This window comes from Mobula hypostoma, chromosome 27 (assembly GCF_963921235.1).
Source record: "Mobula hypostoma chromosome 27, sMobHyp1.1, whole genome shotgun sequence".
NCBI lineage: Eukaryota > Metazoa > Chordata > Chondrichthyes > Myliobatiformes > Myliobatidae > Mobula > Mobula hypostoma.
Window position 1 is genome coordinate 5,146,433 of NC_086123.1, and position 241,489 is coordinate 5,387,921.

The 241,489-nt window shown below is 40.9% G+C and overlaps 2 protein-coding genes across 4 annotated transcripts; both read left to right on the forward strand.

Annotated features, from left to right (window-relative positions):
• The first annotated feature begins 42,824 nt into the window (after nucleotides 1–42,824).
• unc119.1 (unc-119 homolog 1) lies at nucleotides 42,825–102,661 on the forward strand. Its single transcript, XM_063034210.1, has 5 exons — nucleotides 42,825–43,206; nucleotides 78,463–78,576; nucleotides 81,808–81,916; nucleotides 92,747–92,919; nucleotides 96,229–102,661. Exons 1-5 carry the CDS (start codon nucleotides 43,020–43,022, stop codon nucleotides 96,339–96,341), a joined length of 696 nt encoding a protein of 231 aa, XP_062890280.1. The 5' UTR covers nucleotides 42,825–43,019; the 3' UTR covers nucleotides 96,342–102,661.
• Nucleotides 102,662–109,468: 6,807 nt separating this feature from the next.
• On the forward strand, nucleotides 109,469–237,583 carry acads (acyl-CoA dehydrogenase short chain). Of its 3 annotated transcripts, none has more exons than XM_063034585.1 (10): nucleotides 109,469–109,604; nucleotides 116,366–116,529; nucleotides 125,463–125,612; nucleotides 126,676–126,787; nucleotides 129,393–129,544; nucleotides 157,391–157,561; nucleotides 193,388–193,525; nucleotides 195,773–195,868; nucleotides 228,850–228,906; nucleotides 235,684–237,580. In XM_063034585.1, exons 2-10 carry the CDS (start codon nucleotides 116,410–116,412, stop codon nucleotides 235,834–235,836), a joined length of 1,149 nt encoding a protein of 382 aa, XP_062890655.1. In that variant the 5' UTR covers nucleotides 109,469–109,604; nucleotides 116,366–116,409; the 3' UTR covers nucleotides 235,837–237,580. The 3 variants fall into 3 exon arrangements, with proteins under 3 accessions (XP_062890655.1, XP_062890656.1, XP_062890653.1); XM_063034583.1 differs by lacking the exon at nucleotides 109,469–109,604 and adding an exon at nucleotides 110,015–110,223 and having other exon boundaries at nucleotides 235,684–237,059; XM_063034586.1 differs by lacking the exons at nucleotides 109,469–109,604; nucleotides 157,391–157,561 and adding an exon at nucleotides 110,012–110,223 and having other exon boundaries at nucleotides 235,684–237,583.
• Nucleotides 237,584–241,489: the final 3,906 nt, after the last annotated feature.

Consider the following 241,489-nt stretch of genomic DNA (forward strand, 5'->3'; position numbering starts at 1 on the left):
ACCAATCAGAGAAATCCAACGCACACTGATCGCGGTGCAAGATGGGAGTGGGAGCGAATGAATGAAAGAAAGTCAGTCAGCGCGCAGCGACCTGTGTGAGTGTCGGTGCGGAGTTATTGACACGACTGTTTGAAAGGCGACAACCTGTAGCTGCTCATCACAAACGCGAGAGATTGTGCGGATGCTGGAAACCCAAAGTAACACACGTTTACACGAAATACTGGAGGGACTCAGTAGGTCGGGTATGGAGAGGAATACATCTCGGTTGGTTGGCTAATTGGTCATTGTAAATTGTCCCGTGATCAGGCTAGAATTACATTGTTGGGCGGCGTGGCTCGAAGGGCCTATTCCGCGCTGTATCTCAATAATTAAATAAGATGAAGGGTCTCCAAGTTCCTCCGGCATTATGTGTTAATCAGTAGCTAGTGGACAGCGGAAATAAACGTGGAAAATACCGGGGATACTCAGTAGATCAGGCAGCATCCATTGACGGAGAAGTTAGTCATCCTGAAGTTTACTTCCATTTGCACAAGTCAAAGTACATTTATTATAGAAGTACGTATTCTGTATACAATCTAGATATTCATCTGTGTGCAGCCACACATACTTTATAGTCGCCAAACAATTGGCACTAGAACGTACAATCATCACAGCGATATTTGATTCTGCGCTTCACACTCCCAATATTAAATATTAAAAATAGTTAAACTTAGTAAATATTAAAAATTTAAATTATAAATCATAAATAGAAAAATGGGAAGTAAGTTAGTGCAAAAAAAACCGAGAGGAAGGTCCGGATATTTGGAGGGTACGGCCCAGATCCGGGTCAGGATCCATTCAGCAGTCTTATCACAGTTGGAAAGAAGCTGCACACAGTTAGAAACCCAATAGCACCTATCTTTAAAAGGGCCGTAAAACACCCAAAGTGCCGGGGGTGGGGGCGGAGACAAAGCCTGTAAACAATAAAAATAAACAAATATCATTCAGAACCGAAGTTCACGAAAGTGAGTCCACAGCCACGTAGCCAGTCGTCACTACAGCCAATCCAGGGGACCGTTAGTTCAGTGCAGCGACGAGAAAACCTCGCAGAGTAGCGAGCTACACTCCCGCTCGTCCCTCGCCTCTTAACTCGACACCCCGACCTTTTCATTCTGGCCCCAGCGCTTAAATTGGCCAAAGAACGCTACAACCATCCTGCACCTTTGAGACCGCAAAGTTCACACCGCAAAAGTGCCATGTCGTACAGGCGGTTCAGAAGCTCAGCTCCGAAAGGAACGTTACAAGCTACTGATTGCAGTGGTCGTTTCCGAGGAAACGTGGGATTAATAAATTAATTTCTAGTTGTGCTTGCTTCCAACCAATCGTCGCTGTGCTTCACCAATGCCATCTTTCACCTGGAGAGGCTGGTCTGACGTGATGACGTTTTACGTAAGGAGTTTTAGCGCGTTTTTGTGTGCCGATAGATACTTCATTGATTTCAAGGGAAATTACGGTGTCACAGTAACATTACGAGTGCACCGATTAGAAAAGAAGTAAGAATAAAAATAAGTTACCTCAAACAGTCTAACGGGGGGGGGGGTCATCACTTACCTGGCTATAGGTTGACATTATAGAGCCTAATGGCTGAGGGTAAGGATGATCTTATTTAGCACTCTTTGGAATAGCGTAGTTGTCTTAGTCTATTACTAAGTGTGCTCCTGTGTTCAGCCAAGGTGGCATGCTGAGGGTGAGAAACACGGTCCAGAATTGCCAGGATTTTCTGTATGGTCCTTTGTTCTACCACAGCCTCCAGTGTGTCCAGTTAGACTCCTGTAACAGAGCCAGCCTTTCTAATCTGTTTAATGAGCCTGTTGGCATCATCTGTGTTGATGCCAATGCCCCAGCACACCACTGCATACAAGATTGTACTGACAACAGCAGACTAGTAGAACATGTGAAGGGGAGGTCTGCGTACTCCAAAGGACCCCAGTCTCCTCAGGAAGTAGAGACGACTCTGGCCCTTATACACAGCTTCTGTGTTGGTGCCCCACTCAAGTGCATCCCAGGTACTTGTGGGTCCTCACCACATTCCACATCCTCACCATTAATAGTAACAGGGAGCAGTGCAGGTGTAGTCTTCCTAAAGTCCGTCACCATCTCCTTTGTCTTACTGATGTCGAGCTGCAGCTGATTCAGCTTGCACCATTTGATTAAGTCCTTCACCAGGGCTCTGTGTTCATCCTCCCTTTATATACCCAATTATTGCTGAGTCATCAGAGAATTTCTGCAGGTGACATGGCTCTGTGTTGTGTCTGAGGTATACAGGGTAAACAGGAAGGGAGCCAATACTGTCCCCTGTGGGACTCCAGTGCTGCTTATAGCCATGTCTGACACACAGCTCTGAAGCTGCACAAACTGTGGCCTGCCAGTAAGGTAGTCCATTATCCAGGATACAATGGAAGTGCAATCTGCATTGAATGAAGCTTTTCCCCGAGCAATAAGGGCTGTATGGTATCGAAGGCATTTGAGAATTCAAAAAACATGATCTCCCAGTGCTACCCTGCTTATCCAAATGGGAGTAGGCTCTGTCCAGCAGGTAGATGATAGCATTGTCGACTCCAATGTGCTCCTGGAAGGTAAACTGCAGGGGATTAAGGGCTGATCTGACCAGGGGTCGGTGGTGAGCCAGGACCAGCCTCTCTAGGGTCTTCATGGTGTATGAGGTCAGGGCCACTAGACGGTAGTCATTCAAGACTTTGGGTTGGCCCTTCTTGCATACTGGTACCACAAATGATGTTTCCACACAGTCGGAACCCTTTCCAGGTTGAAACTCAGATTGAAAATGCACTGGAGAACTGCACACATCTGCTCAGCACACTCCTTCGGGACCAGAGGGTTCACACCATCTGGTCTCAATGCTTTACTGAGTTTCCCCAGAGTCCTCACCTGCTCAGTAGTGAAGGTCAGTCCGTGATGACTTGGGAGTTGGAAGAAAGTGCGGGCTGGAGGAGGTGAAGATCAGGACGATAGCAGTTGGTATGTGGAGATGTGGATGGTAGGTGCAGGGCAAGGAGGGGATGTAAACAGTGGTAGCCTGTGTTGTTCATCCACGTGTTGAACTGGAGAGGGGAGGAATGAAGAGGGGAGCTGATGGTGCTAGGGAAGTTTTGGGTGCCTCGGCACCTGGACTGATATGCTCAATCAAGGTTTTGGAGTTCAATAAAATGTGTTTCACTGAACATAAAAGGCCTCACTTCGTTTTATTTGTGAAAACCTACATTGGTGACCCCATGCTCTAGGACAATTCCAGAGTTATTGAACATGTCGGACAACACAGTTATTTTGGAGCAAAATGCCATCATTTGGTTCGTGCAAGCTGAGGCCCAGTTCGCTGTGTGAGAAATCTCCACCAACAAGACCAATTTCTCTGCGTGGTACATTGCTCAGCAGTTCCACGGCTGTGAGAGTGGTGACCCTGCTTGAACACCCGCCCGAACACGGGGTAATTTCCGATCGCTGAATACTCACCTTTACAGACCTGAGAGAGTAGTGACTTTGTCTGAACACGATAAATACCAATCGCTAAAGACTCACCTTTTACAGACTTATGGACTATCGGAGTCTTGAGTGCACCTTAACTGGTCTCACCAATACTAGACTTTTGGAGCTAATAAACAACATGCTGTCTCCGCTGAGAAGTCACCATCCTTGTTTTATCTTTAAAGAACTCTTCATGCAGCAAATGGCTGATCAAGTTCGCATAGCCCTTGCTAATGCACCCGTGAAGGACCATAGGGAGCTTTCTAAAATGACTGATAGTCTACACTTATCTAGGCAGCAGTGTATCATTCCTCCTATCTCACCTCAATAAGCCCGTTCAGCAAGGCCCCTAACATAAGGACACCCAGGGCTACTGAACAGATTAGCCCGGGCCTGTACTTTTACCACGCTCGCTTTGGTATGAACACAAGGAAGTGCTGACTGCCTTACAACTTCGACAGTGCCAGCACATCAGAACATCAGAGGTCTGTGAACACCAGGGGTTCCAGCTGCCAGGATTGTCTACTGCTCATCACAGACACCCCTTCAGGGCGACGTTTCCTGTGAGACACGGGTGTTCAAGTGAGTGTGCTGCCAGCATCGCTTATTGATGAGAAGGCAAAGAGCAACAAAACCTCACTGCAGGCTGCCAGCAGCAGCAAGATCCAAACTTACAGGGCACAACATGTGACACTCTGCTTCAGTGGGCGACATTATACATGGGACTTCATCTTGGTTAACGTGGCTAGATCTCTGCTTGGTGCAGATTGCCTGTTTGCCTCAGGACTGTTAGTCAATTTTAAGAACTAGCAGTTTGTGGATATCAAGGACTTTAAGTCCCCCAGTAAGTTCCCCACAACTATTCTGCCAAGTACATGAACCACCAAATGTGAGTTTACTGGACTGCTGGGTGAATTCCCAAACCTCACCAAGCCCACATCCTCCAACACAGTCACAAAACATGGGGTCGAGCACCACATTTCTACAGCTGGCCCGCCAGTCCATGCCCACGTGTAGACTGGACCCAGAAAAGCTGACGACCACAAGGGCTGAGTTTGCTAACATGGAAAGATTCAGAATTGTATGCCAGTTGAATAGCCCCTGGGCTTCACCGTCCATATGGTCCCTAAGTCTGATGGTGGTTGCCACCCATGGGGTGATTACCGACCCCTTAACGAAGACACCACCATCAATTGTTACTCGGTCCCACATATTCAAGACTTTTTAGCATGTTTAGCTGAAAAGTTAATCTTTTGCAAAGTCGATCTAGTTAGGGGCCATCATCAGGTGCCTGTGTGCTCAGAGGACATTCCCATAATAGATGTGATAACCCTGTTGGCTCTTTTGAGTTTCTGTGCATGCCGTTTGGACTGAGAAATGCAGCACAGACTTTCCAGGCTGATGGACTCTGTAGTAAAAGACTTAGACTTTCTTTTTGTTTACCTGGATGGCATACTTGTTGCCAGTGTGTCCAAATCCAAACATGCATCCCATCTCCACACACTTTTCGAATGCTTAAGCCAACACTGGTTGATTATTAATCCTGCTAAATGCCAGTTTGAGTTGTCAAACTTTGACCTCCTTGGCTATCGCATCTCTGCAGAAGGTGTGACCCCCTCCCCCCCATTAAAGGTTATTATGGATTTCCCACTGCCCTGCACTACTAAAAAACTACAGAAGGTTTTAAGCTTGGTGAATTTCTATCACCTCTTCCTTCTGCGAGCTGAACTTATTCTCCCCATGTATAGTGTGCTTAAAGGAAATATCCCTAATCATGTGCTTAACTGACCAATGGACAAGGCCAGGGCATTTGATAATGCCAAATAAAGTCTTTCTAACATGACTCTACACATGTTCCCAACACACTCCTACCCATTTCAGACTATGCTATGGGTGCTGTGCGCAAAAAGTTGGTCGGAGTTGTGTGGCAGCCGCTCGTCTTCTTCAGCCAGCAGCTCCGTCACCCCGAAAAGAAGTACTGCACGTTCTACCGTGAACTTCTTGGTCTCTATCTAGCTGTCTGCCATTTTTATTTTCTTCTATTGTTCAGTTATGGTTTCTTATCATCTGTGACGGATTTTTTTAAAACTTACTGCCATTATGGCTCAGTGTAGAATGAATCCAGTAACCCACTGCCACTCAGGATAGGCTCTCAGGCATTCCCTTGGGATTGAGGGTCACTTGTTTCCACTCTAGTTTGAGGTACCTAATGAGTAATGCAAAAACTGTAGACTATCATAAATACAGCAGAATGGGCAGGCTGTTAATGAGAATGTGTTCCTTCTCCTGTTGATGTAGGACTTCCTTATGTGCCCTGGCAATCTCTCTCTGTAACAGAACATGGTGCAGAATGTTGGGTTTGGGCGTGCTGAAGGCATGGACTGTCCGCCTATCGCCTCAGTTCCTGAGATTTTAGTCCGGGAATTCGCTTATCTTTCCAGAGAATTTGCAGCCCTCATTACCAATGGATCACGACCAGGCTTTGTAAAACCCAACAGATAACTGCTATGCAAAGACTACCCCACATGACACCACGCACAAGCAACTTGCACACCATAATATTAGGTCTGGATGCAAGGATCTTGGTGGATAATCCATACCGAGAGCGACAGGCCCGAAATCTGCACTACTGTCAAAGCCTGGGACTCTCGTATCTATGGAAAGATGTGCTGGTCCTGAAGAGGGTCCAGAGGAGGGTCACAGGAATGAAAGGGTTAACATGTGTCAGACATCCCACCCTGCAAAAACTCATTTCAGGGAGGTAGCGCCATCAATTTGCGGGAGACTTCCAGCGGAGGTGGGATGTCTGCAATAGAGTAGCTCCTTAGCAGCCGGCCAGCTAGTTTAAATAATGTTAGCTATGCTAATGAATGAATGACACCTGTTAACCTCACCTCAACATGTCTTTTACAGTTTTAACCCCCCCATGGGCAATAGAAAAGTCACTGTTGCAAACAGTGCAGTGAGCAACACTGTCATCATTTTGACCCCTATTAGGCAGGGGTACACTTTAGTGTAGTCTGGGGTGACATACTGTACGTTTTATATTTTCCGTTTTGGAATACTCTGCCACTCTGACTTGTTTTGGAACTCTCTCACTCTCGCTCTCTCTCTCTCTCCCACTCTATCGCCCGCGCTCTCTTGCTCGTGGTCGCTCTCTCTCGTGCTTGCTTTCTCGCTCTTGCTCTCTCTCGCGCTTGCTTTCTCGCTCTTGCTCTCTCTCGCGCTTGCTTTCTCGCTCTCACTTGCGCTTGCTCTCTTGCACATTCTCACGCTCACTCTCAAAGAAATCAATTTCCGGGATATTGTATATAATTTGCGGGCATCAGGGAGCCACTATTAATTTGCGGGAGACTCCCGGACCTTCCAGGAGAGGTGGGATGTCTGATATGAGGAGAATATGATATCCCTGGGCCTGTACTCAATGGAGTTCAGAAGGATAGGGCCTAGGGGTGGGGGTGGAATGAAGCCTATTTGATACTGAAAGGACTGAATAGAGTGAATGTAGAGAATATGTGTCCATCAGTAGGAAAGCCTAGAATCCAATCGCACAGCTTCAGAACATAGGGACGTCCCTTTAAATCTGAGAGGGTGAGGAATTTCTTCAGTCGGAGGATGATGAATGCATGAAATTCATTATCACAGAGGGCTGTGGAGGCCAGGTCATTGGCAGAGATTGAATGGTTCTTGATTCGTAAGGGAGTTAAGAATTATGGGGAGAAGGCAGGAGAATGGGGTTGAAAAAAAGTCAGTCAGACTCAGTGGATCGAATGGCCTGATTCTGCTGCTCTATCTTAATGGTCTATCTGAGGAATATGATGGCTAATTTAAAGAACAGGATATTCTTTAGTTTAAAGAATGGTTGGTTTAAAGTATATCTCTTTCTGGAGGGGCATATGCTGGCTTTAAGGAGTGAGTTCTGCATTCAAGAACAAGCTGGCCTACATTTCAGCCACCCCTCTATGGAATTACAGGAAGCCAGAAGACCCTTCTGCTCATTCTCACAGTGCTAACGTCAGCAGTGGAAATGACTCAGCTCTGGAAACTAAAGCGATTTCAAACATGAAAAAAAATCCAAGTCTGCATCCAAAGACTGAACCTCTTGGATGACTTCAACCCTGGTGTGGGAAAGGGCCTAACACCATCTGCAGGGTGTGATTGGAAAGAAAGCAGTAGGGAACTCCAGTTGGGCCATTCTCTTGACAAAGAGCTTGGAGTATGATTTCACCATGATGAACACTGAGGACAAGCAAAATACATCATGGTAGCATTCTGTGGTTCAAACACTTGTACCTCCTAGTTTATATCATCATCTGAGTAATGGACCACAAAGATATCGCAGTATCTGCCGATGATTGCAGAAATGACCACACGCCTAATGTGCTCAGTTATCTTCTCACTATGGACTCCACTCCACCCATCAGATAAAAAAAATCAGAGATCCTTAATCAACAGCAAGAGAATTGCAAATATTAAAATAATAACACAAAAAATGCTGAAGATCTTGGCAGGTCAGGCAGAATAAGATCTCTGGAAACTTTGAGAATTCTGCTTATTTACTTGTCAACTTTAAGTCATTGTCATATGCAAAAAATACTGTGCAGTACAGGTACAGAAAACCTGCTTGCAGCAGCAGGATAGGCACATGGCTACAGATAACAAACAATATAAATTAATTATAAATTGTATAGTGTATAAATTATATAAGACAATGAAGAGAGAGAAAAAAATGGCTTTGAAAAAATAAGACATTAGTGCAAAAATACAGTCCCTGGTTGTGCAAGAGGTTGCTCATAGTGTTTTGACTGCTGAGGTTAGGACAGTAGTTGTGCAGGTTAGTTCAAGAACCAGGTGGTTGTAGGGAAGTAGCTGATCCTGAACCTGTGTTGCCGGACTTCAGGCTGATGGTTGCAGTGAGAAGAGGGCATGACCTGGACGGTGGGGATCCTTGATGATAGATGCCACCTTGTTGAGACAGTGCATCCTGTGCTCAATGTCAACGGAGGGGAGACTGTGCCCGTGATGGACAGGCTGTGTCCAGTACCCTGCAACCTTTTGTGTTCCTGTGAAACACAGGTAGAACTGCTATAAAAGAGCATGGTGCAATCAGTCAGGATACTTAATTCTGTTGAGGTTTGTCAGAATATTTGATAATATGCAAAAAACTTGTGCTTCTTGGAAAATAGAGGCACTGACACAACTTTTTGATTACATCTATATGCTAGGCCCAGGAATTTGAAGCTGTTAACTGTCTCCATCTGTACCCTACCAATGAAAACTAGCACACGGTCTCCTTCTGAAGTCGATGATTAGCTCCTTGGTTTTGTTGACGTTGAGCTCAACCAGATGTTCTACCTCAGTCTTCTATGCTGACTCATCACCACCTGTGATTCGGTGTCTTCAGCAAATTTGTAGATGGCATTGAAGCTAGTCATGCAGTCATAGGAGTAAAGAGAGTACAGTTGGGGGGGGGGGGGTTGGTGCTAAGCACAGAGCCTTGAGGTGAAACTAATGTTGATGGTCAGTAGGGGGAAGATGTGGTTACCAATCTTTATTGACTGAGGTCTGCCAATGAGGAAGTCAAGGATTCAATTATAGAGGGAGGCACAGAGGCCCAGTCCTTGGAGTGTGAGGCAGAAGTTGACCTACACCATAACCAACCTGTCCAAGCACTTCGTGTGGTGGCCGGACAGTAGTCACTGAGGCAGGTCACTATGTGCCTCTTGGCCATTGGTACTATAGATGCCCTTTTGACACAGATGGGGAGCTCAGACCCCAGAAACAAGAGGTTGAAGACGTCTTTGGATACACCAGCCAACTGGTTTGCTTAGATCTTAGACATTTGGTCATCTAGGTGAGATGCTTTTTGTGGGTGCACTCTCATGGAGATTGAGATCAGAGGGTAATCATGAGCCATGGGGCTTGTGTAGGAAGTGTGCTATTATTTTCTCTATCAAAGCATGCATAAAAGGTATTGAGTTCATCTGGAAGTGATGCCTCATTGCCAATTATGTTACCCATTCTTGCTTCGTAGGAAGTGATTGCATACAAGGCCTGTCACAATTGTTGAGGGTTCATCTATGATTCCGTTTTAGTCTGGAATTATCTCTTCACAATCATAACTACCTTCTGGAGGTTGTACCTGGACTTCCTGTATGACTCTGAATTGCCCATCCTAAATGGCACAGATCTAGCCTCTGCAGGTTACAAATCTGCTGATTCATCCAGGGCAACACACATAAAAGTCACTTGAAGTTCCAGCAGCTGCAGATTTCCTCGTGTTTGCGTTTTTAGATTCATCCAGGGCTTCGGGATTGGGGAAGACTTTTGTGGAAACACATTCATCCATGCAGTTCGTTAACTTCCTTAAAACCAGAAGAAACCAATTCTTTCAATCATTTATTTAGATTACTAAGGAGCCAATCAATTATTTTTGCAATTGAAAAATAAAATTAAAAACATTTTAAATACATCTGGTGGAATTAGGAAGGCTGCAATTGCAATTCATCTTCAAGTGAGCACCAGCATAATGCACTGGAATCTGGGAATCCACCACCTGCTGGGTGGACTCAGTTCCTTTGCACTGAGAACCTGTTGTTTATATTGGAGAATTCCATAGCTTTTGCAGTGAGAATTGATTACTTCCAACTTTGGGGATCCGTCATTATTGAATAGGTTCATTTTACAGAGAGAATCTCTGCCAGGAACGCTGATTACCAACAGGGTGACTGTGAAGATTTTTCCCGTGTTGAATCTATCACTTCTATTTCAGCAAACCATCAGTTATGCTGCAGAAATTAATTTGTTTCACCAGTTTAATTTGTCACTTTTGCTGTGGAAATTCATCCATTTTACTTTCAGGAACCATCATATGTACTATGGTAATCTATCTATTTTACAGTATGGATCTATCTCTTTTACTATGGAAATCTATCTTCTACTTTAGGAACTGATCACTTTGACTGGTTGAAACCTTCTTTAGCAACTTTCTCGTTAGCTCACTTTGGGATACAATTATAACCAGGAAGTAAAACATTTCAATCTTTTAGACACTTAAATATCCATTTACTTCAATAGCAAGCAGTTCCCACGGTAAAGATTCTGGATTATATCAGTTTAAAAAACCCATCTCCATGGACTTCTGGTGGAAACCCTTGGTAAAGTGAGGAATTCTCTGAGTGAAAGTAACGGATTCATCAGTAAACGTAATGGATTCCTTCAGCAAAAATGTTGGATTTGCATATTCCAACAAAATATGCCAGTGGTTGCTTGCCTAAAGCTCCCCAGTCTGATGTCAACTTGGTTCTTCAATTCCCTGTTGCATTCTTAGAAGACCCTTAACACATACTTTAACACATTTCCTACTTAAAAGTAATTGGTTCCCACAGTGATGCTCTGGAAGATCATTGCTTTCCAGTGTGATCTGCTTTCCTTAAATAGGATTTTTATGGCAATCCATCCCAAGTAAATTGAGTTCCCATCACCTTTATTGTTGGAACCTGCCCCTTTCACTGGGAGAATCCTTCTTCCTTCTGATGACAGTCCATCATAAGAACAGCGGATGTTTCTTCATCACTACAATGGTGGTAATTCCATCACTCATTCCGTAAGAAGTCATTATTTTTCTTAAGGGAATATATAGTCTTGATCTAAGAAACTAGCTTTTGTACTATTAAATATGGGTGGCATGGTAACGTTACAATGATCGTCATCCTATTACAGCGCAGGTGATCGTGTTTCAATTTCCAGCACTGTCTGCAAGATATTTGTTCTTCCTATGACCACATGGGTTTCCTCTGAGTGCACTGGTTTCCTCCCAAGTTCCAAAGACGTATGGGGTTTTAGGTATACAAAATTATGAAGGTTATAGATAGGGTCATTGCAAGCGGGTTTTTCCTACTGAGGTTGGGTGAGACTAGAACTAGAGGTCATGTGTTGAGGGTGAAAGGTGAACTATTTAAGAGGAATATGAGGGGGAATATCTTCACTCAGATGGTCATGAGAGTGTGGAACAAACTGTTAGGGAAGTGGTGGATGCAGGTTCAGTTTCAACATTTAAGAGAAATTTAGATAAGCACATGAATGGGAGGGATACAGAGTACTACGAACCTTGTGCAGATCAATGGTAATAGGCAGAAAGTTAGTTCAGTATGGACTGGATGGACCAAAGAGCCTGTTTCTGTGCTTTAATGTTCTATGACTCTAGGCTAGAATTAGTACATTGTGGGCATGCTATGTTGGCAGCAGAAGAGTGGCGACATTTGCGGGCTGCTCCCAAAACATATTTGGACTGTGTTGGTTGTTGACACAAATGATGCATTTCACTGTATGTTTCTATGTTTCGATATAACTGAGACAAATAAGGGTAATCTTAAAATCTCCTGAAAATCTATGACATTTATTGTGAGATGTAAGATTTTTTTACTATGAAAATCCATTGTTTTTATTGTAGCAATCAAAAGAAATCCATCTCTTTTACTACGCAAGCTCATTAATACCATAAGCGTTTATTATTTTTATTGTTCATTATTAATATTATGAGAATCCATCACATTTGTTACTTCTGCTTTTGCTAAGGGCGTTGATCACTTGTACAAACACATATACATTATTTTCTAATCTGGGAATTCATCCAGGTACAATTTACAGCGGCTTGAATATACAGTAAATCTGAAAATATAAACTTGTATAGTGGAAAAGATTGTCCATGGATGCACAATTTTACACTCACATTGAACAACATTGATGTACATGGCTTACGATGCTTTGACCATCTTCCTTCCTTGGTAGGGTACAGAGGATGAGATAGCTCTCAATTCTACAAGTGGACATTTAGGTTGTTAGTCAATGTTGTGGGTTATTAGTCAATATTGTGTTCAATCTCTGCCTCAAAGAAGTATGATGAGGGGAGCTGTCTGGCTTTCCTGGGAATTTCCTTCCTTAAAGGCCCTCAGTAAACCTTATGACAGCCTTACCAAAGGTCGATGTGTCACAGGCAAAGCACTCCCCACCATTGAGCACATCCATAAGCAGTGCAGTCGTAGGAAAGCAGCACCCGTCATCAAAGACCCCCACCATCCAGGCCATGCTTTCTTCTCACAGCTGCCATCAGAATGGAGGTACAGGAGCCTAAGTCCCACACCACCAGGTTCAGGATCAGTTATTACACTTCAGCCATTAGGCTCTTGAACCAATGTGGATAATTACACTGAACTCAACGCTGAACTGATTCCACAATCTACGGACTCACTTTCAAGGACTCTACAACTCACGTCCTCAGTATCGTTTATTTATTTATTTGTTTTTTAAATGCACAATTTGTTTTCTTCTGCACATCAGATGTTTGTCAGTCTTTGTGTGTAGAGTTTCATAAATTCTATTGTATTTCTTTATTTTCCTGTAGATGCCTGAAAGAAAATGAATCTCACAGTAGTATATGGTGACATGTACAGTAAGTACTTCAATAATAAATCTACTTTGAACTTTGAGTAGCTCCAGCAGGAGCCAAAGACCTGAGAAAGGAGACTACTTGTGCCATTTGAGCTTTGGCAGGGAAGAGTTAAAGCAGCAAGGTCGTTTGCTCCTTTAAAATGAAGGCTTGATCCTGGCAGTATTATACCCAGCACACACTAGGGACACACGGAATAAGCAAACGACTCCATTGTTGGGCTTGGACACAGACCTGTCTTGAGCAAGATCAAGCTGTATTTCTGCTCCACTGCATCAATGTAACAGAGCCATTCTGGGCCAAAATGTTTTTCCTCGTAGGAACTCAGACCGTTTCTTGATGAAAAGCGCTGATGAACTTCATTCTTACCATCATGCAATATGTTGATCGTACAGTTATTGAGAAATTGCAATAGGGCTGATCCTAACATGTGTAGTGATGTAAATCATATATGCACACCATATAAGAAAGGATGGTATGTTTAGCACACCCAAAAGTCTAAGTTCTGACTTGGCTGGCCCTAACCATACATCTTTGGAATATGGGAGGAAACCGGAGCAACCACAGAAAACCCACGTGGTCACGAGGAGAACATACAAACTCCTTATAAACAGCAGCAGAAATCAAAGCCCCAGTACTACAGCTGTGCTTTAAAGTGATGTGGCAACCACAATGCTATTGTGTGCCCCATGGTTGACTTTCTGTACCTGGGAAACATTGAGGAGACTCCATGCAGGGATTCAACAACTGTTAGTGAGAACATGAGAAAGTGGGGAATGGGTTTGTAAGGGTTGACCTTTACACTTGGAGGAATCTGACACGTGAGTAGGGTATGGATATCTTATCTTAGAAATAGGGAGTCTCCTATGTGGAAAGGGGAGATTGTATTTGATCACTAGGAATTGTGTGATGCTGGGAGTGCAGGGAGAGTGGAATAAGAAGTAGAACTGATTGCAGGGAAGACCCTGTTCTGATCCCGGATCCATTCAGAATATTTTGCAATCAGTTAATTAATGTCTTACAATACATTACTGGTATATTATAAGAAACATGGCAGTCATTTTGTCCATTGCAATCTTCCACAGACTGCAAGTAATCCTATGATTAATTTTGGATTCTATCTGAAGGTTAACTGTTGCTTATGTCAAAGAGCACTACTCTGCTCTCTTCAAATATTAGTGGACCTCTTCCAAATGTTTGTGAGGACAGACGGAGATTTCCTGGCCCTCTGACTGAGAGGTAGGATTACTGCCAGCTGATTCACTTCCAACACTTAAGCTAGCAACATTTACCGAGCCTACATGCAAGTAACAGCAGTAACAAAATCATAATCTTGGGATGATCATGATTGTAGTAAACCAGCTGGGTGCAAATCGATTAAAGATTTGCTAGAGTTCTGGAGAAACAAAGTCATCATATGTTTGAAACTATACTCTTAAAAATACAACGTGCACTGACTTATTCTTGCTAGCAAGCACTGAATACTACAGAAAGATGTAAAAGATATTGATATGCAACAAGGGACACATTTAACTGGGAAGATAAATGAGATGCAGTCCTCTGTTTGCCAAGTAGTAGGGAAATGACCTTCTGTCAGCCTGGGGATGAATATTATATAATGGTTATACAGTATGGGTAATTAGATTAGGAACTGTAATTCAAAAGTGTGCACTTAAGAAATATAGAAAGCAATAACCTAAGAAATATAACCAATAGGATTGCTTAAGTTACAAACTTGAGTCTATTTAGTATTAATTGTACAGAGTGCACTGTCCATACCAACTATCAAGTGTCTATTTTTATACTAATCCTATCGTAATTCATTTTATTCTCCCCAGCTTCTCGTGAAATCCCCCTGAGAATTTGCCACTCACCTTCGCACAAGAGGCAATTTACTATAGTTAATTGACCTGGCAACCTGGACAAAACCGAATGTGGGAGGAATCCGGAACACCTAGAGGAAACACATGCAGTCACAGTCAGAACATAAAAACTCAACACAGGCCTCATCAGATGCCGGGACTGAATCCAGGTCACTAGAACTGTGAGGCAGCAGTACTACTATTTGGACCACTGTACTATCCGCAATCTCCCTTTCCCCACCCCTAGGTGGATAGTTACTTTTAACGTTTTAATCACTTGCTAAAACAAAAATCATCCAAATGAAGATGTTGAATTATATATTTTCATTTCAAGTTCCTGGTCCAAATTGTAAATTGGGCAATTGATAGCTTGAAACAATAAACGAGAGCAGAGAATACTCAGATGTACATTATTCGTGGGATCATAAACGGTAAAATTATTGTACCCTGCTCATTGATCTCTTAACAAGAATGGCTTCTAGACCCACTGAGATGATTTAAACTGCAGCTTCATTAACACCACTTTAACAGTTGTAATACAAAATTGAAGTGTGTTTTATAGACGAAGGCCTTTCAAGCATTCTTCTTTTTAAGCCCATCAGCCTTTACTGGGGCACCGGTCGACGACAGCAGCTCGCCAGTGTCTTCTGTCCTGGTTAATTGACCCTGTGGCTTCTGCTTTCACCACATAACTTCCTATGTCTTCAAGGCGAAAATCCTTCCTCTGCCAGTGATGAGGTCTTTGGAGCTTCTGTAGCTCTGTGACTTTACAGGATGGGATTGCTATCCCCATGCCTAATCCTCATCCTTTTGCAGTCAGACTTGGGTCTGTCCATGGTGGAGTTCCTTCAAGCCTGAGCACAATCTAATGACAGTATTGTAGTTCTGCCTTCTATTCACCTGTAGTTATCTTTCGCTCTCTTGCTTACCGGGAATCTATCTACCTCAGCCTAAAAGTATTCAAAAAATACTCTGCTTCCACCACGGTTTGAGAAACCATAAACACAAGAGATTCTACAGATGCTGAAATGTTGAGCAGTACACACAACCTGTTGGAAGAACAGCATCTATGGGTAGCAAAACAGCCAGCATTTTGGTTCTGTAATCCTTCATCAGAAATGGAAAGAAGGATGCAAGTTGGATTTTTTTGGAGTGAATGTGGGGGAGAGGTGTGTAGAACAAAGGAAGTGTCTGTGATAGAATAAGTCAAAATGGCTTTATGAAGGTGGCTATCAACACCTTGGGCTGGCCAGTGGTGTAGTGGCATCCGCTGTACCAGGCTAAACCAGTAGACAAACAATCACTAAGCAGGCCAGCAGCATGTGAAAGAACCACTATCGTATCCTGTTCCTACAACCCCAGACCACCACCATCTCCGGTTCCTATGACCCCATACGCCTTCTGACTGCAAATTGTGCAACCTCTAGCCTCGGCTGCCAGTACCTCCAGGCCAAAACTTGTCTTGCTACTGCAGGGCCCCTGGAGTCCCTTCCCCCACCACCAATCTCCAACCTCAATACCCTCCTGCTCCATTGTAACCTCTTGGGTCCTCGGAGCCTCCATCTTCTTCTCACCCCACTTTTCCTGAAATACCAAGCCTCCCCTCTCCTCTGGTGCCACTAACTCTCTTCCCCCTCTGATCTGAGCTCTAATCCTTGCCATGTCTTCACCATTCCATACAATCTCGCCCTCTCTGAGGCAGAACGTCCTGTCCTCAGCAAGGACCTTCCTTTGTCCCACTTCGCACACACCTCAGTGAGTTCTGTGCCCTCCATGATGCTGAACTCTTCTTCCGTTGCCTCTGTCTCCGAGCCCACTTCTTTCCCAAGAATTCCACAACCCGCACTGATGGCCCCTTCTCCTGTCTCCAGCCTTCCTCCTCTTCTTGGACACCCCACTCTGGTTCTCTACCTGCTCTAGATCTTTTCACCGATCCCAACCTTACCATCAAACCCGCAGACAAAAGGGGTGCTGTTTTAATGTGGCGGACTGGCCTCTACCTTGCTCAGGCTTGGCAGCATCTCTCAGACATCTTCTCATTCCTACCCCTCGAAGACGACCCAACTCCACACCATCAGTAAACTGGCTCCAACACCATCAGTGAGCTCATCAACTCTGGAGAACTCCCACCCACTGCCACCTACCTCATAGTTCCCTTATCCACACCGCTTGCTTCTACCTCCTACCCAAGACCCACAAGCCCGGCAGTCTGGTTAGGCCCACTGTCTCTGTCTGCTCCTGCCCCACTGAGCTCGTGTCCTCATGCCTTGACTCCACTCTATCCCCCTTGGTTCAGTCTCTTCCCAACTATATCTGTGCACTTCTCGTGCTCTCAATCTCACAGTAACTTACAATTTCCTGGCCCTTACCACCTCATTTTTACCATGGATGCCCGGGCCCTATACACTTCTATCCCCCACCAAGAAGTCCTTAAGGCTCTCTGCTTCTTTCTCAATAAAAGAACCAACCAGTGCCCCTCCACTACCACCCTCATCCATCTGGCTAATCTGGTCCTTACCCTCAACAGATTCGGGGGGTAGCCATGGGCCCCAGCTATGCCTGTCTTTTCATTGGCTATATAAAACAGTCTATGTTCCAAGCCTTCCCTGGTAATACTCCTCAACTCTTCCTCTGCTACATTGTAAAAATGCTGTTCCATTTTCTCAGCTCCTTCATCTTTGCCACATCTGTTCCCAGGATGTGGCTTTCCTTTCCAGGACATAGATGAAGAGGGGAGGGGGAGGGAATAATTCTTTGATCAGAAGGAGAAATCGATATTCATGCTATCAGGTTGGAGGCTACTCACATTTTATAATCTCTATTAACTAATCTGTCTGGCACAGCCATCCTAAAATTCTTTACATCCATGTCTCCGTTAATGCAATTCACATTTTTATACTTGGCAATAATATCATCTAAATTATTACTAGTGTAATCAAATGACAGGGATCTAAGTCCTCAATAACTTGCAAGCTCATTAATTTTCTGATAAACAAATGGAATCTTAACTTCCAATCCAGGGAAACTAAGTTCCCTGTCTCTGGAATATAAAACTCTATTAACAATCAAGTGGATAAACGCAGCATTTTTTTGATGTTGCTTATATTTTCGTCAGGTTTCAGTTAGGTATTTTATATATTCTTGGATAAAATTAACAAATAGTAAAACAGGGAATCATAAGAATTTTTAAATCTTTAATTTCTGAATGAATTTAAGATTTACTTTTAACAAATTCCTACTACACAGTGGTAATTTCAACATACATCCATCACTTACACAGCCAACCCACTGACCATACCTGGCACCTCAATACTTTTCAAAAGATCTGGAATAAAATCCAGACCGAGAAACTGCAGATGCTGGAATTTGGAGCAACACACAAGCTGGGGAAACTCAGCAGGTCTGGCAGCATCACTGAAGGGAAATGGACAGCCAATATTTCAGGTCAAGACCATTCATATAGATTGTGATAACATCCAGAATCATAATCAGAATCAGGTTTATTATCACCCGCATGTGACGTGAAATTTGTTAACTTAGCAGCAGCAGTTCAATGCAATACATAATCTAGCAGAGAAAAAAAATAAATTAAATAAAAGTAATAATAATAATAAACAAACAAGTAAATCAATTACATATATTGAATAGATTTTTTAAAATGCGCAAAAACAGAAATACTGTTTATTTTTTAAAAAGTCAGGTTGTGTCCAAAGATTCGATGTCCTTTTAGGAATTGGATGGCAGAGGGGAAGAAGCTGTTCCTGAATCGCTGAGGCTTCAGGGTTCTGTACCTCCTGCCCAATGGTAACAGTGAGAAAAGGGCATGCCCTGGGTGCTGGAGGTCCTTAATAATAGACGCTGCCTTTCTGAGACGCCGCTTCCCAAGAGCTCTCCAACTTGGTATTACTAATTTTCCATCTATCAACATCATTATAAACAAAAGTCTTACATCTAGAAGCCATATAATATCCATACCACAGCCAAAAAGAATAAAATGGCACGAAAATGCCTAACGCAAACAACAGGAATTCTGCAGATGCTTGAAATTCAAGCAACACACATCAAAGTTGCTGGTGAACGCAGCAGGCCAAGCAGCATCTGTAGGAAGAGGTGCAGTCGACATTTCAGGCCGAGACCCTTCGTCAGGACTAACTGAAGGAAGAGCTAGTAAGAGATTTGAAAGTGGGAGAGGGAGGGGGAGATCCAAAATGATAGGTGAAGACAGGAGGGGGAGGGATAGAGCCAAGAGCTGGACGGGTGATAGGCAAAAGGGGATACGAGAGGATCATGGGACAGGAGGTCCGGGAAGAAAGACAAGGGGGGGGGGGACCCAGAGGATGGGCAAGAGGTATATTCAGAGGGACAGAGGGAGAAAAAGGAGAGTGAGAGAAAGAATGTGTGCATAGAAATGAGTAACAGATGGGGTACGAGGGGGAGGTGGGGCCTTAGCGGAAGTTAGAGAAGTCGATGTTCATGCCATCAGGTTGGAGGCTACCCAGACGGAATATAAGGTGTTGTTCCTCCAACCTGAGTGTGGCTTCATCTTTACTGTAGAGGAGGCCGTGGATAGACATGTCAGAATTGGAATGGGATGTGGAATTAAAATGTGTGGCCACTGGGAGATCCTGCTTTCTCTGGTGGACAGAGCGTAGATGTTCAGCAAAGCGGTCTCCCAGTCTGCGTCGGGTCTCGCCAATATATAAAAGGCCACATCGGGAGCACTGGACGCAGTATATCACCCCAGTCGACTCACAGGTGAAGTGTTGCCTCACCTGGAAGGGCTGTTTGGAGAATGGGATGTGAAATTAAAATGTGTAATTAGCCTCCGGGTCCAACATATTATTCTCCGTAACTTCCGCCACCTCCAACGGGATCCCACCACTAAGCACATCTTTCCCTCCCCCCCCCTCTGCATTCCGCAGGGATCACTCCCTACACAACTCCCTTGTCCATTCGTCCCCCTCATCCCTCCCCACTGATCTCCCTCCTGGCACTTATCCTTGTAAGCAGAACAAGTGCTACACATGCCCTTACACTTCCTCCCTTACCACCATTCAGGGCCCCAAACAGTCCTTCCAGGTGAGGCAACACTTCACCCGTGAGTCGACTGGGGTGATATACTGCGTCCGGTGCTCCCGATGTGGCCTTTTATATATTGGCGAGACCTGATGCAGACTGGGAGACCGCTTTGCTGAACATCTACGCTCCCGCCAGAGAAAGCAGGATCTCCCAGTGGCCACACATTTTAATTCCACATCCCATTCCCATTCTGACATGTCTATCCACAGCTTCCTCTACTGTAAAGATGAAGCCACACTCAGGTTGGAGGAACAACACCTTATATTCCGTCTGGGTAGCCTCCAACCTGATGGCATGAACATCGACTTCTCTAACTTCCGCTAAGGCATCACCTCCCCCTCGTACCCCATCTGTTACTCATTTTTATGCACACATTCTTTCTCTCACTCTCCTTTTTCTCCCTCTGTCCCTCTGAATATACTTCTTGCCCATCCTCTGGGTCCCCCCCCCCACTGTCTTTCTTCCCGGACCTCCTGTCCCATGATCCTCTCGTATCCCCTTTTGCCTATCACCTGTCCAGCTCTCGGCTCCATCCCTCCCCTTCCTGTCTTCTCCTATCATTTTGGATCTCCCCCTCCCCCTCCCACTTTCAAATCCCTTGCTCACTCTTCCCTCAGTTAGTCCTGACTAAGGGTCTCGGCCTGAAACGTCGACTGCAGCTCTTCCTACAGATGCTGCCTGGCCTGCTGCATTCACCAGCAACTTTGATGTGTGTTACGAAAATGCCTAATTCAATTTTTATGGCCTCCTTTAATTTTAAACTATCCAGGCCAGCAACAATGAGACTTGTGTAGTCTTGGCAGTAACATTATTAACACAACTTCTAGAAACATAGAAAACCTACAGCACAATACAGGCCCTTCGGCCCACAGAGTTGTGCCGAACATGTCCCTGCCTTAGAAATTACTAGGGTTACCCATAGCTCTCTATTTTACTAACCTCCATGTACCTATCTTAAAGTCTCTTAAAAGACTCTATCGTATCTGCCTCCACCACCATTGCCAGCAGCCCATTCCACACACTTACCACTCTCTGCGTAAAAAAACTTACCCCTGACATCTCCTCTGTACCTACTCCCCAGCACCTCAAACCTGTGTCCTCTTGTGGCAACCGTTTCAGCCTCCGCTTTGGTCTTAGCAATCTCTGTAATTACTTAAAGCAAATTGAAATTCTAAAATTCTTCTGAAATATCAACCTCTGAAGGATAGCTCTTTAACAGAATCAACATTTACCTGTCTACTTAGGGCAGCTGTGTACAAACATCTATTGATGCTTCTGGACACATCTTCAGTGATGTTCCTGGAATCATCGGGTGTTTCGGGTGAGGAGTCAGATTCCACTACCGAACAACATTCTGTAGATCAAACAATTTCATTACCTTGTCCATATCTGTTCCTTGTACAATCACATGCTTCACATGAGACAATTTGCATTGACTACTTTATGTAAATAAAAAATAGTCAGTATTTCACAGGAATTCTTGCCATTTGCCTAAACAGTAGGGATAACTAGAGAAATGGAATTGCCAGCAGGTCACCTCCTGACACTTCTCTGCTTCCTTTCCCTATTTGTTCTTCTTGTATAGTCAAGATTGGACCCATAAGCCACTTGAGAGCCCATAAGTAGATCAACAGAATGAAGCCAATCATCCTCGACCTCGAGAGATAGCCACGACGATACTCAAAGAATTTTTTTGCTTTTTTTCTTCATGTTCTGCCTGCAGAACCATCATTCCCATTACGACTCGAGACCTCATCCTCCTTTCAGCCCTGTTCATCCTGAAACCTACATCCACTTACTCCACTGTGGGAAGTGGTGAGAATCAAATAGTTCATGAAAGCTATTCCCCTTTTGCTTGCCTTAATAAATTTAAAGTTAGAATGCAGACACTAGAAAAATATAAAATGCATAGCCATGGAACAAAAAAGGAGATTAGGAAAGATAAAAGAGGAATAAAAATATTGATTCAGATTCAGATTTATTTATTACAAGTACATGAAAACTTACAGTGAAGTGCATCATTTGCGTTAACATACCCAAGGATGCACCAGGGGCAGCCTGCAGCTGTCGTCGCATATTCCAGAGCCAACATAACATGCCTACAATGTTCAGCACCTTACAACACAGATCAACAGAACACTTAACAATTGATAAGTAAAATCAAAGGAAATCTAATGATGTTTTGTAAGAACATCAGAAGAAAAAGAATAAATAAGAAAAATTATGGGGGCTAGGCAGTGAAACATCTAGTAGAGCTGCTAACCACACAGGTCCAGTGCCATTTATGTGGAGCTTGCACGTTCTCCCTGTGACTGCACAGGCTTCCTCCAAATTTTCCAGCTACCTCCCATATCTCAAAGCCATGTGGCTGGTAGGTTTATTGGCCACTGTAAATTGTCCTTGATGCGCAGTTGAGGGGTAGAATCTGGAGGAATGATAGAAATGAGGGCAGAATAAAAATGGAATTGGTGTCAAATTACTGTAGATGGCTGGTGTGGCCTCAGTGGTTCGAAGGGACTGCTTTCACCTGCATGAGTCTACGATTCCAGCAGGCCTTTTTAGGAACTGAGAAAGCAATCTCATTGTAGAGGAGGAGGAGGAGGAAGATGTGGGTGTTTCTGAATGAATACTTTCTAGCTGTCTTGACAAATGGGGTGGGATAATGTAGGATGGGGGATGCTGCTGCTAAGGAAGAAGAGTGTGAAACACTAGATACGATAAGTGCAGCAAAAAGAAGATAGAGTAAAGCAACCAGCATTTTTTAGATATCCAGCATATTGCCTTAATGCAACATACTTCAGGCTGTTAAAAGAAGTAATCGCATTATTTTTCAATCACTCCTGGCTACATGCAGCCTTCAAAGGTCTGGAAGACTGCCAATGTTACACAGTTTTTAAAAAGGGAAGAAGGAATGAAGTGTGTAAATGTTGGTCAATTATCTTAATGTCAACTGTCCATTTCCCTTCATAGATGTGGCCATCTTGATTGTTGTTTGTTTGGTAAAGAAATTCTTGGAATCAATTCTCAATGATCATAATGAGGGGATGTTTAAATTTAGAAGGACACAGATTAATAAAGGATACACACAAAATTCTGGGGGAACTCAGAAGGTCAGGCAGTATCTATGGAAACGAATAAATAGTTGATGTTTTGGGCCGTAACCTTTTATCATTTCCCTGCATTGTGTAGGCATAAGGGATTAGTTTAGTAGATTCAGCACAACATTGTGGGCTGAAGTGCCTGTTCCTGTACTGTACTGTTCTATCTTCAACAGTCTAAAAAATTGACACAAACTGAAGGATAAAACCCGACAATAGTCAATATGTAATGTGTGGATCTATTTCTTTTAGCGCAATGACTCCCCTTTGCACTAATTATTGACTGATAATATACATACGCACATTGATTTGTTGCTCTCTGCAAAGTGAATATACAAGTTAACCTCTCCTCGACTGTGTGCTTTTATTTATTTGATATGTAGTTGGACAGACACAACAAATTTGGCGATAAGTATGAACCTGAATGTCGGCGGATGTCACCAACTGCACCAGCGGTTACGAGACAACAGAATTTGGAGGAAGAGAGAGAGAGACGAGAGGAAAGAGTGAACTGAGCCAGTACGGGGAAGGCAGTCATAGATGCTAGAAAAGGGCACTTGAGTAAAGGCTGATTTATACTTGTGCATCAAATGTACGCCGTAGGTACGGCATAGCCGCGTACCCTACGCTGTACTCTACACCAACCCTACGCCATAGCCTAATGCGCACCTCTCCCAAAATGTAACTACGCGTTGCAGCGACGCAGACCGAACAACTGTGATTGGCCCGCTTGGTAGCATCGCATTTCCTCCTACGCTGCAATAGCTTCCCATTCGGAGACTGAAGGACAGGGAAGGAACTCTGGCTGCAAAGCTTTCCATAAAGCTTTACAGACCTCCGAAATTATGGAGGACCCCCAGTTTGTAGCTAGCTGCTACAGCCTGTTGACTTCCACCTGAAGCTAAAACTCGAATGGTGATTGCCAGTCTCTGAGTATACTGCGTGTACACTGATGCAAAATAAGTGCTTGGAGACGATGAACCAAATCGTCAAATCTACCTGCCGACATCCGAAAATATTTGAAATGCATTTCCTCGTCCATGTCTGTCAGTGGCTGGACAAGCACAGAACATTCATCCCTCTTCAGTTTCAGTCACCATTGTTTGAAGTTTGAGTTTCTTCGTGTTGAGTTTCAACACGAAGAAACTCAACACAGTGGCGTAGAAACCCCACCGCCAACTAGCGCTTTGGTGGTGAATTGCAGAGCGACGCAGACACACCAATGCACAAGTATAAATGCTCACAACGGCGTAACCCACTTGCGTAGGCTACAGCGCAAGCTAGTACGCACAAATATAAATCAGCCTTAACAGTGCAGAGTACTCAGCGAGAGACGCACAACTAGCAAAACTAAAATAAAAATAGCATGACAATGGCCTTAGTTGGAAATATTGATGATCTTGGTAGTGCTAATGAGGACTGGGAATCGTTTATCGCAAGGGTTGAACTGCATTGTAGTGCTAATGATGTGGAAGAGGTAAAGAAAGTCTCCACACTTCTTAGTTTAATGAGTGCTAAAATGTACAGTCTCTTACACAACATAGTAACTCCCGAAAAGTCAACAAACAAGATTTTCAACAAAATTGGTGCAATTTTGCAAAATCACTTGAGCCCAAAATCACTAGTAATAGCTGAAATATTTAGATTTCACAAAAGGAACCAGTCAAAGGATGAAAGCATTTCTGAATACATTGCAGAACTATGCAAACTTTTTCAATACTGTGACTTTAGAGATGGACTTTCTGATGCATTAAGGGCTAACCTTAGAATGGGCAATGACCATTGCAAGATCATTAGAGACCACAACAAAGGATGCAGCAGGACTACAGAAAAATAGTTTAGAATTTGAAATGCACAAAGTGTCCCTGCATGGTGCAAAAAGCCAAATATGTTATTGATGTGGCAAATCCTCCCAAGATGCAAATGACTGTTGCTTAAGAGAAAAAATTTGCACAAAATGCCACAAACAAAGCCACATAGAGGGAGTGTGCAAGTCAGATAAAAGCACAACCAAAGAGAAAGACCACACAGTGAAAAGTTTCAAACAAACAAATGCATAAAGTGACTGAATGTGAAACTGAGTCAGACAACAAAGTCCGTCATCCCTAGAACTGTATAGGATTACTGAACCAGATCACACAATCATATGGATCACAACAGATGTGTCTGGTGTAACACTGAAAATGGAGCTGGATACAGGGTCAGCTTTGACCATAATTCCAGAGGCTGACTACAACAGACTGTTTTCTAAGCTACCTTTAGAAAATACCTCAGTGATGCAAAAGACCGACACAGGTAAAGAAGTGTCTCCCAAAGGCAAACTGAAAGTGAACGGAGGCAAAGCACAGCAGCTGGAGCTTTATGTGTTGAAAAGTGGAGGGCCAAACCTTTTCAGATGTGAATGGTTGAGAAAAATCCATCTGGACTGGCACACAATCAAAGCTCTCAATGCTTTGTCAACAGGCAACGGCAGCCCAAATGGTAGCACTAACCAGAGACTGTCACAGCTGCTGAATGCTAGTGAGAAGATGTTTGAGAAAGGGATTGGTAAACTCAAGCCATGAAGGCCAGAATTGAACTGGATGAAACCAAGACACCAAGGTTCCATAAAGCATGTCCTTACATACTACATCCTAAAGTGAAAGCTGAACTTCAGAGCTTGGAGACATCTGGTGTTCTCTCCAAGTTTGAGTGGAGCAATTGGGCCACACCCATTCTCCTAGTGATCAAGCTGTTCGCATATGTAGGAACTTCAAAGTAAGCCTCAAACCTGTGCTGCGTACAGTGCAGTATCACCTGCCGCGAATAGAAGGCATGTTTGCACCTTTGTCAGGCAGGGAGAGGTTTTCAAAGATTGACTTGTCTAAGCCTATCTGCAAATGGGAGATTGAGTCAAGCAGGAAGTTCCTCTCAGTCAACACTCACAAGGGACTGTCCCAATATAATTGACTCATCCTTGGTGTCGCATCAACTCCAGCAACTTGGCAAAGAGCAATGGACCACATGCTCCAAGGTGTCCCAGGAACATGATATTATCTTGATGGACACAATGTTACCTTGATGACATCACTGTGACCGACAAGAATGATGAAGACCACCTCCAGAACCTTGGTAAAGTGCTTACCAGGCTGAGTGAGTATGGTCTGTGTGCATAGAGAGAGAAATGTGAGCTTTGCAAGAAATTAAATCTCATATTCTGGACGTCATTGACAATCAGGGCTTACATAAGTCACAGGAGCAGATTGATTCAGTGCTGCAGGTACCCAAACCGGAAAATGTGTCACAACTCAGGTCATACTTGGGCCTTGTAAACTAGGTTTCTCCTAAATCTTGCTACAGTGCTACACCCATTGAACGTACTGATGCAAACAGGAGCAAAGTGGGAATGGTCAGAGAGATGTGAAAGAGCATTCAAGGAAACAAAGAGACTAATAACTGCTCATCCATTATGACCCATCTCTGCCCATCAGACTGGCATGCGATGCATCCCCTTATGGCATTGGAGCTGTTTTGTCACACACAATGAAAGATGGATCTGAACACCTTATTGCATTTGCTTCAAGATCACTGACAAGTGCAGAATGCAACTATGTACAGATACACAAGAGGCCCTTAGTCTACTATGGGGAATAAAGAAGTTCCACCACTACCTCTACAGATAAAGGTTTACTCCAGTGTCAGATTTTCACAGCTCTGGAGGTGGGCGGATTTGAGGTCGGTGCCACTGCCTGACATGTCGTGGAAGTACACGTAAGGTCAAAAGCAGTGAGCTGGCTGCTGGCTATGTGCCCAGAGACCCAAGTTCTTTGGGAACAGAGCTTGGAAAAAGCAATGCAACAGACTTTTAACACCATAAATCAGCAAGTTTTTTTGTTACGTCTCCCCTCTCGCTGTGAAACCGGGACACCTCTTTTTCCTTTATTAGGGAGAGAGAAAGAGCCTGTGGTATGTTGAATTACCAGGTGAACAACTAGTCTTTGGGGTACTGCAAGTCTGTGTCTTTATTGATGCTTTACTGCACGCTTGAGTGCTCGGTGGAGGGTGCAGATGATTATTTGCTGGTGGAGGAGGGGGTGTCATTGTTCTGTTGCTGCTTATGTGCGGGAGGGGGAGCTGGGGGGGCTTTGGGGTTCTAACATTTAACTGTCATTCATTCTTTGGGGCACTCCTCTGTTTTGGTAGATGTTTGCAAAGAAAAGACTTTCAGGATGTATATTATATACATTTCTCTGACATTAAATGTACCTGTTGAAACTACCAGCCCCTTGTGTTCATTTTCAATCCCAGGAAGGGAATCCCAGTGATGTCTGCTACCCAATGGCAACATTGGGCACTTTTCCTAGGAGCCCACTCTTATGATATAGAGCTCAAGGGTACCAAACAACACAGCAACACTAACGGCTTGTCACGTCTTCCACTGTTGGCAACTGAGGAAGAAAAGTCTCCATTCTGTGACCCAGCAGAAGTGTTCCACACAGCATTGGTGAACCAGTTGCTGGTAACAAATTCCGAAATATGAAGAAAAACAAGGAATGACCCACATTGTCAAAAGTCTATGACATTACCATGCAAGAATGGCCAGCTCATGGTAATCATATGTATAAAGAGTTCTCAGTGAGACGAGACCAACTGTCTGTATGTCAAAGAATGGTGAGGTGTGGATCTCATGTTGTGGTTCCCTCTAAACTGTGCAGTAGATGTTAGAGAATTTGCATGAAGGACACCTGGGTACAGTCAAGATGAAAAGTCTCGCCCGGAGCTATGTATGGTGGCCAGGAATAGATAGACAGATTGAAGAGTTGACCGAAAGCTGTTCAGGATGCCAAAAATTTCAAAATGCACACCCACAGGCACCATTACACCCATGGGAGTAGCCATTTTCACCATGGCAAAGAGTGCATATTGACTTTGCTGGGCCATTTATGGACTCCATGTTTCTGATCACTGTGGATGCTCATTTGAAGAGGCCTAAGATCATACCAATGAAGTCAGAAAATACTGTTTCTACCATGAGGACTATCTTCTCCAGAACTAGCTTACGGGGACAAATTTGCCAACAGACCACAATACACACCAGAAGAGTTGAGACTATTCATGAAGAAAAATGGCATCAGATATTTCAAGTCAGCTCCTCACCACCCAGCAACAAATGAGTTAGCCAAACCTTCAAGAAGTCTATTAAAGCTATGGACAAGGATGACATTTCTCTTCAGCACAAGGTGGACAACTTCTTTTTTGTGTATCGGAACTCTGTTCATGCGACAACAAATCAAACACCTGCAATGCTGTTCATCAGCAGGAGTCTCAGATCTCGTGTAGACCTCCTGAAACCAGATCTACAGAGGGAAGTGCAGAATAAACGGTACCGCCAGTTGCCAAGTAAATCAGCAAGGAGCTTTGAGGTTGGACAGGAAGTCTAGTGCATGATTACTGAGAAGGCAAATGGACACCGGGTGAGATAGCTACAAGAACTGGACCACTGATGTACACAGTGGATGTTGGAGATATGGACCAGATACTGGATGCTCAACCGAGGAACACACCTGAGTCGACTGCATCTAACAAGACAGACACATTACAGCCACCGGAATTATCTCTCAGTGATAATCATGTCACTAACAGTAACGTGACACCTGCAGCAGGGAATGTTGTCTTTAACAAGACAATGGCCAAACCTGAGGTCACTCCACATGTCAAACGACACTATCCTGAAAGCAACAGAGCGCCACCCAAAAGACTGAATCTTTAGTACAGTGAAGTTAGTTATGGACTGTTATTGTGAAAGCATGCTTATTTGAATATTGTCTGTTTCTTTCTTTTTAAATCTTTTTATTGAGTAAGTATACAAAAAAGGTAAGCCATATAAACATTAATACAATGTTAAAGTATAATAAAATTCCAAAAGGTAACAATACCAAAAAGAAAATACTACAAACAACGTAATTTAAGCATAAGAAACCAAGATAACATAATAGTATACTAGATTTTATATATATCAATGGAAAAAAAGAAAAAAAAAAAACCCCCAAAAAAAACCCACCGTGCAACTAACTAAAAGCAAAGCAAAGCAATGGGCTAACTTGAAACCAAACAGAGTTAAACTTAAAATCACGTCCTCAATCCCGACCTCCATTAAAACAGTGAAAAAAAACAAGAAGGGTAAATATTACATTAAATGAAAATATCGAATAAAAGGTCCCCAAATCTGTTCAAATTTAAATGAAGAATCATAAAGGTTACTTCTAATTTTCTCCAGATTCAAACATAAAATCGTCTGAGAAAACCAAAAAAAGGTAGTTGGAGCATTAAGCTCTTTCCAATGTTGTAAAATACATCTTTTCGCCATTAAAGTAAGAAATGCAATCATTCTACGGGCTGAAGGGGAAAGATTACTAGAAATTTTAGGTAGTCCAAAGATAGCAGTAATAGGGTGAGGAGAGATATCTATATTTAATACCTTAGAAATAATATTGAAAATATCTCTCCAAAAAGTTTCCAAAGTAGGGCAAGACCAAAACATATGAGTTAAAGAGGCTATCTGCCCCGAACATCTATCACAGAAAGGATTAATATGCGAGTAAAAACGCGCTAACTTATCTTTGGACATATGTGCTCTATGCACCACTTTAAATTGAATTAGGGAATGTTTAGCACAAATAGAGGAAGTATTAACTAATTGTAAAATCTGCCCCCAATCATCCACAGAAATGGTAAGCCCCAATTCCTGTTCCCAATCTACCCTAATCTTATCAAATGGAGCTTTCCTGAGTTTCATAATAATATTATAAATCATAGCCGATGCACCTTTCTGACATGGATTAAGGTTAATTATCGAATCTAAAATATATATAGGAGGAAGCATTGGAAAGGAAGGAAGTATAGTACTTAGAAAATTTCTAACTTGTAAATATCTAAAAAAATGTATATATTGTCTGTTAAAGGGAAATTGAATGTTTTGTTATGTGTACAGTTTTATGTTACATTAATCTAAAGGGGGAGGAAGTGTACTGTATTCGTCTATTTCTTTTAGCGCAATGACTCCCCTTAGCACTAATTATTGACTGATAATTGATTTGTTGCTCTCTCTGCAAAGTGAATATACACATTAACTTCTCCTCCGAGTTTGTGCTTTTATTTATTTGATATGTATTGTATAGACACAACACAATCAAACTACACAGAATGAAAGAACATAAAATGCTTTTAATTCAGTGCTGTATTTGCTACCAGCTGTATTTGCTAATAGCTGTTCATGAGTTGTGAATAAAACATATGCTTAAGAGCAGAAAAAGGAGTGTGGCTTTTCCATATTTCTCTACCTACAAGGTGATTATGCAGAAAAGAAAACGGGAAGCATTTCATCTGTATTTCCTCCCATGCATTTAAATTGATTAATTGGGATTTCTTGTACAAATCCTGTCTTGTAACCAATTACATTCATAAGTTTTAATGATGATCATCTCAATGAACGTTGAACAGCTCATTGACATATCTCCCATACCCTCATTTTCTTTCAAGTAATCCTTCCTGCAGGTCCATGGGTCTTTCTGAGAAACACAAGGTTTCAGGCGACTGCAGGCCAGCACGTCAAAAGGTTGAGTTGCTACCCTGATAATGTAAAAATGGAACAAGTATGTGAATGACTTGTCAATGTCATTCTCAAATCGTTAATATGTTTCTGCCTTTGGACTACACGGAAAAGCTTTACATGCTATATATATTACAGTCAAACGTTACAGCAAATTCTTTTAAGTTTATATTAGGTTTAAAACAATAATACAGATGGAAAAAGGTCATTGCTTCTTTGCAGGAAATTGCAAGATAAGAGTGATATCCGCCCAAATGATTAGCTTTAACAGCAGCACCATCATCTGTTTGTCAGAAAATGGTCAGATGAAGTCCCACCTCAGAGACTTCATCATATGAAGTGGCCTGACTCTCTAAGATAATAATAAGGAAATGTTGTTTCATTGAGACAATGTAATAAACCAAGTCATGATCTGCCCTCACATTTGGATGCATAAGATCCAATATCACTACACTGATGAAAAGCAAGAAAATCTCCTTGGTAAATTTATTCTCATCTCACAACATTGAAGCAGATTACCTTGTTACTATCAAATGGCTTTCTGAGCATCGCTAAGCACAACTTGCCTGCAATTTTTATACATAAAACAATGGTACTATATTAGTTGTAAATTGCTTTGGGGAGGTCTGGTGTCACATGTACAAATACATTTTTCATCTCTTCACATTGTCTAAAGGAAACACCATCTGCCATTTACAGCTTGCAAGTATCCCTCTGCAGCCCAAGGCCTCGACAGAGTGAATACAGAGAAGATGTTTTCTATGATTGTGGAGTCTAAGACCAGAGAATGCAGCCTCAAAATAGAATGGTGTCCTTTTAGAATGGAATTGAGGAGGAATTTCTTTAGCCAATGAGTGGTAAATCCGTGGAATTTGTTGCCACAGATGGCTGTGGAGGCCGAGTCATTGGTATATTTAAGACTGAGGTTGATAGATTCTTGATTAGTCAGGGCATGAAGGGATGCAGGGATAAGGCAGGATATTGGGGCTGAGAGGGAAAATGGCTCAGCCATGATGATATGGCAGAGCAGACTCGACGGGCCAAATGGCCTAATTCTGCTCCTGTATCTCATGGTCTTTCACAGAAGCCAACAATCCATGAACTTACTCATCTTGCCTTCCAATTCCAGTTCAAGTCATTCATTATATATTAGAAATAACAAGGATCCCAGCACCAATCCTTGTGATACACTTCCAGTCACAGGCATCCTCTGTCTTCCATTACCAAACCAATTTTGGATCCAGTTTGCTAACTTCCCCAGATCCCATGGTCAGTCTCAGCCAGTCTCCTCTGTGGGACCTTCCTTAATAAAGTTCATATAAATCAGATCTGTTGCTGCTTTCATCAGTACACATTGTCACTTCTTCAAATAATTCAATCAACTGTGTCAGACAGGATATACCCCTAACAAATGCATGTTGGCCTCCTTTGATTAGTTCCCACCTTTCCAAATGATCATAAGTGCTCTCCTCAGAACTTCTTCCAGTATGATCCCCACCACTGATATGATGCTCACAGATCTGTAACTATCAGCCTTTTCCCTGCTGTCTTTTTCTGAAAAGGAGGGGCCACATTTTCTGTACCTCAGTCAACTGGTAACTAAAATATGTATCAAGTGAAGATTTAAAAATCTCAGCAGATCCCTAGTAATCTCTTCTCATAGTAGCCTGGGGTAAATCCCATCCAGTGCTGTGGATTGATCTGTCTTTAGATTAGGGGTTCCCAACCTTTTTTATGCCATGGACCCCCTAACATTAACCAAGGGGTCCGTGGACCTCAGGTTGGGAACCACTGCTTTAGATAAAACCACTGTTTTAGATAAAAACTTGGAGGCCGTTCATTCAGCATTTTCATTTGATGTAATTTGATCATTTCCAAACTTGTTTTATCTCTCTGTACTGTTGTTGGAGGGGAATGGAGTCGTCGACACTAAGGTTTTCTTCTTTTCCATTTTTAAGTTGTTAGTTTTGCCCAAGTCTTTTAGTTTAGTTGATTAATTTTTTTTGGGGGGGGGGAATGGGTTTTGCTTTTTTTTTGTTTTGTTTTTTTTTCTTTTTCATGATTTTTTTTCCCAGTTTTTTTTTTGCTTTGTATTATCCGTGGTTAGTTCTACATGTTTGGGAGCTTTGTTAATTTACACTACCTGGTTTTGCAATTACTTTTTTTAAGTGTAACAATATATCCCCTACTATTTGTATTATTGCTATGTTTTGTTTCTATATTTTGAAATTAATAAAAAGATTGAAAAAGAAAGATAAAGACATTAAGTACCTCTGCTTTATCTAGGGAGACCTGCGCTAGAGTCATACCTACCCCTTCTGTGAATTCTCCAACTACAAAGTTCATGAGGTAAAATTTATTTAGCTGGAGGGTGGTGGACCCATGGAATTCATTGCCACAGACGGCTGCGGAGGCTAGGTCATTGGGTATATTTAAAGTGGAGGTTGATAGGTCCTTGATTTGTAAGGGCATCCAAGGTTATGGGGAGAAGGCAAGAGAATGGGCTTGAGAGGGAAAATAAATCAGCCATGATCAAGTAGTGGAAAAGACTCAATGGGTCAAATGGTCCTGTATTTTGTGGTTTAAGCCTGTTTCATTTGTAAATATAGATGAAAAGTATTTACTTAGAACCTCTCCTCCACCTCCTGGCACCATGCAGATTCCCAGGTTGTCTTCAATGTCCCTACTTCTCCCTTACCCTGTCAGCCAGTGATTTTTCATGACTACTTTACCTTCCTAACTTCCTTTCTAAAAGCCTCCCGACACATTTTATTATTTTGACATACCTCCCTTGACTTGTCATATATTCCCTTTTTTTCTCTGTATCCAACCTTCAATATCCCTCAACATCCAAAGTTCCCAACACATGTTACTCTTTTTATCCTTACAGGAACATATTAGCTTAAGATCTTGCTATTTCTACTTTCTACTTAGGATCTTGCTATCTCTGTGGTGGCCAGTGCCATCATGTTTGCTGTTGTGTGCTGGGGCAGCAGGCTGAGGGTGGCAGACACCAACAGAATCAACAAACTCATCCGTAAGGCCAGTGATGTTGTGGGGATGGAACTGGACTCTCTGACGGTGGTGTCTGAAGAGAGGATGCTGTCCAAGTTGCATGCCATCTTGGACAATGTCTCCCATCCACTACATAATGTACTGGTTGGGCACAGGAGTACATTCAGCCAGAGACTCATTCCACTGAGATGCAACACAGAGCGTCATAGGAAGTCATTCCTGCCTGTGGCCATCAAACTTTACAACTCCTCCCTTGGAGGGTCAGACACCCTGAGCCAATAGGCTGGTCCTGGACTTATTTCATAATTTACTGGCATAAATTACATATTACTATTTAACTATTTATGGTTTTATTACTATTTATTATTTATGGTGCAACTGTAACGAAAACCAATTTCCCCCAGGATCAATAAAGTATGACTATGACTATGAATGCTTCCAACAGTGCTGAGGCAGACATATTTACACCATCACTCCGAGACCCCATCTCCATTTACACAACCTTGTACCTTATTAGCTCATCTCCTCCAGGCCTCTGCTTCACCTTGATATGACTATTCCAATGCATAGTTGGCTGCCCTTGCATATCTGTAGAACCAACTGTACTGATTAACCACTTAAGCATTGAAACGTTTATTTTATTTATAGCTTTAATTAGTCTTGTGATGTCCTTTTAAATCCCTGGAAGGGCAACTTTGTCAGAAACATCTTGAACTGGGATATTTAATTAACAACCTGAATAAAAGCTGTTCAGCAAAATGCTTGTTATCTCCATACTGCATATCTCATCAATACAAAGAATGATCACCATAACAGTTTTATGGGATGCTGAGAGACCAGTGTATATTGATGAAATCATTTAATTATGAAAATTTTTTTAGAATACCTAAATAATAAGCACCTAGAGGGGATAAACTAGCCTTTCTAAACAAGTAGTTAAAGAAAAGGAAAAACATGGATTCAAGTTGAACTTTCTTTGTCATGGCACTGGGGTATTTGTAGAAGGAGGGGCTTAAGTTTTTAATCAATGGAGACTGAGCATTGGATTTGAAGAGCACTAATTAAATGTTTCAAACTCAATGCTTCTAACAGGATAATAGTCAATGATATAAGACATTGGAGCAATAGCATATTGTGATAAGAAAATGCCAAAAGTTTGGAACGTAAACTTCCTTCAGGATTGAACAGATATTGTGACACAACGTCAGTTTTATGTAAGAGCTGAGATGCTATTGGTATTGCACAAGTGTTTCCATCATAGATCTAGGTATAGAATACAGGTTGGTTGTGTTGAGGGGAAAAAGTAGACAGAAAGGGGCAGGAATGCAGCCAGCAAGGATGGGCTAACTATGGGTTGTGAGCTCGAGGACATCAAGATGTTGGAAGTTATGGAAATTGATGAATAGCGCATGGAGACTCAGGTGGTAGGGTTAGCTTTTGGTAAAGAGCAACAGTGGGATAGAGTCTGATTGGCAGGTAGAGTCAGAGACACAATCAAACATCAGGAACATCTATTAAAGCAGGACTTATCTTGGAGAAGATCCAAGTATTAGACTCTCTGGCTTTATATCAGCGCACGCGGCCACTTCGGTGATGATGTCTGTTATCTGTCAAGTAGGCGACCGTGCGCAATTCTGATTTGATGGAGACAGATGTGAGAGCACGGAGGAACATCTGGAAAAACTTCTAAAATGCCCGCTTCGCTGCCCCTGCTACTGTGTGGTAACTGGAATCTCCGGAGCTGAAGGCCCCAAAATCCTCGGCTTTGCTTGTTTCAGCGGCCAGGGAGTGGTCGAAGGTGCTCGGCAGAGGATGGCGCTCGGGAGGCTGTATCGGAGGGGCTGGTCGGAAGCTCGAAGTTTTCAGACGGATGGACTCAGTGTCAGCTGTGGTTGGCTGCTTCCAAGGCATTGGCAAGTTGACGGTGCCTGGAGGTTTATGGCAGGGAGTTTCTCCCTTTTGCCGCCGCTGTCAGGGACTCGGGAGTTGATCGACTCGGGACTTTGAGACTTTTTATTACTGTACCCATGGTCTGTTCTTCATCAAATTATAGTATTGCTTTGCACTGCTGTAACTATATGTTATAATTATGTGGTTCTGTCAGTGTTAGTCTTTGGTTTGTCCTGTTTTCTGTGATATCACTCCGGAGAAACATTGTATCATTAAATGACAATAAAAAGAGGACTGAGTGTTCTCATAATCTAAAAAAAAAGTGTAAAAACATTCCCCAATTCTCTTATTAAGGCACAATATTTGACATCAGTGCATCGGTAGACTTTTTAATAGTCCATCTACTAAATATTTGTCTCCTTGTTTAGCTTAGGTTATACTCTTTTCCAAACGTTTTGTATTCTCTTCATACCTTGCTTTCCCACCCATTTTTGCACGTCAAGCGATTTAGCTACCAAATGCAGAGTTATAAAACTTTGATTGATTTTCACCTACTTCTGCTGTGCCAAGTGGACTCCAGGTCCAGAAGGTTACTAAACTGGAACTCTTGCTTTAAGGGGGTGGCTTAGGAAGGCACAGTGGAAAATTGAGACAGAAGGGATAACGTAAAGAAGGGAAAGAGTAAATGGGATAACGTAAAGAAGGGAAAGAGTAAACTGGAGCTCAGGAAAGTTAATGAAACTCCCTGTGCTATAGATTGGGCACTGTGCCATGTTCAGGCTGCTGCCATAGCAATCACTAGGACAACAGCGCAGCCTGTTGACTAAAGTGCAGTACAGTACGCATACATCAACGTGAGAGAGGAAGTGTAGGTAGTATCAGTGAGTATCCTTCATTCTATATATTGTTCCTAACTTTATGTGTAATCCACTCATTTTGACAGTTAGTGAACAACACTTAGATCCAATTTCTATTTGTAAATCAGATGCACTCAGCGTGCAATAATGAAATAATTACATATATGAAATCTGACGGAGAAATGTCATCCACATTAGAGTAAAATGCAACAGGAATTGACCAGTCCTGTTTCCGGGTAAGCTTGGACATTTGATGGGCACAAACACTATGTGAAATACATTTTATGCACAATTAATGCATTATCAATTTTCCAGTCTCCAAGAAACCAACATTCACCATCTACTCTCTTCCTTTTAATGTACTTGTACCTCTAGTTTTCTATTCTGATATTTCTGGCGAATAATTAATTTTAGGCCTGTTAATTTTGTTTTAGAATCCTTTGGATTTTTTTAAAGATCTTGCAAGTTTCTGGGATGCTATTTAATTGGCACAAAATACATGGTTTCTTTTAATGTAATACTCTCCTTAACTTCCTTACTTAGCCGTGGATGGATTATTCTTCTTGTAAAACTTTTCCTCTATGATCTCCAGCCTTCAAAGGAGAAAAACGAGTGAAGGTCAGGGAGATCAGTGGAGCAGATTGTTAGTGGGGTGGACTTTGGGAAATATTATTACATGTAAAAAGGGTTAATTATTGAGCGAAGAAGACTGGGAACTATGTGAAGGTGAAGGGATATCTCAAAGGGCAGTGGAGACACTCAGTTGGGGAGCAGAGTTTAAGGCTTACATCTTTCTTGAGACTCCCGTGGATGGTGAATTATTTCCACAATGGTAGTGTAGCAGTTAATGCAATCGCTTTACAGTGCAGCGATCACTGATTGGGGTTCAATTCCTACCACTGTCCGTAAGAAGTTGGTACATTATCTCTGCGACCATATGGGTTTCCTCCAGTGCTTGAGTTTCTTCTCACAATCCAAAGGTCTAAAGGATAGGATTAATAGCTTGTTGGCATGCTATGTTGGTGCCAGAAGCATAGCGGCACCTGTGGGCAGCGCAGCACAATCCTTGCTGATTTGAATTGAAGCAATTTATGCATTTCACTGTATGTTTTGATGTACACATGACAAATAAAGCTAATCTTTAATCTTTTGATTTCAAAAATAAGGATTTCATTTTGATTGATGATACTGTTTGGGCAAGATAGTGCCAGTAAACAATGGTAACATTTTGCAGACAATTCACAAAACTATTTCTTCTTCTGAACTGTGATTGCAGCAGTCTGCAGCCTGTAATTTCCCTTTTAAGGCTGTACTTTTGAACAAACTAAATGAGCTGGCACTTTTGTGATCTCCTGGGGGATTCGGCAAACTAGACTCTAGGGAGTGCAGGTAAAGCAGGGGTGGCCATTGCTGGGGGTTGACGCTACATTAAGGCCTGATGGCAGATGATGAACCTGTGGTCGGTGCCATTACTCTGTGCCAATTGAAACACTGAGCAAGATGAAAATCATTGAGGAAGAGAGCAGAAAATGAAGAGGTGTTCAGCACTGTCCCCGGTCTCCCTTTCTTTTCGTTGCTGCCATCGGGTGGGAGGTGCCAGAGTCCTGGCTCCAATGCCACGAGATTCAGGGGCAGTTGTTGCCCTGCAGCCGTCGGGCTGCTGGACGGGCTTCACTCACCTCAGCGCTGAATGAGCTCTGCAGCTGTGAACTCACTTTTGGGGACTCTGCAGTTAATGTTCCATGTGCTTTTGTTCATTTCTTTTTACTATTTGCGCGATTTGATCGAGGCGTCAAGGCCAAGGGCAAAGGGTGAACTGGTGTCCAACTCACTACTCTGCGAGGTTTACTCACTTCAACACTGAAATGATTCTGCAGTTGTGCTCTGCAATCACTGGCACTTGCCTCAGTGCTGAACTGGCTCAGTGGCTGCGGACTGACTTTCAGGGACACCATGGTTCATGTTCTGTGTGTTATTTGTTTACTTTTTTGTTGTTTGCATGATTTGTTCTTTTTATTGCATATTGGGTGTTTTATGGTCTTTGCTGTGTGGGTTTTTTTAAAAAATGGATTCTATTGTGTTTCTGTGTTTTGTGGCTACCCGCAAGAAGACAAATCTCAAGATTGTGTACAGTATACATACTTTGATGATAAATGTACTTTGAACTTTAATGGGCTCCAGGCAGATGCACATCATATGCCCAGAAGACTTGGATTAAAGATCTCTAAAATATTGTATCATTTCTTAATGCATACATTACTAAATGACAATAAAAGAGGACTGCGTGTCTTCATAATCTAAATATGCTAGTGATGAATATCATAATTTTTTTTGGTAGAATTCTATTTTGTTGTGCATTAAAAATTGCATTTTGCATAGAATTTCTAAGACATACATTTTATTTTTCACGTGTGAAGATACTTGCAGCACAAAATCAGACAAATTAAGCACACCTTCCCAAGAGCCAAGGTTCATATTTCATGTGTAAAAACCTCTAAAATTGTTTACGAAATGGTAGCAAAAGGAACTGAATGCTGAATTTGGGCAGAGCTTTAGAAAATTGGCTGAACGTTTGGGCAAAAGATAAGATGTGGAATATTTGTTTGATAGTCAAGAAATCTCTTGCCACAAAAAGAAAGAGGGGTGTAATGGATCAGAGTTAGAAGAACAGCTTAGGGGAGGTTACAGAGGTTATGTAATGAAGCCTCGCAGTGATCGAAAAGGAAAGAAAGTGATTCTATATTTAATGCATCCAGAATTAGAGAAGTATTCTAGGTCAATGAAAGGAGAGCAGGCTAATGTAGGCTAGAATAAAGTTTTGTACTGTTTGGGAGTATAACAAAGATAATGATAGAAGAAAGCATGTGAATGATTAAGTTTAGAACTGAATACAGGCTCAAGTATATTTCTCATCAGCGAGATGTCTTACAGAAGATTGGATGCAGATAAGTTGTGAAGCAGGATATGTCCAATTATGGTTGACGAGAAGGTGGAAATTTGAAGCTTTGTTTGGGGTGAAAGATACTTCAAGGTTCCATAGATGTTCATTAGCACAGTCATTGGAAAGTGGATGAAGATTGTTACAGATCCAAGAGTGATGGTGTGATTCAATTGTTACATGTGGAGGTTTATAACATGAGTAGCTATAGGAGAAATGTGTAAGTTATGAATTTGTTTTCATAAAGGTTTCAGAGATTTTTTTAATATGGGAAATAAAAAGAAATGCGAGTCTTTGTTCTTTGTTGACAAGGGCTTAGTTTCAGAAGAATATCTATAAAAGCTAATGACAGGCCAATATGTAATAGCAGAAGAGTTAATGTACAGATTGAGGGAAAACAGAGACCCAAGGCTCGGTTTGTGAGCAGACGCTGGAGCTAACAATACTTTGAAGGGAAGGAAAGTTGTTGCTATCGATGCACTAGGAGCTCTCTGGACAGAATCGGTGATGCCTGGTAAGAGTAACTCCTCAAAGCTGGGAAAAGGAAAAAAATTATAAAAGACATGGACAATTACATTAAACCAGGGAGGACAAGGAAGAATAATGAAGCAGAGTTATGGAGGTGGCCATGTGTTAATTTTAATAGAATTGAATTGACTTTATTTCTTACATCCTCCACATACGTGAGGAGTAAAAATCTTTATGTTGCATCTCCGTCTGAATGTACAATGTGCAAATTATAGTAAGTTATAATAAATAGTATGTACAGTAAGATATACAACAGAACAGTCAGTACAGCTTTAGAAATACAATTGTGTCAGGGTGAATTAATCAGTCTGATGACCTGGTGGAAGAAGCTGTCTCGAAGCCTGTTGGTCCTGGCTTTTATGCTGCGGTACCGTTTCCCGGATGGTAGCAGCTGGGACAGTTTGCGGTTGGGGTGACTCGGGTCCCCAACGATCCTTCAGGCCCTTTTTACGCACCATTTGCTGTAAGTGTCCTAAATAGTGGGAAGTTCACATCCACAGATGTGATGGGCTGTCTGCACCACTCTCTGCAGAGATCTGCAATTGAGGGAAGTACAGTTCCCATACCAGGCAGTGATACAGACAGTCAGGATGCTCTCAATTGTGCCCCTGTAGAAAGTCCTTAGGATTTGGGGACTCATGCTGAACTTCTTCAACCGCCTGAGGTGAAAGAGGTGCGGTTGTGCTTTTTCACCACACAGCTAGTGTGTACAGACCAGGTCTATACATTTGGTCAGATCAGGCTTAAGTGTTGTAATGAACCTGATGAGTGAATGCACAACGTCATGGAACTAGGTAGTAAAGTAATTTCATACATACAGTCATATAGCACAGAAACAGGTTTTTTGTCCCACTAAGTCTGTGCCAACTGTCAACTCTCCATTTACACTAATCTAATTACTTATTTTCCTCACATTCCTATTCAATGCACCCAGATTCTGCTAGTCACTTATACATCAGAGGAAATTTACAAGTGATCTACTAAACAGCAAGTCTTTATGATGTGGGATGAAATCTAGTTATGTGAAGGAAACTGACATGGCCGGAGAAAGAAAATGCAAACTTCACACAGACAGCACACAGGGTCAGGATTGGACCCAGGCTACTGAAGTTAGGAAATCACAGCTCTATTAACTGAGCCTCTCTACTATTCAGGAATACTGAAATGCTGATAACGTTTTAAACTCTCACATTTTAAGGCAAATATTTTGAACTGATTTTTTTGAGTAGATATCAATGACAACAGCTGGAAAGATATTGCAAAGAATGATGGTTCACTGATTAGAAAGTGGGTATAGAGAGGGTCAGGAAAGAAGGGAGTCCCATAAAATAAATCATTTTGTAGTCAGTAAGGGAGGGAAAAATGCAAAATATTTAGACAGGGAGATGGGTCAGAGAAAGCAGGCACTGAAAAAGTTGCCTTAATAGAGTCAATCTTGGGAAACTGTGAGCTTATTGCATTGGATATGAGATGGAAAGACAAGATGCAGAAGTTTGAATGGATCTCTTTTAATGATGAAGAGGAACTTGGGATTTAATTTTTTGTATTCAAACTGTTTTAGAATAGCTCACAGTTTTGGCAGAGAATAAAGCATAGCAAACTTGAAATGGTTAAGCATTATATAGCAACTTAAGAGAAAGGGGGGTCAGTGTGCCAAGTTTTATAATTTTAATTATTTTACATTAACCATAGTAAATTAATTTGAAAGCATAGAATAGTGTACAAAAGATTATCACATAACTTTAAAAAAACACTGCAACATGTTAACATTGTACAAGGCAAAAATAAGTTATTTACAGAACATAAATCACACATTGTTGCTGACACAGTTCCCAAGAGTCAATGACACTTTAGTAATTTATTTGCCAAAAGATTTATAATGCAGTGGAGCAGATTCTGACTCTGTTTGATATTTAACCTTTTGCTTTACTTACATAAGGCAGCATAAATTCGATTAGTAAGATGTCAACCTTTAAATCTCTCTTCAAGTTAATCATACATTAAAGAATCAACAATCGGAGATTTATGCAGGGGACTTTTTCTCCCCAACAGGAAAATACTAAGGTGACATCAGTGAGAGCATCTACACATAACATTTTCCAAATTCCTCATGATACCTCAATCACCAGATAACAGAAGATTCTGCAGTAATTAACTTGCTTATCTGTTACATCTTCAAAGAATGAAAGCAAACAGGATATACACAAGAGATTCTGCAGGTGCTGGAAATCTAGGGCCACACATACAAATTTTTCTAGGAACTCAGCAGGTGAGAGAAGAACAAACAGTTGACGTTTTGGATTGAGAGTGCTGCCTGATCTGCTGAGGTCCTCCAACATTTTGTCTACGTTGTCAATAGGATTTCTCTTTTCCTAAAACTATAATATCTCTACGTTACTGTGTTACGTTTTTCGAAATATCCTTGATAATAGATTACAGCATTCCTGATAGCAAACGTGAGGCCAACTATTTTACTTCGTGCCCCTAATTTTTTTTTAAAATAGTGTTATATTTCCAGTTTTCTCATTCTCCTGCAGCTCTACAGAATCCAGCGCATAGTGTACAACAGATGCATTCACTATCCCTGCAGCTACTTCCATTAGCACCCAATGATGCGGGCCTTTAGCCCTGTTAATTTAGTTGTTTTTTTACCCACAATAATAGATACTGTTTTAAATTATTCATTTCCTATAACTCCTTGATAATCTGCACGTATTATTGGGGGATGATTTAGTGTCTACCAGGGCTAAATCCCCATGTCTAGATCCCCACATCCATCCACCACTTTTAGCTGCTCTCGGCTTTTTAAGATACGGTAGAGCCAAAAGAGTAAAGGTTAAGAGTTAAAAAGAAGAAGAATGAGCACCACAGAGGTAGACAGGATGCACTGGGAAGGCGTCCTGCAGCTTACCGCCGAACCGGGGTCGGCGTCCCATTGGCTGCCGGTAACCCCTTGGCGACCCCAGCGCCGCCTCTCCATAGATACCGAGTCTTACCAACCAGCCGCCATTTTAACATCGGGCTCCCGGGGTGGCTGGACTGGGCGGCAGGAAAGGCGACTGAGCGTTGCTGAGGGAGAGACCCGGGAGGGGGGAGAAAAAAGCTCGAGGCGTTGGCCGCTAGCGGTCTGAAGTTAACTCACACACCTCCTCCTCCCCCCTCACCCTTTCCCCGTCCCTCCCTGGGCCGCTACTGAGATGAGCAACTCGGATAACCAGGCGGACGGGAACGAGATGAAGAAGCAGGGCGGCAGCGTGCTCAATAGGATAAAGAGCAGAAAGAACCCAGAGCCCGATGGCTTGACTCCGGTCACCGAGGCCGAGCTGCTGCAGAAGGACTGCATCAACCCGCTCAACGTGCTGTGCCTACAGAGTGCCACCGAGAGTAAGTGTCGGCTCCAACCTCGCAACCGGCGGCTGGTGGGTGGTTGTGGGTGTCCAGCGGTTACCTTCAATTAGGCCCCGGACTGGTTCCCTATCAGAGCCCAGCACTAGGGCCAAGTGTTTGATAACCTAACTGCAGTGAATCTCCTCCTCCCCATTTAACACCCTTGATGCATGTTCGTGTTAAATTAGTATACCCCGATTAAAAGAAGCCGCGCTGCCCATTTGCTTCAGAATTAGCGATTCGCCGTAATACGAGGTCGGTAGTGAGGAGAAGGGTCGTGGAAGATGTCTAGCCATGAAGCCACCCCTTTCTCCATTATCAACTCTTTTAAAGATAAATGCTTTGTTCAGTTGAATTTCCGCAGTGGGCAAACTGTTAAATTAGCGTTACATGTAACTTTAAATACAGTTGCTCATGCAATAGGCTTTAGTAAATACCTTACTTAAGATATTTATTAACGCCTATTACTACCGCCAACAGCAGCTCGCCAGAGTCTTCTGTCCTGGGCCAGTCTTTCAAGTTGTCCCCAGGTACAGCCTATCTTCTTGGTGTACGTCTTCTGGGCGAAAATCATTCCTCTCCCAGAGATGAGGTTTTTGGAGATGCTTTTGGCGTTTCTATAGCTATGAATTTTTTACGGATTGGGGTAGCTAGCCCCATATCCGACCCTCCTTTCGTACCGGGCTTGAGCCCGTTCATGGCGGAGTTGGGTAATTAGGAAGTAATCTGTTTTATAAGCAAGACCATTGCAGATATCCAAACAAACTGCGAATCGTGTGGGGAAAAGTTACAACTTTGGCCTTGGTCAGTACTTCAAAATTACTTTCATTGTTGTGTCTTTCACTTTAATCATTGCTGATTCAATGTTGACTATTTAATGGATATAATGAACCTTGTGAATCATGCTGTTGGAAAGTGATTTTTAAATTCAAAATTTGAAACACCTTAATTATAGTGAACTTGTCATAACATGGTTTCTTTTGCTTCCTTCCCTTTCCACTAAAAGACGGAACTTAATTTACAATTTACTGCCATACACTTAACGTTATTTAAGCATTTTCTTTGATAATGCGGGTACAGACTAGTGATAACTAACGAACCTTGGAAGAAGTAGAAATGAAAGCAGCATTTGCAGCATGCCCATGCATTTTCAAGTTATTTCAACAGCTGTGCATCATGTTTTTCCTTTTTGGTTAGCACCTCCTTGTAGAGGTTACAGAGCAGCCATAAGTGCACGAAAGCCAAATATAAAACAGTTTCTGGGTCTCTGTAAAGCTGACTTCAACATGATTAGCGTTCAAAAGGGAAGCTTAAAACAGCTTCTAAGATCCTGTTTCGAAAAGGTTGACTTCTATATGACAGAACAAAGTCTGCCCATCAGAAGCCAGAAATATCTCAATGTATAAAACAATAGCAGTACAAGAAATAATGCAGATGCTGGAATCTGGAGGCAAATACACACTGTTGGGGGACATAGTGGGTCAGGCTGCATCTGTAGAGACAAAAGGATAGTTGGAATAAGGCGTTCACCAGTAAAGTAGAAATAGACAGAATAAAGAAGTGAGAGGAAGTGTGAGGCAGGAACTGATAGGTGGAACCAGGTGAGGAAGGATATGATGGACAGATTGAGCCAGATGGGTGAGAAGTGGAGTTGGGCTATGGTGGCTAGTAGGTGATTGATAGTGACAGATAAGAGTGGGTGGAAGGCAGATGAAGTTTGACCTGCTAAATTCCTCCAGCTTTTTTTTGTATAAAACAACAGATTTGTGTTTGGTGATCAAAGGACAATTTAACATGATGTGGGACTGGGAGATATAAAGATGGAAATAAGGAGTCAGAAAAAAAGTTAGTGATAGCAAGATCAATACAATCCTACAGATTTTGTTTGGGGAGTGGAGTTGTTTGGGACCTCATTCTTATTTATTGATGGCCTGTTGAATCTCTGCCAATTCTATTGGTCCGGTTCCCCCACTTGTTTTCCTGTAACTGTTCTTTCTTGCATATGTGTCAAATGTCTCAATTCTCCTGCCACACACCTATACAGTAATTTACAGTAGATAATTAACCTATCATCCAGCAGATCTTTGGGATATGGGAAGAAACAGAGGAGCTAGGGGAATTGCTTTTAAAAATTACAACAGTAATATTGTATTTGGTAAAACAAGGAAATGGCAGGCATGTTAAATAACTAGATTTCAAAATATTTACATTGGAGTAAGACATCCCATGGAAACTACTGTTAAATCGGATAAGGAACTCTCCAAACTTGACTGAAATAAAATTAAAAATAATTAAGAAGATAAAGATACTGAAAATAAATCCTCTGACCAGATGGTTCCATTCTGAGTGTCCTAAAGGAAGTATTTTTATTTAATCCTTCTGCCCTTGACTCCTCCAATCTCATCACAATACTTGCTGTTGTTCATGGAGCTCTTCTAAGATTGAAGCAGCCCCCCCCCTTAGATCAAACTTTAAGGTAATTCATTATGATCACCTTTTCCTATTTTCTCCCCCTCCCCCCTTCTTCATGCTCATCTTGTACGCATGATCCATCTACTATTCTCTTGACTTTATTTCCACTAAACTGCTAACCATTCAACTTCTCTCTGGCTCCAGGTTTAGGTATTAAGTTTAATTTCAACAGTTATTATACCGTTTTCTTCAAGTCTGCCACCCATTTAAAATTCTTTTTGGAAACCACACCTCATTTGTCTGTTTCTTGAAAGTTTTTAAATGTGATGTAATCTCTCAGATTTTATGCCCCTCATTCCAAGAGTTGAATTCTTTCAATAAGGTTTCTGTCCTGCCAGAGTACTGCCAAGCTGAAATTTCTTCTTTGGAATATTCAGAAGTCTGTTGTTTTAAGACCCCAAGCTCTGTTCCCTAAACGTCAACTACATTCTCTCCCTGGAATCTCAGGAACTGAACCAGCTAGTTTGCAATATTAGTGTAACACCATTGACCTCAAGATGACCTTTAATAAGCGTATCCATCCTTTTACCAATGATGTTTGCTGGAAAGCCCTCCATCCTAGCTCACCTCCCACCGAATATCTTATGCATTCCTTTGTTCAACTGTTTTAAAGTACTCCTGGTCACTCACCTTCATTCTACCCATTGCTAAGTTGATGTTACTGAAAATCCTCGTCCTTTTGCCTTGACACTTCTTATCCACCCCTCTCTGGTTCCTTCATTAATTATAAGGATTTCACACTTGCTTTCATGTCTGCTCTGCTCCATATCTTGGTTATTTTTTCCAGGACTATGCCTCGCTGATCTGGCTGCCCTCTGAGCATTCCCAAATTTAAGTGTTCCACCTTTAGCAATGCTTTGAGTTGCCAAAATCTTAAAAACCATGACTCGCTTCCATTATCTCTCTACCTTCCTTTAAGTTTTTTTTTCCTTAGAAATTACCCTCAGGCCATGCTTTTAATCAAGTTTTTATTTTTTGTGACTTTAAATTTTAGAAGGGGCTAGGAATGTTTTGCTATGTTAAAAGTGCAACACTTTTGTTTTTGGAGGACAAACAGCACATTGCGTATACCCAATAAGTTCTTTAGAGCTATCTTTTTTGATTAGGTGGTTGAACAATGCTACTTTGCCATTTAAGTAAAGAGGATCAATGCAGGGATTTGTAGATCAGTTAGCTTAGTAGCTTTTGGGAAATTACTGGAATCTGTAACTAAGGACTAAGCATCTTGGGAGCATTTTTACTGAATAGAAAGCGATCAAGGAATCACGTGGGGAAAGCCACAGCTATGAAACCAATCAAATGTTTTTTAAGGCGACAGGAAAAGGGCTTGAAAGGGGGGAAAAAATGCAAGGCTATGGTGAGAGAGTGTGGAAGTGAGATGAGATAGATTGCACATTGAGTTGACATGGGCACAATGGGCCAAATGGCCTCCTTCCATTCTGTAACCTTTGAGATTCTGGCAAATGCATATGTTAAGGAGTTGTACAGCATATAAACAGGTCTTTGGTCTCTTGAGGGTGTACTCGTAAAGCACTTATTTTATTCTCCTCTCATTTCCATCAAATCTACTCTGACCCTACCATTGGTCTACTCATTAGGGGCAACTTATGGTAGCCAACTAAACTAGTAAACTGAAAGTCCTTGGGTTATGGAAAGAAACTGCAGCACAGGAGGAAACCCATGTGATCACAGAACATTGCAATTGTGTGACGCTATCCAATGCTCTATTGTGCTGTGGAGTTAACTATTAAGTGAACTGGGAACTCCTATATCACATTCTAGAAGGTATTTGATGAAATCCCTGAAAAGTCTATCAGCTAACATTAAAGATCGTAGAATTAAAAGAAAATTGTTGGCTAGGTCAGGGAGAAATGAGGCTTACAGAAGATAATGGGCAAATTACACTAAAAAAAATCAAACTACTTAGATGAGTGAGAAATTCGTATATTCAAATTTTTCAGAAACTCAAAGATGAATAGTATTGTAAGAAGTGTTAAAATACAAAGAAATATGAATCGATGAAGTGAATGGACAAAGCTGTGACCAAGTAGGATCAAACATTAATAGATTGGAACATCAGTAGTTGTTTGGTCAGATGACTTAAATTTTCTATATTCTAGATTTGCACAGGAAATAAAGGGAAGCTACTTGACCATTTAGTCTAAATTGGCTCTTCCAGCAACCTAATTAATCTTGTTCCCCTCACTTATTTCCCTGTAACCTATTCTCTCTCATGATGATCACTCCACACCTAACTATACCAAGGGTAATTGACAGTGACAATTAACATATCAACAAATATGCCTTTGGGATGCGAGAGGAAAGTGAGGACAACCTGTGGGGTCGTAGTGAGAATGTGCAAACTCCATGTACGTTACTGGAGGTTAGGATTGAACCCAATATGCAGGAATTATAAGGCAGGAGTGTTACCTGTTGCACAACTTTGCCACCTTTAATGGTAAAGAAAGTTCAAAAGACCACATCACCTACTCTTCACAGGTTCTGTTGAGGAAAAACTTTTTAACACAGAGCATTGTGGTTCTGTTGAATGCTCAGAAGGCAGTGGAGGCCAATTCTCTGGATTCTTTCAAGAAAGAGTTAGATAGAGCTCTTAAAGATAGTGGAGTGAAGGGATATGGGGAGAGGGCAGGAAAAGGGTACTGATTGTAGATGATCAGCCATGATCACAGTGAATGGCGGTGCTGGCTCGAAGGGCTGAATGGCCTACTCCTGCACCTATTGTCTATTGTTCTTGATTGTTCGAATTATACTTTTGTTTTGGTTTTATGGAAGCTGTATGCAGCAATAATATTGCTACTGCCCAAAAATTAAAAACAAATCTGTTATTTAAATTTGCATCAATGATTAAATAAGTTTGGCAAAATCATTTTGCACAAAGTCATTACTTATTATAAATAGATGCAAGAGTGTGAAGCATAGTAATTTAAAAAATTTCGTGATTTTTGTATTGTTATTTGTGTTGGCTTATTTGAAGTAAACGGAGCTGGATCAGCAGTGCCTTGTCTTTGCAAAATAAATGTTTTTTTTTATATTTTCTAAAACTGAGTGAAAGGGTACTTTCTACTATAATCATGATTACATTTTTGAATGAGGAATAAGTTTCTTAGTGAACAGAATAAGTACTCTGTGTGTAAATTTGATAGTAAGCATGCATTACTCGCCTCTTTCGCCTCTTTGGAGTTAGCCAGACTAATCTTGAGGGTTGTGCTTGTATTTTCAGTTCAGAAAATCTGCTTCTGATTGCAGTGGAGTTATGTCTGTGGAAAATGCATGCTTATATATAATGGAGTCATGATATATTCAATGTAGTAAACAGCTGCTGACAATTACCATGCAGATTATATATAAACAAAGGTCAGTTTGATGCACTAATGAGATTCCATGATGAAGCAGTTTTGGGAGAGGCGATAAAGCTCAAAAGAAAATTGTATATGGCGTTCTTTAACAGACTGTTCTTGGATCATTGAAGAATTTTTTGAGTAGAGTCTGCTTGTTGCACCCTTGGTGCTGAAAAGTTGAACTACATCCAAGATAATTTGATTGTCTACCTTCATTTCGAAAGTTAGAATTATTTTCTTTCAAAAACTGTGCTGAAGGACTGCCTGATGATTGTTTTCTGCATTAATCTTGTGATAGCTGCAATTTAGTTTGTATTGATCAGTTGATCATTCTGATACTGAGATAGAAGATGTCTTAGTTTGCAGCTTAGTGAAATTAGTGTGTAATATTATGGTTGAGAGTTGCAGAAGGCAGTTTTCTTCAGTAGATTGATATCAGTCCTTATCTCTGATCAGCATGTAATGGATGTTTTAAGTTTTTATTCATTATGGAGAACTAGCTGTTTAACTTGAGATATTTTTCATGGCTTCCAACATCAATGTTTATTTACTTTGCATTATTTTCTTTGATAGTATTTAGCAAAGTTAACTTGACATTTGGTAGCTAATTGAAGCTGCACCTGCTGTGAATTACTGTGCATTTCTGGCCTATAATTTACAAACTTGTACATTTGGGCATGAATTTTTTTGTCATTTAGTGCTACTGAAAGATTGATTTAAGTGCATTTGTTAAATGTCAGAGACTTGGCATAACACAAAGTAACAAGCTATCAAATATTCTGAGCACATACGTTATTAAAATACAGTAATCACAATGACATTAACACTGCTCAACTAAATTTAGCTAAATGTGGGAGTGTGATTGGTTATAGAATCAGTGAATCAGTGACTGCACTTGTAATGTATTGCTTTCAGATCAAAGGAGAAAATTATGCTTACAAGCTGATTAGTTATCACAGCAGGGATTTTGTTTCAGATTGACACCTTTCTTGGACTTTTTAGTCCTTTCAACTCAACAGTCTTCTATCCTTAGTGTGTTACATCGTACTCGCTTTCTGGAAAGGTTGGAGATTTGATTGTTGATGTCTCATTCTATCTTTTGATATTTCATGAGGGGCCAGAGTTTTGTGAGGAGGTGGAGTCAAATCTATTTCAGCAGAAGTAACATTAAGCTTATGCTGAAATTATATATGCCTTGCGGCTATATCCACTCATGGGGAAGGTTTTGGGAGTAAACCCTGAGGGAAAATCTGGAGCTGGAGTCCCTAGGCAGTCTCACGTTGAGTTCAATGCTGTCTGGCAACTCCTGCAATGCCACTGGCGCCAAACTATATCTGTCTCTGTATCTCTGAATTCACTGGCTGTATGGGGGTTGGGGGAAGTCTGCTTCACAGGCTGGTTCTCCATATTGTATTGTCTTGGCGTGCATATGTCAGCTGGGATGCATTCATGATGACCCTCAACCAATGGAGGCGTCAAACTTACTTTGGCCTAATGGAGATGGTTACCAGCATCTTTTGGCAGCTGAATGAGGCATGGCTTTCAAATGTTCATAGCATTCTGTTGTACTTGATTAGTTGGTAGACTGTTTGTTTATCATTCTTAGTATGTTTAATTTACTATCACACTCCCAAGAAAAATTGCCCCAAAGTGAATTATTGCTTGTAGCATAAATGTGAGAATAAACCAAAAAAATACTGGAAATGCTGAGCAGATCACGCAGCATCTGTGGATGGAATAGCAGAATTAAAATTTCAAGTTGATGATCTTTCATCAGAACCATCATGCTGTGATTCGATGCTGCTAATCTGAAACTACTATTGTTAACGAAGTACATATATGTCACCATATACAATCCTGAGATTCATTTTCTTATGGACATTCACAGTAGGTGCGAGAAACATAATGGAATCATTGCAGACTGCCCCAAATAGGACGGGCAAACAATCAGTGTACAAAAAGAACAAACTGCAAATACAGAAAGGAAAATAAAAGAAATAATCTGTAAGCAATAAATATTGAAAGCATGAGATAAAGAGTCCATAGGACGAAGGAAGCTGAGTGAAGTTATCTCCTGAATAACCTCAAAAGCCTGATTGATGGTTGAGGGGTAATAACTGTTCTTGAATCTGGTGGCATGGTTCCTGAGGCCCCTGTACCTCCTTCCTGATTGCAGCAGCAAGAAGAAAGCATGGCCTAGATGGTGGTGGGCCTTGACAGATAACTGCTTTTCTGTGATAGTGCTCCTCGTAGATCTGTTCAACGGTGGGGAGGGCTTTACCAATGGTGGGGACTGGGCTGTATCCATTACTTTTTTTTCCAAGGACCTTGGTATTCCCATACCAGGCTGGGATGCAGCCAGTTAGTATGCTCTCCACTGTGATTCTACTGATGGTTATTCAAGTTTTAGATGTCATGCTGAATCTGAGCAAAAAGTAGAGGTGCTGCAGTGCCTTTTCTTGTTCCATTATTTCATTACTGGGCTTATTTTATATGCTTAGCATGGGAAGATTTCATAAAGATGGAATTATACTTAAATTCAAGTTCTGAAATAATCATATGTGTGTCACCACTTGCAATATTGTGTTACATTTGGAAAGTTGCTTACTGTTCTTAAAGCACTACATTGTGATCTATTTGTCAGTTTAATAAAATACTGACTGACAATGTTGAGTTTACTATATTTAGCTTAGTGAAATTTGGGGTTTGAGAATCATAAACTGCAGCTACATGGCGGGCAGGGTGTGTCGTACATTCTTTTACTAATTTTGAAACTGGAATGAGAAAACTAATGCTAAATCTTCACTGAAATCCTGGCTCAAGAGTGTGCAAAACCTTGTCTGAAATAATCATGGAGCTTTAATTTTTGGTACAGCCAGTACCTGTAATGTATTTGTACAAAACCTGATGATGATTGCGATTTCAGAAATCCTCTTTGTCTGCTGAGCCTTGATTCTCTCAGTCTAAATATAACCTTGCTATAACAGTGCTTGAGGTCACTCCAAATAGCTCACTGCAATCTTGCCAGGTTGCAAGTGAGAACTCAAGTTCAGTGTCCTATGTTGTCATTCATTTTGATGTTAATTAGTCTGGACTAGTGCCATGACAATTTATTAGTTAAGAAAATAAGTCATTTACAAACAACTTCAGTTAAGCACAAGATGATAGTGGTGTAGCCCGACAAACTGAAAGGCATCTTGCAGTGCAATTATGCACAGCACACATTTATAGGTTTTGTGTATCTGAAAAGACAGTATTTTGAACTGTACCAAATCACTATGAAGCAGTAAGCAATATGAACAATAATAAGACCACCTCTACTGCATCTCCTTTGTCTACCCTGCCTGTAATTTCCTCAAAGAGTTGCAGTAGGTTAGTCGGGCAGGATTTTCCTTTCAGGAAACCATGCTGGCTTTGGCCTATCTTGTCATGATTTAAGGGAATCCCATAGTATTAGAGAGCATTGACTAGATCAAGTTTTTATAGCAATGTTTTAAGTTAGCTATGTGACATCATGGTAATTTGTGAGATGTTTTAATTAGTTATTTAAAATGTATAAGTGGAATTCACATGGCACTTATTTCTCATAAGTGGTAAATTGAATTATTGTAGTCTAGGAGAAATAACATTTCTTTATCGAAAGAGATTTCGGGGGAAGGTGTAGGATGGGTAAATTTAAGCAAAGAAGCAACATTTAGTAGCAATAACTTTTTTTTACTATAATGGACACTTAACATTGTCTCTTGTTCCCTCATTCCTACCACCATAAATATCTGTACTTGCATTGTAAAGAAGCTTAAATGTTCTTCATTATTATTTAATGAGGCAATTGTGTAGTGAAGGGCTGGTGGTGAATTTTTAACCCAATTCAGTTTATTCTAAATTTAAATATAAATGTCCTCCATATAACAGCGATGTGAAAGAATAAGTGAGAAACTTGGTTTAAAAATGTTTGGTGTTGTAAAAAAACAATAAACTTCATAGTTTCCAGAATGGTGTATTTGGATACGTATAATTCTCCGTAACTTCTGCCACCTCCAACGGGATCCCTCCACTAAGCACATCTTTCCCTCCACCCCCCCCCCACTTTCGGCAGGGATTGCTTCCTACGCGACTCCCTTGTCCATTCGTCCCCCCCCCATCCCTCCCCACTGATCTCCCTCTTGGCACTTAGCCTTGTAAGCGAAACAAGTGCTACACATGCCCTTACACTTCCTCCCTCACTACCATTCAGGGCCCCAGACAGTCCTTCCAGGTGAGGTGACACTTCACCTGTGAGCCGGCTGGGGTGATATACTGCGTCCGGTACTCCCGATGTGGCCTTCTATATATTGGCGAGACCCGACACAGACTGGAAGACGGTTTCGCTGAACACCTACGCTCTGTCTGCCGGAGAAAGCAGGATCTCCCAGTGGCCACACATTTTAATTCCACGTACCATTCCCATTCTGATATGTCTATCCACGGCCTCCTCTACTGTAAAGATGAGGCCACACTCAGGTTGGAGGAACAACACCTTGTATTCCCTCTGGGTAGCCTCCAACCTGATGGCATGAACATTGACTTCTCTAACTTCCGTTAATGCCCCACCTCCCCCTCGTACCCCATCCATTATTGTCCATCCTCTGGGCTCCCCCCCACCCCCTTTCTCTCTAGGCCTCCCGTCCCATGATCCCCTCATATCCCTTTTGCCAATCAACTGTCCAGCTCTTGGCTCCATCCCTCCCCCTCCTGTCTTCTCCTATCATTTTGGATCTCCCACTCCCCCTCCCACTTTCAAATCTCTTAGTAGCTCTTCTTTCAGTTAGTCCTGACAAGGGTCTCGGCCCGAAACGTTGACTGTACCTCTTCCTATAGATGCTGCCTGGCCTGCTGCGTTCACCAGCAACTTTGATGTGTGTTGCTTGGTGTATTTGGATGTTGGATCTCTAATTCTAACCTCACTCCTTCTGAACCACTGCTCTCCACTCTCCGCACTAAATCTAACCTCACCATTAAATCTGCCTGGTAACGTCTATTATTTTGACAGCAGCTTGAAAGTGCATACTACTTTCCAATTATAGATATCAGCAAAAAACTGGCTAGATACTTCTCTTGTGTGTTTCCTTTGCATAGAGTTTTCTTCACTGTGTTACGAGAATACACATAAAATTAAGATGTTTGCTGGCCTGGGCTAGCATCAGTGGCATCAGCAGTTGGTCTGCCACCTGCCCTCAGGGGAAGGAGAGATAAGGAACAATGGAGCAGCGTCTGGAGATGTGTAATGAAGGGATGTGGGAGGAAGAGCTGTCTGGAGCGGCTCCCCCCTTTCAACCCTGAACTGTTTGAAGTGATGGACAGGCGATACCCCAGCAGGGGGATAAAAAGGGACAGGTTCGCTAAGACAGAGACACACGCCACCCGAGGTAACGAGACCCTGGAAGCGGTGCGCCTCTCACGAGTGGTGAGAAGTATCGGACAACGCACAGGGTGGAAAGGTACGATCAGCGGGAACCCGGTGTGTGTCCGCCCTTGCCTGGGTGCCGGGTTCACTGCAGAGGATCGACCGCATCTGGAGGAGGGGTCACAGTCGGTGACCTCAGGTGACATCACCAAGGACCTGCCCAAAAGCTGTTTGTGAGCCATCTCGCTGGTCTGTGAGCCATCCCGCTGGTCTGTGAGTGAAGCAGTGTTCTGAATGATCAGTTGTTCCTATTCTGTCTCTCTTCCCCCACCTTGTCCATCGCCATGGCAACGATTACTGCGAACTGAACTACTAAACTGGACTGAACTTTGAGTCATTTTGAAATTGGTCATTTACCCCTAGACAACGATAGAGCTTGATTGATGCTGTTATCTTAATTCTGTGCACATGTGTGGTTATCATTGTTGAATTGTTGCATTTATTATCCTTTCGATTACTGTGTTGCTTGTTTCTTTAATAAAACTTTCTTAGTTCTAGTACTCCAGACTCCAACTGAGTGATCCATTTCTGCTGGTTTGGCAACCCAGTTACGGGGTACGTAACAACTGTTAGTAGTGCTTTTCTTTGGTGTTGCCACGTTCATTAATTGTTTGAACCAGTGGTGCAATGCGTAGTAGAATCACTGCATCATCCTTGATTGTACTATGCTGTTAGTTAAATATATATTAGAGGTCATGGGGTAATGCAGGTGTTTGTTGCAGTGAAATATGTTTTCCTTTTCCAATGTCATTTCTGTTTCTTTAAATAAAAAATCATGTATGCAAGTCTGCCTTTAATGCAATTTTAAATACACTGTAGCCACTTTATTTGGTACACCTGTACATTAATGCAAGCATCTAATCAGTCCTGTGGCAGCAACTCTGAATAAAAGCATACGGATGTGATTACGAGATTCATTTGTTCAGACCAAACATCAGAATGCAAAAGAAATGTGATTAAGTGACTTTGACCATGGAATGATTGTTGGTGCCAGTCAGGGTAGTTCAACTATCTCACAAACTGCTGATCTGAGATTTTCATGCACGGTAGTCTCTGGAGTTTACAGAGAGTGGTGCGAGAAACAATAAGCGTCCAGTAAGTGGCAGTTCTGTGGGTGCGGTCAGGAGAATAGCCAGACGAGTTCAAGCTGACAGGAAGGCATCGGTAACTCAAAAAAAACACAAGTTACAACAATGGTCTGCAGAAGAGCATCTCTGAATGCACATGTCAAGTTTTGAAGTGAATAGGCAACAGCAGCAGAAGACCACACTGACTTCCACTCCTATACCCAATAAAGTGGCCGGCCACTGAATGATATGTGCAGTAGTGGATTGTAAATGCTCAAAACCAAACTACTTTGATTACGAATAAATGTTTAGGCAATGTAGAAATGTTTCTGTTTTTGACCTCTAGTCAGAACTGAGAAAAGTTGGAAAGAATCATTTTAAGTTACAGAGAAAAAGATGAGGAAAGAACAGTGGGGAGGTTTTCTGGTTGGGTAGAAGGCAGGCAAGATTGAGTGAAAGAAATGATGGCTGAAAGGGGTTAATAAAGAAGGTGTAACCAGGTATAGATGAATGAAATCAGAAATGCTGGAAGTGCAGAGGAGGGGTAAAAATGAATGTTGAAAAGTCAGATATAAAACTAGGATGGCTAATTGTCTGTAATTGCTGAATTTGATATTGATCCGGAAGTCTCTAATGTATTAGGTTTTTAAAAAAATTCAAAGTAAATTTATTATCAAAATACATAGGTCACCATATAGAATCCCGAGATTCATTTTCTTGTGGGCATGCACAGTAAATCCAAGAAACACCATAGAATCAATGAAAGACTGCATCCGACAGGGCAGACAAACGACCAATGTGCAAAAGACAATCTGTGCAAATACAAGAGAAAAAAAAGTAAGCAATAAATATCAAGAACATTAGATGAGGAATCCTTGAAAGTGAGTCCATAGGTTGTGGGAACAGGTAGTTCAGTGATGGGGTGAGTGAAGTTGTCCCCACTAGTTCAAGAGCCTGATGGTTGAGGAGTAATAATTGTTCCTGAACCTAGTATGGGTCCTGGGACTCCTTTACTTCCTTCTTGATGCTGACAGCAGCAAGAAGAAAGTGTGGTCTGGGGTGGTGGGGGTCCTCAATGGTGGATGCTGCTGTCTTGCGACAGTGCTCCGTGCAGATGCGCTCAATGGTGGGGAGGGCTTTACCTGCGATGGACTGAGCCGTATCCACTACTTTTTGTAGAATTTTCCATTCAAGAGCATTGGTGTTTCCATACCAGGCCACAATGCAACGAGTCTGTATGCTCTCCACCGCAAATCTAAAAAAGTTTGTCAAAGTTTTAGATGTCATGCCAATTCTTTGCAAACTTCTGAGGATGTGGAGGTGCTGTTGTGTTTTCTTTGTAATTGCAAGATTCTTAATTCTTTGTAATTGGATAATAAGGTGCAATTTCTCATGCTCAGGTTCAACTCGCGGAAAGTATTTGGTCCAGATGGGATAAGACCTGTGCTGAAGTATTCTCCAATACCTTTAACCTCTCATTTCGGCAGTCTGAGGTACCCACCTGCTTCAAGCGGGCTTCAATTATATCAATGCTGAAGAAGAATGTGGTTATTTGCCTCAGTGACTATTGTCCAACAGAACTTGCATCAACTATGATCAAGTGTTTTAAAAGGTTGGTGATGAAACATGACAACTCCTGCCTGAGAAGCAATTTGGATCTGCACCAATTTGACTACATACACAACAGACCCAGAGCAGATGCCATTTCATTGGCTCTTCACTCAACCCTGGAACATCTGGACAGCAATAATGCATACATCGGGATGCTCTTTATCAACTACAGCTCGGCATTCAATATTCATTCAATATCATCTCAAAACTAATCAATAGTCTTCAAGACTTTGCCCTTAATATCTCCTTGTGCAATTGTGCAGACCTGGGTCAGTACAAGAAAACTAGGTATGACTTGCGGAGGGCTATTGCAAGAGTGAAGGAACAACTCTGAGCGAGGTCGGAGCTTACATTGAATGCACATCAACTCTGGCAGGGTTTGCAGAGTATTACATCCTACAACGCGAAATCCAGTGGCATGAATGGCAGCAATGCTTCACTACCAGATGAGCTCAATGGCTTCTATGGCCACTTTGAAAGGGAGAATATCACCTCAGCTGTGAAGATCCTTGCTGCACCCGGTGACGTTGTGGTCTCTGCCTCAGAGGCCGATGTTAGGCTATCTTTAAGGAGCATGAACCCTCGCAAGATGGCAGGCTCCAATGGAGGTACCTGGTAAGGCTATAAAAACTTGTGCCCTGCAACTGGTGGGGGATAGTCAAGGCCATTTTTTAACCTCTCAGTGCTACTGTCAGAAGTACCCCCCGCTCCAGAAGGGCAACAATTATACCAGTGCCTAACAAAAGTAGTGTGAGTTGCCTTAATAACTACCTTCCAAAAGCACACACATCTATGGTGATGAAATACTTTGAGAAGTTAGTCATGGCTAGAATTAACTCCTACCTCAGTGAGACCTGCAATTTGTCTATAGCTACAATAGGTCTATGGCAGACGCAATCTCAATTGCTCTACGTGGCCTTAGATCACCTGGACAATACAAACACCCACGTCAGGGTCCTGTTTGTTGACTATAGCTCAGTGCTTAACACCGTCATTCCCATAATCCTGATCGATAAGCTACAGAACCTGGGCTTCTGTATCTCTGTCTGCAATTGGATGCTCTACTTCCTAAACAGAAAACCACAATTTGTGCCAATTGGTGGTAATAATTTCTCACTGACTATCAACACTGGTGCAGCTTAGGAATGTCTGCTTGGCCCATTGCTGTACTCTTTGTGTCCATGACCCATACCCATGACTCTGTGGCTACGTGTAGCTCAAATGGCATTTATAAATTTGCTGTTGATACAGCCATTGTTGGTAAATCTCATGGATTCAAGAGGGCACATAGCCGTGAGATATACCTGCTAGTTGAGTGGTATTGCAGCAACAACTTTACACTCAATATCAGTAAGACGAATGAGCTGATTGTGGGCTTTAGGAAGGGTAAGATGAGGGAACATGAACCAATCCTCATGGAGGGATCAGAAGTGAAGAGAGTGAGCAATCTCAAGGTCCTTTGTTTCAAGATCTCTGAGGATCTAACCTCGTCGCAACATATTGATGCAGCGATAAAGAAAGCAAGACAGCAGCTATATTTCATTATATTTGAGGAGATTTGATTTGTCACCTAAAACACTCAAACTTCTACAGATAGGTGGTGGGTGCGTGGAATGCACTGCCAGTGAAGGTGGTAGAGGCGGATACAATGGGGTCTTTTAAGAGACACTTAGATCAGTATGTGGAGCTTAGAAAAATAGAGAACTATGTGGTAGGGAAATTCTAGGCAGCTTCTAGAGTAGGTTACATGGTTGGCACAACATTGTGTGCCAAAGGGCCTGTAATGTGCTGTAGATTTTCTCTGTTCTAGGTATACTGTTGACAGCACTGTGAAAGGCTGCATCACTGTTTGCTGTGGTGGTGGTGGGGGGAAGGTACTGCACGGGATTGAAAGAAGCTACAGAAAGTTGTAAAAGTAGTTATCTCCATCTTGGGTACTAGCCTCCATAGTATCCAAGACCTCTTCAAGGAGTGGTGCCTTGGAAAGGTGGCGTCCATTATTAAGGACCCTCATCATCCCAAGACATGCCCTCTTCTCATTGTTACCAGCAAGAGGAGGTACAGAAACCTGAAGACATACATTCATCATTTCAGGACTGATTCCTAAATGTACATTGAACCCATGAACACCACCTCACTTTTTTAAAATTTCTGTTTTTGCACTACTTTTTTAACTTAACTATTTAATATACATATTTATACTTTGATTTAATTATTTTTCTATATCGTCATATATTGCATTGTACTTCTGCTGCTAAGTTAACAAATTACATGACATATGCCGCCAATATTAAATCTGATTCCAATTCTGAATTGAATTCTTGATTTCCTCACTTGCAGACTCCAATCAGTTTCGATTGGCAACAACATCTCCTCCACGATCTCCATCCGTGTTATCATTTCAGAGGACCTGTCATGGGCCCAGCACATAAGTGTAGTTACGAAGAAAGCATGACAGCTCCTCTACTGCCTTAGAAGTTTGCGAAGATTTGGCTTGACATCTAATATTTTAACAAACTTCCTGGCAGGGAGATTAGCGAGGGCTACTGAGTGACTTTAAACTAAAATGGTTGGAGGGTGGGAATCAAATTAAAGAGGCTAGGCAAGAGGAGGTTAGTTCACAACAGGGGGATGGGAACCAGTGCAGAGAGACAGAGGGGTGTAAAGTGAGGGTAGAAGCAAAAAGTAGTAAGGAGAAAAGTAAAAGTGGCAGGCCGACAAATCCAGGGCAAGCATCAAAAAGGGCCACTTTTCAACATAATTGTATAAGGGCTAAGAGAGTTGTAAAAGAGCGCCTGAAGGCTTTGTGTGTCAATGCCAGGAGCATTCATAACAAGGTGGATGAATTGAAAGTGCAGATTGTTATTAAAGAGTATGATATAGTTGGGATCACAGAGACATGGCTCCAGGGTGACCAAGGATGGGAGCTCAACGTTCAGGGATATTCAATATTCAGGAGGGATAGACATGAAAGAAAAGGAGGTGGGGTGGCGTTGCTGGTTAAAGAGGAGATTAACACAATAGAAAGGAAGGACATAAGCCGGGAAGATGTGGAATCGATATGGGTAGAGCTGCATAACACTAAGGGGCAGAAAACGCTGGTGGGAGTTGTGTACAGGCCACCTAATAGTAGTACAGTAGTAGTGAGGTCGGGGATGGTATTAAACAGGAAATTAGAAATGTGTGCAATAAAGGAACAGCAGTTTTAATGGGTGACTTCAATCTACATGTAGATTGGGTGAACTAAATTGGTAAAGGTGCTGAGGAAGAGGATTTCTTGGAATTTATGTGGGATGGTTTTTTGAACCAACTGGAGAGCAGGCTATTCCAGACTGGGTTTTGAGCAATGAGGAAGGGTTAATTAGCAATCTTGTCATGAGAGGCCCCTTGTGTAAGAGTGACCATAATATGGTGGAATTCTTCATTAAGATGGAGAGTGACATAGTTAATTCAGAGACAAAGGTTCTGAACTTAAAGAGGGGTAACTTTGAAGGTATGAGACGTGAATTAGCTAAGATAGACTGGCAAATGACACTTAAAGGATTGACGGTGGATATGCAATGGCAAGCATTTAAAGATTGCATGGATGAACTACAACAATTGTTCATCCCAGTTTGGCAAAAGAATAAATCAAGGAAGGTAGTGCACCCGTGGCTGACAAGAGAAATTAGGGATAGTATCAATTCCAAAGAAGAAGCATACAAATTAGCCAGAAAAAGTGGCTCACCTGTGGACTGGGAGAAATTCAGAGTTCAGCAGAGGAGGACAAAGGGCTTAATTAGGAAGGGGAAAAAAGATTGAGAGAAAACTGGCAGGGAACATAAAAACTGACTGTAAAAGCTTTTATAGATATGTAAAAAGGAAGAGACTGGTAAAGACAAATGTAGGTCCCCTACAGACAGAAACAGGTGAATTGATTATGGGGAGCAAGGACATGGCAGACCATTTGAATAATTACTTTGGTTCTGTCTTCACTAAGGAGGACATAAATAATCTTCCAGGAATAGTAGGGGACAGAGGGTCCAGTGAGATGGAGGAACTGAGCGAAATACATGTTAGTAGGGAAGTGGTGTTAGGTAAATTGAAGGGATTAAAGGTAGATAAATCCTCAGGGCCAGATGGTCTGCATCCCAGAGTGCTTAAGGAAGTAGCCAAAGAAATAGTGGATGCATTAGTGATAATTTTTCAAAACTCGTTAGATTCTGGACTAGTTCCTGAGGGTTGGAGGGTGGCTAATGTAACTGCACTTTTTAAAAAAGGAGGGAGAGAGAAACCGGGGAATTATAGACTGGTTAGCCTAACGTCGGTGGTGGGGAAACTGCTGGAGTCAGTTATCAAGGATGTGATAACAGCACATTTGGAAAGCGGTGAAATCATCGGACAAAGTCAGCATGGATTTGTGAAAGGAAAATCATGTCTGACGAATCTCATAGAATTTTTTGAGGATGTAACTAGTAGAGTGGATAGGGGAGAATCAGTGGATGTGGTATATTTGGATTTTCAAAAGGCTTTTGACAAGGTCCCACACTGGAGATTAGTGTGCAAACTTAAAGCACACGGTATTGGGGGTAAGGTATTGATGTGGATAGAGAATTGGTTAGCAGACAGGAAGCAAAGAGTGGGAATAAACGGGACCTTTTCAGAATGGCAGGCAGTGACTAGTGGGGTACTGCAAGGCTCAGTGCTGGGACTCCAGTTGTTTACAATATATATTAATAACTTGGATGAGGGAATTAAATGCAGCATCTCCAAGTTTGCGGATGACACGAAGCTGGGCGGCAGTGTTAGCTGTGAGGAGGATGCTAAGAGGATGCAGGGTGACTTGGATAGGTTGGGTGAGTGGGCAAATTCATGGTAGATGCAATTTAATGTGGATAAATGTGAAGTTATCCATTTTGGTGGCAAAAAATAGGAAAACAGATTATTATCTGAATGGTGGCTGATTAGGAAAAGGGGAGGTGCAACGAGACCTGGGTGTCATTATACACCAGTCATTGAAAGTGGGCATGCAGGTATAGCAGGCGGTGAAAAAGGCGAATGGTATGCTGGCATTTATAGCAAGAGGATTCGAGTACAGGAGCAGGGAGGTACTACTGCAGTTGTACAAGGCCTTGGTGAGACCACACCTGGAGTATTGTGTGCAGATTTGGTCCCCTAATCTGAGGAAAGACATCCTTGCCATAGAGGGAGTACAAAGAAGGTTCACCAGATTGATTCCTGGGATGGCAGGACTTTCATATGAAGAAAGACTGGATGAACTGGGCTTGTACTCGTTGGAATTTAGAAGATTGAGGGGGGATCTGATTGAAACGTATAAAATCCTAAAGGGATTGGACAGGCTAGATGCAGGAAGATTATTCCCGATGTTGGGGAAGTCCAGAACGAGGGGTCACAGTTTGAGGATAAAGGGGAAGCCTTTTAGGACCGAGATTAGGAAAAACTTCTTCACACAGAGAGTGGTGAATCTGTGGAATTCTCTGCCACAGGAAACAGTTGAGGCCAGTTCATTGGCTATATTTAAGAGGGAGTTAGATATGGCCCTTGTGGCTAGGGGGATCAGAGGGTATGGAGGGAAGGCTGGTGCAGGGTTCTGAGTTGGATGATCAGCCATGATCATAATAAATGGTGGTGCAGGCTCGAAGGGCCGAATGGCCTACTCCACCTATTTTCTATGTTATGTTTTCTATGTTTTTCTATAGATGTATAGTGGAGAGTATATTAACTGGTTGCATCACAGCCTGGTATGGAAACACCAATGCCCTTGAAAGGAAAATTCTGCAAAACATAGTGGTTAGTCCACAACGGATAAAGCCCTGCTGTCCATTGAGCACATCTACATGGGGTGCTGTTGCAGAAATATAATTTGTAGGACTCTGACTCTAAAACTGGATTAGGCTTGTATTTGTGGTAAGGTATAGTGTCTCTTATGAGTTCGTATTTTAAAGCAAGATTTTGGTGAATGATGTTTGCCACTTGATTGTGCCTGTGTAGGTAATCAGATTGAGTTAAACTGCTATAGGATCCTGTAACATGTCAGATTACTTCTGGTTTCTCTTGGCATTTTCTGTATTTATTGTCTGAATTTGTTGGTTCTTTATTATGCATTTTTGATTTTTTGTGTTAGCCAACTGGTCCTGTATTGCCACAAGGAATCCTACTGTTACTGGGAAGCGGTCTCTCAACTCTGAGCCAGGTGTTGGATGTTCATTGTTAACATCTGGTCTGCTCAGACCATAGGGATGTCTTCCATCGAAGGTCATTCTCTTCCATTGGTTAGTTTTTTCTTTTGTAGTGATAATTTCTTCTTTTTTCTGGGTTGTGCTCTCATTTAAGTTTAATGTCTTGAACTTGTTGGAATTGCACGCGCTCACATGCGACGCTGAATCATGTTTTCGTTGATGAAAGTATCCTTAGGAGTTTTATCTGACTGTTGTGTAAATTTTGAATGTCTGTTATTCCTCTTCCTCCTATTGTCTTGGGTAGTGTTAATCTAAGTGTGTTCCAGTGTATACAGTGTTTTCCAAAATTTGTTATTTCAATTTTTATTTTTCTTTGTATGTTTTCGCAATTGGACCAAGATATTATGTCAAAAGAATATGTTAATGTGGATATAGTGGAAGTGCTTATTGCCTTTATGTTTTTACTATTGAGATCAGTTTGGCAGATTTTCTTGAGCCTGAAATAAATTCTTTTATGTTTTCCTTTTATTGCGCTATGATCTATTTTGTTTGCTTGTTGATATCCCAGATACTAATGTTGCATATTCATCAATTAGTTTTATCGTATCCTGCTGCTCTGTTTTATATTCTGTTAGCTCTATTGTACTTTATGTTTAACGTTTTGCACTTGTGTAATCCGAAGTACATCTTTGTATTGTTAGAAAATAGTTCTACCATTTGAGTTAGCTTTACTAATGGAGTATTAATTTCAGATCATCCATGTTTCAAGGTATAATTTGTTCGGTTGTTTCTGATCCGATACCCTATTTTCGTCCTATTCAGCAAATTAGAGAGTCATCTTGGAAAATCTGTTGTGATAAGAGGTTGTTCTTTTTTGATTGCTAATAGGTGGTATGATTATAGTAAGCCTATGCTTCATCAGGTGTTGTAGGAATTTCACAAGTATTGGGTGTTTATAAGTATTGCCTCTAACTTTCACTATGCCTTTAAATTCACTTGGTCCATCTTTGATACTGCCCTCACTTTTCTTGATCTTTGGAGACAAACTGTCAACTAACCATCTTTCATAAGCCCACTGATTCCCATGATTATCTTGACTATACCTCCTCCCACCTCAACTGCTGGGGGGGCGGGGGGAGGGGAAATGCTAATCCCTTTTCTCAGTTTCTTCACCTTTGCTGCACCTGTTCTCAAGACACGCTTTCTATTCCAGGACATCAGAGATGTCCTCCTCCTTTAAAGAAGAGGTTTCTCTCCCTCTATTATTGATGCTGCCCTCACTTGCATCTCTTCCATTTCCTATACATCCGCGCTCACTCCTTCACTCCATTTTCCTGCCACCTTATAGTGATAGAGTTCCTCTTGCCCTTACCACCCTATCAGTCTCAGCATCCGATACATTATCCACGGTAACTTCTGCCATCTCCAAAGGGATCCTACCTCTAAACATATCTTTACTTCCACTTCCCCACTTAGCTCCCTCCTGGCTCTTATCCCTGCAAACAGCCTAAGTGCTACACTTGCCCATATACCACCTCCCTCACTTCCATTCAGGGTCCCAGGCAGTTCTTCCAGATGAGACATTTCACTTGCAAATCTGCTGAGGTTGTCTATTGTGTCCTGTGCTCTCTACTTTGGTGAGGCCGTCATAAATTGCGGGACCGCTTCGTTGAGTACCTCTACATCATCTGCCACAAGTGGGACTTCCCAGTGGCCAAACATTTTAATTCCGATTCCCAATCCGTTCTAATGTGTCGGTCCATGGCCTCCTCTTGTGCCAAAATGAGGCCACTCTCGGGGTGGAGGAGCAACACTCTATATTCTGTCTGGATAGCCTCCAATCTGATGACATGAATATCAATTTCTCCTTCTGGTAAGCAAATTTACCCCCCACCCCCAATCTCCACTCTGACCTTTTTACCTCTTCCCACCTGCTTAATACTTTCCCCTGGGTCCCCTCCTCCTTCCCTTTCTCCTATGGTCTATTGTCCTCTCTTATGAGAGTCTTTCTTTTCCTGCCCTTGACCTTTCTCACTTACCTGGCTTTACTTACCTATCACCTTCCAGCTAGCCTCTTTCCCCTCTTCCCCACTACCCATCTTTTTACTCTGGCATTTTCTCCCTTCCTTCTTAGTTCTGAAGTAGGGTCTTGGCCTGAAACGTGGACTGTCTCTTCATTTCCATTGATAGTTCCTGACCTGGTGAGTTCCTCCAGCATTTTGCAGAAATATTCCAGGATTTCCAGCAATATTTTCTGCTGGGCTTGGTTTAGAATTACAGAATCTATTATCAGTTGTTCTTTACATCCATACCTTTTTGGCATTCTTTCTGCTCTTCTGTAAATATATTGTAGTTACCCATGTGAGTGGTGATTAGTTATGAGATGCATGATGCTACACTTTTATATATAGTTTGTAAACCAGTAATAGGACGATATTTTGATGGGTCATTTGTGATTTCTCCTTTAGGTAAGACATGTGTTTTACCTTCTGTCAAATATTCGGGCACTTTTGCAGGATTTTAAAAATAATTTATGTATTAATGGGTATGGGTTATTATTATTTTTCTCTTTTGTATTTGCAGAGTTTGTTATCTTTTGCACATTGGTTGTTTGTCCTTTTAGGTGTGGTCTTTAATTGATTCTCTTATTGTTCTTGGATTTACTGAGCATACCTGCAAGAAAATTATTATTTCCCTGAATAATAAATTTACCATTCTGGATACTGTTGGCGAGGACGACCGACCAGGTGTGAGCCACGGTGGCAGTGCCTCTGGCACTGAATCTGACCCTGTGGAGCAGAAGGGTGGGACGGAGAAGAGGAGAGCTGTTGTCATTGGAGACTCTATAGTCAGGGGAGCAGACAGGAGATTTTGTGGACATGAGAAGGACACCCGCATGGTTTGTTGCCTCCTGGGTGCCAGGGTCTGGGATGTCTCTGACCGGGTGCACGACATCCTGGTACGAGAGGGAAAGCAACCAGAAGTCGTGATACATGTTGGCACCAACGACATAGGCAGGAAGAGGGATGAGGTCCTGAAGTGTGAGTTTCGGGAACTAGGCAGAAGGCTGAAGAACAGGACCTCAAGGGTGGCATCCTCAGGATTGCTGCCAGTGCTACGTGATAGGGATGGTAAGAATTGGAGGAGATGGCAGTTGAATGCATGGCTGAGGAGTTGGGGCAGGGTTTTAGATCTTTGGATCATTGGGATCTCTTCTGGGGATGGTGGGACCTGTACAGATTGGATGGGTTGCACCTGAACTCGAGGGGGAGCAATATCCTTGCAGGTAGGTTTGCTAGCATGGTTCGGGAGGGTTTAAACTAATTTGCAAGGGGATGGGACCTGGAGTGATAGCGCAGTGAAAGAAGTGCACGGAGTAAAGCCAGATCTAACATATAGAGAGGCTTTGAGGAAAGAGAAGCAGAATAAACGGTGTAAAGACAGTAAGGTAGAAGGACTGAAGTGTGTGTACCTCAATGCAAGAAGCATCAGGAACAAAGGTGATGAACTGAGAGCTTGGATACATACATGGAATTATGATGTAGTGGCCATTTCAGAGACCTGGCTGGCACTAGGGCAGGAATGGATTCTCAATATTCCTGGATTTCAGTGTTTTAAAAGGGATAGAGAGGGTGGAAAAATGGGAGGAGGGGTGGCATTACTGGTCAGGGATACTATTACAGCTACAGAAAGGGTGGGTAGTAGCAGGATCCTCTTTTGATTCAATATGGGTGGAAATCAGGAATAGGAAGGGAGCAGTTACTCTATTGGGGGTATTCTATAGGCCCCCTGGTAGCAGCAGAGATACAGAGGAGCAGATTGGGAGGCAGAAGGGCTAAAGTACGTGTACTTCAATGCAAGAAGCATCAGGAACAAAGGTGATGAACTGAGAGTTTGGATACATACATGGAATTATGATGTAGTGGCCATCACAGAGACTTGGCTGGCATCAGGGCAGGAATGGATTCTCAATAATCCTGGATTTCAGTGCTTTAAAAGGGATAGAGAGAGGGGATAAAGGGGAGGAAGGGTGGCATTACTGGTCAGGGATACTATTACAGCTACAGAAAGGGTGGGTAATGTAGCAGGATCCTCTTTTGAATCAGTATGGGTGGAAGTCAGGAACAGGAAGGGAGCAGTTACTTTATTGGGAGTATTCTATAGGCTTCCTGGTACCAGCAGAGATAGTGAGGAGCAGATTGGGAGGCAGATTTTGGAAAGGTGCAAAAATAACAGGGTTGTTATCATGGGTGACTTTAACTTCCCTAATATTGATTGGCACCTGATTAGTTCCAAGGGTTTAGACGGGGCAGAGTTTGTTAAGTGTGTCCAGGACGGATTCCTGTCACAGTATGTGGACAGGCCGACTAGGGGGAATGCCATACTAGATCTAGTACTAGGTAATGAACCGGGTCAGGTCACAGATTTCTGAGTGGGTGAGCATCTGGGGGGCAGTGACCACCACTCCCTGGCCTTTAGCATTATCATGGAAAAGGATAGACTCAGAGAGGACGGGAAAATTTTTAATTGGGGAAGGGCAAATTATGAGGCTATAAGGCTGGAACTTGCGGGTGTGAATTGGGATGATGTTTTTCCAGGGAAATGTACTATGGACATGTGGTCGATGTTTAGGGATCTCTTGCAGGATATTAGGGATAAATTTGTCCCGGAGAGGAAGATAAAGAATGGTAGGGTGAAGGAACCATGGGTGACTAGTGAGGTGGAAAATCTAGTCAGGTGGAAGAAGGCAGCATACATGAGGTTTAGGAAGCAAGGATCAGATGGGTCTATTGAGGAATATACGGTAGCAAGAAAGGAGCTCAAGAAGGGGCTGAGGAGAGCAAGAAGGGGGCATGAGAAGGCCTTGGCGAGTAGGGTAAAGGAAAACCTCAAGGCATTCTTCAATTATGTGAAGAACAAAAGGATGACAGGAGTGAAGGGAGGACCAATTAGAGATAAGGGTGGGAAGATGTGCCTGGAGGCTCTGGAAGTGAGCGAGGTCCTCAATGAACACTTCACTTCGGTATTCACCAATGAGAGGGAACTTGATGACAGTGAGGACAATATGAGTGAAGTTGATGTTCTGGAGCATGTTGGTATTAAGAGAGAGGAGGTGTTGGAGTTGTTAAAATACATTAGGACAGATAAGTCCCCGGGGCCTGACGGAATATTCCCCAGGCTGCTCCACGAGGTGAGAGAAGAGATTGCTGAGCCTTTGGCTAGGATCTTTATGTCCTTGTTGTCCATAGGAATGGTACCGGAGGATTGGAGGGAGGTGAATGTTGTCCCCTTGTTCAAAAAAGGTAGTAGGGATAGTCCGGGTAATTATAGACCAGTAAGCCTTGCGTCTGTGGTGGGAAAGCTGTTGGAAAAGATTCTTAGAGATAGGATCTTTGGGCATTTAGAGAATTATGGTCTGATCAGGGACAGTCAGCATGGCTTTATGAAGGATGGATCGTGTCTAACAAGCCTGATAGAGTTCTTTGAGGAGGTGACCAGGCATATAGATGAGGGTAGTGCAGTGGATGTGATCTACATGGATTTTAGTAAGGCATTTGACAAGGTTCCACACGGTAGGCTTATTCAGAAAGTCAGAAGGCATGGAATCCAGGGAAGTTTGGCCAGGTGGATTCAGAGTTGGCTTACCTGCAGAAGGCAGAGGGTCGTGATGGAGGGACTACATTCGGATTGGAGGGTTGTGACTAGTGGTGTCCCACAAGGATCGGTTCTGGGACTTCTGCTTTTCGTGATTTTTATTAACGACCTGGATGTGGGGGTAGAAGGGTGGGTTGGCAAGTTTGCAGACATCACAAAGGTCGGTGGTGTTGTAGATAGTGTAGAGGATTGTCGAAGATTGCAGAGAGACATTGATAGGATGCAGAAGCGGGCTGAGAAGTGGCAGATGGAGTTCAACCAGGAGAAGTGTGAGGTGGTACACTTTGGAAGGGCAAACTCCAAAGTAAATGGCAGGATACTTGGTAGTGTGGAGGAGCAGAGCGATCTAGGGGTACATGTCCACAAATCCCTGAAAGTTGCCTCACAGGTAGATAGGGTAGTTAAGAAAGCTTATGGGGTGTTAGCTTTCCTAAGTCGAGGGATAGAGTTTAAGAGTCGCGATGTAATGATGCAGCTCTATAAAACTCTGGTTAGGCCACACTTGGAGTACTGTGTCCAGTTCTGGTTGTCTCACTATAGGAAGGATGTGGAAGCATTGGAAAGGGTACAGAGGAGATTTACCAGGATGCTGCCTGGTTTAGAGAGTATGGATTATGATCAGAGATTAAGGGAGCTAGGGCTTTACTCTTTGGAGAGGAGGAGGATGAGAGGAGACATGATAGAGGTGTACAAGATATTAAGAGGAATAGATAGAGTGGATAGCCAGTGCCTCTTCCCCAGGGCACCACTGCTCAACACAAGAGGCTTTAAAGTAAAGGGTGGGAAGTTCAAGGGGGATATTAGAGGAAGGTTTTTTACTCAGTGGTTGGTGCGTGGAATGCACTGTCCGAGTCAGTGGTGGAGGCAGATACACTAGTGAAGTTTAAGAGACTACTAGACAGGTATATGGAGGAATTTAAGGTGGGGGGGGTGGTTATATGGAAGGCAGGGTTTGAGGGTCGGCACAACATTGTGGGCCGAAGGGCCTGTACTGTGCTGTACTATTCTATGTTCTAAAATGAATTTCAGGTTGTACAAAAATGAGAAAATTCGGGTTTGTATATGGTGACATGTATGTATTTTGATAATAAATTTAGTTTGAACTTTGTATTTCTCATGCTCAGGTTCAACTCTGGAGACCAAACATAGTCAGGATGAAGTAGACAATTATAGTGACGGACAACTGAAAGGTCAGGGTCACACTTCTTGGCTGGTCTTGGATTTTGAACAGAAGTCACACACTTAGACTTGTGCATAGGAGATCATATGCTGCACACCAACTGCAATAAGTAAACTACAAAATGGAAAGTGTGCAAGTTATATCCTTGACATTTTGATTCTCCAGATGGTGGGAAATGAGGTGGTAAAGGGGTGATCTTATGCTATTTTATGAGAAGATGGCATTAGACTGGGTTGTGGGATGTCAGTGGATTTTGAAGGGTGATCTAGGGCTTTATGGAAGGGAAAAGAGACTGGACATCCATGAGAAAGTGAATTGATTGAGACCAGGTAACTGTTAATGTGTAGGAAGCTGTTGGAAGTTTTGCAATGTAGGTAGAGTCTGGAGGAAGAGAGAGAAAAAATAAATGAAGGAAGAAGTTGTTTTGTGGAACATAACCAGGCCCGTGATAAACCTTGCAATTGACGCAGCTGCATTTCAAGGATGTGTGCTTAGCCCACTGCTCTGCTCTCTCATGATTGTGTGGTTGGGCCAGTGGCAGCGCCAGAGATTTTTTCTTGCTGGTGCTACAGTGGGGCTGAATTATTCAGTGATGGTGTTGAGGGATGTGCTGTATGGTAATAGGTATTCGCAAGGCCAGACATGTGGCGTTCAAAAGTCAGTTTCAAGCATTACGTGCCTATTATAAATGCCTCTGTTGATTCACAAGCAACAGCAATTGATAGATCTAATATAGAAGTGAACTGTGACGGTGTCGACAGCATCGGAGATAAACCGGGCTACACAGAGTATAAACAAACAAACCAACAGAGCATCCGACCCACAGCGCACAATGTGAATCACGCACCAATCCCGCAATCAGCGTCAAATGCATGCTTTTCAACTGAAAAACACAACGCTAACCCACAATGTCCACTGCTATTCACATTACATAGACAGATAATGCCAAAAGATACACCGTTATTAAAGTGAAATGAGGCAAACAACAGATGCAAGGCTTTACTAGGCGTTGGACAAATCGTACTCTGAGCATGCAATACCTCAATTAATTCGGCTATTGAATTTGAAACAAATATCAATGGAATCACCGCTTGGAAGTCTAAGCAAAACCAGTAGGCTTAATAGCAGTAAATGTAATATTTTAGGATTTCCAGGAAACGTAAGGACTATGGGGTAGCCACCACAAAATAATAATAATCAGCATTAGTCTTGGCCCAAGTTTTTGAAAAATCAACTGCCCTCACCATTGACGTTTTCAGAGAAGCACAAACTGTCTGTTGTTGTGATTGGTGGCGAAAGCATCAGTGATTTTCTGGATGTCAAGTGCTTTGGTCCTCTGGCTGTTTATAGCCAACGGGGCCAAGTTGCTGTTCCAAGCATCGCCGCTGCTTTTTCTTAGGTATTTTTTGAGGCATCTGAGGCAAGAGAAACTCCGTTTGCATGAGGCAGATGCCACAGGTAGAGTCAGTGATATGCAGATTAGTTTGTATAAATCTATAAATGCATCGTGGTAAGGTCTCATTAGAGCTAGAAATTCCACTGTGTCATTCACTGTCTGTCCTTGCTTTTGTTTCCAGCAGACGCCGAACCTGATGTAGCTCTGCAGTCAGGTTCACTTCAGTCACTCCATCGCATTGGGCCATTGGCCAAAGACAATTCTTGTCTAGGAAGAACTTGTGTTTGGGTCTCAATGCTGAGACTCCAGTCAGAACACCCCCAGTCTCAATTAAGAACAGTCTTTTCATTTCAGTCAGAAGTCTGTCTATAACCGGATAGAAACAGTGCTTGCAGAGGTCATCAGAGGATGTGACAGGTGTGCCTCAACAAGAAAATCATGTAGGTGGCGGGGTGGCTGGACCTGTCTCCTTTCATGTGGTCTGCTCTGTATACCAGCCTTGATGCACATGTCCCGAGCTCTTGCCTGAATTCTCACTCCATGATTCCTCTCCCCGTTTTGCTGAGAGTGCATCGATAATAGACTGAGCCAAGTCCACAGCGGATGAAAGCTCCAAACTGGGAGATTGTAGCTGGTCTGACATGAACTTGGTGACTCGGAATAAATTGTCAAACAGAGTAAGAAGTAAAGGAAATTGCTTGTCAATCAGTCCATTTACACCTCTGGCCTCCGTTTTCCTCCGTGCATTTGGTTGACCTATTATATCCTGTAGTGTAGCTAGAATGGCAGGGAGTGATTTCCTTATAGCCCACAAAACTGTATACTGCCATGCCTAGCGTGTATCTGACAATTTCTGCAACTCCATGGGCTGTGCAGTTGATTCCAGTGTTCTCTGTTTCTTCATGAGAAGATCGTGGGCATCAGAGTTTGAAAAGAAGTTGTAAAGCAGCTGCAGTTTCAAAAAACTCACCCGCCTACTTGTCGTACATTGCTCACAACATCCACGAAAACAAGGTTAAGTCTGTGAGCATGGCAATGTATATATAATGCCTGCGGGACCTCTTTCCTGAACCATTCTTGTACCCCGTTATTGCACCTGGGCATCACTGCCGCCCCGTCATAACACTGACCTATACACGCGTTTTTATCAATAACGCACTGGGCGAGTGTCTGTTTAATGCTTTTAAGAAGCGACTCTGCGTCCAACCCTTCTGCTGGAGTGAAGTGCAAGAATTCTTCAAGCGCTGTTTCGTTATTCAAACACCGCACCACCACTGATATTTGCTCCTTTTTACTTGTCTTTACTTTCATCCACCATGATGGCAAAATGTCCAGCCTCCTTGATTTCTGCACTTATTTGACGTCTGCCCATATCTGCCATAATTCCCATAATTTCATTTTGGATATCGTGATGGGTGTTTTTTTTTTGCATTTCCAGGATTGTCCTCTTTTTTTTTTTAGCTACAGTCTCATCAAACTTCCCAATTACACTGAGCAACTCAACAAAGTTTCCCCTATTGCCAGATCCATCATCCTCCCAGTGTCCTTGCTGAGCAATGCTTTGGCACGCAGTATAGCGTAGAGACTCAACTACTGCTCTCATATACTCACAATTTTCTTGGGCAATCTTTGCATGTCCTTTGTCAAGCATATTTCCCGATCTTGAACCATCTTGTTTTCTCAATCTGAATTCGGCCCATGCCTCCATAGCAAACTTATGAGCTGCACTTACATGGTGGGTTATGAAAGCTGTTGTAGCTTTCCACTAGTTGCGGTAACTGGTGACAGTGAAGGTAGACTCGGAATGGAACCCATGTCCTCCACACAGGAAATGCCTGCATGCAAAGCAGAACGTAGTATCTTTCGTGATTGAATATTCCAGCCAGTCAAACCAGCCATGAATAAAACTGCTTTGCTGATTGCCAAACTGTTGCGAGCAGCAAAAGGTACTTTTTCAATGCTGGCTGACATCACTAACAGTATTCCCACTAGCACTAAGAGCAGCTTCATCCACGTTCTCTTCTGAATCCCGCTCCATTTCTTGTTCCTCTACTTCACCCTCACACTCCTTTGATGAACTGCTGTCATCCTCATCCCCACTTACTACTTTCTGCATGTCACTTTCCATTATGACAGGCTCAGGCTGAGACACCACTGATTCCTCTGGATGAGGTCGTTTTCTCGCTAAAACTCGATCCATTTTTCACGCCGACCAAAATAATGCACGTGCCAGGCCCATGCTAGCTTGTAAAAGCACTGTGTGTGTGTGTGTGAGATCGATCCGTTAGTCTCGCAAGACCATGGATCTGCGCCTGAATGTATACTATCAATCTCTCGAGTGAGTGACATCACCACCTTAAGTGATCTTACATCAGCTTAACTGACCTGAGGACAGCAATGGCAAGACATTGACAATGAACGAATAAGCAGAAGTGTAGAGTGGACAAATTTCAGTTAATTTCTTGGTGGTGCTATGGTGGTGCTATTGTAATTTCTGCTGGTGCTATAGCACCAGCTAGCACCACCTTAGTGCCGCCCCTGGGTTGGGCACAGCTCAAGCAGCATCTATAAATTTGCCAATGACACCACTGTTGGCAGAATCTCAGATGATGAGGGGGCATACAGGAGTGAGATCGATTGGCTAGTTAAGTGGTGTTGTAACAGAAATTTTGCACTTGACATAAGTTTGAGGAACTGATTGTGGCCTTCAGACAGGGTAAGTTGGAAGAATGTATACCAGTTCTCATCAAGGGGTCTGTAGTGGAAAGGGTAAGCAGCTTCAGTTTCCTGGGTGTCAGCATCTCAGAGGTTCTATTCTGGGCCCAACACATTGATGAAAACATGAAGTTCGCATGTTACCAGCAAAACTTCATTAGGAATTTGAGGAGATTTGGTACAGTATGTCACCAAAGATTGTAGCACATTTCTACGGATGACCAGGGGAAGCTTTCTGACTGGTTCCATCACCACCTGGTATGGAGGCTTCAATGCACAGGATTGAAAAAAATTCTACAAAGCTGTGTAAGCTCAGCCAGCTTCATCACAGCACAAGCCTCTCCCACCATCAACAATATCTTCAGAAGACAATGCCTCAATAAGGCGGCATCCAACATAAAGGACCATCACCATCCAGGAAATGTCCTCTTCTCATGACTACCTTCAGAGAGTTGGTACAGGAGCCTGAAGAGACACACTCAACAATTTAGGAACAATGTTTTCCCCTCCTCCATTCGATTTCTGAATGGTCCATGAACTCTCCCTTACTATTTTGCGCTCTCTTCACTTTATTTATTTATTTATTTATTTGTCTATTATGACCTGTAGCATTTTTACTAACATGCTGCTGCAAAGCAACAAATTTCACGGCATATGTCAGTGATGATAAATCTTATTCTGATTCTGTCTGTTAATATAGTCTTTATTAAATTTTGGGGAGGAGATTGAAATTGCGTATTGTTGAGGAGCCAAGGTTGCTGAGTTGGATCTCCAGAGGATATTAAATTGGGTACATTCTGGAAAACACTGGTTTGATGTTTTCTGATGGGATCCTTATTGTAAGGGGGGTATATGGTTTCAAACAATTATTGTTCAGCCTCTGCTAGTTTACCAAAAAAAAACCAGACTTTTCCTCCAGTTTGAAATAATGTTGGTGTTGGTCATTGGTGAGCAGAGCGTTAAATGCTCAGAGATAGGTGGATTAGATTAGGAATTTCATTCTCACAGTATTTGCAACAACAATACCAGAAGATGTTAAAAGAATCCAAGAGAAAAGATTTGGGTATATTCGGAAATCTGAATTCAGGAGGAAGAGACATTAAGATTTCTTTTGGGGGAAATAGACACAAGACAAAAGCAGCAGAAAAGCTCCATATTGCCTCAGAATCAGGGTTCATTGACATGGGGTTGTAGGGGATAAAGCCTACATTGGCCTTATCCAATGGATCATCAGAGAGAAGATTGGAAGAGATGCTGAAAACAGCATGGCTAGGTCTGAAAGATAGGGGTCGGGGTGAGGTTATAGACTGCACTAGAATTAAGAATTGAAGGGTGTGAGCTTTAGACATTTGAAAGGAAGGAGAAAAGTCCTCAAGCACTGACTTTTTGGAGGAAGAATTGGGCACGACAGCTTTGAAAGAGTGTAAATCAGTGCTGCTGGCTGAGAGGACTCACAGATGCACAGTATTGTAAAGTCTTGTTTTACAGCAGTAGTGCAGGACATAAAAATTAGTTACAAATAAATAGTGTAAAGATAAATAACGAAGTAGAGTTCATGGACAGAGCAGAAATCTGATGATGGAGGCGAAGAAGCTGTTCTTAAAATATTTAGTGTGGGTCTTCAGGCTCTTGTAGCTTCTCCTTGATGGTAGCAATGAGAAGAGGGCAAGGTTTGTTGAAGGACTTTAATGATGGATGCCACCTTCTTGAGATCGTATGGTACAATGAGATCAGTTGTGCAAGAAATGCTTAATATCTACAGAATCTGTGGAAACTGATGTGTTGATTGATTGTTATCCTCCACCAGGAATAGGTGTTATATCAGAAATCCAAAATGCTAGAGGAACTCACATAAAGGGTCTTCGCCTGAAACATTGACTTTTTATTCCTTTCCATTGACACTGCCTGCCCCGCTGAGTTCCTTCAGCATTTTGTGTATTACTTTTTCAAATCTGTCTTATATACACATTCTAAAATTATCCAAAATTGGTCTCCCATGCCCCTTTTTAAAATTTTTGCTTCTCACCTTAAATCTCTGCCCTCTAAGTTTCAACACTCTATCCAGGAAAAAAGACTAACCATTCATCTTATATGTCCCTTATGATCTTATATACTTAAATAAGGTCACCCTTCAGAATTCTTCACTTGCGGGGGGGGGGGGGGCGGGATGCGTGCGTGGGAGCTCCAGCCTTCTTAATATGTGTGCTCCTAAAAGAACGCTACTGCTGAGGGGGTACCTCGCCAATTACTGGAAACTAAGGGCATGAAAAATAGTTGCCAAAAATAATTATTTGGCCTTTTGCTCTTCCTAGCCATTAATTGATTTATTACTAATTTTACTGCATTAAACCCTGTATTCTCTTAATATTTCAAATTCTGTCAACTCTGTCTTGCATATATTTGGTGATGGAGCTTTCGTATTCCTCCTAGTTGGAAAATTCTAAAAATTGACTACACGCTGTCTGAAGAAAATCTTTCTGAATGGCCAACCAGCTGGACCTTAAAGCAGTTGGATCAAGAGTAGGTCCTATAGCTCTTCAAGATTACACTGCCAGTCATTGGGATAAAGATTGATGCATTTGAGCATTATCTTGTTGAACACTTGTATGTCTCAATTCCCTTGATGTCAAGAAAACTCTGCTTGGAAGTGAACATAATGCCTGCAATTTCAGAGCCTCGCGGGTAGAAAAATTCAGTGATTCACCAACCTCTGAGTAAAGAAATCTCTTTGCAGTCCTAAAAGACCTATCATTCATTCTAATACCATGCCCTCTAGACCTAAATTCTTGCAACCAGGGAAATAATCTTCTCTGCATCAAACCTGCTAAGCCTCATATTTTGTAATTTCTTTCTTCTAAACTCGTATACAAGCTCTTTCTGCTGAACTGCTCACTATTTGTTATAACTGTCATGCCACTGAATCAGTCTGAACCTTTACTGGATCAAAGTTCAAAGAAAATTCATTATCAAAGTACATCTGTCACTATATCCAACCCTGAGATTACTTTTCTTGTGAGAATTCGGAATAAATACAAGAAATGCAATAGAATCACATCCAACATGATGGAAAACAAATGTGCAAAAGACAACAAATTGTGCAAATACAAAACAAAAATCACATAATAAATAAGCAATGCATGTAGAAGACATGAGATGAAGAGTTCTTGAAAGTGAGTCCATAGGTTTTAGAATCAGTTCAGTGTTGGGGTGAGTGAAGTTATCCACTCTGGTTCAAGAGCCTGACGGGTAGGTGTAATAACTATTCCTGAACCTGGTGGTGTAGGTCCTGAGGCTCTTGTACCACCTCTCTGGCAGCAGTGCGAAGAGAATATGGCCTGAATGGTGAGGCCCTTGATGGATGCTGCTTTCCTGCAATAGCACTCCTTTAGATGTGCTCAATGATGGGGAGGGCTTTATCTGTGATGGACTTTATCTATGGGGAGGGCTTTTATCTATGGAAAAAGTAGTATTCACTACTTTTTCTTTGGCTTTTCCGTTCAACAGTGCTTCCATACCAGGCCGTGATGCAACCAGTCAATGTACTCTCCACTTCACATATATAGATGTTTGCCAAAGTTTTAGGTGACATGCCGAATCTTCGCAAACTCTTAAGAAAGTAGAGGTGCTGTTGTGCCTTCTTTGTAATTACACTTACATACTGGACCCAGGACAGATGCTCAGAAATGATAATGCCAAGGAATTTAAAGTTGCCAAAGTGTAATTGTTTCTTTGCTTGTATTGAGAGATCAGCCCTGAACACAGTAGTCCAGCTACGACTCGGATGTGTGTTCAGATCTACACCATTATACAAAAAGAAAGCATGCATAATATCACTGATTTGCTTTTTATCTTTACCTGTCACTTCATAAAATATAATAATTCCCTTTTTAAAGAGATCTGTATATTTGTGGCTTGCAACCTCAAAGGTAATTTGAGAAAAATTAATTGTGCGACAAAAATAGTTATCATTTGCACAAAGCTCTTATTTGCTTTTGTAATATACCGCCAGCTTGGCCAAGGTTTTGAATTGCACGATGGCTTGATCAGTCATTTTCACTAAATCACTGGGCTAAGTTTATAAAAGAAAATCTTGTACCTTTCATTTGTGCTAATAAGTTTTAAGTAATTTTGTTGCTATATCGGTCGAGCCTCAAAACACAATTGCTTGTTTTCTAGCCTACTTGTGTAAGCCTGAAGACAACATATACAACATTGACTTCACACGGTTTAAGATCCGCGATATGGAAACTGGGACAGTTTTGTTTGAAATTGCCAAGCCACCATCCTCTGGTAAGTAACCACTGGTAATGCTCCTAAAATCTTTAAAGCTAAGAGGTTGTTGATGGTTTTCTTAGATATAACACTTTATTTGAGTCTATAGCTAGCTTTGGACAGTGTTTCAATAGTTAATTCATTTTTTGTTAGTTCCATCTTTTTTATGTATGTTGTACTTTTGTATTCAGTGAGTTTGAAATTTCAGTAAAAGTTTTAATGTTCTAATTTATCAAGTTGGTTGTGAAAAATTGAAGCTGCTTGAAAATCTAGGGCAATCTTATTTCTACAATATTTGCTCTGAAGTTTGAATCTTTATACATTTGTAAATATAATCACTTCATGTCGTGTTTGTCTCCTTCAGTGCACTTATCTTTTAGTATGTTCAATCTATTTTTATTAGTTTCAAAAATGCCTTGATTTATTTTTCCATTTCTTCCCTGGTCTAGGAGACATCTAATTATTTTCATTAGTAGCCTGTAATAACAAGGTATTTTTAATATTTCAAGATCCAAGCATGAGTTGAAACTTAACCAATGTCCATTTAGCTGAAATAGTCCCTGTTCCCTTAGATCACTTTGAATCCTGAAACCTTCGATCAATAAAAGGGGAGGGACAGGAGTGTGAAACCAAGCAAGTGGGTAAAGAAAAAGGATCTACACTTTTCTAATATCAGTTGTCCCTGTGTTTTTTCACCTTTATACTGATCAGCTTCCATAAATATTACTTGATGTCAATTACACCAATGTATGTCATTTATTTCTGGTCTCTACCCTCTCGTAGTCACTACCCTTGTTCTTCCCATTCCCTTTCCTTAAAAAATGACCATTTTCTATATTTTTCCAGTTCTAAGTATCAATTGTTTACCCTGTTTCTATCTATAAAGTCACCTCCTGACCTGAGTTTTCCAGTTGGGTTCACAGTATTTTTAAAACCTGGATTCGTAGCTGCATTCTGGGGACTATACAAGGGGCAACTGCAAGGATATTGCATGCACTTGTTTTTCAGATTTTCTATATTCTTGGAAGATTCCAGCAGATTGGAAATGTATTCTGGATTGCCTCAAATGCTAGTTTACCCTTATTTTAAAAACAGGAGATCAGCAAGTGGAAATGGAGATGATGTTTCGAATAGTAGGGGAGTATAGGACCTGGGGGCACAAACTTGGGATACAATGATATTCCTTTAGAACAGAGGTGAGGAATTTCTTTAGCTGGAAAATGATTAATCTGTGTAATTCGTTGCCATAGACAACTATGGAGGCCAAGTCATGGGTATATTTAAAGCAGGCATTGATTGATAGGTTCTTGATTAGGAAAGGCGTTGAAGCTTACATGGAGAAGGCAAAAGGATAGGGCTGAGAGGGATAATCTGATTGAATAGCAGAGCAGACTCAATGAGCCGAATGGCCTAATTCTGCTGCTATGTCTTATGGTCAAAATAGGTGTACACTGTTCCAGGTGTGTACTCACCAAAATGTTCAATGCAATAAAACTTCTCTTTTAAATTCCTGCAACCAAGCAATAAAGGCCCATATGTCATTTGTCTTAATTCCATAAGCAGCTTGCTTGCTAACCTTTTGTGTTAGGCAGTTAATGGAAGGGCTCTGGAGAGCGTTGTTTAATAGGGAGATTCATGATTTGGAGCAACACATGTAGTTAAGATGATAAAGAAGGAATTTGCTGTAACAGTGGGCATTGAGTACAAGGTTTGGGGCATTATCTTATGAGTATATAAGACATTGGTGGGAGTCCACAGAGTATTCTGTGTAGTTCTGGTCTCCTAGCTATAGGAAGGATGTCATTTGAGTTGAACAGGGTGCAGAAAAGTTCTGCAAAAATTTAACCAGGACTGGAGGGCTGGTGTTTGAGGAATGACAGGATCGGTAGGGGCCTTTGTCCCTGGAGCATGGGAGGCTGAAGATGACCTTGTAAAGATAGATAAAATCATGAAGGGCATAGAAAGAATGGTTTGTTATAGCCTTTTACCCCAAGGTGGGGGAGAGCTGGGTTTTAAAACTAGATGGCATAGATTTAAGGTGTGATGAAAATTTGTTGACCTGAAACTTCGATATGGGGAAAGGGTAGGAAAGTTGAATTGTGAACAGCCATCAACTCCACCTTGAACTGGCAGTTTTGGAACAGATTCAGTTGGCTACACAGTCTGTATTAGTTCCTGTTCCTAATGTTTGGAAGGATCATTACAAAGTGGATTATATATTTCTAGAAGAAAAATGTCTCAATTAGAATGTGATTATAATTTGATTGTTGAGGCTTTTTTACACTGAGGCTGTTGCGAGAGTAATTTTGCATTGTTTGCAAACTAAAAGAATACTCCAAATCGGTATTTACTTAAAAGCATTGAATAGGGTTCATTTTGATTTTTAAAAAAATCCTCATTAAGTAACTGGAGGTCAGAAGCAACACATTCAATGCTCACTTTGCTCTGAACAAGCTAATTTCATCCAGAGATGAGGAAGCTTTCCAGTAGGCATTACAGTTTGCTTCAATCCTCATTTTGTTTTAATTATAAAGGGTGGTGGCGGGAATTGTTCTGGACTGCATCTTGCTGAAGTGAATGTGCATAACTTTCTGCTGAAGGCATAGTTGATTTTTTTTCCATCTCATTACCATCCTTCTCAAATATTTTGCTTTCAAGTGGCAAGGTGTAAATACGCAATAGACAATAACATATTGACAATGGAGGGGTTTTGACGTGCAAAACTAATCTTAGAAAATTGATAGCAAAGCACATGTTATGTTTTCCTGTGACAATTATGAAGCTAAATTCAGTAAATATATTAACTCCTGATATGGTACGGAGGCTAGATTTCATCTAGATCAGAGGTTCCCAACCTCTCTTATGCCATGGATCCCTAGCGTTAACCAAGGGACCCGTGGACCCCAGATTGGGAACCCCCGATCTAGCAGAATATTCCTTGATTGACTCACACATTGGTTGATTTGCAGTGATGTGAACCCTTCATTGTACAAATTATGGAAAGTACCATTACTACCTTATGCCAATTCTAGTTGCCAATTAATAGATAATCCATTGGCTTTTTAAAAGTAGCACATGGAAATGATGGATGGGCATCCTTGTATCACAGTGAAACAGCATAAGATATTCCATGAGCCATAAATGACAACTATCACAATTCAGAATTATTCAGTTTATCGGATTTTTCATAATGTGCAGTAGGGTGTCTGTAGATCTTTAAATGTTGAATTGCTAAATTTACATCTTCAGAGTTAGAAGATGACGATGATGAGAATGGGAGATTGGATTCCAGTTCTGGAAGGTTTGTTCGTTACCAATTCACTCCTGCCTTCTTGAGGCTGAGAACAGTTGGTGCAACGTAAGTTCAATTTATTTTTCTTTCTGCACCTTTAAGATTCGGTTAGAATTACCTGTAGAGTATGCATAATATTTGATCTGCTTACAGCCTGATACTATGGGTGATTAGGGAAGATGCCTACCACTTTCTTGTGTAACATTCCTTTTCCATTCTTGGTCTACAACAAATGCCGAGACGATAAATCATACTTCATCCGATCCTTACCTATGTGTTGCTTGTAGATTTATCTGAACGAGGCAGAATTGGCAGAAGAGACAACATCACAGTTCTATCTGAGGGCACCTACAAGTGCTGAGTGGAACTACCATTCTGCTGTCATCCTTGGATCTGGGGATCAGTTTTAATGAGGAGTGTATACACGGTGTACAAACGTAGATACAGTGGTAAGCTATACAAAAGCAGGCAAAACTGAAAATGAGGTACAGTCCAGATAAAGCTACACCATAAACTTAAAAGGTATGCGAAAACACATTACAAAAAAATCTGAACTATCTAACAAGCAGTCAATTACAATAAAGTTTTGTAGTCCAACCACATAGTCTAAATGTATTTGCAGGTGTATTCAGTCCTTTAAAATCAATGGAGCAGCTGATTGTAGTTAGCACAATAAGAGTTAGGGATTCTAGCAATAACAGTTGTAATGCTGAAATTTCACACTCCAGATTTAGCTATGCTTTTTTGAAGTTGTTTCAATACAGCCATAATGTGAAGAAGTATTAGAACATTCTATTTAGATTCCACTCAGGACTACATAAACAACAGGGCTCTTAACAGCCTTCTCCAAAATTAAGCCAAAGAATTGAATTCCAGGTGTACATATGCTGTTGATATCAAAGCAGTATTTAACAGTGCGACATGCAAGACCACAGTAAATTTTAAGTGAATTTGGATAGAGAGAAAGTGCTCCAGTTATAGGGGTAATAGCTAGAACAAAGGAAAACGTTAAGCACAAGAAAAGGAAAATATTGTTGTTGAAGCCAATCATTTTACTTGCAGACATTACTGTTGCTGAACCTTGGGTAGTATTCCAGCACCAGCCACTTGCTTCATCAGCAACCTTTGCTCCATCATAAGGGCTGTCATAAGGATATTTACTGATGACTGTGCATCCAGTTCCATTTTCAAATACTTGCATAATATATGCACATCCAAATAGAATTGGGTATGGACACAGGTCACGAGGTCAATGTAGGCCATTCAGTCCGCCAAGTCAATGGCTTGCTGTCTGCTGATCTATCAAACCGGTCTCATTCCTCCATTCTGTTTTTATAGCTCTGTGAGCTTGTTTACCTCCTGTCTATCCATTGTCATTCCCAAGTTATTAATCGTCATTACTTCAATCCATTTTGTAGGCAATGAATTCTTGGTCAATGCAACTCTTTTTGAAAATAATTCCTGCATGTCTCTTGCCCAATTCTTGCACCATTCATTCTGTCAATTTTATCCAAGCCTGCTATGATTTTGTGCATTTCAGTCAAATTTCCCCTCAACCTACCTTCCTCCAAAGATGATAGTCCCCGTATCTCCAATCGATCTTGGAAGCTGAAATTCTTCATCCTTGGAGCCTTCGCAGTGATCTACTCATCACCCTTGTGTACCTTCATTTCCATCATAAACTGAAAGTAATATTCTAGTTGTAAAGAATATCAGAATAATTCTGTTGTCATTATCTCTTTTGAAACCCAGGATTCTGCATATTAGCTGTTCTCTTAGTGTATCTTTCAAAAATGGTTGCATATGCAGAGTAGAAGCTGTCTTTGAGCCTGGAGGTACATGCTTTCAGGCTTAAGTTTGTTCTGCCTGGTGTGGGAGGGGAGAAGAGGAAATATATACATATTCTTCTGAATTGTGATGTGGACTGCTGTCAGGATAGTTGAAGTGAACTCTGTGGCAGTTAGTATGAGCAACACTTTGCCATTAGATAATCCAAGCAGGTTGAGCAGGAGCCCATCAGAACCATTACGTATGAGTCTATGAAATACTGTAATGAAATTAACTCAAAGCATTTTTTGATTGTACCTTGGTTTCCTCACTTCCTAAACTGTGTCTAAAACTATACAATACAGTTTCCAGTTACTAAAATTACATTGCAGAATCATTTTAACATTTAATTTTGACTCAGCAAGTTGTTTCTATCGAGATCAATGGAAATAAATTGGCATTGTAGGTCCATATCGCATAGAAGGGAGATAGTTGGCCCTTTAAACCATCTCTTTGAAAAGAGCTGGCTAATTCATTGCACTTTTCTACTTCTGTTCCATGGCCATGCAGTTATTTTTTCCCTTTTTTAATCTACATATCCTGTTCCATTTCTTTGAAGTTACTATTGAGATTGTTTCCATCATCTGATCAATAAGTACATTCTATTCACGACAACTCGGTACATGAATACTTTTCAAAGTTCAAAGTAAATTTATTACCAAACTACATACATGTTATCTACTTCCCTGAGATTTGTTTTCTTGTGGGACATTCATAATAAATACAAAGAAACAATAGAATCAATGAAAAAAATCACACAACAAAGATGGGCAAACGATCGATAAGCAAAAGAGAATAAACTGTGTAAATACAAGAAAAGAAATAAAAACAAAATAATAAGTAAGTAATAAATATCAAGAACATGAGTTGTAGAGTCCTTGAAGTGAATCCATGGTTGTGGAATCAGTTCAGTATTAAGGTGAGTGAAGTTATCCATGTTGGTTCAACAGTCTAATCATTAATGGGTAATAACTGTTCTTGAAACTGTCCTATAGGACATGTGGCTCTTGTTCCAACTCCCTGATGGCAGCAGAGAGAAAAGAGCACGGCGCAGATGGATGGGGTCCTTGATGATAGATGCTGCTTTCCTGTGACAGTGTTCCTTGCAGATGTACTCAGTGATGGGCAGTGCTTTACTTGTGATGGACTGGGTGGTGTCCACTACATTTTGTAGGCTTCTCCATTCAAGGGTATTAGTGTTACCATACCAGGCTGTGATGTAACCAATCAGTATACTTTCCATTGCCCATCTATAGAAGTTTATCAAAGTTTTACATGACATGCCAAATCTACACAAACTTCTGAGAAAGCAGAGGCTCTGCTGTGCTGCCTTTGTAATGGCAGTTACATGCTGGACCCAGGGCAGATCCTCAGAAATGATAAAAGGATTTCTTCTTTTTTGTCTCTGCTTTTTTGCCATTCATCTTCATTTCTTGTGGAAATTTTCCTTTTTGTAATGTTAAAACTTCTTGCCATTTTGGTCACCTCTTTACTCTGCCTCCCTACTTTGAGGACAATCCTAGCTTCAGTCTTTCCACATAACTTTAGTGTGCTCAGAAGTCCTGATATTCTTCCTGAAAACCGGTCTCAGTGTTCTGTGTGAGGCCAGCCTGTGCTTTATGCAATTTTATTCTTTACTGACTTTTGCACTGCATTTCTCCATGAGTGAAATGAAGGTTTTCATATGCATTTAAGCCATTCAATGTTTCTGCTGGATTTGAAGATTTGTGTGTATGCCATCGCTCTTCCTAAAACTTCTGTATTATTTTGTAATTTGATTTACAAAGCCTTTCTCCATGCTTCCTTTCAAATGAATCTCTTCTCTTCCAAAATAGAAATCTTTATTATGTTCAATGGCCAATAGTTTGTTAAATAAGTAGGAACTAATAGCATTTACATTGCATTTTTCTCAGTACTTAATTACAACTAATAGCTTCATACTTTGAAATACTTTGAAAGATTGGTGCAGTTGTGAATGGGGAAGTGTGATATGCTTGGGTTATGTCAGGGGTTGCAGGGGGGTACAGCTCTCAGCAGTTCTACTGTGTCCTAAACTGAATGATTTCTTCAAAGCCACCAGTTATGCAGTGGCTTCCAGTTAATTGTGACACATCAGGACCAGTACATTTTGGCCCAATTAAGTGCCTGCCCCAATTAGCTGAAGTTTCATGGAAATAGTTTAAAAAGGTATTTTAAAAAAAAGACGAACTACCATTTAACTGAGTAACAGATTGTTCTGTATTTCATTTAAATATGCAAATTAGAACACTACCATTACTACTACAGTATTATAAAACTATGTATCTGTGCCTAATAATTATCAACAGAGGAATTCATCTAGCGTACACCACTATGTTCTTTTGATTTCCTGTAAATGAACAAAATCAGCACAGGCACGTAATGCAGATAATGGACCACCTTCATTGCCTTCCTGCATGAAGCAGTGTCATAGTCCAATAATAAATTTCCTGGCGTCCTTTGTCATCACTAGTTCAAGTTCAGGTGTGTCATCTTCAACACTTTCCTGGTCTTCATATTTTCTGCCTTGGTGTTTGATACAATGTTCTCAATGATTGCATCCTCTAAGTCTTCACTGCTTTTTGAATCAGTGCCTATTGACCCAAATAGCCTATTGGAGCAACGGGTCAACGGCAGATGCCATCTCTCTGGCCCTATATTCCTCAGAACACCTGGAGAATAAAGACGCATACGTAAGGCTCCTTTTCATTGACTACAGCTCTGCCTTTAATACCATCATTCCAAATAAACTGATTCCTAAGCTCCGGAACCTGGGCCTTAGCACTCAGATCTGCAGCTGGATCTTCAACTTCCTCACAGACAGGACCCAGGCTGTAAAAATAGGGGACAAGCTCTCCTCTACAATCACTCTGAGCACTGGTGACCCACAAGGCTGTGTACTCAGCCCCCTGCTGTACTCACTGTACACCCATGATTGTGTAGCCAAGTTTCCATCAAACTCAATATATAAGTTTGCTGATGACACAACAATTGTAGGCCGTATCTCGGGTAATGATGAGTTTGAGTACAGAGAGGAAAAGAACCTGGTGGCATGGTGCGAAGACAATAACCTATCCCTCAACGTCAGCAAGACGAAGGAATTGGTTGTTGACTTCAGAAGGAGTAGCGGACCGCACGACCCAGTTTGTATCTGTGGTGCGCAAGTGGAACAGGTCAAAAGCTTTAAGTTCCTAGGGGTCAATATCACAAATGACCTGACTTGGACCAACCAAGCAGAGTCCACTGCCAAGAAGGCCCACCAGCACCTTCCTGAGAAAACTGAAGAAATTTGGCCTGTCCCCTAAAACCCTCACTAATTTTTATAGATGCGCCGTAGAAAGCATTCTTCTAGGGTGCATCACAACCTGGTATGGAAGCTGTCCTGTCCAAGACCGGAAGAAGCTGCAGAAGGTGGTGAACACGGCGCAGCACATCACACAAACCAATCTTCTGTCCTTGGACTCACTTTACACCGCACGCTGTCGGAGCAGTGCTGCCAGGATAATCAAGGACACGACCCACCCACTTTTTGTCCCTCTTCCCTCTGGGAGAAGGCTCAGGAGCTTGAAGACTCATACAGACAGATTTGGGAACAGCTTCTTTCCAACTGTGATAAGACTGCTGAACGGATCCTGACCCGGATCTGGGCTGTACCCTCCAAATAGCCGGACCCGCCTCTTGGTTTTCTTTGCGCTACCTTACTTTCCATTTTCTATTTTCTATTTAGATTAGATTAGATTATGAGGACACGCAGTCCTCTTTTATTGTCATTTAGTAATGCATGTTTTAAGAAATGATAGTGTTTCTCCAGAATGATATCACAGAAACACATGACAAACCAACTGAAAAACTGACAAAAACCACATAATTATAACATATAGTTACAACAGTGCAAAGCAATACCGTAATTTGATAAAGAACAGACCATGGGCACGGTAAAACGTCTCAAAGTCTTTCGAAAGTCCCATCATCTCACGCAGACGATGAACCTCCAGTGCCGCAAACTTACCAATGCAGCATCCTGGAAGCATCTGACCACAGCATTCTCTGAGTCCGTCCGAAAACTCGAGCCTCCGACCAGCTCTCCGACACCAAGCACCATCTCTACGGAGCGCTTCGACCCCGACAACAGGCAATAGGCAAAGCCGAGGATTTGGGGCCTTCCCCTCCAGAGATTCTTGATTGCACACACATCAAATCAGGATTGTGCACGGCTCCCTAGTTAACACATACGATATCATTCGGAACGGCCGCGCGCGCTGCGTCACGCCGCCATCTTCTCCTCCCTCAGTAGGTAATTAATAATTTATGATTTAAATTTTTAATATTTACTATTGATTTGTACTCCAGGGAGCGGAAAGCGCAGAATCAAATATCGCTGTGATGATTGTATGTTCTAGTATCAATTGTTTGGCGACAATGAAGTATAAATAGATAACACAAAACAAGCATACTCAATTGACACAAGTTAGAAACTGTTTGCCATCAAACTCCTGTCCCGATTAAGCAGCAGTGTGTCCCAAATAAGTAAAGGGAATCCTGGTTATTTTCTTGATTAGTTTTTGAGTTGTGCCAAATGAGGAGCTCCCCCGTTTAACTAATGGCCCAATTAAGTAGAATCCACTGTATAAGTGGAGGACATTGATGTACAGAGGGATCTTGGGGTCTAAATCCATAGCTCCTTGAAATTGACAACACGTAGATAATGCATTAAAGTTGTTGAATAGCATACTTCATCAGTCAGGGCACTGAATATAAAAGTATGCGTCAGGACGTTGCATCACAGTTGCATAAAACTTTGGCTAGGTTGCATCTCGAGTATTGTGTTCTGTTCTGATCACCACATTGCAGGAAGAACGTGGAGGCTTTGGAAACAGTGCTGAATAGGTTCATTGAGTTGTTGCTTGTATTAAAAAGCATTAGCTATGAGTCAGTTCTCCAGCATTTTGTGTGTGCTGGATTTCAAGGTTCTGCATAATAAAGGGTATTTTCATGGTGAAGATGGTATCTTGTTTCGATGAGAACCACTTGGTGGTCACTTCCACTGATCCTTTCGTGGAAAGGTGCATCTGTGACAAGTAGACTGGTAAGGTTGAAATCAGGTATGTTTCTCCTTCCTGCCTGTTCCCTCGTATGTTGAATTTGCTAGAAGTCAGCCTCAAGTAACACGTAGTCATATCAGGGCATTACTTTTAAGGAAACAACTAAGTCTGAGCCTTGATGACCACTGCAGCTCGGTGCCTTTTAGACAGGAAGGCTCACTTCCTCCCACCTCAATCTCACACTCCCCAACAAGATTTAAGAGTTGGAAGATGTTGTAATCTTGAGCAAGTTTGGTGATCATCAACAACCATCCTTCTGACCTCATGGCCTCCACACCAATATCAGCATCCATGTACATGAAACTAGGTACCAAGAAAATAATCAAGCAGCCTAATAAACTGTATTTTATACCTGAAAAGTTATCCTAAAATGTAGTTGCAGCCATGCACAGCCTGACTTGGATTATTACTAATATATCGTAAGAAATTCTTGGCAATATATCTTGGGAGGAATAAGGTTGTCCTAAAATAATGCTGTCTAGATTTATCAATATGAATTTTGGACTCCAAAATTTTAAATTTGAGATTGGACCATCCAGTCTTGGGTTGTTTTTAATTTAAGAGATTAAAGGATTTAATCAGTTTTTGAGCATTTGTGGGAAACCATTGGGGTAAAGAGAAGTAAAGGTTTGGCTCAGTATTTGAAACTAAGGGGCACAGCTTAAATAATAGGACCAAGCCTTTTAGAAGGAAAATTTTGTATCTAAAAGGAGTTTGTTATGGTCTTTAGCAAAAGAGAAGAGACATTGGACGTGTAGGTAAGTTAAAGGTCAGTGGTAATCTCACTGAATGAAGGAATAGGCTCAATAGTTACAGAAATGATGGGTGGCTCACTATTCTTTGTTTTGTAAAACAGTGCATTGTCAGCAGTTCTTGGAGGTTTTGATTTTAGGTGTGCATGTATATCTGAAGTATCATTTAACATTGGTAAATAGCTGTGGAAAATGTCCATGTAGTAGTTTAAAAAAAACCTTGTGCACTGAGCAAATTGTCATTGTTATACCAAAGCATATCATGAGCAAAACTTGCAATTGACTATCAATGTTATTAGTGGAAATGTAGAATTAATAAACCACTATTGTTATCACCATGTTATTATTAATGTACTGCAATACAGATTATTGACCTCACTTTAACCATCTACACCATAATATGTGACAGGATATTTATAAATGCTTGTCTCTGCCACCGTCTTTATCGTATGTGGTTTAATCACTTAGCATTGCATCTAGTCTACCTCAACTAGTTTCCATTATCTATCTAAATGCCCCTTTCCTCCCTGTAACCTGCTTTTACCTATTTGTCCAGTTACCTTGCTTCTTTCTTGCCTCATCTCTCCACCACTCTTCATCGTCCTCTATTTGTCCCTTCCCACATTTTCACATGTATACAGGTTTCCCCCACCATCCGAAGGTAGAGCGTTCCTATGAAACGGTTCGTAAGCCGGAATGTTGTAAAGCGAAGAAGCAATTACCATTTATTTATATGGGAAAATCTTGTGAGCATTTGCAGACCCAAAAATAACCTACCAAATCATGCCAAATAACACATAAAACCTAAAATAACAGTAACATATAGTAAAAGCAGGAATGATTTGAGAAATACACAGCCTATATAAAGTGGAAATACTTTTCCACAATCATTGCCGGCACTGTTCTCCGTAGTGAAAATCTCACGCAAGCACTCTTGGCAGAAAATCTCACGCAAATGCCCTCGGCAAAAACACTCTCCCCAGTAACCTTTAAGCCATGAAGCTGCCAAATCATACCAAATAACACGTAAAAATACACAGCCTATATAAAGTAGAAATAATGTATGTACAGTGTTGTATCACTTACGGGAATCGGGAAGACAGCTTGCCAAGCACACTGATGATGGTGTGTTACGCTGAGTCGTCGGAGTTTGGGTGGTGCAGTGGCCCCCACCCTCCGGGCCGCTGACCGATACCAATCCGCGGAGAATGCAGCGGTAGCCGGGAGGCACACAGCACATCTTTAAGGGAAAAAAACCAAAATAAACATGCTAATTAATTAGGTGCTGCCCGGCACGTAATTGTTGGCCCAGATCAGAGGGGATTGCCGATTGCGTTGCCTCTGATCTGGGCCGACAATTATGTGCTGGGCGGCCCCTAATTAATTAGCATGTTTATTTCGGCTTTTTTTCTTAAAGATGTGCTGTGTGCCTCCTGGCTACCGCTGCATTCTCTGCAAATCGGTATCTGTCCGCGGCCTGAGGGTCGGGGTGGTGGGACACTGGGGTGTCATCTCATCATCGTCTGTTTCCATTAGGGCAGGCAGCTCATCTTCTCCTATGACTGCCCGCCTCGATGTCGAAGGTCAAGGTTCGTCGTCTGCTATGGCTGATGTGGAAGGCTTGCTTGACTTCTGAGCCTCGCGCATTTTTCTATCATACAGTTCTTTGGAAGGACTCAAACCATCCTGCAAATATCCCCTAAACCTACATACCCTTTCAAAATTAAAGTCGTACTTTATCATTGCAGTGAAAATCTCATGCAGTTGCTTCACGTTCAGTTCGCTACTGCATTCGGTTTCGATTGTTATCCTTTCCTCTTCCAATTGCATCAGCTCTTCATCTATCAGTTCTTGGTCATGGGATACCAAAACTTCTTCAACATCATCTTCGTCAACTTCCACAAGCCAAACTCACTTTGTCCTTACTTCATTCACCACGATCGAAACGCTTAATTATGTCTAGTTTTACGCTAAGTGTAACACCCTTACGAGCTCTTTCAGGCTTTTCCAATACCTTAGAACTCATCTTGCAACCGGCTGCTCACAGGCACGTGTTTAAGCAATGCCGGCGAGAATGCTGTTCCGAATCCAGGGGAGAGTGGCTGTTCGGGGCGCGCACTGCTTTTCCCCGTGTGCTGCCTTTCTTCGTAACAGTGAAAACAGCTTCTGTTAGCGAAAACAGGGAACTAATGTAGGTCTCTCGTAACAGCGAGGTTTCGTAAAGCGAACGTTCGAAAAGCAGGGGACATCTGTATTAAAAAAAATTCCACTTTGATATTTTTGAAGCATTTCACACTAAATTAGCAAACTCCCCCCTCTGCCCTGCTGCCAACCATTTACCCCCTCCCCATCCCCACCCTTATTGTAATGTGAGCCAAAGGTGTTTCTTCAGTTACTGTTTAACTGGAGGAATGCTAAACTTAACCAAGGCTGAATATTAGGCATTCTTGGAACAGACAGGAATTGGAGATTGAGAAATAGTAGGGATGTAGAACTTTGCAAAATAGTGATGTACTGGGGATGCTGTATTGCTCAACACAGACTACGCCATTAATCCAACAAGATGTTCAGCTCTTTTCCCATGTGCTGCTCAAAATTCATAATCAAATCTGACTGATGAACATTAAACCACAGGCCATGCACTTGCCAGATGCTGCTCTTTATTTGTGAATTATTATGGGGATCAAGGATAATGCCACTCTTCTCCACCAACAACCATCAACCCTCTTTTCTAGACAGAAGCACAAGGTGTTAATTGTGATAAAGCCATTCATTTTGCTGTTTACAGTTTACTTGTTCTATAGATTTTCTAAGTGTGCCCTATGTACCTTGATAATAAATTTTACTTTGAACTTTGAATTTTAGTTGCACCTGATTCTTAAGATATAGATTAAATAGGACTGAATATTCAAAGACCTTAGTTTCAAAATGATCTTATTGTTTCCATGGCAACATTAGATTTTTGCTTTGAAGTAAAGGGTGATGTTTTTCAGATTTGTTTTCACTCTCATACAGCCTATTGAAACTTAATTAAGAAGCATGATTAGTTCTGGCAGATTTACTATAATTGAACAAATTTATTGAAAAATATCATTTGTGATCAAAACAAAACGAATGTACAACTTGGTTTACATGTCTATTTGTTGCTTCACTTTATTTTATGTATTCTATTTTTACCCTTTTTCTTGCTTTTACAGGGTAGAATTTACAGTTGGAGACAAGCCTGTGAATAGTTTCAGAATGATTGAAAGACATTACTTCAGGGAGAAGCTGTTGAAGAGTTTTGATTTTGACTTTGGATTCTGTATTCCTAACAGCAGAAATACGTGCGAGCACATATACGAATTCCCTCAACTCTCTGAAGAAATTAGTATGTATCTTTAATTTTTAGAATCAGAATCACCGGCATGTGACATAAAATTTGTTAATTTAGCAGTAACGGTTCAATGCAATGCATAATATAGAAGAAAAATTAAAAATAATAACAAATGAAAAAATTATAATGATAAATAAATAATGGTATATGTATATTAAATAGATTACTGGTGCTGCAGTCTTCAGTCTCTGCTTATATTCAGGGAGTAGAAGTACATCTAGGTGATCAGACTTCCCGAAGTGAGGGCGTGGAATAGCATGGTAGGCATTCTTGATGGTGGTGTAGCAATAGTCCAGTGTGTTTTTTCCTTTGGAATTGCAAGTGATCTGTTAATGGTAATTGCTTAGCGATTTTTTTTCAGATTGGCCTGGTTAAAATCTCCCAAAACGATGGTGAAGGCGTTAGGATGCGCTGTTTCGTGCATGTTGATCCCATTGCTCAGATCATCTAAAGCCTGCTTGACATTGGCCTGAGGTGGAATGTATACCTCTACCAAAATGAGCCCAGAGAATTCCCGTGGTAGGTAAAAAGGACGGCACTTAACTGCTAGATATTCCAGGTCTGATGAATAGAACTGGGACAGCACAGGTATACTTGTGCACCAGGAAAAGTTGATCACGAGGCGTACTCCTCCACCTCTGCTTTTGAGAGACTATAGATCTATCTTGACGGTGTATAGTAAACCCATCGATCTGAATCAGTGCATCCGGTACGGAAGGGGTTAACCAGGATTCCATGAAACAAAGGACACACGCAGTCCTAATTTCCCTCTGACTCAGCACCCTGGCTCTGAGATCTTCAATTTTATTCACCAGAGACTGCACACTTGCCAGCAAGATAGATTTAGAGATACTGCTCGGTAACAGGCCCCTCTGGCCCAGTGAGTCTGCACCACCCCGTTACAGCCTTGTGACTAATTAACCTACTAACCCAGGCATCTTTGGAGTGTTAGAGGAAACTGAAGCACCGAGAGAAACCCCTGCAATCACGGGGAGAACACAGAAGTGGCAGTGGAATTTAACCCAGCCCATTAGTGCTATAATAGCATTATGCTAACTGCTTTGCTACTGTGCTGCCTAAATTTCTAAAAGCAAAATTGTTGGTTAACCAGATTTATCTCAATTTTCTAGAAAGTGTTTGAATATCAGTTGTGTGCAGAGTTGGGTGTTTTTTTTTATCGTCACCCAAGGTTTGAGAGTCTTAATATTAGGGGCATAGGTTTAGGGTGGAAGGGGATAGATTTAAAAGGGACCTGGAGGGTAACTTTTTCATGGAAAGGGTACGAAGTATATGGAACAAGCTGTCCAAGGAAGTGATTGAGATGGATACAATGCAGTCACTTGAGAAGCACTATAAGTACATGAAGGGGTTCGACTTGGAGGGATGAATGCTGAACACATGAAATGGGGACCAGCTGGTTGGTACCTGGTCAGCATGGACTCGGAGGGCTGAAGAACCTGTATCCATGCTGTATTACTGTATGACGCCATAAGTGAGTAAGCTTGGTAACTGAAGTTGAAATGACCTGGGATCTGAAGAGGATCTGCCATTGGTCATTTCCTTGCCACCAATCCAAAAACCTTGTTGGAGCCAAGTTGTGGTACTGTATTGTGACAAAAAAGAATGAAAGTGTCAAGGTGATGTTTCATTGGTGCTTGATTTCAGTCCACGCTGAGATTGGGTCTATTATGATCACAAGTTTGCTCCAGTGCCCTCTTAATGAAAACAAAGCTTAGTGACTTTTTTTTTAAAAAAAGAAAAAGGCTTTCTGTCATTGCCTTTGCTGGTCTTTGCATTTTTCTTGGAGTTAGAATGTGGTGAAAATCATGTCCATCATGCTGCTATGAAATTGGAATCCACTTTGTGATTTGGGGAGAACTTTGGCCACTGGAAGAAAATTGAGGGTTTATGGCAATGATAACTTTCCCTGTGATAGAAGGCACAGCCCATTGTAGTTACTGAAATTGGATTTGTGTCATTTCATGAAATACTTGAGCTCCCCAACATATTTTCTCCTCTCAGACATTATGAAGTGAGCTTTTGAGTCTGTGACTAACGTTAATTTCCATGAAAGTTCAGTAGGTTTACAGCTGTATTTTATTTTGGCAGAATTATTATTTTCCAAATGGCAAGACTAGACCAAATAGTTTGCTAGAACAGTTTATATGTACAGATTCAAGCAATTAGTGTAGTTTTGGCCGTTGGAATTGTAGGAGAGATTATGCAATCAAAATAGTTGTACAATCATGCAAGCTTCCTATTTTGAAATAATACTGTTGGAACTTTTTGCCTATGGTTAACCAGATTTTTTTGGTGAAGTTCCTTTGTAGAGATTGCATGTAGTCTGTTAAAGAACAAAACTAATTAGCATAACCCCTTCTGCAAATTTTGCGACTGAAATAACTCCAAGAATATTATCTTCATGAGTTTTGGAATATTTACCATGATATCCTTAATAGATGCAAAATTTATTTTCAATGGATTTCTAAAGCTGGTATAATTATTTGGAGCATTTCTTGAAAAATTTTAAATATGATTGAAAATTAAATTGGACCTTTAAGCTCCAGCCATTTTTGTTACGTTGGGTATTCTACTGGACCAGTACTGTAGCAGAGCACAATAATCTCTTATTGGTTCAGCAGATCTCATACAAGCATCATGGAAATCTATTAGCGTGAATAAGTAAGTTAAAACATTTTCTCTGTGACATGGGAGGACACCATTGTGTCTACATGGGTTTTCAGACAAGCCCATCAGTCTCATTCCCCCATAGCTTATTCTCTCGCACAGCCCTTGATTGGTCAGGGCATGAAAGGATACAGAGGGAAGACAGGAGATTGGACCTGAGAGGAAAATGGGATCAGCCATGATGAAATGGTGAAGCAGACTCCAATGGGCCAAATGGCCTAATTCTGCTCCTACATCTTATGGTCTAATGCCCATCAATAACTCCTGAGTTTCCTACTGCTCAGTCACACTCGGAGCAGTTTACTATAGTCAACTAATCTTTGGGAAGTGGAAGGAAACATAATAACCCTAGGGAAGTCATGTTGGCACAGGGAAAAGGTGCATATTCCAAAAATGGCACCCAAGGTCTGAACTGTACTCTTGACTGCTGGAGCTGTGAGACAATTGAACTAGCCTGCTGCCCAAACATGGCATAGCACCAATAGGAAGGAGCAAAATGCCTAATTTTTTAAATGAATTTACTTTCTAAATTGTTCAAAACACTAAACATTTCACTTTTAAGTTTTCAGTGAGCTTTTATTACATTACCAACACTTGCTTTCTCTTTCTTTGCAGTCCAAGAGATGGTGGACAATCCTTATGATACACGATCTGACAGTTTTTACTTTGTGGACAGCAAGCTGATCATGCACAACAAGGCAGATTATGCATACAATGGAGGACAGTAGTGAATCTGTGCACAATTTATATTTCTGCAACACCATCCATTCGGTCTGAGCTTGCACTGATAACGAAGAGGTTGGCTTTTTGGCTGGGTGAATGAATTACCTTTTATCATTTCTATGCATTCTGTACCAGAAGGAAATGGTTTGGTTAAGTTTATAAAGGTGATTCAGTTGGAAATTCCATCCCTCGATGTATGTATTGTTTACTATATCCTAAAATGAATGCCTAGTTGTGATGAAAGATTCCTCATAAGAGAAGTACATATATTTTTCTGTATTTATAGTCAAAGATTAATGCCACTGAGTTTGAACATGGCCTTGAACTATGTTCGAATAAGAGGGAGTTTGATTAGTGGTTCAAATAATTCCCCATTTAAACAAAAATGGCTGCAGGCTGCTGAGCCACTTTCTGTTACAGTGCACATTTTTCTAAAAAAAAACAAAATCCATTTACTTTGTGACCACATTGCAGTACTTCAAATCTTCCATGGAGCAGTAAGTATCCAAGGCTGAACTTGAATATCTACATTGAATGTTACATATTTATCACCAGCTGGAGTTTAAGTCTTCTCAAACAATTAAATGAAAAGACTTGCAAAATTGTTTATTTTTACATTGAGGGGGGAAAAATCTTAAAAATGTGGTTGTCCTGGTTTCTAGTTCAGACATTGTTTATCTTCTATTTTAAGGATCTGATCCTTTCTAAGTCTGAGTACTTTTTCATATTAATTGTTGAATGTGAGTAACAAAACAAGCACCATTGAAAGCTATTTAGAGCATTACTGAGAAATAGTTTTATGATAGTAGAAACTATTGTGGGCCACTGAAGGTTCGTGGTTTTATTTAATTTCCTTGTTTTCTCACATTGTTACAATCTTCAACCAGCAAAATAAAAATGACTTTCCTGTAGTTGACATATGAAAATACTATCTCAATTCTAGATTAAAGTTTGAAGTTTTGAAACAGAACTATAATATTTATTAGTTCTTTTAATTTCCTATATATCTTGGAAAACACTGATATCCTGTAGCGTAGCTCACAAGTCAGAAAAGTTGGTTATAAGGGATACAAAGGTCAAGATGAGCTAAAATTTGCTCTTTAATTTAGCCAGTGTGACTGATTTCCATTTAATTCCATTGACATGACTTGAATGTATTTACCAGTGTTGGAAGTGATTATGTTAAAGGCATAAGTTAGATGAAACTGAAATATTCATATTTAATTTCTGTCTGCTTTTAATCATAAAAGCTATCTCTGGCACACCATTTTGTATATTTTTAGTATATGTCTAAAACTTGAGACCAATTGTTAATTTTATAGTTTGCATCCTATAACAATACCTTTTTGATTGCTGCTAAATCTTTTATGGCTTGGCTAGTAGTAAAAAGCAGCTGTGAGTTTAAACCTGTGGGGTCTCAGAATTAATCGCAGACTTTACAGGAATTCCACTTCTGATTTAAATTTCAGACTGCAAATTCCAGAAAAGTCTATTACCAGCATCTTTGCACTGGTATCAATCTGAACACAGAAAAATCTGATATTGTCTCCGTTTTATAGTCATAGATGAAAGAAGCTGCTTGGAATTGATAATGACAGTTGAGTCAAAGATTTGACTTAGTTAAAATATGTTGCTTGCATTTGGTCTGTGCACACTTTAAAATTTAGATGATACCTTGTCACTGGTGGGCACAGGAGTATTTGTTAAGGGTATTAGGAAAATTGTTTCATACCTGATTGATCTCGGAACATGCTGATAGTGCAATGCTGCTATCAGTATCTTTACCAGAATTAGTTTATCATCAAGTCATTGAAAAGTCAAAGTAGAGATGGAATAGTTAATTATTTCTTGGTAATTTAAAAACATTTTTAGTTTAAATTGTGATGTGAAGAACTTTCTCTGTGTGATTAAATGTTATCAATAGTTGAATATTATAATCTTCCACCATTGCATTGATAGTTTCCTTAAGACTTTTTTTCTGTTACTTCCATGCTAGTATGCATCAATGCCATTAGCACCTGCTTTTTAAAAAAATGTAAGCACAGCAAGAATTGCAATGGCTGATGTCCCTTGAGGCAAAATGCAAGTTCCTTTAGATATATTAGGTGCTTGGAATTCCACTAATCTTAGCAAAGTGTTGATTAAATTTCAGTTTTAATTTTCAAGTGTTCTTCCCTAATCTGTTTTACTATTTCTAATACTCAGCTACTCTTTCCCCTCTCCTCTACCTCCCCCCCCCCATCATTTTCTTTTTCTGGCTTTTTCCCCTTCATTTCCACTACTAATGAAGGGTTGTATCCCAAAATGTCGACTGTTTATTCCCATCCATAGATGCTGCCTGACCTGCTGAGTACCACCAGCATTTTGTGCGATGCTCTGGATTTCCAGCATCTGCAGATCTCTTGTGTTTATGGCTGTTTCTATTTTTCTCTTGCTACCTTTTCACCATAGTTTTCAGCAAAAGAAAATTGCCCAAAGGTCTAGCAAACACCACTGATAAAGAAACCATTAGGGAAGAGCTTGAATGTGGTTGATTGAAACTGATGAACCCAGGGTCTAAAATAGGACATGGTGAAGTTGGCTGGTTACTTTTTTTGATAGATGGAGAGGGAGCTAAAGGAAATCAGACTTCCTTTGTAGGAATTGGCAGATGAACTTTTGTTATTGATCTGGTTGTTTTCACTGGCCAATGGAAACTTGGATCTCATGGCTTGTGTGAATCTACACTTACATAGTTTCTGAGCACAGACTAACATTACTATGAGGGTAAATGTGTTTACATCTGGTAATAGATTTGGGTAGAGGTTATGAGTTAATTTTTGTTCAGTCATGCCTTTTGATGTACTAGACAAGCAAGGAATCACAGTTAATCTATTACATGTAATTTATCAAGAACTTTATTATTCTGTCAGCTGGTGTTCTTTGGTAGTTCTGCACCTTTTTGTGCTTTTAACTGTTCTGATTTCTGATCTACTTATGGCACGAAAATTTATGGATATTGTTTGTATTTCTAAGCTGTTAGCTGGCACTGCCACAAATCAGAGCAAGTGTATAAGCAGTTTTTTTTTTGTTTTTACTATTAGTTGCTTTGTATAATATTAAATGTATACCTATAGTATCAGCACCTTTCGCCCCTTTTCAGTTAGTTGCCAACATAATTTAAATTTTGAAACATTTATGAAAAATTGAAATGCCACTATCTGATACTTTTGCGGTTGCAATTGTACATTTCAATGGTTCAAAGGTTGCATTTAATATCAGAGAATGTATACAATATACAATCTGAAATTCTCACTCTCTGCAGACATCCTCAAAACAGAAGAAAAAGATCCCCAAAAAGAATGACAGAAAAAAATGTAAGAACCCTCAAAGACCTGTATATCCCTCCATGCGCGAGCAGCATCAACCCTCCCCCCACCCCCCCTTCCACAACCACTATGCAAGCAACAGCAAAGCCCCCAAAGAGAAAGCATGGTCTACAGTACATCAGAAACTAACTGTTCATTCCAACATTTCGACATCACACAGGTGCGCGTTCTCACCTCTCACTCTCGAGACAGATATCACTCCTTCCACAGCGAAAACCAAGACAGGCAGTCACTGTTTTGATGTTACAGTCAGTCTGAAGCATTTTTATTCTACAGTTCCCTGACTCGAGAATTGTCAGCAAACTCTCACCATCAAGAGAGATCAGAGTCCAGAGGTCTTCATTTGGAAGTATTTGACATGCTTCCTAAAAGTCTTACTTCATCAGTTTGGAGTCTGTTTTGGTCGTCTTGCTCAATTTAACCTACAAATGCAAGTTTGATGTGAATTGATGCACAATGTATTCTGATTTTCAATGTGGAGGGTTGGGTTCTTCTGTTCAGTTCTGCCAAGTTCCTACTACAAATTCTGTTCCAATGTTATCCCTTTCACCTTAAGTTTGTGTATTTTTTTCGATGTTAAAGTACTTCAATTGGTGCCACTTGCCACCTTCAAATCCCACCATAAGTTAGTGGATCCCCCACTGGGTCAGCTTTCTTTACCCGCCATGTTCTTAAAGTGAAAGCTGAAAATGCCAGAGTTGCTTTAATTTGAAGGTCTGTATTTATGAATTTTAAATTACAATTGTATGGTCAACCGCAAGTGAAATTATAGCAGGGACAGTAGTAATCAATTTTTTTCAGCTGTTAGTAAATGAATATTACCTTTCTGTGTGTAGGTTGCCATTAGTTAACAGCATTTGTCTTAAAAAAAAGTCATTGTTTTACAGGTATGATATTGCAGTCCATTGCTGTATTTCTTTCTCCCCAGGTCCCTTTACATATTTTTCACTCTATCCCAGAAAAAAAATGTTTTGTTCCACATTGCGGTAGATTTTTGTCTTCAGTTGATTATTACAGTTCTTTTATTAATAAAAGACTTGATGTTTCACATTGCTTTTCATTTGGAGCCATATTGTGGCCTAAAAAAAACTATTAATTGTTTTATTTACAATAGGAAAGATTTGTAATTTTTACTCTTGAGAAACTGGAAAAGAGGTGGTGATACTTGCAATGTACTAATCCCTTGGACCAATTACTATTATGTAAATATGGAAACTTTGTTTGCAGTTTACAGGCTGTGATTCCTGAACTCCTCAAAAGCCTAAACAAGTTGAGCTGCATAGTTCTACTAGGAATATTAATTGGGTGAATAATGGAAGCAAAATAGAAAACAGTTATCCTTTGGATTACACTAAAACATTCCATTAAATATGTTAACATCTAGAACTTAATACTTTTCCCATATTGGTTTCCTTTTTAATCTAATATCCACCATGGAAAATATAACCTGGCATCTAGCCTTCCATTTATATTAATGTATTGCATAAGCTTTCCTACGTTGCTTTAGAAATTGCAGAAATTGCCATAAAACTGAAGTCCTGATTGAGGAAAAAAATACTAAGATTACTTTCTCATTGGCAAGAAAAGTCCATCTGATATGTAATCATGTAAATTACCTTAAGTGTCTGAACATTTGGATCGTGACTTAGTCTTCATGTTATGTTTCCCAACTTCTGTCTCTGTGGCTCTAGGGTTGAAATGCAATGGAGGAATTGAAACCAGATTACTTGTTTTACTTTCTATTCTGAAAACCAATAATTCTGTTAAAGACCAACAAATGACTGGATTTCTTAAATATAGTCAAATGTATCTGCGGATGCCTGGATGTGACTATTAGTGTTACTGAACTGTATTTTCATTGCTGACTCGGTGTTCATTGTCTTCTGAATAAAGAGGGGTACATTAAGTGTTGTTGTTTCTCTGTTGAAGTTTCTATTGTACCAAACGTCTCTACTGTGAAGTTCCCGTCCCTTGGCGTTTGCTGACAGAATTTGGATGCGATTGATTGTACCAACTTACATGAGTTAAAGCCATTGTATTTATTACTCATTGATCTGGATTCTCTGCAATGAAATTCAAGGTCTTCAAACTATACATAAATTTGAAAGCTCAAGTATTTTTTCATAAGCTATTTCCAAAAATACTTCTTAAAAACTAAAATGCTCATCTGAACAAAGCTCAGATACTGAAACGAATTGGAAATGCATGCAAAATATAGCAGTTTGGAAATTTTTCTTGGTGATGGTGTAATGGTTCTTGTATTTGCATACAAATCTATCTGTAATATTTTTGGTGTTTCACTCTTACACAGTTTACTTTTTCATTGTTTCACTGTTTCATCAAAACTTTGCCCATTCCATATTGGTACCAAATTGAAATGGTGATGTGAAATGTATTTTGGGGGCTTTTATGAAAGGTAATAAATGTCACTGAGTAAATTCTATATTTTTGAACAGCAATTTGTTTAATATTTTCACAGCAAATGTAAAATGCATACATTCATATCTGTGACTGGATGTTTTGTAATTGCATTAGAACGTTGAACTGTATTTTGTAACACCCTGTCATCAATTTTTCATGTTTTAAAGTGATAGGTGGCTTGTTTGTATAAAATGTTATTTTGTCACAACAGAATAGTAATAAAGATTTTTGATTTTCAAATTGGCATTTGCTAATTGTGATAGCCTTTGGAGCCCTGAACATCTTACTACTCCTTCAGACAAAAACCATGTGAGTGACATAACTAACATCTGCAAAACTTTTTTACCCATTTGGGGTGCAGGAGTAAGGGCTCTCTGGAGAGCTGTTCTGCCTTTGCTTCTCTGCAGGCTGCTGCCCTCCTGTAAGATAGCTGCCACACCAGTAAATTCTAGCACCTGTTGTATTAATGGAGTACTAAAGTCAACAACGATGAACATTACTGGCTCCGGACATTAAAAACACTTCAGTCACATCTCTGCAAATCCATTGTATCTTATCCACCACAGAGTGGAAGACTTGATAAGATCCAAACTATCGTGTAAGAGGGTCAAAACAATGTGTGTCTCAATAGTGATGAGGAATCAATGTTTTAATTTAACAGCAATGTTCTGAGCAAAACCCTTGTCATTAATCTTGCAGAACTAAAACCCAAATTATATCCTCAATGGAATTTATTGATCGTCCACAATCAGACATGGAAGGTGTGTCATAATTTACACTGGCAAGAATTAAGTTTCATTAGCACTGCAGCAGCAACAAACATGGTCAAAATTTATACCCTTCAGGGAATGTGATGGGCATTCTTGTAACAATACTAGATCCTATGCCCCAGAATCAAATCCTGGACATCAATAAACTGCTGTTTAATAAGTGGACCAATTCTCTGCCATAGATGTGTCCTCTTAAAACCCATATCACCTGTGAAATTCTGCAACCTCATTCTGACATAGGACATATTTCTTTTATATTGCATTATTCCACTTCAAGATGAATTGCTTTAAAAAGTGGAACACAAATCTATCTGACCATTATCATAACATCTGAGGATAGTTCTGCCTTTGCACTGATTGCAATTTTTTTTTGTGTTCCCTTAGCGTAAATTATCTCGCCCACTCCCCTCCCCAGCATCTTGTCATCTCACCATGCCCAGTCTCTCCTAAGGAATAGAGGATGGTGATGGTGAGACCTAATGGATCACCGACCATTATTTGACTGCTCTAATGGTAGTTAATGGTATTTTTAAGAAACTTTCAATAGGACACTGAGATAGTTTCACAATTAAATGTGATGGAACTGTGGTTCTGCCTGACAATCTTAGCACTGACACCACCCAAAAGGGCCTTAGTCATATCATTTATAACACTTCTTTGGTATCTCTAGCAAGGAAAATTGTACCACTATGCAAGATGGGCAAAAATGACAATTTCTTATAGCAGAGAGAATTGCCGCTTTTATGATGATACTGCTTTTGTATGTAAATGGTTGAAATATCAAAACAGGGCTGGAAATCAATGATTCATTGTAAAGTATTCACAGACAAATTGTACAAGTGGCTAATTGTGGTGTTGAAATGGGTGGTTTATTGTTTCCATTATCTGCCTGTTACATTGCTGGTGTTTAGGGTAGCAATGAACGCCCTCCATTTCTGTCTTGATCTTGGCAGTGTTTAGGGCTTCCTTTATTGTTTCTGTACAGTTGCAAGAAAAAGTTTGTGCACCCTTTGCAATTATCTGGTTTTCCACATTAATTATTTTAAAAATGTGGTCTGATCTTTATCCAAGTCACAATTAAAGACAAATGCAATCTGCCTAAGCTAATAACACACAAATAATTGTACTTTTCATGTCTTTATTGAATGCATTGTTCAATCATTCACAGTCCAGGCTGGAAAGGTATGTGAACCCTTGTATTTAATAAATGGTGGCAATAACCTCTACCAAGCGTTTCCTGTAGCTGCTGATCAGACTTGCACAATGGTCAGGAAGAATTTTAGACCATTCCTCTATACAAAACTGTTTCAGTTCATCAATATTTCTGGGATACTTTACATGAACAGCCTTCATTTCAATTGGGTTAAGGTCTAGATTCTGACTTGGCTATCCTAAAATACATTTTCTTTTAAATCATTCTGTTGTTGATTTTCTTGTCTTTTGGATCATTCTCTTGGTGCATCGTCCAACTTCCATTAAGCTTCAGGTGATGGACCGCTACCCTGACATTCTCCTGTAAAATGTCTTGATACAATTTTGAATTCCCTCAATGATTGCAAGGAATCCAGACCCTGAGGCAGCAAAGCAGCCCCAAACCATGATGCTCCTTCCATCAGGCTTCACAGTTGGAATGAGGTTTTGGTTTCAGTGTGCAGTATCCTTTTTCTTCCGAACATAGTGGTGTGCATTTCTTCCATAAAGTTCAAATTTTGTCTCGTATGTCCACAGAACATTGTCCCAGCAGTATTATGGAAATCCAGGTGGTCTTTTGCAAACTTGAGACATGCAGCAATATTTTGTTTGGGAGAGCAGTGGTGTCCTTCCATTCTTGTTCAGCGCTTTTCTTACAGTGGGCACATAAGTAGAGACTTTAGCTAGTTCTAGAGATTTCTGCAGGTCTTTTGCTGTTACCCTTGGGTTCTTTTTCACCTTCAGCATTACATATTGTGCTCTTGATGTGGTTTCTGCGGGACACTCTCTCCTAGGGAGAGCAGTAACAGTACTGAATTTCTTCCATTTGCAGACAATTTCTCTTACTGTGGACTTAACACTCAAGTCTTTAGAAATGCTATTGTAGCCTTTTCGAGTTTCATGCATCTTTACAATTTTTCTAAGGTCCTCTGAATGTTGTTTTGATCGAGGCATAAACAGATCTTCCTTGAGGAGAGGCTCTGTCAGTAACCTGACTCTGTGTGTCTTTTATAGGGCAGGGCACCTCTACAACCCGCACCTCCAATTTCATCTCATTGATTGGAACACCCGACTCCAAATTGCTTTTGTAGAAGGCATTACCCCAGAGATCCACATACCTTTTTGAACCTAGACTGTGAATGTTTAAGTGGGGTACTCAGTATTGACAAGAAGTAGTACAATTGTTTGTGTTATTAGTTTAGTCAGATTGTGTTTGTCTATTGTGACTTGAGTGAAGATCAGACTGCATTTTATGAGTGAGCAATTAATGTAGAAAACCAAGTACAGTACTTGCTCATGCAACTGTAGTTTACTCTTTTTATTACTGTCAATCAGGCAAATCCCAGGTGGAGACTCAGGAATACAACTGAGAATTCTTCATTGCTGTTTCCATAAGCCTTTTTTTGACCAGTAACGGTTCTTAGCCCTGAGCTGAACCCCCGAACCTGGATCACGCTTAGTCCAGCCTCCACCCTTGGACCTGTCTGGCATAGGTGACCCGACCAAGAACCAACGCACAAGACAACATAGCTTTTTGTGTAATTGGGGCACACAAGGCTCAAAACCACAGCAAGGTTGTGGTCCTCTTGGAGGTGATTGTTTCCCACCACACTTCAAATGGGCTATTTTGGTCAAGTGCTTGATGTGCACTTTGGCTGAGCATTATCATAGAATTGTACATCGTGGAAATAGGCCTTTTAGTCTAGATAATTTACATGGTCTGACAAGCACCCGATTACATTAATCTCATTTTATTCTATGCATTGAAAGCCACGATTTATGTTAGCTCAATGGATCTGAGGTGTCTCTTTAGCTAGTCATTCTACTGTGTGCATTGATAGCAGTGTGTATGCAATCCTTCCTATTTTGCAGTCTGCTCATACAATTTGTTGATACACAGCTCTTGCAGTATTTTTCAGGCAGAGAAGTAAATTGCTGTCAGCCATACAACAGAAGTTTGAATGGAACTGAAGAATAGTACAAACACCACTGGACATTTGGATCTGTGACATAGAGACATACAACACAGAAACATGCCTTTCAGCTCAGTATACTGTGGCAATCACAAACATCATTTCCAGCTATACAAATCCCATTTACCAGCATTTGGTCCAGGTCTGTATTACCTAAAAGATCCATGTGTTCATTCAGTTGCTGCTTAAATGAGGTGAGTGTATCTGCTTCCACTAACTAGTCAGGCAAAGAGTACCAGCTTACAACTTGTTTGTGGGTGGGGTAAGGAAAGAGAAGAAATTTACCTTGTATCCCTCTAAAGACCAAGGAGCTGGTGGTAGACCTGAGGAGAGCTAAGGTACCGGTGACCCCTGTTTCCATCCAGGGGGTCAGTGTGGACATGGTGGAGGATTACAAATACTTGGGGATACGAATTGACAATAAACTGGACTGGTCAAAGAACACTGAGGCTGTCTACAAGAAGGGTCAGAGCTGTCTCTATTTCCTGAGGAGACTGAGGTCCTTTAACATCTGCCGGATGATGCTGAGGATGTTCTACGAGTCTGTGGTGGCCAGTGCTATCATGTTTGCTGTTGTGTGCTGGGGCAGCAGGTTGAGGGTGGCAGACACCAACTGAATCAACAAACTCATTCGTAAGGCCAGTGATGTTGTGGGGATGGAACTGGACTCTCTGAGGGTGGTGTCTGAAAAGAGGATGCTGTCTAAGTTGCATGCCATCTTGGACAATGTCTCCCATCCATTACATAATGTACTGGGTGGGCACAGGAGTACATTCAGCCAGAGACTCATTCCACTGAGATGCAGCACTGAGCGTCATAGGAAGTCATTCCTGTCTGTGGCCATCAAACTTTACAAGTCCTCCCTTGGAGGGTCAGACATCCTGAGCCAATAGGCTGGTCCTGGACTTATTTCATAATTTACTGGCATAATTTACATATTACTATTTAACTATTTATGGTTCTATTACTATTTATTATCTATGGAGCAACTGTAATGAAAACCAATTTCCCCCGGGATTAATAAAGTATGACTATGACTAAATTTTACTCATTGGGTTAAACCTGTGCCCTCTAAGGAAACAACAGGCAGGATAGACAAAGGAAGGTCAGTGGATGTTTAATTGGATTTTCAGAAGGCCTTTGACCAGGTGTCACACATGGCATTGCTAAACAAAATAAAAGCCCATGGTACTACAGGAAAGGCACTGTCATGGATAGATCATTGGCTGATTGGCAGGAAGCGAAGAGTGGGAATAAAGGAAACTACTTCTGATGGGCTGCCCGTGACTAGTAATGTTCTGCAGGGGTTGGTGTTGGGACTGCTGCTTTTACATTATATGTCAATTATTTGGATAATGGAAATGATAGTGTTTGCAGATATGAAGATAGGTGGAGGAGTAGGAGGCAGGGAGTCTGCAAAAGGACCTAAACAGGTTAGGAGAATGGGTGAAGAAGTGGCAAATGGAATGTAGTGCAGGGACGTGTATGGTCATGCACTTTCTTTGGAGTAAAGTTGTAGATTATTTTCTAAATGGGGAGAAAATTCAGAAATCATGTGCAAAGAGAATTGAGCCCTTGTGCAGAATTCCCTAAAAGATAACTTGCAGCTTGAGTTGGTGGTACGGTTGGCAAATGCAATGTTGCCATTCATTTCAATGCCAAGCTGTAGTCAATGAAGTGTATCCTGATATATGCATCTTCACTGTCCAGATGTTCCAGGGTTGAGTCAAAAAACAATGAAATGGTATCTGCTGTTGACCTGCTGTGATGTTAGGCAAACCGGAGCGGATCCAAGTCGCTTTGCAGGCAAGAGTTGACGTGCTTCATCACCAGCCTCTTAAAGCACTTCACAGTGGATGTAAGTGCTGCTGGAAGATATTCATTAATCCAGGCTACCACATTCTTTTTGGGCACCGGTATAATTGAAGCCTGTTCGAAGCAGTTGGGTATCAGACTACCAATGCAGGAGGTTAAAGTAGAGACTCCAGTCAATTGAACAAAACGGATCTTCAGTACTTGGTCAGGTACCCCTTCTGGACCTGAGTCCTTGAATGAATTGAACCAAATACAGCCTGAATTGGTGACTCTACCATCTACCAGGATGTCAGTAGCAGGTCCATGGGAGCATAAACCTCTTTTTCCCCAACCCAATCAATACACCATAATGATGTGGAACTAGGGTTCAAAAAGGAAAGGTAGGAAACGAACAGAGTATGTGGTGAGGCAAATGTATGCCACAATACAATGTAGCAAAAAGGCAAGGGGTGGTGGGTGGTGGAATGGAACATCAAATAAGCCAGATTTAAATATTTTACTGTTGAAGATACTCCCATTGGCAAAGGAAGACTATTACTGAAAAATTGTTTCTCAAAATAATCCATGATATACTGGCTGGGTAGGAGCATTGTTATTGGATCTTATTCTTGAAATTTGCAATCCAGCAGCAATGTTGGGGGTGGGGTGGGCACCAACAGTAACCTCACTAGAAACAATGCAACAGTTCAAGGAAATGGTTCACCACCATCAGCTACAGACCATAGCTGTTCCATCAGAAAGACCCACAAAGGAAAGATTATTGAAAGTTGTCCCATTTCCTTCCATTCTTTTTATGTTTTGCATGGTCTTGTAATTGGGATTAACAATTTAATTATAAAATGTAATAAATTTATTTCCTAAAATACATTAAAATTAATCTTACCATCCTTTCTAGTCAGAGGGGGAAATGGAGAGAAAAGGAGGACAGAAACACAATAGAGACTGGAAATCTGGTCTTGGCCTGAATGTCAATCGTTCATTTTCCTCCACAGATGCTGCCTGAAGAGCAGAGTCCCTCCAGTGTTTTGTGAGTGTTACAAAGGGGGATGGGTCTGGCAAATGATATGCAGGTAGAAATTCAGCCAGGATCTTTCAATGAATGGTGTTGCAGACTTGTGGCTTACAATTGGTCCTATCATAAAACAAGATGCTGGAAACACCTTAGCAGGTCTGACAGGATCTGTGGAAAGAAAAGGTAGAGTTAATTGTTTAGAAGACTCTTCATCAGAACTGTGAATGTGAGAAAACATTTTACATTGCAGAGTTGGTGGGATGGAATTGATGGATCAAAAGGAGATATTGAATGAGGTTCTGGTGCTCTGCTGATAAGTACAACCTAAGGCATCTGGTTGATAGGTAATGAGGGCAGTTTGAAGAACAGAAAATAAAGGATCGAGTAAAAACTGTAAAATAAAGATCTGTAGGAAATACCCAGCAAATCAGCCTATGCTGATGGAGAGAAAAAGCATAGACCTTTAAGTCAATTAAACTATATCCATAGTTCAGGTGGATATCCACAGTACAGGTGGAATCTGACGTGCACGGAAATCTTGAGTTACCTGAAGGTCATGAATTTGATGTTGAGTCTGGGTGGCTGCAATGCGCCCAGCCGACGATGGGTTGATGTATCTAAAGCTTGAATTCAGCTTTTTTTTATAGCATTTGTCAGAGACCACAGATAGGTCAGTGGGAATGGGATGGAGAATTAACGTGACAAGATGTTGGAATCGGTGAGTACTTTCAGTTTTTTAAATCTCATATTTAGTACATAAGTTTTTAAAAATTTTCATCTCCACCTGCTCCAATTTCTTAAGCCCTAGCTCCAATAGTATTACAGTACCTGAATGTGTCTGTCGCATTATTTTTGTCTCACTCCCCATTTTCCCTTGCCTGCTTTCTCTTTACATTCACAATGCTGCTTTAAAGGAAAACATTTCAATGTTGCCCCTCTGTGGAGAAAAGTTTTAGTTTACATTTTGCACCTCCAGCCCCAGGGTTGTTACTTGACAGAGTAATGCACAATAACACCAAACAGCCACTTTCCTTTCGCACTAAAAGTTGCCGGACTCATTGCGACACCAAGCCCAAGGTGACGTTAACGTAATGCGGCAGCTCGCCAAAATACTAGATTTTCTGTGTATTCAAAGTTTAACTTTGAACTTTGGACTTAGCAGCTCTTCGGAGTGTGAGAGTGCGGGCCGTGTTTTTGGGAGGGAGCGGAACGCGAGGCCGAGGCTGAGGCTGAGGCCCGGGCCCGGAAACGGAGCGGAGCGGCGGGGGGACGCAGAGTCGGGTACACAAAAGCCGGACAGATGTGTTCGTTGCTGTGGAGAGTCGTCGGAGCCCCGAGTGAGTTTGATAAGATGTAAACTTGTAAAGGAAGGGCAGGGCTGCACAGCGAACACTGCGGGAGGGTGGAATGAGGTGCCGCTGAGATTGGTGAACATCTTCTGACGGAACCCGCCCTTTAAAATGAAAACATTAAAGCAGCAAACGTTCATCAGTTCACATAATACCCGTCGAAAGAGGAACAAGGCGAATGTTTCAGGTCTAGGACCACATTGTTGCTGACAGTCGAAAGAGTTAGATGAAATATCCGTTTCTCTCCCCCGTAGTTTATAGCTAACATAGAGTAAAGACTATGGATAACCTGTCACGAGAATTTTTATTAAAGTTATGAGAAAGGTTTTCACTTGAGGGCATGTTTACGCTCCCATGATATGTATCCAGAAGTTGTTTGCCTTAATGCCATAAATATATTCTTTGAAACTTAAAACGATTTTACAGTGCTCCACGATGAATGAAGGGCTGGTGTTTCCCCTAGGTTGAGGTACATCCAGGAAGGGTAAAGGCGAGTCAACGATAGACCATATGAAACCGAGAGCAGGCTGGAAACTGTCCGCAAAAGTAATGAAATGTTTGAGTCTGTAGGCAGAAAGCACCAAAAATGTGCCTTTGTAATGCTGAAAGAAATACTTTTTTTGTGGAATACATGGAATAAACAGCAGTACTTTAGCTCCATGCACGCTCATGCAGATCTATAAGATGTGAGTGGAAATGAAGTAGTTGCTCAGCGTGAGTTTAGATTCAGCCAGGTAAATGAGTGTATTGGTTGAGGGGCACTGATTGGGCTTCCGTTCTAGGAGAAAGTGGAGGGCCTTTGTTGGAGGTGGGGAAGGGTTTATGTCCATGGTAAAGGAAAGCCATTTAGGACCAGGAAAATGGAAATTTTCAAAGTGGTGGAAGTCATCAGAAGTGCTGCAGATGTATGTGGGTATAGGCTGGACCTGGGGAGAAAGGATGGAATCAAAATAGGAAGGAGCAATTTTAGTGGAGCAAGGGACAGGCTCAAGCAATAGGTCTGCACTGCCCTTTGGGTCAATGGGCAGAAGGTAGAGGTGGGCTGTGGAGAGTTGGAGGACTATAAAGTGGAAAGTTATAGATGGAAAATCTTTCCTAACATGACTGCATCTTTTCTCCCTTGATTTAGTCCCTTCTCACTTAGGTGAGTGATACATTTTTTTTGTCTTCTGAAACTTTGCCATTTTCCATTTTTCTCACCCACAGCAGGCTTGAAAATGGCATAGTGCACATTCACTCCCTCTGTACCTCTGTCCCATTTCGTATGCAGTTCGTACTATTTAAGAGAGAGGTACTGTGTACTGGTAAACACAGATGCTGCAGACAAGAGATGCTGGAAATCTTATCAACCCACACAAAATAATGGAGGAACTCAGCAGGCCAGGCAGCAACCAGGAAAAGAGTACAGTTGACATTCTGGGCCGAAACCCTTTGGCAGGACTCACTGGATCCTTCCTGGTGAAGGGTTCGGCCCAGAATGACAGATGCTGCAGCACTGGCTGTGATTCTTTGTTTACCACATTCCGTACACTATAGTGAAGTCTCTGTAACTGTTGGGCATCTGCTACAGTGTGTCCTGAACTAATGAAAGCCAAGTGTCTAGTTTTCAGGAGACTAGTGGCATTTTCCACTCCTGTCCTTGTACTGCTTGGTTATTCTCAACTGATGTGATTGGAGTGTAAGGAACCACAATGGTTGAGCATGAACGTTGTCCCTAAACAAAAAGGAAAATGGGTTATTCCATTCTATGAGATGAGCTTCTAGGGATTGGAAATTCCTTCACTTACTGAATAGATCCAGGTTATTTAGCATGGCCCCACTGCCTGTGATCAGCTGTTTCTTTCCCCTCCACCTACTCTATATACCGATCACCCACACACTCCTCCCACCAGGTTGTTTCACCTAAATGTTTTGCCTTGCTGTCGTACCAGATTCCATCGTCTGTAGCTCTTTGTTGCCTTTGCCTATCATCTCCCTGCCTCTGTCACTATTTCTGCTCATTCCTCGTACATCTGCCAATCATATATCTCACCTGGATACACCCATTGCGAAATCCATTCTAAATTTATGGTTTTAACTTTTTTTTTAACCATGATTTCTGGAATAAACTTCTGCGAAGAGAAAATGAATTCTACAAATTTAAATATGAAGAAATAAAGAAACATAAAATATTGGAAGCAGCAGTATTGACCATTACACCTTCCCTGCCATTCATTAAGATTCAGCTGCTCTTACTTCAGTGCCACTTTGCTGCACTCTTTGGTAATTTTTCTTTTTCTATACTCCTCTCAGTGTTCCAGGGCTTGGAATCTGAGCTCTTCTGGGAAGATTACATGCAGAAACATGCTGGTAGAAATAGTGTGTGCTCAGATGAATGTCTTAGGCAAAGACTTCCAAAGACTAAAGTACTTTGAATTTTATAAAAGTTATTTTTGTCTCTGTCTTAAATGACCAATCACTTGTAGTGGATCTAGACTCTCCAGCCAAGAGGGACATTATATATATTGTCATGCTCCATAAAAATTCTGCATGTGTCAGGTCAATGGCAGAGGCAATCTCAATGGCTCTTCACATGGCCTTAGACCACCTGGACAACACAAACACCTATGTCAGGATGCTGTTCATCGACTATAGCTCAGCATTTAACACCATTATTCCTACAATCCTGATTGATAAGATATAGAACCTGGGTCTCCGTACCTCCCTCTGCTATTGGATCTTCGACTTCCTAACCAGAAGACCGCAGTCTGTGTGGATTGGTGATAATATCTCCTCCTCACTGACGATCAACACTGGTGCACTTCAGGGATGTGTGTCTACCCCACTGCTCTATTCTCTCTATACCCATGACTGTGTGGCTCGGCATAGCTCAAATACCATCTATAAATTTGTTGATGATACAACCATTGGTAGAATCTCAAATGGAGACGAGAGGGCATACAGGAGTGAGGTATGTCAACTAGGGGAGTGGTGTCCCAACAACAACCTTGCACTCAACGTCAGTAGGGCGAAAGAGATGAATGTGGACCTCAGGAAGGGTAAGACGAAGGAACACACACCAATCCTCATAGAGGGATCAGAAGTGAAGAGAGTGAACAGTTTCAAATTCCTCAGCGTCAAGATCTCTGAGAACCTAACCTGGTCCCAACTTATCGATGCAGCTATAAAGAAGACAAGACAGTAACTATATTTCATTATGAGTTTTAAGAGATTTGGTATGTCAACAAAGTCACTCAAAAACTTCTATAGATGTACCGTGGAGAGCATTCTGACAGGATACATCACTGTCTGGTATGGGGCGAGGACGGGGAGGCTACTGCACAGGACTGAAAGAAGCTGCAGAGGGTTGTAAATTTAGTCGGCTCCATTTCGGGTACTAGCCTACAAAGTACCTTGGACATCTTCAAGGAGTGGTGTCTTAGAAAGGCAGCATCCATTACTAAGGACCCCCAGCACCCAGGGCGTGCCCTTTTCTCATTGTTACCATCAGGTAGGGGGTACAGAAGCCTGCAGGCACACACTCAGCAAATCAGGACCAGCTTCCTCCCCTCTTCCATCTGATTCCTGAATGGGCATTGAACCCACGAACACTACCTCACTTTTTAAATGTATATTATTTCTGTTTTTGCATGATTTTAATCTATTCAATATATGTATACTGTAATTGATTTATTACTTTTTTCTTCTATATTATGTATTGCTTTGAACTGTTGCTGCTAAGTTAACAAATTTCACGACACATGCCAGTGATTATAATTCTGATTCTTAATCTCTCTTTGTATGACATGCCTAACATACCCAGAATTAATTTGCTGAACCTTGCCTGCACTCCTTTAGCCAGGGAGATCAGATGTACACAGTGCTCCAGAAATGGTCTCACTAGGGCCAGGTGTAACTGAAGCTAGACAACTTAATTCTTGTACTTAAACCTTCTTTAATAAAGACTAACATAGCTTTAGCCTTCCAAACTGTTCGCTGTACTTGATGTTAACTTTCATCTCCCCATCAATCGTGACCAGGTTTCCAGTCCCTGCTGCTGAGAAACATCCTCATAGCATGATGCTACCTCCACCATACTTAACAGTAGCAGTGGTGTTACCTGGCTGTTGCACAGCATTGGATTTAACCCACACGTACCACTTAATGTTGAGGCCAAAAAGTTCCACTTTGGTCTCATCCAATCTTCTTCCACACTTTTATAGTATCTTCTAAGTTATGCTTCACAAAGTCTTTATGGAAAAGGATTACTTTTTTTAAAATTCAGGTTTCTTCCTTGCCACTCTTCAATAAATACCCTATTTGTGCAAGGCCATGAATTTGTGGAGCCTTGAACTTCATCTCCACTGACTTCTGTAGCTCACTCAGAGTGACTGTTGGTGTCACAGTAGCTTCTCTTACAAGTGTTCTTCTCCAGCGACTAAGTTTAGAGAGGCCACCTAACCTAGGCAAGTCTGGCTGTGGTTTCATATTTTTTTCACTTTCTCACAATGGAGTGCTTTGAGCTTCGAGGTATGTTCAGGACCTTTGAGATGGCCTTGTACCCTTCCCCAGATTTGTGCTTCTCTATTACCATTTCTCTGACTTGCCTTGAATGTTCTTTTCTCTTCATTTTGGTTTGGTCTATTGAAAATCTACCAAAATGTTGGATCTTCTATAGAGAGAGGGGTTTTCATTCTTATGAATTTATTGAACACAGGTGATCCTCTAATTTCCTACATCAACAAATTGGCTGAATTGGTAAGATAATACGTATACAGTATTGCTCCTGAGGAAAGTTAGCATAATAATTACAAAGGAGATGAATAGTTCTTCAGCCTCACAATTTTAGTTTTTAATTTTTAGTAAATTGTTCACAGGTTTTGAATTTTTCTTTTGATTTGACATGATGCACAATGTTTTGAAGATTAGCTCCAACTTGTTAAGCAGCCTCATGTCAAAAGCCTTCTGAAAATCCAAGTACACAGCGTCCACCAATTCTCCTTTGTCTATCCTGCTTGTTATTTCTTCAAAGAATTCCAACAGATTTTTCAGGCAAGATATTTCCTTAAGAAAACTATGCTACTTCAGCCTATTCTATCATGTGCCTCCAAATACCCCGAAGGCACATCCTTAATAATTGACTCCAACATCTTCCCAACCACTGAGGTCAGTCTAATTGGCCTATTTTTTTTTTCTGCCTGTTTTCCTTCCACAATCTGCCTCTCTGCCTCTCTTGCTTCCACAATCTCCTCAGCTGCCACCTTCATAATCCTGGGGTGTAGACCATCTGTTCCACCTTCAGACCTTTCAGTTTCTCAAGCACCTTCTCCTTAGTAATGGGAGCTTCACTCACTTCTGCTCCCTGACACTCTTGAACTTCTGGTACACTGTTAGTGTCTTCCACAGTGAAGACTGATGCAAAATACTTATTCAGTTCATCTGCCAGTTCCTTGTCACCCATTACTACCTTTCCAGCATCACTTTTTAGTGATCCGACTATCTACTCTCGTCTCTCTTTTACACTTTATGTATCGGAAGAAAGTTTTGGTATTCTCTTTATTATTGACTAACTTACCTTCATATTCCATCTTTTCCTCCTTTATGATATTTTTAGTTGCCTTCTGTTTTTTTTAAAAAAGCATCCCAATCCTCTAATTTCCCATTAATTTTTGCTCTATTATATGCCCTCTCTTTGGCTTTTATGTTGGCTTCAACTTCTTTTGTCAACCATGGTTGCATCATTCTGCCTTTAGAATACTTTTTCTTCTTTGGGAATGTATTTATCCTGTGCCTTTGGAATTGTTCCCAGAAACTCCAGCCATTGCTGCTCTGCCGTTATCCCTGCTAGTTTTCCCTTCCAATCAATGGTGGCTTACCTCTTAACTACCCTTCTTTCCAGGTAGAAGTCAAGTAAACCTTCTAGGGAGTCTAGTATTGTAAATGCCAGACATTTGAAGACTAAGACAAGATGTAATTGAAGCATAATGTACTAAGACATCTTGACTGAATTGACAAGGAGAGGTTGTTTACTCATATGGATGTGCCTTGAACAGTTCAGGATAACGTGGGTGGATTAATCAAACAATTTCAGAATATTCATCATTTTGCTTTGAGATCACAGTGCGATTCATCTGACATTTTCTCCTTCTAGCCACGAAATCAAAATATCTACGCCAACTGCACACTGTTTATCAGATGGTTGAGCTTCCAGAAACTCATCAGTTGTTGAGAGACACCTGCAGAGGGTTTGCAGAAAAAGAACTTGTTCCAATTGCTGCGCAGCTGGACAAAGAACATAAATTTCCTACAGAACAGGTAATACGTTTCAAAGAAATCTGTGGATGCAAATGGAAACAGAAAATAGACTCTTCTCCACACTTCCACCATTAGTATCATGTCTCTCTTGCTTTCCCTCCCAATCAGCCCACTACCTCAATTGATGTCTGTATTTCTAAAAGTACAAGAGATCTGAAGTAATGATATCAGCGAAACATGGGTTTTGAAATCTGATTGTAACAAATTGATGATGGTAATGATCTATTCTCTCCTTCCCCTTCCTCTACAAGCTTTGGCCTGCCATCTTCTCCCGAATTTCAAATTATCTTTTGTTTTATACCTCTTTCCTTCCACTGATAGAGGGTCTCAGATCTGAAACACTAATTCTGTTTCTCATGCCAACTTGATTGTGGATCATTGACTTTAGTAATGCATTAGAAAGTCTGAAACCCTTTGTGAATTGATATATGGAGAGTTGATTACTTCCTGCTCATAGTGGGAGTAGGATGGGATGAGGGGGTGGAGATTGGGGGTCAGGCACAAGATGTTCCTTCTCTTGTCCACTGTCTCCAAGTTAGCAGCAGAGAACCATAATATTATTTTAGTGACATTGTTACTGTTTTGAAACCACAATATGGTATTTGCTGCCATCTAGTTTGTATCAAAGATGCCTGATATCTGATGCCTCTCCAAATTAAATGGCTTGCATAGATTAAAGCAAACTGTAGAAGTATAGGTTTATAATGATCAGACACCATATATATTACCTATTATCCATGCAAGGAGGTATATGTTCTAATCCCCTGAGCACAACTTTCTGAACACAACAAGGCTTTTGGCAAAGATCAAAGGTTTCAAAGGTATTTAATGTCAGAGAAATGTATTCAATGTACATCTTGAAATGCTTTTTCTTCACAACCATCCATGAAAACAGAGCAGTGCCCCAAAAAATGAATGACCGTTAAATGTTAGAACCCCAAAGCACCCCCAGCTCCCTCCTCCCACGCGTAAGCAGCAGCAAAGCAACGATCCCCCTCCCCAGCCAGCAAAAAACGCATCAAGCGTGAAGCAAAGCAACAGCAAAGACACAGACTTGCAGTACTCCAAAGACTACTTGTTCACCCGGTATTCGATATACGACAGGCTCTCTCTCCCTAATAAGGGAGAAAGGGGTGTCTCCATTTTACAGCGAGAAGGGAGACATAATAAACAACTCGCTGATTTACAATGTTAAAAGTCAGTTGCATTGCTTTTTCCGAGCTTTGTGCCCAAAGGTCTCGGGTCTCTGGGCACACAGCCAGAGATATTCTGTCTCCCATGACACACTGATTTCCTGCCAGGACGCTGACCGTTAGTCCGCCTGTCTACAGAGCCACGAGATCCCAGAACTCCGAAGGTGATAATCTCTTGGGTCGTATCCTTGTCATATTGAATAATGACCAGTCATGAAACCTTATTCCAGCAAAGAACTGAAGTTAGCATGTAACTCCAGGTCAGAATCTTCAAAAGAAACCTGAAAGGGAAAGATAGAGATATTACAGATGGAAGTAGAGCTGTTTCTGAAGATGCAAGCAAAGGAGTGGCCGTTAGGTGCCATTTCTCATCCTGAGCTCGCTATTGTTACATAAATGGATGATTAAAATAAGAATAAGACAGAATAAACTGAGTTCTTTAAATAAAATTATTTAAGTTAAATTCTATCTTAGCAGACTCGAAATATGATTTCAAGCTTGCATTAAATACCAGGAGGGGTCAATTCACTCATTTCCGAATACTAAAGACAGATTTTTACTTTTTCAAATTTCCAGCCAAGAAATTTAATTGTGTAATCTATTGCTAGCCCAGCACTGGATAAAGGACAAGGGATTAATTTTGCTGGAATGTATAGTTCAATAACACACTTCTTGACTAATCTCTGAGGGTAGATTGGCTGATAGTTTTATTTTGAAGGCCATTTAATTGCAGGGTTATAATCTTTGGAGTTCTGTTTCATCAATGTCACAAACTGTTTACTTGTTTTCCCTGGAAGCAATTGATTGTTTAATTTGTTATATTGCAGCCTAATTTTTCCTCAACCAGTTTGTGTTGTCCACAGAGGTTCTGATCCTCCTTATTTTCCAATAATAATGATTGATGAACACACTTGCATCACTTGTAAACCCAATTTCAGTCATTCAGAGATAGCAGTGAGCCCAGTGCTACCATTGCTCTTTTACTTACCCAACTGACATCCAATTCATTTAAGATCAGGAAGATATTCGGAATCAGAATCACATTTAACATCACTGATATACATTGTGACATTTTTGTTTTGCAGCTGCAATATAGTGCAAGATGCAAAAAAAATTATAAATTACAATAAGAAATATATATTAAAAATAAAAGTGTAAAAATAGAGAGGTGGTATTAATGGGTTCATTGTCCATTCAGAAAGCTGATGGTAAAGTGTTCCTAAAATGTTGAGAGTGTGTCTTCAAGCTCCTTTATCTCCTTTTTGATGGTAGAAATATGAAGAGATGTGTGATGGGGGTTCCTTGATGTGTGATGAATGCTCCCTCCATCGCCTTTTGATGATCTCCTTGATGCTGGGGAGGCTAGTGTCTACGTTGGTGTTGGCTGAGTTTGCAACCCTCTACTCATTTTTCCAATTCTGTACAGTGGCCCCTCCATATCAGTCATTACCTGCTCTCTGTGGTACATCTGTAAAAATGTTCAAAAAAATCAAAATTCTGTATAAGCTGGTGTGAAGTGAATAGAAAAATGTAAAAAATGTAAATCTGAAATTAAAACTGAAAAAGAAATCGGAGCATTTACTTCATACTGAAACCTTGGATCATCTTCCTAGTCTCTCTACTTCGGTTACAAACCTAACCATTTATCAGATGCTGCTTGACGTGGTGTGTTTTAACATCTTCTATTTTGCATAATCATGAGGTAACATTTTCCCCTTTCAGCTAAAACATCTCCTATATTGCATTAGTAGAAACTAAGTCTTCCAAACAAATAGGAGGAGATAGAGATAGCATGCTGGTAAATCTGAGATGTATTTGAAAGAGGAAAATCAGATTGCTTTGATCCTCAATTTCCTCACTTACAGACCCCAGTCAATTCGGCTTGGCAACAGCATCTCCTCCACAATCTCCATCAGCACAGGTGCACCACAAGTCTGTGTGCTTAGCCCCTGCTCTACTCCCTGTATACTTGTGACTGTGAAGCTAACCACAGCTCCACTACTGTATTTACGTTTGCTGACATCAACACTGTCGTTGGCCAAATCAAAGGTGGTGATAAATCAGCATATAGATTGAAAACCTGGCTGAGTGGTGCTGTAACAACAACCTCTTTCTCAATGCCAGCAAGACTATGGAGCTGATTATTGAGTTCAGGAGGAGAAAACTGGGGGTACATGAGCTCGTCTGCGTTGAGGTCAGCAGCTTTAGTTTCCTTAGTGTTGTCATTTCAGAGGATCTGTCCTGGATCCAGCACGTAAATTCCAGCATGCAATTCCTCTGCTTTCTTAGAAGTTCGTAGTGGATAAGGCCTAGTTCATGACAATGAAGCCCTCCCAACCATTGAGCACATCTATAGAGAGCGCTGTCACAGGAAAGCAGCATCCATCATCAAGGACCTCCACCATCCAAGCCATGCTGTCTTCTCACTGGTGCCATCAGGAAGAAGGTACAGAAGTCTCAGGGCCCATACCACCAGGTTCAGGAATACTTATTACCTTTCAACCATCAGGCTTTTGAACCAGAGGAGATAATTTTACTGAACTTCACTCTCTCAATCACTGAACTGTTCCAACAACCTATGGACTAATTTTCAAGGACTCTTCATATCACATTCTCTATACTTATTGGTTATTTATTAACTATTATTTCTTTTTGTATTTGCACAGTTTGTAGTCTTTTTCAGATTGGTTGCTGCCTGTCCTGCTGGGTGTGGTCTTTCATTAATTCTATTGTGTTTCTAGTATTTACTGTGAATACCCACAAGAAAACAAATCTCAGCCTTGTAGATGGTGACATATATGTACTTTGATAAATTTATTTTGAACTTTGATATCGTACCAAATGTAGTATTCAAAATGTGGTGAAAAGCCTATGATTACATCCTATTGCAAGTGGGACTCTGCATTGAAGGGTCTTGGCCCAAAACGTCGACTGTTTACTCTTTTCTGTAGATGCTGCCTAGCCTGCTGAGTTCCTCCAGCATCCTGTGTGTGTTGCTTGGATATCCAGTATCTGCAGATTTTTCTCAAGTTTGTGATTAAAATAATCATATCTGCTTTGTACCATCAGTCATTTAAGTAACTATAGTCAGATGAAAAACACAAGGGTACCCCCTTGGTAAATTGGCTGATTATTGAGTGTATACAGTGCAATATGACTGAATGTTTCTTTTTATTATCTTCCAATAAGTCAATTGCAATTTTTAGTTGTATTGTACATTTAATGTCTCAAGCTGCTTTACAGGAGAGAACTTGAAATAATATTTGTTACTCAGCCTTATAAGAAGCAATTTGGAATAGTTGGTTAAAGAGGTATTTTTTAGAAGAATTTCAGAAATAACCAAAGCTTGGATGAGAGCATTCTAGGGAACCATTATTTTAAATGCTGTTTGAATTTACTTACAAGGATTAGACACTCCCTTACAATAGAACTGTTTTATCTATATAAAAAAACAGAAATTTGCATTTTGAAGATAGTTTAGGAGTCTACAAACACATACCAGAATGTAAATTCTCATATCCAGACTGTCCCCCCCGATTCGCTGGAAGAGTGATGCAGGTGCCTTGTTTGATATAGGCCAATTAGTATAGCCCTTTGTCTTAAGTTTAGGTTTAGAGTTCAGAACATCGCATTATCACTTCGCTTTGCAAATCACATCTCCAGAGCAGTAAGCCTCCTTCTGTGGGCCAGCACCTAACGTTCCATAGATGCCTTTTTAATTTCAAAACTGAATGCTGGTTATCTGACTTTTAAAACAGGGTTTTCTTTTGAAGAACAGTGGTTCTTGTTTGTGTTAATACCTGCTGTCCCTATTTTGCACTCCCAAAAGATGTATTGTGTGTGATATTTCTGTAAGACAGATCACAGAAGTAATAAATAGTGGTGTAATACAAGAGATGCTGCTATTGTTTTTAATACAACCTCTCCAAAACAGTTTACCATGATCTAATGAAAGTAGAAATTTTACTAGATATACAGTATGTGCTAAATACGTATATTCTTATATTTTACTGAATATTAGATGTCGGGAGTGTGAAATTCTCTAAGCATAACATTTTAACACCAAGGACAAATGTGCTAGGAAGATGAAAGTAATCCCTTGCTGTGCAATCAACGCACTTAAATTAATTAAGTAGTTTTGGGATGCTGAGGTCTAACGTAGTTAAATATGTGTCATGTCTACTACTATGACTGTTCCCTTCCTTCATGAAGCAGACTGTGATTGGCACTGCACAGTAAATGGATCATTTAATACAATCAGGACCTTTGAACCGTCAGCCAGTTGTCAATGCTGACTTTGAAAACTAGTGTTTGATTTTTGTGTATAGCAAGTCATGGCCTTGGCTTCTTCCTTAATCCCAATTTAGAACAATGAATTTATAAACAACTTGTGAAAATGGTACTCTTGCTGTTTCATACTAAGTCTGTCTGTGGATTAATAACTCAGAGAAGAAACTGCAACAGGGAAATCCAATTTAAGGTAATCCCTGTCTTAATTGTGTACCAAAATAGAACCTTCAAAAGAGGGATAGAATGCTTAAGAAGTCTCCACATGAAATGGATAAAAAGATCATTCTTAACATGTGAACATTTCCTTAACCCCTTCCGATAGTGGAAGCACTGATGCCAGCATCATGGTTTAGAGTTTGGGTATTTATGTGGGATGGAGGATATTTGATCAGTCACTGTTTTTACATAATTCACAGTTCAAAACCCCTAGAATTTCTAAGCAGTTACTGTGAGGTCAGATTGAGAACTCTGAGCAAAAGCTTTGGTGCCTCATAGTCTCTTTACATATTTCCTGTGAATTTGCACTCTCTTAAGATCATAAGACTATAAGACATAGGAGCAGAATTAGGCTATCTGGCCCATCGAGTCTGCTCTGCCATTCAATTATGGCTGATCCTTTTTTTTCTATGTCCTTCTCCCTGAACCTTTGATGCCATGTCCAGTCAAGAACCTATCAATTTCTGCCTTAAATACACCCAACGACCTGGTCTCCACAGCTGCATGTGGCAACAAATTCCACAAATTCGCCACCCTTTGGCTAAAGAAATTTCTCCGCATCTCTGTTTTGAATGGGCGCCCCTCTATCCTGAGGCTGTGCCCTCTTGTCCTAGACCCTCCCACCATGGGAAACATCCTTTCCACATCTACTCTGTCTAGGCCGTTCAACATTTGAAAGGTTTCAATGAGATCCCCCCTTACCCTTCTGAATTCCAGCAAGGTCAGACCCAGAGCCATCAAACGTTCCTCATATGATAACCCTTTCATTCCTGGAATCATCCTTGTTAACCTCCTCTGGACCCTTTCCAATGCCAGCACATCTTTTCTAAGATGAGGGGTCCAAGACTGTTCACAATACTCAAGGTGAGGCTTCACCAGTGCCTTATAAAGCCTCAGCATCACTTCCTTGCTTTACCTCTTGAAATGAATGCTAACATGGCATTTGAATTCCTTACCACCAACTCAACCTGCCAGTTAACCTTTAGGGTGTTCTGCACTAGGACTCCCAAGTCCCTCTGCATCTCAGATTCCTGGATTTTCTCCCTGTGTAGAAAATAGTCCGCACATTTATTTCTAGTACCAAAGTATATGACCATGCATTTTCCAACATTGTATTTCATTTGCCACGTTCTTGCCCATTCTCCTTAACTGTCTAAGTTCTTCTGCATCCTACCTGTTTTCTCAACACTACCTGTTCCTGCACCAATCTTTGTATCATCTGCGAACTTAGTAACAAAGCCATCTATTCTATCATCTATATCATTTATATACAGCATAAAAAGAAGTGGGCCTAATACCGACCCCTGCGGAACACCCCTAGTCACTGGCAGCCAACCAGAAAAGGATCCTTTTATTTCCACTTGCTGCCTCCTACCAATCAGCCAATTCTCTAACCATGTTAGTAACTTTACTGTAATACCATGGGCTCTTAGCTAAGTAAACAGCCTCTTGTCAAAGGTCTTCTGAAAGTCCAAATATATAACGTCTACTGCATCCCTTTTATCTATCCTAAAAGAATTCCAACAGGTTCTTTGGGCAGGAATTTCCCTGAGGGAAGCCATGCTGACTTTGTACTATCTTGTCCTGTGTTACCAAATGCTCCATCACCTCATCCTTAACAATTGACTCCAACATCTTCCCAGCCACTGAGGTCAGGGTAACTGGTCTATAATTTACTTTCTGCTGCCTACCTCCTTTCTTAAAGAGTGGAGTAACATTTGTAATTTTCCAGTCCTCTGGCACCATGCCAGAGCCAATGGACTGCCCTACTTATAACAGCAAGAGAGACATTAGAATGGAATGGAATGACATCATTATTGAAGATCTATATCTAAGTCTATTGATACTTTGTATTGGAGAGTGGGGAGAGAATTGTTTGGGCACTGGGAATCAAACATCAATGCCCTTTTTCATTGTTGTTTTCAGTTGCCCACATTGCAGGAGATAAGTGTTTCTATACAGTCAGCTTGCATAGAAACACTTGCATAGCTTGTGTAGGACTCCCACTTTTGCAATCTGCTTAATACCTGTCTCACATTGAGCAACATTACAGGGGATTGTTCTGTATTTGGCAGGACAGCAGGCCTACCAGTTGTGGGCAGATGAATGTAACAGAAACCTAGCGTTGAACGGTCTTTTTACACTATAAAACACCTTTTTAAAGAGGGGGTTCTGACAGATGATAGTGATCTGCTTTGAAATATCAGTTGTTTAAATAATTGTCCAGTGATTTTTATGAAGTATGCAGGTGACTCCTGTGTTGTAGATGGGGTTGCTTTCCTAGAAAAAGGGCAGCACAGTGATTTCCCATGTTTATTTAGAGATACAGTGCAGAACAGGCTCTTACAATCCTTTGAGCCACGCTGCCCAGCAATCCCTGATAAACACCGATATACCCTTAGCCTAATCATGGAACAATTTACAATGACCAATTAACCTACTAACCAGTTGGTCTTTGGATGCACAGCCAAGTCATCTGCATACAGATGAGTTGAAGAAAAAGTGAAATTTTGGATAGTAACCTGTGAATTCTTTGAACTTTTTCCTCATTCAGTCTGTTAATCTCTTCCCATAGTATCTGAATAAGTTTCAGGTTTCAGATGTGCAAAAGACTTCACAACAGTAATTACCCTCAAAGCAGTTGATTATTTGGCTGTACAATGTTCCTGGAATGATCTGAAGTTATGAAAGATGTTCTGTAATGCTGTTTATTTTTACAGAAGTGGTAAAACCCATTGTGCTATTGAACAAGAGTTCTGATGCAGGGTCTCAACGTGAAACATTATTTATTTCTTGAGATACAGTGTGGAATAGGCCTCTCCTGCCCGTTGAGCCGTGCCACCCAGCAATCCTCCGATTTTTAATCCTAGCCTAATCTCGGGACAATTTACAATGACCAATTAACCTACCAACCAGTAGGTCTTTGGACTGTGGAAAGAAACCGGAGCACCCGGAGGAAACCCACGCGGTCACAGGGAGAACGCATAAACTCCTTACAGGCAGCGTCAGGAATTGAACCCAGGTCCCCTGTACTGTAAACCGTTGTGCTAACCCCTACACTACCATGCCACCCATTTATCCCATAGATTTCATTTCCTTTATCGCATGGCTGCTACGTGACCCATTGATTTCTTTCAGCATTGTCTTGGTGCCCCTTGTAAATTGTATTCCATGAATTTTGAATATGTTCTGGTTTTGCAATCATTAAGCATGTTTTTGCAATGCTATTCTCAGGTAAAGAAGATGGGAGAACTTGGACTTTTGGCAATGGATGTGCCTGAGAAATATGGTGGAGCAGGATTAGATTATCTGGCATATGCCATTGCTTTAGAAGAGATAAGCCGGGGCTGTGCTTCCACTGGCGTCATCATGAGCGTAAATAATGTGAGTCTACAATGTATGTATAAACATAATTGAAGGCAAAGAATTGTTACATGCTTAATCCACGCTAGTGTGATTAATGATTCGCTTCAGTTAAACTTTGGCTGTTTCACAGAATTATTGATATATTTCTGATATTGTTAATAAAAAAAATTCAATTTTCAGTTTAATTTCGCTGAGTAAGCAGCTAGTTATGTAACTGAAGTTCACTTTTTAAAATCCAGTCCAAAATGTTGTTAACTCACTAGCTGAGAAAGCTATAAGCCTCAAATAGTTCAGCAAGGCAGAAGAGATGCTGCATTGATTTGAGTAGTTTTCAGAAGAGGCATTTTAAAGTGTGAGTGAGTAGGGGGTGAATTTAAAAAAAGTTCTGTTTGTAACTTCTGAAATAAGTTGAGCTCTGTGCCGAAGTTGCATACATGGACATGGTCAAACTCCATTGGCTCTTAATATGATTATACTGGAGGTAGGTGTCAGAGAAGCCACTGCATCCAAGGAGGTGAGAAAATCCATTGAAATGAGAAGTGTTGTAGCATTGCCAAGTACTGAGTAAAAGTAATAAGACTTGTGAATCAGTGAATCTTTTGTACAATTTTTCTGCTATGCTATGATTCTGTACCACTGAGAGATATGGAGGCTGAAATAATCTTGTATTTGGGCTGATGGGATGAAGTAGACAAAGATGTGGATTTGAGTCTAAAATAAAGCCCCCTAATGAAGATTAAATTTTAATTTAGTTTTGCAGATTTCTTCCCATCCTTACTTTGAGCATCAGCATCAGGTCATTGATGGGTGTAGTTTCAGAGATGCTTGGTGCTCCAAAGTATTTTTTCAACTAGAATTGTGTGTTACCTACTCATGTGACTTTGGAATTTACTACTGCAGAATCTGTTCTTGTCTCAGTTAGTGTTTTGCAAGCTAGTTAGTTTGCAAGCCCATCTTCTTCTCCCTATCCTTGCAGCCCCTCAAGATGATCCTCCCACAGCCATTTTGTGGTTTGTGTTTAGCTTACCATTATATTATTTGCTAAAAATGAACTTAAAAATCATAAATTTCTCTTTTCCAGTCTTTATATTTGGGTCCAATTTTGAAATTTGGTTCAGAAGAGCAAAAGCACAAGTGGATTACCCCTTTCACAGATGGAACTAAAATTGGCTGCTTTGCCCTGAGTGAGCCAGGTAAGGTACAATACTTGTATGAAGATTGGTGTATAATGTCAGCATACGATTCATTGGAGAGGGGTTGTAGTGTGTTAAGAAATTATAACTTGGTTTTCTGCTAAAATTAGAAAGGTGTCTAATTTACCAAGGAGAATAGAATCACAGTTCAAAGTAAATTTTATTATCAAAAGGATTTATACTGTATGTCATCATATACTATCTTGAGATTCATTTTCTTCTGGGCATACTCATCTAATCTATAGTGACTATAACAGAATCAATGAATGACCATCAAACCAGGGCTTTCAACCAGAGTGCAGAAGACAACAAACTATGCCCATGCAAAAAGAAGAAACAATAATATATATAAATAAATAATAAATATTGAGAACATGGGATGAAGTGTCCTTGAAAGTCTATTGTTTCTGGGAACAGTTCAATGAAGGAGCAAGTGAATTTATCCTCTTTGTTTAGAGCCTGATGGCTGAGGGGTAGTAACTTTCTAAAACTGGTGATGTGAGTCCTGAGGCTCTTGTACCTTTTTCCTGATGGCAGCAGTGAGAAAAGAACATATTCTGGGTGGCATGGGTCCCTAAAGATGGATGCTGCGCTTCCCTGCAACAGCATTTTATGGAGATGTGCTCAATGGTTGAGAGGGCTTTATCCGTGATGGACTGGGCCAAATCCACTACCTTGTGTAGGATTTTCCGTTCAAGGTCATTGGTGTTTCTATACCAGGCTGTGATGCAGCCAGTCAATATACTCTGCACTGCACATCTATAGAAGTTTGTCAAAGTTTTAGATGTTATGCCAAATCTCAGCAAACTCCTAAGGAAGTAGAGGCACTGCTGTGCTTTCTTCATAATTGCATTTACATGCTGGGTCCAGGACAGGTCCTCTGAAATAATAATACCGAGGAATTTAAAGTTACTAACCCTCTCCACCTCTGATCCTCTGAATGAGGACTGGCTCATTGGCCTCCGGCTTCCTTTTCCTGAAGTCAATAATCAACTGCTTGGTCTTGCTGACACTGAGTAAGAGGTTGTTGTTATGGCACCACTCAGTCAGATTTTCAATCTCCCTCCTATATGCTGATGTATCACCACCTTTGATTTGGCCTATGACTGTGGTGACATCAGCAAACTTGAATATGGTATTGGGGCTGTTCTTAGTACTGTAAAGTAAGTAGAGCAGGGAAAGAAGCATCCAGCCTTGTGGTGCACCTGTGCTGATGGAGATTGTGGAGGACCTGTTGTTACCAATCTGAACTGACTGGGGTCCACAAGGAAGGAAATCCAGGATCCAGTTGCACAAGGAGGTCTTGGAGCTTATTGTGTAGATTTGAGGGGATGTTGAATACTGAGCTGTAGTTGTTAAGGAGCACATTGATGTATGCATCTTTGCTGTCCAGATGTTCCAGGGTTGAGTGAAGGGCCAAAGAGATGACATCTGCTGTGGACCTGTTGCCCCAGTAGGCAAATTGGAGCGGATCATTTCAGTTGGAGCAGTTCGATGCATTGTGTAAATCAAGAAGCCTTCAGGTTTGATCACTGTATCTTATGTGGCTGGAAAAAGTCACGTTTCAATCAAGTATACAATGGAACAGATTCTCAGTTCTCTTTGATACAGTCTTGTCCTCAGGTCCTTAGTTTTGTTCTCCAGCAACTACTGAGGAGTTGTGACTTCCTGAGGTTTTGAGAGTGATGCCGTCTGGAGTTTTGCCATCTTGTGCTTTGCTCCTGGTAGGATCATCCTTGCAGTAAGGTGAAGCAGGAGGTTCCAGTCAAAGAATGATCCAATGAAGACCTAATGATGGAGTTCGTGGAAGATGATGACACATTACAATGGCAGTGAAGGCAAAGGAAGGCTGCAGCAGTGAAGGATCCCCAGTCTTCTTACCCGCCATGCCACCGGACCCTCCACTCGATGTGTCAAGGACCTTCTGGTGGCTGCCTATGCATTACCCTATCCACGTTAAACAAAGTCACACACAACTGTTCTCCATTAAGGGGATCCACCTTAACATCCTGATTATGTGGATCCTGGATTGGTCTCTACAGCCAACTGAGGAACCACCAACAGGCAACATCATACTTGAGTGATTGCACTACCTCCACATCATCATATTGAATGGCTGTGCGACCAAGAGTGGCCAGTTGATTTATTCCCGCTCCTGTTGTTTTATTTTTTGTTTTTTTTTGTCTTTTCCTCACACATTATGTGGTAAAGTTGACAGTGCAATCAAATGCAAATCCAAAATAGTATATATTCCTCATGACTAAGATTCACTTAAATTCTTTGATCGAGTTAAAGGTTCTTTTCAGTAAAAAGACTGTGTGATAGGTTCAAGGTTGAAACTAGATAACATAAACTAATTAATATGATATGCTTGGAGCTGGTGCTTTTTATTTTGGATAAGTGCAGACTAGACAGAATTTTGATCTTCTAGAGTACATTCTAAATTTTAAAAAAAGATGAATCTGGTTGCCAAGTTGTAAGTATTCTTTACCTGGTGCAACAAGTGAGTATAGGCATATTATGCAAACGAACATTAAAATGAACACATGGAAAAGTTACTCAAGGCTCACACGGTCTTTCAGTACTTTGCCCCTATGTTTTAAAGGGAATGGAAGTGATGCTGGTGCAGCTTCAACCACTGCCAGGCTAGATGGTGACAGCTGGATTTTAAATGGCACAAAGGCTTGGATTACAAATAGCTGGGAAGCTTCTGCAGCAATTGTCTTCGCCACCACAGACAAATCACTTAAACACAAGGTAAGTAAAAGTGATATTTACTAGCAGGTTCCCCATTACAGAGACTGTTTGAAAGTGACAGTGGTCGAATGATGGTGTGTGTTTTTACTAAAGTTCAGAAGTAAACCTATTGCTCAATTTTTGTGCGTATTGCTGGATGTATGATTCTTGGGCAATGGCTGGGAATTACTTTGATGCATGAAAGGAAATGTTGTAGCCTGCACATATCCTTTAAGACTGAGGGCTGTTGAGATTAGTACATGTAAACAAGGAAGTCGCAGGAGACTTGACTTGATCTGAACTGAAGAATTAAGAATATTGCTGCAAACCAATCAATGAAAGGTAGTCTCATTACAGTCAGATTTTGTATGATCTGCAGCGTTAGTTTTAGGGTACCTTGAAGAGTTGGTAGCAGAATTGCAGCCTCTTCCCCCCACCCCCCCCACAATTTGTAGTGAACTGAGCACACAAGGAAGTATGATACTAGAGTTCTTCACAGATGTGGAAGAATTGTTCTGAATCAAGGACTGAGAATTTTGTAATAATTTCTGAAGTCACTGTACACCTTCCGTTGTGATGATTTGTGACAAATCATTCTGAAGATGTGCAGTGTAATGATAAGTACCATATTCTTTTAAAGGTGCAGAGTATCAGGAAGTTGCACGAGGAGCTGACTTTTTTGACTAATGGAGTTCCTTTTTAACTCTGCTTTTGCTGTTTTTAGCCAGAACTTCCCTGCATTTTATGAAAGATTTTTGTTGAAATGTTTTGGATCATTTCTGATATTTTTACTGTATTGAAAGGATTTACAATAAAAGTAATAAAATTATGAAAGAAATAGTGAGGTAGTGTTTATGGGTTCATTGTCCATTCAGAAGTACGGTGGTGGAATAGAAGGAGCTTTTCCTGAAATTGCACACTCAACGTTTTTAGGAACAGCTTCATCTCATACACCATCAGATTTCTGAACCAACAATATTTTGCTGGTTATTATGAGGCACACTGCCTCACTATATTTTGATCTCTTTTTGCACTAATTTAATTTTTAGATATATATTAATATAATCTATAGTGAACTTTATTATACTATACTGCTGCTACAAAACAACAAATTTCACGACACATGTCAGTTACAGGTCTGATTCTAACTTTGATTCTGAAATGGCAAAGTATTTTAGCTAATAACGTGTGTTAAGGGTTGTAAACCAGGTACTAAATAAGTAAAAAAAAATTGGTTGCTGTTTGGACTTGGTTTTGTTTATATGGAGAATGAAAATCCAGTTGTAGTCTTTGAGCAATTAAGAGGGTGGGTAATGTATGGACAGTTGTACGTATGGATATGGATGATTTTGAGAACTTTTTTTGATGAAAGCATTGCAATTCAGACCAGCACTTATTGCTCTACTGCAGGTGCTCTTGAGCTCTTCTTGGCCTGTTGCAGTTCATGAGGGTAAGCTGCTCCCACAGTGCAAGGAGACTTCAGTGTTTTCACTCCTGAATGATGAAAGTGTGATGATATTTGATTACAAAGATGTGTGGGTGATCTTGACCCACATATGATGTGGACTTGCCAGAAAAACAGTGATCCCAATTAACCCTGCTTACGGTAGTTCCTGACTAATAGTCATAGTCATAGTAATACTTTATTGATCTTGGGGGAAATTGGTTTTTGTTACAGTTGCACCATAAATAATAAATAGTAATGCCCTCGTAATTTGCTCTACTTCAATTTCAAACTCTCCCATGAGGACCATACTTATCCTTATCTATAGCTATCCCAAAAGTTAACGAGTTGTGGTCACTGTTCCCTAACTGCTCACAGTAACTTAAATAAACAGGTGTTACAACAGCAGACATCCCACCCTGCAAAAACTCATTTCAGGGAGGTAGCACCATCAATTTGCGGGAGACTCCCAGAACTTCCGGGAGAGGTGGGATGTCTGCAATAGAGTAGCTCCTTAGCAGCAGGCCAGCTAGTTTAAATAACGTTAGCTATGCTAATGAATGAACGACACCTGTTAAACTCACCTCAACATGTCTTGTACAGTCTTAACCCACCATGGGCAATAGAAAAGTCACTGTTGCAAACAGTGCAGCGAGCAACACTGTCATTATTTTGACCCCTACTAGGCAGGGGTACACTTTAGTGTAGTCTGGGATGAGGTACATTTTATATTTTCTGTTTTGGAACACTCTGCCACTCTGACTTTTTTTGGAACTCTCTCGCTCTTGCTCTCTCTTTCTATCGCGCGTGCATGCTCTCTCACTCGTGGTCGCTCTCACTCACGCTTGCTTGCTTTTGCGCTTGCTCTCCCGCTCACTCTCGCGCGCTCTCTCACGCTCGCTCTCAAAAAAATCAATTTCCGGGACATTGTATATAATTTGCGGGCATCAGGGAGCCACTATTAATATGCGGGAGACTCCCGGAACTTCTGGGAGAGGTGGGATGTCTGCGACAGTGTTGTGCAGAAGAGCTTCTCTGAATGTACAACATGTCAACCCTTGCTGTGTTACAGCAGCAGCACCATGAACATACTGTACAGTCAGAAACAGCATCTGAATATAGTTTAATATCACTGGCATATGGTAACATTGAAGCAGGTTCATGGGTCTGGCAAGTGAGACAGAAAACACGGACTGCGAGTTGGTATATTAATCAAACAGTAAAATTCTACCAAACATCCATGTTCCCCAAGTTACAGAAAGTACAAAGCTGAATATTCAGCAAACATAAATTCAACGGACGTGCTTAGTTAAAGGTGCGCCCAGAGCATACCTTCCCAATGGTTATGTGCACCGCTGCCTTATGCTAAGGAAGAGAGAGCAAGCCTCTTCCATGTGCTGTTTTATATCTGGGATATTTGAAACTGGACACTAGGCAGCTAACCAATGGGGAAAGCAGCTGCAGTTTCTAAACTAACCAATCATGACAAAATGATTTTCAACAGGCAGAATAAGGCACGATCTCAACAAGACACATGTAGTGAAATTTATTGTGTTGCAGTAGCAGTATATTGCAATACATAATAAAGAACTATTAATAAGTATATATAAAAATAAATAGTGCAAAAAGAAAGGTAAATAGTGAGGTGGTGTTCGTTGGTTCATTTTCCATTCAGGCATCTGAAGGCAGAGGGGGAGAAGCTATTCTGAAAAGGTTGAGTGTGCATCTTCACGCTCCTGTACCATCTCCTTGATGGCAACAAGAGAAGAGGGTATGTCCTGGCTGATGGGGGTCCTTGATGATGGATGCCACATTTTAGATGCATTGCCTTTCTAATGTGTCCTCAGTGCTGAGGAAGCTAGTGCCCGTGATGGAGAGGGCTGAGCTTATAACTTCCTGCTTTCTATAAGTGGAAAGATACCTCTGCTCCTACACTAACTCAATGGTTTTCCCAAGTAATGTTACGTCTTAGTTTGGAAAAAATTAGTAGAACTTTTGATCCCCGATTTGATTTTAAGAGAAAGTGGAGCTCTTTTGCTAAATGTTATTATTTAATTTGGATCAATTTACATGGTTTCCTTCCAATTTTATGTTATATAAATGTGATTTGGTGGTGGTTGTTTACTCTTTCTTTTTTATATATATATATATATAATTGTAAGATGTATCGATGTATCGCTCCGGGAGTTGGTTCCTAATGGGTTTTTTTTTCTCTTTTTTCTGTTTTATAGTTAGTGTTTTTTTTTAAAGTTAGCTGGGGTTCTCTTTTTTCCTTGTTTTCTTTTATAAATTTTTTTCATTAGCATATATACGGTTTTTTTCTTCAGCTTTATTAATTATATATATACTAATTTGTTGAATCTCTGTATTTTATACCTGTAGAAGATTATATTAATAAAAAGATTTAAAAATGAAGTAACTTTCTGCAGCTATTTCCATTCCATCTGGCAGTGCAACCAAATAGAATGCTCTCCAAAATAGTCTGTAGAAATTTGCAAGTCTTTGGTGACATACCAAGTCTCATCAAACTCCGAATGAAATATAGCCATTATTGTGCCTTCTTTGTAGTGGCATCAATATGTTGGGCCCAGGATAGATCTTTCAGAGATGTTGACATCTCTGTTAACGTTATTAAGAGATACCTGATAAAAATGGCCACTGAATGTATATAATGTATTCTACTACATGGTTCTTTCAACACTTTTATCTGTATTTTTACTTGTTAGAGAAAAATTAAGCTTTTTTAAAAAAAAAATGCTTGTTTATTATTCTTTTTCTCCCTGTCAGACTTAGTTGAATTTGTTCATGGTAGATCATTATGAGCAGGTGCTCCTGTACTGTGGGATTGTAGACTAGTACTGAATCCAGACCAGCAGATGGTGCACTCTGACAGCTTTTCAGTGCAATCCAAATAAAACATTCAGGGGGACAAACATTAGACAATAGCAACAATCTTTTGAATGATTCAGGCAGTTTAACCTTTTTAATTCATACTATGGTCAGTCTTTTTAGTTACGGCAGGTTAAAAGCTAATCATTTTATAAAATTCTTTCTTAGCTGATTTTTATTGCCTGATGTCTAGCCAGGCAGAGGCCCAGAAATGCAGCTAACCACAATTTTTGCCAGTTGTGACAAATACAGTTTAATTTTATTGTAGTGGCAATTAGGATGGTATAATTAGTTAAGTAGACAATATTAGCCTTAGTTACACCCTATTATAGTGACATTCAAGTTGCAGTTCCTTTAAATAAAAAAAAACATTTCTGCAAAATAGTTCCTCTATTGTCACAGGAGAAACTTTGTAAGTGCAAACTTAAAGGCAGAACAAGAATTTAATCTTATCAGTTCTAGAGTCAAGAGTTATTGGGAAAAGGCAGAAAAGTTGGCTTGTCATTGTCATTTTTTTGGGTTTATCTTCCTAGAGGCATCAGAATTTGTATAGGCCAATTTAGGAGCATAAGAACATAAGAAATAGGAGCAGGAGTTGGCCATCCGACCCATCGAGCCTGCTCCGCCATTCAATAAGATCATGGCTGATCTGGCCATGGACTCATCTCCACCTACCTGCCTTTTCCCCATAATCCTTAATTATCCTACTATGTGAAAATCTATCCAAACTTGTCTTAAATATATTTACTGAGAATTCTACAGATTCACCACTTTCTGGGAAAAGCAGTCCCTCTTCATCTCTGGCCCTTGAGGCTATGACCCCTCGTTCTAATGTGGCTTGCTAATTTAACACCTGGGATTAGCTTTTTTATTCTATAAGGGTAGATTGGATTGATTGTGTTGTGTACTTCCAAGGATATAGAAAAGTCTGAATATCTGAATTATAGGCAATGTTTTTCTATAGAGATTTTGTTAGGGTACGTGCTGAGAGGCCTGCTCTGTTACAGAATCTAGAACCAGGATAAAACCTGGGACTGAGATGGGGACAAATGACTTCGCTGTGAAGGTGGTGAATCTCAGAGAGCTGTGAATATTTACTCTGAGTAAATTCAGTCTGGGACTGTTAGATTTTTGGGCTTTGTGGGGATAGTGTGGGAAATGTAATTGATGTGGTTAATGATGATGATAAATTAAGCGTGTGGTCCACTGGTGTTTCTTAATATGTTCTCTGGAGAAAAAAGCAGAACTTGTGGAGGTTAAGTGAGAATGGCATCCCTTGATATCATTTCAACATTTTACTGAGCGTGATATGGAGCCTCAATGATATTTAAGTCACCGAGGAACGAAAGTGAAGATGGGAATTGGATCATGCCTATTCTATGATGTTGTATGAGGTCCTTTGCATAACATACAAAGTAATTAATTTATTACACTACTAACCAAGAACCTACACTGTCAATGTACTGAAATGAAATCCAATCTCACCACATAAATCTGGAATAAACAACTAACACTAATAATTGTAACCAGGATTACAGGATCGTTTCTTAAAAGAAGTCTGATTCACTAATAGCCCTCAAGAAGAAAATCTGCCATCCTTGCCTAGTCTATGGGACAGTTAGTGATGGATTTGTAAAAGATGACCATGCTCAACAAATGAATAAATTAAAGTTTGGAGCTATTGTTGGGGACTAATTGTCTTAGAGTGACATATGTCATGCATGTCAGAAAATGACAGAAACATTTTCATTTTAATGATTTTCCCTCGCTCTTGAACAGAGTTCCTCCAGGTGTATCCACTGAGTGAAATGTCTTTCGATGGACAAGGATAGATCTGGTCCTAGGGTTGAGGTTCTTAACTGGAAGAAGGCCAAATTTGAAGAAATGAGAAAGGATCTAAAAAGCGTGGATTGGGACAGGTTGTTCTCTGGCATGGCTGTGATCAGTAGGTGGGAAGCCTTCAAAGCAGAAATTTTGAGAGTGCAGAATTTGTATGTTCCTGTCAGGATTAAAGGCAAGGTGAATAGGAATAAGGAACCTTGGTTCTCAAGGGATATTGCAACTCTGATAAAGAAGAAGAGGGAGTTGTATGACGTGTATAGGAAGCAGGGAGTAAATAGGTGCTTGAGGAGTATAAGAAGTGCAAGAAAATACTTAAGAAAGAAATCAGGAGGGCTAAAAGAAGACATGAGGTTGCCTTGGCAGTCAAAGTGAAGGATAATCCAAAGAGCTTTTACAGGTTTATTAAGAGCAAAAGGATTGTAAGGGATAAAATTGGTCCTCTTGAAGATCAGAGTGGTCAGCTATGTGCGGAACCAAAGGAAATGGGGGAGATCTTAAATAGGTTTTTTGCGTCTGTGTTTACTAAGGAAACTGGCATGAAGTCTATGGAATTAAGGGAACCAAGTAGTGAGATCATGGAAACTGTACAGATCGGAAAGGAGGAGGTCCTTGCTGTCTTGAGGAAAATTAAAGTGGATAAATCCCCGGGACCTGACAGGGTGTTCCCTCGGACCTTGAAGGAGACTAGTGTTGAAATTGCAGGGGCCCTGGCTGAAATATTTAAAATGTCGCTATCTACAGGTGAGGTGCCGGAGGATTGGAGAGTGGCTCATGTTGTTCCGTTGTTTAAAAAAGGATCGAAAAGTAATCCGGGAAATTATAGGCCAGTAAGTTTAACGTCAGTAGTAGGTAAGTTATTGGAGGGAGTACTAAGAGACAGAATCTACAAGCATTTGGATAGACAGGGACTTATTAGGGAGAGTCAACATTGCTTTGTGCGTGGTAGGTCATGTTGACCAATCTATTGGAGTTTTTCGAGGAGGTTACCAGGAAAGTGGATGAAGGGAAGGCAGTAGATATTGTCTACATGGACTTCAGTAAGGCCTTTGACAAGGTCCCGCATGGGAGGTTAGTTAGGAAAATTCAGTCGCTAGGTATACATGGAGAGGTGGTAAATTGGATTAGACATTGGCTCGATGGAAGAAGCCAGGGAGTGGTGGTAGAGAATTGCTTCTCTGAGTGGAGGCCTGTGACTAGTGGTGTGCCACAGGGATCAGTGCTGGCTCCATTGTTATTTGTCATCTATATCAATGATCTGGATGTTAATGTGGTAAATTGGATCAGCAAGTTTGCTGATGATACAAAGATTGGAGGTGTAGTAGACAGTGAGGAAAGTTTTCAGAGCCTGCAGAGGGACTTGGACCAGCTGGAAAAATGGGCTAAAAAATGGCAGATGGAGTTTAATACTGACAAGTGTGAGGTATTGCACGTTGGAAGGACAAACCAATGTAGAACATACAGGGTTAATGGTAAGGCACTGAGGAGTGCAGTGGAACAGAGTGATCTGGGAGTACAGATACAAAATTCCCTAAAAGTGGCGTCACAGGTAGATAGGGTCGTAAAGAGAGCTTTTGGTACATTGGCCTTTATTAATCAAAGTATTGAGTATAAGAGCTGGAATGTTATGATGAGGTTGTATAAGGCATTGCTGGGGCTGAATCTGGAGTATTGTGTTCAGTTTTGGTCACCAAATTACAGGAAGGATATAAGTAAGGTTGAAAGAGTGCAGAGAAGGTTTACAAGGATGTTGCCGGGACTTGAGAAACTCAGTTAGAGAGAAAGGTTGAATAGGTTGGGACTTTATTCCCTGGAGCGTAGAAGAATGAGAGGAGATTTGATAGAGGTATATAAAATTATGATGGGTATAGATAGAGTGAATGCAAGCAGGCTTTTTCCACTGAGGCAAAGGGAGAAAAAAACCAGAGGACATGGGTTTAGGGTGAAGGAGGAAAAGTTTAAAGGGAACATTAGAGGGGGCTTCTTCACACAGAGAGTGGTGGGAGTATGGAATGGGCTGCCAGACGAGGTGGTAAATGCGGGTTCTTTTTTTAACATTTAAGAATAAATTGGACAGATACATGGATGGGAGGTGTATGGAGGGATATGGTCTGTGTGCAGGTCAGTGGGACTAGGCAGAAAATGGTTCGGCACAGCCAAGAAGGGCCAAAAGGCCTGTTTCTGTGCTGTAGTTTCTATGGTTTCTATGGATGCATTGTTGGGTTTTTTTCAGCCTGATTTTGATGTTATCTTTGAAGCATTTCCTCTGCCCACCAAGGCTCACTGACCTTCCTTCAACTGGGAGTAAAGGATCTGTTTGGGGAGATGTGAGTCAGGCATTCGAATGACATGACCTATCCATCAGAGATGGAGTTGCTTTATCATGGTGGAGATGCTGTTCGTGTAGGTCTCCTCCAATATGCTGGTGTTAGTGCTTCCAGCTGATCCTTAAAATCTTTCCTGTAGAATGCACTGACCAACTCACAAAGACTTCTTTGACGTCTGTTCCCAAACTCATAATGTCAAAGGAAAGAAAGTATCTCACTGCCATTCATTTGCTGAGTTAATCTTCAGGAACTCCTGCGTAACAACACTGTGGCAATACCTCTGCCACGTAGAGAAGAGCAGTTCAACATTTTCCACCACCATTTTCCCCTTCCCCCCTTCCCCCCGGGGGCAAATGGAGTTGGTCAATTAATGTTACTCTTGTCAGACTCTTCACATAGCCTGAATGAATAAGCCGGTTCCTGACAGCTCTGTAGAGATACTTCCTGGAAAGTACTTACTATATATATTAGGAAGGATAGGATGGGTTTGGCTGAAACACAAGACAAAAATGTCATCATCCTATTTAATTACGGGAGTGCATGACATTTGTGTTCTCTGGGATGTCCTGCCTGGCTGGATTCCATCTAAATGGAGCATTTCCTTCATTGCTGGATGTTGGAAATTGGAAACGGACCAATAATTCATTTATAATAAGAACTTTAAGTGAAAAATGATCCACTTTAACAACATGATGCATTAAGCGCCTTTAATTAAGTAAAATGACCCAAACACTTCATGGTATATTGTCAAACAGAATTAGATTATGAGCCAGAAAAGGGAAATATTAAGATAGACGATTGTGAGCTTGGTTGCAGGGAGGGCATCAAAGCAGTTGGCAAGGCACTTAGGCTGAAAGCATTGGTTTAATGAAAATTAGGATACTTAAGTATCATAATTGGACAGGTGTGGGTATCACAGTGAAGATCAGAACAGGTGGACATTGAGGTTTAGCTGGGTCATAGTCAGGTAACTTTTAATACCATGTTAGTTTGGTATAGGATTGTTATTTTTAATTGCCTTCATTTTGATTATTCCTGTTGCATTTTTACAAGTGAACCTTTCACAGATTTACAGTGTGATGAAAGCAGTAAACAATGCCAATCCAATGGAAATGTTTCCAATTGGCCAATTGGTGCAAAATATAATTTTCCCAGAGCCTTTTGTGCATGTTTGGGGACCGTGGAACATTGGCTTTGGTTACAATCTGAGCTGGTAATATGGAAAATGAATTGTAAAGAGAATACATAACTGCTTACTGGGTCGAGATTGTTTTTGCAAGTATTCAATGGCTGGATTTCCAATGAATAACTTCTGTCAGAGAAGACAAATCAAAATGTTCAATTAAGTGGTTTAGGTTCCATTAGAGCTCGCAGGATCACAGGCAAAACTGTCTGCAGCCTGTCAGCTGCAATGGCATTCCAACTATGGAAGCAGTCCAATACTGTTATAAAGAGAGTTTTAAGTAAGAAATGATGCATCATTTAAGCACCCTTAATTAAGCCAAACTTTACAAAGTACTTCATAGGAATGTTGTCAAACAAAATTTGAAACTGCACTACAAAATGAGATATTAGGATGAACAAACCAGAAAATTTGAACCATTGTGCTTTGATATTTGCTGTTCGTGAATATCCTTTATTTTGCTTTCACAGTCAATCTCAAATTTAAATGGACAAGTGGAAATTTATTTCTTACTCTGGAGAAATGCCATTAGTTCTGTCTTTGGCAAGATGGCGGTTGTGAAAAGTGCTGATGCTTTGTGGGCAACTTCCAAAACTTCCAAATGCTCTCACTGCGATCTGCAGCTTGTAATTTCCCTTTAAGTAATTTACTTTTGAACTGTTTTAATGAATTAGAAATATTGTGATCTTTTGAAGGACTTGATGGACTTAACTCTCAAGAATGCAGGTATGGCACCTTTAAGCAGACAAAGGTACATCACCATGGCTGTAAGAGAGGGATGAAGGGAGGTCTTCAAGCCAGGATAAAATGTTGAGGTATGAAACTTCCTCTACCCAGTATCTTATCAGCAAATGTACATTCGCTAGAGAACGTAACTGAAGATTTTCAGACAAGATTACTGTATCAGAAGGAAATGAGGGATTGCTGCATTTGTCTTTCATGGAGACATGGCTAACTTAAGACTTGCTGGATTTGACAATCAGACCCGATGGCTTCTCGATATACCAGATAGACCAGACTGCTGATTTGGAGAAGACAAAAGGTGGGGGTATGTGTTTCATGATAAACTATTTGTGGTAGTAGGATGCAGTGGTCTTGTCGTACTCTTGTTCCTCCAACCTGGAACATCTAATGATTAAGTTCCAACTGGTCTACTTACCAAGAGAATTCTCAGTGATCCTGATCACAGTTTACATACGGCCAAAGGCCAATGTTAAACAGATACTTAAGGTACTGAGTGTCATCACCAGCAAACAAGAAACTGCTTACCCTGACGTGGACTTCCAACAAGCTTATTTGAAGAATTCTCTGCATCATGTACAAAATGCTGGAGGAACTCAGCAGACCAGGTAGACCTAGGAAAAGAGTACTGTTGATATTTTGGGCTGAAACTCTTTGGCAGGACATTTAGACTGGTTTAACTACCTTACAGGTCCTGCTGAAGGGTTTGGGCCCAAAACGTCGACTGTACTTTTTTCTTAGATGCTACCTGGTCTGCTGTGTTCCTCCAGTATTTTGTGTGTTTGTTGCTTGGATTTCCAGCATCTGCAGATTTTCTCTTGTTTGTGATTGAAGAATTCTCTGCTCAATTATCATCAACGTATCGCCTGCAGGGTCCAAACATACTCGAATGCTGCTGTACTACCGTAAGGAATGCCTGTAGTTTGATCCCTAGACCACATTTTGGGAAATCTGATCATTTGGCTATCCTCTTTCTGCCTGCATACAAACAGAGGCTAAAATACAAGGTTTCAGAAACAAGGATATCAAAGAGGTGTTTGTGGGAGATAGACGAGTGGCTATGGGATTACTTCGAGTTAGTGGACTGGGCTGTGTTTAAGAACTCATCAGAGGATATGACTGAATACACCATGGTTGTCATGGACTTTAAAAACAGCTGTAGACAGCTGTATCCTCACAAAATCATTCAGAGTCTTCCCCAACCAGAAACCCTGTGTAACCCTCTCACTGTGGATCATAACCAACCAGGCTTGTTAGCTAATTCTGGTTAACAGCCACGTGACTCAGCATTGCATGGGTAACAGTGAGATAGCCACCTACAATAGGCAATACAAGTCTAGGGTTGGTATGATTTGGGTTCAGTCAAACAGGAAAGTTGTAATGTTCTGAATGGAAACTGTGGTGAATGCTGTATAAATACTAGCCCCTGCAAAATTGAGGAAATAACAGAACTTATACCAGCAGAAATATAAAGAGGAAATACACTTACAGGTATTGCAACTTTAACAAACAGCTAATAGAAAACAGAAAAAGGGACTATTACAGTTAAACTACTCTAAGTGTGCATGTATACATTGGAGCTCATTTCTTGAATAGTTGGGTACTTCTCTTTTATTACTCATGGTGCTGAACCCACATCACCAAACTTCAACTTGAACTTCCCTTGAAGTTCCCTTGAGAGTGGAGGGGGTTATTAAAGGAAGTTCGAGAAATCAATGTTCATGCCATCAGGTTGGAGGCTACCCATACAGAATATAAGGTATTGTCTTCCATTCCGATATGTCAAAAAAGCGGGATCTTTCAGTGGCCACTCATTTTAATTCTGCTTCCCATTCCCATTCTGATATGTCACCGAGCACTGAGCTCCATCTGCCAGAAGAAGTGGGATCTCCCAGTGCCTCCTCCATTGTAGCAATGAGGTCACACTCAGGTTGGAGGAACAACACCATCCAACCTGATGGCATGAACATCAATTTCTTGAACTTCTGGTAATAATCCCCCCATCCCTTCACCATTCCCTTACCCTTTTCCCTTTCTCACCTTATCTCCTTGCCCGGCCATCACCCCCTCTAGTGCTTCTCTTCCTCCCCCCCCCCACCTTTTCTGTCTTCCATGGCCTTCTGTCCTCTTTCATTAGACACCCGTTCTCTAGCCCTGTTTCACCAGTCAACCTCCCAGCTCTTTACTTCATCCCTCCCCCTTCAGGTTTCACCTATCACCTAGTGTTTCTCTCTCTCTCTCCTCCCCCCCCCCCCCACCACCTTTTAAATCTACTCCTCAGCTTTTTTTCTTCAGTCTTGCCAAAGGGTTTCGGCCGGAAACGTCGACTGTTCCTTTTTCCATGGATGCTGCCTGGCCTGCTGAGTTCCTCCAGCATTTTGGGTGTGTTGCTTGATAGAATTTGCTCCTCACACAAGGATTAATTTGTGCCACTTCTCATTTATCTGATGAAACCCTGAAAGGCCATCCTTAATTTAATTCTGTTTTTTTTAAACCATGACTTCTCTAAATTATGGGCTGCTTTGATTTCAGTATTTGGCCAGTAATTGGACATCAGGTTAACTCAGGGAAGTTGTGAGATTTGAGCATAATTTTCCCACAGAGTGTTTGATTTATAGAGTGAAATACAAGTTAAAATGAGGGATTTATATCTGTGGAAGGAGAGCTGACTGGATATAATGGATGATACTGCAGCACTGCAGTTAGTGCAGTTGTTTCACAGCCCCATCTAGCCCTGTTTGATTTTAACCTCCAAAAATGTGTGTGTGAATTTTGTATGTTTGCCCTCTGGCCACGTAGGTTCCTCTTACATTCCACAGATGCACTAGTTATGAGGTTAACTGGCTGCTGTAAATTATTCCTGGTTTAAGTGCTTGGTCAGAAAATCAGTGGGGTGCTAATGGTCATGTGTGGTTACAGGGAATTAATTGGGATCGAACAGAGAGGCAGCTTAGACTCACTGGGCTCAGTGGTCCCCTTTCTATGTTATAAAAGAAATAGGAAATATGATATCCTGTGTAATTAGCCATGTTGGTGGATAGACCACCAGAGGCCAAATCTGGTAGTCTTTTGACCCACACTTACTTGCTGCATCGTGTTTACTTACTGTTAGAGCTAGAGGCCTTGTTACTCTCCATCCTTGTCATAAGTCTCTTTCAAACTGGAATTTGCTTTGGCAATCACTGGAGTCTTCTGTTATTTGAATCTAAAATTACAGACTCCTCTGCAATATTCTCCTTAATGAATTTTTCAATATTATATTGTTATTATACAGATTGTTATTAATGATTATGATATAGTTGGGATCACAGAGACATGGCTCCAGGGTGACCAGGGATGGGAGCTCAACGTTCAGGGATATTCAATATTCAGGAGGGATAGACATGAAGGAAGGGGAGGTGGGGTGGCGTTGCTGGTTAAAAAAGAGATTAACGCAATAGAAAGGAAGGACATAAGCCGGGAAGATGTGGAATCGATATGGGTAGAGCTGCGTAACACTAAGGGGCAGAAGATGCTGGTGGGAGTTGTGTACAGGCCACCTCACAGTAGTAGTGAGGTCGGAGATGGTATTAAACAGGAAATTAGAAATGTGTGCAATAAAGGAACAGCAGTTAGAATGGGTGACTTCAATCTACATGTAGACTGGGTGAACCAAATTGGTAAAGGTGCTGAGGAAGAGGATTTCTTGGAATGTATGCGGGATGGTTTTTTGAACCAACATGTCGAGGAACCGACTAGAGAGCAGGCTATTCTGGACTGGGTTTTGAGCAATGAGGAAGGGTTAATTAGCGATCTTGTCGTGAGAGGCCCCTTGGGTAAGAGTGACCATAATATGGTGGAATTCTTCATTAACATGGAGAGTGACGTAGTTAATTCAGAAACAAAGGTTCTGAACTTAAAGAGGGGTAACTTTGAAGGTATGAGACGTGAATTAGCTAAGATAGACTGGCAAATGACACTTCAAGGATTGATGGTGGATATGCAATGGCAGGCATTTAAAGGTTGCATGGATGAACTACAACAATTGTTCATCCCAGTTTGGCAAAAGAATAAATCAAGGAAGGTAGTGCACCCGTGGCTGACAAGAGAAATTAGGGATAGTATCAATTCCAAAGAAGTAGCATACAAATTAGCCAGAGAAAGTGGCTCACCTGAGGACTGGGAGAAATTCAGAGTTCAGCAGAGGAGGACAAAGGGCTTAATTAGGAAGGGGAAAAAAGATTATGAGAGAAAACTGGCAGAGAACATAAAAACGGACTGTAAAAGCTTTTATAGATATGTAAAAAGGAAAAGACTGATAAAGACAATTGTAGGTCCCCTGCAAACAGAAACAGGTGAATTGATTATGGGGAGCAAGGACATAGCAGACCAATTGAATAATTACTTTGGTTCTGTCTTCACTAAGGAGGACATAAATAATCTTCCAGAAATAGTAAGGGACGGAGGGTCCAGTGAGATGGAGGAACTGAGCGAAATACATGTTAGTAGGGAAGTGGTGTTAGGTAAATTGAAGGGATTGAAGGCAGATAAATCCCCAGGGCCAGATGATCTGCATCCCAGAGTGCTTAAGGAAGTGGCCCAAGAAATAGTGGATGCATTAGTGATAATTTTTCAAAACTCGTTAGATTCTGGACTAGTTCCTGAGGATTGGAGGGTGGCTAATGTAACCCCACTTTTTAAAAAAGGAGGGAGAGAGAAACCGGGGAATTATAGGCCGGTTAGCCTAACGTCGGTGGTGGGGAAACTGCTGGAGTCAGTTATCAAGGATGTGATAACAGCACATTTGGAAAGCGGTGAAATGATCGGACAAAGTCAGCATGGATTTGTGAAAGGAAAATCATGTCTGACGAATCTCATAGAATTTTTTGAGGATGTAACTAGTAGAGTGGATAGGGGAGAACCAGTGGATGTGGTATATTTGGATTTTCAAAAGGCTTTTGACAAGGTCCCACACAGGAGATTAGTGTGCAAACTTAAAGCACACGGTATTGGGGGTAAGGTATTGGTGTGGGTGGAGAATTGGTTAGCAGACAGGAAGCAAAGAGTGGGAATAAACGGGACCTTTTCAGAATGGCAGGCGGTGACTCGTGGGGTACCGCAAGGCTCAGTGCTGGGACCCCAGTTGTTTACAATATATATTAATGACTTGGATGAGGGAATTAAATGCAGCATCTCCAAGTTTGCGGATGACACGAAGCTGGGTGGCAGTGTTAGCAGTGAGGAGGATGCTAAGAGGATGCAGGGTGACTTGGATAGGTTGGGTGAGTGGGCAAACTCATGGCAGATGCAATTTAATGTGGATAAATGTGAAGTTATCCACTTTGGTGGCAAAAATAGGAAAACAGATTATTATCTGAATGGTGGCCGATTAGGAAAAGGGGAGGTGCAACGAGACCTGGGTGTCATTATACACCAGTCATTGAAAGTGGGCATGCAGGTACAGCAGGCGGTGAAAAAGGCGAACGGTATGCTGGCATTTATAGCGAGAGGATTGGAGTACAGGAGCAGGGAGGTACTACTGCAGTTGTTCAAGGCCTTGGTGAGACCACACCTGGAGTATTGTGTGCAGTTTTGGTCCCCTAATCTGAGGAAAGACATCTTTGCCATAGAGGGAGTACAAAGAAGGTTCACCAGATTGATTCCTGGGATGGCAGGTCTTTCATATGAAGAAAGACTGGATGAACTGGGCTTGTACTCGTTGGAATTTAGAAGATTGAGGGGGGATCTGATTGAAACGTATAAGATCCTAAAGGGATTGGACAGGCTAGATGCGGGAAGATTGTTCCCGATGTTGGGGAGGTCTAGAACGAGGGGTCACAGTTTGAGGATAGAGGGGAAGCCTTTTAAGACCGAGGTTAGGAAAAACTTCTTCACACAGAGAGTGGTGAATCTGTGGAATTCTCTGCCACAGCAAACTGTTGAGGCCAGTTCATTAGCTATGTTTAAAAGGAAGTTAGATATGGCCCTTGTGGCTACAGGGGTCAGGGGGTATGGAGGGAAGGCTGGGTTCTGAGTTGGATGATCAGCCATGATCATAATAAATGGCGGTGCAGGCTCGAAGGGCCGAATGGCCTACTCCTGCACCTATTTTCTATGTTTCTATATATACAAATACCATAAATCACAGACTATTCCATGAATAATAAAACTGACCAGTTCTATCACATTCCTTTCTGAAAGCCAAATTCAGTGTCTATTGGTTCTTTAGATATGCTTTTCATGTCTAAAAGCATGTTTTCCTTAATTTTAATCCACTGTTATTTCAAAAGGAAACTTGTGATTCATTTTGTTCTGACATTCAAAATTGCTTGCTTTGTTGTAAGGGAGCAAAACTTTGATGTTAAGGTATAGTAGTTTGCTGTCCTCAACAGTGATGGCAAAATGCTCCACCCACTCCCAAACTAAACAGGAGCAAGCGGGGTGGGGAGGGCTCCAAGAATGGGATGTTTAACAAAACAAGATGAAATGCGAAAGCAGTGGCACAGGATAATGGGAGGGGAAATGGGCAGGCAAAGTGTGACAGGTCACAGCTGAAAATGTAAACAAAAGCATGCAGCAAATCCAAAGTTAAAAACCTGTTCCATTTAATGGCCTTTATTTGAATGCGTGCAGCGGTCGGTCGCAATAAGATTGAAGAGTTGACTGTGCAGAAATTAACATATGAGTGTGATTTAATAGCTATTACAGAGATGTGGTTATCAGGTGATCAGGAGTGGGTGCTCAGTATTTCAGGTTATATGGTGCTCCAGAAGAGCAGGCCAAAAAGAAAAGGAGGCAAGGTAACATTGTTATCAAGGAAGGTATCAGAGCGTAAGTCATGATACAGAGGCAGTGGGTAGTGATGTAGAATCAATTTGGGTTGTAATAGTGAGAGAAAGGAAGCACAGGTGGGACTAGTTTATAGCCCCCAAAATGTGACTCCTAAATAGGAAGATATCTAGGGCGTATTTGAAGGCAGTTGTAATTGACATGAGAGATGTTAATCTACATCAAAGTTGCTGGTGAACGCAGCAGGCCAGGCAGCATCTCTAGGAAGCGGTACAGTCAACGTTTCGGGCCGAGACCCTTCGTCAGGACTAACTGAAGGGAGAGCTAGTAAGAGATTTGAAAGTGGGAGGGGGAGGGGGAGATCCGAAATGATAGGAGAAGACAGGAGGGGGAGGGATGGAGCCAAGAGCTGGACAGGTGATTAGCAAAAGGGATATGAGAGGATCCATGATCCTCTCATATCCCTTTTGTGGATCCTCTCATATCCCTTTTGATGATCCTCTCATATCCCCTTCACGGATCCTCTCATATCCCCTTTGCGGATCCTCTCATATCCCTTTTGCCAATCACCTGTCCAGCTCTTGGCTCCATCCCTCCCCCTTCTGTCTTCTCCTATCATTTTGGATCTCCCCCTCCCCCTCCCCCTTTCAAATCTCTTACTAACTCTCCCTTCAGTTAGTCCTGACGAAGGGTCTCGGCCCGAAACGTCGACTGTACCTCTTCCTAGAGATGCTGCCTGGCCTGCTGCGTTCACCAGCAACTTTGATGTGTGTTGCTTGAATTTCCAGCATCTTCAGAATTCCTCGTGTTTATGTTAATCTACATGTTGGTTTGATGAAATAAGCTGGCAAGGGTATCAAAGAAGAAGTTGTACAGTACATCAGCTACATGTGTAGCTTGGAGCAGTATATTACAGATTACCTGCTGAAGGAGAGGCTATTTTAGATTGGGTCATGAGTGATGAGGAAGTATTAATATGAGATCTTGTAGTCAAAGATCCCCTGGGAGGTAGTCACCATAGTATGACAGGGCACAGGGTGAATGGTGCTGAAGCAAAGCCAATGTCTTCAGCTTAAATCAGGACAATTATAAGAGGATGAAAGCAGAGTAGTCTCAGTTAGACTAGGACATTTGGTGAAGAGACAGATCAATAGATGAACAGTGGCAGGTATTCAAGCAGCTGATTGTAACACTCGGTAGGAATTTATCCCTGTTAGAAAGAAGCCACAATCTGTGGTTAACTGAGCAGGATAACGTTAAATTGAAAAGTAAAACCATACAAAGTGGCAAGAGTGAGTGATAGGCATTTGAAATATTTAGGAACCCGAGGAGAAAGACTATAAAGTTAATAAGGAGGGAGAAAGTTTTTGAGAGAAAACTGCTGTGAATGTCAAAACAAGCAATGGGAGCTTCTACAGATGTATAAATAGGAGAAACCCGCAGAAGTAAGCATGGGACTTACAGAACAATGAAAATGGTAGAAGCATAACTGGAAACAAAGGCATGGGCAATATTTTTAACAATTTCTTTCATCAGTCTTCAGAATCAGAATCATAAATCATGATGGTAGCAAAATGAAGGAGATGTCATGGATGGTGATTGTCCTTAATGATGCATTGCTTCTTGAAATGTCGTAGAGGGTGAGGAGGGTTGTAGCTGTGATGCAGCTGGCCAAATCTTCAACCCTCCGCAGCCTTTTTCATTGCAGTCTTTGCATTGACACTTTCATATCAGATGGCGATGCAGCCAGTCAGAATTATGTCCATAGTACATCTGTAGGAACCTGCTAGTCTTTGGTAACATATCAAATTTCCTGAAACTCTTAATGAACTATAGCCACTGGTGTGTCTTCTCAATTGTGTCATTATGTTCAGCCTGAGATGGATCCTTTGCGATACTAACACCCTAGAAACTGAAGCTGCTCACCCTTTCTACTGCTGACCCCTCAATGAGGGCTGGTGGGTGTTCTCTCAACTTCCCCTTCCACAGTTAATTCCTTGGTCTTGCTGACATTGAATGCAAGGTTTTTACAATACTGCTCAACCAGCCACTCTATCTCATTCCTGTACACATCCTCATTGTCCTCTGAAATTCTGCTAACAACAGTGTTGTCATCGGTGACACTATGGAGGACGCTGCAAATATCCCCAGATAACAGAAGGGCTGATTTCAGATAACAGGGAGGAACTTGTAGAAGTCCTAACCACATCATGTGTTAAAGATAAACAGGTAACCAGGACCCAGTAATCTGTACCGAAGGGTTGTAGGTGGCAGCAGGGATCGTGGACTCGCTGATAGAAAAGTTCCAGGAGGTTTCCAGAAGATTGTTCAAAAAGGGAGAAATACTGAAAGCAGGGTTAGTTTAATAATTTTTATATTATTTCTGCCTAGATGAGATCCAGCATAGATCAGCCATGGTCATTTTGAATAGTGGTGTTTATACTGGCCTAAAATGATTTTTCTTCTTCACAGAATTAGTCAATGCTACTGACAACCACAAAGTTAATGTAATACTTAAATCTTACGAGTTGTGAGCATAGATCATAATACATGGTCCCCATGTTCTGTAGGAGTAGAACACAATTGTGTATTGTAGTCATCTTCTGCAGACTTATTTTTTTGGGAGATATACACAACTGCAGATGCTTGAGAGCAATAAATAAACAGATGGATGGTCTTGACTGGAAATGTCATCTGTCCCTCTACAAGTGCTGTCTGGCCTGTAGAGTTCTATCAGCAGATTGCTTTTTATTCTACAGGAATATGGCATGTGTGCCAGTTGAGTTCACTGCAGCAGTTGAATGGAATCTGGCAATGGTTTTAGATGTCAAGTGCATGATTGTGGCCAGACTACACAGGGGTTAGAAGTCACCATGCAGTGTAAATCCTAAGCCCCATTATGCTGGAGAGTGTAACGTGTTTATTTATGAGCCATGATTTTGCCACTTCCAGGATAGATAGAAGTGAACAAATAGTTTATGGAACTACTAAGAGCATTTAATGGGTAATAAAACAATATGAATGTTGAAATGATATAGGACATGAGTTTAGTCAGCATTTTTGGAAGATGATTTAATTTAACTTTGAGAAGAAAGGAAATTCACTTTAACAGATAAATGGGTAGAGTAGAGGATCTGTGTCTTCAAGAAAGAGACCAGCTTGATTCACTGTTTTTTTTTATTGTATGCTTCTAGTGTCAATATATTCAAGATGCTGTGGCAGTCGGCCTTTAAGGTTTTATCTGTAATATCTTTTCTGATACCAAGCATTGGTTGGTACCAGCCGCATTTACATTTTTGTTAATGATTTACATTAGTTTCACTTGGTTAAATTAGTAAAAAATGCATGCAGAACAGTAGCAATTGGATTCACATCCACTGCATTTCAATACAAGCTTTGGGAATCTTTGATCATATGGGTGGAGAATGAGCATTACAGGAGAGGGAGAAAATCTAAGGAGTGTGTAGTGTTATCCAGTAATTGGGATTGGCCATGGACTGGGAGAGTCAGGAATCCTTCAAGTTCTGCTGCATCAAATGTATTTCTGAAAATGTATTTTTGAGAAATATGGTAGCGTGGTGATAGTTGACTGTGTTAGATACTGCATATCTGGAGTTTCAAAAGGCACCTAGTAAGGGGGCGGCATGGTAGCGTAGCTGTTATCATAACACTATTACAGTACCAGTGACCTGGGTTCAATTCCCACCACTGTCTGTAAGGAGTTTGTATGTTCTCCTTGTGAACTGCTTGGGTTTTCTCCGGGTGCTCTGGTTTCCTCCCGCATTCCAAAGATATATGGGTTAGTAGGTTAATTGGTCTCGTGGGTATAAGGGATGGTGAAGGGCATTGTGCATTACTAAATAACATTTTTAAAAGGTTGTGCATATTATTAGTAGTAAAAATGAAAATATATGGAGTTAGATTTGATTTTGTGACATGATTTGTAAAACAGCAGAGATGTAGGGATGGATCTGTGATTGTGAATATAACAAGTAGTTTTCCTCAGGGATCTGTACTGGGTACTTTCCCCATATGGATAGGTAGCTTAGATGAAAAAATAGTGAGTTATACATCGTGGTGTGCAGATGTTCACAAGGCTTAGAGTTATTGCATTGCATGGATGGGTGCAGTAAATTTCAGGGGATATGGATAGAGAAAATAGTGTGGGAATTCAGTGAGGGAAGTATGAAATCTGAGAAAGACCAGTCAGAAAAATTTCTTAAGGTAAAAGACTAGAAGATGTGGAAGAGTAAAACTCTAGAAGCATCTCCACAGTACAAAAATGCCCATATTTCCAGAAAGCTAAAGTATAAGGGTGCACAGACAGACCATGGTCAGATCACATCTGTGATGTTGTGTTTAGATATGTCAATTCCCTCTCAAAAATAATATGTTCGTCACAGATTCACCAGAAAAGTGCTCAAATTTCTCACAGTGCTCAGGATGCACTCCTGGGAATAAGAGCATTTGTATAAACACCACCGAAAGGCGTCATTGGAGCATTTTGTTTAAAGGGATATGTTAGGGACAGTGCTGCTGTACAGGCAACCTAACCCAAACCCTAGTCTTTCTCACACAATGCTCTATGCTGGTAACTTAGCTGAGGTCTAAGTGATCTGCCGATGCCCCCACAGCAGTGCAATTGCTGAACAGTTTTGATTGCATAGTTTCGCTTGGTGGCTCACTCTACACGAATGTCCAATCACTGTCTTTGAGGACAGTGTTGGAGAGGACAGGTTAAGTGATGCAGTCATTTGATGCTGAGGTGCAGGGCTTGGGCCTGCTGCATGATGATTGATGTGAGTGTAGGCTTTACTGGGGATTCTCTGCCTCTTCTCAGACCACCCAAATCTTGCTCTGTGAAGCTGCTTTCTCCCCCTCACTTTGTTTGAGGACAGAGCTTTCCCAGCTTGGTAACAAACTTAGAGGGTGGTGAGTCTGTGAAACTTTCTACCACAGAAGTCAGTGGAACTAAAGTTACTGACTGTGTTTAAGAAGGAAGTAGATAGATTTCTGGACATAAAACATGTTAATGGGAATGGAGGGAGAACAGCAATATGATCTTGAGATGGAGGATCAGCCAAGTGTCTATTCACTGACAGAGCAGGTTGAAGAGCCAAGTGGTCTGTTCCTGTTTTCTGTTGCGTGGGAATTATGATGTGAGGAGATTGTGACCACAGTCTCTGCAATAGCTGCTCCAAATGATGACTAGCACACTGTTCTCTAAGACTTTTCTGCCCTTTACATTGTGCATAGCCTCTTGTTGTTGATTTATGCACCATCTTATTCCGCAAGAGAGAGTGTAGTTTTTAAGTTACTGTCATGCAATAAGTTTGGATCTTATATTTATCTCATTGTATGTTCATTAGTAAACTGCAAGCTGAAGATTTGAAGTTTGTAATAATAGGAAGTGTGTTCGGACATATGCCAGTGATATCAGGACATATCAGGTTTAATATCATTGGCATGTGTCGAAAAATTGTTTTGTGGCAGCAGTACATTGCAATACATAATAAAAATTATAAATTACAATAAGAAGTGTATTTAAAAATTAAATTAAGTAATTAATGCAAATAGAGAAAAAATATTGAGTCCATTCAGAAATCTGATGGTGGAAGGGAAGAAGCTGTTGCTAAAACATTGAGTGTGTGTCTTCAGGCTCCTGTAGCACCACCTTGATGGTAGCAATGAGAAAAGGGTATGCCCTGGGTGATGGGCTTAATGATGATGCTGCCTTTTACAGACATCACATTTTAAAGGTGTCCTCAATGCTGGGGAGGCTAGAGCCCAAGACGGAACTGGTTGAGTTCGCAACTTTCTGCGGCTTTTTCTGTTCCTGTGCAGTGGCCCCTCTAAGCTAGACCGTGATGCAACCAGTTAGAATGCTCCCCACAGAACATCTGTAGAAATTTTCTACAGTCTTTGGTGTCATAACAAGTCTCCTCAAACTCTTGATGAAGTGTAACCCTTGCCATGACTTCTTTGTAATTGCATCAATATGTTGGGCCCAGCAGAGATCTTCAAAGCTGCTGACACCCAGGAACTAGAAACTGCTCGCCCTTTCTACTGCTGATTTCTTGATAAGGGCTGATGTGTGTTTCCATGAGTTCCCTTTCCTGAAGTCTACTATCAATTTCTTGGTTTTATTGACGTTGGTTGCAAGGTTGTTGTTATGATAGCGCTCAACCAGCTGATCTATCTCACCTATATACCCACCATGTAAAATTTTGCTAACGATAATGGTGTCATCGGCAAATTTATTGATGATGTTTGAGCTGTGCCTAGCCACACATTTGTGGGTGTAAAGAGAGTAGAGCAGTGGGGTAAGCATGCATCTTTGAGGTGCACCGGTATTGATTGCCAGCGATGAGGAGATATTATTTTAGATCGCACAGACTGTTGTCTCCTGGTGAGGAAGTCAGGGATCCAGTTGCAGAGGGAGGTACCAAAGCCAAGGTTTTGGAGCTTGTTGATTGGTATTGAGGGCATGATGCTGTTAAACACTGAGCTGCAATGAACAAACAGCAACCTGTCGTAGGTATTGCTGTTGTCCAGGTGATCCAGGTCTGAGTGGAGAGACAGTGAGATTGCATTGTACACCTATTGTAGCAATAGGCAAATTGCAGTAGATTCATGTCCTTGCTTAGGCAGGATTTGATTTTGGCCATGGCCAAGTTCTCAAAGCACTTGATAACAGCAGATGTGAGTGCAACTGAGCGATTGTTGTTGATGCAGTTCCCCCTGCTCTTCTTGGACACTGGTGTGATTGCCATCCTCTTGAAGCAGGTGAGAACCTCTGACTGCAGCAGTGAGAGATTGAAGATGTCCTTGAACACTCCCACTGGTTGGTTGGCACAGGCTTTCAGTGCCCTACCAGGTATACCACCAAGCCCTGACACCTTGCAAGGGTTCACCCTCTTGAAAGATGTTCTGATGTCGTCTTCTGAGACTAAGTTCAGAGAGTCTTGGATCCTTTAGGGATTTACAGAAGTGTAATTTTATTCTGCCTTTCAAAGCATGCATAAAAGGTGTTGAGCTCATTTGGGAGCGAAGTGTTACAGCTGTTCATGATGTTAGGTTTCACCTGGTAGGAAGTACTTACTTACTTAAACCCATCACCCCTACTGGGGCATAGGCCACCAACAGTAACTCGCGGGAGCCTTCTGTCTTGGGCCAGTCTTTCACAATGTCTCTAGGTGTAGCCCATCTTCTTCTCCCAGGGATGAGGCCTTTGGAGCTTCTGTTGGCATTTCTGTAGCTCTGGGTTTTTAGGGGATGGGGTTGCTAGCCCCATGCCCAACCTTCCTCCTATCACAGCCGGGCTTGGGACCATCCAAGGCGGAGTCCTTGTAGGAAGTTATGGCCTGCAAGCCCTTCCAGAGCTGATGTGCATCTGATTCTGTTTCTAACTTCAATTGGAATTGTTTTGTCACTTTTAAAATAGTCTTATGTTGGTCATACCTGGCCTTTTTGTATGGTTCTGGATCACCAGTCCTGAACGCCACAGATAAAGTCCTCAGCAGACTACGAATCCCTTGGTTCATCTGCAGCTTCTGGTTTGGGTAGGTCTGTTACGTTCTCAAAGGCACACACTCATCCACATAGGCCTTGATGAAGTCAGTGACGACTGTGACGTATTCATTCAGATTCAGTAATGAATCCCTGAATATTGTCCTGCCCATCGACTCGAAGCAGACCTGTAAGTGCTCCTCCAGCTCCCTCGACCATACCTTGGTCCTCACCACTGGTGCTGTGGTTTTTAAGTTCCTGTCTTTACGCTGGGAGTAGAAGTACAGCCAGATGATCGGATGTTCCCAAGTGCATACATGGAATAGCAGAGTAAGCATTCTTGATTGTGGTATAACAGTGCTTAAGTGTGTTGGCACTTCTGGTTCCACAGGTGAAATATTGGTGGTAGTTATTGAGAGATTGGTAGTTGGCCTGGTTGAAATTCCCAGCAATAATTGGGAAGGCATCAGAATACATTGTTTCATTACTGCTGATCACGGTGCTCAGCTTCTTCCATTCCTGCCTGGCGCAAGCCAGAGGTGGAATATACACCACCACCACCAGGATGACGGTGGAAAATGTTCTCGTCAGATAAAACGGATGATACCTGACTTCTGGATGTTCCAGGTCAGGTGAACAGGATTTAGACAGAACCTTCACGGTTGTGCACCACGATGAGTTAATCATGAAATATACTCTACCCCCTGGACCTTTAAAGGAGATGCCCTGTCCTTTCGGAGGATGGTGAAACCTTTGGGCCACAATGCTGCATCTGAAATAGAGGAGGGTAGCCATGGAAGAATATCAGAAATGAGGTTAGCTTCCTGATAGATATAGAACATTGTAGATGAGTGATGAAGATAATGATATGGTGTATTGAGCAATGTGTGATGTATTTGGTGTAATATGACGTCTGATACCTTTAATTTTGCACTTATTGTGCATAAGAAAAAGTTATCAAACTTCTTTGCTGCCTGCATCCAAGTTCTTGGGGCTGAACTCCTGGCACTGACCTCTGAAATGACTTCCATGATTTGTTCCAGCTGCAGCTCACCTCCCATTTTGGAGAAGAAGTCTGTCATAAGATAGCTGGAACTAATGCAATCGGCTCATAAAATTGGATCCCTGGTTATTCGCTGAGGTACTCAGGCATACTGGATGCTGAAATTAGGATAATGAGTCGGCAACTTAATTGCACATTTGATTTCAGTGAATATTTCCTAGTCCTATGCAATTTAACAATGTTTCAAATCAAATTTGTGAAGTATGTGAAAATGAAAAATATATTTAGAGCAGAGAAGCAGGATTAAATTCAATAGTTTCACAACAGCCTGATGAACTGGTTGGCAACCTTCTGCTTTATCGTTACTTATATTTTTATCCACCTCAAGGAGTCTGGTTTGAATTACAGGCAACCTCTGTGTTGTGGCTTTTTAAGTATCAATAATTCATCTGTACATAATTCATAACCGAAAATTTTGAGGTATGAGAAAAATTCATTCTCACTCAATTTATGTGTCAGAAGTACAGAATTTAAAAACAAAGTTTATTTTATTCAAATTGTGTTTCTTGATGAATGTACAGATGTTAAGGCTTTGTGTTACAGAAGACTGAGATATGACCATTTTTTTGGGGAACAGAATCCCCCCATTAACATGGGGATCACCTGTAATCAGAAGCTGATAGATGCAGTCCTAATATAAATGTAATGACCCAGTTTCAACCTATCTTTTATTTGACTCAGAATAGCATATCATTGCATGGAATTTGCCATTCATTGGTTGTTGTAAAATAGTGTTTTAATTAACCTCTTGCATTTCAGCTAAGTGCTAATCTTTATGTTGAAATTGTCTTTTTCCTTGAAGTCTCTCCACCTTACCTGCTGCACTGATTTTCATCACTAATTTGTACTGTCTGTTACTTCCTGATTGTGGCTATTATTTTTAAAAATCTTTGTTATTCTTCAGTTGTGCCCTTAGTTACTATTTATTCTTTTTTTTCTTTTCACTATTGGCATTTTATCTCATCCACTGGACGTAGATTCAGAGAGACAGCACAGAAGCAGGCTTTTGACCTTAGCTGCTCATGTCAATCAAGGTGCATTCCTGAGCTAGCTCCATTTGCCTGCGTTGGCCTATATCCCTTTAAACAACGTATCAAATCAAATTTGTGAAGTAGGTGAAAATGAAAAACGGTGCCATATACCAGTCCAATTGTGGTTTGAATGTTGTAATTATACCTGCCTCTAACACATCCTCAGGCAGTTCTTTCCATCTGTGTAAAACAAAAGCCTGCCTCTCAGGGTCCCCTTAAATCTTTCACTGTCCTTTACACTCCCCTCTCTTGGGAAGAAGACTGACCATCTACCTTGATGATGCCATTCATGATTTTATAAACCTCTAAAGTCATTTCACAACCTCCTTCATTCCAGAGAAAACAGTCTCAGTATATTCAGTCACTCCGCATAACCTAAGCCTTCCAGTCCCAGCAACAATCCTGCAAATCTCTTCTGCACTCACTCTAGCGTAATCACACCATTACTATAGTACGGTGGCCAGAAATGCACGCAATCTTCCAGGTGCAGTCTCACCAAATCTTGTACAGGTGTTAACTGGCACCCAGGCTCTTGCACTCATTGTCCTGAACAATGAAGGTAAGTGTGCCATATCCCCTCTTCACCACCTTGTCTACTTGTGTCACCGCTTCCAGGGAACTATGTACTCGTGCCCCTGGGTCTCTGTTCCGGAAGACTCCCTGGGGCCCCGCTATTCACTGTAGACTGGCACTGTAGATCTACCTCTATCAATAACCTTGCAGGTTGTTAAATGTAGTTCCAGTTATTAGCCTCTGCTTGAGGAATACACAGGCTCTCATCCTGTTTGTGACAAACTCGTATGTAAACTCCAGTTGCTCTCTCAGCTGAACTGGATATTGCGCAGTTTGTGTGGGTGGCTTTTCACACAAGCTGTGCAATTACCAGTACAGTCAAGAGTGCAATTATATTAAAAATGTTTCATGGTTACAGAGGAGCTTGGCATTAATGGAGAAGAAGTTATATGAGAGAATGTGAATATTGTAAAATGTTGAAACCATTTAAAAACAAAGTCACATATTCAGCTTTTGTATGCCAACATACCTAAAGTGTTTTGCTTGCAATACATTTACAGGGAATAAGTGCTTTCTTGGTTCCTATGCCTACACCAGGACTTTCCTTGGGAAAGAAAGAAGATAAATTGGGAATTAGAGCATCTTCCACTGCAAACCTAATTTTTGAAGACTGCAGACTTCCTCGGGACAATATATTGGGTGAACCAGGACTTGGATTCAAAATAGCCATGGTAGGAGCTATTAGTGTTTGAATATTGGTGTGCATTTTGTTTATACAGTAATATGGAATACCACAGCATGACGTGCTGTACTAGAGTATCCATCTGTGCATTGTTTATAATATTGAATACCACATTCAGTACTTGCTTCAGAATTGTTCCTTAGTTGTCAGTGCTGTGAACTTTGAAACAGTGTACAGGTCTCCCTGGATATCAGACACTTATACCATAAGTAGAACTTTTGACCTCACAATCTACCTCATTATGATCTTACACTTTGTCTATCTACATTGTACTTTCTCTTCAGCTTTTACACATTATTCTGCACTGTTATTGTTTTACCTTGTTCTACCTCAATACACAGTGTAAATCAGTGGTCCCCAACCACCGGGCCGCAAAGCATGTGCTACCGGGCCGCGAGGAAACGATATGAGTCAGCTGCACCTTTCCTCATTCCCTGTCACGCACTGGTGAACTTGAACATAGGGTTGCCAACTGTCCTGTATTTGCCGGGACATCCCGTATATTGGGCTAAATTAGTTTGTCCCATACAGGACCGCCCTTGTCCCGTATTTTCACCGCTAAGGTAGAGCGTTCCTATGAAACCTTTCGTGCCGAAATGGCATAAAGCGAAGAAGAAATTACCATTAATTTATATGGGAAAAATTTTTGAGCGTTCCCGGACCCAAAAAATAACCTACCAAATCATACCAAATAACACACAAAACCGAAAATAACACGAACATATAGTAAAAGCAGGAATGATATGATAAATACACAGCCTATATAAAGAAGAAATAATATATGTACAGTATAGTTGGGAAGATTAAGCCAAAACCGATCTGTGGAAAAAAAATCGGCACGTACGCGCATGAGCACGTCACGCATGCGCACACAGGTGCCCGCACAAGGCTTCATGTCATGGTAGTCTTTCCTGGGGTAAACACACGTGTCCCGGGATTTGACTGCTACTTTTGTCCCTTACTTGGAAGTGAGAAAGTTGGCAACCCTAACTGTAAAAGACATGTTGAGGTGAGTTTCACCCTACTTGAACACCCCCCCCCCGACCCCCCAGTCAGCCGGTCCGCAAGAATATTGTCAATATTAAACTGGTCCGCAGTGCAAAAAAGGTTGGGGACCCTGGTGTAAATGTTTGATTTATATGTACACCATGCAAGGTAAGATTTTCATTGTATCTTGGTACATGTGACAATAATAAACCAATGCCAATAGATAACCCGAACAGTTTGTAAGTTGGAAATATGGCTGACTGGCAGTATAATGGCCAGCCAGGATGCTTAACTCAACCATACAGATATTGCCACCAACTGAGTGAGTTCTCTTGTGGCAGAAGATGGCTGTGGCTCCGCAGCTGTTGGCAGATTCTTCCCACTGGTCTCCCAAAAGCTTGTTTGTGTGTATGGACTAGACATAAGTCGAGCATTGAGAACCTAGGGTGGAACTGTAATATGAATTATTATATGAGTAGTAAAATTTCCATAACATGCCTAAAGGCAGAAAAATACTGTATTTTCAGTAAGAGCAAGTCATACAATCAATGAAAATATCTATCATAATTTCTAATGCAGCAAAATTTATCCCCTGAATCGAACTGCTGATATGACAAGTTTATACTATGGTGTATGAAGTGTGTAGTATATGGTAACGTGAAATTTCCTCTAACATTACGAACGCTCTGAGGCTACCAAAGCATGTCAGGATTTAAGCTGTTATGAAAGCTTCTCAATGTGCATGGTATTGCTACTTTTTATGATGAGCTCTTAATTTGCAATAGAAACAACATTTTATTTGCACTACTTTCTGGAACATGTTATTCCATTCATGCTGAAAATGTTTCTCAGTATTATTTTGATTTAATTACTAATATTGTTAACAATGACAAAGACTAAGCAAACCCTTTTATTGTCTTTCAGTGCTGAACTGGTATAGTGTCTGCATTGGGTTGTTAAAAATAAGTCAAGTCTAAAGAGACTAGCTGAATTTTTAAAGGTAATAACTAACTTGATCCATCAGGGTGTCTCCAAGGACTTACTCATAAGGTTCCATATAACAGGTTATTAACAAAAACTGAGAGGGCATGCAATTGTAGGCAAACTACTCATGGGGATAGAAAATAGGTTAGCAGTTAGAAGATAGAGAATGGGGATAATGTGTTAATTTTTTTCCCCTTGCTTTAATTGGGATTTGGTAGTGAATGGACACTTGTAGTGATAGCACCAATCCAATCACTTCCACTTCTTTTACCTGAACATGCCCAAGTGATTGAACGCAATTTCAGCATATTGTTTTTTCATTTTGAAGGATGCTATGAATCCGCTTGGGCTCCTGCAACTGGCTAGTGAAAGCAAACAATTGTATTGAACAAGGCTGAACAAATAACGTGAATTTGTCAACAGGTACTTACATTTCACCAATGCTTTACTAGATACTGGTGCAAAGCTGTTGTTCATAGAACTTGTGCTGAGAACAAGTTTTATAAAACTTGGAAATAACTTTCTTGTAAACTTAGGAGGTTGCTCCATATTATCTTGGAGTTGTTAGCTGTCACATCAGCATGGTGCATCTTGCTGTGGAACTCAAATGAGGATAAGAGCAACACCTGAGGCTGAAGGGACAGTAGTTACTTACTTATCTATCAAAGATCTGCAGCTACAGAGGAACGAAGGTTCTTGGTGCAGTGTGAATGTTTGCAGTGGGCTTACTTTATCTGCAAAGTACATAGGCAGAAGATGAGCTTCTTCCATGTCTGAACATCAACCTCCAAAGTCTCATATCAGGCTTTTGAAACAGGACATGCTGCCAATTGACCATCCATTTTCAGTGGAGCAAAATTTAAACATATGTTTGACATTATTATGTAGTGTTAAAACTATGCATAATCTTGTTCAAGTAAAAATCTTTAGTCTTATTCCAAGTTCCTCTATGTATTATCATATGTGTCTTCAGCCAAAGCAGAGCCAAGGCTGTTTAGAACCTTCTGACTCCTGAGGAAGACGTGGCTGATATTCTCTCGCCTTGGAAGGGATGTAGCTGGAATTCCCCACAATGATACTTAGATTAGGATTATATTTCCTTGACTTTGTAAAGAAGAGGATATGGGAAGAGCAAGGAGGTGAGGCAAGAAGGCTCAGAGACAGAACGAGAGGAAAGGGAGAAAAAGAATGATCAACTGCAGGGAGGATGGGAAAGCAGAGGAGAGTGAGACATTGAGAGGACAGAGGATGAGAAGGGATAAGTGAGGAAGTAGAGAGAGAGAGAGAGCAGTGAAAATATTGGGGAAAGAGAAAAGGTAATAGAAGGGAATAACAGTGACAGAGGGAAGAGGAAGAGTCAGAGAAGGTGTGAAAAGGAAAGAGGAAAAATGGGAAGGGTAAGAGAGGGAAGGGGAGATGTGAGAGGAACAGCAGAGAAGAGTGGAGGGAGGTGCAAGTGGGAAGAAAGGGAAGATATGAAAGAGGATAGTGGAGAGGGTGACAAGAGGGGAAGTCGGGTTTTCCTGTCTACAGAGCTAGCTCTACCTTTCTATTTCTGTGTCCAGCTGCCAGTTTTTAAAGTAATTGTTGCCATGGCAGTATTGATTTTTACCCTACCACAGTAATTTATTTGGTTCTATCCACTGCTACCTCACAAGCAAATTAAATCTTTCTTTCTTACTTTGCCAGTTCTAATGAAAAGTCCTTGACCTGAAATATTGTCCCTGCTTCTCTCCTCATGGATGTTACTCAAGCTGCTGAGCGGTTCAGGCATTTTCTGTTCTGATCACTGATTTCCAAAGCAATTTGCTCCTCCATTTGAAATATTTTAGGGTACCTAAATGAGCAAACATTGGAAGTCTTTGTATTATACTCACTATATAATATTACAGAGAGAAACTGTTTTCTCTACCAGAAATCAAGAACTTTGGGTACATAACCGTAAGTTGGAATAAGGTTTATTATCACTGACATATGTCGCGAAATCTATTGTTTTGCTGCAGCAGTACAGTACAATATATAAATATACTATAAATTATAAGGTAGATATTCCATTAAGTTTCAGTAAGAAAGAAGGACAAGGATGTCAAGGTAAGAGAACCTTGAATATTGACAGAATTGATGAATTCAGTCAAGAAGAAAAAGGAGAGTATGTAAAGCTTAGGAAGCTAACATCAAACAGTGTCCTTGAGGATTATAAAGAATCCAGAAAAGAACTCAAGAAGGCAATTCGGTAAGCCAGGAGAGGCCATGAAAAGTCCTTTGCAAGTATGATTAAAGATGATCCCAAGACATTCTACACATTCATGAAGAGCAAGAGGAACCACTCAAGAATAAAAGGAGGAATATTTGGTTGGGTGTGGAGGATGTGGGTGAGGTCATTAATGAGTATTTACATCAGAATTTACCAAGGAGAAAGATGTGGAGGATGGGGTGCTCAAAGCTGAGTGTATTGATACGCTAGGGCACTTTGAGGTAAAGGAGAAGATATTGCTACGGCTCTTAAAGAGCATTAAGGTGAGTAAGTCCTCAGGACCTGATGGGATATGCCCTGGGCTATTGAGAGAGGCTAAGTCCTGGAGGGCCTTCAAGCAGGAATGTTGTTCCATTAGTCAGGAAGGGAATAGGGGTAAACCTGGAAACTCTATACTAGTGATCCCCATATCTGTGGAAGGGATGCTACTGGATAGAGTTCTTAGGGATAGGATTTATGAAAATTTGGAAAACCATGGCCTAACTAGGGAGAGCCAACATGTTTTTGTACAGGGCAAATCATGTGTTTCTAAATTGATTGAATTTTTTGACGAGGGTGATTGATGAAAATAGAGCTATGGATGTTGCCTACATGGATTTTAGTAAGGGGTTTGATGAGGTCCCTCACGGGAAGCTCATCCAGAAGATTGCAATGCATGAGAATGATGGTGAATTGGCCATTTGGGCTTGCCCAGAGAAGACAGAAGGTAGTGGTTGAAGGGGCTTATTCCAGCTGGAGGTCTGTAATTAGTTGTGTTCCACAGGGATTAGTACTGGGATCTTTACTGTTTGTGATGTATACAAGTGACCTGGATGAAACTGTAGATGGGTGGGTTAGTAAGTTTGCACATGATTTGAAGATTGGTGGTGCTGTGAATAGTGCAGAAGACTGGCAAAAGTACAGCAGGGTAGAGATCAAGTGCAGATATGGACAGAGAAATGGCAGACAGTTTAACCTGGCTGAATGTCAAGTGTTGCACCTTGGTTGGTCAAATACAAAGAGATTGATAAAAGCACAAACCTTAACAGTGATGATGAGCAGAGGGATCTTGAATTCCAAGTTCATAGCTTCCTGAAAGTGGTTACACAAGTTGATAGAGTGGTTAAGAAGGCTTACCTTTATTAGTTGAGGCATTGAGTTCAAAAATTAGGAAGTTATGTTCAGCTTTATAAAACACTAGTTAGGCTGCATCTGGAGTGTTGCATACAGTTTTAGTTGCCTCATCCTAGAAAGGATGTTCAGGCTTTGGCGAGGATGGAGAAGAGGTTTACCAAGTTGTTGCCTGAACGCATTCTCTAACAAGAGGTTAGACAAACTTGGGTTGTTTTCTGTGGAACAGTGGAGGCTGACGGAGATATGATAGAGGTTTATAAGATTGTGAGAGACATAAAAGAGTGCACAGACAATATCTCCAAGTGTTGAAATGTCTAATACCAGAGGGCTTGCATTTAAGGTGAGAGGGGCTAATTCCAAAGGAGATAAAAGGGGAAGGTTTCTAACACAGAGGTGGTGGTTGCTTGGAATGCGTTGCCTGGAGTAGTGGTCAAGGCAGAAACACATTCACACTCTTCTGGTTAGCTGGGCCCAGTGCATTTTGGCTCAATTAGGTTGCTGTCCCAATTAGCTGGTTTCATGGAAATAGTTAAAAAGGTATGAAAAAGACAAACTGAGTAACAAATTATGTATTTAAATGAAATACAGAACAAATTATAAAACTACCAATAGTACTACAGTAGTTCCTAATAGTTATCGACGGAGGAATTCATCCAGTGTACCCAATGAACAAAATCAGTGCAGAAACCTAGTACTGATAACAGACTATTGATGATTGCATCCCACAAATCTCCATTTCCATTGTAGTATTCAAGATGATTGGTGATACCTTCAAATTCTTTATATTTCATTACTTGATGAAATAGTAAAATTGTTTCATTTTCACTCCCGGCCATTTCTGGCATTTACGAGCCTGATGCTTGAAACCACAGTGAGCAAAACAGTTCAGTATTGTCTTACTGCTTATTTCTCACCAATTAACAGTAACAAAAATCACTGCTTTTTATACACAAGCACACACAACTGATACATTTTAAAAACAGTTTGCTGTAAGCATGGTGTAGCACCTAATGGCCAAGTGCACGGGACTGACGCTAGTTAGAACCAGTTCAGCAACAGTCTCCTGTCTCAGTTAAGTGGCATAGTGTCCCAATTAATTGAAGAGAATCCTGGCTACTTTCTTGATTAGTTTTGTTCTTTAAGAGTTATCCCAAATAAATGGCTGCCCCAATTAACCGATGGCCCAATTAACTGGAACCCACTGCATTTGGAATTTGCTGTCGGGGCTTGACATACAACAAAAAGCAAAGATGCTCAACAATTCTAAAGGCACACAGTATATAAATAAAGTTAGAGGTTAAGGTGCAGATATAGAATAAAATGTACTTAAATAGATAATACCAGTGTGTATTTACAGTCTAAACAGCATTATTGAAAAGTGTTTTAAAGTATCTGCAGTGCAGTGATGGGGGTAAAGGAGAGGGTGGGGTTAATAAGGATGGTTGATCAGATTAACTGCTTGGGGGAAGAAACATTTAAGGTGGAATGAAGTTTTTGTTTTAATAGCCACATGGCACTTTCCAGATGGGAGCTTTTGGAGAAAGCAGTTAGTAGGGTTCAGCTGCTTCTTTGTCAATGACCTTTTCTGTTGACTGTTCACCGTAGCTTTCATATATTGTGGGAGGATTGGCGCAACTGTGAGTCAGTGGTAACATTCGTTACCCGACAGAAAATTGTGTGTTCAAGTGTCACTCCAGAAAAATATAGGTTTACATTTGTACCACTGAAAATGCTTCAGGGGTTGGAAATGCTGACCTTTCAGATGAGTTGTTAAACTGAATCACTGACTAGTCTTCAAGATGTTGTGATCTCACGATACTTGATCAGTGCAACTGTTCCGGAAACTTGGACAATATTTACCTCTCAATGGATATTGTTCTGAAATAAACCTGAATACTATCACATTGCTGTTTTAAAACTTTGGTGTGAACAAATCAGCAGTCACAATTGCAAAATTACAACAGTGCCTATTTCATGGTACTGCTTGCTGTAAAGTATTTAATGATGTCCTGAAGGTGTTTGTGAAATGCAAGTCTATCATTAGATATTCATTTGTAATTCCAAAGGTTACAGAGATATACATTCCATTTTTGTTTCATTCACAAATGTCTTCAAGCTAACAGTGCTGTATATATAAGACTACTTACTGCATATTCCTGTAGTTGAAATCCATATTCCCACCAGCTTTCAAGGCTTACGTGGCTTATTGCTCATCAGCTGATTGAAAATGTCGGTGATATTTGCATGTAGCTAGTACTATCGCGCGCTCTGAAACTTTTCGATGATTTTAAATTCCCTGGACCCCACCGCTTTATTTTCACCATGGATGTCCAGTTCCTATATACTTCCATCCCCCATCAGGAAGGTCTCAAAGCTCTCCGCTACTTTTTGGATTCCAGACCTAACCAGTTCCCCTCTACCACCACTCTGCTCCGTCTAGCGGAAATTAGTCCTTACTCTCAATAATTTCTCCTTTGGCTCCTCCCATTTCCTCCAAACTAAAGGTGTAGCTATGGGCACCCGTATGGGTCCTAGCTTTGCCTGCCTTTTTGTTGGCTTTGTGGAACAATCTATGTTCCAAACCTATTCTGGTATCTGTCCCCCACTTTTCCTTCACTACATCGACGACTGCATTGGCGCTGCTTCCTGCACCCATGCTGAGCTCGTTGACCTCATTAACTTTGCCTCCAATTTTCACCCTGCCCTCAAGTTTACCTGGTCCATTTCCGACACCTCCCTCCCCTTTCTAGATCTTTCTGTCTCTATCTCTGGAGACAGCTTATCTACTGATGTCTACTATAAGCCTACTGACTCTCACAGCTATCTGAACTACTCACCCTGTCTCTAGCAAAAATGCCATCCCCTTCTCGCAATTCCTCCGTCTCCGCTGCATCTGCTCTCAGGATGAGGCTTTTCATTCCAGGACAAGGGAGATGTCCTCCTTTTTTAAAGAAAGGACCTTCCCTTCCTCCACCATCAACTCTGCTCTCAAACGCATCTCCCCCATTTCACGTACATCTGCTCTCACTCCATCCTCCTGCAACCCCACTAGGAATAGGGTTCCCCTGGTTCTCACTTACCACCCCACCAGCCTCCGGGTCCAACATAATATTCTTCATAACTTCCGCCACCTCCAACGGGATCCCACCACTAAGCACATCTTTCACTCCCCCCCCTGCTTTCCGCAGGGATGGCTCCCTACGCGACTCTCTTGTCCATTCGTCCCCCCCCATCCCTCCCCACCGATCTCCCTCCTGGCACTTATCCTTGTAAGCGGAACAAGTGCTACACATGCCCTTACACTTCCTCCCTTACCACCATTCAGGGCCCCAGACAGTCCTTCCAGGTAAGGCGACACTTCACCTGTGAGTTGGCTAGGGTGATAGACTGCATCTGGTGCTCCCTATGTGGCCTCCTATATATTGGTGAGACCCTACACAGACTGAGAGACCGTTTCGCTGAACACCTATGCTCTGTCTGCCAGAGAAAGCAGGATCTCCCAGTGGCCACGCATTTTTTCCACGTCCCATTCCCATTCTGATATGTCAATCCATGGCCTCCTCTACTGTAAAGATGAAGCTACACTCGGGTTGGAGGAACAACACCTTATATTCCGTCTGGGTAGCCTCCAACCTGATGGCATGAACACTGACTTCTCAAACTTCCGCTAATGCCCCACCTCCCCCTCGTACCCCATCCGTTACTTATTTATATACACACATTCTTTTCTCTCTCTCCTTTTTCTCCCTCTGTCCCTCTCACTATACCCCTTGCCCATCCTCTGGGTTTTTCCCCTCCTCTCCCTTTCTCCCTCGGCCTCCTGTCCCATGATCCTCTCATATCCCTTTTGCCAATCACCTGTCCAGCTCTTGGCTCCATCCCTCCCCCTCCTGTCTTCTCCTATCATTTCGAATCTCCCTCTTCCTCTCCCACTTTCAGATATCTTACTAGGTCTTCTTTCAGTTAGTCCTGACGAAGGGTCTCGGCCCGAAACGCCGACTATACCTCTTATTAGAGAAGTTGCCTGGCCTGCTGCGTTCACCAGCAACTTTGATGGGTGTTGCTAGTACTATCTTTGTTGTTTATTGGCTGTACACACCAATGGGAGGCTCAGTGGTACAATTAAAATTTAAAATTGCCATACATCTCATTGAATCTTGTGGCTGCACGAACTGGTAGAAGATTTTTTTTTCAAAACTGAAGCGGTGCTGTGATCCTTTGAATAATTGTCTAACGCAGATCCAAAAAAGATGCTGTTGGAAGTGCAGATCAGATCAGTAAGCAGTGCAAAGAAAAAAGTGAAGTGCATGCATCAGTAGATTGCTCACTGATCTGTGCATCACTGTCTCTGTTCCAGATTTCAAACTTAGCACCTTTAAATGTAATTTTCACACTGAATGCTATTTCCTATTTAGCCATTCTCTGTACATGTAGTTTGTACTCTTAAGTGTTAACCTTCATTATTTTTCTAGATCATTTTTGGAATTATAAAAAATTAAATATAAGTAGTTGCTATGAAATAAAATCTGACACAAATGGATAAAAAGATTTAGGAAGGAAAATGACAAAAACCTTGGTGAAGTAGAATTTAAGGAGCATTCTAAAGATGGGAAAGATTTAGTGGATGCTCAGCATTGAAGAGTTTGGCAGCTAAAGATACGGCTGCCACTGGTGATCTGCACTACGAGAGCACAGATTTGAAGGAGCACAATATTTTAAAATTGTGGGTTGGTGAAAGTTATAAAGCATTGAGGATTTTCACTTATGCATGTTGCTAATTGATCCAGGGGTAACCAGTTATTAAGAAATTTAAAAGTAATTCTAAGCTTGATTAATAGTCATTGTACATATTAATGTTTTTCTGAATTGGTAAAATTGAGACACGAGAGGCTGCAGATGCTGGAATCTGGAGAAAGGAACAAAATACTAGAAGAAACCAGTGAGTCAGACCACATCTGTGAAGGGAAATGGACAGTCGGGGTACTGGGCCAAGGTTGGACTGATGAAGGGTCATGACCCAAAACATCAACTGTTCCATTTTTCTCTGTAGATGTTGCCTCACCCACCAAGTTCCTCCATCATTTTGTTTCTGAACAGTGAACCATGAACCTGAAGGGTAAACTAACCACATTATTTCACTCTAGCCAATGTTATCTGAACATTCACTGCCCTTCAGTTGTGGCATTCTTTCTATATTTTACTCAGAGCACTTTAGTTAAGCTGCTTAATCATTTGCTAACATGAATGATAACATGAATAAATATGATATGGGGGCTTTTCAATTTAAAATGACATTGGCAAAATTCTACAGACAATGAGAGCCCAGAAAGCAAAGTTCTGAGCATGTTTTCAAGTACAATGTAATGAGTATCACCTGCTGTTAACAATCATTTGGGAACTAAGTCCCGCCAGTGTTGTTCTTCGATGTTGGATTTTATAGCTGAGAGCATCTAGATCTGACTGGAATATGGGGTGATGTTTGTGTGGATAGCTTTTGCAAAGTAAAAGAAAATGAAGAGAATATGTGTCAACGTATAATCCTAAGATTTCCACATCTAAGCTAGCACTCAGTTTGCATGGGGTTCCTGCAATTTAATTTACTTCAGAAACATCAATTGAAGATAACAAGATGAAGGAGGATGGCAGAAGAAACACATTTTTGAGACTAAAATAATTTTGGGTTGTTGTTCAGCTCTGAGGAGCTCTGGTTTAATGGGTGTCATTTGCTGACAGCTACTGTTAGAATATTAACTCACTGCACTCTTTAGATCAAGTTCAATTATCATTCAACAATACAAGAATATTTATGAATACAGACAAATGAAACAGCGTTTCTCCAGGGCCAAGATGCAAAACACAGTGCCAACAGTCACATACAGCACAAGCCATGGATAGCACATACTGTATAAGATAGCAGTAAACATACAGTCACACAAAAAATAGCCCAAGTCCTTGAGTGACATGTCTTGTAAATTGATGGATTGATGGTTAGAATGCTTAATAAATATTTTCTTCATTGAACTTTAATTATCTTGGAATCAATGATATTGTTTTGGCACCACAGAGCTGCCCTTTTCTAGTTCTCTGATCTCATATTACCAAATATTATGGGCTGAAACGTATCCAGTATCTTACACTGTATGCCACATATTCCTCAGAAATCTGTACTAAGTTCTGCAACATGCTCTGCAGATAAATGGCTGTGGGAATCATTACCCTAATTTCTCTTCCTCTTCAAGCAGTGAATTGTTACACCTTTAGATCTTTCCCATTCTCATTATTTCATCTTCTGTATTCTAGATTGCTAGTGCGGTAAGCATTTTCACTCTCAGTATTTAAATAATGAACTTCGTGTCCTTTCATTTCTGCATCTGTCCTGTGCTCCACTAAATCTTTATCACATTCTTAAAGGCCAGAAAAGCTTCAAACTTTGCAGAGTTATCACACAAACACATTGAATGACTGTAATATAGAGCTGTTTTTTACCTCTACATCTGACTTTTCCGTTGTTCACTTGTCCAATTTGGTAGCTCAGCCAGTCCTCTACAGCTTGCATCCTGGACTGTTTTATTCAAGTATTATCTCTGTTTAATAGCTTCTGATCCAACAATGCCTCGTTTTTTTTTATCATTCTTTAAATCACAAAATGGATTGCTAACTTTACAGAAAGAAGCTACTCTCATCAGAACAGAAGTAATAGGAACATAAGCCATTCAGCCCCTTGAGCCTGCTCTAACATTCAGTAAAATCAAGATCATATATCTCTGTACCATTCTCCTGCCCTATTTCCATACGACTTGATTCCTCTAAGTAGTCATTAACGTATTGATCTCAGTTTTGAATAAATCCATTGACTACATCTCCTTTGCCCTATGGAGTAGAGAATTCCAAAGATTCATCACCCATTCTGTAGAGAAATTTTCTACTTATTTTAGTCCTAAATGCCCTGCGTCTTATTTTCAGACTGTGACTCTCAGTTTTTGACTCCTGAACCGGTGGAAATGCTGTCATGCCGTTTAAGGATATTGTCTATTCCAATGAGGTATCCACTCATTCTTCTGAATTCTAGAGATCAGGGAGAAACACAGTCTGCTAAATCTGTCCTCATATGACATCCCTAGAACCAGTATAATGAATCTTCACTGTAATCCCTCCTAGAACCAGTATAATGAATCTTCACTACAATCCCTCCTAGAACCAGTATAATGAATCTTCACTGTAATCCCTCCTAGAACCAGTATAATGAATCTTCACTACAATCCCTCCTGGAACCAGTATAATGAATCTTCACTACAATCCCTCCTAGAACCAGTATAATGAATCTTCACTATAATCCCTCCTAGAACCAGTATAATGAATCTTCACTACAATCCCTCCATAACAAATATGTCCATTTATAGATAAGTAGACTAGAATTGCATTTCAGATATTGTCTCATCAAAGCACTATGTAATTGCAGTAATTTGCTTCTTTAAGGAATTTTAGCTTCCCCAAGAGCAATGCAGTTAGTTTCGCTTCCTATCTGTAACCCATGGACATGCAGAACCTCTGGTTTTTCTAATAAATGGGAATGGTTTGCCTCTATCAACTCTGGCCAGATCACACACACTGCAGTCCATGTTTCCTCTCAGCCATGTCTCTTACAAGAACAGTCCCAGATTCTCCTTTGACATGATGCAAGTCTCTCAAATATTTTAATAATTGTGTTCTGTATTTTCTACAAAATCTTCACATATTTCTTAAAGCCAAAATGGACGTGCTTTTCAATTGTGGCTCACCAAATGTTTTATAAAGTATCTCTGTAGCTTGTACTCTGCATCTCTATTTTGAAGCCTTTGAATTTGAATGTATTTTTGATTACCTTCCTCATCTTACTCTGCCATCTTCAATGATTCATGCAAACATACAGGTGTCTCTGAGCCACTACCATAAAACTGTACCTCTTATATTACACAACTTACCTTAGTTAGCGACAATAAATAGCTGAAGTTTCAGGAAAATAAAAATTGTGGTGCTGCAAAGAATGAGAGCTGCCTTGCAGTGAAATCTATGCAACTTCATGAGAAAAATGAGAAATAACTAATTTGATGCCATCATTTGAACTGAAATTTTAAAATGACAAAAATTGGCAGCTGCTGAAAAGAAAAATGGCAAAATCAGAGCTATTGCTGAATTTGGTACAAAGAGACAATTCTAATGGGAGAATGTAAGAAAATGAATGCCTAAAATTTGACCCAAAATATGACAAAATAGAATTGACCTTGGCCTCCTTGGAAGCTAAAGCATAAGATGATGGATGAATGGGAGATCTGACCTTCAATGGACTTGTAAAATAGTTGTACTTAAGTAAGCAACACGCATCAAAGTTGCTGGTGAACGCAGCAGGCCAGGCAGCATCTCTAGGAAGAGGTACAGTTGACGTTTCAGGCCAAGACCCTTCGTCAGGACTAACTGAAGGAAGAGTTAGTAAGAGATTTGAAAGTGGGAGGGGGAGGGGGAGATACAAAATGATAGGAGAAGACAGGAGGGGGAGGGATGGAGCCAAGAGCTGGACAGGTGATTGGCAAAGGGGATATGAGAGGATTATGGGACAGGAGGTCCGGGGAGAAAGACAAGGTGGGGGGAACCCAGAGGATGGGCAAGGGGTATAGTGAGAGGGACAGAGGGAGAAAAAGGAGAGAGAGAGAAAGAATGTGTATATATAAATAAATAACGGATGGGGTACGAAGGGGAGGTGGGGCATTAGCGGGAGTTAGAGAAGTCGATGTTCATGCCATCAGGTTGGAGGCTACCCAGACGGAATATAAGGTGTTGTTCCTCCAACCTGAGTGTGGCTTCATCTTTACAGTAGAGGAGGCCGTGGATAGACATGTCAGAATGGGAATGGGATGTGGACCTGTCTTCTCCTATTATTTTGGATTCCCCCTCCCCCTCCCACTTTCAAATCTCTTACTAGCTCTTCCTTCAGTTAGTCCTGACGAAAGGTCTCGGCCTGAAACGTTGACTGTACCTCTTCCTAGAGATGCTGCCTGGCCTGCTGCGTTCACCAGCAACTTTGATGTGTGTTGCTTGAATTTCCAGCACCTGCAGAATTCCTGTTGTTTGCACTTATGTAATATGTTTACAAATTGAATCACCTTGAAGCAGCTCACACAACAAATCCACTTTGAAACATCTGTGGGTAGTCATTGTGTGGCGTTCTTCAGATTGACGTAAGTGAATGGCAGGTTAATATCTGGAACATTAAACAAATGCTGGACCAAACCAGCAGATGGAGCAGCATTTATGGTGGGGTGGAAGGAGTTGCTGACGAGTTGTCGAGACCCTGCAACAGGAATGAAACCGGGGAGTGAAGATGGCCGGTAGAAAGGTGAATGGTGTGGGGTGGGGCAAGGACCTGTAAGTGGATCAAGAAGGGGTAATAGATGGAACCTGGTTGACGGGAGTGGGTGGCGCAGGAGGTTAGAGGTCGAGGCACCTGCTAGCGGGTGAAAGGTAGAATATAAAGGCAACCAGTGCTGGAATCTGATAAGGAAGCTGATAATGGGAAACACTAAAGGAGAGATGAAGGGCATGGGAGTAGAATTAGGCCATTCAGCCCGTCAAGTCTACTCCATCGTGTGATTTACATCTCAACTCCATTCTCCTGCCTTCTCCCCATAACTTTTGATACCCATACTAATCAAGAAGTTATCAACTTCTGCTTTAAACCTACCCAATGACTTGGCCTCCAGAGCCACCTGTGACAATGGATTTAACAGATTCATCACCTCCTGGCTAAAGAAATTCCTCCTCATCTATGTTCTAAAGAGATGTCATTGTATTCTGAGGCTGTACCCTCTGGTCCTAGACTCCCCTGCTATTGAAAATCTCCTCTCCACACCTACTCGAGCTAGGCCTTTCAATATTCATATGTTTCAATGAGACTTTCGCACGTATAGGCCCAAAGCCATCAAATGCTCCTCATGCATTAATCAGTTCATATCCGGGATCATTCTCATGAACCTGCTGTGGACTCTCTCCAATGCCAGCACATTCGTTCTAAGATAAGGAGCCCAAAATTGCTCACCATGTTCCGAGTGTAGTCTGACCAATTGCTTATAAAGCCTCAGCATTATATCCTTGCTTTTATATTCTTGTCCTCTCAAAACGAATGTTAACATTGCAAATTGGGGGACCAGTTTGTGGGGGGGAGGGGGAAGGAAGGGGTGGGATATTTTGGGTGAAATCTCGAACCAGGAAGAACAGAAAATGGGTAATGGAGTGGATATGGGCAAGGGAGCAAAAATAAGAGCACTGGAGGAGAGAAAGGAGAACATAGAAGTAAGGGTTACCTGAAATTGAATTTTTTAGGTGACCTCTGTCTCTGTTTGGAGGAAGGAGTGAAAAATGCAGGAAATGCAATATTGTGCTTTATCAACCACAGAAGAGGGGAAGCCACATTTGTGAAAAAGGAGATTTTTTATAGAGGAATTCTATCTCTATTCTGATTGGAGGGGTGATGGGTTAGGGGGATGGGTTGGTGAGAGAAGTGGGAAAGGCAGATTAATATCTTTTGTCGGTATTATTAATTAAATGAGGCACATTAGTAGGGTGTGGGGAGTCAGTCTGGCATGTATTGGTATTCGTCTATTTTTGTTAGCCATGTCATTAGCATAGTTGTTGCTGATGAGGCTAACCACTGTAGTATCATCAGCAAACGTGATTGGTTTGAGCTGAATCTGGCGGTGCAGTGGTGAGTCAGCAGCAGACTGAGCACACAATCCTGGGGGCACCCGTGCTCAGCATGATGGAGCTTGAAATGCTGCTGCCAACTCAGAATGACTGGAGCCTTCCATCAAAATGAATTGGCTTACAGAGAGGAGGAGGAGAGGCTTGTCAGATGGTGTGAGAGCAACAACCTGTGTCTCATCATGGACAAGACAAAAGTGATGATTGTGGATTTCAGGAAAGCACAGGTCAACCACTCTGCATTTCACATCAATGGCTGTGCTGTGGAGAGAATGAAGAGCACAAAGTTCCTTGGTGTGCACATAATGGACCCACAATATCTCCTCACTACTTAAGAAGGCACAGAAGCATCTACTCATTTTGCGGAGATTGAGGCATGCAAGGCTCCCCACTCCCATTCTAACCACTTTCTACAGGAGCACCATCAGGAATGTTCTGTCCGGCAGCATCGTTGTGTGAAACGGAAGCTGTAAGGCAGTGGACCGCAAGTTCCGACAGAGGACAGCAAAACCTGCTGAGAGGATCATCAGAGTCTCTCTCCTGTCTATTTAGAACATAGAAATCTACAGCACGTTACAGGCCCTTTGGCCCACAATGTTGTGCTGACCACGTAACCTACTTTAGTAGCTGCCTAGAATTTCCCTACCAGAGCCCTCTATTTTTCTAAGCTCCATGTACCTATCTAGGAGTCTCTTAAAAGATCTTCTTGTATCCTATTTGTCACATTTACTTGGAGCGTTGCAGATGAAGGGCCCTTACCACCCTTCCCACAATCTCTTTGACCCACTACCACCAGGAAGGAGGTATAGAAGTAGCAGAACCAGGTCTGCCAGACTGGGTAATAGCTACTTCCCTCAGGTGGTAAGACTAATGAATACTCTGCCACCACCAAGGTCTCATCAGTAAGACAGCAAACTGCTTACTGTACTCTGTACTGTATACCTGTGTTGCACTTTACTACATGTATTTTGAATTATATTTTGTTAACTTATTTATTGTATAATATTTTGGTTTATGTACTGTGTAAGGTATATGTTGTGTGGGAGGAACATTGTTTTGTTTGGTTGTATGTACGTACAGTTGAGATGCCAATAAACTTGAACTTGAAGAATTAATCATAGTTCCATAATATGTATGTATAATAGAATGGAGAGAATGTTCTAGATTTGAAAGAATGATTGCCAAATGCCCTGTTATTTTTACCAAGTAATTAAATGAGTTATGGGAATAAGATATGTGGCTTGTTAGCATGGAAGGTTAGGAGGTCAAGAGCAGCCTATGAAATGAAGTGTGTAGAGATGTTTTAGATTTGTTCTAATCACAAGCAGTATTATTCATTAAAACCGATTTTGTTTTGAAGTTGCTTATTCATCTTTGTTCCCTACTGGGCTTCAAATTGAATATTTCATAAATACCCTGCAGCTTGTTTTTCCCATTGGTAATTTAATATTTCCTGTATCCTTCTCAAAGACTGTCAGGCTGTCAGAATACTCAACATGTCTTTTCACCTTATTGCAGGGGTGGGGGGGGGGAGTCAATTGGATATTTTCTTTATATTTCCTCTTGGGATTAACAGTTGTTAAGAATGGTTTCAATTAATGCAAGAGAATTTCTAAGTGAAATGCGATCTAAGAATCTGTAAAATAAAGACTAACAGTGTTTATAATTGTAACCATCATTTAAACAAAGCTCAAACATTCTCGACTTCTGATCTGCATTTAAAAGAAACTGATGTTCTTTCAGTTTATGTAGAAATAGAAATAATCTTTGAATTCTGATCAATACTGGAATTCTGCTGAGTAATTGAGCTTGATAGCACATTAGCAATTTCCATTATTGTACTGATGATTGTGAGTTAATCAACAGGCGTTCACCAGGTCGGTTTGGATTTGTCCTGCACACCTGGGCAATTTTCTACATCGTCAGGTAAATGTTAGCAGCTTGGCTAGAAAAAAACATCTAGTTCTGGAGCACTGGAATTCAGTACAACCCTTAGATGTTTTCTGGTCTTAGCTGAATCCTGTGCCCTCAACTGTTTGACAGTACCTTGCAAAAAATTGAGTTGGTTGATGACTGGCTTCTGTGATTGTGGGGATTTCAAGACAAGATTGACTGGTTGTGAATGTTTCAGCCTTATCTTTAGCATTTGCATATAGGATCCTGCTGTTGTTAAGGGAGGTGATGTCCTCCTAGTCACTGTTTAATTGTCCATCACCTTAGGATTGCAGTTCTTCAGTCTGATCGGTTGTCAGATCGTTTGGCTTTGCATATTGCATGGTGTCTTTGCTGTTTAGTAAGTGTTTGGTCCTGTGTTTAGCTTCACCATACTGCAGGCCTCATCATTTTTGGGTATGTCTCAAGCTTTGAAATAGTTAGTCTACTCCTGTATTTTTAGCGTTTCTTAAATGCATCGATTAGATTAGATTAGGTTAAAATTTATTGTCATTTTGCTGAGTACAGATACAAAGCCAATGAAATGCAATTAGCATCTGACCAGAAGTGCAAAGAATAGTATTATTTACAAAATAACTGCGAATAAAAAGTAAGTGCTACAGCACACAAATATAGAAGTACTGAGACGGTATAATACAGATGCAATACTGCTTAGTGCTGTGATGTGAGGTTCAGCAAGGTCACTGCCTTGGGGAAGAAGCTCTTCCTGAGCCTGCTGGTGCGGGACTGGAGGCTCCTGTAGTGCCTACTGGATGGGAGGAGAGTAAAAAGTCTATGTTAGGGTAAGATGCATCCTTGATCATGCTTTTCGCCCTGCCCAGGCAGTGTTTATGGTAGATGTTCTCAATGGTGGGCAATTGGGTGCCAATAATCTGCTGGGCAGTTTTCACCACCCATTCTATTAGCACATAGAACGTAGGAACAGATCCTTTAGCCCATGGTGTCTGTGTTTGGCATGGTACCAAATTAAACTGATCCCTTCTGCTTGCACATGATCCATTTTCTTCCGTTCTCTGCATATTCATGTGCCTATCTAAAATGCCATCTGCTTCCATTATCACCCCTGATAGTGTGTTCCAAGGACCTGGCACTGCCTGCATGTGCCTATTAACTTTTCCCCTTCTCACCTTGAAACTGTGCCTTTGAGCATTTGACATTTCTACCCAAGGAAAAAGATTCTGGCTGTCTACCCTATTTATGCCTCTCATAATTTTATTAACTTCCAGCAGGTCCTCCCCAGCCTCCAAAGCAATCCAATTTTGTTCAACTTCTTATAACTAATCTGTACAGCATCCAAGTAAACCTCTTTTGTACTCTTTCCAGAGCCTTCACATCCTTCCTGTAATAGGGTGACCAGAACTGTGTGCAATACTTCATGTGTGGCCTGATCAAAGTTTTGTACAACTGCAACATGTCTTCTTAACTCTTATACTCTATGCCCCTGGTTATGAATGCCAAAATTGCCACTCCATCTACCAGCATTACCATTTTCAGGAAGGTAAGGACTTACACTCCAAGTTCCTTTTGTACATCAGTACTGTTACAGGTCTTGCCATTAACTGTATTCTCTCCCCTTATTTTGTTATTTTGTTCTCCTTTACACTCATGCTGAAGAATGACAATGGGCAATCTTGAATCTTTCATTTGATCTCTTAACGTTTAACATCTCATACTTGCCTAAATTAAACTCCATCTGCAATTTTCCCACCATATCTGTAACTGAACTACATCCTGCCATATCCTTTGACAACCCTTACTGTCTGCAGCCCCCATCAAGTTTTGTGTTGTCTGACAACTTGCTAAGCAACCTATTTAAATTTTTGTCCAATTTTGTTTGCATACAATGCCTATTAAAAAGTATTCACCCCCCCCCCACTTGGAAGTTTTCATGTTTTATTGTTTTACAACATTGAATCACAGTGGATTTAATTAGGCTTTTTTGTCACTGATCAACAGAAAGGACTCTTTCCTCTCAAAGTGAAAACAGATCTCTACAAAATGATCTAAATTTATTACAAATATAAAACACAAATTAATTGATTGCATAAGTATTCACACCCTTTAATATGACACACCAAATTATCACTGGCGCAGCTAATTGGTTTTAAAAGTCACAAAATTAGTTAAATGGAGATAACCGTGTACAGTCAAGGTGTTTCAATTGATTTTAGTAAAAATACACCCGTATTTGAAATGTCCAACTGCTGGTGAGTCAGTATCCTGGCAATATCTACACCTTAGAATACAGAACAAAGAACACAGAAATTTACAGCACATTACACACCCTTTGGCCCACAATGTTGTGCCGACCATGTAACCTACTCTAGAAACTGCCTAGAATTTCCGTAGCGCATATCCCTTTATTTTTCTAAGTTCTGTGTACCTATCTAGGAGACTCTTAAAAGACCCTATTGTATTTACTTCCACCATTGCTGCCGGCAGTGCATTCCACGAACCCAGTACTCTCTATGTGAAAAACTTACCCCTGACATCCCCTCGGTACCTTTTCCCAAGCACCTTAAAACCATGACCCCTCATGTTAGCCATTGGGAAAAATCCTCTGGCTATCTACTCAATCAATATCCCTCATCATCTTATACACCTCTATCAGGTCACCTGTCATCCTCCGACGCTCCAAGGAGAAAAGGCCAAGTTCACTCAACCTATTCTCATAAGGTACGCTCTCCAATCCAGGCAACATCCTTGTAAATCTCCTCTGCAATGTCTCTGTAGTATCCACATCCTTCCTGTTGTGAGGTGACCAGAACTGAACACAGTACTCCAAGTGGAGACTAACCAAGGTCTCTTATAGCTGTAACATTACCTCATGGCTCTTGAACTCAATCCCATGGTTCTTCTTAACAGCACTGACAACCTGCGCAGTAGCTTTGAGTGTCCTATGGACACGGACCCCAAGATCTCTCAGATCCTCCACACTGCCAAGAGTCTTACCCTTAATATTATATTAATAATACTAAATATATTAATAATACCTTGAAGACAAAAGAACACTCCAAGCAACTCCATGAAAGGTTTTTGAAAAGCACAAGTCAGGATACAAGAAAATGTCCGAGTCACTGAATATCCCTTGGAGTACCGTTAAGTCAATCATCAAGAAATGGTAAGAATTATGGTACAGCTGTAAATCTGCCTACAGCAGGCCATCCTCAAAAACTGAGTCACCGTGCAAGAAGGGGACTAGTGAGGGAGGCCACCAAGAGACCTATGACACCTCTGCAGACTTCAGAAACCAAGATGGGAGAGACTGTACATACAACAATTGTGCTCCAGGTGCTTCACCAGTTGCAGCTTTATGGGAGAGTGGCAAATAGAAAGCCACTGTTGAAAAAAAACTCATGAAATCTTGGCTAGAGTTTGCCAGAAGCCATGTTAGAGACTCTGAAGTCAGCCAGAAGAAGGTTCTATGGTCTGATGAAACCAAAATTGAGATTTTCGGCCATCAGAGTTAATGCTATGTTTGGCGTAAGCAAAGCACTGCACGTCATCAAAAACACACCATCCCTACCATGAAGCATGGTGGTGGCTGCATCATGCATTGGGGATGCTTCACTGCAGCAGGCCCTGGAAGGCTTGTGAATGTAGAGAATAAAATGAATGCAGCAAAATCCAGGGAAATCCTGGAGGAAAACCTGATGCAGTCCGCAAGAGAATTGTATCTTGAGAGAAGATTTGTTTTCCAGCAAGACAATGACCCCAAGCATAAAGCCAAAGCTACACAGAAATGGTTTAAAAACAACAAAGTTTATGACCTGGAATGGCCAAGTCAGAATCCAGACATCAATCCAATTGAGAATTTGTGGCTGGACTTGAAAAGGGTTGTTCACTCATGATCCCCATGCAATCTGACAAGAGCTTGAGCAGTTTTGTAAAGAAGAATGGGGAAAAATTGCAGTGTTCAGATGTGCAAAGCTGATAGAGACCTATCCACACAGACTCAGGCTGTGATTGCTGCCAAGGGTGCATCTTCTAAATACTGACTTGAAGGGAGTGAATACTTATACAAACAATTATTTTGTGTTTCATGCTTGTAATTAATTTAGATCTCTTTGTAGAGATCTGTTTTCACTTTGACACAAAAGAGTATTTTTCTGTCGATCAGTGTCAAAAAAAAAGCCAAATTAAATTCACTGTGATTCAATGCCGTAAAAACAATAAAAACACGAAAACTTCCAAGAGGCTGAATACTTTTTATAGGCACTGTATATCACAAACAGCAGAGATCTTAGCACTGATTTTTGTGGAGCACAGTAGTCGCATCCTTTCAGCACTACCTATTATTAGCTGCATTAGCAAGATACGCAATCTCACCACTTGTTGGCTAAAGATTGTTGCTTCTGAATTCCTACAGCAGTGAGTGTAACATGCATGTCTTTGTAACAATTCTTGCTTTAATGGTATCATCCCTGCTGGGATTGTATTGTGCCTTACAACAGTGTAGTATAGAAAGTTTTAAAGCAGGTATTTTGTTTGAAAATAAGTTTCATTTCAAGATGGTAGGTGGCAATGTCAAACAATTTTTCAGGATATTAGAGAGTTAATAAAGAATATACTGAGAAAATGACTGTGTGAAAGTACATCATTAACCGTGAGGTCTCTTGTGCCTCAGCTGCCTGGAATATGTTTCTTTCTTTTAAGATACTTCTCCAAATCAGTCTCAGTAACTTTTTATTGATTGGTCCTGATAACTCCTAATATGGCTCAGTGTAAAATTTTCTTTGACCTTTTTCTTGGGAAGCACCTTGGGTTGTTTTATAACATTTAAGGTAGCAGGTAAATGAAAGCTGTGGATGTTGCAAAGACTGGCATATTTGCCATTCCAGCACATCAAACCTGTGGTGAGATTTTGCTGTTTAGGAGATGTAGAGGCAGATTGGAGCTGCCTGTTAGCTGCAGGTGTTAATGCAACAGATGGCATTTCTTGCTCTTTTGCTGAGCCAGAGCATGTCCCTATGGTTGTTGGATTTCGATCCTTTTTCATGTTTATATGCAAGCCAGTTGTATGTGGTATAATGCTGACCTAACTGTTATAGGAGCCAGACAAACAGACCTAATATGGCTGTGTTGGAAAAGGGAAAAGAAAACATCTGGGGCGGGGATGATAAAAAACAGAGTGAGATTTATTCTGTATTCATCTAAGGTACAGATAATCTGGGAGACTGGACGTTAACAGTGAATGCTTCCATTCCCAAGCACCAGTACTAAAACAAAGAGAATAAAAAAAGAGCACAAAGCAGAATTTGTATGCTCAAGGTGTTTGGGGGAGGGGGATCAGTGAACGCTCTGTAGCAGCTGCCCTGCGCTCTCACAAACTGGGTTCATTGTTTGCAGTTGTAAATGGTGCTAGTTTACTTTGATATTTTGCCCATGCTGTTCAACTCTATATGTGACCACAGGGCTTGAAGGGAAAGAAAGAGTTTGGCCAAAGAAACTATTTTTAGTTCTGTTTTATCAAAGGGAGCTATTCAGGAGTTCCTGAACCATCGACCCGTACCCTGCATTTTTGTACTATTATGTTATGGTAACCTTTGGTACAGAAAACTGACTTTCCTTTTGCACAGTATTACCACATCCTCAATATGGATTATATTTTCCTCTGTAGTAGAACCAGCTAAATTCTGTGTTCCTATACAGAGTACTTCCAAAATGAGCTCAAAGCAAATGTATTATCAAGGTATGTACATGTTACTACGTGCGACATTGAAATTCATTTTCTTACAGGCACTTACAAAAAAAATTAAGAAGTATAGTAGAATTTATGAAAAACCATGCATAAGGACTGACAAAGAACCAATGTTCAAATAAAGAAGGAGATCACAATGGATGCAGAAATCACGTTACAGGCCACCCCCGGGTGATGAAAGCTTGACTTATAGATACCCCTGCATTTGAACGAGCTCCCATAATATTATTAAATTCGGAAGTCTGGCTCTGTACACATGTTTGTTCTTACAAATAGAAGAACTATTTCCTCTTTCTCTCCACTTTTAATAATTCTTTCTTATCGGTCTTTTACGTGGGTTTAATGCCATTCATTACAATATTCTAGAGGCAAGATTACCATATTGATTAACTTCTGTGTATTTTCATTTTTATAGATAAAATCTACTTATAATGATTGTAAAAATGGAACTCGTTTGTTACCTAGGTCTGCCAGTATTTTTTTTTAGCTTGCATTGTGTATTTTAAAGCACAATTATGCAAACTTTTATCAGCTGGGACTTATTACCTAAGATGTGTGATCTATGAGTGCTGAAATAAAACAGAAAGCACTGGAACTATTTAAACCAGCAGGCAGCATTAAAAAAATCCTAACATTGTTTTAAATCGAAGCACATGAATCTCCAAAAATGAAAATGAAATTTCCAGTATGGTAAATAATACCTTCCTCCAAGAGGATCACAACCTTGTTGTGGCTTAGCGGCTTGTGTGCTTTAATGGCCCGGAAAACTATGTTGGCTGGAGTCAGGGCTTTATGTTTTAGCTCTTGGTAGGGTCACCTGTGGACGAATTCACAGTGCTAGCCAGGCGTCAGAGAACATTTCGGGAGTGCAATGTTATGTGTTTCACTGGAACGGGGCTGCACGAGGACATTCCCGATCAAAACTTCTCCATGGACGACTTCCAGACCGTTTTGGCTCACCGGAAGTGCACTGAGAGTGATAAGCGTAAAGGGTGCTTACTGTTCTGGTTAACAACGGGTGGTGCAATCCGGGTCATATTACGATCGAGGAATTTGTTTGTAGACTGGATATTGAACTTTTTACTGTTGGACTTCGGCCACATTCCATTGAGATACAACACTGGGCAGCGCAGGAGGTCGTTCCTGCCTGTGGCCATCGACTGTGCAGCTCCTCCCGTGGAGGGTCAGACACCCTGAAACAATAGACTGGTCCTGGACTTATTTTCCATCTGGCATAGTTTGCATTTTGTTATTTGATTGTTTGTGGTTTTTGTATTGCTATATTTACGCTCTATTCTTGGTTGGTGCAGCTGTAACGAAACCCAATTTCCCTTGGGATTAATAAAGTATATCTATCTATCTATCTATGCCAAACAGGTCAAAGGGTAGAGGCCAGACCAATCCAATCCTCCAGGTTTGGGGGTTGAGCTCTGGGCTAACGACCCTGACTGGTCAAGCAAAATTGTTACAGAAACAGCAATGGAGAACCCTTCTACATCTGGGTGCAGTGGTATTCCTGAGTCTCAGAATCTTTCATACATAAGGGGTAATTTTCAATAGCCAACTGAACGATCAACCCACACACTTTTGGGATATGAGAGGAAACCAGAGCACTGGGGTGTGGGGAGCAATGAGATTGCATGGATGTTGAGAGGATGTTTTCAATAGTGGGGAGTCTTGGACCAGAGAGCACAGCCTCAGAATAAAAGGATGTCCCTTTAGAACAGAGATGAGGAAGTTGTTTTTCTTTAGCCGGCAGCTGATGGATCTGTTGAATTTATTGCCACAGACAGTTGTGGAGGCCAAGTAGTTGGGAATATTTAAAGCGGTGGTTGATAGCTTCTTGATTAGTAAGGGCGTCAAAGTTATTGGGGATAAGGCAGGAGAATGGAGTTGAGAGGGATAATAAATCAGCCATGATCAAATGGTGGAGCAGACTCGCAGTTACATTGAATGCACAAACTCTACGTGAAAAGTTCTTAAGGTCAGAATTGAATTTGGATCACCAGAGCTATGAACTCCAGCTCTACTAGCTGTATCACTGTGCAGTCCTAACAAAGATGTTTGTTGTTGGATATCATGCCCAGTTTCCAATACAAATTCATGTTTTGCTTTGAGGCTCATCTAAGCAAGATTCATTAATGGGTCCTTTCACCAACCTCTGATCAGTGCAGGTCTGTAGCCTTACAGCAGCATTTTGCATTTATCTGCTGAATGCCTAGTTAATGTATAGTGAACTCTTACTTTGTACTTCATTTTACTGCTTATTCTTCATCAGTTTTGGAAGGTGATAGAATAAAATTTTAACACCAAAAAAGTCTAGTTGACTTTAGGATTTTTTTAAAATATTGGAGAGGTTAGTGGAGAACTGGGGACTTTGCCAATTAATTATGGAGCTTAGGAGTTTATTAATGGAGGTAGACCATAAACAGTGGATTAAAGAAAGCTAGATGTGCATTAGATGTTGGGATTGGAGGATTGCCATTCTTGGAGGTTGTTAGAGCTGAAGAAGGGAAAGGAGGAGGTTTAGCAGTAATATGAAAGCGTGACTGTAGATTTTATATTTGAATGTTACCAGGTAGGGAACTGATGTAGTTTGCAAGCAAAGAGTGAAAGGAAAAAAAGGTTCTGACAAGAGAGTTGACAGATCCTAAGTATATAAACATAAGTGGATAAGAAGGAGTATGAGTAGGCCCTCAGGTCCTTTGAACCTGCTCCATCATCATCAAAATCATGGCTGATATTGTACCCCAGCTCTTCTCTTCGTCAATATTCCTCCAACCCCCAATTTCCATAAATTGCTTGCCTAGGAATCTATTAACCTCTGTCTGAAGTTTCCATAGTTGCACCTGATAGAGAAGTTCAAAGGTTCATTATCTTCTGAGCAAAGTAAATTCTTCTCATCAACGTCCTAAATGGTCTTTCCCTTAGTCTGAAACTACGTCCACTGCCCTAGACTCCTCAGTCAGCTCAGTCAGGTGAAACACTCACCTCCAATGCTCCCCTTGCATCTAGCCTGTTGAGCCCTTTGAGAATTTTGGGAGGTTTAATGAGATCACCTCTCATTCTTCTAATCTCTAGAAAATGCAAGCCTAGTCTACTCAATCTCTTAAGTGCTAAGCCAGCCATCCCTGGCAACATACAAGTGAAGATTAGTGGTATGTTAACCTTCAGTGACTTTTATATAAGCACTCCAAGGTCCTTTTGAGCATCAACACTCCTCAGTCTCTTACTATTTCACAAATATTAAAATTTTCTGTGTGTACCAAAGTGGATGCCCCCAAGTTTTCCACATTACATTCCCCCGTGCTGTTCTCACACATTCATCCAGCTGTCAGCATCACCCTGAAGCCTCTTTATATCTTCCTCCATTCTTGCAACCCACCTAATTTTATATCATTAGCAAATCTAGAAAGATGAAATTTTGTCCTCTCAGCTAAGTCACTGGTGTAGGTCATGAAAAACTCTGGTCCAGGAAAGCTGCAAGAAGGGAGATCAGGCAAGAAAACATGAAGTAACAAGGTCAGGAAGTAACAAGTGGGCTGAAGCAGGATTGAGGCATTTAAAAAGCGATATAGTAGTTGGTAATGTTGGAGATGGAGAGAACATGGGGTCAAGAAGCTGAGGCCTGGGAAAATCAGGAGATTGGGAGGTCATGATCATAGCCTGAGCTGATTGGAGATCTAATTATAGGGAGTAAATGTGTAATGGGACTTGCCTCAATTGGAAAACAACCCAGAGGAGTATTATAATCTCTGCTGTCCAGGACATGTTTAATTAAGCCTGGATTTAGTTTTGATCAATTGCAAATCAACTGGCTCTTCCAAATTAGTTGAGGCAGAGAAGGTATCGTTTCAGCATACTTGCGGTATACTTTATAAAATTTTATGCGTCAAGGTGGCTTTTAATGGTGTAATGCCACTCAAATAGATTGTGCATCAAAGTCCTAGGATGTGCTATCAATGAATGTCTTTGTTGCTGAATAGATAGCTGTCAGTTTGTTGGGGTCCCTGAAGTAGCATGCTGCAGAACCAAGACGTCATGGCATAAGACCACAAAACATAGGAGGGGAATTAGACTATTTGGGCCTTTGAGTCTGGTCTGCCATTTGATCATGGCTGATTTATTATCTCTCTCAACCCCACTCTTCTGCTGTTTTCCCATGTCCTTTGACATTCCTACTCATTAAGAACCCATCAACCTCCACTTTAAATATACTCAATGACTTGGCATGCACAGCCGTCTGTGTCAATGAATTCCACAGAGTTACCACCCTCTGACTAAAGGAATTCCTTCTCACCTCTGTTCTAAAGGGCATCCTTGTATTCTGCGGTTGTGCCCTCTGCTCCTGGACCCTCTCATTAATAGAAACATCCTCTATACATCCACTCTATCTATGCATTTCTATATTTGTTATGTTTCAATGAGATCCCCTCGTCTTTATTCTGAACTCTAGTGAGTACAGGCCTGGAGCCATTAAATGCTCCTCACACATGAACCCTTTCATTTGCAGGGTCATTTGTGTAAAATCACCTCTGATCCCTCACCAATGCCAGCACATCCCTTCTTAGATATGGGACCCAACACTGCATTACATCCATGCTTTCACATTCTAGTCCTCTGGAAGTAAATTCTAACGTTGCATTTTCACTACTGACTCAACCTGCAAGTTAACCTTTAGGGAATCCCAAACCCCTTTGCACCTCCACGATGTACAAGATGCATCGTGTGCACAGTTATCCGCCAGATGGACATGAGGAGATTGGAATCTGTTTAAATTTGTGGTGCTTCTCAGGAGTTGGTATGTGGTGCCTGCCAGTGATATGAACACACTAATTAGCACCTGGACCATGGGGAACCAGTCAGTCCTCACAAAATCATGTGGTTGCTCCATCTGCTGCTTTCCGACAGGAGAAAACGAAGCACAGTCTCCAAATAGAGAATGCCGTTTACCTCCCTTCCACAACGTTGGAAGGCATACAGTAAGATGTAGGAATTGTCTCCAACACCAGTATCAAGGGACCCAATCTTGAAAAGTTCATGGTCACAGGCACATTAGCAGCTACTGGCAATATCATTATCACCTTGATATGAGATGCCAGACATATTGGCAGTAACATTTTTAGTGATGGTGTCTTACTCAAGCAACATCTTTTCACTGAGGTTCAGGTAGAACTGGTGTCTTAACACCTTGGATAAATAAGAGCCCTTGCTGAGAAGTCTTCTGCTCCGTCTTCTTTGAAATTTGTCCTACTTTGGATGTCTGCTTGCCCTTCTGGTTCACTGCTCAAAAGGGAATTAACTGCTAACGCAACCAAGTCCAGATTCATCTGGTTTGTATAAAAGCTTTGAAGTCAGAGCAGCGTTCTTCATCGCCTCGCGTGGAACTCCCTCTAGAAAACGCAAAACAGTTGTATACAGTCATAGCAAGAATCAATCAACATCAGTTAAAAGTTAAGCAGCAGGCACTTAATAATCTGTACAAATTGAACTGGTGAGCAGTCCCTCAAGTTGCATTACATATTCAGTTGTGCAAGGTTAAATTAAGGTTTTAGCTGAAATGCTAAGTGCCAAAATACGGCTCTGGTACCAAATCAACATAGAGTGATTTGGTTTCTGCATTAGGCATACATGCCTTAACACCCTCGCTAATGTAAGTCCAGTGAGGTATACACCACAAATGTGCCTTTTGATGCATCAGATTGGAACCGGTATACACAACAAATACACATTTGGAAGTAAATTTTTCAGCCGAGGTATTTCATGTTTAATCTGTTCTAAATTAGCTTATTTTTCTCTCTAAGATTATATATCCAGATACAGTATTTAATAAAATATTTCATAATGTGAATGTTTTAAAAGTTGAGGCACATTTAAATGTAAGCCCATTACAGAATTTGGCAAACTAGTCTGAAAATAAAATTACATGAATTAATAGGCAAACATAAAATTCAAGGTACATAAGATACAATAATTTAGAATCTAAATAATGTATTATTACCATGCCATGTATTATACTATGTTTTATTGAAACTCGCACAGACAGTCTGTGCAAGGAGTGGCGCCCCACATAGACTTCTAATCTGCGCCTTGTAAGGCATGAAAATGCCCGACGCAGGCCTCTCATGGTCTGAGTCGACGTTCCCCCTTTATTGAAACTGAGCACTTGACTTTTTTCAGGTACAGCTGCCAACTAATTCTAGAAATCCTTGCTTGAAGGTGACCTGCATAATAAGTGAATATTGTAGACTTCAGTACAAAGTAAATTTGTAATCAAAATACATGTATGTCATCATTTACTACCCTGAGATTCAATTTCTTGCAGGCATTCACAGTAAATATAAACAAACACAACAGAGTCAATGAAAAACTGCACACAACAAAGACAAACAACCAATGTACAAAGGACAACAAGCTGCAAATACAATAAGAGAAAAAAAACAAATATTCATAATAAATAAACAATAAATATCCAGAACATGAGCTGTAGAGTCCTTGAAAGCAAGTCCATAGGTTGGAATCAGCTCAGTGTTGGGGTGAGTAAAATTGAATGAAGTTATCCCTGTTGGTTCAAGAGCCTGATGGTTGAGGCATTTTAACTTTTTCTGAATCTGGTGGTATGGGACCTGAGGCTCCTGTACGTCCTTTCTGATGACAGCAGCAAGAAGAGAGCATGGCTTGGATGGTGGGGGTCCTTGAAGATGGGTGCTACTTTCTTGCAACAATGCTCCCTGTAGATGTGCTCAAAGGTGGGCAAGGGCTTTATGTGTGATGGACTGGGCTGTATCTACTACTTTTAAGTACAGTGGTTTCCGGTTAAATAGACCATTGGTTAATAGGGGCAGCCATTTATTTAGCACAGCTCCTAAAAAACAAAAGCTGAATTGATTAAATAGCATGGATTCCCTTCCTTCATTTGGGGGCTATGCCTCTGAATTGGGGAAGGAGACTATTGCCAAACAGTTTCCAACTAGCATTAGTTGCATGCAGTTGCGTGACCACTAGACACTACTCCGTGCTTAAAGCAATCAGTTTTGAAGTAGCATCAGTTGCATGTATTTCTCTTCAAAATGCTTGACTTTAGTCACTGATAGTAAGCAAGAAATAAGCAGTAAAACAATTTGGAGTTGTTTTGCTCACTGCAATTTCAAGCATTCAGAATTGGAGTTACCAGAAAAGGCCAGGATTGAAAATGAAATGATTTTACTACTTCACCAAGTTAAGAATTATGAAGAATTTGAAGGTATCAACAATCATTTTGAATGTCACAATGAAAATGAAGATTTAGAGCATAAAGTCATCTTAAGCATTGTATGAAGACAGCCCATTATCTACACCAGGTGACCGCACTGATTATGTTCATTTATAGTCAATGATAACACAGCAGATGAATTTCTCCATCAATAACTATTAGGAACTAATATGCAGTTTTATAGTACTGTAGAGATATTAGTAGTGTTCTAATTTGTTCTGCATATCAGTAAAATACATAAATTGTTACTTTCAGTGACTATAAAAAGTATCCCCCTCCCCCAGAATTTTTCATGTTGATTGTTTTCCAACATTGAATCACAGTGGATTTAATTTGGCTTTTTTGACATTGATCAACAGAAAAAGACTCTTTCATGTCAAAGTGAAACAGATCTCTATGAAGTGATCTAAATTAATTACAAATATAAAAACACAAAATAATTGATTGCATAAGAATTCGCCCCTTCAAGTCAGTATTTAGTAGATGCAGCTTTGTCTGTGTAGTTAGGTCTCTATCAGTTTTGCACATCTGAAATTTTTTGAAATTTTTCCACTTTCTTTTTTACAAAACTGCTCAAGCTCTGTCAAGATTGCATGGGGATCATGAGTGAAAAGCCCTTTTCAAGTCCAGTCACAAATTCTCAGTTGGATTGAGGTCTGGATTCTGACTTGGCCGCTCCAGGACATTAACTTTGCTGTTTTTAAGCCATTCCTGTGTAGCTTTGGCATTATTCTTGGGGTCCTTGTCTTGCGAAAAAAGTCTTCCAAGTCACAGTTCTCTTGTAGACTACATCAGTTTTTCCTCCAGGACTTCCCTGGATTTTACTGCATTCATTTTACTTTCTATTTTCACAAGCCTTCCAGGGCCTGTTGCAGTGAAGCATCCCCACAGCATGATGCAGCCACTACCATGCTTCACAGTAGGGATGGTGTGTTTTTGATGATGTGTGGTGTTTGGCTTACGCCAAACATATCATTTAGTCTGATAGCCAAAAACCTCAGTTTTGTTTTTAACAGACCATAAAGCCTTTTTCCAGCTGACTTCAGAGTCTCCCACGTGCCTTCTGGCAAACTCTAGCCGCGATTTCATGCAAGTTTTTTTCCACAGTGGCTTTCTCTTTGCCACTCTCCCATAAAGCTGTGACTGGTGAAGCATCTGGGCAACAGTTGTTGTATGTACAGTCTCTCCCATCTCAGCCACTGAAGCTTGTAATTCCTCCAGAGCTGTCATAGATCTCTTGGTGGCTTCCCTTACTAGTCTCCTTCTTGCATGGCCGTTTTAAGTTTTTGAGGGTGGCCTGCTCTAGGCAAACTTACAGCTGTGTCATATTCTTTCCATTTCTTGATGATTGACTCGACTGTACTCCAAGGGCTATTCAGTGACTTGGAAATTTTCTTGTGTCCATCTCCTGACTTGTGCTGTTCAATAACCTTTTTGCAGAGTTACTTGGAGTGTTCTTTCGTCTTAATGGTGTAGTTTTTGCCAGGATACTTACTCACCAGCAGTTGGACCTTCCAGATACGAGTGTATTTTTACTACAATCGATTGAAACACTTTGACTGCACACAGATCTCCAAAAACATCTCAATTTAACTAAGAGTCGTTTTCAGTTGGTCAGTGTCAAAAGAAGCCAGATTAAATCCACTGTGATTCAATGTTGTAAAACAATAAAACATGAGGAAATTTCCGGGGGGGAGGGGTGAATGCTTTTTATAGGCACTATAGTTTGATGGTAGTTTGTCTTTTTAGCACCTTTCCACTATTTCCTTGAAACTTTGGCTAATTTGGCAGCCCCCAATTGGGCCAATATGTACTGGTCCTGATGTGTACCAATTAACCAAAATCCATTGTATTAAGTAAATTACTTCCTGTTTTCTTTTCCCCTTTCTTATTTTGATAAACGTCCTTCAACAAATTGCTCAATTGCTCTATGTAACTGAGGCTCGGAAGATAGATTTATACAATACTAGAGAATCTTGTGTATTCTTGCTTGTAATAAATTGGATGTTCTCTTGTAACAACAGGAGTATTTAATGGACCCGTGTATTTTCAATTGCCGTTGTAGATTTGGCCAAGCTTTTTACTGCTGCATAGTTCAATTCCTATAAGTAAGCACACTCTGGGGCCAACCTATGTTTAATTAGCATTTAGGGAGAGAGGTTTGTAAATTCAAACATATGTCTAACTGTCAGTTTTCAGACCAAAACAAGAGTTTGAAATGACTATAATTCTTTCTTTTTGTATACCTTTGATGTTTTGAAGATTGCAAGTTCTATAAGATATTTTTAGCTATAGATTTGATGAGTGTTTCTTAGATTATTTTAAACTGTATTTTCCTGTTTCAAATCCTCTACAAGATGTTGAATTATATATGTACACAGGTATAACCTCATAAATGGTCTCAGTGGATTTTATTGTATTATTTTTGATGCTTTTTCCTGGAGTCAAACAGCCTGTTGAGACTCATTAATAGTCCTCACTTTTTAATAACAACTATCTGAATGTGTTACATGAAGATCAGTGCTTATGGAGCCACGTCCAAGATGAGGTCAATATTTTAACAGGTGTCCAGGGAAAGAGCATGGAAGAACTGAAATACTATTGCAGATAATTATTTTCTGCCTATTGTAAAAGTGTGACTTTTCATTTGTTCTGGTATATGTGAATATTCTGACTCAAAGGCAGCAACTAATATGGCTTTGGTTTGCAAGCACTGACCTATTTTTGTATTATTGAACTATTGTCACTGAGATAAGTCTTTGCTCATGAATCTGTCTTATTTCATCTTCTGATTGTGAACTGGTAAAAGTAATGATCTTGCTCAGGTATCATGAATTTAACCTCAAAGGGTATAGAAAATTTGCATGTATTTAATTAGCAGAAGGACAAACTTATGCAAATTGTGAGGAAATTCCATAATCATATAAACAAAATTGCAATGAAAGCATGATCTAAAGAAGATATCTAAAGAAGTCTGCGGAGATTCAGGATGACATCAAAAACTTTGACACACTTCTATAGAAGTGTAGTGAAGAGTGTGTCTATTGACTGGCTGCATCACAGCCTGGTATGGGGCATCAGTGCCTTTCAATGGAAAATCCTAGAAATTTGGCCCAGTACACCATGGGTAAAGCCCTCCCAACTACTGAGCACATCTACATGAAAAACTTCATAGGAAAGCAGCATCCATTATCGAAGATCCTCACCACTGAGGCGACAGTTCACCTGTGAGTCAGCTGGGGTGATATATTGTGTCCGGTGCTCCTGATGCGGCCTTCTGTATATTGGCGAGACCCGATGCAGACTGGGAGATCGTTTTGCTGAACACCTACGCTCTGTCCGCCAGAGAAAGCAGGATCTCCCAGTGGCCACACATTTTAATTCTACATCCCATTCCCATTCTGACATATCTATCCACGGCCTCCTCTACTGTCAAGATGAAGCCACACTCAGGTTGGAGGAACACCACCTTATATTCCGTCTGGGTAGCCTCCAACCTGATGGCATGAACATTGACTTCTTTAACTTCCGCTAATGCCCCACCTCCCCCTCGTACCCCATCCGTTATTTATTTATATACACACATTCTTTTTCTCTCTCTCCTTTTTCTCCCTCTGTCACTCTCACTATACCCCTTGCCCATCCTCTGGGCTTCCCCCCCTCCCCCTTGTCTTTCTCCTTGGGCCTCCTGTCCCATGATCCTCTCGTATCCCCTTTGCCAATCACCTGTCCAGCTCTTGGCTCCATCCCTCCCCGTCCTGTCTTCTCCTATCATTTTGGATCTCCCCCTCCCCCTCCCACTTTCAAATCTCTTACTAACTCTTCCTTCAGTTAGTCCTGACGAAGGGTCTCGGCCCGAAACGTCGACTGTACCTCTTCCTAGAGATGCTGCCTGGCCTGCTGCGTTCACCAGCAACTTTTATGTGTGTTGCACCACTGTGGTCATGTTTTTTTCTCACTGCTGCCTTCAGGGGAGTACAAGTGTCTCAGGATTCACACCACCAAGTACAAGAATAGTTACTCCCTGTCAACCATCGGGCTCTTGGGGAGAGCAGTCGTGGATTGGGGGACCACTTTGTCGAGCACTTTTGCTCCATCTACCATAAAAGGCTGGATTTTCCAGTGCCCACCTATTTTAATTCGACTTCCCATTCCCATTCTAACATGTCTGTCCATGGTCTCCTCTATGGTAAAGATGAGACCACCCTCAGGCTGGAGGAGCAGCAGCTCATTTTCCATCAAGGTAGCCTCCAATATGATGGCATGAACTTACATTTCTCTAACATCCAGTAACTTCTTCCCCTTCCTCCTTCTCTCTTTTTCCATTTCCCATTATGGCTCCCTCTTACCCCTTCTCTTCACCTATCCATCATCTTCCTCTGGTGCCCCTCCTCCTTCTCTTTCTCCCATGGTCCACTCTCCTCTCCTATCAGATTTCTTCTTCTTCTTCAGCCCTTTACCTTTTTCACCTTTTACCTCCCAGTTTCTCACTTCCCCACCCACCCACCTTCCCCCCTCACCTGGTTCCACTAATAACCTGCCAGACCGTACTCCTTCCCATCTCCCAGCTTCTTATTCTAGCTTCTTCTCCCTTTCCAGTTCTGATGAAGGGTGTCAATTGACATTCGACTGTTTTTATCCTCTCCATAGATGCTGCCTGACTGCTGAGTTGCTCCAGCATTTTGTGTGTAGTGCTCTGGATTTCCAGCACCTACAAAATTTCTTGTGTTTGTGAGAATGAAGGTGGTTATGCTCTGGCTCAACATACAGTATCTTGTTCCTTGTGCAGAAACGTGTAACAATGTTTTCAGTTTTGATGTTTTTGCATTTTGTCTTTCAGCAAACACTGGATGCAGGTCGGATTGGTATTGCCTCCCAAGCTCTCGGAATTGCAAGTGCAGCCCTAGACTGTGCTGTGGACTATGCAGAGAAAAGAATGGCATTTGGTTCACCTATTTCCAAACTCCAGGCTATACAGGTAAATTGAGCTCCACTTTTCCCAAGGAAGGTCACTCACTTGTCTTTTATACTATAGTGGGAGCTCTTGTAGATAACACTGCACTAATTGTCTAAGTGGTACGAATGCAATTTCTGCAGGTTAAGTGTTCCATATCCCTTCCTCCATCATGATAATGATGGCAACATTTGCCAGTGATGTTAAACCTGATTTTGATTCAACTGCAGATATTCACTCAAGGTGATTACATTAACACAGAATTTATTTATAAGCAACTTGGGGTGTGGTGTGGGAAGGTAAATAGGGAATGGTTACTGGAGTAGCTACTTTATTGGTTTGATATATAGGTCTCCAAATATCTTGAATTCCTCAAATTCATTGTTTGTTATATGAACTTGCTGGTAAATCCAGCTATTATTGCCTATCCCCAGTTGCCCTTGAGAAGCTGGTGGTGAGCCAATTTTTTGAACCACGGCAGCCTTCTGGTAAAGATGCTCCCACAATGCTGTTGGATAGATAATTCCAGATATGACAATGAAGGAGCGATATAATTTCCAAATCAGGATAGTGTGCAAGTTGGAGGGATCCTACTCCTGGTGCAGATTCATACACCTGCTGTCCTTATTTTTCTTGGTATTAGAGGTTGCAGGTTTGGAAGCTACAACCAGAGTAGCCTGGGGGAGTAACCACAATACATCTTGTAGATGGCGGCCAGTGGTACTACCATGTGCCCGTAGTCACGTGATCGATGGGTTGTCAGTCAAGCTGGTCGCTTTGTCCTTGATGATGCTGAGTTTCTTGAGGTAAAATTTCATGGAAGTAGCAGCTTGGAGAAACAGAAATGTCTGCCTCCCTCACTGTCCAATATTGTTCAGAAAGTTTTCAAAATGTGATGTTCAGTAAGCCCTGCATGAGGTTTACTTGCAGAATTTACTTTAAGTTCTCTATTGTAAAAACTGAAGCAATTATGTACTGCATTTATAACTTTTCTGGTGTTAGCTTTGTCTTCCTCAAAACAGTGGCGCGTACTTAGATTGGATTGCCATTCAGGCAACAATGGACCAGCTCTTCTGTACAAAAATCGATGTTTTCAAATGTTGGAAAACTTAAAAAATAATATGAAGAAAGTAATGGTGAACTTCCGAAGGATATTGGAATGATGCATTTAGTTGAAACACTGCAGACAAAGTTTAATCCAGAGCAATATGAAGTGTTTTATTCTTATAGGAAGTATGAGGAGAGGCAAAGTAAAATGAAAGGCATAGTTTTAAGAAGGACACAACGTAAAAACTTGAAGGTCTTTATATTCAAATATTTGAAGATGTTGGGACATATTGAGAAGCCTTCTGGAAAAAAAATGACCATTTTTAAATTAATACATGTTTTATTAAAAAGAGGGAAATTATGCTGATTGTTTAAAAGGCTAAAATAATTGGGCTATTAGGCCATAAGACCATAAGCATAGGGACAGAGTTAGACCCATTGGCCCATCGAGTCTTCTCTGTCATTTCATCATGGCTGATTTATTATCCCTCTCAAAGCTATTGTATTCAATTTTGGGGCCCTTGCAATAAGAAAGATATTAGTGAAGGTGCAGAAAAGCTCAGCACCAGGAGGGACGAAATTAAGTCATCAAAACTCAAGCTGGTTTTCTTAGAGCAGTAGAGATCGTGATGAAATTTGATGCTCAAAACTCTCAGTGGGTTCACTGGAGTTTTTAAAAAAAATGGAAGATGTGTTCCAGACAAGTAACACATGGAAACACTTTTTTTAGCCAGTTATGATTTGGAACATGTTGTCTGAAGGGAAGGTGGAAAGCAGGTACAGTACTATAATTCAAAATGGACATGGATAAATATGCAAAGCTAAAAGCATTACATGAATTTGGAAAAGAGCCTCTTACTGACATAGCACTCCCCCACCAAAGAACAAGTACAGTGAGCCTAATGGCATCATTTGCGCCATGCACACTTCCCTCATACTGTGGTTAGAAATCCCTCCAATTAGCCGTTTACTCCTTTCCATAGATGCTGCCTGATCTGCTGAGTTCTTCCAGCATTCTGTGTGTATAACTGTGACCCTTTGCTCCTTTGGGGAATAGCATGTAATTTGATTGAATAATTCATAACTGAAATTCCAGGCTTGAGCCCAGTCCAATTGGGCTCAAGTGCACTTTTATAGACCTACAAGAACAATACTTTAGATTTAAAACAAAGGAATATCTTTGAATAATTGATGCTGGTGACATTTATTTTATATTGTTTACAGTTCAAATTGGCTGACATGGGCCTGGCGCTGGAGAGTTCTCGCTTGTTGACTTGGCGGGCAGCTATGCTGAAGGATAATGGAAAATCATATATAAAGGTAATACAACAGTCTTTCGTATAAACTAAATCATGACACGACTTTGGTCTTCAAAGCTGATATCCCTCTTAGGCATTTCCCAGTGGATTTTGACTGCTAGACAGCTATGACATATCAGGGCAATGAACTCTTAAGTAATTTTGTCTGGTAATTTCATAGTCATAGACATAGTCATAGTCATACTTTACTGATCCCGGGGGAAATTGGTTTTCGTTACAGTTGCTCCATAAATAATAAATAGTAATAGAATCAGAAATAGTTAAATAGTAATATGTAAATTATGCCAGTAAATTATGAAATAAGTCCAGGACCAGCCTATTGGCTCAGGGTGTCTGACCCTCCAAGGGAGGAGTTGTAAAGTTTGATGGCCACAGGCAGGAATGACTTCCTATGACGCTCTGTGCTGCATCTCGGTGGAATGAGTCTCTGGCTGAATGTACTCCTGTGCCCACCCAGTACATTATGTAGTGGATGGGAGACATTGACCAAAATGGCATGCAACTTAGACAGCATCCTCTTTTCAGTTCCATCCCCACAACATCACTGGCCTTACGAATGAGTTTGTTGATTCTGTTGGTGTCTGCTACCCTCAGCCTGCTGCCCCAGCACACAACAGCAAACATGATAGCACTGGCCACCACATTTCCAATGCTCTTCCAGAGGTTTGTGTCCCTCAGCAATTGGGCACTAGTATTACCTTCTGACTTGGTGCAGCATTCTCTCATGAAATGTGAAATATACAGCAAATGGTCAGGACAGCTGTAAAGGTAATTGGCTGCAATCTATCTTCACTGCAGGATTTGTCTGAGTCCAGGACAAAGAAGTATGTAGGAAAAATCATTGCAGACCTATCCACCCTGCCAACTACCTTTTCTCAAAGCTCCCTGCTGGAAAGTGCGATAGGGCTATTAAAACAAAAACTTCATGCCATTTTAATAGTTTCTGCCTTTGGGCAGTTAATCTGACCCCCACCCCCTATCACCTTCTAACCATTACTTCAATCACTGCACTACACTGGAAACTTTAAACCACTTTTGATAACGCAGTTTATATTATAAATACATGCCAATATTTATTTACAATTTTATTCCATATCCGTACTTCTAACTTGTTGTATGTTTTCTGAAGATTACAAAAACTACTTACCATAAAAGACCAGAAAAGTAGGAAGCTTGAAATGACAGCCCCTTGATCTCATTCCAATGATGGTAAACTACCAGGGACTATTGTTAAGGACAAAATTAAATGTTATATAGAAAATAATGGTTATTAAAGGATGGTATAAATTTAGCAAAGTTCACTCATTCTCTAGAAGTCCAAAAGTTTTTTTTGAGAGGTTGCTGAATGTCAATGTATACAGTTTGTGGTAATCATATATATATATGTGGATTCTTACAAGTCATTTCAGCGAAGTACTAAAAAGTGAAGTGTTTATAAAATATAAGCACCTATTTTAAATTAGATATTCATTTTATCAATTTGCAGGCGATGCAGCATTTGACAATATAGTACATAGTAGCAGGTTTCAGACAGAGATGGTGACACAGACCCCATGTGGTAGGTGTAACTTAATGTACATATGTGAAATGATGGACCTTTGGAGAAACGAAATAATCTAAACATTACTATCTTGTTTGGGCTGTCGTGTGCTGAAATGTGAGGAACTGAACTCATTAAAGACAAGCTGGCAGGGGTGTTGATAAGGAAGTGGAAAAAGCCGTTTGCGGATTTTGGCTTTGTAAGTGGGACATTGAACACGAAAGCCTGAAAGTAATATTAAAACTTTACCATTCACAAAGTTGACCTCACCCTTGAGCATTGAATCCATTTCTGGGTACTACACTTTGTTAAAGTATTGGAGAGAGGGTATTGGTATTAGAGTTTTTTTCAAGTAGTACTGAGATGGAATGAATTCAGATACGATCAGAGAAACTAGAAGTGTTCTCTGTGGGACAGAGATAACTGCAGAGCTAAATAAATGTATTCAGAATCATGAGGGACTTTGACAGACCATAGAGGCCAAATTGTTACTTCATGGTGGTGGATTGATAACCAGAGGTCATCAATTTAAAACGAAATAGAGTGAAAATCAGGAAAAGGTTTTTCCACACAGAGGGCTGTTATGATATAGAGTGCACTACCAAGAAGATTGATGAACTGGGACTCTACAGTAACTTCCAAAAAGCAATTAGACTTGTTTTTGATGATGGGTAACTTGAAGTGTTAAGAAAGAGTAACTGGAGGATGGATTGAACAGGGTTTTTAAAGATGCAAAATGAACTGAATGACTCTTATGTGTGCTGTAAAATTCTATGATTCTGCATTCGGTTCCTGGTATGGTGGGGACTTGGACTATGCAGGAAAGTGACACGATGAGCTCTAGTTTTTTTTGTGCTGTATCAAACAAACTCAGAGCGGGTGACAATTGAGCTTTTAGAGTTATGCAACATAGAACTGTACAGTACAGGTCCTTCAGACCATGATGTTGTGCTAGATTTTTAACCTACTCCAAGATCAATCTAACCTTTCCATCCTACATAGGCCTCCATTTTGCTATCATCCATGTGCCCATCTAAGAGTTTCTTAAATGTGCTTAATGTATCTACTTCTACCACCACCCCTGACAGGATGTTCAGTGTAAAAAAAACTTACCCGGACATCTCCCCTGTACTTTCCTCCAATCGCCTTAAAATGATGTTGTCTCGTATTATGATAGGGTCTCAGACATTCAGAAAAATAATCTTGTAATGATTGTGTGCAAAATGACTGCCTTATGTGCTTTGCAGAGCACTTTGAGATTTGCGATGGTGAATGGTGCACTATAAAATAGAAGTCAGTCTTTCTATGTCAGGAAAAGGAAATAATATTCTGATTTCCTGCACCATTTGCCATGGAGAGATCTTTTCTGCTATCACAAGATGAAGATCTGTCCTGATACTTTCTTCCTTGCAAATAGTCATGGATGGTACAAATCACTATTAGTAGCCTTTGTGATAGCCTGCTGTGAAAATAGCCCATTTAGTTCCAGAATATCAGTATTTAACCTGTGCCGAGGTGTTTGTTCTGAGCCTGTGTCGCAGTAAGATGAAAATCAATCAGGGTTGTTGTCCTCAATCTCTGTTTTAAATTACTTTGACGTTAACTTTGGGTGAGGATGATGTAAGGCGTGACTGAGTGTTATGTGCAGTAGAATGTCTTGTTGTAATTTATCATTGAGACCCACAGTGGAAATATGATTACTCCTAAAAAGAATACTCAAGGGTGGATAGAATGCCTAACAGAAGAGAAGAGGAGAGAGTCAGGGAGGTGAATGAAGAAACAAGATTATCAAAAGAAATATAGAGTGATGGGATATATTTACATTGTTCACAGTTCTCAGTCATTTAATAAATAATGTCTGGGATGTGGAATTTAGTTACCATTTAATCAAATTTGCAAACATAGTGTTATTCCTGTTATTTTGAGAACTGAGGGAGTAGTCTAGAACAGACAAGCAATTTATTATTTGTGAAATAATCTTTAGAGCTACAATGTTTGGTTCCACTGCAATTATATAATACAGAGAGAATATTTTTTCTTTAGCAGTCTGATAAAATGGAAAGTGTTAATGCCGTAGTGTTTTACCTAAATAGAATTACCACTGATCTCTGCTGAAATAATAATAAAACACTCAATGAAGGAAAGCAAATGAATGATCAGTTTTTAAATGGTGACATTGCAAAGCAAAAATGAAAGGTATTTGTGTAAATTCCATTATTGTGAGGTTGTCCACTTTGGTGGCAAAAACAGGAAAACAGATTATTATCTGAATGGTGGCCGATTAGGAAAAGGGGAGGTGCAACGAGACCTGGGTGTCATTTTACACCAGTCATTGAAAGTGGGCATGCAGGTACAGCAGGCGGTGAAAAAGGCGAATGGTATGCTGGCATTCATAGCAAGAGGATTCGAGTACAGGAGCAGGGAGGTACTACTGCAGTTGTACAAGGCCTTGGTGAGACCACACCTGGAGTATTATGTGCAGTTTTGGTCCCCTAATCTGAGGAAAGACATTCTTTCCATAGAGGGAGTACAAAGAAGGTTCACCAGATTGATTCCTGGGATGGCAGGACTGTCATATGATGAAAGACTGGATCGACTAGGCTTATACTCTCTGGAATTTAGAAGATTGAGGGGGGATCTTATTGAAATGTATAAAATCCTAAAGGGATTGGACAGGCTAGATGCAGGAAGATTGTTCCCGATGTTGGGGAAGTCCAGAACAAGGGTCACAGTTTGAGGATAAAGGGGAAGCCTTTTAGGACCGAGATTAGGAAAAACTTCTTCAAACAGAGAGTGGTGAATCTGTGGAATTCTCTGCCACAGGAAAGAGTTGAGGCCAGTTCATTGGCTATATTTAAGAGGGAGTTAGATATGGTCCTTGTGGCTAAAGGGATCAGGGGGTGTGAAGAGAAGGCAGGTACAGAGTTCTGAGTTGGATGATCAGCCATGATCATACTGAATGACAGTGCAGGCTCAAAGGGCCGAATGGCCTACTCCTGCACCTATTTTCTATGTTTCTATGTTCATGTTTTGCTGGTGGAAACAGCTTGCTGTCTTTCAGTTAACTGCCTCAGATTAGAAATTTCTATATAATTAACGGTGTAGAGGAATAAAATCCTCAAATACATATCAAATTGATTTCCGGATCAATACATTGAGGTATTAACTTAGGAAATTTAAATCGATCACTGTGCAACTAGAGGTACTTAATTAATAATCTTGTTGTAAAAAGGCTTCAAGGAAAGAATGACCCAGATATCGTAGAATTTAATATTAAGTTAAAAAGTGATGTAATTCAATTTGACAGAATGAATGAATTGGCTGTGGTAGATTGGAAGAACTACATTAAAAGCTACGACAGTGAGTAAGTAATGGTTTACTTTTAAAGTATATGATTTACAACAAATATACATTCCTTTAAGCTATAAAGACACACCATGAAAAGTGGTCCAACCATAAATAATTGCAAAGTTCTCAGAAGGAGCAGCAAGTCTGAGCTTTGGAATTGTTCCAGAATAAAGCAGAAACAAAGTCAGCTGCAAGAGTTCTGTAGTTGTGTGAACATGACTAGATTAGCATGAGCATGGGTCTCTAGAAGATGGAGATGGAATCATTTGTATTTGGGAAGAAGAAAGTGAAAGAAGAGTAATTTTTAAAAATTGTGTCTTTCACAGAAGATGAATTATTGAAAAATACACCCACAAACACTGTAGAAACAGAGTCCTGTGCAAATGTGGAAGTAAATGTAATCAGCATTTTAAAATAAGTTATAATAGAGGTCAATAAAACTGATAAACATAGTATCTGATGATGTAGAACTGGGTGATCATTGAGTCAAATAGTACAGAAACAGGTCCTTTGGCACACCATGTCTACACAGACCAATAAGTGCCTAACTGTTCTGATTCCATTTAACACCACAAAACTGCATGAAAACATCAATAGAGGATGGAAAGCGATTTCAAGAGGATACAGAAAGCTCATGAGTGGGCAGCATGATTGCAAATGAAATGCACTGGGGGCCAGATCAATGGGGTACTGGTCTGGCAACTAAGTTCAAATACAAGAGGTCCAGGTACGTCTTCTTGAAAGCCATCTCACATGCGAAATAATGATTCCGGACCAAACTTGGATATTCGACACTATAGCTGACCTTGAATGCTACTTCTTCCTACAAACTGAAACCAAGTGACATAGGTGACAACGAAGTTTTGCTCCCAGATGAGCTCAATGGCTTTTATGCTCACTTTGACTGACAAATCATGGAGGCACCTTCACAAGTGCCCATAGCTCCCGATGACCCTGTGATCATTTTCCCGATGATCATTTTCTGAGGTTGCGTTAGAATATCCTTCAGGATATCTTTCACCTCACACTTCAGCAATCTGAAGTACCAGCTTGTTTTAAGTAGGCTTCAATTATACCAGTGCCTAATAAGAATGTGGTAACCAGCCTCAATGCTATTGTCCAGTAGCATTTACAGTCACCACAATGGAATGCTTTGGGAGGTTGGTGATGAAATATATCAACTCCTCCCTGAGAAGTGACTTGGGTCCGCTCCAATTTGCCTATCGTCACAACAAGTCAACAGCAGATGCCATTTCATTGGTTCTTCACTCAATGCTGGAACATCTAGACAGTGAAGATGTATACGCCAGGATGATCTTCACTGACTACAGCCTGGCATTCAATAAATACTATCATTCCCTTTGAACTAATCAATGCTTAAAGATATAGGCCTCACTACCTCCTTGTGCAACTGTATCCTCAATTTTCTTGCAGACCCCAGTCAGTCCAGATTGGCAACAAGATCTCCTCCACAATTATCATCAGCACAGGTACACATCAAGGCTGTGTGCTTAGACCAGCTGCTCTACTTGCTTTATACTTATGACTGTGAGGCTAATACACAGCTCCAAAGCCATATTTAAATTTGCAGATGACACCGCTGCCGTTGGCCAAATCAAAGGTGGTGACAAATCAGTATATAGGAGAGAGATTGGGAAATCTGGCTGAGTGGTGCCATGACAGCCTCTTACTCAATGACAGCAAGACCAAGTGGCTGAGAGGAGGAAACCAGAGGTCCATAAGCCAGTCCAGATCAGGGGGTCAGATTCTTTAAATTCCTTGTTATCATTTCAGAGGATCTGTCATGTGTCCAACACGTAAGTGCCATTACAAAGAAAGCATGGCAGCACCTCAACTTTCTCAGAACTTGATGTGAAGATTTAGCAAGTCATCTCAGACTCTGGCAAACGTCCATAGATGTGCAGTGGAGAGCAATGATCCCTCTAAGATGTGTGTGTGTGCAAGCACATACATCTTTTGCTACTAGCGCACAAAGGAATTTAAACTGCACACAAAAAGTTGTCACCCTGTACCTCATTGGCATGTTAATTATATTTCATGATTGTACACAATCACATTTCCCTTTCTGGCTTCTGATGCAGATGGTGTTGACAATGTAGAGTTTGTGATGATGTGCCTGCAGATTTTAGAACTGGCTTATTTATACTGTTTTTATTGAAGAAATTATTGATTCACTGTGCCAAATTCCAAAGAAGCAAAGGGCGTGAACGCAAAGGAACTGCTAGCTCATTTAAAGCGGAATGGCTTAATGAAACAGTAGCAACTGCTCCACTGAAAGCTCATGAGGTCAAGAGCGTGCAACTATGAGAAATATTTATGTACAATACAGAAACTGGTATTACCTGCTTATATCGTCACGATGCAAAAGTTGCTGGAGAATTTGCAAGTGGGAAGAAGTGGAGTGATATTTGGAAACTTGACTTTTTTAAAGCATCATTTAGCAAGCAAATCACTATGGACGGTGTACAGATGCTTCGACGAGAAAATCCTTCATTACCCACTACAGGCCTGGCACGTATGTTTTGTGTGAGTGCAACTGAATGAGAATGAAAATAATCAAACCCAGGAGAGATCAAAGTTCTTATTGACAGTATTTTGCTAGCTGTTAAAATGAATACATCTATATATTAAATTCAGTGCACACATGTTGTTGCCACTGGGCAAAAAATTGCACAGCACAAGATTTTTGTGCACACTGGTCATTACAAATTAGAGGGAACATTGATTGTTTGTGTATTGACTTGGTACACCAAGGACTGATGTGGAAACACCAATGCTCTTGAACTTAAAAACCTGCAAAAAGTAGTGGATACAGCTCAGTCCATCATGGGTAAAGCCCTCCCCAGTATTGAGCGCTGTCGCAGGAAAGTACAATCTATCATCAAGGCCATTCTCTCCTCTCTGCTGCCAGTAGGAAAGAGGTACAGGGGCCGCAAGACCCACACCACCAGATTCAGGGACAGTTATTATCCCTAAACCATCAGGCTGTTGAACCAATGGGGATAACTGCACTCAAACTGAACTGAATCCACAACATATCGATTCACTTTCAAGGATTCTATAACTCATGCTCTCGATATTTTTGCTTATTTGTTTGAAAAAAGATCTTTCTTTCTTTATTATTGTTTCTTTTTTGTATTTGCACAGTTTGTTGTCTTTTGTACGTTGCTTGATTGTCTTGTTGGATGTAGTCTTTTATTGATTTTATTGTATTTCTTTGTAGTTACTTGAATGGCCACAAGAAAATGAATTTCGGAGTTGTATATGGTAACATATATGTACTTTGATATTAATCTTACTTTGAACTTTGAAAATGTGAAGTTGTCCCCTTTGGTGGAAGAAAAGCAGAAATGCTGTGTATTTTTAAAGAACGAGAATTGTTGGATGCTAATGTTCAAAGGGCATGAAACATTTTTGCGCACTTGGCATTGAAAACTAGTGTGCAGCTAGAACAAACATTTATGAAGGTAAAGGGTATTTTGCACGTTATTGCAAGATGATTGGTATAAGAGTAAAAGAGTAATATAAGAATAAATATATCTTACTAAAGCTAAATGCTAAGAAGTTTATAAGAATGGCAAAAATTAGTTTTGAGAGAAAAGTTGAATGTTATATCAAAATAGTTATAGTTCTTTGGATATATAAATAGGAAGAAGACCGCTAAAGTTGGTGTGGGATCACTTGAGACAAAACGTGGTGAATTAATAGCTAAGCAAAGATGTGGCACATGTGAATAATCAATTTGGAGCAGCACAGTTAGTGTAACACCTTATAGTGCCAGTGATAGGTGTTCTGCTGTAAGGAGTTTATAGATTCTCCCTGTGACTGTGTGAGTTTTCTCTGGGCTGTGTTTGTCAATGATGCGAATGGCACATCTCACTGTATGTTTTGATCTTTAAATTTTTATTCAGTCTGCGCTGCAGACTGAAATAGGCTAATTTCAAATAACAGAGAGGAACTTTAAAATTCTCAATCACAAGTAATAAAATATTAGAGAAACTCACAGGACTGAAAGCCAATATATCACTGATACTTGATAGCTAGACAAAAGGTCTTAAAGGAAGTGGCTACAAAGAACAGTGGACCATTGGTTAAAACTTTCAAAATTTGCTAAATTTTGAGGGGATACTGGAAAATTAGAAAATAGCCTATATGGGTCCCTTGTTCAAAAAGGAGGGTAGACCTAAAGGTTAACTTGTAGGTTGAGTCAGTAGAAAGGAAAGCAAATACAATGTTAGCATTCATTTTGAGAGGTCTAGGATATAAAAGGAATGATGTAATGCTGAGGCTTTATAAGGCATTGGTCAGACTATACTTGGAGCATTTTGAGCGGTTTTGGGCCTCTTATCTAAGAAAGGATGTGCTGGCATTGGAGCTGGTCCAGAGGAGGTTCATGAGATTGATCCCTAGAATGAAAGAGTTAATGTATGAGGAGCATTTGATGCTCTGGGCCTGTACTCACTGGAGTTTAAAAGAATGTGTGGGGATCTCATTGAAACCTATGGAATATTGATGTTTAGCGTATGTTTCCTGTAGTGGGAATTTAGGACCAGAGGGCACAGTCTCAGAGTACAAGGATGTTCCTTTAGAACAGAGATAAGGAGGAATTTCTTTAGCCAGAAGATGGTGATTTTGTGGAATTCATTGCCACAGACAGCTGTGGAGACCAAATCACTGGATATATTTAAAGTGAAGGTTGATAGGTTCTTGATTAGTAGGAGTGTCAAAGGTTACAGGGAGGAAGCTGGAGAAAGGGGTTGGGAAGGATAATGAATCAGCCATGATAGAATGGTGGAGCAGACTTAATGGGTGGAATGGCCTAATTCTGCTCCCATGGCTTATGTGATGGAGAGCTATAATGCTGATAGTTTAAAAGTCATTGTAGCAAGATGCTAGTGTCATAATTAAAGAGGAAATCACTGCCCATTTTAAGAAAAGTTTAGTGTCAAACCAACATGGTTTTATGAAAGGTAGATTAGGATTGACAAATTTGCATGAATTCTTTGAGGATGTAACAAGAAGAATGATATAGTGGAACTTATAGATGTAATATATTTAGATGTCTTATACAGTTTTCTATGTAAGAGCCTGGTGCAAAGATGAAGAACCCAAGATGCTGGAAGAAATCTGTTAGCATGGATAGATTTTCCAGTATAAAGAGTATATCTTTGAGACAAATATATTTAGCTCCAATTTGAATAATACTTACTTGAAGAATTATTCCAAATTGACTGTATACTATTTTATCTGAGGAGAGGACAGAGTTATTTAATAATGTGAAGAATTTGAACCAGTTTGTATGAACTTTCCTCACGTTGCATTCTGTGTGGATGTTATGCAATCTAGTATTACCTTCATCTAATCTCTGGTAAGAATTGAAAGCATTTTGAAGAACATCCTTGCATGTAATTTTTACTGTGACAATAAGAACTTGCATTTGTATAACAAATTTAATATAGGAAATGCAAGTGTTATTGAGCAGGATTTGATTCTGAGCCAAACAGAATGGAAGTGGAAGAACCACAAATGCGGGTTTTAAGGAGCATATTGAAGGATGCAGAAAGATGTTGAGAGTTTATTTAAGACTTCGGGGCCAAGCTGTTGAAGGCAGAACAATGGTTACTGAGGATGCACGGGGAATGCAGAATTGGAGCAGAGAGCTTAGTACTGTAGGACAGAAACATAATTCCAAGAAAGCAAGAAATTTCCAAAATCAAATTATACTTGCAGCTAAAAATTATTCATGGGTATAAAGTAACAGTTTCATTTGTTGAGTAATTCTGGAAGTCCCTCAATAAATTAATCAGGTAATGCAGACAATACATTCCTTGCCATTGTATGCAGTATAGATAATGAAATATTTCTAAGATAAGAACTGTCAGCAAGATATGGCAGTTTGGAGGATCAGAGGGACCTTGGGGTCCGAGTCCATAGGACGCTCAAAGCAGCTGCACGGGTTGACTCTGTGGTTAAGAACCTTCATCAATCGTGGAATTGAATTTAGGAGCTAAGAGGTAATGTTGCAGCTATATAGGACCCTGGTCAGACCCCACTTGGAGTACTGTGCTTAGTTCTGGTCACCTCACTATAGGAAGGATGTGGAAGCCATAGGAAGGGTGCAGAGGAGATTTACAAGGATGTTGCCTGGATTGGGGAGCATACCTTATCAAAACAGGTTGAGTGAACTTGGCCTTTTCTCCTTGGAGCGACGGAGGATGAGAGATGTCCTTATAGAGGTGTATAAGATGATGAGAGGCATTGATCGTGTGGATAGTCAGAGGCTTTTTCCCAGGGCTGAAATGGTTGCCACAAGAGGGCACAGGTTTAAGGTGCTGGGGAGTAGGTACAGAGGAGATGTCAGGGGTAAGTTTTTTACGCAGAGAATGGTGAGTGCGTGGAATGGGCTGCTGGCAACGGTGGTGGAGACGGATACGATAGGGTCTTTTAAGAGACTTTTGGATAGGTACATGGAGCTTAGAAAAATAGAGGGCTATGGGTAAGCCTGGTAATTTCTAAGGTAGGGACATGTTCGGCACAACTGTGGGCCGAAGGGCCTGTATTATGCTGCAGGTTTTCTATGTTTCTATATTAACTTAATTTGGCTGGCTGGAATACTAGCTTCCTCATGAGCAGATTAAGTCTGATAATAAAAGCTGAAATTGTCAATTGTAAACTTCAGTTTCACAGTGCAATATGTGGGTAAATAAACTATTTTTACATTTGAACATAAGTTTTGGAGTAGGATATTCAGATTGCACTGAAACCTGGATAGTAAAAACAAGTCTGATGTGATGTGTAAGTTGCTAAATTGGAGGAGCTTCCAGATTCCCAGAGAACTGAAGTTTCTGGGCCAACAGTTTTTCCAATGTTACTGACAAGGTTGTCTATCACCATTTATCGCTTTCTGTCGAAAAATTTCCCCTCACTTTGGTTATTCCATCTTAGTGAGAAATGATATGTGGTCTTGCTAACGGTGTAGGTGACAAGATAGTAACTGGAACTAGTACGTATATCTTACCCATGTTTATGGGATACGTACCTACATCTAGGAAGACAGCAGTGTATTTGGAGTAGTCAGCATAGCTTTGTATATGGGAGATCACGTCTCACAAACTTGATTGGGGTTTTTGATGAAGTGACCACAAAAGTTTATGAGGGCAGGAACAGGTTTCTATGGACTTCAATAAGACCTTTGACAATATTCCACATGGTAGGCTGTCCAGGGAGCTCTAACTAATTGGCTGCAAAATGACTTGATGGGTTAATGTAGAGGGTGGTGATGGAAAGTTGTTTCTTGAACTGAAGGCCCATGGTTAGTGACGAACCTCAAGTCTCGGTGGTGGGCCCACTGCTGTTTGTCATCTTGTATCAACAGTTCAACTAAGAATGTACGAGGTGTGGTTTGGAAGTTTGTAGATGACAGTATAGTACGTGGTATAGTGGATGATGAAGAAGGTTATCTTGATCAGCTGAGTAAGGGGCCAAGGAATGACAAATGGAGCTGAATTTGGATAAGGTGGGAGGGAAAAGACTTCACAGGAACTCGAGGGCCAGCGTTCTTTTACAAAAGGTGGTATCTTTGTGGAATCAGCTGAGGCATTTATCAGCAAACAGGTTCCTCTATTGCCAAGAATGAGATTCTAAATGAATGCTACTGATTTGCATTCTTCAATGAGAACGATGTGGAACATAGTGAGCTCAAGGAAGGATACCTAGTTAATCCGGAGCAGTTCAGTATTAAGAGAAAGGAGATTTTAGATAAGATGCATAAGGGATGAAATCAAAGGAGGACATAGTTGGGTTCCTGACAAGAGATCTTTTATAGCTATAGGTGAGTTGATAGAAGACCAAAGCATAGCTAATGTTGTTCCTTAATTTAAGAAGGGGAGCAGCTATAAGCCCAGTAATTCCAGTCCAGTGAGCCTTGCTTCAGTGCAGGGAAATTTAGTGTAGAAAATTTTAATCAATATAACTTATGTATGGAAAGGCAGGGACTTATCAGGGATTATCAGCATGGTTTTGTGCAGGGGAAGTCCAGTTGCTCTAATTTGACTTTTTTTTGGCTAGGCATTAAGAACTTAAAGTACTGCAGGTCTACCCCATCAGCGAGTTGCTCGCTGGCAGAGAAACTAAAGAAACTGGACTCGCTGCCAATGGTGCGCTGCCTGGAAGAGTCTGTGTGCGAAGGCAGTGTGCAGTCTAACAGTGAGAGATTGTCTTAGTCGCTTCCTTTGTTATTGCAAGACCCTGTTGGAGATTCTCAATGTGGAATGCTGCAAGTCCATTCACTGGTTTATTGGTGGACAGCTTGGGAGCTGTGTAGCCTCAGTCGTAGTGAGGACTAGGCCTCAAGCTGCAGTGACACCTGTTCAATGCTGTCCACGAGGGAGCCGTCGGAGTTGGTGCACTCCACCGGTGTCCAACCTGGAGTCATTGCCAACCCACCCTCCAGTATTCGCTTGGCAAGAGGCAAGCTGTGTTGTGTTTGTCTGTAGACTGCGGCAACATTCTTGGACTCAGGGTTTTGGGTTAATTTTTCTTGCATGAGTGCATTTTACTGATATCTTGTGTCTTATATGTGCTAAATCTCCCTTATGCGATGTGTGACTGTTGGTACTGTGTTTTGTACCTTGTTCCCAGAGCAGCGCTGTTTCATTTTGCTGTATTCATGTATGGCTGAGCGACCATTAAACTTGAACTTGATGCTTTGAGGAGGTAACTGGGAAGACTGATGAAGGCAGAGCCTACATGAACTTTAGCAAGGCACTTGACAATGGTAGGTTGGTCCAGAAGGTTGGGCATGTTGGATCCAATGTCAGCTGACTAAAGGAATCCAAAACTGGCTTGGTTATAGGACCCAGAGGGCAGTAATGGAAGGATGTTTTTCTGACTGGAAGTTTGTGACTAGTGGTATACATTCAAGGATCAGTGATGGGACCCTTGTTGCTTGTGATATATTTTAACGACTTAGATGTGAATGTAGGAGCTAAGTTTAGTAAGTACGTGAATGTTATGAAAGGTGATAGTGTTGTGAATAACGAAGACGGTTGCCTAAGGCTACAGCAGGATACAGATGGAGGTGGGAAATCCAGGTATAGGATTTCATCCTGACTAGTATGAGGTGATGCATCTTGGGAAGCCAAATAAGGGTAGGACACATACAGGAATGTTAATGAATGGAGGGACTTTGGGGCCAAAGAATATTGTTCTCTGAAGGTGATAAGACAGGTAGATAGGGTGGTGAAGAAGGCATATGGCATACAAGTGTTCATAGGTTGAGGTGTAGAATTGAAAAATGGGAACATTATGTTGCAACTTTACAAAAGACAGGTTGGACCCCACATGAAGTATTGTGTTCAGTTCTGGTCTCCACTCTGAAGGAAGGGCACGGTTGCAGTGAGGACTGTACGAAGAGATTCACTGCGATATTGCTTGGTCTGGAAGGCTTTAGTTATGGTGAGAGATTAGATAGGCTGGGTTTGTTTTCCCTGGCGTGAAAGATCAGGATTCACCTGATAAAAGTATATAAAATTATAAGAGGCATAGGTAGGTTACATAGTCAGTATCTTTTACCCTTGGCTGGGGTAACAGAAACATGAGGGCACTCCATCTGAGAGGCATTTTAGACAAGCATTTAAATAGGCAAGGTACGAAGGATATGGATCTAATTCGGGCAAATGGAACTAGTGTAGATGGGCAAAAATATCGGCATGAATGTGGTGGGCCAAATGGCCACTTTCTGTGCTATATAGCTCTGACACAACAACTCATGGAAAACAACTTACCTTTTAAGGGAACATGTGAAATGGGTAATAAATAATAAATGCTGGCCTTGATCATGACATACATATCCTGTGAGTGAATTTAAAAAAAAACAGAGCCGGCACAGTGATCCATAACTCATTAAGTCTATCATCATGCAAATGTAAAATGATCTAAGTAACTGTCTTCTGTTCACGGCTTTTTTTAAAGACGCAAATTTGAACAACCATCTGCTCTGGCTTTGTGCCCAGTAACAATGCACAGCTGTACTCCTGATACCCCTGTATAATTGTTCCTCTGTCATTCTCAGCTGTGTGTTCAGGAGGCAGCTGGGTGTTGAATCACTTTCTAACACCTGCAGTTGTTAAAGAGGCATTGTCCACTCAGTTTTCCACCTCTTTACCTGTTGTCACTTTAGAATTTGCCACATCCTTTCTGTTGTCTGCAGATAAATACACATAAAAGTTTTCCTATAAATATTCTGATTTAAAACAGAGCCACCACTGTAATTCATTATAACATCTATAGAGCTTGGTCTATCTTTCCTTGAGCATGCCATTGAAATTTACAGAGGCTTCTTTGTGTCAAGAGCTTTTCAGTCCATACCAGCATGTACTGTAGATAATAGCAAGGCATCTAAAGGCTTTTGTATAGAACTGCTAAAACATTGAAACAGCAGGAACATTCATAGTTGTTGCACAAGCTTCCTCAGACAGAAGATAGAAATAATAATACTGCAAAAGGCTTTAAGCAAGCTTATCAGGATTATATTCAACAAGTATTTTTTTTTAAGAATGTGTTTACCTCACCGTACTTTGGGAAGTGCCACATTTAAGATCTGAGTTCCAATTAATATCAAAACCACAGCAGGATTTCACAGTTACAGTTAGATAGCACAACCTACTGGCAGGTCTCTGTGATGAAGTGGGTTGGCTGAGGGTGGACAAGGTCATCCAAAATCTTGCTATGTGACAGCCATGAAAAGAGATGACCAAACTTCACAAAGGGGCCTTGAAACAGAAGATCACCATCCTGTTTACACATGAAAAAGAGCTAAAGTATGCTTTAAGTATAATAGTCTTCGATATCTGTCATCTTTAACAGGCAGCATACTTCTGGTGCTGAATGCATAAACTGAGGCCACTTCCCCTTTTAGTAGCTCAGTTGCCCATTTTATTCTGCAAAATTAGGTTGGTATTATCTGGTTACTATGATTGTGTTCTGTATATAGGCTGGAATTCTTTTGGAAACTAATTCTGAACTATGGCATGTATGTGATTGAGGCTGATGGAACATTCAAGTATTGACTTTGTGTGCAATTTTGGGAAAACTGACTCACTGGGATACGATTTCAAATTTCCACTCAAAATACTTATCATACAAGCCACACACTTCCAATTTCATTACGAGTGCTGGAGGATTTGCCACTGTGGAATCTTTGAGTGCTATTTTTCTGAGGAAAGTCAGTCACTTGAACTTGTTCAGGATTTGTTTGGTGCTGCCATACTCACAAGCAGTTTTTCATATACACCGAGGGAACATAACTCAAGTTGACCTAATATGTTCCAACTCTCATATTCAATAATCTTGCCTGTAATGGTAAGCAAGCTAAAGTTCTTCTTCACTACCTTACCCACTTGTGTTCCTGTTTTTAGGGAGTTATAAACCTGCACCCCTAGATTCCTCTGTACATCAATGCTTTCAAGATTCCCACTATTTATATGTTTGGCCTGTACTAGATGACCCAAAAGCATTACCTCAAACTTGTCTGGATTATTTTCGATCTGCCAGTGCTCCACCCAAATTTCCATTTGATCTATGCAGCTCTTATCCTTGGGCAAACCTCTTCACTATCAACCAAATCCACCGATCTTCATCTCATCAGCAAACTTACCTGTCAGGCCATAGGCATTCTCATTAAGTTTTTTAGTAAAGTATATATATTGATACCCAGGAAAGGTCCCAGCACCGATGCCTGTGCTACAGCATAGGTTACAGCCTTCCACTCAGAGAAACGACACTCCTCTGTCTTCTGTCACCAAGCTAATACTGGATCCAGTTTGCTGAAACATCTTGAATCCCGTGCTCTAACTTTCTTGACCAGGCCAACATACCGTATGTATTCTTGTCAAAGGCGTTGCTAAATTCCATGTATAACATGTCTACTGCCTTGTCTTCATCAATTTTCTTCATAACCACATCAAAATAACTTAGATTTATGAGACATGATTTCCCTTGCACAAAACCGTGCTGCCTTCCCCAAATCTGTTCCTGCCTTCCCAAGTGGTCATAAATTCTAACCCTAATAATGTTTTTTCTGTTAGTTTCCCTACTACTGACACAAGGCTTAGTGGCCTATAGTTTCCTGGTTTATCTCTGCTGCCCTCCTTGAATATGTGAACAACATTATCTATCTTGCAATCTTCGAGTATCTCACTCTTGCCTAAAGATAATGCAGAAATCTTTATCTGAGACCTAGCAATCTCCTCTGCTTCCCATTATACCCTGGGATAGATTTCATCAGGTCTTTGTAATTTGTGTAACTTCAGGGGCCAGACAGCTTACTTGTGCTTTGAAGGATCTCAGCCCGAAACGTCAACTGTACTCTTTTCCATGGATGCTGCCTGGCCTGCTGAGTTCCTCCAGCATTTCATGTGCGTTGCTTGGATTTCCAGTGTCTGCAGATTTTCTCTTGTTTGTAGTTTATTATTTGATATTATTTGTAGTATAACACTTGTGTTTTAGAACAGAACACTCTTTCCAAGTCATAAACACAGGAGATTCTGCAGATGCTAAAACTCCAGAATAATACACACAAAATGCTGGAGGAACTCAGCAAGTCAGGCAGCATCTATGAAAAGAAGTAAAGAGTTGATATTTGAAGTCCTTATGAAGGGTCTTGGCCGGAAACGTTGACTGTTTATTCCTCTCCATAGGTGCTGCCTGACTTGCTGAGTTCCTCCAACATTTTGTGCACTACTCTTTTTGCAGGGATCATCCACATTTCCACTGTGATTTTGATCTTCAATAAAGACATGTCCAGAAACTTGATTGCACTATTATTTGTCTGCAAACTTGTGTCAGTATCTAGAGTTTATTTTACTTCTTGGTGATCTGCGATTTTTTTGGTTTTCACTTTTTTAATCTCCTGGTTTAAAATGCTCTCAGACATTTTCTAGATGATTCCCAAGTTTTGTCCTGCTTTCTATAATATCTCCTTTTATTTATCTTCAGATTTGACTAATATGAAGATTTTTTTCACAACTAATAGAATCATCCTTAATTTACTTAAGTTCATGTTGGGAATTATGAATAGTTGTTGAATAGGCCTAGAAAATTGAAAACTTAGCATATACACTGATAAAGACAGTGCAAAATGTTGAGCTGAAAATAAAAATCATGATAAGTATCTTCTGTTCAGAGCCAGCAGTTCCAAATGTAAATGGAGATTTTACCTCTAAATATGTCTGTGACTCTCATGGAAGTTCTGTTCAGTTGATCATCCTCCTTTGTGGCTACATTGGCTGTACAGTGCATCCTTTGTAGAGTCTTGTGTGTGTTGGGGGTGGGGGAGAAGGGGGATGTAAAGTTTTGCAGATTTCTCAGAACTTTGGCTGAGAAATTCTAATGTTGAATCTACCTGACTCAAGTTTAGCAACACTAGTCATCTAAATGGAAGGAAAGATAGTAGAAGGAAAGGCAAATATAAATACAGGTATCCTTCTTTTATTGAATTGAGTTTATTTAAATATTCTGATTTTTAAAATGTTTTAGTTGTTTCCTTGCCTTCAAGAGTTTTAATAATTATAAATGTGGCTTTTTATCTGGTAAAGTGATATAGTATGTGAAGTGACCTTTAATAAGTTTAAATATTCTCAGAATCAACATAAAATAGTGCTGGAAGATAATATCTATTTTAATCAATTGTAGTGTGTTACAAACTACCCCATCTCCCCATATCATACTTTCTTTCCTGAATGTTTTCAAATAGCTTATGTTCTTAATTCTATTGTGGCCGATAATTTGCAAAACTCAAAGCTAATCTGAATTTTCTGATGTAAAGGGTGGATTTTTACCCTTGACGTTAATCATCAAATCTTTGAATCTCATTTATCTTGAGCAATTCAGTAGTAACCTTCTTCAGCTTTGAACTCTACAGATAACATCAATTTAATTAATCCAAAGATGCATAGTGAAAGTCTATACAGCTTCACTCACTGAATAAATGGCAGTCTTGAGTTTGATTTAAAATATGGCACTATTTTTTTCTTAAAGTAAATTGAAATTGAAGCAGAAGATTGGGTGTCTTATTTCTTTGACAAATGGTTGCTCTGTTACTGCCTCACTTTAGAGAGCGTAGCCCACATTCCGACTAACAATATGTGCTCTTCCACACTCAAGGTCTCATCCACCTTTCAGATCAATAAGGTCTTTTGAAGACATATTATATTAAAGGATTGTTTTCTTCCATTGAAATGAATTTTAAAGTGTCTGTGTACTTCACTAGCATGTGGTCTGCAGAACTGGTTGTGAGCTATTCTAAAAAAAGTCTTTCTTCTTTCAGTTATTCGGAGTTAGTGTTCTGAGCCACCAGTGAACACCAAGGTGACACTGTTATTTTCTAAGTACTTTCTAGTCTTTGAATAGCAGAATCTAGGGATAACTGTTAGCCTTTGGTGAGCGTGCCTCTGCAATATGTTCAGAAGCAATTTCAGCAGTGCTTTTCAAAAATGAATTGAATGTACTGTATATTTGGAGAGGAAATGTTCCTAAGTCTATGGAGAAATTATGTGCATTGAGATAGCTTTTTCAAAGAACCAGCATAGATATAAAGAAATGAATGGGATATCCACCTACCACAAGCGGGCACAATGCTAGATTACAGTGAACTATTCTACACTAGCCACTGTCAGATCTGAAGCAAATATTGCAGCAATAATTATAAAGGCTTTCCTTTCATTTTCACAAGTGCAGCTGCAAGGAAGCTTCAAGCCTCCATATCCAAATCTGCTAAGGAAAAGAATTGCTCTAACCTCAGTCTAATCAATTAATTAATAGCAACAATCAGAGTTATTCACTTTTGGTAGGAAATACAGAAGGTAGGGAATTATTTAATTGGTGATGGATTGGGAAATATTGATGCACAAAGAAATCTGGATGTCATTGCCCACTAGTCACAGAAAAGAGCAGACATGAAGGTGCAGTGAGCGGTTTGATTGCAACAGCAGGGATACCTTACTGCAGCTGTACAGGGCCTAGAGACTGCGGCTACAGGGCTATGTCCAATTGTGAACTGCTTATCTAAGTGTAGCCACCCTCAGGGTCGCTCGGCTCACTGTCGTCTAGGGAAACAGCCTCAGCCCCGCCAAACTGGATAATTCGTTTGTGTGGATGCTGTGTGATGTACCCCACCCCGCCCAAATAACAGACAATACACCAGATGCAATTAAATGATATACAGTTTATAGATATTACTGGAACTATATAATTAAAAGAGAATAAAATATAAAAGGAAAATAAAAGGCGCCACACTTATCAAAGTTCAATCTCTTTGTGCACAAAAAACCGTTGGAGCTCAAGGACCTTCTTCTTCACCCTGCGACCCTCTCGGACCACCTCGACCGGCCGCCTGGGACCAACCACGGTGGTCGACCAGACGCTCCACACGAGTCCGTCTCCGTCTCCTCGCCGAACGTCCCGCTTGGGGTCCGACCCCGTTAGCGGACTCACAGCACCTCATCCATCCTCTGTCTTGCTCTCCCGCCTTCTGCCTCAAAATCCCGCGCATACAGTATCTTCAAATACACCAAAACCATAACAACTATCCCAATTGGTTAATAGCACCCTCTTATCACCCTCTAAACCAAAATAAGCTGCTAGCGCAAACTTTCTCAGCGTTTAACACAACAAAGCCGCATTCCCCAGATTAACATAACAAAGACGCCATTTTAATTAGCCTCCGCAGTAACATAAAAGTCGAAACCCCTTTACATAAGAAAGCATGTACTTCTTATGGAAGAAATGCAACAGAGGTTCACCCGACTGACCTCTGGTGTGGCAAGACTATTGTATGTTTGAGTCAACTGAGCCTGTATTCACAAAGTTTCAAAGAATGAGGGGGGTCTCAATGAAACATATAACACTCTCAATTACAATAGCTTTGGATCCTAGAACCTAGGTCAATATGTAACCATCGTAACGGACTTTATCAGCAAGTGTACCATAGAGGTCAGACTGGGTGTTCCCAAATCAGAAACCATGTATGAACCAGGAAATCCATTCACTACTGAAATCTAAGGCTGTGTTCCTAGTAACCCTAGCCTATACACAAAAATGAGAAATGACCTCCGTAAGGTTATTGGGAATGCCAAGAGACAATACCAATCCAAATTTGAGACCCAGGCCAGCTATCAGCTATGTCAGGTCTTGCATGCTATGACAGGCTACAAAACGTGTTGGGCAGCATGGCTGACAACAGCACATTTCTTCCTGATGAGCTGAACGGACTCTATATGTACATGTTTTGAACAGAAGGGAATTGGAATATCACCACCCACCCGGACAACTTCCATTGCAACTGAACCCAGATTCACCATTGCAGCTGTCAGGTCAGTCTTCTGGAGAGTGAACCATGGATAGCATTTGACCCAGGTGGTGTCACCAGCCATGTCCTTAGATCATGCACAGAAGTATATGCAGACTTGTCTGACCTCTTCCTATTTCAACCCAATTTTCCTATCTCCTTTAAGAAGCTACAATAATCTTGGTACTTGAGAAAAATCAGGCAACATGCCTTAATGACTGTAATACATACAAAATGCTGGAGGAACTCAGCAGGCCAGGCAGCATTTATTGAAAAAAGTACTTTTTTTCAATAGGTAATGCCCGACCTGCAGAGTTCCTCCAGCATTTTGTGTATGTTGCTCAGATTTCCAGCATCTGCAGATTTTCTCTTGTTTACACTTTAATGACTAATGCCCGGTGTGATGGATATTCACTCCTGGCCAGTAGGTTGTTTGCTAATCTTGCTTTCTAAACATAAGCAGCTGCTACTTGTACAATCACAACTTCCAACTAATAGTTGTTTGATTTCTGGTTGTAAATGGAAGTCAGTCTTCAGTTCTTAAAATGTAAACAACAAGCAGTAATCAGTTTAAAGGTAAAACAAGTACGGACTGTAGAACAGCAATGCAAACAAGCTTTGTAGATAGACACTGTCTGTGAGAAGTAAGATTTAGCTCACTACACTGGTTTTTTACTGCTCAAGATGCAGTATAAGACAATAGGTTGTTTAATTTGGCTTGTTTCAAACGGAGAAGCTGATTCTAAGTTGCTTAGTTCAAGGAAGCCTGCAGAACCAGATGGATAATATCATTTACCATATCAAAAAACTGATGTGTTTCTAGTTGGAAGGTTAATGTACTCAAGGAAATTAGCTTTTCAGCATTAATTGTGAACTGTGTGAGATATGTATTAAAAGGGTGTCTGAGAAAATATGCATGTGTGAAGTCACTCAGGTGGTATAAATGTAGAGAGCAGTTCAGGCTTATAAGGAGTGGTTGAAGAACTTCAGGAAGATGGGGTGACTGGAATCCATTCCTCTGGTTTGCGTTTCTGTAGCAGATGATAAGCTTGTCTGCATGATTGGTATGTCTTTTTCATTTATAAGAAATTATACCCGTGTTTTGGAAATGCTTTGTGTTTTAGAAATGGCTTGTGATTTGGAAATGGAAATAAGGTAGAACACCTCTGTGAGTTTTAAATGTGTTTTAAATATGGTGTTTTAGATTTTAATGTGTATCATTAAAATAAATGAACTGAGGCTGGCTGGTGGCGCAATGACATTGGCGCCAGACCCGGGAGAGAACAGTCCCGGGTTCGAAACCAGTCGGGTCCGCTCCCAAGTACGCTTTCCATCCGTGCTGGGTTGAGTGTTGAGATCCCAACTCGAGCTTGTAAAATAAAGGGAAAACACTGCAAAACTGTCTGTGTGAGGAGTGGCGTGCCACACAGTCTCTCTCTCGCTCCGCACCTTGTAAAAAGCCATGAAAAAGACACCATCACGGACGCACAGACGTGCGCGCAGACGCAGACGCACAGACTCACATGCCCGCAGGCACACACCAAAAAAAAAGAAAGAAAATAAATTAACTGTGTTTAAACTACTTTGTCAGCTGGAAGTATTTTCGCTTTGGTAGGGAGAGGGATCCCACCACTCAAATAATGGGTATTGGCAGCTAAAACTCACCGTGGAGAATTAAAAGTGGCGGTAATCTAGTCTTTGAAGATTGGGTAGTTACAGTATAATCTCTCTTTAGTGGGAGTACCCGTGGCTATTTATATCCATTAGAACTTAAAGACATTGTTTGAGTTTAGAACTTCGTGGTCAGTAAACACAATACCTTCATGCCAGTGGCTCTGATGTCATGAAGTGCTTCGAAAGGACCATTAAGGCACACGCCAGCTCCAGCCTCCTAGACACCCTGCAATTTCTCTACTGCCAAAACAGGTCTATGGCAGATGCCATCGCCCTGGCCTTTCATTCACTTCTGGAACGTCTGGCCAGTAAAGACTCTTATGATAGACTACAGTTCATTGCCCACAGCTCTGCCTGCAATACTATAATTCCAAGCGAACTCCTTTCCAAACTCCTAGACCTGGGGCCTAGCAGTTCCTATCGCAACTGAATGCTTGACTTCCTGAACAAAGGATTGGCAGCACCACCTCCACCATGACTATTCTCAATACTGGTGCCCCGCAAGGTTGTGTCTTCGGCCCCTAACTCTACTCCTGTACACTCATAACTGCCTGGCCAGACTCTGCTCTAACTTCATCTATAAGTTTGCAGATGACACCTCTGTAGTGGGCCAAATGTCACATAAGGATGGGTCAGAGTGCAGGAAGGAGATATAACCTAGTGACAACAACCTTTCTCTCAATGTCGGTGAAACAAAAGTCATTGACCTCAGAAAAGAGGGTCAGTGCTTTGTTCTAAATCAGCAGTGCTGGGACTGAAAGGTTGGAAAGCTTCACGTTCCAAGGTGTGAACATGGCGAATAGCCTGACCTGGTTTAACCATGTGGATGCCAAAGCAAAGCAACACTAAGTGTGGGATGGAATAGAGCAGGCTACAAGTTGGATTTTAAACATGCTGAGAATTTCTCAATAAGCCATGATGTTGTGTGTGTATTAGATGTGGGGGCAGTGGAAGTGTGGAATAGTGTTCAGTGACTTTCCTTATGGGTCTTTACACTGAAGGAATATATTTTTTGTATCAAAACACCAAGTTTAGCCTAAAGCAATTTTAAAAGATCTTCACAGTAGCAGCCACTTGAAAAAATATCTAAAACAGAAATAAAGAAGCGAAAGGGAGGGAGGAACAAAAGAATTATCAGCAGAGAAAATGTATCAGGTAAACTAATGGAACCAAGTGCTGACAGAGACTTTGGACCTGATGGCCTGCATCTGAGAATTTTAAAGAAGTATCTGCAAAGATAGTAGAAGCATTGGCTTTGATCCTTTGGATTTCCAGAAAATTGAAAAATTGCAAATATACTGTTTTTAAGGAAAGAGGTAGAGGAAAAAAAAACAATAAACTAGGGGTCAACGTGTCTAATGTTTGTCATTGAGAGAATGCTGGAGTTCATAATTACCAAATCAGTAAAGCACAATACTTAAAAAAATTAACTAGAGTCAACATAATTGTATAAAAGGGAAATTATGTTTAACAATTTTTAAAAGTTGTTTGAGAATCTAACTAGTACGATAGATAAAAGGGAACCAGTAAACATAATATAATTGGAATTCCATAAGGCCTTTCATAAGGTATTGCATAAAAGGTTACTTCACAAGATATGAGCTGTTGGTTTGGTGAGTACTACACACTCAGTGGCCACTTTATTAGGTACACCTGTAAACTCATTAATTCAAATATCTAATCAGTCAATCATGTGGCAGCAACTCAATGTATAAAAGCATACAGACCTGGTCAAGAGGTTCAGTTGTTTAGACCAAACATCAGAATAGGGAAGAAATGTGATCTAATTGACCTCGACCTTGGAATGATTTTTGGTGCCAGATGGGGTGGTTTGAGTATCTCACAAAATGCTGATCTCCTAGGATTTTCACGCACAACAGTCTCTTAGAGTTTACAGAGCATGGTGTAAAAAACAAAAAAAAATATCTGGTCAGTGGCAGTTCTTTGGGTGAAAATGCCTTGTTAACAAGAGAGATCAGAGGAAAATGAGCAGACTGGTTTAAGCTGACAGGAAGCTGGCAGTAACTCAAGTAACTACACATTGCAGCAGTGGTGTGCAGAAGGGCATCTCTGAATACACGATGTGTCCAACCTTGAAGTCAATGAGCTACAGCAGCAGAAGACTACACTGAGTCCAGACCTGTACTTAATACAGTAAAGTGACTACTGACAACACACATCAAAGTTGCTGGTGAACACAGCAGGCTAGGCAGCATCTCTAGGAAGAGGTGCAGTCGACGTTTCAGGCCGAGACTCTTCGTCAGGACTAACTGAAGGAAGAGTGAGTAAGAGGGCCAATACTGGGACCACCATCTATTTACAATTTATATCATAATCACAAGAGATTCTGCAGGTGCTGGAAATCCAGAGCAACACACACAAAATGCCGGAGGAACTCAGCAGGTCAGGTAGTATCTATGGAAATGAATAAACTCTCGACAATCTGGGCCCAGACCCTTCTTCAGGACTGGAAAGGAAGGGGGGAAGGTGCCAGAATAAAATGGTGGGAGAAGGGATGGAGGACGAGCTAGAAGATGATAGGTGAAGCCAGGTATATTGGAAAGGGAAAGGGCTGGAGAAGGAATCTGATAGGAGGGGAGAGTGGACCATGGGAGAAAGGGAAGAAGAACTGGCACCCGGGGGAGCTGACTGGCAAGTGAGGTGAAGACGTAAGAGACCAGTGTGGGGAATAGAAGAAGAGGGAAGGGGGAGAGAATTTTTTACCGGAAGGAGAAGTCGATGTTCATGTCATCAGGTTGGAAGCTAGCCAGGTGGAATATGAAGTGTTGCTTCTCCATCTTGTAAGTGGTCTCATTGTGACAAAAGAACAGGACATGGACTGACATGTCCTAATGGAATTAAAATGGTTGGCCACTAGGATATTCCACTCTTGACAAATGAAGTGGCCCCTCATTTTACATCAGGTTTCTCCAGTGTAGAGGAGGGTGCATTGGGAGCACCGAATACAGTAGAGGACCCCAACAGATTTGCAGGTGAAGTGTTGCCTCACCGGGAAGGACTGTTTTGGGCCCTGAATGGAAGGAAGGGAGAAGGTAAATGGACAGGTGTAGCATTTTGGTTGCTCCAGGAGGCAGATTAGTAGGAAGGGGCAAATGGACAAGGGAATCACGGAGGGAGCATTCCCCGCAGAAAGCGGAGAGCTGGGTGATGGAATTTAACCAACTGATCTGTCTCACTCCTATATGCCTTATCTTTTCCATCTGAGATTTTAACAACAACAGTGTTGTCATCTATGAATTTTTAAGTGGTACTTGAGCTGTTCTTAGCCACACAGTCGTATATGCAGGGGCAGTAGAGCAGTAGGCTAAGCACACATCCTTGATGGGCGCCTGTGTTGATTATTAGCAAGGGTACTCGAGTGTAATGTTAATCATTATTGCAAGAACTTATAGAGCACAAAAGTAGGCAAGGCTTCCTGTTAACCGTACAGGAGTTAGGCAAGAAAACACCCGGAAATCTGAATATGGTTTGGTCTCTATGTTTCAGAAACATATATTTCCCTGGGAGGGAATTGCACATGGGATTCACAGGATTGTTCCTTGAGTTCAAGGATTTGCCTGATGAGAAAGGATTGAGGTAAATTGGGCCTATATTCTCTGAAGATTGAGGAGGAATCAAATTGAAACAAGTAAGATTCATGGCATGCTCTGAACATGAATATGGTTGCATGGTAATGTAAGGGTTAGTGCAGTCATTTTACAATTCCAGTGATCATTGATCGGGGTTTGATTCCTGCCACTGTCTGTGAGGAGTTTGTATGTTCTCCCCGTGACCGTGCAGGTTTCCTTTGGGCGCTCCTGTTTTCTCCCACATTCCAAAGGCGTATGGTTAGGGTTAGTAAGTTTTGGGCATGCTATGTTGATATTGGAAGCGTGGTGACACTTGTGGATTGCCCCAGCACAATCCTCACTGATTTGATTTGACGCAAGTGACACGTTTCACTGTACGTTGTGATGTTTTGACATACATGTGACAAATAAAGCTAATCTTTAATTTTAGTCTTTAATCTGATGGGGAATCTACAACTAGAGGACATAGTCTTATAATGGATAGGTGGAGTAAGTGATTCTTTGAGGATTTTGAACTCTCAGAATTCTATACCTGGGAATATTCAAGTCTGAAATAGACTTATTAGGCTATCAGCAAATGAAGAGTCGCAGGGATTAGGAAGAAGGCTAATAATCAGATCAGCGATGATTTTATTGAATGGGGGACAAGACCTGAGGGGCTACTCTTTCCTTTGCTGTAATAGAATGCATACCTTCCTTATGTCCTTAAGTATTACATTGGATTAGAAGGGCAATGCTTTCTTACAACGCGATGTCGCTTAGCAGCAGAGCAGCTCAGCTACACTGATTGTTATTTGGATTAAAATAATCAAGGAGATAACACATTCACAGTAAGTCGATTTCTTTTAAAGCTTCATTTCAGTTTCAAGGTCAAACTAAGCCTCATCTACCCAGAGTAATTTTAATTGGTAGAAGCATCCAAATCTGTATCATTATTGCTTTGTGGTTTATATATAAAATTGAGTTATGTACATACAATCAATCTATCTCATGTCTTTATATTTATTATGCTTTTTTAAATTATTATGTTCTTTCTCTTATTGTGTTTTTTTTGTGCTGCATCAGATTTGGAGTAGCAATTATTTCATTCTCCTTTACTCTTGTGTACTGGAAAAGACATTAAGCAATCTTGGATCTTGAACCTTGAATCTATAGTGTGATTTGCAAGGAGTTAAGAGGCTGATTGTTGAGCTCATTTTTATATTAGATCAGATAGAATGGAGGCATTAGAATTGAGGGAGGATTTCTATGAAACTTGTCAATTGGATTAGTATTTTATTCTATCATCAGATGCATCTTGGCATTTTCAGTAGTGCACTTTAACTTTTCAAAAGTTTCATTGTCTTTATTGGACCTTCTGGTCAAGATGGTGCCAGCATACAGTGCTCCCCCAGTTGACACATTCCAGATAGCAAAAGAAAATAGCTTTTTTACTTCTTTTACTTCTGATTTTCACCTTAAGTGTGTTTCTGGGACTGTTAGAGCCTGCGATTTACAGCTTGGCGATCGTTTGATTGATCCAGCACTTTGCTGACTCAGAGAATATTCCAGAAAGCGAGTGCATACTCAGACGGCTTCAATGCAGAGAAACTTCGAGCCGGGCTGCAAGCTGACGTTTGACTCCATTTCACCATTTAAAACGTGAATTAATCGCGTAGAGGGAGACTGAGACAATGAGGCAAATGCTGAAGGCAAGCGAGAGTTTCGGCGATGACTGCCGGAGGAGGGTTCTGTGAGCGGCCTATGGCAGGCGGGTAGGCCTCTCTGCCTTGTGTGGCATTCCTCTCTTTCAATGAATGTTGGTGATATCGTAGGATGACATCATGGTTCCGCACTTGTGGATTGGACTATTGTTATTTATGGACTGTAGACTTCTTCAGACTGATGGTTTTTATATTCTGTGTTTTTTTAAGTGCCTGTCCCTCTTCCTTTTTGTTGTGCAAGGGGAAGGGATTTGGGGCTTGATGTTCTGTTAGTTTTTAGTGAGGGGGAAGGATTATTTTTGGGGGTCAATGTTCCTGTTCTTTTTTGTGTGTGTGTGGTGGGGGGGGGGGGTATTAATGACTGGGATGCCATTCTCTTTTGTACAGGTTGGTGGGATTGATATTTCTCTCTGAATGACTTTCTTGTGTTTACTTTGTTTCATGGCCATCTGGAGAAATACAAACGTCAGAGTTGTATATGGATGCATGCTTCGATAATAAATGAACCTTTAAACCTTTGAATATAAAGTACCTCATCATCATCACCATCATCATGGCTTGGCTTCGCGAGTGAAGATTTAGGAAGGGGGCTGCCCACGTCTTCCGCAGGCTCGCTGGTGGTTGACGAGGCCAATATGGGACAGGCAGGCCCATCCACAGCAGCTGGGTCGGGGAGGATGGTCGTAGACGTGGGTGTGCCCTTCGGCCTGCACAATGGTATTTTAGGTGGAGTGCAGTGTGCGCGATACTGGCCCCACCTTTTACACCCGGGGCTCATCTGCCATAGCCTAGCAAGCTGGGACGGTGACAGTGAGTCCTCGGGTGGTAGGATTTACGTCGGAGTGTCCTTCTCCGAGATGGATGGCCTGACAAGGCTAACGAGCCCCACCTGCCCGGGTTTGGATTCAGAGTTGTCCTCCTCTTAGGCTGGCTGCCAACCAAGGCCAACGAGCCCAGCCTACCCATCCAGTTATACCGCCGGGCACTCGGTCGCCATGACGTAGCAAATTCAGTGGAAGCGGGTACCTCATACTCCCATATGATTTACAGTTGTGAATTTATAAATTGTGGAGAGTCAACATAATGCCAAATAGCAATAACCTTTCAAAGCAGTTTAGTAAAATGTTATAATCTTGATGAGGGTTGGTTAATTGTAGATAGGACTACATAGATTTTATTGATCATTGCTGTGTTTCGGGATGGTGCCAAAAATTCAGAACATAACATTGCATGCCAGTCCAACAGAAAAATGTCTTGGAAATTAAAAAATTGACAAAGTGGACTCTTTATGTAAGCCTTTGTGGAAAGCAGGGTTCCCTAATGTATGTCACAGCCATAAGAACAAAGGAAATAGAAGCTGGATTGGACTATACAGCCATAAAATACATATATAGATAGATAGGTACTTTATTGATTCTAAAGAAAATTACAGTGTCACAGTGGCATTGCAAGTACTCAGATATACAAATGTACAAATATTAGAAGAGAAGTAAGAAAAAAAATAAGTTACCTCAGACAGTCTAACAGGAGGGGTTCATCACTTCCCCAGCTATAGGTTGACTCATTATAGAGCCTAATGGCCGAGGGTAAGAATGACCTCATATAGCGCTCTTTGGAATAACATGGTTGTCTTAGTCTGTTACTTAAAATGCTCCTCATTTCAGCCAAGGTGGCATGCAGGGGTGAGAAACGATGTCCAGAATTGTCAGGATTTTCTGTAGGGTCCTTTGTTCTACCACAACCTCCAGTATGTCCAGATTGATTCCTATAACAGAGCCAGCCTTTCTAATCTGTTTATTGAGCCTGTTGGCATCACCTGTGTTGATGCCAATGCCCCAATACACCACTGCATACAAGATAGTACTGACAACAACAGACTGGTAGAACATATGAAGGAGAGGCTTACATACTCCAAAGGACCTCAGTCCTCTCAGCAAGTAGAGGCAACTCTGACCCTCTTTGTACACAGCCTTTGTGTTGGTGCTCCACTCAAGTCTATCATCCAGGTGCACCCCCAGATACTTGTAGGTCTTCACCACATTCCATGTCCTTACTATTAATAGTAACAGGGAACAATGCAGTCTTGGTCTTCCGAAAGTCCATCACCATCTCCTTTGTCTTGCTAATGTTGAGCTGCAGAAGATTCAGCTTGCACCATTTAACCAAGTCCTCCACCAGGGCTCTGTGTTCATCCTCCCATCCTTCCTTTATACACCAAACTATTGCGGAGTCATCAGAGAATTCCTGTAGATGACATGACTCAGTGTTGTATCTGAAGTCCGAGATATACAGGGTAAACAGGAAGGGAGCCAATACAGTCCGCTGTGGGGCTTCAGTGCTGCTTATAGCCATGTCTGACACACAGCTCTGAAACCACACAAACTGTAGTCTGCAGTCAGGTAGTCCATTATCCAGGGTACAATGGAAGTGCCAAGCTTCATTGTACAGAGCTTTTTCTGGAGCAATGAGGACTGTATGGTATTGAGGGCAATCTTTCCACCATTCTTAAAAATCATGGCAGTTCTTTGTTTTAGCTTCAACCCTGCTTCCCTTCCCAAATGCTGCAATTGCATTTTATGAAGATTTTAGAAACACAGGACCAGTTTGTGTATAGCTTACCAAAAAGAGCAAGGAAGGAGATTGCCAGGTAATGAGAGTTTGACTGAAGGATGAATGTGCTATTAAAAGAAAACCCATCTCTTCTAGTATCTCTATAGGATCTACTATGTAGACCTAGCAGGGAAGTATCTCACCCAAAGGATCAAAGTCCAAGGCCAAAGTAAATTTATTAACCCAGTATGTATATGTCACCATTTACTACCCTGAGATTTATTTTCTTGTAGGTATTCACAGTAGAACGAAGAAACACACTCGAATCAATGAAAAGCTACACACAAAGACTGACAAGATAACCAATGTGCAAAAGGCAAACTGTGCAAATACAAACAGACAACATTTCTACTACATTTCTTTTGTTCTTCCCCCACCCGCAATGCGTTTTCTTCCATCTCTTTCTGTTAGCATCCTTTTCTGCCCATCCCCCTCTCCATCCTGAGTTCAACACTAATGGAAACTGGTTCTCTTCCTTCACTTTTTTGTGTTTGTTGAATTTATATCGTAGGCTTGAAGTTTGCTTTAGAGAAAAAAATGAAATAAAAGCTTCTAGTAATGGGAATTTTCCCAAAGGAATAGGATTCATAGAACTAATTAAACAAACTCATTTTGAAATGGCAGGATCAGAGGTGGTCTGGTTTGTGCCAGAAGATAATAACAAGTTAATAGGACCCATTGAATATTGATGCACAATACCGCAATCAACATCTGAAAGAGAAACACAGGTGCATGTAATCAGAGACTGGAACTGAATAAAAATAGCAAAAATCTTTGAACATAGAAGATCCTTGTGGGGATTGAGAGAGGGAGTGTAGAGATGGTGTTTTGATTCATTAGGTATATTTAAAGCAAAGGTTGATAGGTTCTTAATTAGTAAGGGCACCAAAGGTTATGGGGAGAAAGCAAGAGAATGAGGCTGAGAGCGATAATAAATCAGCCATGATTGAATGCTGCAGCAGGCTCGATGGGCAGGATAGCCTAATTCTGCTCCTGTGTCTTATAGTCTTATGTTTCTCTTAGCTGGCATGTCTAGACTTAATGGTCATGATTTCAAAATAAGGAATCTGCCATTCAAGCCAGAGTTGAGAATACATTTTCCATCCAAGGTGATGCAGAAGCTAAGTCGACAAGTTTATTCAAGACAGAGATTCATAGAATTTTAAGGAATCAAGGGATTTGGGGTTCGCACAGGATATTCAGGTTGGGGTAAGGTATTCACCAAAATATTATCAAATGCTCGAGAAGGCACAAGAGGCCATATAGTTCTTCTAGTTCTATTTTCCCTGTCAGGCTTGAAGAATTGATTGTGTAGGTTGTTGAATTACAATCAAAAACTGAACCTCAAGTTTGATTTCAACAATTTCATGGCTTGTTGCAGTTTACTATATGCCATTGTAATGATGGTAATATGCAATATTCAGTCTTGAAAAGCTGCACACTACATCCTAGTCTATAACTTAAAATGTTGTAATTCATTAATTGTCTGGTAATTGCCAGCACCAGCTCCAGGGGATATTGTGGCCTGTGTCACTTTAATGAAATCTTGATACTTTGCAATGTTTTTATAAGCTTTCATATATATTTTTAATAGCTTGCTGAGTCTACAGAACACTCCAGCTTGCAATATATCAGCTATTATGGGCAAATTCATCTTCTGCCTATTTAATATTGCAGCACTGTAGCAACCAGCAATCCTGATATGCTGTAAAATACAAGAAACAATGGCAATGTACGCTGTTTGCTACTTTTTTCCCAGCTGTGAGCTTACTAAGTACTATTTGAGACCATCTGTACAAACCCGTGGGATGAACACTGGCTAGAAACTGAAAATGATGATCAAATGTTTTTGAAGAAACTCATGCGCAATTGGTTCATGGTTACCATGACTGAGGAATTGACCGAGAAGTAGAATTGAGGTTATTTCCTGTGTGATGGAACCTCAATTTAGTGCATAACCACTTCTCCTGGTTCCAGATGAGTCTTGTAACATGGTTTTTGAAATAGTTGCAGCGTAAATTTTATATTGATATTACCCAATATAATCTGTAGCTTGTAGTAAAATTGAGACATAACATCTTAATTATGCATAGAATAAAATGCTGCTGGCTCAATATAACTAAAATGTTATGTTTTTACCCTAATTTACAGGAAGCTGCAATGGCCAAACTGGCAGCATCTGAGTCTGCAACATCTATTGCTCATAAAGTAAGTGCTGAGATTTTCATCACTGAATTTTGATTAAGATATACATTAGCATTATGTGTGTTTATGCATAGATAAGGAGTGGCTGCTAATTCCCACCAGAGTTTCCCGATACGATGAGTTCTTCATTAGATAACCCTTTACATTGAGTTGAGAATTTGAAGTGCTGATACAGTACTTTTAGTAATTTTAATTACTGATCTAGTAATTTCAAAGGTGAAAAATAAACTGTTGATTCATTATGGAATGTTGCTCTCCATCTCTGAACATCTGATCAAGATTGTTTGATGTTATTTTAGGGTACACAAGTGTAAAGGAGAACAAAATAACTGTTACTCCAGATCCGATACAGCACAAAAAAACACAATAAGATAAAGAATACTGTAATAGTAAAAACATATTAAATATAAATGAATATGATAAGTTATATACATAGATTGATTGCATGTCAGTAAAATGACACTGGGCAGAGTAGTGTCTGTACTTAAGGTGACTGACAGGAAATGATAAAGTAGTGGTGGTTAGGGGTGTGGAGAGGTGCGTTAGTGGGTGGAGGTGTTGTTCAGTCTTACTGCTTGGGGAAAGTACCTGTTTTTGAGCCTGGTGGTCCTGGTATGGATGGTATGTAGCCTCCTCCCTTATGGGAGTGGGACAAACAATCCATGAGCAAGGATGATCAACAGAACAATATTAATGATGGCTGCCATCTGTCCACTTTTAGACCTGGAGAATATTTCATAGACCAGTGAACTTTTATGGAAGTCCTATGATACCCTTTCAATTTTTAGTATAATATTGTTGATTTTCTAGACTATTGTGCTAAGATTCCATTACCCAATCACTGAAGGTCAGGAAAATGGCAAGCCATTAGAAATGCTAGATTAGCTCCTTAATGTTCTGAGACTGTGCCATGACATCTGTACGTCTTCATCCCTGATTCATTCCCACATCATTTCAAACATTCTCGGCATTTGCATCATGTGTGGGTTGTCATTTCGAAGCAGATGTACTGTGATGTCTGGAGCAGATCTCTGAGTATAATTTAAAAAGGGAAATGTTATTAAATGTTTCAAAAAAGGTAATGTCAGAGGGAATATCAGACCTTATAATAAATAGAGAAACACAATGTTGAGGTAGGATTCTGACCTGAAGTTGTTTCAGATGTTAGCTGTTATGTATTTTGTTACATGATTTTACTTTCACATGGAGCCATTTTCAACATTTCAGTAAATTTATGTAACAAACATTCCCATGATCTGTCTTTGCCGCCAGTTTTTTTACAGCGTATAAGAAAAGGATGAAGCAGTAGCAAGTAGAGAATTTCATGTCTTCAAAGGTTCAAAGGTCAAATTTAATGTCAGAAAGATGTATGCAATATACATCCTGAAATGCTTTTTCTTCACAGACATCCACAAAAAACAGAGAAGTGCCCCAAAGAATGAACGACAGTTAAACATGAGAACCCAAAAGTCCCCCCCAGCTCCCCCTCCTGCACGTAAGCAGCAGCGAGCAACAATCCCCCCCCCACCAGCAAAAATAAAAGCGCATCGGTACAATCACCGAGCCCAAGCGTGTGCTAAGCAATAGCAAAGACACAGACCAAAGTTACCCCAAAGGCTTCGCATTTTATCCAAAATTCGACAACCCACAGGTTGTCAAGGGAGAGGGAGGTGTCCCCCATTTTCACAGCAAGCAGGAGACATAACAACAATCTACTGGTTTATGATGTTAAAAGTCCATTTCGTCGCTTTTTTCGAGCTCTGTGTCCAAAGATCGCAAAGACCTCGGGTCTTCGGGCCCACAGTGAAAGATTTTCCAGCCTCCCCAACGACACATGAGTCTCCTGCCATGAGATTTTTGAGATTTGAGCATGAGCATTCTCTGCAAATGACTAAATGTCATTCTGTGATTAATTAGAAAATATAGATGAATTGTTTAGCTAGGTTGAGAAAAAATGGTAGAAGGGTTGTGTCACAGTTTTAATTTGTAGAGCAGTAACTTAACCTGTTAGCCTGTAAGATGAATTAGCAGGTATATTGGATGCAATTAGGAAACCCATTAAAAGGTGGCCTTTTAGTAGTTGAACATGGAAAGGTAATTATTAGATCACAATGTTGTACTGTGGTATTTGAAAACTTTCTTGCATGCTCCAAGATTAAGTTGTGATGCATTAGGTTTTTGGAGCTCAGAACATGATGTGGGAAGAGGATATTGAAGAACACCCATCATTCTGTGCACAGTGCACACTCAGAAGGAGTGAGACGCTCTGAGGAATTATCCAGCAATATGACCTGGGCATCTGAAGGCTCCAGAGGGCATGGGTAAAGAATGTGATTTATTCATGTCAAAGACTTGATAATCACCATACCAGCCCACTGATCGTTAAAAGCTACAGAGGCTCTGTACCTGTCCAAAGGAAAGTGCTTTAAGATCAAAGGACTGCTACTATACTGTTGTTTAGAAAGGGTGGTAATTGTTTTATTATTGTCATGTGTACCAAAATACAGTGAAAAGCTTTTGTGTGCATGCCATCCTGACAGATCATTCTATACATAAGTACATCAAAATAGGGGAAAAAATGCAGAATGTAGTGTTACTGTTACAGAGAAAGTGTGGTGTAGATAGACAAATAGGACCCAAGAGCTATGATGAAGTACACTGAGAGATCAAGGGTTCATCTGTATTGTTTGGGAGGCCCATTCGAGAATCTTATAACGGTGGGATAGAATCTGTCCTTGAGTCTGCTGGGAGGTGTTGATTCAATCAGTGAAGGGGGTCTGGTTTTTGTGATGGATATTGATATGATGAAAGAGATAAATAAAGTAATTATTCATTCCCTCCAGATAGAATGACACTGGAATTGCACCAAGGGACAGCTGTAAGGGAGTGCCCACGTTGGCATCAGACCAGTGCTCAGTGAATACCTGGGCCAGTCTTGATCGGGCTAACACCAAGGGAGGACCAGGCTATTAATTGGTTAACTGGAGTGTTTCCTTCATCAGCACCTTGGAGATTTGGCACAAGGCAGATAAAGGAGCTTTGGCTATATTTGGCTGCATACTTCTCCTGTAACCTGTAAGGATACAGAACAAGAAGATGGGATTAGACTGGGTAGCTCTTTCACCTCAACTACATCCATTCATATCTTCTTGATGAGAATAGTTGCCTGTCCACAGTAGTAGTTCCAGCGAGATGTGAAGATCTTAATCTACATCTGTTCTAAGTGATTGCACTGTATCCCTTGTATCACAACTGACACCATATAAAGTGAGTATGCATCATGTCTACTTCACAGTTCAAAGTAGACATCAAAACCTGGAAATATGGAAAAATAAGTGCATTTGAACTTAGATTGCAGAATTTGACTTAATGACTTTCCATTTCTCAACAAAATTCTGTATCCCTTTGCTGTCCAGAAGTCCCTTTGATATTTATGCCAAAACCAACAGCCAACGCTGTTGAATTAGATATAATGTGGAATTAAAATATGACTTTTGGCTAATAAATATCAGTTCACTTTTTGAAGCATGAAAAAGCAAAATTATAAATGGTACATAGGTTGTCTGGCATCAAACAATGTAAGGAATCTACTATTGACTGTAAGGTTATTGAAATTATCAGCCTGCTCTGCAACAGGATGAGAGAAATACAGGAAAATACATATAGCTCAAACTGATAAAAATCTTAAATTCTGATTTGTGTGGAGGAATGTATATTGAATGAGAAATTCAGTTTGGAGGCTCACATTAATACAATCTGTAAAATAAAAAGGAAAGCTTTAGAAATGCTTAACAATTGAAATGAAGTTCAATTACTGAAAGAGTTGATTTATTACTCATGAATGATGAGATCTTTATCTACATGCAGGTCTTTCGAATGAACGTGTCCCCGATTTCTCATATTTTGACTCTCAGTATTATACTTTGAAAACTAATGCTGATTACTTCATTGTAGATAAGTTCACCATAAAATACATTCTCTTGGATCCAGTACTGGAAGAATAACATAGATGGACTGAGATGTAAATAAATGATAAACTCAAGAGGTTCTGTAGATGTAGATGAAATCAAGAACAAAACACACAGAATGCTGGAGGAACTTAGCAGGTTAGGCAGCATCTATAGAGAGGAACAAACAGTTGATGTTTTGGGTCGAGGGCCTTCATCAGGACTGGAGTGGAAGGGGCAAGAAGCCAGAATAAAAAGGTGGGTGGAGGAGAAGGAGTACTAGCTGGTAGATGATAGGTAAAACCAGGTGAGGGGGAAAGTGTGTGGGTGGGGGAGGGAGATGAAGTGAGAAGCTGGGTGAGAGAGATAGAGGGCTGAAGAGGAAGGAATCTGATAGGAGAAGATGGCAAACCAAATGTAAATAAATATATTGCAGTATAAATGGGGGAAGGGTAAAAGCAAATTACTTTTACTTTAACAATTGAAATGAAGTTCAAAAACCGAAAGAGTTGATTTATTACTCATGAAGGATGAGGTCTCTATCTACATACAGATCTTTAGAAGAATCTGGGAAACAGACCCCTCAGTTAATGGTAGGGATCCATGGTATAAAAAAGGCTGGGGACCCCTGCTTTAAAGGGAGAACACTCTAAAGACTCAGGGAGGAGGCGGCCCTTCTAAATTGATAATGGAATACATTTGCAAAGAACTACTTTCTCAATTAGAACCCCTAACTTAGAATCATCAGCAAACTCTCTATTCATGTATGCATGTTAATATTCAAATCATTTACAAAAATAGTGAATAACGGAGGTACCAACATTGACCCACTAGTCAGAGAATCCAGTCTCCAGTCAGAGAATTGACCTTAATTCTTTACTGTTTGCTTCCTATCATAGAATCAGTTCTGAATCTTGCTAGCTCCCCATGGCCCCTAGTGATCTAACCTTCCAGATAAGCCTGCCATGTGGGACTTTATCAAAGGCCTTATTAAATTCCCTATAGACAGCATCCATTGACCTACCTTCATTAATTGCCTTAGCAATGCTTCAAAAAACTGATGTGACCTCCCTCTCTCAAAACCATGCTGGCTATTCCTGAACAGGCCTTGGTATTCAAGTGATGGTCGACCTTCTCCCTCAGAATTCCCTCCAATAATTTCCCTACAACTGAAGTCTGGCTTACTGGCCTGTAGTTTCCTTGCCTGTCCTTGCTACTCTTCCTGAACAATGGAACAATATTAGCCACCCTTCAGTCTTCCAGAACCTTGCCAAGTGCCTAATGACAAAATCTCTACAACAGCCTCTGTGATTTCTTCTTTGGCCTCCTTTAAGGCCCAGAGGGAGCACAAAATACCTCCTTCCTTGTTATATGCATCTGATCCAAGACCTCACTACTTATCGCCCTCATGCCTTTGACAGCTATGATTTTCTCCTTAGTAAACACTGAGGAGATACAGCCAATAAAAGTCTCAACCATCTCCTGAGGCTCCACATATGGAATATCCTGATGATCTTTAAGAGGTTGTAGTCTCTCCCTAGTCACTGTTTAATATCACTGAAGAACCTCTTGGGATTGTAGACTGCTAGGCGAAATATGAGGTGCTGTTCTTTTAGTTTACATTTGGCCTGCAATTCTGTCATAGTTTATTGCAATATTCACTAGAAATACACTAAATAGACTTCCTCCAGAAAGTGCATTTTGGAGCTGGATTATGTTTAGTATTGTTATGACGTGAATGTGTAATTTGCTGTCAGCGGAAAACCATCTTGGCCCCAAATCAGAAGTAGATTGGGTCTGAGTATTTATCTATTTTTCCTTTTCAGTGTAATGCTGAGAGTGAGCTGTGGGATGAGCTATGATTTATACATGCTGCTTTCGCCGTACTTCAAAATAATATGTGAAGTGCTTTTGGAAACATTTAGAAATGCGATAAGGCTCTAATGGAGTATAAAAACATGAACACCCAACCAAAGAACCTATTTTGCAACTGTGAACACTAATAACGAGTGTGGGTCATTACAAATGTTGGCAATGCATTTGCTGTTCAAACATAAATCGGCTGCTATCAACTGGATTGGCAAACATAATGAATAATTATTAAATATAGCAGTGACGAGGCGTGTTTGCATCTATGTATGGATATAAATTAGAATATGCTGACTTTGTTATTTCAACGGTACCTTTTGATTTATGTAGAGGCCTGGAATATATTTAAAGCTATGAAATATTTTGATGGCTTTAAGTTCCATCCTGGGAAATAAGAAGAACCTAGTTCCCTCTGCTACTTTGGTTGTGGTACGTTTCAGTGCACTTGAGTTTACAGGGAAAGAAGTTTCTAACCTTCCATCACGTTTTGCTCTGAATTAGTTATTTTGTTGTTCCACTTTCAGTTAACTGTGGTTAGTGCATTTTAATTATTGACTTGGGTGTCTACCAAAGACTAGGTTCTGAATTCCTCAGAGTCTTACTATCATATTCCTGCTTCAGAACTCAGCTTCTTAAATCATGTTATACTCACTTTCTACAAGTTTCTACTCTGATGGGGCTGTTGAAGTATTGAAATTGTTGTTCCTATACCTTGGCTGGCAACATCTGTGAAGGTTACAGAAATTGAACTTGAATTACAGATAAATTAGAGTTGTAGTGCTTTTAGCACTTATAGTATCTAAAAACAAAGTCTTGGTGTATCTTTTCTTCTGAGTAGAGTGTTTTAAAAATAAATTTTCTCGGTTCTCATAACAAACCCACAAAATGCATGGTTAATTTTTGTTTTAATAGGCCTGTGTTGTTGGTTGTTTACTTAACCTTTTCTGTCTCCTTATTTGTTTAGGCCATGCAAATTCTTGGAGGTATGGGCTATGTAACAGATATGGCAGCAGAGAGGCACTATCGTGATGCCCGCATAACCGAAATCTATGAAGGAACCAGTGAAATCCAGCGCCTGGTCATAGCCAGCCAGTTATTAAAAGCATACAAAGGTTAAGGGTGTCCTTGTGAACAATCTGCTGACAAAATTGAAATTGCTAAATTTAACAGCACTGATAGACAGAAACTGAGATCTAATCCATTGTTGATACTCTGATAAAATGTTGATATCTCGAGAATGGTGAAGTTTTGGTTTGTAAGTCAGAAACATATTTGTTAGGATGCAAAGTAGGCTAATCTAAGATATCAGAACGGTGCAAGGGAGCTCCACAGCCAGGGATCACATTTCAAATGAAAGGAAAACATGAACGGCTTTTCAGTAGAAAACTTCAGTGGTTTTAAACCCACAGCCTACCCTAATTACTTTTCTTCCCTGCAAAGTGACCTGGTGTATCTGTGAATTTTACATTGAGATGTCAGGTGGGCTTCGTAGCTCAGTCCACAACTGTGTAAAGTTATACCAAACCAGAAGGAATCAGTAAGGGAGATGATTTCTAATGTGATCTAAAATTATATGCAAGATTAAAAGGTACGCTCACAGAAGTTCACTGAATTTTTTGAGGCAGTCTTCTGTATAATCTAGATATTATTATGATATTCTGTCTAATTTTTACTTCCTGCATTGCAAATACACATCATTTTATATTTCATAGAATGTTACTGGGTTCTTATTGCTGTTTCACTCAGTAAAAAGGAGCTGGTAAACATAGTTTTTTCCTTGAAAACTTTTTAATTTGGTGTTCTTATTTTACAATTGAAATCCTCACTAAAATGTCATTGAGTTCTCTGGTTACAGTAAGCACATTATTGTAATTTCTTACCAGAATTTGCTTCTGGATCAGCAACTTAAAAAGAAGCTTAAGCTGTCGCAGAGTGGGTTAATAAAATCTATATATTTAACAGGTATGCAGATCATTTAATTTATGTACTTGTAAGATTAAGCAACATTTTTTATTGCAAGTGCTTTGGGGTTAGTGGAAAGTGATCTCATTAGTAACCCTACCTATGGGGCTTGATTGATGTTAGTACATAGCTCTGATGCCAGTAATGATGAACTAAACAGGTTGAACTCAACCAGGAGAGATTTGTACCAGGAGCCTGAACCTGGATATAATTTAATATGGAATCGATGCAATCACCTGACATGAGGTGTCTAAAGATAAGTCAAATGACAATTCTTATCCACGTGTTCATTGCTGACTGAGGTACAAGAAGGTAGTCTTTCTACTACTCTCAGTAACGGATTTAATACAGTTGGAAAATTACCTGGCATCTGTGATGTTTGAAGATAATTTCTATGTGAGGATGCTGGGGGAGCTGGAGAGTGTCCGTGAGGGTTTGGGAAATTTAGAAGTTAGAGCAAGACATCCCATTTTACTTCAAGGAATCTGGTCACCTTATTATCATTTAACCCAGGCATCAACAGCAGAGATTTACATGGTAAAACTTTGAACTCCATGCTACCACTGATACTTTCAGGGCAAAGAACGGATGTTGAGGGTAACCAGATGTTCCAGAGAAGCCTTCACAGCCTAGATTGACACAGGCCCTGGTATCTCTTCAAACAGGTCCATGTAGTGCCTTGACCCTCACAGTTCATTACTACAAGGATGAGTACCACCAAATGTGTATTTTGTGATGCTCTAAAATCCAGACAATTTTCATCACTGACCATGATGTTATCAACAAATACTGCTCCATATACAGTTAATACACATAAAAGTTGCTGGTGAACGCAGCAGGCCAGGCAGCATCTGTAGGAAGAGGCGCAGTCGATGTTTTGGGCCGAGACCCTTCGTCAGGACTAACTGAAAGAAGAGCTAGTAAGAGGTTTGAAAGTGGGAGGGGGAGATCCAAAATGATAGGAGAAGACAGGAGGGGGAGGGATGGAGCCAAGAGCTGGACAGGTGATTGGCAAAAGGGATATGAGAGGATCATGGGACAGGAGGCCAAGGGAGAAAGAAAAGGGGGAGGAGGGGAAAAAGCCCAGAGGATGGGCAAGGGGTATAGTGAGAGGGACAGAGGGAGAAAAAGGAGAGAGAGAAAAAGAATGTGTGTATATAAATAAATAACGGATGGGGTACGGGGGGAGGTGGGGCATTAGCAGAAGTTTGAGAAGTCAGTGTTCATGCCATCAGGTTGGAGGCTACCCAGACGGAATATAAGGTGTTGTTCTTCCAACCTGAGTGTGGCTTCATCTTGACAGTAGAGGAGGCCATGGATAGACATATCAGAATGGGAATGGGACGTGGAATTAAAATGTGTTATAGGGAATTGTGTTGCAGTTTTGTCAGTTTGGATGCTGGAAGTTGGAGGTACACCATTTGGCTTGTAGCAACAGTTGACTAGTCAAAAAAATAATATTTCAAGATCTAACCATCAGATTTCTGGATTAGTTAATGTTACAGTATAACTTTTACATCTTATTGAACCATATTTATCAGGGTTATGGAAATTCTGTGTAATGAACAAATAAGGTATCACAGACTTGATAAACTGCTTATATGGTGTCATATATTCAGTAAGTCACAGTGAAATTTCTGCCCTAAGCTTGCATTTTACGTTGCCAGCAGTGGTGTCATTAACTGGCAAACAAACCATCATTTTTGTGGTGTGTTTACTCTATTTGAAAAATGAGAAGATCTCCATTTTTTTTTAAACGAGAAAAACAAGCCTGCAAATTGAACTAGCCCTGGAAAGCTGCAACCCTCTGACTGTGGAAGTGAGGTTTGCAAAGACTGCACCTTAACAAAATCAGCATTCCTCTGTGTTCAGAGAAGCTGTCCTCTAAAGATGCGGCGTTGAGAAGAAGCATGGTTGGTTATTTGTAAGGTCTGTTGTCATGAGTACCGATGTGCATAGTTCATGTCTCTTTAGCCTCCTCAGAAAGCAGAAACACTGGCAAGCTTTCTTGACAGGGAGGATGCCTTCTGCAACCGTAAGAGATTGTGCAAGGTATGTACTCCCAGGAGCTTGAAACTGCTCGTAGTCTCCACTACTGTGCCGCCGGTGTGAAGAGGGGTGGGAGTGGTGCGAGTTTTCCTGAAGTTGATAACCATCTCCGTTGTCTTGTTGACATTGAGGAAGAGGTACTTGCCTGGCAGCAAGCCTCGAGGTCTTCCACCTCCTGTCTGTAGGCCATCTCTTCATTGTTGTTGATAAGCCCCATCATTTGAAGCTGCTTGACGTCCAGAAGCTTGAAACTCTTCATTCTTTCTACATCTGAGTCCCCAGTGAGGACTGGTATGTGCTCTTCAAACTTTCCCTTCCTGAAATCCACAATCATCACTTTGGCATTGCTGATATTGAGTACGAGGTTGTTGTTGTAACAGCACTCAACCATCTGCTCGATCTCATTCCTGTGCACCACCTCGCCACCATCTGAGATTCTGCCAACAACAGTGGTGTCATCATCAAATTCCCTCACTCTCAGTATAGGATTTAACACTGACTCCAAGAGGGAGGAGGCAGTACAGAAGAAAGAAACTTGCACCTCTCGTCTGTCGTCACTCTCCTTACCGCCAACACACCAGAACTTACAAAATTACTAAAAATTAATTGCACAAGTGAAAATTAAAAGGCTAATTGCAATCATTTAAGTGTCTAACTGTATTAAAGTCTGTATTCAGCTCAATTACTTTCAGCAAGTATAAGTTACCTTTTACTTTTCCTTGACTCTCACAACTGTTACTCTGTGTTTAAATGAATGGACATGATTTTCCTATTCAACAGGCTGATTCCCCAGTACATTATTATGCTTGCACAGTACTAATGGATTGTCTAGGTGCTTAACATTAGAGTACAGTCAAAGTTCAAAGTAAATTTATTAACAAACCCCATGTATTTACGCACTTGTCACCATATACTACCCTGACATTAATTTTCTTTTCCAATATTTTTATTAATTTATATATAAGAATACAGAATACAGGAAAAAAATATGTCAATACATTAAACTAAATCGCATATAAAGACTCCTTACCCTATATTCGTGCAAATCAATTAGTTCGTAACATTGAAAAATAATAATTTTTTATATTAAAAAAATCTAACCCAGTACCAAGACCGAAGTTGATTAATGTTAATGTCCGAAGCTGATTTTCTATTAATCAGCTTCAGACATTAATTTTCTTGCGGGCATTCATAGTGGAATAAAGAAATACAATAGAATCAATGAAAAACTGCACACAAAGATTGACAAACCACTAATGTGCAAAAGAAAACAAACTGCAAATACAAAAAAAAAACAAATATTAAATAAATAATACTGAGAACAGGAGTTGTAGAGACCTTGACAGTGAGAGGTCGGGGTATTGCTAGTAAAGAGCGGTCTGCAAGTTGGGGAACCTTGCACTTGCACAGTAACCCTGGAACTTGATGGCACTTATGCAGACAAGTGTTGGCTTTTCCTAATGTTATTCCCCATTTTCTGTTTATTATTGTAATGCTATTCTCAAGTCCTTGTTGTTCAATAAATCTGCTTCTCTGATTTCTAAATTGTAATGTTAATTGTGCTTGCAAAGTACTTCCTTGGCTATAATAGCCTCAAAGTTTCCTGAGGTCATGAAGAGCACAGTATGAATGCATCCTTTTATTCCTCTGTTTCATTTGGTATGACTCTGCCTTAGCAAGTGTCAGTCTTTGTCAGCTGCAGCAACAGCGCTACCTCTCCGAACGATTTCAGTGAAGACCTGGGTCAAAAAAGGCTGCATCATCGTTCTCTGGGTTTCTTGCTGCAATTGTTGCACTTTGCTTTCAAGTTTTCTGCAGTAGTGGTGTGAAACTGGGACCTCTGTAGCTGGGCTGCAGTTTCCAGATGCTGCTTGGTTTTGCACCCATTTGGAGGCTTGAGGTCCAAGCCTCCATCAGCTCATTCACCAAAGCACTTGAGAGGATGGAAGTACTCTACCCCACCCCTCTTCACCTTTGTGGGTTCTTCACCCTGGACTGCCCTCTAAAAAAAGCATTCAAGAAAACAGGAGCAACCTTCTGGCCATTCCTGCCAGATACCTTCTCCTCCATCTGTGGAGGATACTACAGTTCTCACGTCACATCAGTCACAAAGCAGGAGTGGGAATGAATGGCAAAGGACGGCCTAAGAAGCAGAATTCCTTCCTGGCATCTTTCAGTGCTGACCTACGGAACTGCTGCTGTGAAAAGACAAATATTTTAGCAGTCATCAAGCCAGATTTCACGTTTTCAGTCACTTGGTCACCAGTTTCACCTTTGTGGGTTCATAATAAATTTTATTTCGTTTCGCCTATCACCTTGCCTTTTTCCTTTCTCCGCGTCACAGAGTGAGACAGCACATTAACAGTTCCTTCAGCTCATCAACCCAACCATCGATCACCCATTTAATAAAACACATTTTTAATCTCCCCACATTTTCATCAACCCCCCCCTCCCAGATTCTGCCACTCAGCAACATTGTGGGTGATTTCTAGTGGACAATTAACCAAATAATTTTGTGACGTGGGAGAAACTGAAACACACAGGGAAACCCGCATAGCCGCATGGAGAATGTGAAAACTCCACTTGGCTCAGGTCGGGACCGAACCCAGTGTCTCAGGCACTGTGAGCTCTACTAGCCACGTCACTTGTGTCACCTTGTAAAGTCCAGCGGAATGTTGAATGGCGCTGAGCTACGGTCTCTGTCAAGGTCGCAGCTCAGACAGTTTTTTTTTAGTTTGTTTTAGGTTCATAGGGTTGGT

Coding starts and splice junctions, on each gene's coding strand:
- acads (XM_063034583.1), top strand. CDS start 110,187: ATGTGTTCGTTGCTGTGGAGAGTCGTCGGAGCCCCGA. Junction 125,613..126,675: donor TCATCATGAGCGTAAATAAT/GTGAGTCTACAA, acceptor TCTCTTTTCCAG/TCTTTATATTTGGGTCCAAT. Junction 129,545..157,390: donor ACAAATCACTTAAACACAAG/GTAAGTAAAAGT, acceptor ATACATTTACAG/GGAATAAGTGCTTTCTTGGT.
- unc119.1 (XM_063034210.1), top strand. CDS start 43,020: ATGAGCAACTCGGATAACCAGGCGGACGGGAACGAGATGAAGAAGCAG. Junction 81,917..92,746: donor CTGAGAACAGTTGGTGCAAC/GTAAGTTCAATT, acceptor TTGCTTTTACAG/GGTAGAATTTACAGTTGGAG. Junction 92,920..96,228: donor TCAACTCTCTGAAGAAATTA/GTATGTATCTTT, acceptor CTTTCTTTGCAG/TCCAAGAGATGGTGGACAAT.